The 271675-nt window shown below is 47.7% G+C and overlaps 2 protein-coding genes and 1 pseudogene across 4 annotated transcripts; 1 reads left to right on the forward strand and 2 right to left on the reverse strand.

Annotated features, from left to right (window-relative positions):
- Positions 1-18121: 18121 nt before the first annotated feature.
- Positions 18122-20295, reverse strand: CITED4 (Cbp/p300 interacting transactivator with Glu/Asp rich carboxy-terminal domain 4). Its single transcript, XM_042793917.1, has 2 exons — positions 20168-20295; positions 18122-19993 (listed from the first exon to the last, which is right to left on the reverse strand). Exon 2 carries the CDS (start codon positions 19979-19981, stop codon positions 19367-19369), a length of 615 nt encoding a protein of 204 aa, XP_042649851.1. The 5' UTR covers positions 19982-19993; positions 20168-20295; the 3' UTR covers positions 18122-19366.
- Positions 20296-59347: 39052 nt separating this feature from the next.
- LOC122153511 lies at positions 59348-207040 on the reverse strand (annotated as a pseudogene).
- A 41961-nt stretch (positions 207041-249001) lies between these two features.
- Positions 249002-269835, forward strand: CTPS1 (CTP synthase 1). 3 transcript variants are annotated; one of them, XR_006165431.1, is made up of 19 exons: positions 249002-249133; positions 249437-249610; positions 250044-250214; positions 250993-251093; positions 252241-252357; positions 253777-253860; positions 254107-254187; positions 255891-256042; positions 257734-257866; positions 259342-259430; positions 260335-260429; positions 260959-261021; positions 261872-261915; positions 262856-262952; positions 263224-263279; positions 263364-263460; positions 263745-263889; positions 266556-266823; positions 268128-269835. XR_006165431.1 is itself a non-coding variant. In XM_042793712.1 (19 exons), exons 2-18 carry the CDS (start codon positions 249445-249447, stop codon positions 266638-266640), a joined length of 1776 nt encoding a protein of 591 aa, XP_042649646.1. In that variant the 5' UTR covers positions 249002-249133; positions 249437-249444; the 3' UTR covers positions 266641-266646; positions 268128-269835. The 3 variants fall into 3 exon arrangements, 2 of the variants coding, with proteins under 2 accessions (XP_042649646.1, XP_042649647.1); XM_042793712.1 differs by having other exon boundaries at positions 266556-266646; XM_042793713.1 differs by having other exon boundaries at positions 266556-266646; positions 268295-269835.
- Positions 269836-271675: the final 1840 nt, after the last annotated feature.

Genomic DNA, 271675 nt, shown 5'->3' on the forward strand with positions numbered 1-271675 from the left:
TTTTTTCTTCACCCATTTTCCAGCAATATTGGAATGCTAGCTTTCAAATCCAGAGTAAAGAAATTTAAGTTAGCATCCATTGCTGTTACTTACTGCAGAGGCTATACTATTTTAAGCAAAGTACATCCAATCTTTGAGTAAAAATTCTGAGGTCATGCCCTGTAAGAAGTAAAGAAGTTAGTATGTATGATTAAAAGTAAGAGTGTAAATATTTCTTTCATAAATGCTTGGTCTAGTAAGAAATCTCTAATTGCAGAAGTGTCCAGAACAGGTCAAACTTATGGTAAATATAGAGCAGGGCTATGGAGGAAACCTCTGTGTGCAATAGATATTTATTCAACTTTAAGCACATGAGCAGTTTGTTGAAGCTTGTTTGACTGCTGATTTGCTTGAAACAGCATGTAGGCAAATACTTGCAGGTCCTGAACTGTTAAACCACTTGTTCATGTTCCACAAATCTTTGATAAGCACAAATAGGGCTTATGACAAAGAAGGCAGGTGTTGGAGAGGGCACCAAGAGTAGCATAGGCAATTCCCAGATTGACCCCATTTGTGATGAAAACTAATTTGAAATAGAGTGTACTAAATTCCAGTAAATAGTACTACAAATTTCAGTGAAGCGCTGCTTTTTATTCTAGGAGTATTAATAAACTGGAGCTTGCTTTTCAGCTTTAGAAGTATTCTATGAGAAATAACCCTCATTCCTCCAAAATTACATTCCTGAGAAAGTATTTGTAAAATAAATGGAAGGAAAGCAAACATTGGTCTTTGGTAGCAAGTGATTTGTACTGCAAGTGGTCTCTTACATATGCTAAATAAACAAAACACCTTAAAGAAAAGAAGCAGTACTTTAAAAGGGTTTTCTTTGTCTCTTGACAGAAGGTTACTGTGAAAATCCAGATCCCAGTCTTGGCTGCACTGGATTCATGGTTCCTGAAGATCTGTAATTATGGTGGAATTGTTTGGCTGCAGCTGAGATGTACAGTATGTTTTCCGGTATGAGCTGCTTTTCTGAAAGACTGTCCATTTTAGTGTGTTGCACTCGCTGTGATAAAATCTCACACTCCCTCCTTTCCTTTGAAGAATAATGACAGTCTCATCTGAGAGAATAAGAGATCTTTTTCTTTCTCTTTTGTTCTGTTTTGTCAGTGTCAGCTCTGAAGAGGTGACAAACAGCCAGTCTCTTGAAGATGGATGTGCTTTATTGTGTAAATTTCTGGCTTGATCATTTACACAGGACGTTGTCTGCCTGAAAAGTACCAGCTTCTCCAGGTGCTTCTGTGCCCTTGGAGTTGACTTTTTTTTTTTTTTTTGAAAACCAATAAAAATGTTAACTCCAAAAGAAGGGTCATGAGATTTCACTGCACACATTGACTGACTCATGGAGGAGGAAGGGAGCACAGCTCAAGCTTTATGATGCCAGCTATTTCCCACTCTATATACATTCATCACCATCAGGCATAACTGTTTGATTGCATAATCAATCTGTGTTGAGTACCTGGATCTCCCAGCTCAAATTCTGTCCATTCCTGTGGAAAAAAGTAAAGCTTGGTTATAAGAAAAAAGTTTATAGCAGTTTTAAATTGGGAAATTTATTCGGTGTTTGAAGATCCAATTCAATGAAAAAGGACCATCTATAGAGAAATTAAGCCTGCAGACGAACAGTAGAAAGAAGAGGAATGACATGCAGAGCACAGAAGTAATCTCTCTTGTCTAAGGAAGCTTGTGGCATACATAACGCAGGGCAAAGCATGTGTCCTCCACCAGCGCCTGCTACTGCTCTTTGGGGATTGCACCTGCACTGCATTTCTGCTTACATACTCAGCAGTGTGAATTCATCCTAGTTTCTAAATATATATTTAAAAATCTCCAGCCCTCCAAGAAAGATTAGTCTTTTGTCAGTGCTACATTTCTCCTGGGACCGAAGGAGCAATCCTCCCCCCAAAAAACTGCTGTGGGGGAGCAACAGTGGGTGGCAGAGAGAGCATACATATGCAGGGAAGGATAGGCTGGATTCACACACCGCTATCTACACTGCATAACAAAAGTCACGGCTTGCGTGATGCTAGCGTGAATTTAGGATCTTCTTCATAGTCTAAATCAAATCATGGAAGAAAACAACTGGCACATCCAGAGTGCCTGTAATGCCTGTTCATGACAGTCTTCAGAGATCTTTCAAAGAACTTCACAAAGATAAATATAATCTGGAGTGATCCCTAGAGAGAGAGATGGGATGTGGAAAACATAATGTCCGCTTTGTTGGATGCATTACAGACCTGACAGTCAAAAGGAAGATTTGGGAGCACAGAGAGGCTACAGAGAAGGAAAATTACAAAGAGCAGCACCATGGGTCATCACAATCGAGGTAATACTTGGAAGCCCAGCAAACTGTGATTGTGCCTGCTGGTTTTGGTTCTGAGATCGCAGATGTGGTCTAAGATGCCACGAAGTGGATTTCTCAGTGAACACAGAAATGTTTGGCAGACAAGGAGGTGATGACTGAGTTGCCTGTCAGGATCAGTTCTGCTCTGGAGGTACTCGTCACATCATTGCTACTCACTGCTCTCACTCAGCAGCGGGAAGCAGCTCATTGCCAGGTGGAAGTGCCCTCTGGCTGGCAATGAGCAGGTCAGGGAGGCCTGATGTTTGGAGAGCCTGGAATCAGCGGTAAGGGAAGCCCTGGAAACCTCTTTAGGCATCATGCACTCATTCCTGCTTAGGTATGTTACCTAAGCAAGACCTGTGTTTCTACTGTGTTTTCAAAGGACATGCCATATCTGTCCTGCTTGGAGTTGGAGGATCTTCCTGACCATGCTGGAGAAAAAGAGTGGTGCTGGAGCTCTGCAGGAGAGTCCTTCTCCAGGATCCCACGCTTTGACGACTGTCACTGGTGGGATGTAGAGGACAGGACACTGGTGATAACATGTCTGACCATCTGGTGCATGTTAGCATAGAGGAATGTCTATGTCAAGCCATGGCAGAAACCTGACACATTGCCTTCATTTTCTATAGTGCCTTAAAATCATTGGAAAGTCTTTAGAAATAGAGCCTGTGAAGGAACTGACCTCTAAACTGTGTGGACAAAACAGGGGATTGGAGTCGTCAGCAGAGCTGTCTTGCTGCCTGTGAACCAGACAGTGTCCCATGGCCTCAGCTAGGCCTCACTTCCCTTCCACCAAACTCATGGTGTGGCTTCATGAGACCTCTGTGTTCCTTCTGTGCTTACAGCAATACATGAGACAGAAATGAAGATCGTTTGCTCTGATTTATTTCAGGAGAGGCTATGGCATTGCTGATCAGGAAGGAAAAGGCTCCAAGGACCTGAGCATCCAGGAGGGTGAGAACCTTTCAACATGCTCCCACTCCTCAGGAGAAACTCTTTGCTCACTGGTCCTTCATTTGCTATTTTATTTTCTGGTGGCCAGGCAATGTAATCAGAAACAGCCTGTGTGCTGGTGGGCTGGAGGGTGCTAAATGTCCCGATGTTTTAAGGCTATAGATGGTATCTGGCAATGGTAGACCAGGGACAAGACCCAGATAACCATAGCTGGCAAACCAAGAGCATCTGTATGACAATGATGAGATACAGCTGAGCCAGCACAAGGCAAAACCTTTTCTTACAAATCACAATTAACTGTTAAAGTCAGTAAAGTTCCTGATACTGGAAAACCTTGCACAAACTGGACAACAGCACTCACTACAGACAGGGAGGTGGGGATGCTTGAAGGCCCAGGAGAACGTGTGGTCCTGGAGCAGTACAGCTGTATCTTCATACCACCAGTCCTGGGGCTGGGAAGAGGGTGGGACAATGGGCTGGAAAATCTTGGTCAGCTACAAGTTTTTCAGACAGCATCTATATTTTGTTTTGTGCCAAGAACAAGGCGGTATTTGATGGAAATTCAAAACAATTCACGTAATTAGCTGTGGAACTCACTGCTGTAGGAAGTAACTGGGGGCTGCTTAGCAAGAGGATGGGATGATAATGAGAGCAAAAGATAATCCAGAGAGGCTTTCAGCAGTTTTCAAACAGCCACTGTGCTGCACACATCAAAGCATAGGCTCTCTAAAGATGTGTCTCATGGCAAATTGCTTCTGCTTCTGCCTGGAGCAGCTGGTTGTGGCTGCTCATGCAGGCAGCACAGTGGATTTGGCAGACCTCAGACTTGCTGTAGTTGGACAGTTTCTGTGTATCTGCCCTGAGAAGGTATCAGTATTGGCAGGTGATTTGGGGAGTTTGTAGAGCTCAGTGCTACAGCACACTTCTAGCATACGGCCACAGAAGACATTTCTGGAGAAGGATGCTCCTGGGTACAGCAGTGTGGGTTATCACACACTTCATACTCGTGTTACCTGAGCACAGGGACAATGATCACAAGGATTTTATGAAACATGGACTCAGCATCATTGACCAGACAGGAAATTTGACTGGAGGGCAGATTAAATGATTTGTCCAAGACTGCACAGGAATTCTGTGGCGGAGCTAGAAAGGAGACCTGTGCCACCTAGTTTCTGATTTAGATTTAATAAGAGATGGTCATTCTCTGATAGTAGGTGCGTGAATCCAGTCCTGTGCTGCCGTAGTGGCTGGGCCACGCTGCCGCTCCCTGGCATGTCCAGCTTCCCTGGACCCAGAGCACAGGAGATGTCTAAGGCACTTGCAACTTCCCGGCCAGCTGAGCAGTTTGGTGGGGCTGTCCCCATCACATGAAGTGCTGGTGCAGGAGTAGTCAACATGTGGACCACGATCAGCTCTGCTCCAGTGAAGGGCGGGAGATGGGACATGGGGAGCTAATGAGACAGAAAAGGAGTTTTGCAGAAGGACGTAAAGCAACAGAAATAGCTTGGGGGGAGATCCCCATAATGCTGGCGTGTTTACAGTATATTCTGATTCAGTGAGGAGGAGGATTTCCAGGACCCGGGCTCCTTGCTCCAATTTCTGAAGGTGCAAAATGTGAAGATGTTGCTGCCGTTGCACACAGCCCATGCATCCCTCTGCCTTTGGAGCAAACAGCATGGCTGCAGCAAGGAAGGGGCCCGCACCAGCTGCTGAGAAAGGACTCCAGTGGCGTGAAAGCCAGGACGGGGCCCCAGCCCCCAGTTCCCGCAATGCTGTGGCTGGACTGGGCTGTGGTTCCCGCCCGGTGCCACCCGGGGGCAGCAGCGCCCCGTGGGAGCTCCTGGGGGTCCGGGATGGCGGGGGGCTGGGGTGCGGGGGGGCTGGGGTGCCGGGGGGGCTGGGGGGCTGGGGACCCTTCCTGCCTTCGCTGGCTCCGCCAGAGCAGCACGGCTGCTTAGCGGTGTCCGTGCCAGGGCGATGCTGGCATCGTTGATGGCCCCTGAGCAGTCAGCCCCCAGCACCCGAGCGCCCCCCTTCATTTGGGGACACCCATGCTGGGATGGAGAGGAAAGGCTTATTGCACTGCTCTCCTCTGCTTTACACTGGCTACCACAAAGAGCTGAGTTCAAGGCCCTGGCGTGGAAGCAGACCCAGCTATCTGTAGGGCTTTGCCTCCCCTCCACCCTACACATGGAAAACCCTCCTGTCCCGCTTCCCACCCCTTTCCACTGGGCATCAAAACAGTCCTGGGCTCCCAGGGATGAAGACAAAAGGGAAAATCGAGGTGTGCTTTTCAGAAAGTGCCAGGATTCTAGAAACTGTGTCTTTACTAGAGAGGTCTGAAAGCTACTTTGACTTAAACTGAGTCCTTAAAGAAGTTTCCATGTGGTGCTGCTGGAATGAGCTGCCTGTGCTCAGAGTAGAAGATGCAGGCTCCCTTCTTTTGCTCCTAGCTCTGTTGCTGTCAGTCTCACACTGACAGAGAATTCACCTATCTCTTTTTCACCTGCTATAATATGTATTTTAGCCCATGGTCCAGCTCAGGAGGCTTGTGAGAGTGTTAAAGTCATTTAGCGAGAGGCCACGCCCTCACACTAGGCATACTATTACAGCATGCTCAAGCCCTCCTCGCTCTGAGATCCCATGTAACCCAGGTCAGCAGTGCAGAAATGAGGGAACTGATTGAACAACCTGCATTAACAAGTATGCCTTCTGCCTGGTGGCCATGTAAAAACTGCAGCAAACATTTCTGTGCAGGATGTGAACCAGGGTCCCCTGCCTGCCTCCCTGCCAGGCCGAGCGGACTCCTGCCAGCTGCCATGCCCTGAATGCCTGAGCTTGCTGAGCACTTGGAAGCAGATGCAGGGTTTTGCATACTGAGAAGATAAGGAGGGCTTTTTTTCAGCTCTGAAAGCTGTTTATTCTTTACAGCATACTGACACCAGAACGGAAGGTGCCTTTTCCTGAAACCGGCTATTTATAAACAGCTTGCTATGCCGAGCCTTCTCTTGCAAGGGGGCAGGGACTCTTGCAGCTTTTCTTTCACTGCCTTGAATTCAGCCAGAGATCCTTCAGACAGGAGCAAATAGAGCAGATCTTTCTGACCATCTGCTGGGGGCATGCTACAGCACCAACAGCTTTTAGTAACTCTTTGGAGTTACCAAACTCCAGTGAGTGTCTAATTCAGCCCTAAACACTTTGGCTGTGGAGTTAGTGCTGTTCATAGCCCTAGATTTTGCAAAGTCTTTGTGGGAGAAATTAGTAATTTGTGGCAGTCATGCCTTTAATGCATGAAATAGCTCTGCTTGTCCAAAGAGGATGATCCTTGTGGTGTATGGGCAGAGTTTGGCAGCAATTTTAGCTGTATCTTTCCAAGCTGCTGAGCAGTGAAGTGTTCACTGCATGCACACACTTGAGGTGTGATTTGTCTGCTCCAAGGTGTCTAAAACATAGTCTGCAAGCTTTAGCTAGATTTCCTTCCCTATCAAAGAAGAGAAATAGGCACTTTCAAATCTCATCTCCATGAGATGCCTTTCTTAGTATTTTACCTAGTTTAATTGTGTAGGGATGCTGGGCAACACTCTGCCTACCTCTCCTTGTCCTGCTCCTGCAGGCAAGTGGCTCTGTGGGCAGTGCTGAGCTCCTCTTCCTCCAGGGACACTAAGAATCTCTTTCGAATCCCACCAGAAACTCCAAAGAAGCTAGGACTAGGTTTAATTATTAAAACTACTGCTCCTTCCCTGACCTGACTGTTGCCCCCTTTGCAAACAAGATTTGCTCTTGGCACTGCTCTCAGTAGTGAGCACAGTATTACCCAGACTTTCCCATCTGTAGTGATGTGGTTTTTGGTTGTGGCTCTTAGTAGCCTGGCACAGATGACCAGTGTGCCTAGCAAAACAATACACAGGGGTTTGGCCAAGAATGAAATAAAGCCCTCTGTCTCCTTCTGATGGTTGTCTTGGTGCTGTCAGAGAAAGGAAGAGCTGTGCAGAGAGATTGGGAGAGGATGGAGCAGACTATGCAGCTCTCCAGCCATGCAGGGAGAGCCAGATTTCACTGTGGCTCTGCACACCTAACACAGCTGAAGTAGTGAGGTTGAACACACAACTCAGAGCCAACAAAGTGGGAGAAGATCAGAAAACTGTTGCATTGAGGTCTTTCACCCCCTGGGTATTTCAGTGGTCATGAGCAGGTCATGGACTTTTGTAGCAGGCTGAACTTGCAGAATTCCCTGGAAATGTGAACTCCAGGTTATTTCTGACAAATCTGGAAAGGAAATCTTCCATCTGGAGGCTGCAGGATGCAGCACAGACCTCTGCACGCTGAAAGGTCCCAGTGCTTCTGAGCTGCGCATATACAACTGACAACAGGACTTGGCTGACTTGTCAAAATTTTTCTCAACTAACTACAGTGCCCTGCAATCAACTGTCTTTTGTATTTACAGTTGAAACAGGAAAAGCAGGACTTGGTCCATACCTTGGTGTAGCAATTATGAAGCAACCTAACGGCAGACTGTAACCAGCATCTGAAAATCATGTGTTGTAATGTGCCATAAAAAATGACATGCCCCAGAATAGACCCTCGGTGTCCAAATACTGCTGAGAGATGGGCCATAGAGTAACCTACTGTGCTTTCTAACCAACAGCATTTTATCAAAGACTTGAATTACAGATCCCCCCTTCTTTTCCCCTCCTTCAGGGCAAAGGCTGAATTGGGAATCAGGCTGGGATCAGATGCTTGCAAAAGCAGTCACTTGCAAAGCTTTTACTATGGGCTTAGTCCTTTGTCTCTGGAATATTACTCAGATTTGGCAAAGAGCTGATTTCCCTAATCCCCATTCATGTAGGCACATGTGGAAGCTCCTGGGAATCCCTGCTGCACTAAGGGCTCGAGTTCAACAAAGTGGGACTGCTCCCTGTCAGTATTCCACAGTGGCCTCCTCAAGAGACCCCAGCCTGCCTGCCCAGCTCTGGGGAGTGATGCACAGCCCCTCTGCATTGCTCTTGACTGTGGTGTCCTTCCCTGTGACCCAGAGACCTGAGAATACACAGAGCCACTGACCCAAAAGAGAGATGAAACATTGAGTCAGCAAGCCAGCAGCCGATGCTTTCAGAGCCTCATCCATGTATCCGTATGCTGAGCCCTGGGCTGGCACCTCCGGATCCACAGGGACATGCAGATGAGCTGTGGCAGGCTATAGCTGAGCTTCCCCCTCACTCCATGGCATTGCTTCTCTGAGCAAGGACTGGTGGAGATGGTGCAGGATGAGGGCACCCCACTTTTCCCCCAGTCCTGGATGGCATAAGGGTACTTTGTGTGATGCATCAGAGATGTGAATCGGCTCTTCCCCATGCCACACATGGACACTGCTCTTTACTGAGTGTTGGTTCCTAGCTGGGAAGCCCATGTTTTGCAAAGGGCCAAATCTTCCCTTTCGTGACTCCAAATTTCATTTGGTGCATCATTAATAATAAAGAGGTGAATTGTTACCCATTTCTCTCACTGTTTTCCGAGGACAGACCTGTTGCCTGGTTCTTTGCCCTGCTGCTGGTGTTGCATGTTAAACCCAGCCATGGTAGCTTGCAGAGGCAGCCAGGAGGAAAGGAAAGGAGCAGGTTGCTTTTTGAATGCAGTGTATCTAAGCACTGAGGTGTGTCTGAGCACAGGGAATTCCTCACATGTGGCACCCTCACTGGTGGCAGAGGTCAGGAAAAAAAGGAGAAAAGCACATTGTCAGCCCAGGCTGCCGCTGGGTGTGTGTAACTGCAGCTGAAGGAGGATGCTCCTGGGTATACACGATCTGAGACCTTTGTTCACCTCTGGCTTTCTTACCCCTACCCAGTGCCATGGCAGTGCTGTGTAGGTCACACCAGCCCTCATAGTCCAGTGCACCAGGCAGATATGTTTTTTTTATGCTAAATAAGCAAGAAGGGGGTCCAGAAACAGTCCAGTCTGATACTGCCATTTCCTGAAAAGCCCCAAGCAAAGATTTGGCTCTGATGGAAGAAGCCAAGAAAGCCTCTAGCATCCTCTGCTACAGCCACATATGTCTTATCCCACTGGTCTACCAATGCTTAGCGCATGTAGGATAGGGCTGGCACTGCAGCTCTTCTTCCCCCAGCTATCAGCAAAGAAGACCTGAAAGCTGTCCTCTCAGAAATCTCCCTAAGCTGGAAAAGAAGAGTAATTTCACCAAGGCTGTCATTCCATTGCCAGCAGGTGTATGATATTTTTCATGTGCATTTGATGCTGATGCCTGTTCACAAAGCTGTGTTTTCTCCCAGGATCATACCAGTTTGTACCCAAGTGAAGGACTCTTGCTTCTTTAGGCATCTCCTGAAGTTGTCTGCCAGCAGTTTCAGACTCAGACCTGGGATCAGCCTTTCTCTCAAAGTTGGATCATTTATTGTATCATTTTGCTGAAGTCCACAGAAGGTCCTGGCTTGTCCCCTGAGATGCAGAACAGTCTTCGTATGAAGGCAGGTAGCTTCTTTGCCAAAGCTGTGTGCACTTGCCAGCGCTCCATCCCTCCTCTGCCTTAATCACAATGCCTGAATTACCAATTCCACCCCTCTAACCCAGGGTGCTGTATATACTGTGCAGGCTAGCAGAGAGCATGATATACAGCAAGAGGTTTATTAGGGGATTTGTAGTGCCTTGGCTGTAGAGTGTCTATAACACTCCTGTATTCTGAGCAGTGGAGGAATCTGGATTATCCTCAAATGCACATGTGCAAGCCCAGTCAGTTTCTTTTGCTCCAAAGAAACAAAGTGATACTTCATGATTTTATTGGAAGAAATTTTCCAGTTTCCTTATCAGAGAACTGAATCTGTTAATTCATTGATACTTTGCTCATTTGTTCATGTTGGTATGTTGCCCTCGTGGATTCATTTCTGCTACCTTATTGGAAAAGCCATGTAATTAAGAAATTAATGAGGAAATTTAGGATGGAAAATACTGTTTGAAATTGATAATGTTTAGAAATTTGGTATTGCAATGGATTTGCTGTATAAGTCTCATAAAAACTGTCAGTTGCTTGGCATGGCAAATGTTACTTGAGATCATTATGTAAACACCTCTTCAAAGAGGTTTATATATTAGAAGAAATCTTTAACTGCACAGAACAAAAAATACTTTTCTTGATCCAGGACTATAATGTCCACTTGGTGTTTTCAGTAGTCTTCCCTGGACTAAAAAATCCTCCATGAGATTTTTGAGGTCAAACTAGTTGATAATAAAATGATTTGTAATCCACTTACTCCAGGTTCCCACTTGAGCCTTTTTGTTCCTGTAAGAATTATACACCCAGATGTGACAGACTCCAAATGTACCTTAAAATCACATCTGAAAAGCAGCATTGCTCATGTCTGAACAGTACTAGAGACTCTTCGTAGTCTCTGACAGTCCTGTTGAGAAATTACAAACAATAGACTTTATTTTAAGGTTTACCAAACTCTCATTTAGATCTTCCTGCTTTGAAGAAATCCAGCTAAGACTTGACCCGATATCTGCTGCATCCTGTAGCTCTGGGAATGATGTTATTTCTTCCAGGATATCTGTTGTCATCTACATATGGATGAATCTGCAATCATGTGGCATTAGCTTTGTGGAGAAGAGCTGTGTGCATTGCAATTATTTTTGTCCCGTGCCTTCTTCTGAATTTTCAGTAGAATTTACCTTCAAACCAACAGAATTTTTGCCTACAAGACTGATTTTTGACTGTTGGTCTGAACCCTAGGCACACGCTCTGGGGCTCTGGAAGCAGAGGAGATGGTGAGCACCAGCAGGGGGACTGGGAACATCCCAACAACGCCACCCTAGACTCTAACTCTGTTCCCTCTGCTCACTTGCAAGGAGGTGCCATGGTAGAGCTCAGTTTTAAGCACACATTGGAGAACATGCATCAGAAAGCAAGCTCTGCCCACAGAGGGAAATACCTTACCCTGTCCAGTGTATTCTGGAAAGAGTGACATTACCAAGTAAGATGGAAAAGGAGTTACTGCATCAAATAACTTCTTAGTAGTAGTGTCTATGGCTGGAGATGGGAATGTGCTGCAGGCCATTGTGCTGGCCCAGCTTTAGCTCCCTTGGTTCTTCTTCCTGGTTTGCCAAGCTTGGTGTGAACGGGGCTGGAACCTCACTGTGACACAAAACTGCTACTCAGCAAGTTTGGTTACAGATATAGGACTTGTGAGCTGATCCTGAATAATTTGCAAAGGAAAAGTCAGATGGGATTCAGTGTGTTTTAGCTGCCATGGGTCTCTGACAACTGGCCCAAAGTTTGTATGGCTTCAATTTTCATACTGACTTAGCAGCATCAGGAGTAAGACAGAGCCTCTTGGCTCCTCACTGGGAGCTTCTGCATTAGGGACAGAGCAGGTGGGGATGTGGGAGCAGGAGTTTCCTATCCTCCATTCTAACCTCAGCACCAAGCAGGAGATAGCTGATATTCAGTGGTGCATGGACTACGTGAATAAAGTAGAACATGTCAAAAGAGGACTTCTGGAGCTGCTAAGGGACTCAGGAACTGATCTTGATCTATGTGTTGGAAGAGGTCATTGACTTCTTCTCTCAGGCGGGTAACACCATGCATGTCATAGATGCCTCTGCCTGTTGCCATATGCCCTAGGAGGAGAGATAGGATGTGAGGAGGGACTTACCTGTAAGGCAGGACTGGAGTGAATGTGCAGAGCATTCCATTAAACCCTACTCTAGATGTGGTGCCACTGTTTGTGTGAGGGGTGTCCTTAGCAGCCAGCTTGTCTTTTGAGGCAGGTGCTGTGATTTGGTTTGGGAACTGCACAGGATGACATCAGACATAGCTATACTCTTTTTTTTTACGAGACATCCGTATTTGATAGGAGCATTTACCGTGTGGCTAGAGGAGAGACCCACATCTGAGACAGCTCTCTTGTAGCCAAGGATATGAAAGCTATTTGACTGAATATTTCTTAGTAACAGTGTTTCAGAGTTTGAGGATGAAGTAAATTGTAAAATCCATTTTCTTCCTCACCCCTCTGGTAGTCCAGAGGACTTGCAAGCAAAGTCAAGATGTCTCAAGAGCAAATTGTATTCTCATCCTGGCTGTCTTCAGTAGGAACACACTGCCCCCAGAAATGTGCTGCAGAGAAGCAGAACAAAGCTTACTCCTGCTATTTTATGATCAAGAAAACCCAAAGAGATTTTTCTAAAGGCTTGAGGGGAGAGGGATGTGGAAACTGTGAGCTCCCAAGATGAAGACGGCTGAGCATGCATGGAGAAGTGGAGCGGATGGGACTCCTCACTCCAAACTTCTGAGACAAATGCAAACCCAGTGATACAGGGTTTAAAAGAACGATGAAGAAACAGAGACCTAAACCTAAAATGAAATACACCCTGAGTGTCACAGGTATGGTTGCTTGTCTCTTGAATACACATCATATGATGGAAACCATCTGGGATCTCACAGGGAGAGCACTGTCTGCTGAAGCTGATGTAGCCAGGGTGGAGGCGCTCAGGGAGGGGATAGTACTGTACCACCTCATGAGCAGCAAAGACGGAGGAACGTCTCATGGCAGGATGGTGTCAGTTTGTGCAAGTTGGCAGCTGTAGTGTGGATGGGAGAATGACTCTGTCGAGGATGCCCCTGGGAGGTGTCTGAGCTGGTGGGAAAACCAAGATGTGGTGCTGGGGTACAGTTTTTAGGAACATGGGTTTTTGGGCAACAATTGCACTTGTATTTTGGATGTGGAGGTGGCCGTTCACAATTTCATAGGCCAAGAGTGTCCACAGGAGAGAGAACATGCCAACACATGCAAAGGTGGCTACAAGTACAGTATTATCCCTCGGGAGAGTTATCTGGAGTCCTTGCATACAGATCTCCGAAAATATTAGGTCAGTGCCTGTGCCAGTCATCAACCAACTGGAAAGGGAGAAATTAGGAAAGAAATGAGAGCGGTGCAATACTGAAACAAGGGTCTGGAGAAATCCCATCCTCTGAAGTTTTCAAAATTTGACTGGACAAGGCTCTGAATAGCCTGCCCTATCTTTGAATGCAGTCCTGCTTGGAGCAGAAGATTGGACTGAATGACCTCCAAAGGTCCCTTCCAGTCTAAATCTTTCTGTGGCTCTGTGACGAATGTTTGAAATATAGAACAACCAGACCTAATTATAGCATTGGAGAAATCCATGACACATCTACAGCTTAAACCAGTGCTGTTCCCTCCCCCATCCCATAAAACTAGACACAGGACAGAAAAAGGTGATCACAACAATCTACAACAGAAAGTGATTCTTGAATGGAGAGAGACTTGGGAGGGAACATCAAAGGACCTGTAAAAGTAATTTCTGGTGTGGAAAAGGTGACAAAGAAATGACTGGGAATTAGGGGACACCCAAAGTGAGTGTGTAGCAGGTTTAAAATGAAGGCAAGCTTACAGAGTTTAAGCTTCTTATGAAGAGCTTGATTACATCTTCATTCCTCCCTCGTGGATTTCACCGGCACAAGATATTGCTGAAGTAAAATATACCTATGAATTAAAAAGTGATTGCAAGTGTAGGGTGGGTAGGTCCATAGCAGGGTATTTAAAATGGTAAAGACATAACCTGTGGCTCAGAACTCCTTGGACCACTACTTTCTGAAAGTTGTGAAGGAGCATCTTGACAAGGTGAAGGACCATGTACTTGATTTCTCAAATTTCCTCCCTGACTACCCAATCCCAGAGAGCAGGTATGGCTAGATAGGCTTTTGGTTTGACTTTCCGTGGCAGTTCTCACCTGATGTTCTCAATCCCTTTGGCTGCAAATGGAACTGTCTCTTTTTGGCAGTATTATTCTGACTCATGCCCAAATTTCCAGTTATGGCCAGTGAGAGTGGGTAACCCCCAGGCATGGTCAGACCACAGGTTCCTGGGGCGTGCAGCACTGCCTCAGCCTGTGGCTGACAGCAGAGACTAAGGCAGAGGAGATGCTGGCACATTTGCCTGGGTTCTTCCCAGGTTCAATCTCCAGCACTGATCTGTGGCTCAAGAACTTCCTGCCTCAGAACCAGGATCTTTTTATTAGGGTGGATTTTTTTTTCCCCCCGGTTCTTCAGTCTATCTGCTTCTTGAAGCATGTGTCTCAGCACCTATCACATCCTGCAGCATAAGAGGTGTCCTGGGTGAGGCCAAAAGACGTGACAGATGGTTTCATATCCTGCCTCCAACATTGTCCTCAGTAGATGACTTCAGCAGAACACAGGCACAAGGCAAGCATACATGATACTGCATGCTTGGCCAGTTTTCCAGCCCTTAACTCTCTGTTGCTCTTGCAACCCCCTAAGCCAAAGATAATTTTTATGATCTTACAGACTCTTCATGGATTTTTCTTCCAGCAACTTGTCTGGCCATCCCCCAAACCCTCAGTGACCTCACATATTCATAACCATTCATTGTAGAGAAAACCACCTCCCTTAATTTGCTTTGAACCTGCAACTTGCCAGTCTCCTTTGATGCCTTATTACTTGCATGGGAAGAAGTCTGAACAGCTGCATCCCTTCTCAGATACTTTCTGAAGAGTCGTGGTTAGTAGGGCCTCAGACAGAGGCTGCTGCCTCAGGCAGAGGCTGCCCCATGACTTTGATCATCCTGGTTGCCCTTCTCTGAACCTTTTCAATTTCCACTCTGTCCTCTCTGTGCCATGAAGGTGGTAGGACAAGGACAGCACACAGCATGCAAATTGGAAGTGAACCACACAGACATAGTGGCATACAGCAATGGCTTCTGCTGAGTTCTCCAGTCTGCTCTTAGCAGTTCGTAATAGTCAACTGGCTTTTTGGTCATACAGAAGAGTTCATGTACCTCCCATGCTGTCAGAAAAAGCCTCACATGCATTGCATGCAGAGATACCTCTGTTCATTGAGGTTGGAACCTGGCCCCTGCCACCTAAATTTGGAGAGATGAGCAGATATCTCCCATTACACCTGGGCAAAATTTTTCCCTAGTTGCCTTCCCCTTTCACTTAATTTATAAACTTCTGTTACCCAGCCTTCTTCCTGACTGAGGACTCCCAGTCTATTCTGTGGCTTCTTTTGAGAAACATTACTCTTCCTCAGTTGTTTCCTCTTTCTCTACAGTTTCTCTAGTTTTATGTTATCATTTTTCTGATGAACAGGCCAGAATTTTGGACAATTCACTTATGAGGGCAGTGCACAGGATGCAGCAGAATTGTGTATTGATTATGCAGGGCATTCACTGTTTGATTCTGCCTTCTATTCCTCTCCTTTTCTAACATTTCCTTTGCTTGCCTGGCTCTTTCTTAACAGCAAGCTGAGATTTTTCATAGGAACATTAATTGTAATGCTAATACCTTTTCTGAGTGGCTGTAGCTAGTTTAGAGCCCAGCACTCTGTGTGAAATCAAGAAAGATCAACCCTACATGTATCATTTCATATTCACCAGTCATTGATCATCTTAATGTCCGGTCACTCACTATTAGCAGATTCTTCACCAGCTCTACACTGGACTTTCTTTGCTACTCTGAATCGCTGAGTACTATCAACAAACTTCATCACCTTGAGAGCACATGTGGTCAAAGACAGGGATGTACAGAGGTACCTTGTCTTTCTGTATTTCCACACTCACATGCTCCCAGAGCCTGCCTCAAGACCCGGTCTTCACAAGAATAGCTTCAAAATATATTTGGAGTGTAACAGAGGATCCAGCCTAGGTGAGGGTACAAGGTGGTTGTGTCCCAGCCATCCTGTCTGGACTAGGCAGTGGGGTTGGAGAACCTTGCTGCTGCCCCAACACAGAAAACAAACTTCCAGTATCTCAGAGGAAAGCTGCTTCCTAGCAGTTGTCTACAAACACAATCTCTCCACATGAGTTCGCTTACGTATGCCCCCAAAGCTCCCCAACCAACTGGCATTGTCACGTAGCAAGCATTTGCAGTGCTTTGTGGTGCCTGTCAGTCTCTTACAGATACCAGTGCGTTGGAGCATCACCCTGCTGCCCTCCTGCCTGTTGCTGGATGCAGAGGTCAGTGTCAGCTAGGTGGGAAAAGCAGAGCTCAACCCTCTTATATCTTTTGTGATCTTGGATGACTGAGAAACTCATCTGCAGACCCAGGTAGCTGGGTCGCCCCATTGTGCTGCCTGGCACCTCTGCTCACAGCACAGTGGCAGCCACTCTGCCAGGGGACCTGGACATGCAGGCTGCACTGTAAAGCCAAGGGGAGAGGGAGAACTAGAGCCGTCCAAGCTGCAGCTCATACTGCTGTAGCAGGTCCTGTGTGCCTAATGCAGGGCATACAAAGCAGGCAGCACAAAGAAGGGTGGTCCAAACTGCACCTAAACCAAAAAGGCATTTAGAAAGGAGGTGACCATTGGACTCATCCAGTCTAACCCAGCCAGAAGCCCTAGGCCTGTAGGAGAAATCCTAAGTGTTTTGGCCTGGGTTACCTAGGAAATCATAGAGGCTGACCACAATTAACAGTATCTTTTGTGGAAATGAAGAGGTAACACACCCAAGGACTTTATTCCTGCTCTGGAGTTTGCATTTATATGAAAACTGACATCTAAATAATCTCAGCTGAGCCTGCTAGGACAGATCTCCAAGAAAATCCTGATTAGAACCCCCCAGTCACTCCACATCTCTGGTAATATGAGGTCCTGTCTCTGACTGAAATCAACAGTGCCTTTTCCAGTGCACTGCAGAGCTCTCCAAGAGGAGGTACAGACATGTTCCCCTGTCCAGTTTGCATTAAATGCCAAGTGCTTCTTACAGAGAAATGGGAAACCTCTGCAGAAATTGCTAAAGTTGACAGTCCTGCATCTGTGGGCTGGAGATAGTTCTCCGCTTGTAGCTGGGACACTGCAGGCCATAGTGGTGTCACACAGCCTGCACCCCCCACAGCCACAACTGACAGCCTAGAACATGCCTGTTTATTTTGGAGTTCAGCTAGTTTTGCTCTGAGGAATAAATCCAGGCACCAACTCCTCGCTGCTTACCTATAGCCTGCTGACCAAGACACCTACTATTCTGCAAATAAACAGAGAAAGCAAAGCTCTTCCAGGCCTCAAACAGCCCAGGCAGGGCTCTCCCACCTGCAACACTAGCCCTGCTGTTTATGTTTTGATCAGCTCTCCAGGTTGCAGAGGCATAGCCACCAAAAGAACAGGAGAAGACTAACAATTGCTCTGGAGTTGTGCAAGGAATAAGGCCAGGGGATACCAAGAGGCAATCCAAAGTACAGTCAGAGTAATCCAGCCACTGGTATCAGCATCCAGAGCCCTATTGCTACAGGGCAGGAAAGGGACACATGGGAATATTCCTGAACTCTGCAAAAGGACTGGCCAGGAACCCTTTGAAAAGAAAAAACTAAGCTCTGGAAGAACAGGAGATCAAAGGCCGTCTTGATTTTTAGAGTCTTTGTGGTCCAGAAAACTGCTGCAGAGTGCTCCTAGCAGAGCTGCAACCCCACTGCTAGAGCTGCACTTGGTCCAAAAGAAGCGTAAGGAGTCATCACCCCCTTGTCTGAGCACCTTGGGTCAGGCAGCAGTGGGGCTGCAAGCCCCAGCAGCCACTCTGCAGCAGGGCAGCACCCTCCGCATTAGGAATTCGCCTTCAGTACAGCGAAGGAGCATCTCATCCTCCCAGCCACACTTTAAGGGTTGACTTTATCCAAGCATTAAACAACAAACACAACCCTTACAACTGAGGTGTCAGACTGGATCCACAGCCCACTAATGGGAGCAAAGAAAACACCGCTCGACACCACACTGCACCTGGGCCAGAGACGAGCACTAAAAAAATGCACACGGGAGACGTTTCAGCTTTTATTTGCAAATTCATCTGTACATTCTCACTGGGTTGTCGAGCGACAGCTGGCAGGAGCTGTCAGCAGCAGGGGGCAGCAGCAACTAGGAGTTAACAAGAGCTTTCCACAGCGCCTGGAAACAAGAGACAGCAGAGGAAACAAAACTCCACCGGCTTTTACATTTAACCTTTTCTGAGTAAGGGAATTAGAAATCGAGTCATCTTTATCACATTCAGAAAGGTATTGGATTTACAGTCCTATGCGTTCAGCGTAAAGATCCCGTGTTGAAGTGACTATCTGCAGAGCAGCTTGAAAACTATCCCAGGCTTCTTTTGAAGCCAGCATCTTAAAGCTGCAGTACTCTCCATGCATCCTTCCCAGCAGTCCCAAAGCCAAATAACAAAAGAAGCCCTTGCAAATAAATAATCATAGGAAAATAAATAAGATTAGATCTGGAATATACAGTTACGTGGCCTTTATTTGGTTTCAGAGGTGGAAAAAAGTGGAGTTAGACTGCAGCTTTAAGCCTTATGCCAGAATCACCCTCAAACACTTTGTAAATTTTACAGTTAATTAGCTGTACAGGTAAGAGATCCGAAGTTCCACAGAGATGAATATTTAGGCACATACGCACACCCTTCCCCAAGGCATATTTTATTTTGCTCAGCCAGTTAGAAAAAAGCCCGCTGGAGGGGAAGTGCCCCTTTTCTGAGCTGAACAGACAAGACTAAAGACCTATTTACTGTCACAGTAAAAAGTCCCAACAAATATCTAACCCCACCCATGTTTGCAAGGGGAAACTGGTTCAAACCATGCACCAGGGAGACAATCCTCTCTCAGGGGATCCTTTAACTTCACTGGCACCACAGAATCCTTGAGTGAATCCAGCTACCAGCAGGGCTGCCAGCTGCCCACTGCTTCCTGCGCTCAAAGCCTGGTTGTGGAAAGTCATAAGTCCATTATTTCTACTTAAGCCAGAAATCCTGTTAATGCCATTTAGAGGCAGCTCTACAGCAAGAGCTCTTGATCTGCTCTCTGTTTGGGGTACACACTCCTTCCCCAGGAATTCCCACACAGAAAAACCACAGAAGAGAAAAGCAATCCATTGCAAGCCGGTGTCCGATGATTGTCTCTTTGGGGAGGTCAGGATTCCAGGACAGGGCAAGGCAGGGGAAGGGAGGAGGATGGCAGGTGAAGGAACTTAGAAACAAACTCAAAACTACCAAGACACAAGGAGGAGCTCAAAGCCCCTCAACAGCTGATGGCACTGGGTTGCTGTTTGCTAACAAAGTCTGAAATGAAGTCAAACTCGTTCTGTCCCAAGAATAGCTCTGGCAGCTCCTGAATCCGGTCCAACCCCAGTTCCAGGACAAGGGATGTCAAGACCTCCTCATCTATGAGATCAGTGTCCATAACGTTCAAGGTCAGTGCTGGTGAGGGCATGTGCTGCATGCTGGGGTGCTGGCTCGGCCCCACTCTGTACTGCTGGGCACCAGCTCCCATGGGCCCATTGCTCATAGCCAGGGGGTGACCCTGGTATTGGGTGTTGAGTTTTTGTAGGTGCATGCTAGCCATTAGCTGCTGGGTGCCCACCGGCCCCATGTACTGCTGCTGCTGACTCGGGCCATTGAACATCATCACATTCTGCATCTGGTGGTGGCCCATCTGTCCGCTGAGGCTGGGTCTGGGCCTCATCGCACCATCCATGCCAGCCCCTCCGTAGGGCATCATCTGGCTGGCAGCTGGCAGCGTCCTCAGCACGTGCTGCCCGTGCTGCGGGGGTCCCTGCAGCCCGCTCACTCCCATGCGGTAGCTCTGCAGCCCGGTGCCGCCGTGGCTCACGGACATCATCATATGCTCAGCCATAGCTCCAGGCCCCTGCAAGGCGACACACTGCTCAAGGAGAGGCTCCCGGGGACAGCACCGCTTCCCGCTCCCGGACGAGCCAGGCCCCCGGAGAACCGCCTCCCCCCCACCCCTCCCCGGGACGATGAGCCGCCGCCCGCCGAAGCTCAGCGCGGCGGCCCGAGCTCTGCCCGCGCGGGTACGCACCGATCCGGGCTCCGGCGGGCAGCCGCTCCGCACCCCAGCACCGCCGCACCGGCTCGGCTCCGCTCGCCGTGTGCCGGGCTGCCCGCTCCCGGCGCTTATAGGGGCTGCGGGCAGGGGCGGGCCCCGGGGCGGGCCCCCCGCCCGGCCCCCGCCGCCCATTGGAGCGCGGCCCGGTGCTGCCCGGCCCCCGGCGGGGCGGGCGGGCGGCACCACAGCGCGGCCGCCTTCCAGGTTCGGCTCGGCTCGGCTCGGCTCGGCTCGGCTCGGCTCGGCTCGGCTCGGCTCGGCTCGGCTCGGCTGTGCTCGGCTCGGCTCGGCTGCTGGTGGGGGCTCTCCGAGCCGTGCTCACGACGTGCCCCCTGGTCGCCACACGCCTTGTTATCACGACACGGCCCAGCTTGAGGGGCACTGGCCGCGTCTCGCGCGTAGGGCGCTGATGTTGGCAAATCCCTGCTGCCAGGGCTCTGGGGTCGGGCTCTGTCCCCTTGGATCTGAGGTGCAGACACCCTGGGCAGGCTGGGGAGGAAGGAATTGGATGGCATCTGGGGCCCTCTGCCCAGCACCCCCAGTTTCCTACCGATACCCTGCTGGGGGCAAGGAGCCCCCCAGCGCACACTCTGCTCATGAGCAGGATGCCGCGGTCCAGCGCTGCTGCCTGGTGTTACCATTCCCACAGACCGTGCACACACCATCCAGTTTTCCTATGTCAGCATCCAGGAGGGCAAGGGGCACGGAGGTGGCCGGGAGCAAGGGACAGGGACCCAGCACACTGGGCTGGGGAGCCCTCAGTGTGGTACGGGCACCGCAACTCCTCCGGGGATACGTGGCTGCAGAAAACTCGTGTCATCTCTGCTTAATACACCGTGTGTGTACATTGGGGTAAAGATTGGGCCTGGAGCAACTGGGGAACCTCACGCAGGTTGATTCTGCTCTCAGCCCACATGTGCTGGGAATGGTGCTGTGTTCATGTGAAGCACTAATTTTGGACTGTATTTGCCTGCATTGTATTCACTCTGCTTCCTGAGCAGGGACCCTGTCTGCCTCTGATACTGCAAACGGCACAAGATCAGCTCTCTGGAGAGAGTCACGCCTCCAGTGCCTTCCTCTCCCCCAGTGTCACTCTGACCAAGCCTTTCTGCCCGATCACACTGCTGGCCGGGTGCCGGTACCCGCTCTGGAGGTTGCGCTGAACTTCCTGTTGGTTCTGAAGGATGCGCACACAGACCTTTGTCAAGTGTTTCCAGGGCTGCTGCACACCAGCACCTACCAGCATGTGCCCTGGTGCAGCAGGGTGCTGGGCACCACGAGAAGGGTCTGGGCTTGAAGGCAGCTCTGGCTGCAGGGTCGGCGATGGGATGCTAGCACGTGGCAAGACCTGACCAGCTAAGGTCACTGAGGTTAGTTACTTAGGGGCATCAACTAGATGGTTGGTTACTCTGCCAGCAGAGCCCTCCCAGCAAGGATGCACCGGCATTCTAAACACAGCTGGTAGCAAGGTGAACGTTACCAGCAAGAAGTTTGCTGGTGTACCTCTGTCTGCAGCAGCGTTTTTCACCTCTGAGCTGGGTTCTGGCTCACGGGATCCCAGTGCAACTCACCTGCTCACCCACTGAGCCATGCTAGCTAAATTTTAACATGGGCCTAGACTACAGTGGCACTGGTGCTCTCTATAGGATGTGGTGCTCTCCAGTAACGTATGAAAGTACAGTGGTGATTTTTCCCCTTCATTTTTTGTTCTGAAGGAATCCAGAGACTTCTTTTTAAAATATATTAGTGATGCATGGTTACCCACTCGGAAGGCAGGTGATGGCAAAGTTAAACTTGCTTCCCCAACTTCGTTCTGTGTTTGTGTGCTCTCCTGTGCAGCCTTTACCTACAGCACTACAGATCACAGCTCCAGTAAAAAGACAGATCTTTTCTGGAGACTTGGAGCAGGTTGTTTCATGGAGTTTTATGTGTTCTACATATTCATTGTGCTTATGGATCCTGTTGAAATTAAGGAAGTGCCAACAAAATGTTTCAAACATTGCCAAAGAAGTTGTTTATTGTTAACTGTATTACTCGAGAAATGAGGTCTGAATATATGCTATCATGAAAGGACTGAAGTTAGGTATCATAGGCATCTTGGGTGAGTGCCTAACCACACAGTACTGGCCTGAAGGGTTACTTATATGGAATATCTCTATATCAAAACACCTTAAACCAGCAGGTCAGAGCAGATAATGCCTAGAAACCATCAGCTTCCAGGTGCGAGCAGCCAGGAATAGAAAGTGTCGTCTCTTACCTGAACAGAGCACTAAGCCATTGACCTCCAGGAGATTTTGGGAGTCGCTTCTGTTTGTGCCACCTTCTGCCTTGTTAAATGGTTGAGATGGGTTTCAGGTGTTGTTGGTGAGCCTCTAACTGATGATTCAGTTGGTTAATTGTTTAATGTAATTATCTAATGATTGTTTTTTTAACTCTAGAGATTTCGACAATTGCATTTTTTAGTGCTAATAAACATATGCTCACATATATATACCTGCTTGCCTGCAAGTTCACATGCAGATGCACACCCAGGTTAGGAACAAATACAAAGGGAGTAAATACAAGGGGAGTGTCTTGCCCTCGTCTTTGCAGATGCATCCAGCCATAAAAACCTCTCTCACTTTGAGGAGAGGTGTGGTGCGTAGTGCAAATCCTGGTCAGGGGCAGGAATTCTTGGGCCGGAGTAACAGATGGGAAGGGGCTCTCCAGATCCATTTGCATTACAGGAGACCCCAATGATAGTAAATGGCCCATCATTCTGGAAACAAATTGGCAGATGAGAGAGCACGATTGCTGAACAAGTGTGAAACACAAGTCCCTTCCATCTCTACACTGACTTATGTCCCTTATCCTTTGGGAAGGGTAAGCCATCGAGTTTGAAAATAATTTGACCAGAAATGGAGCTATGTTGGCTGGGATCAACTCTCTGCTCTAGTTTGTTATGTTGTCCCCTAGATGTTTCACCAGCATAACCTGGGGTGTTTTGAGAGGAACCAGTGCCTGCAGAAAAGGAAGGGGATGGGGGGATGGGAAGCACGGTGATGGCAAGAGGTGTCCACAGATCCGCAGCCTCCATGTTCGCTATTCTGTGTGCCATCTTCCTGTGCACTGTGTCTTGAGGACTTCCTGTTCTCGAACCAGTAATATTTTATTTTAGAGTGACCAAGGTAGACTTGTCTGCTACATTACACACTGTCCAGCCAATGGCTGGGGAGCAGAGCTGGGAAAGGGCTGACTAGTCCTGTTGGCATCTCTCTCACTGGTCTTTTTGGTCCAGAACCAGCAGCAGTGGTTCCTTGTCATGCTGAGGTCTCAGGTGTTAAGGACCCAAACCACTGCAGCTGTATTTACAAGGAACTGTGTATGACTCCATCTAACCCCAGGTTTGCAGTCTCTCCTCCATCTCTGCACGCACTGCCATCTGTCATCAGCCCATGGACAGTCTGGCCTTTCTGGGAAAACAGATAAACTGCCTGTGTACCAGATCCAGCCCTGGGGCTGTCAGTAGGTCAGCCCTGACTTAAGTCACCACATAAGCCACCTCCAGGAGTGTGTCATTCATGGCTTCCTGACATGGGACTTCCCCGTTCTGGCTGTACTGGTGTCATCAGTGCTGTGTTATCAAGGGCGGATTACCCGGGCTGGGAATTAATCAGATCGTTGCTCCTGTGGCATCACTTTGGCTCTGCATGACTGGGGATCTGGAAGCACTGCCTGTGTGTCTGTGTCCCAGGTCACGGCATCCGTGTGGATGGGCATCAGTTTAGGGATCTGATCACCAGCACACTGCAGACCTTTTCTTTTCCCTCTCAGGAGGGTGCTTGCAGCCTGGTGTACAGCAAGTCTGTGTTACCTATGATTTTGTTTATGAAAGACGTTGCCTCCTCATATTTGATCTCTGATCATCATGCACAGCTCCAGTGGTATTACTGTGGTAAAATCATGTCCCCAGAGCCCCCCAGGGATGAGGGCATGGGCAAGTGTTTTTTTGTAAACAGAGATGTGAACACTTTTATCTCACAATATTTTGCATGTGTCAGAATTGGATATTGTTAATTCCAATTGCTGATATAAGATCTCTTTTGCAAGAGTCTGAGCACCTCAGTTTTGGGGGGTGAGGAAAAAAAAAAGAACATTTTTATAAAGAGATTTGTATGGTGTAAGGTATACTGATAAATGGAAAGTGGGTAGAGGATTTTTTGGAGAATTTCCTCTGACCACATGATTCTTACTATGCATTTCAGTTTAAAACTCATCCACTGCTGTGAGGTGTAATTTACCATTGCATGGAGATTGCAGAACAATTTGAGTAGTAATGTGAGCTATGTATTTGGGTGTAGATGGAAGGATCTGAGGAACCCCATGATTCAACGTCTCCTGGATGCCCAGCTAAGTCAATCCTTGGCCCCGCAGAGTTCCTGCAAGTTTCAGAGCAATTGAGGTGTGCAGATAGAAGCTAAAGCAATTTGAATATCACCTCTTAAGGGAGAAGCTTGCCTTTGAGGGACAAATGTCCAGAAGAAGCCCCTTTGCAGTCCCTCACTCACTGAAGTACAAATACAGAGAGTAGGAAGAGTTCCTTAAAGGCCTGTCTGGGGGTGCATGTCCCACTGCCTCTCCCTGTATGACCAAGCAGTTGAAAGCTTTTCTACCTAATGCGTGACTATGTTGGGACATCGAATTTAATCAAATGTTCACTATCAACTGCTTGAGTTCTCTATACCATATCTTGAAAGGATCCTTGTGAGTATCTGCTGCACATGTGATACTTTCTTAGCAGATTTGTTTATTGTCCATCAGGAGATGAGAGAGGGATGCAATGCACTGTCATTTTTTGTTTGTTTAAGGATGATCACAGTGGTTTTCAAACCTTGACCTTGAAGCTGAGAAGTCCAGCAGAGGCCATGGTGCTATAAACATTGAACCAGGAGCAAATTCCGATGGAGCTTCTCTAGTATGGTTTTAAATAAGTATGTCAACAAGCCAAGATTTAGAAGTTATGTTAAATATTAAGCTTCTTGATTCTGTGTCTTACAGGAGTCTCTGAAAAGGAGGACTGGAGGGTTACTGGCCAACAGCAAATTATTTCAGATACCTGTTACCAAACCTGTTTCTTGTCTTCAGATGAGTCTGACGTGGACAAGTGAGGGGACAAGCACCATTCCCTGGGCAGGACATGGGGAATCTGTGGTGCCATCAGGGCCATGGGTCCCAGCATAGCACAGCAAGGAGGTGTGGTGGATCTGAGTTCCTTGGGGGGCTTTGCAGCAGGACACATCAGCTTCTCCTGGGAAGCTGCCCCAGGCACTCCCTGCTTGGTTTTGGGTCTGTGGAGTTGTCACCCCACATATGGTCTACAGGGGAGGACTTTGCCTGGCGCAGTCACGATGTTGTACCTTCCTTCTGTGGTGTAGATGCATTAGTACATGTGGGGCAGGAACAGGCTTGTTCCAGCATGGAGCTCACTTGAGCAAATGCTTCCTAGATAGATGCACAGGAGAGAGGTGATGTGAGTGTGGGTTTCACTGAGAGCAGTCATGGGTGTCCAGCAGAAAAGATTTTTCATTAAGATTAAAAGAGCCCCAGACAAATAATACGAGGAAAAAGTGAAGAGCCCAAGATGGGCACTGTGCAGCCCCTCCCATGGCACGGGGCACTAATGGTGTCTCCCTGTCTGGTGGCTGCGCAGCCATGCAGCAGCAACATAGGGATGCACCGAACAGCAACTCAAAATTCACACTCCCCAATTTCTGCACGGTAAGAGGATCCTCCAGGAGAGCTGAATCCAGATGCTACATTATCCTGTGATTTCTCATCTGCATTTAAACACTTCAGGAAAGGCAGGAGGTGTTAGGCACAGTAGCAGTGCAAATGGCCCAGGGGATGGGGTGAATGGCGAGTTGCTCCCTGATAGCCCAGCTGGATGGAGGGACTGCTAATGTTGAGAACAAGTGTGACTGGTCTGCAGTTGCTGCCTGACGCCAGGGAAACTGGGTTCTCCATTAACCCTGATGGGATTCTGGAGCAAAGAGGCCAAGGAAGGGAGGGTTGTGCCTCCACTCAGCTCTGCAGAGCTTGCCAAGTGTGCAAGTGGTTTGCGTGCAAACTCCCTGCACACATACTCTGGGATGCACGGCTCGCTGCATGCACCGATAGTGCTGTGGGACTGCGTGCCCTTCGGCAGTGTCTCACCTGCCAGGGTCACTAAATGGTGCTAAGGTGACTGAGACCAGAGCAGGGCTTGGAAGGGTTTGGTGCTTCTGAAGTGGCAGAGGCAGCCAGGCCAGCAGCTGACCCCGGCACCAGCGTGTTCCAATCACTGAGCTGGCTTGCCCAGCTTGTAAACAACTTATTATTTTTTTTTCCTCTGGGCTAATCTTACTCTGTGGGGGCAGATAACATCACTGGAATTTTTCCAGTGTCCTTTGCAAGCGCCTTCTGCTTTGGACTTTGGCTGAGTCGCACACAAATGAGACACGAGCTTCCTCAATTGTTTTTTCTTGTTTGCTTTCCTCTGGGCCTGCCGCGCACCCCTTGTGCTGGCTGCTTCCTGCTCCATGCCAGTGCCCTGTACTCAGGCTTGGGGAAGGTGGCCAGGAGGCAAGCCCGGCACAGCCACATGCGTCCCCGGCTGTCCCTGTGGGGTTGGGGCCAGGCTGCTGGCCGGGAGCAGGAGCGGGCGGTGGGGTCTGGCCTCTGCTCGCCAATGCCTGCAGAGCTGCGTGCGACTCGGCAGGGTCCTGCTCAGCATCCTGACTCTTCGCCCAGAAACTTTTCCTTGCTCTGCTGCGCTTGTATCAACGCAGCTGTTTCGGGTTTACACCTCTGCCGTGGCAGGCGCTGGCTGGACTTTAGCCTCGAAGTCCTGAGGCAGCGGCAACCCCAATATAGCTGGTGTGGTACCCACCCAGCTGCCTGTCCCCACTCTGCCCAGAGATCCTACCCATCACCCCACGAGCTCTCAGGAACCTCCCTTGTGGGGTCTGACAACAGAAAACCAGTCCCGCTTTGGAGAGAGCTGGAAGCCTGAGCACTACCCAGCCGTGGACGTGGACGTGCAGCCTGAACCGGGCCCAGCGGGCTCCAGGTGCTGCTCCGGGCATGGCGGGAGCCGGCAGCCGGCCTGACCGGTTTGCCAGCATGGCCTGTGACGTGGGGCAGGGCCGCGCACACCACCAGCTCCTGCCTCCGCTGCACGTGTGGCTGCTCACCTCCTCCCCGTGCTGTCACCCCTCCCCAGCACAATCCCGTGGCTCGCCATGGCCAGGGAAACTGAGGCACTGACCCTGTCTTTCTGCTGGTCGCAGGCTGGGCCACCGGCTTGCACAGGCCTCACTAGTGCTCTATGGTGTTTCTCGTTTCTATTCCTTTCCACCTTGGAGTTTTCCAGGTTTCCATATGGCGTCTGTGGTCCACAGACTCTAAGCCAGCACACCGAGCCTGCTCTAGTGTCAAAGGGATGCCCCACGTGCAATATCATGGGGCTCTGTTCTTGCACGGTCCCTTCAGTCCTGTGACTGTCCTGCCCAGGTGCCCCAGCATGTTCTTTCCCTGCTAAAGACAAGCCGAGGAGTAATCCCCTCTCATGTGAGCAAACCATAGGTCTGCTTCAGGTAAGAAGCTGCTTTGCCCGAGGCCTGGCTCACATTGCTGCCTGGCCATACACTTCTCCCCATGTGGCTTCTCTGGATGTCTTGGTCACTGCAGTTTTCCTTAAGGGATTTGAAGCACAGATGGACAGAGCAGTGCTGTGTTTTTTTCTGGCAAGGAGCCTGTTGTCAGGCATCATGGAGCAAGGCCACTTCTTCTTGGGTCCCCATGCGATGCCCTGTCCCTCTGCCAGTTCCTCCCAGGATCTGGTGCATGGCAGTGGGATCAGTGGAGATGGACAGCAGTGGGGCTTTCCCACCCAAATGACTGCTCCTGCAAGGCACGGCATCCTCTGGGGCATGGAGTCAGAGAGGTTTTAGGTTATTTCCACTTATCTCTTGGTGCCTGTGTTTCTGCTGTATTGAGGCAGATTAGCTGGTGGCGGTTTCTCTGGTCTGCTGAAGTTGCCTCATGCAACTGCCTTGCATTTGGAGATGTGGGTAGTCAGGGCTCTGGTGGTGAGTCTTTGGGGGGGAGGCTGTAGTGTGGGCTTTCTTGCATTATCATCAGAAATAGCTGTTGCTGTTTATCTGCCTTCTCTTTCCTTCATGTTATGCAACCTCCTTTTCAAATGGCAGTGGTTGTTTTCCCTGGGTTGATGGAGAAACAGTGCTCTTCCTGGTATTTCCAGCCCCTCATGGCTATGACAGTGCTTCTCCAACCTCATTCCTGCCCCTCTCACTACCCTAACTGTGTTAGGATGCCCAAATGCTTTTCCACTTTCTAAACAATCTGAGTGTTGAGTAGGGACTATGGCAAAGCACTGGGAAGATGCAAGCTTGTGGGTGGGTGCCCAGTGGCTCTGGTTCGCGTGGCCAGGGTAGGAACAGGGCGGGTGACTCAGGGCAACTGAAAGTTTTGTCCTGGGAGAGCTGCCTGGGATCCAGGTTGCCGCGACCTGTTTGTCAGGCTCCTATTTTTGTTATTCATCATCTCAATATTCCTGAAAACAAATCGCATTCTTGTCACCTGATTGGCATCACACAGCGTCAGGGCGTGGAGGGTGTCTTGCACGAAGTGCCTGTTTGTGTGGCTGGATTTTGGCCTTGTTGTGACTCGATTTTGGCTCTGCCATGCCTGTGGGCAGTTGTGCTGGTCCCACGGCTGCCTCCAGCAGGAGCTGCTCCTCTCAGGCCGTGCCACTGGGCACAGCCCTGGGTACCGCCTGGGGACCTGCTGTCCCACCAGCCTCCTCCAAAGCCAGGGCAGAGCATCACAGACTTAGCTGTCAGAGGAGACTTTCAGGCTCTGTAACATGTGGCTGTAGCCTTGTGCATGGAGGGTTGTGCATGGCAGCTGCAGGCTGAGCTTGCAGCAGGCTGGGGGCTTCGCTGGGCTTTGGAGAAAAGCCCCTGGGGCTTCATCCAACAGCTGCCCCCCTCCTGCATCAGAGGTGAGCTCTCCTGGTCCTGGCTCGGGCTGTGGGCTGATGACAGCTGATGAGTCCTTGCTGTGTTGGGGTAGGACAGGACATAGCTGTGAGGGTGAGTCACTGCTGTGTGAGGGGTGAGAAACTGCCGGTTATATAATGGAAAAGAGCTGACAACAAGCTTCTGTGAGGGCCCTTGATACAGCCTGAACCACCTTGGGAGGCTGTAGACACTTCTGGGGAGAAGATACTTGGGATGGACATTACTGTTTCCTTGGTCTGCAACAACTTCTTTCTGGAGCTGGACAGGACATTTCTACTCAGGCCAAGGTTCAGCAGAAAAACCTGCTAGCTAAACCGGGGATTTAACTGATAAGTATGGTTTTTTTTTTTTTTTTTTAACTTCTAAATGAAAATGTTTGTTTTATTTTGAAGAAATAAATATTTCTTGCATCATCCATTCTCCTTTTTATCATGGTAGAAGTTTACAGGGAGCAGTACCTCCTTCTGATCTCAGAAATAAAGAAGAAAACATCTGTTGGTATTTATGATGAAAGAAATGTAGCTGTGCATATCTCACTGAGCAGCCGTCCTGCTGCTACCTGCCTGGATTTTAGTCATCTTGTCATGTCACCAGGGTGGCAATGTCAGTAGACTCAAGTAGCACAGCTGGCCTGATCCAGTGGACATGTGCCAGATGCCTGGAGGTTGGTCAAAGCAGCAGGGCTTGTGGCCAGAATAAGCCCAATTCTCATGTGGAAGCATTTTCTTTTTACATTAAGAAAATGGTCTGGATCCTTAAGTGAGTTATTGAGAGTAACCTGAAAACATGTGCTACCTGAAAATGCATGTTCCTGGCCAGTATCCACTGAAATCTATGGGAGCTATTGGCATATGTGATGTTAAGAAAACAGCTCGTGTTGCTGCTGCCATTGTCAGGATTAAAACGCCATTGCCCTTTTTGGGAACACTGATTGCTGAAGGCATCTGTTGTGTAAGGGACAAGCTGGTGAAAGCAGTAGAGTGCCAGGCGGGGAGAGAAAATGTCCTCCTGTTTGCCACAGGCCATGCTATGTGCTTTTGAAAGGTGCTTTTAGTTTCCTGCTCTGCATTGTGTTCCTCCTGTTCGGGGTCCAGGGAAGGCACTGTTGGAATTGTTGGTGCTAGTGGGTATGAGGTGGGGTACAGGAGAGGTGGGAACGGCTGGTGGTCAGCCCAAAGCCGGGCAAGTAGGTCCCTGGCTTGATGCAGGATGCAGAACTTGGAATCACGGGATGGAGTTAAGAAGAGGAAAATTAGACCCAGACTTTGCGGCAAATCTCCTGCCTGGGAGACCAGTTTTGCCACAGGCCAGCATCCCGCTGGGGTGCCATGGGTGCCTCTTCACCCAGGAGCTGAAGCAATGCTCAGGGAGGTGTTTGGTGGGGTGGAGGCCTGCAGCAGGACCTGGAGGACCAAAGGCATCCATCCTTCTCCTCCCGTCTGCTCTTGCCCTGACCTGCCTCTCTCTGGTGCTGAGTTTACCGACAGGGTTGTGCATGGCCTGTGTGGGGTTGTCTCAAGGGATGCTCCTGTGTATCTCCATGGAGAAATGGCTGAGACCAGACTCTAAAGTTCTCCTGTCACCGTGGTCTCTCTGATGGTACCTGGTGGAGACTCGAGACAGAATCAGTCACACACTGGCACCCCTCAATGATCTCATTTCCTGACACCAGTGCTCAAGTGCTGCCAGTTCTGACCTCAGCAAGGTCTGAGATGAACTCTGCAGTTGAGAGCCTGAAATGGGTTTAGGGAATAGTTGAGGGTCTGAAATGAGAAAATCCATCTTGGAAAACGACAACCCCTGGAGACATCAGTGCGAGGCTAGGTGACAGTTCTGCATGGAGTTACAGACATCTCACCTTGGACAGAGGTGGACATCTTGGGTGAGACTTGGGCCATCACAATTCTGCCTATGTCTCCATACAGGTGACTGTGGCTTGATCGTGCTGCACTTTCCAGCAGCACTGTGAAGGCATTCCCATCTCTTGGGGTTGTGCTCCATGAATGCTTTTTTGTAGGCAGCTGAATTGCCTTCTCATTGGGATAGTTATCTGCTGTTTCAGGGACTTCCATCAGCACACAGAAGGGTCCATCTAGTGCTGGAGCTGACACTAAGTAAGCAGGGAGGAATGGCACTGGGATAGGAAGCAAGTTCTCCATCTTGCTATGGATATGTGGCATTAATATGGCCCAGTGTATCTCATGAAATGTACCCTCAACCATGGAGAGCAATTTGGACCAGCTCTCAAGCCCCCACCTTGGTTGCACTGCAGTCAACTGCCAGCTGTGCTTTGGCCACAAGAGTCCCAGTGCAAAGGTGCAAAGGGCCCTGCCCTTGGACCTCAGGAGCTGAGCTGCCCCAGCACTGAGCACAGAGGAGCACCAGGCTGGTGGGACCAGGACAAGAAGAAACAATCAAGAGCCACATTGCATCCAGGACAGTGCAGCCCCGGTGGTCTCTGGGACCTCCTCTGGGCATTTTCAGCTGGAGGTTGCCAGGTAGAAGGATGCTGGGTTTGGACTCGAGGGGTCTGGAAAGGTCCAGCATGGATGTGGGGCCTCCACATTAGCCCATGGGGGCGGAGAGCTGCTGTTTATCTCCCCGCATGAATAGCTGATCCAAGTTGCACAGACTTCCCCATCTTTCCCAGTTAAGATCTCCTTTCCTAAAGTTGTATGAGCAATGCAGTTTCTTTCTCAAGGTGTAGGGAGCAGGTGTCACTCATAGCACACAAACTTTGCAGGCACTCCTGGAATGATCACCATTTGCCATAGACAACACGAGAGATGCATGTGTTTCATGGTTTCATCTAGATCTCGGTGTGTATTTCATAGTCTCCATTTTATGGCCACTGGGGAATGCTTTTAAACTTTTGAGTGGGTGACCCAGTGTCACTACTCTGGAATTTGGCAGGTGTTGCCTGTGTTTTGGACTGGTCTGTGCATCATTTGGGTCCCTGAGGTTTGGGTGTGTAGGGGGCCATGGCAGGACAGCTGGGCTGGGTGATGCTGAGGGAAGGGGAGGGCAGTGCAGGTGAGGCTTTCTGGCAGCTGAATGCACTGGCTGCTCTCTCAGGGCTGGGCTGGCAACAAGCAATCACTCAGCTTCTCTCCTCAGGGTAGTTGCCTCAAGATGCTGTACCTAGGATGTGATAAAGTCTGTGACTGCACCCTGGAGGGCTCTGATGAGCACTGTTAGAACAAAGTTGCTCCAAACCCTTCATATCAAGGCCTGATCCATTGCAAAAGTCTACACTACTCACAGGGGCTTCCCATGCTCGCTGTCACAGCAGGACTGGAAGAAGCATAGGTCTCTGCAGTGACAGCCTGTTGTAAGCCCTTATATCACTCAGCTCAACAGACCTTGCTGTGGCATCACTGCCTTGTGCTTCCCCTCCATGGGCTCCTCTCCCTGGGCCAGAAGGTCCTCTGTCCTCAATAGATCTGTGTTGCGGGGCATGAACATCTCTGGAACTTGAAGGGTCCCAGCTCTCTCAGCCTCTCCTCATATAAAAGATGCTCCAATCCTTTAATTTTTGTGGCCCTGCACTGAACTTGCTCCAATAAATCCATATCTTTCTTGTATTGCAGTTTGGGCAGCAGTTTCTGGGCGCTGCTTCTCTGAGATCTTGAGATGTCCTTGAGCTTCTGAGCACTTTCTCTTCTTGTGGGGGATGCCTTGGTGTGTCCTGCTGCTGCTGGCTCACTGCTATATTTGCAATCTAAATTATGCAGCTGGACCCACCACGGGTGCTCGTGCCCTTATCTTCTGACCACTGTGATACCCAGGGTCTACCCTCACTGGTGCAGACTGGTGCCCTGTGTGCTGTCCATCCACCCACTCCCCCTGCTGCATCTATCTGCTCTGGCCAAGGCCTGCACTGCCCAAGAGGTGTGGGGCACGTCAGTGTTTGGTGTGGACTTGGGCTGTGCCTGGGAAGGGGAACGTGAGGTGTGCCTGAGATGATGGGGTGCCCCAAAAGCCAGGACAAAGCATGCCAGTAGGTGGGAAGGTCCTTTGCAGACGACTTGAACTGCTGCAACAATGGTGGTTGGTCTGTGCGATGCGTGAGCAGTGAATTGCACATGGCAATGGGGGAAGGGAAGAGACGTGGCCTTCCCCTGTAGATACTTTCATGGGGTTAAAATTATGAGCAAGTTTTGAAGCTGATGACAGCAAGGAGCAGGAAGAGGAGATGTGAGGGGTTATAAATATCTGACTCTCAAGGGGCAAAGCAATGAGATATTAGTTTCCATGAACAGGCTCCTGGAGTGTGATACCCTCTTCCCTCTCGTGTGGTTGTGCTCCAGATAACAGAAACCACTGCTGATTTCCTGAACTCACTATCTTTGTCATTAAAAAAGAACAACAAGCCAACCCCCCCAAAACAGCAGTAGTTTATAAATAAGGCTTAGAAAAAAGAGCTGCTATTCTGAGAAGCAATGAAACCGGCAGCTTTCCCAGCTCAGCACTTCAATTCTGGTTCACAACAAACTCAAGCCACCCCAGAAAGAAACCTGAAACCTTTCATGAAGAGGAAAGGGAAATGGGACTGGGCTGCAAAGGAGGCAGTGGAAATGCTCTGCAGAGAGACAGGATCCTGGGTGCCAGGGCATGCCTGCCTTCCCTGCTTCTTCTGGCTCCATGCTGTTCTTACTTCTTCCTCCCAAGCTTCACCAGAGAACCTACTTGTGTCCTGGCAGAAGCCCACAGACACTGCTACCCTCTAGACCTGCTGCTCCAGAAAACACATTGCTTCTTATTTGCTCTGCTTTTGCAGCCCGTGACATTTCAGAAATCTAGGCTATACACTAATATCAATGGATAATACTCTACCCGGCACCATGTTGAGGAAACCATTAGCAAGACAGCAGGAGCTGAAATGAATGCAGGAATGTCTGCTAAATATTTTCATAGAGTTCACCATGCCTCTGGCCAGGGAGTCAACCCTGTACTGGGACTTCTGGGTACTGTTGTACCTTCCCTGAAATGGGGTATGGACCTGTGTCTAGCGGGGGTAGCTGAACCAGCGCTGTAGTGCTGAAAATGTGCATGGTGAAGTTTGGCTAAATGTGGTCCAGGCACAGTGAAGCAGATCTAATGGGGTGGCTATGAATGAGGATGTCCTAGGGGAGGGTTGTCCTGAAGCCTCAGCACTTCAGGAAAGATGTGGAGCAACTGGTGAGTGTTTTGAGCTGAGCAATCACTAACAGAGACCTGGTAGCTGGAGGTGCTGGACAGTTTATTCCAGAGAAATGACAACAGAGGCAGGCAGGAGAGTAGTCTTCAAATACAGAGAGGACTGCTGTGAAGGTGAAGGACAGATCTTTCTGCCATGTTCATGGTGCCCAGCAGCTGCAGGAAGGAGGATTCACATTAGACCCAAGGAAGGTCTTCCTGCCTGGAGACAGCTCTTTATCTTGTAAGAACTTTAAAATAATGCAAGGATAGCTGAGCTACCTGGGGTTGGAGGGTGGCCTTGTCTTCACCCAAGGTCCCTTCTAGTCCCAAGGTGATGCCAAGTCCAATCTATGAGATTCTGTGTTCCAAGAAGACTATAAGGTCTCTTGGGTCAGGGTCTGCTGAGTTTCCAGAGTGAAGTGTCTGTTCTTTACTACTCATTGTGTGGAAGTTTTGCAGTTCAGGCCAAAAGAGGACCAAGCACCAAGCTGCCTGCTGCTATATGGAGTTCTAGGCATCCTGAAGGAGCTTCCTCCAGGGCAGAAAAAAATGACTGTGCAGATAGCTGTGTGTCCTGAGACTTGTCATTATTTTCACTTTGAGAAGGCCGTGTATATATCTTCGTGGTTCTTGCTGTCAGGGCTTCACACTGCTGTACCTTGATAGGAGTTGTCTGGCTTATGGACCTTCCCACAGCCAAAGCTTTGGGTTTCCACAGTGCAAGACCTTGGGTCCAGAGGCTTTTGCTGAAAGCACAGTGAGATCCAGGTGGGCCAGGACACAGTTTTATGCTGGAGACTTCCAAGCTCGGAGTGTACCAGAGAAGCAGAGCCATTTCTTCTGGAAAGCAGGTGCACCCCCATCTCATCCTCTCACTCCCCAGTCTCCAGAGAGGAGTGAAGCCTCGCAGAGTTCCACCTCACAGGAAAACAGCCCCTATTCTTTGTGCAAGAACAGATGATTTCCAAAATGTCGCCAGCTCTGTCTGTGTAATCTTCGGGCTTTTGCAAGCTACAATATTGACAGAACAAGCAGTTAAACAAATACTATCTTCTGTTGTAACGTTTGTTATTGCAGGCCACAAACCACAGGCAGCTTGGCCTGGCTCCAGGAGAGACCTGCATAAATATTCCCATGTTAGCAGTTATCTCCAAGATGCAGCCTCAGCTTGGGTCTTTCCCAGAGAGGATGGAGAGATAATGGTTTACAGGCAAAGGCAGATCATCTCAGCACACAGCCAGCAGAAGCTGGGGCCATGTAAACCTACTCCCTGGACTCCGGGACTTCATCTTCTGCAGCTCCCAAACCCAAGCATGAATTTTCAGACAACACATATGCATGCACATATGCATGGAGAGAGGGGCAGCAGGCTAAAGGAGGGTGTATGGTATATTTGTTGGCAGCCCCTGGAGCCTCAGCTTTGAGGAATGACACTAGCAAAATGGCAAAATCTATGTCTGTTTTGAATTCTGTCACATCAGAAAACTTTCCCATGTTTCTTGCTGGGATATTGGAACTGTCAACTCACTGAAGCCAAGATGATGGGTTTTGCTAATCCAAAAAAGGTCCTAAATATGGAGCTGTAGTACAGATTTCATATATATTTCATATGTTGTGCTTATAAAGTAAAATGCTATTTGGTGTGGTTCTTCTTGGTTACCTCGTGGATGCCCCTGACGCTAGAGATGGGATGGGATGAATGGAGAGAGTGCAGATGGACTCAGTCATCTGCTATCTCCTTTCTCATAAGCAGGACATGATGTCGAACTCTCAGGGTTTCCTGCAGTCATGCTTTCAGAGGCATGTGTGCAACGCTGGATGCTTCCCTGGAGATGAATGGCCATTCTTTGTGAATGACCATTCATAATGACGGAGGAGGAAGTCCTCAGCCAGTGACAGATAACTGAGGGTGGCTCAGATTCAAGCGTGCTTGGTCCTTGCAGAAGGTTGTCCAGTTCTCCCATATCTCTGGCTGCTGAAGGTTTGATGATTGAATGATTGAGTGTGTGACTCCTTATCACAGTTAAGTGGCCCTGTGGACTAAGCCACTGATGTCAGCAGTTGCACAGCTGCATAATTTAAGACGAGATGCTCCAGTGCTGAGCATTTACCTAGATCTTCCCAAGGATCCAGCATTTTGCAATATGGGAATAGAAACCCTGTCTTGCCTTGCAGGGATACAGCAGCAATAGAAGTATTGGTGGTTGTGTGAAGATCCAGCAGCTGCTGGCACAGAGGAGGGTGCAGGTCTTCGTTCACGGTGCTCATTGCCCTTGCGGTGCAGGGCTGAGCACTGTTATTGTGTCACACTTCCCCACTGCCCTCCGCGGGAAGCATGTTATGAAAGAGTCGAGCCGTTACAGTCGCCTTCACTTGGCGGGCACTCAGGTTGCGTCAGCTTTTTGTTCCTGATTCCTTTCCTGCTTAAGAAAACAACTGAGTTTTGTTTTTTTCTCTCTCATCTCTGGTGATCCTGTGAATGTGTTTTCTTTCCAGCCATGTGGCCTGTCACCAGCTCTGGGCTCCAATGCAGCCAAACGCTGCATGTAAACAAGGTTGAAGACCGTAGACCTCCAGAAATGAAACTCCTTGGACCTGTCCTGATGGGCTTTGAAGATGGTCTGATTTCACATGAGCATGGGAGGCTGTTGGGTTTCGATCCTGAACCAGAGCACTGCTACAGGTCTGACATCCTCAGAAGCAGTGCTGTAATGATCTGACACCCAAAATCATCTCTGTAGCCCCTCCAAAATGTCTGTAGGAGGGTAGCGAGCGTTGCACCTTGTCCTGCTGTGGCTGCGCCTCTCAGACGCAGACAGGCAGTGCTCGCTGTCTACCCACAGCATCAGGAGCCAGCTGCCCTGCCCGACCACCAACGCCTGGACATACTGATGGAGAAACATGGGATGAATGTTAATCCCTCAAGGGAAAGCATGGTTGGCCTCTTCAGGGTTCATATGTGCCACCATGGTATTTGGGAAGGAGGGAGCAAGTGGTGTCAGTGGAGCCATGAGAGTTTGGACAAGTAAGCAAATGGTCTTAAAAAAGCACAGTCATGACAGCTGCATGCAGCAACTATTACTAAATGCCAGGTTTCAGTTAATCCTGCTGATTTCTTGAAAATCATTCCTGCCCTGGGAGAGGAAGATAGAGGTTTTTTTCCATTATTCCTTCCACTCCACAGCAAATGCTGTTTGAAAGCCCTGCAGGACAGATAGTGACCTTAAAGTAAACATTTCCCCCATTGCACTGTCATCACAGGCTCAAGCCTTGATCGCTGCACAGCTGCACAGTGATGCTGTTGCTGTCTCTGCTCCTCGAGATGATGCTGGTGGAGCTCCCTCTGCATTCTTTTCTTAAGCTATGCTGCTGCAGCACCAGGACACAGGAGGAATGATCAAAGAGCATTTTCCTGGTGGACTGTTTTCAGACACAGTGTGTTTGCTAAACATGAGTTCATACCTGCCTCCCAGAAATGGGTCTGATTTAGGTGGAACAGCTCAGTGAGACAGGAAGGCCCATGGCTACAGTGGACCCAGCCCGTGCTGATGGTGTCCAGGTTGACTGGAAGAGCCAATTCCATGTTCATGGCGAAGGAACAAGAAATAAGTGGTTTGTCTCCTCTTCTGGATGATGCAGCAAATGCACTGGCCGCCTGACATGCTTTTTAGGCAGCAGCAGTATTTCTTGACACAGATTCAGCACAGCAAGCCACAAGTGGGTCACCTCAGGGCTGTCTTGCAGCCTTCTTGATCAGGGCCAGCCTTGGGAAGGATGCAGCAGTGTAGCTCCTCCAAGGGGGTAGCTGCTCTGAGCATATCCAGGCTGGGCTCCTTGTGGCCCCTGCATCCCTCTGGGATGAAAGGTGGAAAATCTTGGCTGTGTGCTTCTCCCATCCACAGGAGAGCTTTTCTGGGCAAGCTTGGCCAGTGGTAGGACTAAGAGAAATGGGGAAAAAAAGTACTGGTGGGGTCATTTGTGGTGAGGTGCCAGGAAGATCACTGCCTGTTGTGTCTTCTAGGCTGCTCAGAGGGCTGGTTACAGGACACAGCAAAGCGTGAGGATACCTCTAGGTCAGATGGAAACAAACATTGTTGGGCTTGGAAGTGGACTCATGTTAGGACCAGAACTGGCTGGGAAAAATTTCTTGGAACTGGTATTGCCTCAGCCTATACAAATCTACCAAGAAATCATGGATCTGGGCCAAATGAAACATAATTCGTTCAGGAAATAAAGGTTCAGAACTGTAATTGAACCTGTTTTAGAGCTCTTTCAGAGTGGAACATTTCTGTGTTTCTTTTTGAAATTAATGTTTTGAAAGATCAATACTTTCTGCTTTATGTGGTAGCAGAAAATCACTTGAAGTTCAGGATAGAAGTGGAAACTTGGAATTACCTAAAATAATGAATGCAAAATTTTGTTTCCATGTCTTTTATCCCAGTTGAGATCAAAGTCAAATTCTGACATCTTGAACTCCCTGGTGGGAGGGATCTTTGCACTCTGTGAAGCTTCCCTGTGGCCCGGAGAGATGAATGCATGTCACCACTTGTCAGTGACTTGCTCTGACTCTTCTGCTCTTCTTTACACTATGTAGGGCAGCAGGTTTTGTCCTTCCCTCCTGTGTAGCAGTGTCCTTTGCATCTTGGTGATTGTTTTCCTTGCTCAGTGCATCTGACTAGGTGAGGAGCAGCTTGCTTTGATCACATAGAGCAGGAGGAGAAGGGAGGAGAAAGATGGAGGAGGGAGGGAGAGGTGTCAGATGGTGAGAGACAGAGATGGAAGGAGGCAAGTAAGGAGGCAGCAGCAGAGAAGAGAAGAAATTGTCCCAGGAAAGGCTCCTCATCCCATCTGCATGGTGGGGATGATCCTACAACCTCCTCCCCAGGACCTGTGTGTCCAGGAGTGTGCTGAGAACCTCTCCTGTGGTGCCAGTTCCGAATGCTGCCCTGGGTGCGTGGAGGTTGTTTTTGACTGAGTGTAGGTTTTTCCCCGAGTTTGTGCAAGATGCTCTCAGAGAGAGCTATAAATACCGCAGTGCTTCCTGTGAGGCTCTGCAAAGAGGAAGCTGCTTCCTCAGCAGGGGAAGAAGCAACAAGTATCCTCAGGGGTGCAGGCAGCTGTGCATGTCGGGGGGCAGGGAGAGGAGGGGCTGCGTTGTGCAAGAGCCCCCCTCTTCCTGAGTTAGGGACAGGCTGCTTTCATCCAGCCTGGGAGGCAGATCCAAGCCCTGTTGCTCCACATCAGACTGGCTGTATTTCAGTGTTTCTAGGAAGCATCATGTGAGGAAGCCATGGTGGGCTTTCTGGGGACCAAGGCAGAAGGAGGAGGGTGAGGTGCATTCAGAGGCTTGTGCTAGGAACTGGCAGCGAGGTTCTGCTGGGGATAGTCCCAGCCCCTTTCTGACTGAGGTCTATTGGGTGAGAAGATGCTGCTTTGAATCATGCAGGAGGTGGCACTCCTGGAAAGGGGGATTTGGAGTGGCTTAGATGGGTTTGCACCCACTGAGATGTCTACAGAGGTGAGGAGAAAGGGCCACCTCTCACTCCACCATCACTCTCCTGGCTCCACTGCCAGGCTGCTGCTGACAGCCCTTGAGGCAGCAGAGCTCTCAGGGAGGAAGGGAAGATGTGTCAGGGGGGATTGTATTTGGTGCACAAGCAGGTGATGGAAGGTACCTAGTGAGACACCCGCGGGCCACCCGGTGCTCTCCTCACCAGGCTCCAAGGTTGCTGGAAGTTCTCTGGGGCTACACTAATGGTATGAAGGCTCCAGCCAAGCTCTGGACCCTCTCTGAGGTCTGCTTTGGCTGCTTCCACTGCTGCCATCTCTTTGTCTTTTCACAGCTGTTTCTGCAGTGATGTCTAGGCTGGCAGGGCAGCAGATGTGGGGGCCTCAGGGGGAGCTGGTGCTGTTACTGTCAGGCTGTGTAGAGGAGCCCCACTGCTGCTGGGCAGACTGGGAAAGGTGGGCATGCTCCAGGGCTGGTTCGTGAGTTCTGGGACCCACTGTGCAACCCACACCCGGGGACGTGTCCAAATGGGATCTCTCCTCAGGGGGCTGGGGGAGGTATAAGGACTGGTCCAGAGCCAGATCCTGATGGTGGTGCTGCAGTCGGTGGTTTGGGCTGCTCTCCCAGGGCAGCACCTGGTCTCTCAATTCTCTGGTGAGAGATGTAGGGTCATAATGTCCTTTGGTGGAGCCAGGGTGGAACTGGACCATGCACATCCAGCTGATGATCCTCACCTTCCTGGTGATCCAGCTGGGAGAGGGGAGTGGGTTGGTTTATTCACTAGGAAATGCTCTTGGATCACATCAGAAGGATTTGTAGTGTTAAGCTGCAATTGCCAGGAGTTTCAGTTGAATATGAAACACGGGAGAACTGAACAATGTTCATGGGAGCAGGTAAGGAGACTCATGCTCTGCACCTGTTTCCTTGCCAAGGACCTTTCTGGGGACCGAGTCCTCATCTCCACAGCTTGAGCAGCAGAAAACAGGACACGGGGAGGCTGAGCTCTCTCAAGGCCTGCTGGTGATCTGTTTCACTTTGTATAACATGCACAATATTCAATGGAGGAGAGAGGGAACGACTGTCTCTGGGTGTCTAGAGGGGTGAGGGGCATAGGCTGTGGTAGTACTTAGGAGAAGCACAGGACAGGAGCACAGAGAGGGACAGGACTTGCACCTTTGATTCCACTTTTGGTTTATGTTAACCTTGCAAAGGGATTTGACTGTCCTTGCCATGGAGACAAATCATCACTCACAGCTGCTGGCAGGAGCCCTGTAAAGCAGCTGCTGTGGCACCCACACCTCTGTGGCTGTTTCCCTTCTCCTTCCCTCACTTTTCTGCCTGCTCTTCCCCTCCCCTTCATTTCCCACAGGCTGTGTAGATCTCTCTGGTCCATTTCTGGCCACCACAAGAAAAAAGTTTTTGTGCTCTTCATGCCTCTCCAATACTTCTCCACAATATTTTTCTCATATTGGGCAGTGTTGCAGCCTGGGAGACTGATGAAATACATAATCCTGACAGCACCTGTGAAGGTTATGGCTATTTGGGTTCCTGTCTCACATTTTTGGCATCTCTGGAAGCTTTGAGTGGCACTGAGTAATGGGTGATTCGTTGCAGGGGCAAGGAGGCTTGCAGGATCACTGAAGTGGACGGATGTCTGGAGGCCAGTCCAGTCCAGCCTCACACTTCGAGCAGGACTATCCCCAGCACTAGATCAAGCTGACTGTGTCTTTGTCTAGCTTAGTCTTGAAAAATTCCAAGATGGAGATGAGATGAAGATCTTAATTTCCATGTGAGTTGCTGTTAGGTTGCCCATAGCATTCTCTTCATCATGATAGCTCCTCCCTGCTCGCTCAGCCTCTCCCTCTAGCCCAATGCTCCAGCTCCCTGGACCTGGCTCTCCCCAATTTCCTTACCTCCCTCCTGGACTAGGGTCCCTGTATTCCAGGCACAGTCTCAAGCAGGACAGATGATAACTTCTCTCAGCCTTTTGGGCATGGTTAATCTACTGCACTCCAGTTTATGGTTTGCCATATTTGCAAGAGAGTGCCGCTGGTTTCTGCTGTATCAGGCAGAGCCTGAATCAGAAGGAAGCACCAAGTCGACATTGCATGCCGTTTTGTGAGGAACTTGCCTGAGGTTTTGCATTTGGGAAGCCCCAGACCTCAAATTGAAAACAGAATTGGTACTCATGCAAGTTCTGGTCCCTGAGGAAGCACCACACACAGGAGATGCCAAACTGAATCTCAGTTGTCACTTAGAAAAACAGGTCTTGGGTGGAGACGTTTGGACAGAAATGTGGCCTTTTCTGGCTGAAGCACAGACGGCAAAGCACACCAACCTGGTTTTCCCATTATTTTTAATATTTATGCTTTACATGATCTTTAAGCCAATTTGATGATATGGGGGACTTCAGATTTTTGTTTGGCTGGAAGTGGCAGCACTGTGTTTACTGTCACAAGCCAGACTGCGGTGGGACTAGAGATCAGGGTGGGGGACAGGGGGGAAGGAAGTTGACAGGTCTTTTAAATGGAAAATCTGACAAAATTGATGTGTGTTGACAGAATGTTTGTAAATTATAAATACTGCATTTCCTAAGACAAGTGAGCTTGGAGAACTAGCACAGAGAAAAAGCTGTTCCATGGCGCGGTCCTCATGGGAAGAAGATCCCTGTGCTGGGGCTTCAGGCATGGCTATGCCTTGACCTGATTGTGTTTCCCCATGAAACGTCCACCTGGACCAACGTGTAGGATGGGGACAGGAGCAGGGGAGGTGTAAGGAAACCCTTCAGAAATCTTCCACTGATCAGGTTCCCCTTCAAGGAAAGATGGTAAGACAGGAGGGCAATTTCAGTTTCTGCTTGTTTTTTTGTCAAGATTAGATGGAAGGTTTTCTGAGCCCATCATTGAGGGGAGTCATTTTGCTATGAAGAGCTTTTGTGCCAGCTGAGCATGTGCCAAGTAAAACAAGTAAAAAGCAAAGAATGAATACTGAAGCTAGACTTCCCTCCTGGGATGTGGTAGCAGCGCTTGCTCTGCTCTGCACATCACCATGCAGCCAAGTTTCTCGGTCAACTGCAATCTCTACTTCGCAGAGCAGCTAATGGAAAAATAATGCATGAGACATCACTCAAGGATTCCCACTCACCTATGCAAGAAGAAGGATGAGCTGAGAGATAGCTCTGTTGTTCAGCCTTGAAGTTTTCTCGGGCACTAAGTGGTTCCTCAGTTTTGTAGGAAGAGGCATGACACAGTCAATGGTTGGCAACAGAAGCCTTCACATGGAAAGGCAGGCTCTGATTTTAAGCAGTGTGAGTCACCAAACCTTGAGAGCCACTGCTGTGGCCAGCCAAGAGAGAGGTGGATTTTTCACATCTATGCTAACTGATACCTCCAGGGACCCATGGCCCTGTGTTCATCATGTCCTACAGGATAATGTCAGACCAGCTGAGCTCAGCCTCTTATGGCCTTAGTTTCTTTCTGAGGCATAGGGAGGCTTTCCAGCTGTGTCTACTGTAGGATGCTTCACGTCAGGGAAGGGCAGGAGAGCTCAGAGAGACCTCAGGAGCGCGGTGCCCTGGGACTGTGTTACAAGGTGTGTGCTCCAGGTCAGGTCTGATGAGAGGGGCTTTCCCAGTGCAAGGCAAATCCAAAGAGGGAATGTGGGCATATGCTGTGTGAGGAATGCTGAAGTGACAAGGTATTTGCAGAAGCTGCAGTTTCTGGCTTGAGCTGCTTGGAAGAACAATGTGATTTTCCTAGTAGTCAGGAAATGACAAAAAAAAAAAAAATATCAAACACGTGAGAGTCCTGCTAGCAAGCCCAGGAAAAGCCAGCAGTCTGGGGCCGTCTGGACAAGAGCCTGTGTGAACTGCCTGGGGACAGTGAAAAGGGCTGTGTGAATCCTGGCTGAGCAGACACTGTCCCGTGTGGGGGGGCAAGGAGGCAGGGCTGTGGCAGGGGCTGGATGTGTGTTGGTGGGGAGCACAGGTCTGGTTGATGCTCTGGTGGAGACCAGGGCATGCTGGAGAGGAAGGAGGAAAGATGGGCTGTGTACAAGGACTGGCAATGGAGGCTCATTGTTCCTCATTCACCTCCTCCATGTCATTCGTGGTTACAGCCCTGCTAGCGTCTCTCTGCATGGTAGCTGAGAGGCAAATGTCATGAACAAGAGCCACAGTGTGACCCAAGGGCTGATCTGCTCACACAGGTGCTTAGTTGCTGTTTCCCTGAACTCCTGATGGTTTGGACCCAGAGGGCCTCCACTGCATTGTACAAGATGCATCTCATAACCAGCAAAGGGTGTGCTTTCAGAGACCCAGGCAACTGCAGTGGCTCTTGCAGGAAAGCTCAGTGCCTACATCTGTTCCATTTTTCACCCTGGTGGAGCTCAATGAGTGGGAATCAGCAGGGGCATGTGGTTGGCTTATACCCATGCGGGTAAAGAACCCCCTGGAGACCGAGAGTTCATTCTGCCCCATGGACAAACACAAATATTTTCACGTCATTGTAAAGCAAAATGAAAAAACCCATCTACTTCCAGAAGTAACAGTTCAGATGGTGCTGAGTTGAAGGCAGTCCTCCCAAGCTTAGGACCCACAATAGTACCAGGAGCTGTTTAAAAGCATTGGCTGCGGTTGCTCAGCATATCATAGCTCTCCAGTTGTAGCTGCAAGCTCTTGTTCAGCTGCTGTTTCATGTTTTCCAAAAATGTCTGCTCTGAGCTTGGGTCCCCCGCTGAACCTAACAAGATTATAATGTACCCCAGCTCTAAGCAACATTTTCTACAGCCCTTTGTCTTGACACTGGTCATCTAAGGGGTCTTTCCCCTGCTTTTGCTGGCTGCTCCTCCTACTCCTATAAAGGATCTTTAGATCTCTGCCTCAGGAAGGGGAGCTACAAGAGAGGGGGAAATAAAGAGAGAAATGTGGCAAGAAGACCCAGGAAAAATTGAGCTCTAGATTTTGGTGGAATCTGGGAACACAGGTCTTGTATTTGCAATGGGCCAGGGAAGATTGTGGAGGGAGGGGACCTTGGAGAGTGTTTAAATCACAGAGATGGAGGTGATGAAGAGCAGAAATACATCCCAGTCTCTTGATGGACAGACAGCACCCTCTTTGTCTTGCAAATGGTGTGGGGGGGAAAGCGCAGGCTCAGCACCAGCTCTGCTCTGACCAGCATTTGGGGTTGTCTACCTTTTGTATCCATACTTGAAAATTCACAGTCTCCCTGTGCTGAGATGTGCACTTGCCCAGGAAAGGTGTTCCTGCACCTCAGTCCTGACAGCCCTCTGAGCTCACTGCTTGTCCTCCCATTGTACTGCTCCTGCGATGGGAACAGCATGGACACCCAGATTACTCTCGCAGGACCTTATCAGCCAGATTTTGCTATGTCCAGTCTCAGCTTCTCATTTTGTGGCCTTTGCTTCAAACTTCAGCACTGCACAACACAGAAACCTCCATTATTGGGTGCTTGCACCAAGGTGAGTGAGAAGGATTTACTTTAACAAGCCAGCACCTGAACAGGAGGGCAGACCTTTAGGTTCCTCCTGCCATGCTCTCCAGCCCAAGTGGTCCAGGAAGCCCTTCCAAGGAGAAGCTCCGTTTCTTCACCCTCTGAGTCTGATACAAAGGACACACTGTGGATCATATTGCTCTGCTGGATGTCTGCTGATCTGTCTCCTGGAGATGGACCCTCTGGGAGATAAGGACTCTGGTACAGATTCTGCCTCCTGCCTTGCATCACAGGGCTGCCTAGCACTTTGCAAGAAGAAAAAGATACGTGTTCTGCCACAGAAGGGTACAGCCTGTGTTATGCCAAGGACACAGTGAAGAGAAGGAACACAGAGTGCAGGCAGGGAGGGGTGAGCTGTCCCTTACAGAGATCTTCTCTTTCATGCATCCATTTCACGTGGCAGGAGCTGATCTAAGAGGAGGCTTCTGTGACCCTGCCAGGGCTCCTGCCCTTGGTGGCATGTTCCTTCTTGCCTCTATGTCAGTGCTGGGTGAGCTAATTTGGGGAAAAATAACCTTGCAAAAAGTGCATTGTGTTCAGCCAAATCAACCCTATGCAATGGCTGTTTGCACGGTCAGTCAGTGCCCTGGGGCAAGGGAAGGGGCTGTGTTGCAGGGGCTGTGGAAGGGTGCGTCCTGCCTCATCAAAATTAGAGGAGTTTAAATTGCCAGAGCACCGAGTGCATAAGAGTGAGGGGGAAGGGGAAGCAAGTAGTCCACAAATCCCCCAGGATTTGTTAGCAGCAATCCAGCTGGTTCCTGATGAGAGCCCAGCTTCCACTGCCTCTGAGCTGAGGTTGCTTCACCTGCCAAATGAAATGCACCTGGCTTGAAGGTAAATCTCTTTGATATGACTTGCTTGGGTTACTGTTAAAGGTCAGGGTCCCAGGGAAGTGCGGTGCTGGTGTTTGCCTGGGCAGGCTGTACCAGGTCTAGAGGCACAGTTTGATCGGGATGCATCAGGAATTGTTTGTCCTGACAGTGCAAGTGGGCAGATCTGGGATCAGGCTCTGCTGATTCTGCTCTGAGGAACAGGAGGGAAGGAAGCAATTTCTGTAAATTTAGTAAGAAAGTCCTTAAATCTAATTGCTGGAAGTTGTTAGTGAAGCTGACAGACTATAATCAGCATGGTGACTTTTTTCCGGCTCATCAACAATGCCAGAGCTCCTCGGCTGTGCTCAGCACAGCTCTGGTGCAGCCTGGTGAAAAATGACAGAAAACCTCACCTGTTTGCAGATCGATCCCACCTGCAAGGAGCAGCACAGCACAGACAAAATGTAAATGTGGAGTGTGTAAAGACCTCTTCCTGGAGACCAGCCAGAAACATCTGTTTAGATGGGGTGTCCAGATTAGAAAATTGATGATAAAACATTTTCAGAGGCTAGTTATGCACAAACAACTGTAGCAAACGGGAAGGTCGGTGCTAAAGTTAGGTTTAGATTGCAGTGGCCCTTCTGAGAGATGAGCTTCCCTAATGGCAGTGCTGTGGCTTCATGTTAATTTGGAATAAGAAGAGGTGACATAGTTCTGAATGACAGAAAGAGCTGTTGCAGAAGGAAGTTTTTCAGAGCAATAGGCATCAAGGTCCATTATTCCTGAGAAAATATTCTTGAAAACTGATGTCTCCATGAGATTTCAGATAATTTAATCTGTATCAGAGGCTGGGAGCATGTGCTGTTTCATTGACATGATCAATGGGGGAAATGCTACCTGACACTGGACAGTCACTTTCATAAAGGGTCTTCTCTCTATTAATGTTAACTCATGTGTGAATAAATAATTTTCTTGTAAATTCTCAGAAATTTAATTTTTGCACCTAGAAAATAGTTACTCAGAGAATTACAGAATATTCTGTGTTCTTCATGTCACCCAGACTTGAATGCTTTGGGAGGGGGGCACTGTATTTCAGCCTCAATGACTGAATCACCAGGACACGGCTGCTTTGTAATCTGATGTAATGTAGGGTGACATCACATGACGTAGTGTGACATAATGCAGCGTAGCATGACATCTAAACTTATCGTGTGGGTTTTTAATGCACTTAGCAGAAGTCTGGGCACATGTTGAACCTCATTTGCACAGCCATAGCTGTCAGTGGGAGTGATCACCCTTTGGAAAGCAAAGTGTTCACATCACTGGGGAGCAAAGTCATGGTACTGCTGAAAGTTTTCTTCCAGAAAGCAACAGGTTTGAATTTCAGTGGATTGTGGACTCCTAATTCCCTCTGGTTCACTTAAAAATCCTGGCTTTAATTCCTTCATTACAAATCATATGAAGTTCTTTCATTTGACACTGCTGAGAAGCAGAAAAGAAAGAAGCAGCTGTTCATCACATTAAGTCAAAAAAAGACACGAGCACGGTGGGCAAGCTGAGACACCAGTGGGGTGCAGGAAAACAGGGGTTTTTCACAGTCCAGCCAGCAATTCCTTGATTTTCAAAAATGCACAGTGCTGATCAGGGCAGGGACCGGCATATCCTCAACCAGACATAATTCTGGATCTCTATTTCATTAGCAGTCTGATCCTGGATCGGAGGTGTCTGACACCCTCCAACCCTCTGCTTCTGCTCTTTGGCAGATGATTGCATCCTCACTTCCAGGGGAAACCCTGAGCAGGCAAGAGTCCCTGCATCCCTGTGAAGGCTTCTCTGCTAAAGCTGTGGGATGACATATTTGGCCATTGCTGCACATGAATCAGAGGTCTCCACCTTTCTGAATACAAGATGCTTTGGGCCCAAGCCTCAGTGATCCTGTAAGTTAAATCAACAATTATACTGTCCTGTGGCTATCAGTGGTAAAATTAATGTTCTATTTCATTTCACAACATTCAGATCAACTGGGATTATACCAATGTCCATAGTTTTATCACACTGGAAAGTCACTTGCAGTAGTTTGATTCGTGTAATGCAATGATTTGGAGTTTGGTTCAAGCCAAAGCAGTGCAGCAGTCTAAGATCTGTAGGGCCAAAGCTCCAACCCCTTTTCTCCTCTGTAGGGACTGTCTGGTATTTCGCTTGCCTGGTAGGGAGCAGGACACAGACCAAAGGTCTGCCTCCTTCCTGTGCTGCAGGCTGAGCACGTTGAGTGGGTGTGGGGGCATGTGGGGCACCCGGCCCACCCAGAGGGGATCAGCCTCTAAGGTCTGCTCTGGTGAAATCTGTAACAAGTGCTTTAACTTCATGCAGTTCAACCAAATGACAGCTATTCACAGCTCCAGGTAAACACTGGGACGATCTCCAAGTACTCATGCACGGCTTAGACAGAGACTGCTGTGAAGAAAGTTTTAGTTCCTTAGGGGCAGGATCCCATTAAGATGGAATTCGAAGAGTTTCCTTCTGATGTGTGTAACAAACCCAGGCAAATGTGGTAATTCCCGTAAATGGAAATGAAAACCCTTGGGACTGGCTGAGCTAAAGAATGAGCTTGTATATAGACAGTGAGCTAGGTGAGGACTCATCCAGATCTTCCCAAGACCAATGGGGTCCTTGTCTTGGCTCTAATGAGAGCTGAACAGAACTTTGCTTAACAAGCATCCTGCAATTTTGAATACAAAGCAACACCCTGTGTGGTGCTAGTTAACAAGCTGCATGAAGTCTGTGGCCATGGTGAATAGGCTGAGCCACAAGGAAGTAGTTAAAAGCTTGTTCATGAGGGATCGTGGCTGAGAGAAGGTGTTGTGATGGGGGAGACCTGGTTGTTTCCAGTGACCACAGGCTGCAGGGCACAGTATCAGGGTTACTGGAAGCATGGCAAGGCAGAAGGAGGAGGAAGCCCTTGGGAGCTGGATGGGAGTCTGGGCAGGTGTGGCAGAAACCTCCATCCCCTGGGTGGTTGCACTGCAAAATGGCCCCTGGCTGGCATCCTGCAGTGATCCAAGATGTCCTAGCAGCAGTTGGGATCAGTGGCTAAGATGGGACAGTGGCAGGAGCTGGCATGGCACAGCTGGTGTTGTTCCTCTGGTTCCTCCCCAGCCCGGTGCAAATCCCATCACAGCTGCTGTCTTGTAAGATGTGTTTTGCTGGAACATGCAGCACGTGGAGCTGTCCTGGGGTGGTTCTTCATGGAGGGAGGTATTTGTGCCTGTGCAGTTTGTTATCAGCTCTGGTGAGAAATTTTCAGGCTGACCCTTCTGCACTGATGCTCCTGCAGCCTGACCCCAGGTGCAGGTCTCCAGTGAGGCAGGGGGACCTGCTGTACCCATCAGAGTCACTGCTCAGGTTGCACAAGGTGTGGGGCTCCCATTTGTGCTGCTGGCCCATTGCAGCCACGGAGTTGCCCCAGGAATGTGGCTCTTTGAGGCGGCTGAGGGCTGCAACCCAGCTGGGATGCATTTGGCTGGTGGGACAGTGGAGATGGGATGCAAAACAACACTGGGGCACTTGGAGCCTGTGCTGTTATCAGGGCACAGCCAGAGAGAGGGGGCTGGGAGGGTTTCCAGTGGGGGGCACATCCCATCCTGGGCCCCTTCTCCCTGCCTGTGCACATGCAGGGCCGTCTACCCAGGGCAGCAAAAGCAGAGAAGCAGCCCCTGATGCCCCTGCACCTATATAACCCAAACAGTAACTGGAGGTATGCATGGAGGCCAAGCAGGAGAGAAAGCCCCAGTCTGCAGGAGGAAACTGATACTTTCTTCCCTATTTTTTATGCACCCAGTTGTCAGGGCTGAGATGCCTTTTCACAGGAATCATACAGGGCATTTCTCTCCAAGCTGTAGAGGAACCAATGGATGCCACTGCTAGGGACAGATCCATCCTTCCCTGGGCCAATTGGTTGTTTGATGTTTAAGAACAGCCTATGAGCTGTGTCCCAGGCATGTCTACTTTGTCTTGTAGTACATGGCTGTGTATTGCCCTAAGGACTGAACACAAGCTGTGTGCTTGGACAGAAGTGACCCAGGGCTGAATGTCTCCCTGGATGACTCCACTGTGACATTAAGCCAAATTGTAAAGGATCTGTCCTTGGGGAACAGCAGATGGGTTAAGCAACGGCCTGCTATGACCATCTGACTTGGGGACTGCCATTGACTGACTTGGGCAAGAAAGCTCCCGAGGAGAGGTGGATTCCCAAGTGGTGTGGTTGTGCATCAGTTTGTTTCTTCAGTGAGACAGTGAGGATGCTTCTTCTGAAGTGCTCATAAAACCAGAGGTGGCATCAGACAACCCCCATTCCTTGGTGCCACCAGATGACTGACACGGACAGGAAAGGCCAGGGATTCCTAGGTCAGTGTGCCGTGCTCCAGATGGTGTCCACCCTCCCCTTCAAGGGTCTTAGGAGACAGTCCCCAGGAGATGTTTCAAGAAGACCCACAAGACTCTTGCACAGAACCTCACACTCAGCTTTGCACTTTCACAAAACAGTGAATTATCATTGTTCCCATTTTTAAGAGGCAGAAACTGAGGCGTGCAGAAGGCCTGGGGTTTGTCCCATTGCATGGTCCCAGTGCTGCTGAGTCCAGTGCTCAGCCTGGACCATGCTGCTCTGCAGAGTTTCTGGGCCCACAATCACCACCTTTGCTGCACAGCGTGCTGGGACGGAGGCTGTTGCATTCCCACCTACCCACACATACACTGCTTAGCCCAGTGGTGGGGGTTCATCCCCTCTGAGATGGCAGGGGGATGAATCCCTTGTGTGGTTTGGAATGTGGTTTTAGATAAAAGACTCCTGGTACAGAGGGATTTCTTAGCTCTTCTGGGGCCAACCCTATGCAGCTGCAGCTGATGCTGAGCAGGCAATGCAGATGCCTCTGCGTGTTGGTATCAGTATGCTTGCCTGAGCAAAAGGAGAGCAGGAGGAAAATGATCCAGGAGTCAGTAAGATTCATCTTGGCTGTCTCCAAGTAGGGCAGAGTGCAGTAGGGAGCGGTCACATTTCTACTGTGCTGGGCGTACTCTCCTTCTTCCCTTACAGAAATGAAGATATATTTGTCACTGCATCCCTGGTGCTGTGATGTGTGGGCTTCAGAGATGCTGTGGGGCCCAGAACCACAGAGGACTAAGCCCTGTGAGATGAATACCACTAGTCCTCTCTCTCTTTCAATGCTATTTTAAGAGATGTGGCAGCTCTGGTGCAGCCTGCAGAATGAGGAGTCGCAGGACTGCTGCAGGGTCCTCGTGGGGCAGCCTGTGGACGGGTTGCTGTGACATGGTCTTGCTAGCAGGAGCATATTGCATGTGTGCTCCAAGCAGCACGGGCGGTCTCAGGCATGTTGTTTTGTGTTTGCAAGTTGGGTTATTTTACTGCTCTTCCCCTCAAGCCAGTTGGTGCTTGTGCATTAGATGTGATAAGACAGAAGGAGATTTCCAAGCCCTCTACAGTCAGGGCTGGCATAATCCATGGGAAAAGACTGCAGAGCGCATCTCCAGGGTGGAGTGTTGTCTCCAGCACCAAGGTGGAAAGGGCATACAGAGGCTAGAGCCTGGAAAGACTGTCCTGCAAAGCTGGGTAAGGCAGCTGCTGCTCCCTGACTTCCAAGGTTGGGTTCAACTCATTGCTCCTCGACATCGTAGAGTGGAGCTCCTGCACACTCATTCCATGGGCACGTCCCTGCTGTGGCAGCTCAGGTGCCAGGGAAAGCAGGGAGCAGCTCTGTGCGAGGCAGTTTTCCCATCTGTGTTTGGGGAGGGCAGGACAGGTCACGCCTGGTTCTGGGAACAGCCAGGTACCTCCTGTCCAGTTGGACCTGTCCCTTTGGCAAGCACTGGGGGAGGATCTTCAGGGGGAAATGGGTGATCTTACAAAACGGCTCTTGTTCCAGGGTCACATAACCTCTAATTTGGCTGGAGGAAGCAGCTGCCTCCTACACAGAAGAGATAATAGACAACCAGTGATCAGTGGGATGTTTGAAGTCCTAATTCAGGCCCAGCTCTGCAGGTCCAGCTTCCTGGAAGAGTGCTGGGATTAGTGCAGAAACAATGATGCTTCCATCTTGCTGTGCCCTGCCATTGCTCCCCTCCAGGCCTGGAGCCCCGCACAAACCTATCCTGGCAACTTACACCCTCCACCCAAGCATGGGCAGCATCACACCAGAGAGAACGGGAAGGGAGCAGGGAACTGCTGTGAAGGGACATGGTTGGGACATTTCACAATATGACTCAGTTTTACAACTTAAGTCCCCATGCTGTCCCTGCTGCACTGTGCCCGTCCACATCCCTGTATAATTGTGGGCATTCGGTGAAGCACACAGGGTGTGACTCTAGAGCAATCAGCTCCCATCTGCATATTTTTGCATGCGATCAGATCTTTTTTGCTGTCCATTTAGAAGAATCTCCACTGGAGCGGTGTCTTTTGTCCCTGAAAGTTCCAGATTCCCTATGGATTACTGGTCCCAAAGCTCTACTCTGCAACTGTGTTGATCTCAAGGAGATTCTTGTTCTCCTAAACTTCATGAGGCCATTTTTGGGACATGCTGTTGTAAGCAGGGGGTGAGGTCGGTGGGGAACACCCAGCTCCTCCTCTGAGCTCTCTCTAGGTGCCCGTAAATGGCTGGTAGATCATTAACGTCATGAGCTGGTTTGGAACGGGCAGAGTTGTTCTGCCATCACTAGAGTGTGAGTTCACGTCTGAGCTATGGAAACACAGAGGCAATTAGCAAGGCTTTTCAGCTGTAAATATCCAGTGGAAACCAAGGAAACCTATAATTAAATGTTAACAGTTGTAATTAATGCTACCTATATGAGTATCTCAGCTTCTTATGGAATCCAGACATTCCCTGCCGCTCCCTGTTTCCATGGGGTGGGCAGAGAGGGCAGCGGTGGCTGTGGGGAGGCTGTGAACAGAGAGTGACAGTGCGCGCATCCGCCAGGGTCCAGCAGAGAGCTGCTCAGACATGTGCAGAAAAGACGTAAACAACAAACAACCTGTTTGTATATTTTTTTCTCATGACATTTTCAGATTTCATCTGCTCCTACTAAGCGATGGGTATGTGGTAAATGGTTGTGCGTGTGCGGGGGTCTGCCTGGACGCAGGTGTCAAGAGCAGGTCAGCCACCTATCTCTGAAGAGCAGATCTGGAATATGCACCAGGATGTACAGCTGTGATGGACAAAAGGCATCTAAGAGAAGTCAGGTGGTCTCCTCCTCTCGGGTGCTGTGTGAGGAGTCTGTCCCAGAGGAGCACACCCTGAAGAGCCACTGCAGGAAGGAGCTGTGCCTGGATTCCACCTGTATCAGCTTATTGATGCAGCCGTGTTGCTTTGCAGTTGACCTGTGAAGTGCTGGGAAAGAGGAAAGCTCTGAATGGCTGAGAAGGACTGGATGAGACTTCAGCATAATCACTTGGAAATCAACAGTAATCGAGGTTGTAAATCTGTATTTACGAATATGGGTAAATGAAGTCTTCAAGAGGAAGGTAACTAGCTCATTCTCACCCAACAAGTTGAGGACATCACCTTTTCTACCCTCCACAGGACCCAGGCATTGTGGTTACCATTTCTGCATCACACTCACAGGATGCACTTAGCTCTCATAAGGTGCAGGGGGCTGTAAGAGAGGAACACAGACAGGCTGAAGACACAGAAACTGAGACAAGTCTAATCTTAAAGAGGAGAAAAAGCTCTAGGTTTTTATAGGAGGTACCTGAAGTTACACTGGGTCCAACAGAGATACCTTGTACAATTTATGCAGGTTGATTTTTGGAGGCATGTTAACCTCTGCATGAAACTCCATGTTCCTTGACCTCATTGTTAGTGCCCACCAGCAGTGTGATCTATGCGAACCCAGCATGCTTGTATCTTTTTTCCTCTCTTGTTAAGGTGGAAAAGGGCCATGAAGTGCAGATTTCAATCTCAAGGTAGTAAATGAGACTTTTTTCACATGGACACTCATTGCAGAGAGGATTGTAATTCCTGGAGAAAGATAGGATCTGTCTCAAGTGACACATGGATTGCCGTCTGCTAAGTGACTCATCCTGTCAGACTGTGGTCCCTACCTGAGCACCCTCCCAACTAAAGTCATGTGGATGCCTTTGAGATGGCTTTCATTTGAACTCATAGATCTCCTTCTACCCATTTCCAAAACAAGAGCACAAGCTTGCTTCTTCAACAGTAACCAAAACCTCCTTGCCACACTGCCAAGAACTTCTTCAGCATCCAGGCTTGAAACGATCTCTTTTCCTTGTCCTGTTTTCTGTCTTCTTGGCTATGTTTCCCAGAAGCTGCTGTTTCAGGGCTGCTGTCTATACAAAATTAGCTCTTGAGAACATGTGTTCAGATGCACTTTAAGCAGACTTGGTGGTGTCAGTACAGCTGCTCCTGGGTTGCAAAGTTATGCCTGTGTGCAATTCTGCTACAGCAGGGTTTTGGTTAATATATCCCTTGGTGTACAATTGGGATTTTTGTCAAGTTCCTGCTGTTCTGATTAAATGAAGTTTCTTCTGGGTTCACTCATCTGTTTGATCAGAGCAAGGATGTTAGCTACTCTATCTTAAGAAGGTTTTCTCTCACTTAAGCAACTGAATGCTTTTCTGAAGATTCACAGGACCCTGGTTTACAAACAACCAGTTTGGCTGCTTCAACTCCTTGGTTATGAGGACCAGCTTACTAGTGTTATCCTACCCTTTCCTCTCAGTGACTTTCTGTCTCTGCGTTCCTACACTTCCTGCATCATTCACCGAGACCCACCCCATCACTGTCCAGTTTTCAGACTGGGCAGAAGCATTCAGTTCTTCAGCAAAGCCCAGCTGGTGGAGGGACCACATTGCTGAGCCACCTGGGGAGCAGCAGCAGAGGTTGTGACCACAGGGCTGTCACAAGCAGGGAGGAGAAGCGATGGCTGTCGGGTGCACAGGGATGGTGGATCATTGAGAAGACATCCAGAACAGCCTGGAAGTACCTGCTCTTTCCTCAGTGCCTTGATCTCTGGAGGTCACCTTGAGTGTGATTACCTTCTCCAAGTTCTACGTGAGGAGCTCTGGCAGAGCCATGGGTGACTCACAGCAGTGCGTTATAACCGGTGTAGTCCTGCCAGCTCCAAGGTGAACTTGCTGTGACAGGATGTGCCGGCACCTCTACAGTGCCAGCAAGAAGCAGATCCATTCCCCTCATTTAAGGATAGGTCAGCACACCACTGCCTCGAGCTAAACGTGTGGGATGGGGGTAGTCAACAGCCACCCTGCATCCCACCATACACTTTGTGCAAAGTGTATCTTCCCAGCGCAGATCCTTCTGCCTTATCTATGGCTGTCATCACTGGGTCCCCCCTGAACAAGTCCTGGCTGAAAACTACAGACCGTCACAGGGCAAGTAGGGACTGGGATTTGGTTCAGGTCCTCACCACCATCATGGTGGTTGCTTCTGAGTTACACCCTGAGAAGCTGCAGCCAAGCAGATGATTAGATAGAGAGCCTGCCAGCCAGCGATGCGAATAGACAGAGAAAGGAACAAAGGGAGATCTTGGCTCAGGACTTTGCAGTTTTATAAAAAAAGCATTTACAGATTCACGTTCCTGCTGTGGCTAGCGGGTTTTTTTATCATGAAGGAGTAAGAAGACAAATTAAAACACAGCAACCTGGTCCCTTACTAAGCAAACAGAAAAAAATAAAGCTGACCAGTTCTCAAGGGACAAGTGAAATGAACCATCTGACATTAGTTCAGTGAGGAAGCCTGCATAGCATGTGGGGCAGATAAGCCATGGCTTTGTCAGCAGAGGCTCGGAGTGAGACATGGCTACAGAGGCATGGTGTGTCCTGTGCAGGACATCTCTGACCGAGGCCACACGTGCTGAACCCAGAGGCTGCCAGGGACATGGTCCAGAGCTGACCCTGCCAGGATGGCTCTTCTTGAATGGCAGCACTGCAAATGCTCCTGGGCTTCATGTGCAGCTGCCCTGCTTTTAGTCATGCTGTTGGAGTAGATGAACTGAAATCTCCATCCTGGCAGTGAACCCATGAATACCGCTACAGCCATTAGAGGCTGAGCAGAGAGCTCCTGGACACTGGCTTTGCAGATGTGAGCACTGTCCTGAGCTTGGAGTGTCCCCAGACAGGTGAAGATTAGAGCTTCTGGAGGACTTGCAGCTCAAAGCTTCTCTGCAAAAACTGACACACCTGTAGCTCTTGCCAACTGAAGGATCATTGCTAATACCCTGCAAGCACAAGCAGTATGTGTTCCCTGGGATTCTGCCTGGCATTTATAGGCCTGCCTCTGGGCTGAAGGCCCACCACATACCCCAGGAAAGAGCTGTCTGTACTGGGATGCATACCAAGGACTTCAGCTGGGGAGCATGGAGACACTCTTCATCTCCCACTCAGATCTCCAACCACCAGCAGGTATGATTTGACAGGGACTGAAGACCTGGAGGTGCCTACAAGAAGATGCACAGATGTTTCTGAATCCTTTGTTTTCAATGAGTTGAAGGTCACTGCTCCATGGCTCCATTTCTGACATTCACTATAGGCCCTATTCATGGGATAGGGTTGTCAAAACCTCCTCCAAAAATGTCCTTTTTTGAGAATGAGGGGGTGTTTGTAGAAGCTTTTGTGATGCTGTGGCTGTCATTAAGGCCACTGCTCCTCCAATTCTTAGCCTGAGATTTAGGCAGGGCTTGAGGGCCTTGAGGATAATTATAACCAGGAGTGTTTGGGGAAGGAGTTTATCAGGAAAAGAGACTCAGGACCTTCACAGTAGTGCATGACAGGAGGACAAGAGACAATGGACATAAGTTGAAAAAATAGATTTTCAGAGTGGGTATGAGGAAAAACTTCTTCACCATGAGGACAGTCAATTGGTGGAATAGGTTGCTGAGAGGTTTTGCAGTCTCCACCCTTGAAAATTTTCAAGACAAGACTGGATAAAGCTGTGTGCAACCTGGTCTGATCTCATAGCTGACCCTGCTTTGAGCAGGAGATTGGACTAGAAACCTCCAGAGGTCCTTTCTGACCTGAATTACTCTGTAATTCTGTGAGCCTAAGAGCAGAATGGAGCCAGCTCCTCAGAGATCTATACATCAAGGATGTAGGGTCTGGGAATGGATCTCTAAACACAACTCTACAGAAGAGCTTCAGAATGAGACAAAATGCAACAGGCTGGTAGAGGAATCAAGGGGTGTGTGTGCAGAGCGGCATGTGTGTAGGCGCTTAATGTCTTGAGCCCCTTAGTGGTGGTGGCTGAGCAGGCCTGAAGGCTGAAAGCACACACTGGTGCATGTTCCTTCTTGAACCCCTACATGTTTTTATCTTCAGCGCTTTCATTGTTGGATAAGCCCAGATTGGATCCAGTGGTATTGTTGGCTTTGCATGCCTTTCTCAAGGTGTCCCTTCCTTGCCCAGGTGTTCTTTGTGGCGCATCTGGGAACACCTAAAGACACCGAGAAGTCAGTGTGAAATGGATGCTGCAACAATAAGCCATTAGTACTCTGGGAAAGGTCTGCAACTTAAGAGTGTGCAAATGATTAATTCGAATGTTGGAAACACTCCCTTTTGTTGCACTCATGAATTTCAGGTGCATTTGGGGCTGCTATGGGTTTGCTTGCTGTCTGTTTCCAGGAAAACACCATATGATTTGTTAAATGGGAGTTTGGGCCAAAATGTTCAAAACCAGAATAACCAGGGTTTCTTTTTATTTCCAGGCTATGAAAAATGTACCCTTTTAAGAATCAATAAATTTGTATGCAGATTCCTAGCACATGAATAATTCATGTCTATAGGAAAGGCGAAACACTATAGTGGTTTGATTATGCAGTTGTTTTAAATAAGCAAAATTAGTTGTTAATGAGACCCCAATGCATATTTAGGAAAGCTGAATAATTTATTAAGAGCCAAGAAGTGACGGCTGGAGAAGGGAGGAGAGAGCGAAGCAGCTCTTTTGAGATTGATTGTGTTACTCTGCTTGGGCGAGAAGAGGGCACAAATTAACCCTTTTTTGAATAAAACAACTAATGCACATGCTTTCATGAAACAGCTCTGCAGAGAGACCAGGTGATGTCCTTGCAATGCATGCAGAGGCAGACACTTTTACAATTAGGCTATGAATTAAGGACAATCGTTAGGAGACATCCTAAATGTCGGCAGTTCAGGACCCTGCAGCCCAGGAACATCCATTTCTTTCCAGTCTGTAATGAAACACCAGTCTGACAAAGAAAAATACACTTTCCAAGGCTCCAAATCATAAATGCTGGACAGGAGAGGAACTCTTCCAGGCAGGGACAGCAAAAAACAGAGAAAGTATTCTGCCTCCCTATTTGTCAAAAATTTCCCTAGGATTTTCTCCTAATGAGGGCTAATTATTTTCAGTGAAGCTATTCTGTGTTAGTAGCATCTGTGCACAGATTTGTCTGCCATGCCCAGGCGTTCTGGTGGAGACATGCCTTTACAGTGGGAGCTGCAGGCAAACTGCATCACGCAGCTCTTTGGTGTGCAGGCAGAACATGACTTTTCTGGGGCTTGCTTGGGGCAGGTCTAATAGCTCTGGTTAGCTCCATTGCCCCTTTCTTTTTTCCCCCCTGAAGCTGCCTGCACCTTGGAAACCCTAGCAGGGATCACAGCTTAATTGAGCTAGGCCAAACACAGGAGGGTGGGTTGTGATTTTGAGAGTGTCACCTAAAGGGTGACATTTTTGCACATGCAAACCCTTTTAAGTGTCCCCTGTGTGGATCACTGGTCCTCTTATGTGTGGGAACAGCAGTGGTGCTCTCATCTAGTGGCATCTACAGATGTGCAGACACAGGATGTGCATGGGCCTTGAGGGTGCCTCAGCATTTTTATCATATATGGGGTGAAAAGGGAGAGTCAGAAAAGCAAAAGGGAGTTAACAGTCCTGTGCTGAGAGATGTGACCCTAGGAGCAACCCTTGGAAAGCAGATGTGAAGATCTTCGTACCTAGTTTGTGACACTGTTTTATTTGATTTTTTTTCCTGTTCTAGGATTTACTTTTATATATGGAAGACATAATAGAGATGCCATTTTATCCCAACTTGGTGGTCATTTCTCTAGCCTTTGTTTTCTTAAGCTTGACAATTTGAGCTATGAATCTTGGCCTCATCATATCAGACAATGCAGTTAAGTGGCACGAGCCTTGCAAGGGCTCCCATCTCCCCCATGCTTACTTGGGTGAAGGCCACACAGGTGCAAGTCTTCCCATGGAGTAGCCACCCGCCTGGCTCTACCCTTCAAGATGGTGTTGTATGGAGCTCCCATTTTGCTGCATGGAACATGTCAAACAGCTGCCAGTTCCGTGAGGTCTCCATTGCGGGACCATCACTGCAAGTTGAGTTTTGCTGTCCTCTACCAAGCAGTGACAGTGCTCACACCTTCTTGGAGGACCTGTGACTCTTCAACTGGACTGTCTCCTTTTCTTGCAGCTTTCTGCTCAGCACAAGCCAAGAGTCTCTGCTTCTGCTGCTGCTTGTTCTATGATTTGGGTTTGTGGGTCAGTGTTAGGAGCTGATTTTGGTTGTTCTAATCCTTGTGAACTGGATAATTGCAGATACCTCCAAAATTTGTAAGGAACAGGTCTGGTGCTGGAATCTGACATAGCCAGGTCATTTCACATGGTGCATGAGTGCTTGGGCCTGATGTCTTGTCCTGTTTCCTTTGTGCTGGTTGATTGCCAGCAAGGATGGGTGGCTGATATGTGCTACAGAAGAGAACTTGAGTTTCTGGTGACTGGACTATCACTGGATCTTACACCCAGCTGGGTCCTCTGCCTTTAACACAACCATGTGGCTTCTAGGGGGGATATGTCCTGCCAGAGCCAGCCAGAGCACCTTCTTCAGTGTGCAGAAATGGGATCCTGGGCTTCTTGCTCATTGTGGACCTGTGCCTTTTCTCTTGTTATAAATGAGAGGCCACAGGAAAGTAAAGTGCTTTGGAGGAATATTTTTAAGGCATCTCTGAGTAGTGTGTCTCCACTTCAGTGCTCACTGGAGAAGCATCCTTGGCCCAGGAAAGAATTTGGAAACTCAGGGAAAACTGAGTTTCCAAAGATACAGCATGCTTGGTGGAGGCCTGGGAAGGAGAAAGGCTGTGACCTTTCTTATCCAGTTTTAGGGCTGGAGAAGCTCACAAACCCTCTTCACACACTGGATTGTGTGCCTTTGCTGTTCTTTTGGCTTGGAGGGTGCAGAGCTTGGCCATCAATGATACCAGCTCCTACAGCCCCACAGGCTGCCAGTCATACCTCTCTGCTTTATCCTGCAGCGCAAGGAGTTTTCTTACCCTGAAGAATTGGGGAATCTGAAACACTTTGAATGGCTGGAGGGAACATCTGTGTTTCACCTCTATGGCTGTCTGTGACCCTGGCCATACTCTGGAAAATCTTCCCTGAGCTCTCCCCACCAGGCTTAGCTCCTGCCCCAGGTGCTCACAGCCAAAGGGCACTTAAGCCAAAGCTTGAAGACTGGTGCTTTGGTGCAGAAATATCCCAGTGATAATATCTCCCAAACCACCACAAATATTCCCTCTTTGGCTTCCTGTTCACTGCGGCATAGCCACGCCACCTCAGGTCCCCAGTGTCTGCCTGGTTCATTGGATTGCTGCCTGGGACAGACATGGGACCCTACATAAGGAGGTGTCCTGATGTCTGCTGTGGGTCTGTGGGAACCCAGCTGTGTCATGGCTTTGCACAGCTCTGCATATTGTTCCAGGCAAAGTGCACCAGGGGAGACAAGTGGGCCCAGAAACTTGGGGAGAGGCCAGATAAGTGACCTGCCAAGAGGTAACGCTTGCAGGGAACACAGAGCCTGGAGGAGATGTGGCTTCTGCATACAGGCATGGGCTGTGTATGGCTGCACCCCAGCTTCTGTGCTGGTGGCTGAGCTGGTAGGTGGTTTGATCTTGATCCATGTGGTGGTCTATCTGTGAGCATATTGCACCTTTGGATGATGTGCAGAAGGGGACAGCTCCTTGACTCTGTGAATTTGTCCTGTTTCTTTGTGTGAAATGAAGGTGCTGGAAGAGATTCACAACTATCATTAATTGTTTTTTTTCATCAAGGGAAAGGAATAGCCCATGGACATGCTGAGCTCCCAGAAGGATCAATGCGGTGCTAAGACCCAAGAGCCTGGTGGATTCACCATGTAGGTTGGAAACCTTCCTGGGTGCTGGTCATGATGGGCGACCCATGTAGGTGCTCTGCTTTTGGGAAGAGAGGTCTTGGGAATCTGTGCCATGTGTCAGCCAGAGAGGAGGCAAGGAAGTGATCTGCAAGTGCTGGGTCATGGCTCGGGTCATACAGCAGCTGCTCCTCAGTGGGTATGGCAGAGCCATGGACCTTGCCCTGGGAGTGGGCGCGGGGAGCTCCCCGGGGCTGCTCGGTCCTGTGGGTGTTTGTTTTGTGACCTTCGATCGCATCAGGGAGCCTCTCTCCTGTACAGGGTTCGTTGACCCAGGCATTGGTTGTCACCTGCACTGGAGCTATTCTCCATGTGCTGGAAGCTTTGCCAAGCACTGTTCCTTGACTCTGAGGTGATAACCACCCTGAGCCAGAGCAGATGCCCCATCGTGAAGCTTAGGGTCGTCACAGCAAAAGTAGGGGCAGGTGCTGGACCCGCTCTTCTCCTGGAGAAGCATGTGTGGCTTCATCTTCCTGATGGTCCCCGTGGTCACAGAGCTGTCTGTGGACCTGCTTGGCTGGGCTGGCTCCTGGGTATGTTGCTGGGAGGCTACAGGGGCCCTCAGCTGTGGGGAGGCTGGTGGGACAGAGAGCAGTCAGTTTGCACTTGAGATATGAAAGGAAACTGTTTTCTGAGGGAGGTGACGTTGGACTGAGGGCTAAATTGATTTCCATAAATATTTGAGCAAGGCTGAATTATTTATGACCCTCCAGTGACACAATAGAAGGAGCCGACGGAATCATCTGTGAATTTTCCAGATGATTTAGTTTAAAAATGCTGCTTGTTATTATTTATGTGGGTCAGATCCCCCTTTGCTCCTGGCCAGGCCTTGCACATGAGTTACATAAACACAGAGTCAATACACAAATCTCTCCCTTTATCTATCTTAATCTGCCAGTCAGTAAGTGAGCAGCAGCCTTCCTGTTTGATTCCCCAGGAGGACTGTAATCAGAAACCTTTGTCATTCAAATGAATGCAGAGGAAAAGGAAGAAAGAAAGAAGGAAAGAAGAAGAAAGAGAAATTAAGAAAGAAAGAAATAGAAGAAAGAAAGAAAGAAAGAAAGAAAGAAGAAAGAAAGAAAGAAAGAAAGAAAGAAAGAAAGAAAGAAAGAAAGAAAGAAAGAAAGAAAGAAAGAAAGAAAGAAAGAAAGAAAGAAAGAAAGAAAGAAAGAAAGAAAGAAAGAAAGAAAGAAAGAAGAAAGAAAGAAAGAAAGAAAGAAAGAAAGAAAGAAAGAAAGAAAGAAAGAAAGAAAGAAGAAAGAAGAAAGAAAGAAAGAAAGAAAGAAAGAAAGAAAGAAAGAAAGAAAGAAAGAAAGAAAGAAAGAAAGAAAGAAAGAAAGAAAGAAAGAAAGAAAGAAAGAAAGAAAGAAAGAAAGAAAGAAAGAAAGAAAGAAAGAAAGAAAGAAAGAAAGAAAGAAAGAAAGAAAGAAATGAAAGAAAGAAAGAAAGAGAGAAAGAAAGAAAGAAAGAGAGAAAGAAAGAAAGAAAGAAAGAGAGAAAGAAAGAGAAAAAGAAAGAAAAAGAAAGAGAAAGAAAGAATGAAAGAAAGAGAAAGGAAAGAGTAAATAAAAGAACTTGAAGGAAGAAAGAATTTATAGGAAGGAAGGAAAGAAAGGAAAAGAGACAGAGGGACAGACAAAGCTATTTTTGCATGCAGACTGAGCAGGAACCTGTAGGGGTCTGAGATGCAGTCAATCTCCTGCACATCCAAGTCAGACTTGTGCATATTCACACCCAAAGAAAGCACATCTTGCTACTGTTCTGTGATTGCTACTTGCAGAGATGGTGCTGGGTAATTTCTGGGAGAGACCACCAAGAACTGGCAGGAGAAACAGGGTAGAGAAGCACTTCCCACCTCTGGGAAGGCAGGGACTGCCATGAAACAGGACTTGTTGGCCTACAAATGTTGGCTGAAAGGGATCGTGGAAGTCTTGAGTCTGATCTCTTGCTTGAAATGGGGCTAACATCATCCTTTGAGGGGGCAGGTGTAGAATGAATAATTGCCAAAACAACATAAAAAAATGAATCAGAAGCCCCAGTTGCCAGTGTTGTGTGAAGATTTGGAGCATGAGCCTCCAGCAGGTTCAGGTCTCTGTGATCTGAGAGAAGAGAAAGCAGAGAGCTTTGGAAACTCAAGAACATATGAAAATTTATGACATCTCAAGAACAGGGCTTTTCTGATGCGTTTAAGCCATTTTGGCAGGTGCTGACTGCTGGGTGTGGAGCAAAGAGCTAATGAAATGCTGGAAATTGTTCTGGATATGCTGAATCAGAAGAGTATTTTGGATCTGGGCTTGGGAGAGATTCACCAAGGTCTTCAAATACCATGTGGATTGAGTAGGGTTGTTCAGTTGCTGAGCTGTGAAAGTGGATGGAAGGTGTCTCTGGATCTGTGCACAGGGAGGTGAAGCTGAAGTGTATTAAGTGGCTTTGAACACCTTCATTTAACTAAGATCAGTTTTCTGATCACTCACTTTTCTGTTCACTCAAGCTGATGAGAAGCACTTGTGTGATCCATTTTAAGTGGTTTCCTCTTCATGAGAATAATATTGAGTGGGAGGGATATATGAGAGACATGTAAAGCCTTGGCTTTCCCAGAGCCATGCAAAACAAAACCCAAGCTATAAAACCAATTGTACTTAGAACCAGTCAGATCCAGTCCTTGGGTTCCCCCAAACTTGCCTAAGATGGGAACCTATGGATGGGCTCATATCTTTTCACTGGCCAGCAAAGAGCAAAGTTCAGGAGGCTGAAAGAATCACAGAAAGAATTAGTTTGGGAAGGACTTCTGGAGGTCTCTGGTCCAACCTCCTGCTCCATACAGAGCTGGCTTAAAATCTGCAAGATGTTTCTCAGGGCCAGCGCATTCAAGTTTTGAGATTCTCCAAAGACGTAGATTCCACTCCATCCCTGGGTACCAGTCCGAGTGTTAAAACATTCAGGTGAAGAGAGAGGAGTACCTGTCAGATGACGTGTCCTGTGTTTGGTCTCCAAAACTGGGAGACATCCTCTCCTCCTCCAGTGGCACAGACAAGCCATGCACTGCTCCTTCCAACTGCCTCCTAAGGTGGGTCCCACAGACACATCTGTGTGGAGCAGAGCTCCAGGCAGGCACTGTGCCAACCCAGCAGGTTCACGGTGCTGGACCCTGGGCTGGGTTGAGCCAAGAGCCAGTCTGCAGGAGCAGCTGAGCCTGGTGCCACGGCCCAGGGAGCAGTGGGGCAGGCAGGGTCGCAGGGCTGGTGGTCTCTTGGGCTTGCTTGAGCAGGGTTCACACCAGTGTTGTCTGGCACTTTGATCCCATGATGTGCAGCACATGTGCACTCAGGCAAAGCAGTCTCCATTCCTTCAGTCTGAAATTTTGCTGTCAGGTTTGCGGGAACCATGGAACCTGATGCCTTCAACTTTTGTTCAGAGGGTGGCTTTGGATGAAATTTTAGAGGGGTTTTTCTCAGGAAGGCAGGAATCCCTTCAGCCATGGCCAAGTTCTCTGTTTTCACAGAGTTTTGACACTCTCATTGCAGAAATGGGATCATACCCTGATCAAAGACCTGTTGTTCTTCGTCACGGCAGACTTCAGGCAGGATCCAGGGGATGTGGGAGGCTAAACTGGCTAGTGAAAGGAAGGATTTTGCTGTAAAACTGCTGCAGCTGTCCCTGGAGGAGAAAGCACCTGCTCTCTGGGCAGGTAAGAGTGTTGTAGCAAACCTTGCTGGGTCTCTAAGTATGAGACACACAAGTAGGCCTTTTTCGTGACCCCAGAGCTTCACATTAACTCCTGACTCGACTTCTGATGGATGCCACAAGGACAAACAGCTAGATCCCACTTCCCTGGATTTGCCTTTGGATGCAAAAATATCTCTGCAGAGCTGGAACTGTGTACATTGGGGTCAGCTCTCGCCTGGGGGAAGTTTCGAGCAGAGCTGGGTTGGGGAGCATCCACAGGGCTGCTGTCAGCCCAAGCCCTTGGATGCTGCTCCCGAGCTGGCATTTCCCCTGTTGCTGCCACTTCCTCTGGGTGCTGGCTGTGGGAATGGCCCAGCTGTGTGTGCTGTGTAAGCAAAGGCAGAAGGGCTGTTTTCACCCTGTGCCCTTGAATGGCCACGTCCTAGGTAGCTAATCATTAGCCAGGTTAAACACAGGAGGGCCAGGCTGTTTCAAGAGTGTTTCTCCATACCCAGGACTGGACGGTGGCTACCGCAGGGCTGGGGTGGAGGCAGCCCCACACCTCCCAGCCCCACCTGCAGTATTGCTTCTCTCCATCCCTCCTGTGGCCCGGGGGGATGAAGCCAAGCAAACCCATGCCATCATTTCACAACATAATCAGAGCTTTTTCCTCTGCTATGATAGGTTCGGGGTGTCTCTAGGGCCTTTTGCACCCTGTGGCCATTTTTGTCTTGGCTCAAAGCCCTTCATGTACTGGTGCTCTCCCTGAACCCCAGACTGCCCTGAGCCCTGGTGCCCATTGTGTGACACATGCACCATGCTCCTGAGAAAGCCCTGGGGGTACAGCCAGGGTGGGCATCGAGGGGAGCAGGACATGGTTAGAAGTCACTAAAAGTGTCACCTGAGATAACTATGGGGTCAGGGAGAACTGCAGAGGTCAGATGGACCACCTTTGGAGTCAAATGGTGTAAGAACAGGCGGAAAGATGCTGGTGGGCAGCAAACCTGTGACCAGGAGTTGGGGGAGGTGACGCTGGTTGTCAGCTTGGCAAATCTTGTGTGATATACCAGGGTCCTCCAGGCTTCACAGCCTAAGTTCATGGTGTGCTCTGGAGGGGTCACATTGCAGCAGCTCTGCATGGTGGCTTCTCCTCACAGCAGCACCAAACTGCTGCAGCCAGTGAGGGAGAGAGGTGCTTCCTTGGCACTGTGCCCCATGGCTTGGTGTTGTCCTGGGTCACCCTGGGCCAATCTTGCTGTTTCTTTGCCCGCCCCTAAGAGACAGCCACATGTCCAGCTCTTCTCTCATCCCTCTGGCAATATCAAGGACCAGGGTTGTCCCTGAAGGCAGTAGGGAGGACACAGTGTGAAATCTGGTGTAGTTTCTCTGGTGGTTTCATCTGACATGACCAGGGTTTCAGCAGCCACTGACAGGCTGCTTCGGTTTTGCTGGTGGAGGTGGGACAGGGGCCAGGCTGGTTTTGCGCTGCACCTGTAGTGAGGCAGGATCCCAACCCATGCTGGGTAGCCAGTGACCAGCACTGGCTCAACAAACCTGCTGAATGCTGGGGTCTTTCTCTGCCTTCCTTTGCCTGGGGATGCCCTCAGGAAATTGCATCTGCAAACATCGTAACTCCATGTCTCCTAATAAACTTAAAATGAATACTTGCAGGTCAAGGCCTGCATCTGCCTTTGGGCTCAGAGGCTTAGAAAGGCACCATAGGTTGTCAGACTCAAAGATGGAGCAGGGGTTAGGTGGTGCTCAGTGTTGGCAGCAGCATCTCCCCCCTGGACCATGCTTAGCCATGAATGACTCTCAGGCTGTTCCAGAAGGTGCCAGCACCAAAAGGGACTTGACGCTTCGCAGCTGGGCTAGTGGGAGCCACCCACCTTCTGCTGCCCTGGACTTCCAGCTCCCCTCAGTGAAGGTGTCCACAGGCACCTAACCATGCATGAATATTGATGGGTGGTATGGTTGTGGGGAAGGGTCCAAGGGTGCTATGGAACCTTATAGCATCATCCTGCTGGTGCCTTGGCAAGCAGGGGAAGCCAGTCTCCCGTGCCCCCTCACATAATCCCCCCAGCTCTGTGTACGGTCGGTGACTTCTTGTGCAACTCTGTTCCCAGGAGACAGGTTTAGGAGATGAGCAATTCAGCTTCATGTTGGCCAAGCTGGTGAGGTCCTGCCACGTATTGGGTGGTGAGTGGTGGCCTGAATGGTGAGTCTGGGAACCAGAAGAGGTTCATGGGGAAGAAGGTATGTGCTGGCCTCCACTGCTGGCTCCTGACGCTGGGCTTGGTGCTCCAGAGAAGGGCTGTGTGGACACCTCACTGCTGTGCCAGCCCCACAGTGCTGGCTGGCATGAGGGTGGTCATGCCTCCGCACAGGTTTGTGGCCCCGTGCCCAGCCCGCCCGGGCCCGCTCAGCAGGGGCCATGAGCGGAGCTCCTTTGCCCTCGCAGGGGTGCTAAGCCACAGACGCCTGGGGTGTAGGGCAAGAAGGTTGCACCTTCCAACACCCAGCTAAGTTCTGCTCTCCTGAAACCACCACTATTGGGAATCCAGGGAAATAGGAATATCTGGGGCTTTTCCTCTTCCTACCCACTACACAGGGACTTCCCTGCCGTCTGCTCTGGGACCAAATCGGGGCATATCTCTTTCTGGGAAGAGGCTGTGTCATCTGGAGACATCTGTGCTCACTGGAAACATGAGTTGCAGCTTCCTTCTTTGTGGAAGCATCTGCAGGGCCAGCCTGTCACTGGCACCCGTCACAGCACGTCTGTCTTGTACAACTCCCTGTTCATCTCCCGCTCCTCCAGCCCAGGAGGGTCCCAGGGTCAGTGAGGCTCTTTCCCTAGAGGCAGTTAAGCAGTTGGGCTGCGTGGGGGTGGTGGGCTGCCTGCTGTTCATCGCCTTTGTTTTCCAGGAGCTGCTTTTGAGAAGGAAACAGGTGGATCCAAGGGGATCCCAGCCTGGTGAAAAGTCACACGGCACAGACAGCCTGGCTCCAAAGTCCAACACTGCCACCTCCACTGCTGTGCTGGGCATGTTTCCTGTGGGAAGGGCAGCAAGGATCAGCCTGATTTATTTTTTTCTCCCAGCTCAAAAACTTTTGATGGGTTCAGACGAGAGCGCAGGCCGGGGAAGGGGTGCTCCCTCGCCCACTGTGACGGGATCACAGGCTGCCGTGCCTTTGGCTCCAGCTTGCAGTGGACGTCTGTCAGCGTCACATGAGCCGTCAGGAGACAGATGGCATTTTACTGCCTGGCTGGAAGTCGGCCCTTTCTTTTCTTTCCTCACCCCTTCCTTTCTTTCTTTCTTTTTCTTATTTTTTTTTTATTTTTTTATTTTGATGTTGTTGTGACATTTTTGTGCTTAAAAGAAACTGAGAGGGAGACAGAGCAAGGAGAAAGGATGCTTGCCTTTTGAACTATTATCTGATGCTAGCAGAGGTGATCTCCACGTGGCTTGGGATTTTGCATTTCTCTCTGCCTTTCTCGCCAGCAGCTCTTGCAGGGCTCGAGTGGGGCTGCGGGCTGGCCTGCGCCAGGCTGGCAGCCAGGGCTTGAGCAGGGGCTGAGGACGGGGGATGCTGGGGGGTTGCAAGAGGGTTTGCTCTGGGTGGGAGGGGGGTTCTCTGTCTTGCTCAAGCAAACACACACTTGATGGCTGTAGCCCTGTTTGCTCCCAATTTTTTGGGGAGCCAGCTCCGAGGGATGGAGTGAGGATCTGCTGCAAAGCACCAGAGGTGTGTGAGGGACTTGGGGAAATCCACGGCCCTGGGGCCAGCAGTGCTGGCAGGGCCAGATAGCAAAATTCAGGCAGCTCTTCCTGCAGGCAGGGCTGGCCCTGCTTTATTCACCCTTCAGAAACCGTAGAGTTGAACCCTGTCCTGTCCTTTGCCCACAGCCCAAGTGCAACTGGGGAATGACAGGTCCTGGTTGTGCAGTCTGTCCTGTGTGGGGACAGTGTCAGGGAACAGATGTGAGCTGGGCTGCAGGGTGAGGACATCTTCAGGCTGGGTTCCTGGACTTTTAAGGACTTGACCAGACTAAGCCATGGTGTTGGTAATAGCAGGTTGAACTAAAGACCTCCAGACACCCATTCTACCAACTCTGGGATTCCCTGAAGTCCTTTATGTGCCCTGGGTTAAAAGCACATAAATGATCAACTGGGTGACTCTTGGGCTTTTCAGACCCCAGGTAGCCATCAGCAAAGCTAGAAGATGACAATCAGTCTTCCTAAAATATTCCTGACCTCATGTCTGCTCAGGCCGAGGATCTCCCTTACCCTTCGGCTTGCCTTGAAGATGCATGAGTGCATGTGAGTGTGCATAGTGATGCAAGTGCCTTCCCGTGTGTGTGTGTGAATTGCCTGGAGCATGAGTGCCTGCAGGAGCTGACAGCTGTGGACAAAGACAAAAATAGTTGTGATGAAATTCTATTTTATTACAAAAAGAAGTGATATAGACTTAGTCTGTGTCTATGACAGCAAATCACTGAGCTAGAGAAACATAAAAATCTTAAAAGGAATTGAGATTTTTCATCTGGCACTTCTCCCTAAAATGTATTTACTTAAATACTGAAAATTAAATGTATTATTGAAACAAATAGTTCAATAAATTACATTTACTGTATTGTGTTTTCTTTTGAAATGAATAGCCATTTTATTTCTAAGCTTTTTGGTAGTGCTCAAAATAAACCTTTCTCTTCAGTTTGAATTTTATATTTTCTGGTTCCCCTTAGGACTTAATTTAACTGAGGTTTCTTTAAACATTTTTGCCTCCAGGGTATATGAAATTACAGGTTTTCTCCTCCAAACTGCAAACTACCTGAGAAGTCAAATACCTGCACGGGTGTACTTGGATGCATTTGAAACACTGCAGAAAATGTTTCCCTTTAAATCTTTCATCAGTCACTTGTACATGATGTTGGTCGCCTCAGCATCTGAGAGCAGGTCCCCTCTGCCAGGGTGCAAGGGGGGTCGACTAATTCATTCATTTGGAGTTGATGGCAATTACATAAAATTTCCAAAATACTCATGGGCCCGCTTGCTGCCATGTCTGCACAGCAAGTAAGGCACTTGCTATACTCTCATCTTTCTGGCTTCAGATATGCATGCACAGTTATTAACATAATTCCAAATACAGCCATTATCACTCATTTGGAATTTATTATGTGGAGCAACCTCAATAAATGGGTGATAGGACCTGGATAGTACTTTACTGGACACACAGTACATTAACAGCCTTATTAAATATAAATTATATGTCTATTTGCATTTCCAGTTCAAGGCTTTTACTCATTATGTGGTTGTAGGTACTAAAAGTTATTCTCTGAGAGTCAATACAGCCCTGCAGTTGAGAAGTGATTCACAGCTATGTTTTGCCGGTGTTTCAGCTGGCGGGTTCATGGCATGAGTTTTTGATGGCTTGGTACAAAGAGCTGTGTGTGGCCTTGTGTCTATGCATGTGTGTGTGTGCTTATGCCTGCGTGTGTGTGTGCATGGGTAATAGTGTCTGCATAGACACCCTGGATTAGGGACCCACTCACAGGAGTGAACAAACAGCTCATTGCTAAGAAAGACCATGAAATTGGAGCTGCTCCAGAAAAAAAAGAGTCATTTCCAGAAGGTGCTGGAGACATTGAGGTGGTAAAGGCTCTGGTTATGGTGACCCCAATTTGCATGCACTGCTGGGCTGCTATGGGTGGGGGTTGAGCAGTGTTCCTTTGCTGGAGGTCTGTGGAGGATGAAGGTAATCAGTGGGGTGGTGCATGTTCATCTGTCATGTTTAGGGTAAAGTGAAAGGCTGACAACTCAGTTCCCACAGCTGCTCGCAGCAAGGACTGTGCCTTGCAGCCTCCAGTCGTGCTGCTGATCTCAGGTGCTCGTGGTGCTCATGGCTCTTGCTCAAGGCAGAACAAGCAGAAGAACCAAACCTGGATCCTTGTGTCTGTGTTGTTTGCATCTCCCCAGCACTTTTGGGTACAGCATGGTCATGTGCAATCTCAGGAGGTGCCACAGGCAAAGGGGCTGCCATGCATCTCCCTGGTCCGCTGTGAGCTGCTACAGATCCTCACTGGAGCATGCTTGCTCAGGTACCATAGCAAGGATGGCTTGGGGTCAGACATTGCCTTGGATAATCAATTAGCCAAATGCCATTTCTGCAGTGCCTTTGGAGTGCAGAGATCTATACACATCTATGTGCTGAGCATATAAGTGTATATATAAACATATACTGTAATGAGAAGTGACTTGAATGGACTATAAGAAGAGTCCTGTGTAGCACCTTCCAGTAAACAAACTTCCCGTCCTTCTTCCTATGGGAACTGGGGAGTGGGTGAAAGCCACCCCAGGTGCTACAGAGACAGAAAGCAGGGTGCTGCCTCTAAGGGATGCTGCAGGAGATGGGGTTGTGGAGCAGTCCCTTCCCCTGGCAAAATGAGGGGGACATGCAAGGACGTGCATCAGTGCAGGGTCAGGGCTACAGCCATAACTCCAAGGGGCAAAATCACATGCTGTGAGCAACACGTGGCTGCTGAGCCCAGCTGAAAATCCCATAGAGAGGTAACATCTCTTTCCTTTTGTCAGTGCAAGAAGAAACTCTGATTACCGTCCACAAGGCACAGGGTATAACAGGAGAAATTCTTCTTGCCTGGTCTGCCCGCCTCGTACCTTTGCTGTCTGGAAACCCCAGGAAGAAGTGCCTCCTGTGCAGGGTCTAGATTACTAAAGGATGTGGCACACAGTGAGATCTGGAAATGAAAGCACCGTTTGGTGTCTGGGCTGTCAGCCTTTGTGACACTGTTTCTGCCCTGGGAATCACTTCTAACTCCTGGCCAGGGAAAACCCAAAAGGTGTTTGGGATTCTCTGGGTTTTTAGAAATGTTTCCTGCTCAGTTGACATTGTGGGAAAAAAAATTGGGGTTGAACCAAGGGTTTCTTCAGCTCTGCCCAGCTGCCTTCTCTCCTGGTGTTATCTTCTCTTTTTTTGGGATAGGGACATGCTGGGTCCTGCTGTGAAATTAGCCTGTATCTCACAACATCCCTTCTGCTGCTGCCAGAAAGTCAGCATCACCCTCTGGCTTTACAGGTGTGTGTGCGCACAGCCCCTCTCCCTGCACAGCCCAGACTTCAGCAGCACCTCTGCTACCACAGCCCGGCCCCACAGTCCCTGTCTGAGAGCTTCTGGATGGCACAGGCCAGGGGGGGCAGGCACCTTCCCCAGTGCATGAGCACAGTCCTGCAGCCTGCTTCACAAGTGGCCTGTGCAGGCAGCTGCACCTGAGCAAAGGCTGGAGCAGTGAGGGGGGGATGTGGTGTGGCTGCAGGGGGACACAGTCCTCGCTGCCTTGGTGTGGCTGGTACATGCACACGGCAGCAACGGGCGGTGGGGGACTGCGCTGAGGCAGTTCAGGTGGACTCGAGATGCACCCCCCAGGTTGGTGCTTTTCTTGAACCAGTTCCTGCTGGCTAGGCAAGGGGCTGGTGGATACTGACTGGCCTCAGCCTCCATTTGCTCCTCTTCTCTTCCCTCCTGCTCCCTTGATGCTCCAGATCTGGATGAGAGAGGGACCTCTGAGTAGCTGGACCTTGTGCTCTCACCCAATAAGGCTCGTTAGCTGTGAACAATTAATGGGGATGCAATATGCTGATTTTTTTCTCTCACTGGGAGGAAACTGGATCTGTCCCAACGGCCCTAACCAGAGATTTAGGATGATCAGCTGCCAGCTCAAGCCAAACAAGTCTTGCTCAGAGCTCTTAATCTCCACCACGTTGGGTACCCTCAGTCACTGGGGCCAGCTCTGTCCTGCCTGTTTTACCCTGGAAGCCAGGATTGTCCCAGCTCTCCTCCTGAGCCCCTGTGACCAGGCAGTACCTTATTTGTAGGTTCTTTGTGTCTAATATCTCAGTGGTGCAGCCTTTCTGCTCCTGTCCACGTACCGACAGCACACTTGCCTGTGTCCTCCCTGTCGTGTGCCCAGATTACTACAGCTGCCCCATCTCTTCATCTGACCAGCATCACGCTACCACCCACCCAGATCACTGCTTGAAGGACCATGATGTCTTGATGTTTTCCTGTATAATCCCTCTTTCACATCCCTCCCCACACCTCCATCCCTGGTCTGTCAGGTAAAAGGTAGTTGCCTTCACCTTCAAGTCCTCCCATGTACTGTCTCCCTTGCACCTACAAAGTCCACTCCCACCACTAATCATTCATGCAGTGGTTTCCTTCAGTTGGTTCTCATGCTTTGGGCTTTCTACTCTGCTATTCTCTATGCTGGGAGGTAAACACCAGAACAGCAATCCTGTTACCTCTGCCAAACCTTTTTATGCTCTGCTTTGTCCTGCTGCCAGTGAAAACCCTGAGCATGCCTAAGGCTGAGTTCACCACCTATCAGTACATCAGCACTGTCCTGTGGTTTCCATGGGCTCCTCATCTGTCCAGATAGATGTGTACTTCATCAACTAGCCAGACCATGGGCTCTCCAGAGCATCCACAGGGACTGCACAGCTCCTAACACAGCAAAACTCTGCCTTACTGCCCAGAGACATCTCCAGCATCATGAGGCACCATGCCTATCCCCAGTGTAGTCTGTGACAGGGTGCTACAGCCCAGGGGTGAAGGGGGAGCTGCTCCAGAAACTGTTCCCTTAATCATCACATTTTCAGGAAGGTTGCTGATGCTTTCTCTCTTGCCATTTACCACTTTATCCCTGGACTCTTGCTGCAGCAGATTTTCAAAGGCTTCCAAATATTTTGCTAGACAAAGCCATGAGTGACATCCTCTGTCTTTGGCAATACCTCTGTTCAAATGGAAGGCTGGACTACAGACCTCCAGAGCTTCCTCCCAGCTAGCACTTCTGTGCCTTGGTGACCTGCACGCTGTGCCATGTACCTTCACCGTGGCCCATGGCCAGTCTCTTCCATGTGGCCTCAGAGGCCTTTCATCCAGGAGGGTTCAGGCACAGCTGTGGTGAGGAGTCTGGGCCAGGCAGATAGAGGTTTGGGGTCAGCCGTGCTGGAGGGACCCTGGAGCTAACCTGACTGCTGTCAGTGGGGCAGACAGGCCAAGGGAGGGAAGTGGAGACCCGTGCCTGGAGGAAAAACCACCTCCCGGGCTGAGCCTGTCTCCTCAGCACCTGTGCAAAGGTCCCCTGCCATCAGCCCCTGCATGGACCAAAACTGGACCTTGCGGCATCTGGGCTGGTGGTGGCTGCTGGATGTCCTGAATGCATGCAGAGGGACACCAGGCTGTGTGCCACACCACTGCTCCTCCACGTTCCTCTTACTGTTGGTTTGTCCTGAAAGTATTAAACTGGTATGTGCTGCTGCCTGACTCATGTCTGTCAGTTACTGATTGACGCATCTGCAAATATTATACAGTGTCTTCATTATTGGGTAGACCCCAGGACAATGAAAAAAAGCATTATATGCAGGATTTAACATCTGAATAAACTGAGAAATACTGGAGCTTCCCACTCCATCTCTTATGGCAGCCTCTGAGCCTTGCTGAGATCTGTCTGCAGCACCCTGGAGCCATCCCAGAGTCACTGGGACACCTCTGAATGCTTCACGTATGGCCCCAAGTCACTCAGAGGGTTGGTCTCACTGTCACCCAAAAAGGTTACAGTACTGTGGCTGCATCCCAGACTAGCACAGGCCAGGATCCAAGCAGTATTTCATCCTGACTGAGAATTTGGGGTTTTTCTCCCAGACATCCAGCCATGCTCCCCATTCACAGCTCAGAGATCTCTCCATCACTACAATAAGAATCTGTCTTGTGTACTGATAAAAGATTCACTGCTCTGTACCTCCTGCTATCCCAGAGAGTGGCTTTTGTCCCTGCATACCTGCAGATGTGAGTGCCACTGAGGAACTCAGTGTGGGGCTTTTTGTCCTGGCCTCTGGGGAGACTGGACATCAAGACTGCATGCAAAGCTCTACACTTCTCCTGGAAAGAGCTCCGGGTTTGATTTTTTTTTTTTTTTTTTTTTTTTTTTTTTTCCCAGGAAACAAATGTGAAAAGCTGAGACCTGGTCAGGAAAACAACAAAGTGGTTACTCCCAGTTTTGAGATCATCCATTCACTGTGTTCAAAGTGGCTTGTGCACTTGATCCCTGAGAGTCATTCTGTGGCACCAACTCAGACACCTCTGTCAGAAATTCACCTAGAAGCACTTTTACATTACCACCCAATCTTTTAATCTCTTCAAGAAGCACCATGCTAGTCTGACAAAATCAGTTTTCATAAAACCATGTAATTGGCCTTAATTATATTGTTCTATTTTAATTCCTTGCTAACAGAGTGGTGTATCAGTTTCTCCTTCACCTGGCATCAAAGCCAGACAGATGAGCCTGCAAGTGCATCTGAGTCATTATTCCTCCCCTGTCTAAACATTTGGCCCAGCATTAACTTCACCTGCTCTTTGGAAACTCCCCAGAGCTGCAGGAGTTAGTGTCAGTTAATAGCAGCAGGCTGCAGAACTACCAGTCCAACTTTTTACAAATTGAACGGAAAATGGAGTAAAATGAAAATATTTGGTGTCTATGCCTCTGGACCTCAAACAGGATAGACAACACCATCTTTTCTACTTGTCAGCCTGGGATCTTAGAGCCAACCTGTGCTGTCTGCTTCTCTTGCATTGTTGTGGCAGTAAAGATGCTGTAGGTCACATCAGGCCATCTGTTTGCTCTTATACAACATCCTTATCTTCAGAGTATCCCCTCAGTGACAAGAATCCAGCTCGCTCATCTTCAGCTGACTGCACGGATCTAATTGCACCTGGAGCATGGCAAAGGTGCTGCTGATGGACAAGGAGGAGGAAGCCAGCCCCTTCCCCCTGGCTGCGTGAGCCCTGCAGAGCCTTGTCACAGAGCACAGCAGGCAGCTGAGGACAGGAGGGGTACAGGTTTTTGGGGCAGGAATGGACTAGGTTTGCCCTCTCCCTGGTTTGTAACTGTGTGGTTTGGTGTTCATGAGCAGATACCAGCACCCAAACTGTATAAGTAAATGCAACTTCAATTATAACCTTGGTTATACACTACTGAATCACTATCCTGTGGAACTGAAGTTTTATTTCCCTGGTCTTAGCCCAGATATATATATATATATATATATATTTTTTTTTTTTTTTTTTAATGGGGAATTGGATGGAAGTCTTATCAGCCATGACTGAGCTATGCAAAAGGATGGGTGTGAGTGAGGAGAAAAGGAAGCAGAATGGGTTGGAAACAGCAGGTGCACAGGGAGTGACATGCCTGCCTGCTGGGGTCCATCAGTGCTGGGTCCTCCACCCTGCCATTGTAAGACACCTGGCTGCAAAGTAAAAGAGAATGGGCTTTTCTTGTGGACATCATAACCTTTTCAAGGTCTGAGCTGGGTGGACACAATCCACCTCCAACACTCAGTCTGGGAGGTGTTCCAAGAGCTGGAGGGACGCCTGTGTGCATCAGGCGGAGAATAAACCCCTGGTGGGCTTTGCAGAGTGACTCTTCCCTGTGAAGTCATCTAGTGCACCCCCATTTCAGAGGGACAGAGAGGATTAGCTCTGATTGGGGTACTTTTGTGGGGCCGAGCACTGCAGTGTTCCCTATCAAAAAACTGCCCCATGTGTAACTGCAACTGCTGTTGCCAGGTCAGAACAGCTCTAGGATCATGTAACCCACGCTGGTTTGGCTTCTGAGCTGGTGGGTGCGTAGCAGAGTACAGTCTTGCCCAGCTGTTAGAAAAGGTGGGGGCATCAACCAGCACGAGCACGAGCTGTGCTGGCAGGGGTAGCTGACGGACATAGGCTCTGCTTGGAGTTTGTTTCCTGTGTTGCCATGACACAAACATTTTCTGCCTGTTATTGTCACTGGCAATTATCATAATTGTTTGTTGCAAAGCCCACATTCCAGGGCAGAGCTGCTGTGCTGACCCAAACCTCAGCTGCACTTTGCTTGGTTTACAGTCCCCAGCCTGGTGGGTGGGATGAGGCTTGGGGAACGTCAGAAAGCTGCATGTTTGTAGGGAGTGAGGGAGAGGTTCATTTGCAGTCAGAAAGCTTGTTTTAGCCCTTGAGCTGGCCTGGCACCAGTGGGACCCGGAGAACCAGGCTGCTGCAGCCACATGCCATGTGCACAGTCCTCTCCATCAGCCCTACTCCAGATTCATCCCTGGGTTCTCCTTCCCACACCCAGGGCTGTCCTGTCCCTCGCGCTCTGTCATGCTGGTGGGGCAGGTAGACAGTGCAAAGTCTGCTGGAATAAATAGTGCTGGAGGGCCTGAAGAGGGGAGGAGGCTGGTCCAGCTCACCCAGCTAGTAGCGCTGGAGGAAGCGGCGTGGGAGAGTGGTATGAGTGGTGGTCCCTGCGGGCACTGCAACCCGTGGGGCTGGGACACTGGCTGCCTGCCTTGGCCATGTCTCTGTGCTCATGGCCAGGGGAAGAACAGGAACCAGCCATTCCTGTCACACACAGGGACAGAATCCAGTGCTTGTCCCATGCCTGTCCCTGTAGTTATTGCCTCTCACTGCAAACTTGTAGTTTAATGGTGAATTATTAAAACAGAGTAAAAGAATCAATGGAAAGGATGCCTGTGTGCCCTTGGCCTGATTTTGCAGAGGGAGACTATTAAGCTGAGTGCATGGCTTGGCTGGCAGCGAGAGCAAGTCCATGTGCTGCCTGGATTTCTGTACAAGAGAAGCAGCAGGAAACACTGCCCAGGGCTTTCCACACGGGTCCTGACCTTCCTGTCAAGCTTGCTCAGTGCTCTGGCTTGTAGTGATGCTGGGAAAGCCGTGCTGTGCCGGCCCCCTTGTCCTCACCAAAATCTGCCCAGTTTTTACAGCAGCCTCATCGGACAGTTGGTGTGAGTGACTGGAATGTGTGACAGCAGAGGACGGGAGAGGGAGAAGATTTTGCTAGGTGGGTTCTGGTGTTGCTGATCTCCATGAGCAGAACACAGCTGGTGGTGTAGAGTTGGCCCTCTGACAGTCAGATGACATTGGTGTGGGACATTTGGGCAGCCCCAAATCATCCTGTTTGTACATAGACATTTGTCTCATGTTCCCGTCTTCAGGGGTCTGCTCCAGCCAGTGTGTGAGGTGGCAAGTGGCAAATACATGTATCATTTCATTGCTCTGTCTTCAGTTCCCTGCAGACGCTCCCCACTTAGACCTCACTCACTGACGGCTGTGTTCAATTCCCCATGGAATTCTGCCATGTCTCACAACTGCATAAATCCTTCAGGAGCATAAAGTGAGCTTCACCTTCCTTCCCTCTGGGTCTCTCCAACAGATACAAGGTCCCATGCACATCAGGAACCCCCCACTGATCCTGGATTGTCCCCACAGAGGCTTTGCTGAGCACAGGATGGAGCATAAATGAAGGCCAAGGCAAGTCACATCTCTGGTAAAACCGTCAGGGATATTATGAAGTTCTTCCTAATCTATGGCTGTGAAGATCCAACCTATGAGAGATGCACTTATAACACTTGGTTTGTCATGCAAAACTGCTGCAGGGAAAATCTAGAAAGTCCCTCTGGCTGTTCAGGTGGTGTTGGGGAACCACCTCTTTGGCACACCAGCCTTGAACACTGGGGTGAGAGGTGTCTTTGGATGCTTTGAAGCACTTCTCAATGAACATGTTACTTGTTGTTCTATCCCTAGTGGAAGAAATTGTTCTGTCCTGAGGACCCTTGCATGCCTGGTGCAGGAAGAGCTGCTGGGTGTGCCACCAGGCACCAAGGACCAGCCCATGAGGGGAAACCTCATGGACTCCTACCATAGGAGAGATGAAGGAAGAAGGTCGTAACTGTGGTGGGATGAGGGTGTAGTGTGGGATATTGCCTCTCCTCTTGTCTCTTGGACTGTTCCCTGTGGCACGTATAGAGTCTGCAGACATCATGTAAGAGTCTTCACCATTTCCTGGTTTTCCGCATACTCCTTCCCTGCTCTGTAGGCCGTTTCAGCTTTCTAGTGTTACTGTCCATGGAGAGATCCTGGGTTGCAAGCCCAGCTCCTGCCTTCACAGCAATGCTCTGGGGCCCTGCAGTGGACCTCAGAGCCCACCATGCCAACCAGAGATGATGCTTTGTTGTGGGGCTGAGATGTCCTCCATTTATCCATCTGCGGGGTCTGTCCCTTCCTTGACTCACTGAGATACCAGGAGCCTGGCTTTTCTTCTGTCACTGAAATAGCTTTGGCCCCTGCTTGCCCCCTCCTCTCAACTCTCCTCTAGCTCAGCATTACCATAGCCCTTTGTGGAGAGCCACACTTCTGTTTGTCTGGGCAAGCAGCTGAGGCACGAGCAATGTGCCGATGCCTTTCAGGGGCTTAGTCTGGGAGGCATTGTACCTCTGAAAGGGATGGTTAGAGCATTTACATAAAAATGTGCTTGATACAGATAATATGAGTGCTTGTGGTGGGTGTGCATCAGGGACAGGACTGAGAGCAGCCTCTGAGTACTTCCTTTCAGACTTATTAATCAGCAACAGAAGAGAAGGTGCGTGGTGTGATAGCGGTGTCTGACTTCCCAGCTCTGCTGGTGCTCATCTGCAGCCTCGTGGCTGTTCATTTGGGGCCATACAAGTCATTCCTTCACCTGGAACAAAGAGTGCACTGATCTGGGTTGTGGAGGGTTGTCTTCATAGGAGATGCTTGGGTCTGTCCCTGTCCCTGCAAGCTCTGCTCTGATCTTGTCTCTGCATCTCCAAGTGGCTGCTGGATTGGGAGATGGCCCCTGCTAGCATGTCTGTGTCTTCTCTGGGGTGCTGTGTCTGGCAGATGACAGCTCTGGGACCTGGGAAGTTCCCCCCAGTCCTTCCTCCATGTCCCAGCACCCCATGGCATGCTGAGCTCACCCTGCCCCTTGCCTGACCATGGGGCACTTGAAACAGCTGGCTTTGGCTTCTTGCTTTTCTGAGGGACCTGCCACGGACCATATTTCATCTCCAATACCCCAGTCAACTGGGTTGGATTTAAGCAGCAAATTTAATTTTGACCATGCTCCATTCCAGTCACAGTCTTAAATTCACCCTGGGGTTGGAACTGACCCCACTGGCACTCCTAGTCACAGGAGGGAGACTGTGGGAACTAGAGAGGAGAAAACACAGCTTGGCTTTGGCTGATCTTATTTGCTGCTGATCTTATTGCAGTGGTGCGTGTGTGGGGTGACACTGTGGGACCTAACTTGGCCTTTTCATGGTCATGACGTGTCCTGAGTCCAAGTGCCTTAACACACCAAAACTGTCCTCGAAGCTTATGACTCAAAGCTTACAATCAAAAGTAAAGTTCAAAGGTGAGAACATATGCACACCTTCATTTTTCAGTTGAAATCATTGAACTGAATTAAAATCCTTAGGCATTTGAACATTTTTTTTTTTTTTTTCATGTGTAAAATATGACCTACTGGAAAACTGAGACCTTGTACAGAAACTTTCTCCCTAAGGACAGTTTTTAATGAAGATTATGCTAGATCTTGAGTTACTCTTAGACTGCAGCATTATTAAGTGTTGTGGTGGTGCCCAGAGGCTATGTTAATAAGCACCTAATTTTTAGCAGTAATTTAGTTTCTGTTATAATTACTAGGTCATTGTGCTAGGTGCTGTACAGACACATGTGGAAAGACAGCATTAGTCCCAAAGAGCATGTGTTTGGGACAGGACAGCAACAGCAAATCCTCTAGCAGGTCCACGTGTGGCTCAGGGGAGGCAAGCTGGGTTCTTTCTGAGATAGTGGAAGCCTGGGAACAGCAACAGGACGCAAACCTGGGGTGGTCTTGTCCATACTACCTGTAGGGAACAGCCGTGAGAGAAGCAGGCCCAGAAATGCTCTATGCAGTGTGAATGGGTGAGGAGCCAGGATCAAAGAACAAAGTTGGTTGGTACCCAGAGCTCGCAGCCTGCACCATGACAGCCTGTGGTGTTGCTGAGCTCCCGTGACCTCCCTTGCATGTCCGCCCACAAATGTTTGCTGGACTGTACAAGCACCAGTGAGTTTGCAGACATTCTCTGTGGAAAATGAAGCCTTCACAAATGGGGAAGCCAAGGCACAGAACACACAATTCACTCTAAGTCACCTGTAAAAGATCTGGAACAGCATCCAAGGAATCCTTCTACAAGACAGGAATAATCCTTTTCTTCTCAGATCTTGAAAAGTCTTTCTTCCTAGGTCAATTAAAGAAGTAAAATCTCAATTCTGGATTTAAATAGGCTCTGTGCATGCCATGAAAGTTTAGAGGATATTAACCGTGATTTGTGTACCTGTCTGGTTCAGTCTGGGCTGGAACAGGATGGCTTCATCAGGGTAAGTTATTTTATGTGCTGGATTACCCCTGGGGAAGGACCGAATCCCAGGTAAATCTCACAAATGCCACTCATCTTGGATGCTCATCGAGTAATCCAACCCCAAGTACACTTTGGTGGGGTTTTAGGATAGATCCTATCAAACAAGGCTGCTTCAACTATAAGAAAGTGCATGTGAGTTCACATCAGTGCACAAATTGGAAGGTGTCACCTAGGAAAAATGTAGTTGTAAAATGGAACGTAATTCAGAATGCAGTGATTTGGTAATGGTAGCTCCTTTCAGCAACATTTACATGTTAAATATCTAATGCAGATGCACTTACATTTTTTCTGGTGCAAAAAGTTATTTAGCTATGAAGGTTTAACTGAAATGAATTGTGGTCAGATAAAACTTTCTACCTCACTGCAATGAGAAGGGAAAAATGAAATGATTGATTTTGACTTTTTTTGCCTAGAAAATATGATCTAAATTGACACATTCCAACAACAAATTTCTATTTTGGCCCAACTGTATTTCCAGTGGAAACTTATTGAGATGAACAGATCTCAATCTGCAGACAGGAACTTACTGCTGAACACCTTCTGGCGTGGCCTAAATTTGCTTTGAAAGTGGCTTCATTTCAGCTGTCACTTAGTGAAACTCATCACTGCCACTCTCACACCCTTTCCTCATTTTCCTTTAAGTCTTCTGGAATTTGTTGGTTTTCTCCTCATTCTTTCTGGTTTTCCCCAAACCCTTTCCCTTCGTGGCTGTGCTTGAAGGTTTTGTCTAAGAGATGGACAAAAAGACGGAGTGATTCCCCTCCGAGCTTCAGATGGCTTGAGCTACAACTCTGTAGTTGTAGCCCTGGCCCTGTATCCAGAGCAGGATCAGGATGATGGTGAAGAATGATGGGTCTCATTAGCTGGTTTTGCCCTTGCTGGTTGGAGGGGATGTTCTCCTAGACTATGGTCATGTTACAGCAGTTTTTAGATCCTCCAGTGTTTTGTCTGGCTGGCCAAAAAAAAAGAGACAAAAGAATACATGAGCCTGTCTGTACCTGGGAAAAACTAAACATTGGAGAGGAAAGGGCAATATGTGGAGCTGCTGCTTTGTTCCCTTTGGGGACTCGATGCTTCTCTCCATGCACTGCATGTTCATCTCCTTTCTCCAGGGCTTTTTGTCTTGGTTCCAGACTCAGCCTCTGCCCCTCATCTGGCCCCAGAGTCAAGTTGTCTTTGGCTGCTGGTTCTTCCAGGCTGCTGAGGGACTGAGTGACAGTGCAGTAGGAAATGAGGAGCACCAGCTTGTGTGGCACGAGCCATGACTTAGAGAAGGTCAAGGGCTCATTGGGGTGGGTCTAATGCTGCACTGGCACTGAAATCACATCCTTCTCTGGTTCTGGTTCCTTCCAAAGGGTCTCTGGAGTGCTGCAGGCCTGGGACAACAGAAGCAACATGTGGAAGTGTATGAGATACAACTGCTGCCCTTTATCCAGCTCTGAGCAAGAGCAGAAATACCTCTTAGAGTAAGAGGTGGATCTTTGCTTGTGTGGAATGAGTAAGTCCTGCCATGTGGGTTTTGTATTTGAAGAATGAAGGAAAAAAAACAGTGAAATGGGGCTCAAATCCCCTGATGTTGGCTCTCTGGATTCCTAGATGTGTGGGTGAAAGAGGACTGTCCCTTGCCTTTTGGCAGTGCTAGTCCAGATAATAAAATCTTTTTCAATCAATGTTATTGCTGCAAGTCAAACCTCAATATTGAACTTTAAATGGATGAAAATCATGTTTTTTTAGCAAATAAACTATTTGCCAAATCACTCTTTAATTGCCTAATCCCATCCCTGTAGAGGGTGGCAAGTGAGTGTGTTTGTGCAGCTTGCACTGAGACAAACCCTGCAGAGCAGAGTTGCGGGAAGACACTCCCATGGTTTTACCGTCTACAAACACAGAACAATCATCCCACTACCAAAGATGCTCTTCCAGATGGGAATTACCCTTCCAGTCAACAGTCATAAGAATCCATGTAGGAAGGTCTAAATAAACTCCAGTCCCAACAGTCCTCCCATGAGAGTTGACTCCTGGAGTCCCAAAATGATGGGTTTTACAAGTTTGCTTTCAGGAGAGCATCTCAGATCCTTCTCTGGCCTGGGTGGGTTCAGGAGATCCAAGGATTCATCAGATCAGGATGCCCAAGGTCCTAAAGCTGGGTGCCTGTGCATTGACTCAAGGTTTACCCTTGCCTTTGGGACCAAGAAATCAGTCTCAGTGTGCCTGTGTACCTCAAGTAAGATCAGTTTCCTTGTGAGCTTTGAGCACACACGGTCCTGGACATTACAAGCATTTTTTGATGGGAGTTTCTCACATTATTCCATTTCAGCAGGAACTAATGTTTTGCTGATGGGAAAGGGAATAAGCATCAGGGGAGTCACCTCTATGCCTGGGTGTGACACCTGTAGACCTCCTGCATGGGGCACCCTGGCCCATCAGAGACTAGACCACCTACCTTCCACATCAGTTGTAGCCTGGGAGCTGCCTCTAATAAAAGCAGAAAGGCTGTCCTATCTAGCCTTGACCATGTCTTACTGCATGGTGGTTGCACTATTTTGATGAGACCCCAGCTAAAGGAGAACTTGCTTGGCAGAGGACTGCTGTGCTGCAGGACACCATGGCCCAGCGTGGCACTGAGAAGGGGCGTCAGCCCAGAATCCACCGTGCAGGTCTGTGCACATATCACACCAGAGCCTTGCTGTGGTGTTTGTAGGATCCTGGCTTGTCCTCTGCAGTACAGCATTGGGCAGAGTTGGGCAACAGCTGGCAGCAGTGCTGGGATTTCACAATCTTCACTTGCACAAGTCCATGCTGCTTGTGGGGAGTGTTTGTCTGTGAACAGCGCTGGACAAATTGAAGTTGCATAACCCCATTCTGTGCTACTTTGGACTCTTTCATTAGATTAGGTTTTTTGTTTGTTTGTTTGTTTGTTTTTACTATTGGTTTTCCCTTTGCCTTTTCTCTGTGTTGTTTCTACTTCAGCAATCCTGGCACAGCCTGGTTTCATTGGGTCCATCATATCCCAGCCTCACACCTGAGTGTGCACCCCCCCAAGCCTACCCCCACCCCAGGCTGTTTCTTTCTGTGCCTGTTGGTCATTGCTTCCAGTTGAGGCGTTGTTTGGGGCATCTCTGTTTTGCTGTGACTTTGGCACCCAGGTCTGCAAGGGTCAATCTGCCACTGATGGCCGTGGTGTGGTCGGCTCCATGCCATGAACGCTGAAACTGCAAAGGGGCCAAAGACCCATCTGTGCTGTGGTCACTGCAAGCTGCGAGGCAACTTATGAAGATTTCTTGGGAAAGCCATGATTGCAAACACAGCATTGCACTCGAAGGTTTTTGTTTTGTTTTTATTATTTTCACTGGCTAATGTAGATCACACTGGAAGTCTGGGGTGGAAGTGGGAAAAAGGTCTCACCAATCTTCTTCCATAACCTAAGCCACAGCAAGAAAAACAGCAAGTGCTTTTGTTGCTAAAATGGCAGCTGATTTTGGTGCATTAGTATCCCAGCTGAGGGACGAGGGATTGGGGCAGAAGGCAAATGAACAGGAAGAGGGATTTTTAAAGAATGCAGTTTATTACTGAGTTCTAGGTTTTGTGTTGGTGCAGAGGACAAAGTATTTACCACACAGCTATTGTTCCCAGAGATTCCTGCAAGATAGGAGCACATCCATATTCATACATGGGGACAGTCACATACACTACCTATGTCTGAAATGGTTCCTCGACACAATATTTAAATACCCGTTGCACTATCACTGTTAGATCTGGGTGAATAATCCACAATGAATAATGTATCCAATGAATCCGTCTCTGCTAATTGTGGAATATTCACGAGCAGATGGCAATTTGAGGCAGGTTTTTTCACATTTCTGTTTTCTCTGCTCCGGGACGGAGGTTTGCTGTAAGTAGGTGATATTTGAAATTCAAGCTGTGTTTCTAAGTTGCGATTGGCCAGTTGTGACATGATGGTGTCCCTCTTCCTGCATTGGCTGAGCCTACAAAGTACTTTGGATACAAATACTCGCATGTGCAAATTTAAAATTCAGTTTCCATGGTTACTCATGCATGCAGCTTTGAACTTCACTTTCCTCCAACATTTGTGCTAGTAAAACTCATTCAATCGTAGGTTTGTGGAAAGTGAATACAAAAGATCCATGAGGCTATATTTGCATGCTCTAGTATAGATGATTCCTCTTCAGAAACTCAGCCTGGATATTCACTGGGCTTTTCTGCCACCTTTTCTGGTGTCTGCTTTGATGGGTTTCAGCCTACAGGAATTTTCCTTCCCAATATTATTGGCCTTTGTGACTTCAGTTTTAGCATCACAAATACACTTACATCTGGGTGATACCTCTATCTGCAGGTAGATGCAAACATCTCATAATCAGTTCTGCACTGGGCAAAGCAAGATGTTTATTTTTCTTGCAATTCAAATCTCAACTGGTTTTGCAAAATCAGGTTTCTCTCCTTCTAGTTAATCCTGTGTCATTAAGAAATAATAAGGCATTAGGATGTGTTCATCTTTGTTTTGCAGCAGTGATAGAGAGAGAGGTGAGAAAGGGAATTAGCAGGAGTTTTAAAGTCAGGGTAGTTGGAAGGAGCTGAGCTGATGGGAAAGCAAGTTGTTTTGGTTTTGAAAAGAGCAAACAAGATGTCAGTCGGAATCACACCGCAAAGCCCTATTATATGTGAGTCATGAGGGTGTGTATCTGTCCCTTTTGAGATCCTAACACATACCTTTAACTGCTGATAAAAGAATACCTGGTCTGCATTATTTTCCAAAATGCATTCCCTTACTGTGAAAAGTATTGACTTTCCAAAAACTCCCCCTCCCCTCCCACTCTGGGACAGTTTAATAAAAGTTATTTTTGCTTCTCTAGCTATCACGTGTCTTGTGCAATATTTCTGTAGCCTCTTGACAAACATATGAGAGAGAGCAAAGGTTAACCATGATTTATGTCTGGGTTTGCAATTGCACTGTGGGAGCAGCGTGGTGGGGAGCATGCCTGGCTGTGGGTGCCTGTTGTGCACAGCGCTTCCAGCACACATCCCAGGACACAAAAAAGCAGGAGAAAGCAGCGCCCTTTCACTGGCAACCAATAACGGGCATTTCATTAGCATGTTCTGGCTGTATTTCAGCTTAACAGCAAATTAAAGGCATTGCTTGCAGGGTCAGGCTGTGGCTGAGCCCTGCCTCCAGAGCCCTCAGGTCCCCCCAGAGCTCGTCTATTGGCAGCTCTGTTACTTGGCTTCCCCGTGTCGCTGACTTTAGCCCCTCTGCATGGCAACAAGTTGCAGGTCAGAGGGTTAGTGGGGACAGCGAAAGCACAATGTGCACCAGGTCTCAGCTGTAGAAGAGATCAAAGCTCTCCCCTCCCGTGCTGCGGGACTGAGAAGGCAGCGGATGATCAGGCAAATATTCGCACCTGGGAATATTCACATCGCGCTCCAGCACTGGGAAAACACTCCACTGCCCATGCTCAGTGCCTGACCTTTTTAACTATTCAGAGTGCAAAACCAAATGGCTTTAAATTGCTATCTGCTCTGAAATGGGTGACAAAGCATAACAATGACCCCTTCTTATTCAGCAGATGTGATCTCTAGTCACTCTGTGCCCAGCTGTGTGTATTCAGGCTCAGAACTGTTGACTTTATCAAGAAAATGACTTGCTGTTGCCCTGCAGAGCTTGCCAAGTTGCCCCTTGGACTGAATGATGCTCCTTCATGTACTGCAGAACCATAACTGCTCTCCAATCTGTCCTAAGGCAGGGAGATGGAGGGTGCCCCTGGCAGGGAGTTTTGTTCTGAAGGATGTTGGGATGCTTGGAGGGATGGAGGACGGCATTGCAAAGCCCAGGATCTGGTAGTTTGATACCTGTGAGCCAAGAACATATGTTGTGGAGCACTGAGTGATGCCCTACAAATAATGTGCACTCCTACTTGGGAAGGGGTTGCTGTAACAGTGGAAATGGAGGGTTTTGGTAATAGTTGCTGACAAAAATGTTGTCAGTTGCCTTGTGGGTTGAAAATCGCTTTAAACTCTGAGTTGCACAACCTAGGTTTCTCAAGACTTTCCCCAAGTTGCTTCTCCAGCACTAGGAATGAGTGAGAATTTTAGTGTGAGAGGAAATTCCATCTGAGAGCCCAGAGATGTTCGTTCAGAAGGAAGAGAGGGCTCAGCTCTGCCACTTGCACTGCTGCTGTGTTTTTTGCTGGCAGATGGTGCAGCAGCTCTGCCCTTTGGCCAGGATGACAGGAGAAGAAAGTCCCTGCCCTGGGATGTACCAGCAGCAGAGCAGGAGGAGAAGGGAGTAGAGTTTGGAACGAATCCCCTGTGATCTCTCCTCCTTCCTTTCTTCTCCTACCCTGTGGTGTCATCACTCGGTGCAGGGGGAAAATGTGCTCTCCTCATTTTGCTGCCCCATCTTGTCCTGGAGCATTCCTGCCAACACTGACTGCTCAAAGCACTGGAGCATGGGGGACTCCCCAGGGGCCTCTGGGGCTCTCGCTCCATCTTCTTCCTCTCTTCTTCCTCTGTCCTGGGGGGCTCAAAGCACCAGCCTTGAAGCGCTGCCTTTGTTTGCAGAAGGCACTGGCAGCCCTTGCTCTTTCTTTGCTGGGGGCTGCGGGAGGAGGGGCTGCTGCAGGAGCAGATGGTCCCTGTTGGAGGGTTTGGGGGCCTCCTTGCCGGCAGGTTGGGGGGGGAATCCCCTTTCACCGCTCGGCTGGGGGAGGGCTCGCTTGCCTCTCACATGGTCAGTTCCCAGCTGAGCTCCTCTATGGGATTATGCTGCTATTCATCTAACTGAAATTGTATTTGGAGCAAAGAGACAGTAACTCTTTCCTCGGATGATCTATTATGCATAAACTGTGCACAAAGGCATCCTCCTGCCAGAGGAGAGTGGGTGTCCGGGCAGCCACGGCCCTGCTCTGACTTCAGCTCTGCTGAAAAAAGCCCTGGCTCCCTCCTGCAGCTCAGCACAGCCCATCCTTTAACCCCTCTCTCACCAAAAGGGCTGTATAGTGGCTTCTTTCCCTCCCCTTGCATTGTCCTGCTCTGCTCGCTGACAGAACCATGAAATGCACAGCTTGCCCCTCACCTCCAGCCTGGATCTCCCGCATCACTGAGATGATGGGCTCCCAGCCCTCGTCCCCCCAGCAAGCCATAGGATCAGGAACAATGCCTGGGGAGTGTAAGAAAAACTGCGGTATGATCCTAGGCTGCCTGTCTGGGGTTAGAGCAAGTCACTGGTTCCATCCTGCAGAGGACACCCCTCCTGCAAATGCAGCTGGGCAGTCACATCTATAGCCGTACCTCCCTCAGGAGATGTAAACCCACAGGAGCACAAGGAGTCTGGAAATCAGTGCAACTATCTAAGTGGAGGATGAGGAGGGCAAAAAAAAGAAATCACACCCCACCCATGGTGGCTTTATGGCTGAAATCACCTTGCACACGCCCTCCTGGAACTGCCAGAGTTCATCTGCTGTCAGCTCATGCCTGCAGATAAGAGTGAGACCCATTTCTCTGAACTCTGTGAGAGCAGAAGAACTTCCAAGTGGAAAAGGAAAATCTATTTGAAAAAAAAAAAAATAGAAAAAAGAAAGATTGAGATGATTTCTCTTGAGAAGAGCTGAGTGAGAATCTGGCATGAGGCAGAGAGCTCTTTGGTAGGAAAGGAGAGCTGTACCTGTGAGACTCTTCACAGGGATTGTATCTGGGGGAGCAGAGGCCAGGGTGGGATCTTCCTGACTATGATAGTCCCCTTCAGAGACTGCTCATGGTGGGAGTGGAGCAGGGGATGGTTCCTTGACTGCACCGTAGCTGTTTTAGGAGTCCTTGCTGGCTGAGTTCATTTGCGAGCATAATCCCTCTGAGAACAGCTCATGAATGGTGCCAGAGGCTCTGCGTGCAGCCTGGGAATGCTGTCCTGTCTGCTCCGGGCTCCTTCTGTCAGCTGTGGATTTGCAACCTGGGCTGGCTTGCTGGGCCAGCTCTGGCACTTGGTCTCAGTCTGTAGGTGTGGGAGCTACTCAGATACTTGGTGACTTCATGAGTAGCAGCTGTTGATGGCAGGGAGATCCTGAGGTCACAAACATGGTCCTTGTGGTGGCCCAGATGGGGACAATGCTGGCCAGGTCAGCAGAGATACCTTGGCTATGCTACAAGAGCACTGTGCCAGGTCAGGTTCAAAGGGGCACTTGGCTTTAAATATCTCCTTTGCTAGTTTGGGGACAGCAGCTCTGGCCACCCACCAGCCCTGGCCACCCTCCTCTGGAGTTAGAGGTTCCGTGTCTCCACTCTCAAGGAGAAAAGAAGATCAAAACCCCCCTGACCTATGTGCCAGCCCCATGGGCACAGGGGATGGAGGGTGCCTGCTTCACAGCTCTTGGCTGCTCTCTGCTCTTCTTCATGAGGTATCCTGAGTTGTGCCACTGATGGTTGTTTCTCTTCTGACCTTAAAAAGCTGTAGAAGGTGGAATGTGCTGTCCCTCCATGAGCTTTATTCCTCTGGTGCATCCTGTGAGACAGCTTCTTCCTCATGGCCCCTTCCCATCTCTCCTCCAGTGAACACCCTTCCTCTGCTAATATTCCTACCCATCCTCTTCTAGCACCTTGTCCCAGGAGAGCTGACAAAACTGCTCAGCTTCACTGGGTACTGTATTCCTTCTCATGCTGGTGTGGGTTATCTGGGACAGGCTGTGGGTTCCTGTGTGTGCAGTTCCCAGTGTGTCCCCCTTTCACCTCCCAGCCTGGAACCGCCTGGCTTCTTGTGGCATCTGGGGATCCTCATGGGGTTCAGGCCAAGAGGGAGGACTAAAGTGCACAGGGGCCAGCACCATCCGAGCACGGTGTCTGAGCGCTGCTGAGGGATGAGATATGCATGACTGTGATCTTGCACTGCTGGAACCCCTTTCCAGTAGGATCTGTGGGACTGTCTTCAGATTCCTCTGTGCCACACTGGAAATCTTCGTGGTCTCCCCCAACCTGTTCTGGTCTCTCTCTCCTTTCTTTGCAGCTTCACCTTTTGTTGGTCATTTTTGGAAGTGCTTCCCCCTGTGTCTGAAGCTATACAGCTGCACCATGACAAACGGCTTGATGGTCCTTGGTTCACCTGGGTCTTCCGCTTTTGGCCTTGTATGTAGAAACCCTTAGGATCTTGGCTGGGTGAGGCTGGAATGATCCCAAACATGGATATCAGGTGGGAGAGGAGTTGCCACACAGAAAGAGACCCCAGATAATCAACAGATTGAATATGAGCTTGCAGAGCCCTTCCTGGTCATAGGATTTGTGCCAAATCTCACCTGTTTTAGACAAACCAGATCTTCTATGTCCATGCATGAATACAGCTGAACATGAAGGAGATCCAGTTTAAAAGCTGCAGGGCCTCAACACAGTATAACAAGGAGAATGTGGGACTTTTTCAGGAATATACTGAACTGGTGCAAGGAGTGATTTCAAAGGAAATGCCATGGCGAACAGGACAGTTGTGTGATATACTTTCTTGATGCCCACCATCATTCTGCAGAGAAAATGAATGGCTAAATTCAGCTTTAATGCTGGTGCTGAAGCTTTCCAAGGAGCTGGTAAGAGGGAAGAGTTGTAGCTGTTGGTGTGCTACGCAGTGCAATGCGAAACCCAAGCCTGCTGTGCTTGTAGGGTTTTTTGTAACCTTGTGTCAGCAATTTGGAGTTCAGCTCAGACTGTAGAGATTTGTAACAGAAACTTAAAATTGACCTGAATGAGGATGTCTGGATATGAAAGCAGCAGGAGAAACAGTGAGAAGGGTTAAAAGAATGTCATCTGCTGATCTAGCATATCAGCAGGTCATTGAGAACACAGCAATCCATGCAACTTCTCCAGGCACCTAGAGCAGTAAAACAAAGGACAGCCTAATACCAAGGAGAGATTACACCCAGAAAGGAGCCCAACCAGCCTGAGTAAATCAGGAAAGGCTCCTAATGAGTCAGGAGGCAGAACAGGCTGAAGAGACAGAAGATCACAGTCACTGTCTATTCCTAAAGGGTACAAGACACATGCCCAAGATCAGTGCATAGGTACCCATCTAAGAAGAATCCAGAAGCTCTGATGAGGCACTGAGAGCTGCTGACCCTTATTTCCCATGTCACCACAAGTGGTCCTGACCAGGCTACTTGGGCACACACATCTCAGTGCTTGTATATGAGCATGAACGAATGAGTGAATGAAACCTAGGAGAGACCAAGTGTGAGTTGAATCACCTTTGTCAATAATAAAACCCACCTTCCCTTCCTAAGATGATCTTGCATTGAGATTTGTGTTGCAACTGGACTTTTTGCATTCTCTGGTGACCTCCATGGCCATTTCTAATTGTGGTTGTTTGCATTTTTGTTTCTATAGATGAAAACATGAGCAAGTGACAGCTCCTGCCCTGTGGATGCTGCTGGAGTCTGACTTCTGGTAAACAGCCAGGGTTTGGATACTTAGATGCAAGTAGGGTGCACCAGGGATTAGTAGATACATAGATAAAGCCAAATGACTTTGCAAACTGCTTAAACCTATGCACACAGGCACACAACAGTCTGGCCTTTACTAGGGTTTGTCTGCCTAGTGCTGGACTGGATCTGTGCAGCCACAATCACAGCCGCGTCTTCTAGCAGCTCAAGGAAGCATGAGAAATTACAAAGGATTTTTGCAGTGGAGGCATTTTCCCATGAGTGTCCAGGTTAAAGACATTAAACAAAACCCTGTGGGCACATAGATTAAATGGTTTGTGGCCAGTTTCATCTGACCATGGCTTCCTGTAATAAAACTATGTGCGTGCTTAGGTAAGCCAGAGCCTAGCTACGCGCACTGACTCTCTTCTGTGAGCACGTGGCTGGTGGTAGGTAACTAGTCTGTGGGCTGTGGGGGTGCTTCACCCAGCCAATTCACCCGCAGCATCAGTCTGCTCGTACTGTTGGAGTGCTGCAAGCTGGGGACTTGCAGGGAACTGCCCTGCTTCACCCTTTGGAGTTCTCACTGCCAGACTCTCAGGCTGCTGGGGTGACTGGCTGCATCTCCCTGCAGGCCAAGGCACCTCCATGCCTTCTTTAGTCTGAGGCAGCCCTCATCCACGTGCGACCTCTGCACCTTTTGCTGCCTTGACATTAGCAAATATTATAGTCATTATATGGATATTGCAGTTTGGGTTGTTTAACCCAGACCTGCCTGGAGTCCCTGGCCAGGCTCTGATGTTATTAACTAGATAAAATGTGATTTACATTAGTAGCCTTCACATAATAAAAAAAAGTTTCAGTTTCCTGCTGAGTCCTAAACAGAGCTCAATAACAGTCTTAAGAGTGCACAAACATGGGCTCTGTTTTTCTAAGTGCACCTGCCCCAACTTTCAGTGACGCACCAGGCATGGAAAAATATTTGGTACTGGCTGTGCCCCCACAGTCCTCTCCCTGTGACCAAAATATTCCCTTTATTATGCAGTTATTTAATCTTTTGAGTTATATACAATGCTTGAAGTAGGGGAAAGGGCAAGGTCAGCAGGAGATGTAGCAGCACCAGCAGGACTGCTGATGCACTGAGCCAGGCTGTCTCTTTCTGCCAGCAGTGGGGAGATGAGTCCTGACGAGTTCTTGAAATTGTTTGAAATCCAGCTTGGTTTTTTTTTTTTTTTTTTTTTCCAAATTGTGGTATGGACGATTGCTTTATTATCTTTCCATAACTGCTGGAATCTTCTCCATCCCATAGGCAATATCCTGAAGGGCTGGTCCCTGGCTTCTCACTGAGGGGTGCCTTGCCATGGGTTTTCTTGGTACCAATACAAGACGTATCTTTTCTAATCAGCCGTGTCATACAGCCAGAAGCTTAGTTCACATCCTTCTCTTACAGAGGCAGCTCACCCCTCTTACCCTGAGTCTGACTTCAGAGCCTCCTACTGCCCCAGCTCCTCTTCCAGTGCTGCTGTCACTGGTTCTGGAGCCACCTGGCTCCAGCATCCAAATCCACCTCAAACATGAGAGAAGGTTTCTGCTTTCCACCCTATCATGCATTCACCTCCTGCAGCACCCGGGCCAGCTGCTCCCAGGGGTGTCTGTGCACTGAGGGTGCTGCTAGCTTTTTCTTTGTTCCATGCATGCTCCATTGACAGTTGCAAACTGTTGCAAAGCAATGTCATCTGCTGTGGTTCCTGTTTCCAAGTGCAGGGCTTGATCTTGTCTTGTTTGTCTTACACTGTACAGCTCAGTGTGCTCTGCTCCGAGCTGCCTGCTTTGACTCCTGCCTCCCGTAATACAGCTGATACTCTTCAACTGACAGGCTGAGCAGTCTCACCCATGCTGGCCACTTGCCTGTGATGTTTCCCTCTGTCAGTGACTTGCAGAGATACAGGAAAATAATGTGCCACTGCCTGGCTTGATTTTCCCCTTTCCTTCTCACTGTGCAGTCTTGAGATTTACTAACATAGGAGATCTGAGCACACAAAGCATGGCAGATGTGCCCTACCCAGAGCAGGGAAAGGAAGGGACCATATCGAACCCATCCCATAAGCCAGTGCAGTGTGGGAGACCATGATCAACTGGGACAGTCTATCCCAGCAAGGATGATGAAAAATGAGGCTATTTTACACCTATGGCCTTGGGCTGTCAGTGATAGAAAGCACTACGTCTTCATCCAGAAGTGGTCTAGGGAATCACTGGTGCTCCCAGTCAGCAGCAGATCACCAGACCAGGCTATGTGAGGTGACAGTGGTGGGTTAGGCATAGCCCACTGCTTCTCCTTGTGAGACTGGAGGACTTTGTGAGCACCAACCAGCTGGGAATGATCTGGGATCACTTCATATTGGCTGCTATGTCCCAAAATGTGGGGTGCATGCCTGTATGCCCCTGCATGCCCCAAAAAGGGGATTGCTGGATGCTGTGAAAAACATAGTTACGATTCATGTCAAGATAGAATATGGTGTGATAAGTGTAATTGTTGTACTCTGTGCGGATCTGAATTGAATTGGGATCACTATAACCTATATAATAATTGTGATGAATGTTGGAATCAAATCCAGAATGTGTAGGGATATAAAGTGTACCTTTTGCTTGGAACAATGTAACTGCCTTTTAGAAACACTCCTGAGGACACCCCCCCCCCCCACAGAGCTGATGCAATAGCTGCTTAGAAAAAGCCTGCTGAAAGATGAGACCCTGAGACTTTCAAAGGATCCAGTAAGAGGAAAGTGCACCAAGAGGTGGAAACCTTCAGATTTCCAGAGGATCCAATGGGAGGAGGACGCTACTCCAACAATTCAAATAACCCAATGGAAGAGGAGCAGGACGACTATCTGATGGAAAGGGATTGGTCAAGATGCTTGTGAAAGAGTCTAAGAGACACTGCTTTTAGAACTCGTGTGTGCGTGTGGCAGAGTTGCGGCTCTCCGTGCACCCAGCGCTGCTTTGCCTATTGCTTCTCACCCTAAATTGATTGAACCCAAATAAAATTATATGTTTTTTATAAAGATTGGCTCCAATCATTTTATCAATGCCAGCCAGCACCTCTGGTCTCCTTGGGTGTCAGTGTTGCAAGATTGGCTCCTCAGCCTCAAAGGAGCTGCAAAGTATTTTGTTTTCGCCTGATGTTGTTACCATCTTTTTAAAAACATATGGTTTATTAGTTTCATTTTTACGTGGAATGCAGTGCTCAGATGTCTCTACAGTTTCATACCCTCTGCTGCCAGATCTAACTGAAAAATACTGAAACCAGGAGGTGCACAGGAACAAACTCCTCTGGGCTCTGCACATCTTCATCACTCTCAGCCACGATCCCAGCTGTGGTCTAGCTTTCTTACCTGGAGATGCTGTCAGCTGCCTTTTAAGCTCTTTGTGTAGTTTATTTTACTTAGAATGAAAGGATTTGAGAGAATAGGGTCTCGATCAGTGTCAGAGTGGTAATTGCTTAATGTCATGGCATAAAGCCAGGCCATCCAGCTCCTGCTGGCTAATGTCTCTGAAAGCCTCCTGTACCTCCTTTCCACTGGGCCTGTTTAAAATCTCACTGTGGAGCTCCAGCATGGAAGTGGGGAATGAAACCTTCTGCACAGGAGCTGACAGGCTGTAGCTGAAGACCCCAACACCCACTGCGGCTCCCTTTCTGCTGTGCTTTGAATTAAGTTAGACAAGGGCATCTAGTGAGCTGCTTCACCTGCCTGGCACAGACACTGCCTCCAGGGACAACTCTCCTGCTGGAATATCTGGGTTGCAAAACACAGTCAGTGCAGAGTTGGAGGGGTCCCAGCAGTCAGGATAGAGAATTACCCTGCAAGGGATATCAAAAACAGGGCAATAGTCACGGTATTTCAGAGTATCAGGTAACCTTGCCAGGGGAATTTCTGAAGCATTTCTTCCTTGGGTGCAGGGAAGTTAACTGGGTTTCTGGGATATCCTGGCAATGTTGCTCTCAATGTGTTGTATTGTCCTGTTTTCCCTAAGAAGCAATTCACCCCTGACTGATGAGATGAGCGTGGAAATGACTGCAGGCTCCTGGTGGCTTTGGCAAACGGAAAATGCAATGGGAAGGGGTCAATAAGGGGGGATCCAAGGAGAGCGATGCAGAGCTGGCAGGATGAGCAGGAGACTAGGGCAGCAGGGGTGCCAGAAACGTGGCCCTTCAGCGAGGGGTTTCCTTGCCTTCAGCGGGGACCACCGATGCTTCTCCCTGCCCCACCAGCACCATGCACCATCCAATGACACACGGGAGGGAAAGCAGTAGCATGAATGTTCCCTGCCCCCATTGCTTCCTGTTTGCATGCTTTAGCTTTCTAAACTTCACCTGTCCCTGTTGCCACCACCTCATCTAGGAGCTCTTTCTGGTCTGCAGCATGTTAGACATCTCAGAGAGAGGAGAAGCAACTGGCATCACAGAGCTGCAACTGTTTATGCAGCCAGGACTTCCAGAAAACAAACTCTAGGCAGGAGAAAGACATGAAAACTGTATTTGCATGAACCAAAAAGGGGAGACAAGGAAGAAAACACCCTCTTGTAGAGAAGCCCGTGACTCACTAAAGCCTCTGGTCTCTGCAGACCAGAGCTAGCTGAAATAATTGGTACGCTTTTCCTATCTTGATTCTCTTTGGGTGACTTGTTTTTTCACGAGTGCTTGCCAAGTGATTTAGACAAGCAATTATCATCTGATTTTCACTACATCTCACTTCCCATCCCATGAGTTTATGAGTATCTGAAACCATTTCCTGCTTGAATTAGAACAAATTGTTGAAAACTTCATGGAAGAGGTCATTTTAAAAAATACTTAGTTTAAATTAATCTAAACATTTAATTTGAATGATTTATAAATACTTTATCCTCTTCCAACTTTTAAAAAAATCCTTTTGAAGTATAAATTGCCAGAAATGTCTGAAAGAAAAGTGATGTTTAAACTATAGAACAGTTTAGCTTTTTAGGTTGTTTCTCTCCAGCAATTGCAATTTCTGTTCACACCCATTTACAACAATGCCTTTCAGCTGGGCAACTTCTGGCCAGGCTTGGTGCAGACAGATTCCTGGGGCTTCTTGGGCCTGCTCCCGGATTATTGTAATATGTGATGGGATTAATTGCTAAACTACAGAGTGTAGCTGTAGCTGCTGGTCTGGTGCAGAGCAACAGTGTGTTGGGGAGGGACGGATGCGCTGCAAACAGAGGATGTTCGGTGTATATAAACACTCTTGCTTGCGTGGCGCCCCGGGTGTGTTAGTCAGGGGTGCTCTGTGTACAAGCATGAGCACACAGGCCGTGGCCTGGCTGGATGATGCCAGCAGCCACTTGCAGCAGAGTGAGACAGTTCCCAGGAGGCAGCACCCTCCTGGCTGCACAGAGGGAAGGACCCTCTCCTGTGACCAGATGCTTCCCCTCCCCACGAGCTCCCAGCCAGCCCAGCTTCCTGTGCGTGCTGGGAACAGCTCAGCCATTCTTCTCCTTCATTATACGTGATCTCAGCAGTTCTGGTTTTGTCAAAGGGAATAAATGGAGAACTGAATGGTGTCCGTGCAAAGCTCACATGTGAATGGGAGCAGATGGTGGTGACTGGGAGCTGCCTCTGTACTCTTGCTGAGGGAGAGAATTTAACTCTTCACTCTACACCGTGGCATGAGTAAAAATGATGCTGGGCTTCTGCAGGCAGCTCCCAATGTCTCCTGTGGCCATGTGGGAGCAATGACTATACCAGCCTCCAGTCTTGGCTTGGCTTATGCTGGCAGGATGAGCAGGAGACCAGGGCAGGATATGTTGGCTCCTGCTGAGAAATATGTCCATGGTACCAGAAGGAAGAAGTGCAGCTTCCCCCATGGGTCTGAGAACAAGCCTTGGTGTTGGCTACTGGATCTCAGAGCCCCATTGGTTTTGCCTTGCCTTGTGTATTGCATCTTTTCCTTCTATTTGGTAATTTATTTCTTGTATCTGACCATCCTGGGCAGCAAGCAGTACTCTGTTGCCTGTTACCCATTTGGGATCCAAACCTTTCCATGGTGAAATGTAATGCCCATAATGCCCCTCTTGCAACTTTCTGGTCCTCTTGGGCTGAGTTTACCATAGTGATGTGAGTTTTACCACTGCTTATCCATCATAACAGCCTCTCCAACTGGAGGAGTCTCGTGTTTGGTCCTCACAAATGTTTTTACTAAATAACAAAAAGTGTAGAAAATGAGACTAACACTTGGAGAAATCAGGAGGGCAAACGAAGGCAACTGTGGCAATGCAGGCAAAGGCAGAGCATGGCCACTCTGCATCCTGGCAGCGAAAGCTGAGTGCAGGTCACACAAGGGCATGAGGTTCATTTGGCAAAGTGAGGCTCTCTTTGAGGGTCTGTGAGCCTACCCACACTGCTAAAGGTTATTGACAGGGAGGCCAGGACACAGGCCATCTCTTCCAAGCCAGATAACTCTTTTTGGTATCGTCAACAGTGCATAAACCCCATACTCTCTTATGACTGTAGGACTTCAAGGAACCCCTGAGATGCAGACATCAACTTTGGAGACTCTCACACTTACTAGATAACCTCCATGTCTGTCCTCTATTGGCTGTGTTTTGTGGTTCATTTGGGTGACTCAGCCCCTCCTGTTTTTTGTTTGTTTGTTTGTTTTTCTGGGATGGGACTCCCACAACTTGGATTAGCAGATAGGAAAACCTTTAAACAATAAACCAACGCAACATGTTGGAGGGGCTTTGAAAAGAAACATAACCAAGAGGGTAGACAATGTGAACAGTTACCAGGAGACATATTTTTGCGCCCCCTCTCTGCTTGTTTGTTGGAAACTGGATCCGCATAAAGAAGAGCAATAAAAACCCTCTGGCTCCTTTGAGCACAGAATTGGGCTTTTTTTCTGGGTCCAGCCCCACGGATTTTCCAGGGACACTCTGTCTTTTGGGTCTGGAGGGGGCTAAGACCAGGAGGCTGTGATTAAATGCTCAGATCCCCGCCACAGCTGACCACAGCCAACCACAGGTTCATCACTCTTTCTCCAAGGCTCTGCTCCTCCTCTGGATGAATTTAGACGCACACCAAACTAATGCTGCAGAACACCAGTACTAAACTCTGTTATCAGTCAAACTGAGATGTAGTTTATAATAGTACAATGACCTCAGAGAGGATCTGCTGAGGAAAAAATAAGTGGGCTGTGCCCTTTTTTTACTTCCTTAAAAAGCCTGTCTAGTGTGGCTTCCTTGTTTTTCACATTTGATTTGCCAGGAAGGTCATGTCTGACATTTCTTGGTTTTCCTGTAGGGCTCGTTAGAGGTCCCATGTGCAGAAAATGAGCTTCATCTGACCCTCACTGATGAGCTCTGAAACTTAAAGGACTAATCTTTTCTCCCTGCTGTTTATTTAGTCATTGAGTGAAGCAAACAAGAATGTTTGACAGGTTTAACCATTTTGCCACAACTTAAGCAATGGGACTGTGTTTTCCTGGTGCATCTGATGCTACAAAACCACCTGCTCTTTTACATCCCAAAATGCAGCAAGTAAGACATATAAGATCTGACTTTCTGTTGTTGAAAGAAAACAAACAAGCTTCTAGTTTTCCTCTCAGGAAAACAAATGGTCTTTTGTTATTTCAGTGTGGCCCTCTGGCCAGCTCAAAATTGGAAATCCAGAATTAGCATTTTAAAAAAATCCCAGGCATGGATTTTGCAATCTTGTAGTTGCCTTGCAATCTCTACCAAGAAGAAAAAAGTAATGAATGGAAAGTCTTTTAGCATCACTTATCTCAAATCCTGCCCTTCTTCCCCAGCCAGTCTTTGCTTGGCTGTTTGGCACTGCCACAGGAAGATATTTTGGAAAAGATGGGGGAGCTATCTGTACCCACACCACGAGGCAGCTCTGTTTTGCTTCCTCCCCTTGTCCAGAGAAATGGGGTCAGGCTGCCATGGCTTCTTTCTCCATCTCTGCAGGCTCCTGCAGGTGCTGCTCCAGGCTGGGTGAAAAGGACAAAACATCTCTGCAGGTCTGTGCTGTGCCTGTTGCGGGTGGATGAGGTCAAGGTGTGGAACAGGGCAAGGAGAAAGGATGCTTCATGATTAAGATGTAGAAGGAAGGGGCAGGAGAGGTGGCTTTATGGGCAGTCATAAGGTCTCCATTCCTGGCAGGAACAGGGAGCAAAGCATGGAAAACCCTTCCCCTGGGCCAGGTGTCCCTGCCCTCCCCTCGATGCTGGTATAAATAACGCAGCAGTGACTCACCCAGAGAGCAGGGCTGTGAGCTGCAGCCCGTCTGGCTCATCTCGCCCCATCCTGCGTCTCCTGACCCTGTGTTCCCACGAGTGATGCATATTTTCCCTGCCAGTCCCACACAGTGGCTGTGAGCACCCCAGGGGGGATTTCTGAATGGATGTTGCCAAAGGGCTGTGGCCAGGGAGCAAGTCAAAGCAACCCAGCAGTGAGAGAAAAGCTCAGCTGCTAAAACACCATGGGCTGATCAGAGGGCTTGGGCACAGCAAGCCCCGGGATCTTCCTCATGGTGTAAGGGTGGGGCTGGGACTGATGGCCTCTGAATAGCCACAGGCATAGAGCATCTATAAGTCTTTAAAGTGTGTGAGGAGCAATGTGGTTTCTCCTGGGGTCTGCAGCAATGTAGAAATGCTGCAGATCCCTGAGGGCATCTGCACCCAAACACGAGGCATCTCATACTCCAAACAGAGAAACAGGGAAGGAGTTTGCTTTCCCCTGGCAGGTGAAGATCTTTGTGGTGTGACCTGGAACCAGACTGGGGTCCTGGGGGAAGAAAGTTCCTGCATCCGCCCTTCTCTGCCCCCTAGACTGTTGGTTCAGGATTGTGCACAATGTATGGGGCTAGGGCAGCTACAAGCAGCATCCTGCTGAGTCCTGAGCCTCCTGCTCTGACCACCCAGGTCCATTTCAGTGCGAGGTGTAGGACTTGATTGCAGAAGGATCCTGGAGGGAACGGTAGCTTTCAGCACAACGTTGTTCCCTGCTTGTTGGCTCAACGAAGAACTCTGCAAGTGCCCAGAGTACAGTGCTGATTCCTCTGCTCTGTGCCCTTGTGCTCAGGGCACATCCCTGGAGCCTGCTGGCTGGATCCTCCCTGCACCCACAGCCCAAAGGAAAGTACAAGGTGATGCCATTTGTTTGCTGCATAGATGCTACCGTGCCCTCCCCTCAGGCTGCCTGGTAAATCCCAGAGGGGAGTTACCAAAGCAGGGCAGTTCCTAGCAGATTTGGGACCATGTCTGTGCTCAATTAATTAAGCTGTGTCCTAGCTGTTCCTCTGATACCTGAGTCCTGCCACTACTCAATTCCCACATCCTGTGCTCTTTGAGTCACATAAATAGTTGATCAGGAATGTGCCCAAATGGTGTATATCTGTGCTTGTGCAAAGGTTATTTAATCTCTGGCAGGTCACAATTCTCTTCCTGTGGTGGTTTCGCACTGTCACAGTCCTTCCATGAGAAGCTGCCCAAGTATTTTCCATAGGTATCATAGTGCCATTTCCAAAATGTCTTTGGGACAGATTTGTAAAGCATAAAGTACAGGTGCCAGTGAGGTGTCCCCGTCCCTTTAATGTCCCCACTAGCACAACGCTAGAGCTGGGTCACAGCCACCTCCCAAGGAATAGATGCCCTGAAAGGTGTCCTCAATCCTTCAGATCCCCTGAATTAAGCCCTGCAAAATGAGACCAGCAACAAGGCCAATGAAGGGACACAGTGTTGTGCAAATATTACAGGTTTATCTACTTATCTGGATTATGCAACAGGCCTAGGAGAAGTGCTTCCATCCTGTGAACTTCTTTAATGTGTCTTCTGAGCTTGTAGGAGGTATTGCAACACTGTGGCTCCCTCCACTCCAAGGCATGAGGCATGTACGGGGAAATTCTTGACTTACCTGCTGGCTCCCAGACAGATGCCGTCAGCACCTCTTGCTTAACCCTCACGCAGCACTTGCTCATAGGTCAGTGTGTGACTTTCCTGCTTCACAAGAAGCAAGGGAGGAAGCAGAGCCACTGCTTTCAAGAGAGGGTAGGGGCACACGCTTGCCCTGCTCAACCCTGCTCAACCCTGCTCATGGAGTCAGGACAGGACCATATTTTGCTCTCTGAGCTCCCAAAATGCATTTCTACCTTAATTTTGCTGGTAGGAAGCTGAGCAGGATGGCTGCCTGGGACTACCTGGATCAGGAACCATAAGCTTCAAAGCATTAGGCTCAGCAAAGCCATTTATGTCACAGCACAAGCGGCAGAGGTGGTGACCTACGTCCAGCTCTGGCTGCATCAGCGGAGGCAGCTGGTGATGGGGGAATCCTTGAAAGGCAGGGGAAAGGCCACACCATAAGAAACCACCATCCCTCCTCTTTCTCCAGCCACCACTGAGGGAAGGGGATGATTGCGGGGAGGACACAGTGACATGGCCTGGTATAGCACTTTGCAGGGGACTGGTGCAACAATTGGACACAGATTTCCTTTCCTGCTTGCCCTGTCCCTTTCCCCAAGGGGGGCAGAGACACTTTCAGAGTGCTTAGTACAGAAGGACTTGCCTCCCTCTTACTCTTCACATAGTGGTGCATTTACACAGATGCTGAAAGCACTGCTCTGATGTTCCATTGTTCTGTCTGTGCAGGCAGGCACCAGATGGTCCTGAGATGTCCCCTCCCAGAATCTGGCTGTGATAGAAACCCCACTGCCCATCCCCTGCGAACCATGTAATCCATCCATCCATTCTGCACCCACTGCTGCTGCAGTGCTTCATTCCATTGGTGGTGATACGAAGCCAGACAGTTGCCTCCTGCTGCAGGGAGCAAGAAATTAATGGCATATGCATGCACTTTGCTTCCTATTACAAACAAAAGTAGATGCAGGGCCCAGCCAGAGGCCAGTGGTGTGCTCTGAGCCCAAGGGTGCACTACACACTCAGTGTCCAGATCACAGACAGCCTCATTTAGCCTCCAGCACAGGGATCTCCTGTAGCACCACCCTTGCAAGCAGAGTGTTCATTGCTAGGGACGAGTCCCCCAGTTTGCCTGAGCTGGAGAGTCTGGCGTCCTCATGTTTTCTATAAGGTATCTGAGATGTGGTGAACCACCACTGACCCATGTTCATCTCCACTGCATCTTACTGATGATTTGAGGTGGCTCTCTAAAAGATCATCGGTAGTTTATCAAAAATCTACAGCCTTCATCAGGAATTACCAGGTCAAATGCTTCACCTTGGGATGGGATGACCAGGACAGGTCTCTATCTTTTGAACTAGGTGATGAACCAGTCCTCTTTGACTAGGCTGTGACACTGGTGGAGAGCATTTGAAGATGTTCAGCACTTGCTGTGCAGGTTTGGGAGCCCTCAGACTTGGGGTAGAGCCTGTGCCCATTGCTTTGCAGGGAGCAGGATTCTCTGCCTGGCTTTCTCAAGAGCACACTCACCAGCAAAGCACGCCCAACACTGCCGGGGCAGTGAGCAGCCAGCACTGCTACCAGTTTCCTTGTTATTTCTAATGAATCCCTGGGCTCAGTGCTTGCTGCACACTTGCAAGGCTCAGCTGCTAGTGCAGAAGTCCTGATTATTCTTGTCCTCCTGGTTTTCTCCCATCCCCTGTTCCAGTTTCTCCTCCCTGGAGTAGACTTGCCTCTCCTGACCCCTCCTGCCAGAGCTCTTCATGTTCCTCCCAGCCTTCTTGTCCCCAGAGGTGTCTGTGACATGTGAACTCCCACAGGAGCAGGGTCCATGTGTCCCATGCACACACTGTTTTGTTTCCCAGCAGATGCACAGGGGCAGGAACAGGGACGTCCAGCTGTTTCCCTGTTTGTCTGGCTCTAATTGACATATTTCTGGTGGCTCAAATTGAAGTCCTATCTGTGTCAAACTGCACAAATCCCCCTGAAATAAGCCCTTGGAATTAGAAGCTCTGATTGTCCCTGAGCATAAGCTAAATAGGATTTTGTTCAAGTTTGTCTTAATACAAAGACCAACTGCACATCCCGTCAGGCTGGATGGTCTTGGATTTGCAAGCAGATAAAAAAAAAATGCGAGAAAGAACAAAAGTAAAATATTCCTGAGGGTGGAGAGGAGTGTGAATCCCTCATGTGAAATGGCTTTTAATTAAATCACTGCAACAAGCACAGTCTTCACAAACCATTTGTAAACTTGTGTTGTTTCCTCTTATCAAATATTTTAACCAAACACAAAAATATAGATTTGAGTGATCAGGAATTTTTTACAAGAGTGTCACAATTCTGTAGTTAGAAGAAAAAGAAATGAAAGATGATAATGTTTTGGAGATGCTGCAAGATTTTGGTTATAGCATTTTGATTTATTTTGATCAATTTAATGGGTTATTTTCTTTTGAATTTGATACCCATGAATTTTGTTATTGTTTGAGGGGAGCTGCCTGTTCACAGTAGAAAGTGAATCCAGGAAATTCTTACAGAGAAAGCTCCAACTCTTTCTTTTCCAGAGAATCTGAATGCCAAGTTTTTGGTTGTTTTTTTTTGGTTTTGGGTGGTTTTCTGTGTTTTCAGTGATTATCTCTATAACCTTCTTTACTTGGGGCTGTCAGAATGGGCACAGCCAACCCAGCTGGTGCTATCTTGATTTTGGAAATTCATTTAAATCAGTGACACAAACTCTATATGAATTCTGGTGCAAAACCCCCAGGATTTGGTGAGGCTGGTCCTGCTGCCACCATGATCTCTTGCAGGGCTGTGAGAAGGGCTCTTGGGTCCCAGTGTGGTGCCTTTCCCATCGTGCTACAGCAACGGGAGGGTTGCAGGAGGTGACGGACACCCACAGGACTGCATGCTCCCGGGCTGTGCGGTGCGGAACTGCTCTGCGTTTGGGTCCCCTGACAAATCCAGCGGAAGAGACACGATGTTGTTGGTTTTATTTAAGCAAACCAAGATGTGAGACTTGACCATATTGTATCAGCTCTGTCAGAGGAGCAAGCCGAAAAATGTCAAGCCTAAGTGGGTACAGAGCACATGCAAAGGAGAAGGATCAATATTCAGATGGACAATACATCTGGGAAGATGAAGGGAATTTTCTAAAATGCCATCCTGACAACATGGAGAACTGGGATTTCTCCTCTTTTTCCTCCAACAGAAAGCACACTGTGAGTGGTGGCTTTTCTCCAGCTGTTTCTCATCAGGATCAGCAGCCTCACAGTCTCATGTCACTGCAGTGGCAGTGTGTGCCATGATGTCTCTGGTGAATAGCATCATGCAGGGTTTTCAATGTGTCGGAGGTGTGCAAACTGGTCTGCATTGGACACCATGCCTCCAAATGTGAGGAAAACTCATAGTCTGCTGCACCAGCCTGGAGGCAAGTCCCTGCCAATGACTTCTCCATCCTGCCTTCTGTGCTGGTCTGCCCAGCACAGCCCCTCCATTCTGCCCAGCGGTCCCATGATGGGACAGGTCCCATCACTTCTCCCTGCCATGTCTTCACTGCCTCTATTTCTATCCAAAACTGTTGCCCCCAGGTTGTTCATAGAAAGGAAAATCCCTTGTTTGTATTGATTTCTTACCCCTGTGAGTGAAAGTGACCCAGTCCCCATTTCCCTGTGCTCTGCATCTCTCATTTCGCCTCCAGCCTGGTCTGAGACTGTCCTAAATACCAAGCCCAGCTTGGCCATGGTTGCATGCAAGACCACCCAGCCCCACTCAAAACAGCCTGGTGCCAGGAGTGCAGAGGAGCCCATGGTCCCCCCCTTTTGTGACCGAGCACATGGGGCTGCTTGCTGCCCCCCTGGCATGTCCACATGCCCTAAGGACACCAGGCCAGGGGCAGCAGCTGAGCTGCCATTGAGGTGCTCACTGCATATCTCCCCTGCCCTCCCACCCCTTGGCGAGTGCTCCCCGCGCCGCTGGCAGTTGCAGGTGGACAGGAGGGAGGTTATATATAGACAGACAGGATAAAGAAACTGAGCACAGATTACCTGAAGAGGCCTGGGACCAGGTAATCTGCCTATGCCCTGCAGCTCGCACGGCTCTGGCCAAGCGGGGATAATGCTCCAATGCTTCTTATAGCCAAGACATGCAAAGACTTGGAGATGCCTTGACCACTCAGTATATCCCCATGGTGGGTCTGGGTCTTCCTTTTATTTTCATGTGCCATTCAGTCCCTGTGAGTGGACAGTGCTGTGTGACACTTGGATAGAAAGTCCTTCTGGTAGTGGGGGTCATGGGGGATGCCCTGTCTGCACCCAGATAAACTGAGGCCATGTGAGGCTCTAGCTGAGCATCCCTGCTCCTGTCTGGAGAGGCTGGCCAAATGAAGGGTGTCAGATGGCCAAAAGTCTTGGGAGAAGGCAACAGTTGGCTTGTACCTCTGCTCTGAGCTTCTGCTCTGTGGTATGAACAGTACCTTTGCTGTCAACAGTATGTCTTAAGGACTGTGCAATATGAAAGTGTATGAGAGGCACAGGTTGGGCAGGAGGACAGGGCACGCAGGGGCTTTCCTCTCACATAATTTCTGGGATCAGAGTCAGTGTGTGATCAAAACACCTGCATCCAGGGGTCATGGTGGGTGTCTCCCATCAGCTGGTGTCCAGGCTTTAGAAATTGCTGTAGGAAAGCTGTTTAATTCAGAGCCGGCAGAGACACCAGAGCAAGTCAGTTCACCCCAAAGCTGGTACCTCCAGCCTCCCCCTAAACCTCACTGACTGGTGAAGACACCTCATGAGTGTCTTAATATCAGACAGAACCTCAGTCTTAGCAGGTCCAGCAGATGAGTTGGATTTTGCTATGGTTTGTAAAGGGACCCTCAGCTGACACAGTCCTCCCATGGTGAGATGAATCTCACAAAAGGGCTCTCCAGGGGATGTCTGCATAAAATCAGAGGCCAAATCAGTTTAATTTGGAATGCAGCAAACACAGCTGGCAATCAGGTGTAGTCTGATTAGCATGGCATGCACTGCACACTCCTGCACATGACACTTGGTCCTGGAAGCAGGATTGAGTGAGTCCCAGAGCTTCTGGGCCCCAGAAGGGAGTCAGCTTGCTGGATACCAGTGCAGCCATGTGTGCTTTATTCTTCCCCGCAGCACCTCCCCTGATGCTTTGAGAGAGATTTTGCTGGACCTGTCTGGTGGATTAATAACCCCTTTCTCTGTAATCAACAGATTGCATAATTACCCCATTTCTTAATCAATTACAGTTGTTTGCAAATTCTTTCAGCAAAACTCCACGAGTGCCTGTGACATCCACAGGCACACCCCTGCCCTGTCCAACCCAGTCCAGCCCCAGGTCCTTCCTCCAACTTTTCTCAGTCTGAGCTGCTGGGCTGCCCGCTGTCAGTGGGTCCTATGTGGTAAGGCAGAGCTGAAGACAGGTTGCATGCCTTTTGAAGAGTTTGATATTTGTGAGAAGTTACTTCCAGACCTGATTTGCTTTGGCCCTGGTTCTTGGATTTCCTTTCACTCTCATACAGACAAGTTCTAGCACTGGACGGCAACAACAGCAAACCATGGGGAGCTGTGGCCCCTGTTGGCTTCTCTCTGCTGTTGGTGCTGGGCTGCCTTGAGCCCAGGAGTCCTCCAAAGCTGGTGCATGGCTTAAGTCCTCAAAAGCCCTGGGAATATCCCCATTTCCTCAATTATGAACCTGCTAGGTAGTGATGTGTTAGCAGTCAGGGTAGCAGTGCACCCCTCAAACTGACAGAAGGAAGTGGGGAACTTGTTTCAAAAAAGTCTTTTAGCTGGTGTAGCTACACTTCATATTGTTGCGTGGGTGCAGATAAGAACTGTGAAGAAAACTGTTGAGAGCGATGCAGGGTCCTTGAGAGTTACTACATAGTGTGACCATCCTAATTAACTCAGCGCCAGCAGAGACACAAGAACAGAGCAGTTCACCCTGAAGCTGGCACCTCCAGCCAGCAAGCAACAAAAGGGTGTTTTAAACTCTAATAAGTGAACTCAACAGAAAAGTTGGAGGTCTGCAAGGATGAGAACATGTGAAGTGGGGAAGAAAAAGTCCCTTACACACTTGCATCAAATGCCAACATGAGTCAAACAAAAAAAGAAAATGGATGAAACAGAAGTGATGGGAAAAGGGAGGAGATATTAATGGATCCTGCTCCTGCAGGCAGTGTCCAGGAGGTGTGTGGCTGCTAGAGCTACAGGCTAGGATATTCTCCAGAAAGTAGTCTGGGCATTAACCTGCTTTGTGTCATTATATTTGCATTTTTCCATGTTTTTAACTTTGTTTTCAACTCTGTAATCAAAGGCTTACCTTTGTACAACACTATGATCAGCTTCCATGCTCTCAGATTCAGTATGCAGTGGGAGATGAGAAAGCAGATGAAGCTGAAAATACCAAGTTTCATCTTTCTTCAAAAGCTGTGTACCAATGCAGAGGGAAATATGCATGCATCCCCTGGGGTGTGCAGTTTAGGATGGATCTGGGAATCTGATTCTGGACGTTGTGTCTTGCCAAGCTATAAAGACCAGATATTCCAAGTGCTAGGGGGAAAATTTGCTCCCGGCTGGGCCTTGTGGCAAGAGCAAGCAGTGCTCTCCTTATCTCAGCGAGCTGGCAGCATGGTCATCTCTGCAAGCAAGAGGGCCTGGATCCTTCCTTCTACCATCACTCAAGGTTTGTATCAGACTTGCTCAGGATTGCTAAATAACATTTCTCTTGCTGCCAGCTGAAGGTGCATGGGGAAGCACGAGGACTGTGCACCCTCCTCCAGGTCTCCAAGCTGGCTCTGAGCATGCACTGGGTGCTCCATTAATTAGACTGCTGGAGCGAGATTCTTGTCTTCCCAGACTGGTGGTTTCTTTTATGATCACTGTTTACCTGACAAATTACTATCAGATGATAAAATCAAAATAGGATATTGAAACACGAAGAACTCTGGGATGCCATGAGCTGGGAACTTTTGACCTGAGGTTTAAAACACATCGCAACAATCAAATTGCAACTTCATTCTGAGAAATCATAGTCTGTGACTTTACAAGTTTGCTCTGCCATGACAGATATTCAGAAACAGTTGCTAAACGGCAGTGACAAAAATAAGATTTTGACAATTTTTGACTCTTGCTTGCCATGCTGACTCAACACAGCTACTACTGTGGGTGCCAGATTATATTCCTGCACATACAATAGCAGTGCAGCTATGACCTAAATTCTGATTTCAGAGCTTCTGTCAGTGACTGAGGATGACTCAGAACCCACTTCTTGTGATCTGTTGTTTGTAATTTGCCTTTTACTCCTTAGCTTTAACAGTGCACTCACCTAATTTGGGCTTGGAAAATGCACTTTGGCAAAGACTTTTCAGAGGGACAGTGAAATGTGGTTGCCTTCATTTTTAGGTGCCCAGATGTTTCTTTTTAAGGTGGCTGTGAAAAGTCAAGGCACTAAGATATCCAGTCATTCTCGAAGCTCCTGGTCCACAAGACTAATCGCATCTCAGATAAAAAGAATGCAGGATAGGTAAATCCATCTGTGGCTAAGTCATAAACAGCCCTTGCCAAGAGACTGCTTGCCCAGACTCTGTGGGGAAAAACCTATTGAGTCATCAACCTTCCTAGACATTGGGAATAGATTAGTAAGGCTTTGAAAAAACAGAAGAAAGGCCAAATTGATCATATTTTGGAGGTGGGATGTGAAGCATGCAGGACAACACCCTTCTTGAACATTTGAAGTAAAGGTCTGGGGTTTTCTGTGTATCTGGAGGCTAGGGAAGATCTGGGCATGGAGCAGGTGGGCATTATCAGGCAGCCAGGTCCTGCAGACAGTGGGGAAGGGATCACTTGTAAGGATTCCCCAAAAATATTTTACAAACTGTTTTTGGCCTTTCTTCTGGAAGTGGAGGAGCCACAGTGGCATTGGCTGCACGCACAGCCTAGGACAGCTGAGTAGGCAGATGATGTCTCTGTGCATCTACAGCTCCTCTGCAGGGTGTCCCGCCTGCCCCTCTGGGTGTGAGCCACAGCAGATAGCCCTGGGGCACAACCAGGCTTTGTGGCTCTGCAGACTGGCAAACTCAGACACCGGCAGAGCTGGGCAGGGGTCCTGTCCATCCCCGCTCTCTCCAGAAGCAGTCAGCCCAAACCGAATCATGTTTGCCCTCTCACTCAGTAGCTGCACTAGCTTTTTCAGATCAAGGGCAAGACATTAGGTACAGAGGTGATGAGGCAAGAGCTGAGTCCAGTTTACAGACACAGCCACCACCCACAAAGCCTTCAGGGACCTCTAGCCAACAGGAGTTCATGAACATCTCAGGGGCCACATTTATACCCTCAGAGGCTTGCAAAGGTTGCGAGACAGTGGAAAGCTGCATTTTGCTATGAAAAACTTGTCATCAGCCATAACAGACTGTGTGGCAGAGCAGTGATGTTAGAGCCTATATTTCTTTTTATTGCCTGTTCCAGTCAGCAGACTACATCTCCTGGGTATGTCTCTGCTCCTGATCTGTAGCTAGAGATGATACTGAGTCACCCTGGGCTGGCAGAGCAGCCCTGGGAGGAGGCTTAGCAGGGGATCACAGTGCTTTACTGCATTGTTGTGGCAATACAAGTTCCAGTGTGCGAGAGGAGTGGTGAAAGTGGCTCCTGGGGACATGCTGTATGTGCATGCTGCTGTTGGGAGATGGAGAAAATTCTGCTTTTTTTTTTTCCATTGTGCATGGGTACATAACCTGGCTCTCAGCCTCCTCTGACAATACAATAACGCTTTGTTTCCCTTAACCAACATCACTTTTTAAATGATGCAAATAATTTTAGTGCATCCAAACAGGAAGTGGCTGAGTGTCTGGGTGTCTGAATCAACATCCTGGAGGCTGGGCCTTTGCCACCAGTGCAATTACTAAATATAGGAGTCGCCTATGGATGGAAGGGCAGGTCTCGGCAATGGCAGAGGTGGTAAGACTCTGTGCCAGAATGACACCATTCCCAAATACTACTGTTGGTTGGCCACTTCAATCCTGCTTGTGTGGCCACAAGCTGCACCATCTCAGTTTCTTTGTGCTGATGCAATCACATTTCCTCTCTGGTTGTGGCATTGGGATGGAAAAAGTAAAACAGGGAGACCAGCACTACTGCTTTGGTGCTGGATAAGAAGCACTCAAAAGCTTCCCAAATTAATCCTTTCCCAGCATTTTAAGCTCAGTGGGCCAGCAGGGCAGCCGCTCTCAGAAGGGACTCCAGAGCTAACCATCCTTCCTGGCATGTGTGGGACAACTGGACTCACTTGCAGATCTGGAGAAAAGCCACAAGAAGTCAAGTCACCTGCCACTCAGAGGGAGCCAGAGATTACCACCTCAAATTAAGTTTTCTTCTTCTGGATAAAGAATGTAGAATTCTTTTTCAGACTTCTGCAAGTTTTCCAAGAAATCTAACAATCCCAGACAAGTTCTAATATGTCCACATTTGTTGTGAAGCATGGGCATAGTAACTGGCAGCACAGTCCATGAATGCTGACTACAAAACTGAAATACCTCCCAAACCCACTTGATTGCTGTTGATGAAAACATCTATGGCTCCTAAACTAACCCCAGAATATCTTCTATAGGTGTTACTCATTGTTGTCCTCTTTTGTCTCCCATGAGGCAGCTGAGGAAGGAGACAAATGATGGCTTGAGGTAATGAATGCCCAGAAAGACTCCCTTGGCTTTTCCTGTGCTGGATCTACAGTCGTGTCTGGCTGTGAATCGAAGGTCTGTCCTGATGCCTGGTGCTGGGGATCTGCAAAGACTGAGCTGGGCTTGGGATTGACAGTCAGGCCAGGTATCTAGAGGGAACCTGGAGTGCTGCTGAGGCAGCACTGACCCATGCTGGAGGCAGGAAAGTGTCCCCTGGGAATGCAAGACAAGGAGACCCAAAGCCAGTCCCCAGGGCACTCTGGTAGATTATTAATGTGGGTGAGCAGCTAATCTGATCTTGAGCCCACCTTTCTGGCCATTGTAGATGGAGCTAAACCTACCAAAGATATTCTTGGCTGTGATATGGCCACATGCACCACCGTTAGGGAGGTCTGAGCTGAGATATAGTTCACCCACCTTGCCAAAACGCTGGAGCGACTCTTCAGAGATCAGTGCTTCTACAGCAAACCCAGATTCTGGATGTCCCAACTTGACCTCTCAACCACTCAGTTATGGTGGAGAAGAGTTCTCCTTCTGTCATAGCAGAAAGGTGAGAGGCTGACTTAAACCCTTCAAAAGGACATCACTGACCCCAAGAGGATCTGGTCCTGCCTTCACCCAGCGGAGAAGGTGGGAGAAGCAGAACAGTCGTCCTGGCCTCATCAGTGGGAGAGAAGGATGTCTTGCCTTGATGCTGCTCTTCAGCAGCATTTTTAATTCCATTTCCTGCAGTTGGGAAATTTGGATCAGCTCCTACTAAAAATAATCAGATTTTTCAATTCTTTGAGCTTTCACACTGTGCACTCTCAGAGCTGGGAATCACCATTTCTTCATGGAAATTTAGATAAACTGTGGTGGCGGAATTAAAACCACTGAGTAGTACCAAAGGGCAGAGTGTTGGCTCTCATATAGCAGGGCTCTGCTGTGGTCTTAAAGGACTGAGTTAGAAGGGTTATTTTAAGGTCCAGGAAGACTACATTTCTGAGTAAGTGTCCAGAAACTCCTTTGAGTTAGTTATGAATTTTTTTTTTTTTTTTTAAAGTGAACTAAAGAGCATATAATCTAATTTTAACAATGTTATCATTAATAAAACACATGGAGATGCAGCAGAAACATTCTACTGTGCTGGTATTGTGTTCTCACCTTTCACAAGCATGTTTTAGACAGAGATGCTAATCTCACAGGAACACTTCTGCTTCCTGCATGAATCTGACACTTTAAGGCAGTTGTGGATAGAGCTTTTTTGTGCTGTGCTGAAAGCATCAACTAGTATTTGTCATCTCACTAAAGAAAGTGGAAGTATTTAATGATGGGCTGGTGTGTAGGAGCAGTGACATTTCTGTGCTGTTATTCATCATGAGCATTTTGGGCGCCCTACGCTTGTCTTTTTGTCCCAGTGCCCTATTTCAGAACAGACTCTCACACATCTATTCTGGGTATTTGTAACATAGCAAAATTGCTGCATTTAAAGTGCAGATGGCAATTTCATGGGGATCCGAATCCTGCCTTCTATCAACAAATTTCAGAAACCTAACCAGGACACCCTGGGGGTGGGCAGCTTCAGAGGAAAAAAAAGACAAGAAGTTGGGAGGGGAAAGGAAAAAAGCCATCAATTCCAAAATTTTGCAGACTAAAATTAAAAGAAAATTCTAATTCAGTTCAAAACAAAATACTGTTTCATCTCACGGGGGAAAAACTCCCAGTGTTTTCCACCAACTCAAGTATCATTATTAACAGAGTGACTTTTCTCACAGTGAATGTGGCATTCGTGGAAATGCCAGTGATGGTCATAGGAAATTGGACATGACTTTTTAGTCTGAATAAGATGTCTAGGGCTGGACTCCCACAGCTGCTGAGCTGTGGAGTGCCTTTGTCCTGGCGTGGGTGTGCAGAGATCCAGGGGGTGGAAGACTATCTCAGTCTTCTCTGTTTTGTGAGGAGTAATTAAATATTTATTGGTTCATGGAGAACATCTTGCCAGACTGGGGGTTATGGTCCTTCCTGAAAGGACAGGAGTCTTGCTCCTGTGTGTGACAGTCGATCCATAGGTGTTCTCCAGGAGGGAGGTATGAGGGGCCCAGAGAGACTTTCTAACCTGATGGTGTGGGAGACATCCATGGGTGGAGGCAGGGCTCAGACCAAACACCCAATGTCCTAGATGAGCCTTAGCCCTGGGCTCTCAGTTAGAAGTGAACCAACCCTCCCCAGAGCCAAAGACCTGACTTTGTTACAAAGGCCTAAAATGAAAGCAGAAATTTTGTGTCAGCTGGAACAAAATGTTCTTGGCTAATCCTAAACATAACACTTTGCTGGTGAGAAAGAGGGAAAATAAAAGTGGCTTGATCTGAATTGATTATAAAATCATTTTCTGGTTCAATGATTTAATTGCAAATGCAGTTGTTCTTGCAGTAGAAATCATTATCTGGATTTCTCAGAGTCAGAAACCGATAAGAGCATGGGATGGACCCTGTCCTGGCCAGAGAGTGACTGCAAGGCATTGGCACAAATGAGCTGAAAGGTGGGCATGGATCTTGCACCTGCTCATGAGCCAACAGCTGCCCTGGTGAGCAGGGACCAACACACCATTTCTTCATATGCCCCATTTGGCAGATGCTTGTGGCAGTGTCAGCTCTAGGGTGAGCTCAGGACGGGTGATCCCATTCCTGATGGACCTGCTGAAGCTCCAGGTGGTGTTCAGCAGGACATGACAAAGGCCACGCCAAGGTTGTGGGAACAGTGAGTGCTGCCACGCGGGGAACACTTGTAACCTGCATGCTGTGATAAGGGGAAACGTGCTGTCTTCACAACCTTCCCTTGGACACGAGCAAGGGGTGCGTAAAGTGATGGTGGGTTTCTGGAAAGGGAACGGCCCAGCTGGGAGAGCACAGCTGGGGAGGATGTCAGCTCTTAGTGCTGAGCATGGGAGCTCTGGATGGAGCTGCAGGAGCTATCTCTGCCTGCAGTCCTTGCTCTGCTGGGGTCACAGGTCAGGGCAGCAGGCAGATGGTCTATTAGCTCGGGTAGAGTTGATCCTGACGGGGAAGGCAGGGGGTGGTTTCCTAAGGTCTTTCTCATCCCAGCTGCCTGTGGGAATTACTGGCATCCTGTCACTATCAGTTGATCTCATTTTCACTGTCTCCCCTTGCCCTGTATTGCAGGGAGCCAAGGCACAGAGCTGCGCAGGTGTTCCCATGGGAGCTGGGAAGGTGCTCCAGCTGTGGGTCCAGCTGTGGGTCCCACCAGGGCAGCCTGGCACGGGGAGACCAGGGCTGTGCTGAGGTCCTCTCCAGCTGCAGGGTCAGGCCAGCTCTGGTGCAGCCTCTGGGCTGTCTCGCCACGGAGGGCTAAGACAGGGCCTGAGCTGTGCTCCTGCTGGGGTGGCCCATAGGGCTCAACCCTCTCCTAAGGGCTTTGACACTACAGGGTTTTAATGCAGCATTTGAAGGCCTCTTGTAGGTGAGTCTGCTCATGTCCTCCTGTTGCAGGGCCAGGCTTGCTGTCTGTGCTGGAGCTTGGGTATGAAGCTACAACAGAGCAGAGAGAAGGCAGTGAGGATGCTCTCAGGAACTGTTAAGTGCAGGATGACACTCACGACACAGCTCTTACACCAGTTCATGCTTGATTGCTAACACAGAATTGAACCAACTGCAGCAGCAGTTTTGTTTTCTCTCATCTGAAGCCTGTCTTTCTCACCGTTCAGCATCCCAGCCGTCACCAGTTGGTTGGGTTGTACCTCCACAGCCCTCTGCATGCAATGGGGAAGCACTCATAGAGCCACAGTCCAACGCAAGCACCACCACAGAGCTAGCCCAGTCTTCCCATCTCTGGGGACCGTGTAGGGAAATGAAGAGCCTGGCTTGGTGCCCAGGTCCTTTGCGGAGGTGGAGCTGGCAGCACCGACATGGGGCTCGCCTCATGAACAAGGCGTTTTTGTCCTGGAGTCTGACTCCTGCATGGTGTGTCCCTGCTGCTGCTCCTCCCCTCACCTCCAAATGGGAAAGGGCAAAACGAGCCCAGCTGGAGCTCAAGAGGAAATAGAGGAGAGTTGGGGAGCAGGCTGGGTTGGTGCCTGGCTGCCATGGCCCACTCTGCTTCTCTGCTGGTGGGCTTGTCACTGCTCTCAAGGGTTGTGCCTGCCCAACTCCACTGGGCATGAGAGCCTGAGAGAGGTTGCCCTAGAAACCTGGAAATATTAAGGCTGGCAGGAATCCCTGGAGGTTTCTAGTCCAACCTTCTAATGTCAAAGCTGGGGCAGGTTGCTCCTGGCTTCGTCCAGTTGTTTTGAAAATCTCCAGGGTAGAGACTCCACCACATATGGGCACTTGCCCTAGTGCTTGACCACACTTGAAATGACCTGTAACCATGGGGCAGATAAACAGAGGGCCAGGGAGGAAGGACCTGCTTTCCTCATGGGCAAGACAGTGCTGAAGCAGCAGTGCACCTCCCCACAGGATCCCAGTTCTCTTCTGCTTCCCTACCAGGACCCTCAGCCCCGAGACCACCATCACCCATGGCATAGCCAAAACCTGAGTGGTGTTGGCTGGTGCTCTTGGTGCTGAAGCTGAACAGAGGAAGTTAAAGGACTAAAGGATCACCTCCCTGTGGGGTTTTGACAAGGCCAGCTGCTGGATATGTTTTCTTCCTAAGGTGGAATTAGAGCTGTCTGGAAAGTATACTGTATTTCCCATGAAAGTTTTGGAGGACTTGCATACCTTTCACTTGCATTACCATTTCATGTGCTCTCACAGCTCTCCAAGAAAGATCTTAGCAGGTAAGTACTTGCAGGGGTCTTGCCAACTAGAATTAAAAAAAAAAAAAAAATACAAAATGTCATACTTTTCTGGCCAAGACATCTCCCAAACTTTGACAAAATGAGAAGTCTTTACAGCAGCTTTGGTGGTGAGAGATGAGGCTTGGTTTGGTTGGGTTTCTTTTTTGTTAGTTTGTTTTTAAAAAAGCCATTTTATGTAAAAACAAAGAAAGAAAACTTTTCAGTCAGCTCAGGGGACAGCAAAGCACAGAGACTGTGGGTTTCCCTTCTGCATCTCTGAGTCATTGTGAGAGTGGAGGGTCTCTATTTTTAGCCTTTGCACACACTAACTGATACCAACTACAGAGCCAAGCTGCTCTTCAGCACTGAGTTACCATTGTGAAACCTTGGCACTGGCACAGAGCCGGTCCTTGGGTCTTGGCTCAGGTGCACAGAGTGACACCTTTGTGGAGAGGAGCAGCAGAAGGAGGGGACAGAGACGTGACCCACCCGTCCAATCTGGGAGTGTGGCAGCAGAGCTGCTGTGTCAGATGATAGCCATTATGGCTGTGCAAGGGAGTCATCCCGCCCCATGATACCTCTGTGCTGGTACGGGCGAGGAGGACCAGTTCTGCACAGGGATTAGCTGCCATGTTGAACTCACATCATTATTCCTTGGAAATGCAGGAGTTTGGTTTTAGCATGTTTTTAATGGTAATTGTCTGTAGCAGAAAGTATTGAGTTTTATTTAGTAAGTCCAACCACTCAAACCTGACAATTTGAGAACTATTTGGATTTGAGCTTGGCACAGCGATGCCTTCTGGGAGCAAAATGCCTCATGGCCCTCTCCTGCCTGGACTGGTTTCACTGGTGGGACTGCAGATGGGGTCAGAATTTTTGCTTGCTTTAGTTTTGAAGAATTAGCTCTGAAATATAGAAGAAACATCCTTCCCTCTACCTTTGTTCCAGGAGCTGTGCGGAAGAAGACCCTGTTTTTTAAGTAGCTCTATTGGGTGCAGAAGAGCACAGGGACAGGCAGTGGAAAGTGTCCTGCCTTGGGACAGACGTGGCCTTGCAGATTAAAGGAGTGGCCTTTTTTGAATTTGTGAGTTAATTCTGGCTTTCTCAGTAAAGCTGTTGGACATGCCCACAGATGTCAAACAAGGAAGGGGAAGACTTCCACAACCCATCAGGGTGGTTCTGTATGGGGAAACAGGATGCTGTGTAGATGCTCATCTGTGGGCTGTGTGATGTGTGGGCTAGCGTGGAGAGGAAGGCAGCAGGTACATGGTCAACCCAAATGGTTAAAGAAGAGATGCTGTAAAAATAGCTCATCACTGAAGAGACTTGAGGTATAGGTAACCTGTCTGAGACACACAGCTTTTGTTGTTAGATAAATTTAGTTGCAGTCTGCCTGAGAGATGCACATCTCAATCATAAGAAAAACAATGCACACACACCAGCTCCAAGGTAGTGTGCTCATTAACCTCATCTGAAACTGCCACAAGACCAAGTCCAGCCTTGGAAGGATATGTGTGAGATGGAAAAAAAACCCTAAACAAGGCCTTCAAGCCTCTTTCTGACCCAAGAGCTGCTGTTCCTGTAGTCTTGACAAAAAGCCCTGAAGCAGAAAGAGAAAGTGGGGTCTGGAGGAACTCAGTTCCTCTCTAACTTATACACATTTACTTTCTTCCCTGAACCATTTTAAGAAGTGTAGACACAGCAGGCTTTGTTCATCTTACGTGACTCTGGCATAACTCCATGCAAGCACTACACTCCTGATGTGCTCCAGCACAGCTGGGATATGAAGTCTAAAATCACAGCATAATTCAGAAAGAACTCACTGCAACGCTAGCACAGGTTTCTCAGGGTCTTGTCCAGGCAAGTTTTGCAAATCGTAAAGGACAGAGACTCCATGGTCCCTCTGGGCCCCTGTCCCAGTGCTTGACCACTGGAAGAAGCTCATGAGGAGTCGTCTGCTGATCCAGCTCTTTACAGGTAATCTGTGTGAACTGCATCATTCCAGCTGGACTCTAATGGTTTTTAAACCATTCTCAATTTTTCTTATCCACAGGGCTCAGGCAGTCACAGGTGCCTACCTGGAGTGGTCTAACCAAGATTTGCATTTGGTTGAAGATGGCTTGTGTTATTCAAGGGTCATATCTCCCTTCCCCATCTCCCTGGGGCTGATCGTCCCCTTCTCAGGAAGGTGATGGTGGACAACACCACCAAGGTCTGTCTTACCCCTCTAAGGGTGAGGCCACCTGGAGACATTCCTTCTGCTTCCTCCAGGACCTCAGCACACAGGGACCTCCACAGCAGTTTCCAGAGAGGGCTCTGCTCTCACTAGTTGCTGGTTGGTGCCATTACTTATGCCCATGTGCAGAGTCCTGGCTTCACCTCTGTGTCTCAAGTACTTAATGCAGTTTTGTCTTATCTGCAGCATAAGAAAAATTCAATAGTGGGAGCAGCATAGTTGCTTTCCAAACAAAAGCTAATGATCAGACATAATATTCATCCTCCAGGAGTCCATGCTGTCACAGTAGCCACAGAGGGATGCGTGGCAGAGCCCACTGTGTCTCCCCCACGGGTGACCTCGCATTGGCTTTAGAGCTGCTCTGCCTTCTGTGGAGGACTTAGCCCAACCCCAGGAAGTGCTGGCTGAGATATTCACTAATGTGAACAACTTCCCACTGGATTAGGTGTCCATTTTTAGCTTCCTGGGGAAATCGAAATAGAAAAAATATTTCCCTGTGAGTTCAGAAACCCCCCTTGCTCTTGCTCCTCTGCTGTCTCCTGTTGCTTATTAAAAATCAGAAAAAATGTGAAATTTAAAGAGGAGTTGGAAAAAATGGGAAAAAAATATTTGCAAAACATCTGGAATAAAACCTGGATTTTTTTTTTTTAAGGGAAGAGACAATATTTTTATTTAGACTTTTTTTTTTTTTTTAACAGAATAAAATGCCAATTTTGAAAGAAGTGGAAATTCCCATTGGCTACTGTTGCTCTAATAAACATGAAAAGGAAGCGTTTGTCTGATTCTGAAGGTAGGTAAATCATGTGAGCTAACACCCAGGCAAATGGGTTTTCCTGCTCCTGGTGACATATTGCAGTATGACAAGGGCTAGCTTCTGGTTTGTGTTCAGCTTAAACAATGCTGCACCAGTGCACAGAGTAGCTGAAAACCAAATGAAGTAGCTGGATGACAACCCTTCTCAAACAGAGGATCCTTCCAGCCTGCGCTTCATTCTGAGTAAGTCATCGCATTCTTTCACAGTGCTGAAAATGGTTGTGATTAAGCAGAAACTATCTCAAATAGGATGCCCCCCAGGTCCCGATGAGTGCATACGTGGCAGCTGCGCCGTGGTGACAAACCCCATGAGGAAGTTTGCAAACAGACGATCCCTTGGACAGTTGCTTGGAAACCGTGGGCGTCTCGTCTTCTCTGGGGACACACTTGCATTTCCCATGAAGTCCTCACTGTCACCTGTGACTCTCTCTTGTGAGGTTCTCATACAAAGTTAATTTCCAGTGGTCAGAACCTCTTTTGTGGCAGCTCTGGCCCATGTTCTTTCTCATTACAAAGGTGGTGTGAGCACCTGGGTGGTAAGCAAGTCCCGCAGGGATGCAAAGACCTCTACTGAAGGAATATGGCATCCTTTTTGCATGTGCTGGTTAGACTGCTGGACTGTGCAAGCAGTTCCTACAGAAGAGCCACACAGAGAGCTGACAGGGTGAAGACCATATCCAGAGTCTTTGGAAGCAACAGGAGGACCTGAAACATTTGTCGTGCTCTTGATGTGGCTGCTGCCTCAACTGGGATAGTTTGATGGTGAAGGAGGGAAAGGTCCATTTCTCCATACACTCATTTCTCAATGGTTCCATTTTTCTGTCCCATCCCAAAGCTCAGCTGGTTCTTTCCTGGTCCTGGCAGTGCCAGACCAAGTAGACACCCCACCAAAACAAAACCAAACTTCTCTTGGCTTCCCTGATGGTCCCCTACACTGGCCCCCTTCTCAAGGGAGTTGCACAGAGCATGTCTCTGAGATGTCCCAGCTCCATTCATGTGGTTTGCAATGATGTAGAGCCTGGGTGAGAGGGTCGAGAAGACCCTTCTCTGAAGGGCCTTTCTCTGAAGGAAAGCAGAGCACTTCACACAGCACTATGAATGCCGGAGAGCTGTGAAACACTTAATACCAGGAGCAGCTTCCCACCTCCAAAACCCCAAGCCACAGAGGCTAGCACAAGAAATGAAAGCCCACTGAGGACACAGCTAAGTTACTTTTTTGTTTCTGGGGAGACTTTCCGATTCTCAGGACTGGAAATGTGCTTTCCTGCTGCTGTGAGAGTCGCAAAGCTCTGACACTTTCACATAGTCCCACTACCATATTTGTGAAGATGCAAAAGACAAAATTAGGAAAACTAAGTTTGGTCTTCAGCTGTAGGCGATGCAGATGGGACAAGGGCAGTGCCCAAACTTGTCTGTCACTAACTTTTGCTGCCGTCTAGTTAAAATATGAAGCAGCCCCAAGAGATGTGAGGCTGCCCACCATCCAGGCTCAAATGGCAGAAGACGATCCCTGGCTGCGGCACTCCAGTAATTAACAATTGGGAATGTGTTGCTGTTTGAGGAGGCTGCAGTGATGTCATCTTTATCAGATGCTTTGGTGCTGAAATGAATTACTTCTTGCCACATTGTGTGCAGTGTTATCTTTTGGGGTATTTGCATAGATCAATGCTAATTATGTATATATTTCTTAGAGGGTGCTTTGCCCAGTTATGGCTCAGACCTGCTCAGGCTGCTGACCTGCAGCAGGGAATGGTTTTTGTGTTGAGTCTGCCAGGCGTGTTTCTCACCACTTTCTGGAAAAGCAGTCCCAATGGGCTCAGGCATCTGGCTTGCAGCAAGAAAAATGTTTCTTGTTCTTCAGTGATCTATTTTTGCTGATTGCATTCTCATTTTGGACTAAGCCATTCTTCTCCCCCTTGCTGCTCCCATGTCAGAGCTGTTAGTGCTTCCTCTAGATTAGCCCAACAAGTCTTCTTTATTTTTCTCTTACCCCTTTAATTCAGCATGGATTTTAAACTTTTCTTTCTAGCTTGTTTGTGACAGCCTTTATTATAACATGCTTTATTAATACAAGAAATTCCTGAGCTACTGGTACATTTCTTAAGGCCGCTATAACCCTGAAGCCCCATAGGCAATGTAAACTGCCTTTTACAAAAGTAAATTGTTGAGCCCTGCATGACCATGAGCTTAGTGGGAAGTCCCCACATTACTTTCTTTGCTACATGAAGTTGTGGAGCTTCACTGGAGTAAAATGAGATCTAGCTTTGAGAAACACAATGGTGTGGGTCCCTGGAGGAAAGTCTTCACCAAAGCTGCAGCAGCCATGTGTAGGGACATCTTCTACTCTAGAAGACTTCCCTTCCCCTGGCTGTGCTCAGGAAATGTCATTCCTTGTTCCTTCATGATGCAAGGAGGGTTTCCACTCTGGATAGCTATAGCTCATGGAAAGGCTCCATACAGCTCCTGCCAAACCCCACAGGACTTTCCTGTTGGCAAGAGAGGACCCGTGCTCATGTGTGGTTGCTTTCTCTTTCTCCGGTGCCAGGTCTGTGGTGTCTCACACTGGGACTGTTGGGAACTGCCTTTTTCTTGTGGGCAGAAAGCACTGGCTGCAGACCTACTGCTTCAGAAGGTCAGGAGATAAAGGAAGCAATAAACTCCTGTTTGTAAGCTCTGTGTATACAGGGGTGTCCTTTGTTCACTCCATCCTTGTTGGAAGAGCACGTCTGCTGTTCACCAGCACTCAGCAGTGGTTACACCACTTGGATTGCACTTCATTTGTGAATATATTAACGAAACTCTTTAACAACAATAAGCTTTAAGTAACGAGTGGCAACTGGTGAATGGAGCCTCCATCTGTTCTCACCCGCAATGTGCAAAGTCTACCAAAGTCAATGGACTTCTCTCTGCTGAATTCAATGGGCCTTTTGCCAAAATCTATGTGAATAAAATGATGCTTGTGCATATATTTATGAATGGTGAGGAGGTGGATACATGCAAAACCAGCATCCACTAAGTGTCCATCAAACTGCTCCTAACACAGTTTTTGATGAGTCCCAGCAATTGCCTGTCTGAAAACTTCATGTCTTCTTGTCGCAGGAAGAGGAGCTCCATAGCCCTGGGACAGCATCTGTGCTGTGTCAGTAGAAGGTCACATCAGAAAGCAATGGCATTGCAAAGGACACAGCTTTCCTGGTGCAGAGGTGGATTTTGAAGACTTCAGCACTGTACCTGTGACTAATCCAATTTGCCCTGGAATTTCTTTACCGCAGACGATTGTTGCTGTCACAGTGTTTATCTAGTTATAAAAAATCCAGTGTTGTTGTGACTCCTACAAATGAGGCTTGGGGAAGAATTCTGTGTAACTGTGTATAATGCACATTGCTCTGAAGTCATCAGTTCTCGTAAGGGGCCCTTGAGCTGTTGAAATGACACATTCAGAGTCAGAACATAATAAGCCCAATTAGAGATGATTCCAACGTCCCTCTGGAAGGACTTGCATTCTCCGGTATCCTTCTAGATACCCACTTGGACATGCTGAGTTACTCAAGCCAGCTGGAGAGAAAAAGCAAAGAGTTAATCTGTATTTGTTCCAATATAACCATCCAGTATTAGTCCTTAAATGTTGTTCTGGCACTTTGGGTAAAACATAAGCCCCAGTGCACTATCTCACACCTGAGCACTAGCAACCCTCCTTTTTTTTTTTTTTTTTTTTTTATTCCAGGAACTGGAGTCTAGGGTGAGAAAGCAAAATAGTAGGAGAGAGAGGAGGAAGGTCAATTGTCCTGGAGCAAGTGGACAAAAGTCCTGATGCCATCACGGGACCTCTCACAGTGAAGCTGAGAGTTGGGTAGGGACAAGGGCCCTTGTAACACATTGCCTGAAGGTGTCTGACTCCTGGCCTTTTCACAGAAGACATCAGTGCAAAACAGCTTTTTTTTTTTGTTTGCATCGGTCCTGATCCCTTCTGCCTTCCTTCTGCATTTGTCCCTGAGGCTGAATGACAAAGATAAAATTCTCCTTTACATCTGCTGCTCCCAAAGTATTTGTGATTGTCTCAGCTTTCCTTTCCAAGGTGTGTGTGGTGAGAAGGGATGTACCCAAAAAGACCCCAATGCTCCTATGCATGCTGTTGCCTCCTCCCTGATCTTCACAGTGGTGAGCACTTAGTCCTCCTGCAATGGTCCTCCCCAGTCTCCAGGCAGTGGCTACCCAGTTACTCCTGGGAAGAAGGGTGCACTTCACTCAGGAATAAAGGAGAAAAATAAAAAAGTTTCCTTAAAGTTGCAAAAGGTTGAAAGCTACAAGAATGGAGATGGATAGGATAAGGTTTTTAACTCCACCTTAGAATTTCAGGTTGATGATGTTTCCTGAAGTAAGCACCAGTGAGGTGCACCTGCTGTCTCAGCCCTTCTCCCCACAGCTTTGTGGGGCAATGTAGATGTGATTACTACGGGATTTGTTATTTATTTGCTTGTGTGTGGAATCACTGAATTGTGCATTGTAGCTTTTCAAGATCTTGGGCAGAAAGCAATCAATTTGAAGCACTGGGAAAAGACTTGAGCCTAAGAACTCACTCTGCTGGGGAGGTCAGAGATGAATGGAGGCATGCCTCACAGCACCTTGCATGAGCAGCACTGGCTCATTTCTTTTTCTCTGGCCCTTGGTAGCGGTTGTCTCATCAAATGCAAACATCTTAATGACTTGAGCTATTCAGTGGATTTCCTCTCTATTATCCTGGCCAAACTATTTGCTCTACTCAGAAGCTGGCAAGCATTCCAGGTCATCTGAAAATGCTTTGTAAACTTTTGCACTTCATTAGATCTAAATAGGATGGTTATAAAGCAGTGGAGAGGACTTAAAAGGTAATTTACCTTTCATGAGAAATGCAGGTACCCTGGTGATAAACTCTTGTCTCCAATAGAGGATCTGTGAAGCAGTGAGCCAAGAAGTCTAACATCAAAAGAAAACACAGGCTTTTTTTCCCAGGTGAAATTTTGCTATTTTCCTGCTTGCGGGTGATATCATATACCTTAATAAAGCCCATACCCCTCCCCACAGTGTGATTCGAGCTGACACTGTGCAAACTGTCACCTAAAGGTCAATTGCTCTGGGTTTCACCCTTGCAAGCAGAGCTTTGCTGCTGACACTGGAGTCGCTGTTTCAAGGCAGAGTAGCTCAGGGTCAGCTCCCTGGCAGATGGCATTTGTTTGCTGCTGCCCTTCCTCCCTCTCAGTCAGGTTACCATTTCTTTGTGTGCAGCACTAATGTGGCAGTAAAGGTGCTGAGCTGAGTGTGGACTGGAAAAGACTAGCTGACACACTGTCCTGGGGCTCTGAGCAGACTCAGTGCCACCACCTTTTTTTTTTTTTTTTTTCTATAAATCAGGCCACTGTTCATACTGGGAAATTAAGTTTTCTGTGGTATTTGAACTAGGAGTCTGGCCATTACAGTTCATTCATCACAGAGATGAGCAACACATCTCTCCTGTTCACTTTCTGTGTTTGGACGTGCTGAATCTGTGCCCTCACCACCACAGTTTATTGTGCATTAAGCTTGTTCACAGTGCAAGTGATTTTTCTAGTGCTGACAACAATTTTGTACCTAGCTGACGTTCAATGCTGTGCTAATCCCAACCAGACAAAACTAACCACTGAAAAGGAGGAAGAAGACAGTCCCAGCTTTTGTGTTCAACCACCTTTTACAGTGCCTCCAGGAACAACATCTGAGGATTTTTCTGGCTACATTTGCATAAAGGCAGCCTTCCTCCTTGTGCTACAGGATTGAAATTGTTTGGGTTTCGTAGGTTTTGTTTGTTTGTTTTGTTTTGGTGTTTTGTTTTGTTTGTTTGTTTGTTTGTTTGTTTGTTTTTTCCTATTGAGCTGTATGAGATCACTGGACACATAAGTACTGTGACTCCAGCAGGCAATCCAGAAAGTTTCTGAAGGCAGCAGGTTCTAGTATTCCTGGCTGCTGTAGCAGACTTATGTGGAGTAAAATCAGAGCAAATGATGAGCTGCTGTTAATAATCAAAAACCTCTTCTGCACCATTACAGTGATTGAGTAAACAATGCCAAGAAACAGCCCGTGCCACTGTGGGCATGGCTTGCCTGGGACAGCTAATGGTCTTCCAAATTACTTCTGGGTATGGTTCAGGACTCCTCACAGAGCAGATACCAGTCCCATTAGACAGGCTGGATCTACCATGTTGTTCTGGAGGCTCAGAGACTTTAATAGCAAGGTTGTGGGAGTGTCTGGGCTGCTTGATCTCATGCCAGTGGTTTGGGAAATGTTTAATTCACTCATACAATCCTGAAAAGGTTGTGGATGTGGGTATCTTTTTCAGTGACAGATTTCAAGGATAGTATTGTTGTCATTATAAGGCTAAAGATAAGCTGCTTGAAAAGAGCTAGCAGAGCTGAAAATCTCCACAAGCAAATGTAAGAATGTGGCTCATTAATAAGTTGGAGCAAGACAGATGGTTCAACTGGCAGGACAGTGTTTTAGTAAAGCTTGGCTTTTGGGGCAGGTTTTCACAGGAAGGCTGGACAGCCAAGCCAGGTTCCTGTTTACAGTGTGAGTCTGGTTAGTTTTTTCTGTCCTTGTGGCAGAGCAGGAGGATGTGCTGGGCATAGACTTGGCAAAGGGCCTGTGCCTCCAGTTTTGGCAGCATGGCTGAGTTCTGATAGCATCAATAAATGGTGCAGATGTCCAGAAGGTAGCAGTGTCCATCTGGCTGTGTTTGTTGATCCATAATTTGGACTCTTGGGCTATTCACAAAATCTGCTCTTTAAATGCTCATTCTGGGGTGCTGCTCTGCAAGGCTCAGAGGCAATCCTTGCTGTCCAATGATTTCATTGCCTCCTTGGCAGATCTTATGCTCTCTTTTCCCATGGCTTGCAGAGTACTCCCCATGTCTGACTCCCATCTATCTCTCAGCCGAAACACCAGCTGCACATTTGTACCCAATTTTCTACCATGCAGAGTCTCCTGAGTCCTTCAGAAGATGACTCCTGCATGACCAGGATTTTGCCTGGCCACAGCCTTACACACTGTTCCTCAACATGCACCTACAGCCTTGATCTGGAGCATGCAGGGCAAACTCACACTCCACCTTAAGAATTGCCACAAGTCCCATGTGTGAGGGAAGGGACCACCAGGACATTACTGGCCGGTGCATCCTGCTGGATTTTGGGCAGCAAGAGTATTTCCTGAAAGAGGTCTTGCTGGAATCATGCTGGAGGGTCTCCCCTTCCCAAAGGCACAACCCTGCCTGGCTGGAGTCCAGGACATACTTCCTGAGACACTTCACCTAAGCCACATTTCTAAGCTTTTCTTGCCAATCAGGATGGGTTAATCCAGCTCATTAGTAAATGAAATGGGGGCCAGATCTCTAGCTCAGGACATGGCTTTGCCACTCTTGTTGGGACCTGGCTTGAGAGCAGCTCTGGTGTTTGCTGACCACTGTGTGGTCCTGCCCTGCACTGCTGGTATAATCATCTGTTCTGATGAAAACACCCAGCCCCATGGCCTGTTGATTAAACACTAGACCATGGGGAGCCAAGGAGTCGGGGCACAGAGCCCAAGGGGTTTTCCAGTTGGATCATGGTCTCAGCTTGGACTTGGAGATGATTCCTCACAAGACAGATTCCTGGAGAGTTGTCTCACTTCTGTGGGAGCTGCACTTCAATCACCTCCTGCCCGATGTAGTCATAAGGAGATAAGGACATTACTGCAGACTGCTCACTTTTACACCTAAGGGCTTAATTGATGGTTCCTGTGCCTTGTCTGTGATGAAGGAGAAATGATCTGGCACAGAGTGCAATAGGGCCCAACTACAAGAAGGAGTTAAACTGGCTGGAAGCAGGAATGCCAGAGACAGAACAGCTCCTTGCAAGGGACTGCTGCTGGTGCAAGGGTATATAAAGAATCTGCTTGTGATGCATCTTTTCAGACTCCATGTAGAGTCACATATTGCAGTAGGACTCTGCCCCATACATTGTTCATTAAGTTTTTCTTTTATATTTAAGCACAAGCATGTGTTTAACTTGCCTCAAGGGGTATCATAAAAATTCCCCGTCAGGGACATTTGTCTTCTTAAAGAGTAGTCAGTCTGGATTTGTGATGGCACCAGTTACAGTGCCCAAGAACTTGGCTGGCACGTTAGCGAGGGCAAGAGGTTGGCAGCTAAGGAGCCATTCCACTTCCACAGTGCAGCATACTTTACAAATGCACTTCTGACATATGCACCTCTCACCAACTGTCGTCCCTTGAGGCATGTCTGGAAACACCAGCTATCCTCCTCAGTTGCTTAGAAGTGAGGCACTTTTGGGGCAAAATTCACCTGCCTGACAGGTAGGTCAGAACGAGAAGAATTTTTTTCTCTCCAGTGTTTATAAAGGAACCTGGGGATAACAAGTTCACATGGGATTCCCTGCATTTTAGCCATTTTACAGGGGAAGTGAGATGCATCCCACTTCAATTTTGGACTCTGGCATATTATTTTCGCTTCATATCCCACTTCACTTTGTGGAGAGCTGGTCCTGTTGCCTGGGGCTGGCAGATCTCTTTTTCTCCTTTCATTGTAGAACAAGAGGACTTCCCAGAATAATGAGGAGTATGCTAGCATGTGGATGTGTGTGTGTGTGCACACTCATGAAAGGCGGAAAACCATTTACACACCCTCTACAAAACTGATGTTTTTGACAATAGTAGCCATAGTCTCTACAGATGCCGAGCCATTTCAAGTGAAAAATCTGCACAAAGCTGAAGGCAACAAACTGTTTATGGGCAAAGAGAAGAGAAATAGTGAAAATAAACTATAATGAAGATTGGTTTGGTTCAACAAGAGTGGAAAACTTTTAACCACTAGGAAGGGCAAATGTTGGGAAAATTGTCTGGGGAAATCTTGGGACTCCAGCATGAGAGGATTTTAAAACCAGGTCAGACACGTTCCTGTCATAAGTAACAGAGCCCCACTGTGCTGGGAAGGGGTTTAGCTGACATCTTGCCATGTCTCCCAGCCCTGTTTTTTATCATCCATTCACCTTTTTATGCGCACACTGTGTAAGCAGCTTGTAATAATTTTGTATCTAATACAGCCTTGTCTTCTTCCTCCTCCATCACTCACAGCCAATGAGCTCCTATAATGCAGCCTGATGAGTAACAACTCTGTAAGTTACTGTGGACATATCTCCTAGAACAAAGATGTCACCAATGCAACTCAAAGTGTGTTGCAGAAAGAACTGAGCATCTGTCATTTGCCTGTGGCATTCACAAGGTTGGGGCTAGCAATTTAGGGAGCTTTGAAATCTTATCAGCTATTTCTAGAACAACAGGAATATCTACAATCCCAATAGTTTACACTGAGGAAAATTTTGGAGACCTGTTAAATTTTGTGTTCCCTTGCTCAACTGTAAAAGTTGAGCACTTGGGTTAGGGACCAAGAAGAGGCTGATGATGGGTGCTGAGCATCAGCGTATGCACCAGCATATGTGCATGAGCATGTATTGGCATATATGAAGACAGAACTGGACCTGCAGTGTCTTGTGCTCCCTCAAACCAGACAAAACAGTGGTGGAAACCAGTCATGCCGACATCGCAGGTCATTTAGGAAGCAGTTTATTTATATGCAATGTGTACCCTGGTACACGGGCTGGCTGTGAAGTCATGTGCACTGAATGCAGCATGTGAATATTTCTCATTCTTGACTGCAGTGCACTAAGCCCTGTGTCATGTAAATGTTCTTGGAATGCAGTTCCTGGCTGGATTACTGAGATGCTCTGCATAGGCAAGGTTAGGGCAAGTTCCACTCGGTAACAGGTCTTGAATTTTTCCATTTCCTGCCTTTCATGCATTCACACCAGCAAATTCCCTTGGAAAAAAACAAGAAGAGGGTCTAGAAGAGAGTGAGTGCGGCCAACAGCCAATGTCTGCTGACCTGAAGGGAGCAAGTCATACCATTAAAGATTCTGAAGGGGGAAACAGGTGCTTCCTTCCCACCTTGTCCTGCTCACAGACGGCAGATCTGGGGGTTGTTGATGGGAACTTTATAGTCTAGATGATCTGGAGTTAATGTTTGCAAAACATGAGATGTCATGGGAACATCAGGACAGGACTCATGTCAGGACAGTGGTTTTCAAGACACATGGACACTGTGGTAGAGGGACCTAACTGGCTTACGGTTATAAACTTTGCTACACAGATATAGCAGCTGCCTGTGAGAGTTCCTTAACATGCCTTGACCTCAGAGCCTTCCTGCTCATTACAGGGACAAACTACCCGACTTAAGACTTGGCCAAGTGACCCAACAGCACTAACTTTGGGAGCTTTCAGATCCTCCCATGGTGCCTTACTGGGCGAGAGTGCTGCTACCTCCACAGCTCGGCTCCTCCCTGGCACAGTGACCATTCGGGGGCCATGCGGCAGCTTGCCTTCCCCTGGGCTCAGGTCAGAGCAATCAGGCACCACGTAATTGTCAGTGTAAAGAACACTCATTTCTAGAGTTACTCTAGGTTAACTGGCTCCCTCATGTCCTCTCTGCTTCCATGAGTACTGGCCGGAGCACTCACACTCACATTCATGGAGAAAGTTTCTAACTTTCAAGATGCAACACAAGGATGACCAGGGCAATGCAACCACTTGTGTGTATTTCTCACCAGAGGGGCTGTACTTCTGCTCTACCAAGAGATAGAATCACCTGAAGCTGCAAGCAGTTTCTGGCTCTGAAGAGATATGTTCCCAATACCGTTCTTGAAATTGCCAAAAGAAATTGGAATTTAACTTTTGTTACACCTGCCCCAATCTCTAGATTTTTTTTCTTTGCCATCATGGTTATACAAGGAGATGCTCTCTGTTCTCTTTGGGACATTTATGGAAGGAGCAAACAGGTTAAGTTCCGCTGATCCACAGAGTTAGAGGAGCAAAGACATCTTGCTTGTCTGTAATACGTTGCTGGTGTCCCAGTTCTGTAAACATCCTCTCACCAGGGCCTAAATCAGTCTGTTACGTGTCACTGCTCCATCTCCTGTTATAGCCCCATGGAAAATAAGCGTGCTACAGACCATAGAAACCAGCTCCCGTCACACTGCCAAGGGGCAATTTGGACAAGGTTGTTGTTGACACCCATGTGATTGGGGAATAAGCTCCATGGCACAGGGTGGGTGATACATCCTTGAGTCTGTGTCTATGTGAAGACAGATCAATCCCAGATAGTTACCATGTCTGGAAGTGTTTAAATGTTTTTTAAGTAAGAAAAAGAGAACAAAAAACCTCCTTCCTGCTGGGTTTTGCTTCCAAATGAAGAAACTGCACGCTCAGCCTAGGCTGGACTCTGGGTGATGGGCAGACAGCTGCTGTTTGATAAAGCCCAGCTTTCCAACACAACCCAGATAAGGGGATCCAGGCACACAGACAGGCAGCATGTTACTTTTCTCCCAGCAGGTACCAGCATGGCAGAGCTGGATGGCCAAGGCTATCTGGGGCCTGTGGGAGAGCCAGGGCTACGGCTTTCCAGTGGCCAGAGTGATGTTCACGGGTGGGGGGCTGCACAGTGAACAGAGAGCACAGGAAAGAGTAAGACCTACAAGTGCATGCACAGATTTCTCACCACAAACCCACCTGTGGTGGCTAATCTAAGCCTCTTTATTTTCGGGTTAGTTAAGTAGACAAAAGCTTGAAAACACAGACAAGGTCAGAATGCAGTATACAAAATAGGATCCAACATGTGGTTTTAATGTTAAATATCTTTATTTCAATCTGATTTCATACTTTAGAGGCTTGACAGTGGCTGGCAACACTGAATCTCATTGCTAAAGAAGCCAGCTATCCTATGCTCCTAGGAAAGCGGTCCTGAAGGTGCACACTTGCCTGAACTCCAGGCAACAGCAACAAAATGATTATAAAAGCAGATTTGGGCCCTACCACTGTTAGAGGAAAAAACAAAAACAAAAAACAAAAACCAAACACACCCATTTTTGAGGTTTCACAGTTATATTCTAGTGGTACAATTTTTTTTCCTTCACTCCTTTATTGTTTAAGAAGCCCACAAAATTAGCACCAGTTACAGGACTGCTGTATCTGAGAAACCCTCAACTCAGTGCATGCTAATCTGTGGAAATTTACTGTGCAGTCACTGCAACACATGGAAAATGCTCTTCCTTCCTAATCCCTTACAGCTCTTGTACCGTAGGATTACTGCTGCTAACAATAGCATATAAAACATTCAGGAAGAAGTGTGATTTTTCTGATGCTGGGCGTTGTGATGTCCCACACTGCAAACACATCTGCTGATCCTGCTGGTTGAGCTACACATCTCTTTGCTGGCTCCTTAAGGTGGAGTGTGATGGTCACTTTGGAGTGTGTTGCTACACCTGCTATTTGATGATGTCTTGCTGAAAACCTGAAACAGAAATGTGAAAATGTTCTCAGGAGGGTCAAACTTGTGCTCCTTGCTTATGGGAAATGAAAGCTTGGTTTTGTGAAAAGGAAAAAAAAAGGCAGAGCTTCCCAAAAGATTTGATTTATGTGGCAGAATGAGCCCTGGGACATCTGAAATCATGCTTGAGAAGATGTTCTTTGGATCCTCTTGACCTAAAACAGTCCTGTGGTTAGTAAGTTACCCTTGGAAAAGAAACAGCTCAGGTACCTGAACGGGTTTCTTCTGCACTGTGCACACCAGCCATCTCCTGGCCCAATGAACATTTAATTACATACTCTGGATGAAGATGGTTGTTTCTGCAGCCTGTGCCTGGGGCATGCACTGGGAGTAAGGAGGAGTGGAGCCAAGCTTCTGACTCTGCTCAAACAAAGACAGTGCTTGAATCTCTGCTCTCCATGCCTACCCCTGAAAAGGCTCTGTCAAACCAGGCACTTTCTCTGCCAGAAGTTTTGATAAAATTGTTTCTTGGGAACACGCCTGGCCAATCTGCAGTTTGCGCTTGATTTCCCTGGATATTCAAACAATCCAGCTACTGACAGGATGTTTGCTGGAAGAGAATCCAGCAGTTCTGCAGTAAGCACTTTGGCACCCTCCCAGTGAAGGAGTAGGAGCGTATCGGGTAGCTCATCTGAGCAATCAGGCTGAGGAACATGGCACCAGCGCAAAACACTTGTGTTTGGTGCTTTGGAAAAAATGGATGCAAATGGTAAAAATGAGGGAGAAGGGGGAAAGAGCTGCTCAGTACACTCCTGAGCAAAGCGGAGCCTAGAGACCTGCAAGAGAAACTCAGGTTGCGGATGGAAGGGTGCTGCTCCAAACTTCCAAAGAATCTTGGTTTGCACAAGCCTCTGGGCAGCTCAGCCATCCTGAGCGGAGCCAGGGCATTGGGGAAAGGTTTCCTTGGGACAAGAGAGCTTCTCTCTGTGGAGACTCTCCTCCCAGATGCTGTGCCTTGGGAAGGGGCATGTCTTGAAGGGCAGAGCTCTCTCAGGGGTGGGAGCTGGGCATGCTGTCCTATTTGTGCAGCTCAATCCCGCTGTGCATTGACAGGCCAAGAGCTCCTCGGCTTTGCGGTGGGAAGGGAAGTAACCTTCAAATGACCTTGCTAGAGACTAGTACCATTGTCATCATCACTAAGAAGAACAGTGAAACTAGAGCTCCTAAAGCTTCCTAAGTCCCACTGCCTTGTATTTACCACATAGGCACAAAACCTCTGACTTTCCACCTTATTAAGACTGAAAACCATAGTGGGGATTTTAGGAAATGAGGCAGGAAAATCCCACTGGTGCTGAGGACAGCTTCAAACAATAGCAGGGATTTTCAGGGACATGTGCAGCCTTGCCTGTGACTTTCATGCTGCAGGTGTCCTAACATCATCCCTTCCCCCCTGCTGCGGCTGCCTCCCAAAACAGGCAGAGCTAAGGGATGTTTGCCTGTCCATGCTGGCCCGAGGTGAGAAGCTGTGATGGACAGTTTGCTGTCCCAACCCTGGTTTAGGGGACAGCCTGTGCTCCTGCTCCCAGCTCCTTTTTAGCACCTACCCCAGTGCAGCCTCATCTCACCCTCCCATGTAATTTCAGCACAAGTGGTGTTTTCTCCCATATCTTTATTTCCCTCTCACACTGCTCACAGCCCTCTCACCAGCACTGGTGCATGTGGCCAGACAGGGATGTACCAAAACCAGATCCTCTGCAGCAGCTGGACTGTAGCTGCATGGGAGGAGAGAACACCCTGTGCTGCCCCATGTCCCCAAGACAGGCTGAGGCATTAGCAAGGTGCTGCAAGAGCTATGCAATGAAAGCTTCAGGTCTCTGCTGGTGGACTGGGAATGCACAACACCCATTAGCTCAGGACACTGGGAGCTCAAGGACTGAGCAAACTGGCACAATGCTTCAGCCAGCTGCAGCTGCCTGGTGCTATTCGGATAAGTATGTGCAAGTCACTGCTTCCTTCTGGGGCCGCCTCTCCTGGCACGCCCTGCTCCAGCTGTGGTAAATCTGGGGATGGCAGAGGGTTGCACTGCACGGGCCTAGGCTGGAGGGCTCCCGTGGCCATCAAGAATATTCCCAAGTTTTACTGTAATTGCAGGTCACTGGCATGATTTTGGTTCAAGCCAGCTAGTGCTTTCAGGAACAGTTCCTGGAAAAAGTTCAAGGGCAGCAAGGACTTGATATTATTGCCCTGTACACTTGGATGCATCCATCCTGGCTTGAAGGATAAGAAAGTTTAATAGATTTTTCTGTGTCAGTGGCCTCAGGGCCAGGAAACAGTGCCAGGCATATTTAAATTACTAGTACAGATGCAAGCACTCTGGCTGCTGGTAAATCTGAGCATCTCCTTCTGGGCAGCGAAGCAGCTGTCAGGTTATGAGTGGGGTGAGGGTGGGTCAGGGCTCCCCAGTGAGAGGCCCTTCTCTGTCCATCTGGGCATTTCAAAGGCTGTTTTCTGCCCAGTTTCTAATCACCTGCCAGCAGGAGCACTGCAGCATGCCAGGGTTACACAATCCTTTACTTAAGGAGCAGGCACTAAGGCATAAGCTTTCCCATCCATTCTCTAGACAAAAGACACAGCCAGTTCTTAAAATACCTGAATGCACAATTCCTTTCATAACCATCTCAAAAGTGCGTCCTGGGTGCAAGGAGTGAACGTCCCAGGGCAGTGTGGATCAAGCCAAGAGGGGCTGAAGGGAACAAGCTGGAGCCTGGGATCAGTTTTCATCTTGACCGGCTTTTTTTTTTTTTCCTTCGCTGCTCCCTTTCATCAGATCACACAACCTCCCAATGTGACCTTGAGGGTTCTGTGAGGGAGGGGGGAAGACACAGCAAAATTTGTGCGACAGAGAATATATTTATTGAATTCGGGTAGTTTCATCAAGGCACTGACACAGGGCAATCCGAGACTTCAACAATTTAGGGGAGTCAGATCTGAAGGAGTAAAACTGGAGAATTTGGGGCTCACGATCACCCCCTCCCCGTGCTGAATTATTTTGCAGACTCAACAAAATCCCCTTCTGGAAAGGGCTGCCTGGGAAGTCCCACAGGGCTTCAGACAAATTAACTCAGTGTTACCCTGAAACAAAATCGCTTGAGCATGACACTGCAGGGTGAGAGCAGGCAGCAGAGCAGTGATCGATCCTAGGTAACGCTGCAGGAAGGAGAAGGGACCTGCCTTTGTTCTTGTTCCCCTGGGGTTTCAGTGCACAGCATTTACCCTCTTCTTTAGGGAATTGCACACGGTGAGTCACAGCTGATAGCCACAAGCTGACACTCATGCTGGGCCTGATTCTGGCATTCATTTCCGTGGGGGTAAACGGGGAAGATCTCTGCTGAAACCAAGTGCTGTGCCCCAGCAGGAAAAAGGCTGATGCTGCTGGAGGGACGCTGGCCACTGCCACTGCCCCAGCAGTCGTGAGTCCCATCCTTAGACACTAAGGGGTTTTGTCAGCCCCGATCCAGCCAGTTTATGTCATCAGTGGCTGGTGGGGACTCTAAAACACGCTCCCTGCCTCATCTTCTGCCTGCCTATGTCTTGCCATAGAAGCAGCAGCAGAACAAAGGAAGAGGGTTGTTGAGCTCAGCACAGGGGCTGTGGGTGAATTATGGGCACATTAAGGATAATGCCCAAGTGAGGAAAACCAGTTCATCTGCAGCAGCATGAAGGGTGTGCCTCAAAGGCTGGAAAACCCCCAGACACAGGAAAATGAAGAAATGAGGCACCAAAATTTTCTTTTAAACACTCAGTGTGACTCAAAGGCACAGGAAGACTGACCCTGGGAGAGGAGCAATAGATCACACGGTGTGGAGCATGGTCTGCCCAGGGGAAGGGGAGCAATCTGCAGGTGACCTCTTAGGAGAGCCTGTCCTGGACCAGTATCCAGGAGAGCCATCAGGGACACAGACTAGCAGACAAATCCTGTGTATCTGGGCTGAACCCAGTCAGCCAGGACTGGGACTGTGCCTTTCTGTAGTCACTCAACAGTTCTTGGCTTGAAACTGCAGTGTCAGAGCAAGCCTTAACCCTGTCCTGACAGCAGGCTGCACCACTCTCACAGAGGGTTTGTGGTCTGCTTGGCCTGGTTCCTCAATGGCTGGGCTGGGAAGGGGCACCCCATCAGTGGGTTTTCTCCAGTTTGCAACTCAAAACTTTTTTTTTTTTTTTTTACTTTTTTTTTGTTTGCTTGTTTGCTTGGCATTGAAATGTTCCTCTGAAACATTTCATCTCCAAGAAATAATTTTCAGAAGAAAAATTTTGTATGAAATTTCCCAGAAAAATTGATGACATTTCAAAGGTCTTGGCAGGGCAGCCAACCACTGCAACCAAAAAGCTATGCTCGGCCTGTCTCACTTCTTCCAGAACTGGATTGAAAAGCCACTGAGATAACCAAGCATTCAGCCTCCAGCTTCCCCAGGAACTGCATCTGGCTGTGCGGTTACTTGGAGGCTGAGGATGTACTGGATCACCTGTGGTCAAGCATGTCTCTGCAATCAAAGTTTATAGAGGCTTCTCAGTATGATGGATAGAAGAAACACAGAGACCAGGAATCAACTGCTGAAACTGCCAATGATTAAAATGCAATAAAATGTTTGCCTTCTGCTGCTGAGCAAGAAGTGTGGCATGTGTTTTGCTGAGGTAGCAGAAGTGGTTGTGTTCACTGAATGAGCAGCTAATGAAAAGCATTTCAAGCAGGAAGCAATGCTGATGAAGATTATGAGTCTGCTCAGATCTCAGAGAATCAAATGGCCTGGGCTGGATACTCCTGTTTTACACCTGATTTTGCATTGATCAAAGAGGATTTACTCTGCTGTACACCAGTGTGGAAAGAGTGGGAGCACCCCTTTGTGCCAGAAGCTGCTGGAGAACATTCCCCCTGCCAGGGCTACCTGTCATCAGAACAAATTCTTTCCAAAACCCTGGACAGGGAAGCTCAAGCAGATCACAGCTGAGGGTAAAATTAATCTGGCAGCAGCCGTTTGTGCTGAAGCCAGTTCCATTGGAGCAGCCACCGAGAGGCGAGAGCTCCAGATCCTGCTAATTCCTCCTGGGCATCAGACCTGTGGGGCTGCAAATGGTGCTGGATAAGCTAAAGGGGTGGCTGGATCCATGCCCTCTGTATTGGGGTGCCTTTGTGTCCTCTTCCCCTCCTGCTGCTGTTATTAGCCAATGTCCACAGGCAGGCACGGGCCCCTGTTGTGCTCAGACATTGCTCATAGGAGCAGGCAGCAGTTCCAGCCCTGGAGAATGCACACAGCAAATGAGTCAAGGATGATGCAGGCTTCAGGATGGGACCAGGGGCAGGTGCTGGCAGGGAAGCCTGGGATGGTAACACTCTTTTGGGGGACAGAGAGGCACAGGGTGCTCACACTGCTCATCTCTATTCATCCCTGATATCCCTTGTCTTCTCCAGAGGTGGAATTGAGCTACCAGCATGTGACAACATGTGATGTGTGTACGATCACCATTTTTCAAATTGTGTGATACAAAAAGTGCTGATAAAGCTTGGAAAATCCACAAGGCCATGTTTATGTTGAGGAACAAAGCAGGGAAGTATATTGGAAACGCTTGCATTTGGTACCTTCATGTGAATCTCTGAAAATCAGGGGAGAGGAAACCAAGGTGTCCCAGCCTCCTAGGAAGAAATAGAGAAGCCTGTTGTGTGGGGGAAGGGAGTGGGAGGAGAGCTCAGAAATCCCATGACACAGATTAAGACATCCTACCTTGAAGAAAAAGGCAGGGAGAAGTTGTGGCTGAGGCTGTGGCACATAATCAGCCTTGGGATGCTTGTGTCTTCCCCACTACCAGCTGGGTGCATGCAGCTCCTCAGGGGCTGTTCTGTGAGCTCAGGCAGGGAGCTGCTCCAGCATTCAAGGGCTTTTTTGCAGATTTGTTGTCAGGCAGAGCAAGCCTCTAACCTGGGACCACAGTCAGACTGGGCAACCCCTGCATTACTGCCCTTGGACAGCTTTGGCAGAAGGTGGCATCAGGGAAACAAGAAGTGACTTTGTGGCAGGTACCTTCAAAGCCTGTGTTTTCTTTCAGGACTTGTTTCTGATTACACAGCCAACTCATCCCTTAGCTTGAATGTATTTGTCTCCCATTTTAAACATTAATAACATGACAGGGGTTCCCAGGAGCAGTTTATGGCATGTACAAGGCTGGGAGCTCTGGGAACCAGCATGCTTCCCATCAGCCAGTGAGTCAGCTGGAAAGGCTGGAAGAAAGGTGTTGCTGGAGGTTGTGGACCAGGTCCATTCTGGGGCAGAGCAGGTGATGGAGACACAACTCATGACAACAAATAAACTCATTTTGTCTTAGGGAACCCTTTGGAAGTTAGTGGCAAGCTTGTCCTTTGAATGCCGTCATGTGCAGGTGTTTCCCTGTCAGGCTCAGGGTGCAAAAGCAAGGTGGCCTCTGAGTGAGGGAAGTGGAGGGAGGTGGTGGCAGAGTGGGTGCTGGTTCCCTATGATCGTTTTCCCCAGAATGATTCAGAATCCAGCAGCATATCTGAGAGAAGCATTTGTCTAGGGCCTAACCATTATCATTACTGATATTTTGTTTATTCTTGGTGTTAGTAAAACCTGCTGTCTCTCTCTTGGTGGAAGAGCATGGGTTGGTTGCTACTCAAACATGGAACCACAAAACAATGTTGTCACTGAAATCACCTCCTGCCTTGCTGGATGCATGTGAAACATCCTCCATATGCAGTCAATGACATATGGTAGCTTCACTGTCACCTCATTAGAAATTTCCTGCAGGGTCAGGTAAAGGAAGAGGACACCAACTTACTGAGTTTGAGCTGTTCTCTGTCCTCACAGCACTGCATGGCTGTCCTGCTCCAAAAACCATTCACAGAAGTTGGGTTGGGGTAGCCAAATGCTAGCAGGGTGCATTGTGCATGCCTGTCCCATCCTCCTTGGAGGGGCAGGGCTGTAATCCTTACAGTACTCTCCAGACTCTTCCACACAATGGCTGCAAGTCTCTTCTAGGCAGCATATTACTAAATCATATGTGTGTACAAACTTGTTTGGATAGACATTCCCTGCTTCATCTCTTCCAGCTCCCTTCAGGGCAGGAGATATAACTCATCCTTGACAGCTGGTTCACATTGCAAACCCTAGTGTGCTGTTCAGCTTGCTGAAGGTGGGCAAAGTGCCTTCTCAGGCTAAAAGCTGGCAAGGATCCATGCATTTTAAAATCTCAGCTTAGCCAAAGCCCCAGAAGGATTCCTGGTAAAACAAGAGCAGGCATGTCTGCTCAGCCTGACTCTAAGAGATACTAACATCAAGAGCCGGGTAGCAAAGCACATCTAATGGATGGAGCAACACATTCCTAGGGTTACTCATATTCAGATCTTTCAAGACTTAGAAACACAGTTCAAAACAACAGTCCCATCACAGTTTTGATTTCTTTAGCAGCCAGTGCCGCATTGCACTGATGTTGTGTTTTGGCTAGTACCAGGCAGTCAGCTAAAAGGCATGTGTGCTTTCTCATTTGTGCTTACACGCTAAGAAGGTCACCACTAAGAATATTGCTCCCCCATGAGCCACCTCATACACTACCAGGTGTGCCAGGGCCCAGGCCTGGAGAGCTGTAGCACTGCTCATGCCAGATTCCACAGCTTGGCTGGGATCTGCTGCGGTATGGTTGCACCCAGAATCCCATTAAGCTTCAGTGCCTGACTTCCTCTGCCTGCTTAATGGAAATGGTTATAGTTATCAGCCTGGATGCACCTGCATGTTCTAAAACCAATATGCTGGGTGGTTTTGTTAAACAGGTTAAACCAACCTGTGCTGCAGAGCACACGCTGGGGAAATTCAACCCACCTGACTCTAACTGTGGAAACGCCAGGCAGCTGGTCTGCGATGGCTGCCTCGCATCCCTCTGCAGTCACGGGAGAGAGACAGAAACTCCTGAGGACAGCACCTTGCTCATGTTAATTGCCAGCTTATCCCAGATAATTTTTGGTGCAATCCTGGTGAGGCAGATGGGTACAGAAAATCCATCGGCAAGACTCTGCTACTGCACAACCTGTCTGAGAACCTTCTTCTGGTTAGCAGCTTAAACATGACCTTAACTCTTCCCTCCCAGACTCCATAATGTTCCCCATACAACTGCAGTCCCTTGCAGCCTTCATTTTACCAGGTTAACAGGCCAAGCCCATGTAGCATCTGCTCTCAGGAAAAGGTTTATTTTCCCATCACCACAATTGCAGTCCTGCCATGCCCCAGTTCTCTTAAGAGCTTGTGTTTCACTGAGCAGATCTGGTCTTGCTGATGACTTGTACAATGTCTTTCATAATTCTTTCTCTTCACTGGAGATATCTTTGCTGACACATTGGGATCACATTAGCTGTGTCATACTGATGGGTGCAGGGTTTCTGAAAGACCTCATATCCCAGGCATTTCCAGCTTATGAGGACTTGCATAATGTTTTTGCCACCACTTGACTTTGCCTTAGTGCAGCTGAGCATCACCCAGCTTTGCATGTGTGAGGGACAGACACATGTAAGAAAGGGGAATGATACCTTGACTACGATGTTGTGCAGTGTTTTGACATGTGTGCCTCCATATGGGTGCTGCCAAAAGCAGGGGCAAGTTGTTGGAGCCTCAGTCACTGACCTGAGTCTGTTATGCTCAGTGATACTTAGGTAGAAGGACAGGATGAAGTAAGTTAGCTTCCCCATTTTACCTAGAATGGTGAAGTTCAGGCCAAGATGAAGTCATACAAATTCTCCCCTAGGAGAAAGCTCTCAATTAGCACATTCCATAAGCCATTTGGGTTCAGAGGGGTGCCTGGAGGTCTCTGGTCCAACCTCCTGCTCCAAGCAGAGCTCACTTCAAATTGTTTAGGTCTCTCAGTTGCTCAGGGCCTTGTCCAGCTAAGTTTTGAAAATCTCCAAGAAAGGAAACTCAGTTATCTTTCTGAGGAACATCACAGAAGAGGGCAAAGAAAAGTGTTTGAGAAGCCTCTTGGAAAAGACAGGCCTCGAGTTCCCTGTGAGGGGAAGAACTAGAACAATTTACTTAAACTTCCGTATTTCTGGGCAGATTAGCATCAGCATAATTTATAAATTATAGGCAATTTCTAAATATCATGCTTAATGTTTAATGTCTAACCTGGACTGTGTGTTGTGAGGACTCATGCATGGAAAACTGCAAGCTACCAACTGGAGATGGTGCATGCACAGTGAATGTTCTCAAAGTATAAGGTCTGTGGAGTTTAATGCCATCTTGAAAATGGCTCAGGATTTAAGGAAATACTTCCCTGAACCCAACAGGCAATTCAGCAGAGTTATTCCTAATGCTCAGAAGAAGCTCAACAATTTGAGTTCCTCTCTGTGCCCATTAGCAAACTCTCAATTAATTTATTTGGTCTTCTACCATAAAACACTTCGCAGCTGGCTGGACTAAGGACCATATCACACTGCTCTTGAGCATGCAAATAGACAAGTCTCTCCTTCATCTTCTCTTGTTCCCACATTGGTGGAACCAAGAAATTTCCTTGCCACCTATGTCAGGGAAGGACAGAGATTTCCTGGGTATGAAGCAGAGAATTAGGAGAGGACAACATCTTCTAACTACTATGAACAAGTTGAACTAGCTCTTGTGGAGCCTCCTCAGCCTCTGACAGGGCTTCGGCAGGTCACCATTCATGAGATCAACTTGCAGCATGTTAGGGCAGGAGAGAAAGATGGCTGGGGCTCCTTGGAAAGATAGGGCTGGGTTGGCACTGGCTCCTTTGGTGTTTGAGGTTGCTCTGTGCATGCCTGGAGCTGGTGGTATGGGCTCTCAGAAGACAGATTTAGAAGTGAGATAGGTTAGGAAGGGTGGAGGCATGGGCTGCAACAGCCCCAGGCAGCTGGTTGTGTGGATAGCCATGGACTGGCACTGGCTTGGGCACATTTCTATCCCTCAGGCTGCCACAGGGCTGTAAGTAAAACTAGTATTTTCAGGCTCTCATCAAACTACTTGTGTTTGACTTGGGAAAAGCTTGGTGCTCTAATGGCTTTGGGCTGACCCTTCTCAGTCTCATGACCTGCTGAAAGTGTGTGGGCAACTGGGGAAGGAGAAGCGGCAAAACAGTCCGTGCTCCACTGCTGCTGGTTGGAGAGTTGTGAGAGGCAGGTGGCTTGCCCCAGCCCAGGACAGCGAGCTGGGCAACCTGGGGTCAGCCTGGGTCAGCCTTCTGGGGTGGAGATTGGCAGATGTGGGCAGAGGCACTTGGTGAAGGAAGGGCATTTTTCTTCAGCACATTTGCCTTTCAGTCACCATTGATAATCTTTTCTGCCCAAAAGAAATGTCCAGCACTGAAAAAACATTGTCCTTTTGCTCCATCAGATTAGTCTCTGAAACAATAGGCTGGTTGGTAAGAGCTGGCTGCCCTGGGGATGCTGAGAGTGCCCACCTGCATCAGTGCTGGGGAACAGCCCGGCTTGTCCCTGGGGATGCCCTGTTCACAGTAGGCTGGAAGAGACTGTTCTCTCCTCTTACTATGGGGGTGGTGAAGCATCCCTTTGGAGGACAGTGCTGTTAGCCATCTGCATGGTGTGACAGCAGTTTTAGGAACCCTCACTGCTCTGCTTGTGGAAGGCAGGACAGCAGGAGGAGGGCAGCAGGACCTTCAGCCACATATTTGACTCCTTCCTTTCATCTCCTAGTAGGAGGGCTAGGCAGGGCTCTCCAGATTCCCCATCACAGCAGCCAGAAGGGAAGGAGGATCAGGAGGTGATGCAGGGATGGAAGCCATAGTCTGTGTGGTCCAGGCCAGCAAGGAAAGGTGCAGCAAGGACCATGCTCTGAGCAACCAGCTCCTGGGAAGCAGACAGGCTACGTGTGCTTCCTACAGGCAGGATTGTGCACTTGTGGTTTTAATGGAAAAAAATCAATGGAAACAATAGCCCTTCAACACAGCCAGCAGTGCTAATGGGAAATAAATCTGGTAGCAAATGTCACTGGGCAGAAGGAGTTGTCTGGAAGACATTTCTATAGGGCACAGCAATTGCTAGGCTTGTTTGTGTTTTCCAATCTGACCTGGTTTCTGTAACTGTATGTGGACCAGATGCAAACACTCTTAGGAAAATCTGGAAGACAAGAGAGTAAGATACTTTTTATCTTAACTAAAAATATGATCCAAAACTTGTCATTATGCTTCTGTCTTGAAAACCTGATCTGCAAAACATTTGGTTCCTATGAAGGGTTGAAACAAAATATGCATTCAAATTAATTTTCAGGTGCAAAAATATGTCTGATGGTGTGTGAGGATAAGTAGCAAAGATATCAGCACATGTCATAACAATCAGAAAGGTTTGTCACGCCCTGGAGAGAACAGGACATATACCAATGACCTCACTGTTCACTTAGGAAGCCCTCGCCTTGGGAGTCGTGTAACACTGAGAACAACTTTTTCAGGTCCAGCTAAGAGTTGAAATTTGTTGCAGTTTCATGTGGGATGAGTTTGTGATGAACCTTGCTTACAGGTCAGAGGCATTCCCAGAGCCAAAGAGGGGCTGGATTGGCAGATTTTTGACATTTTCAGCTGTAGCCAAGATGGAAGAGCTGCTGGTTACAGCTCTGGGCCTGCATGCTGGAAACACATCCCTGTGCACCCTCCTTTTTTGTCTACAACTACAGCCCAAAGTGGCAATATTCAAAAGAAACAAAGTGCAAGGAACATGAATCACGGCCTTCCCCTGAAATAAAATGGTATTCACTGCTGCCAAAGTAGTTGTTACTGCCAAACCTTAATCAACCACTTTCTAAGTGGGCAGCAGAAGCCCAAAGCTCATTGACAAACATGTTGGTTACACTCACTTTTTAACCAGTTCCTCGTGATGTCCCATTTGAAGAGGCTCATTTCATGCTTGCAGGATTCTCCCATTTTTACTCATCTTTCCCATTTTATCTTCAGTGCTAATTTCAAAACTCCTGGCACCATTTCCTTGGTCCCTGGAGAAATCAATTAGCTTTTTAACCCATTGCTCTGTGCAGATCCCAGCTGGTTCTCCTTTTGTCACACGCATTTGACACTGAACTCTTTGGTTGCATTGTGATTTTAAGCTCCTCTCCCAGTTACCTATCAGGATGTACCTAAGCCTTGCCAACAAAAAGCAGAGATCAGTTTTTATATCAGTCCCAATGCTGCTGCTTAGATATATGTTTAGTCTGCTGCATCTCATTAATTCTGCTAAAAAAAAACCCAAATTCAGGACAGAGCTATAATCCCAGAGTCCCAGCCCTGTCTCAGGTACAGGCAACCCAACCTAATTCAGTGTGTTTTCTTGCAGAACTGCTTTTCTCAGACAGAATTTAATACAATCACAATTTTTACAAAGTCTACCAGACTCAGCTGTTGTTCTAGCCAGTGGTCTCACCAGTCCTGAATCTCTTGGCGATTTTCTCTACTTATAGGGATGCTCATGCCATTGCTATTCCCTAGGCTGGTGATTTTATGTTTCTCATTTGCCATATTTCTCTGACAGCTGTGGACCAGTTATTTCCGTGGCACCAAGGAATTCCTCCTATGCATCTATATGGTTTTCATGGTTTCAGCTCAAGGTTACACAACTTATGGCAGGGTCAGAGGTTTGCTTTACTGGCTTGCTCTTGGAGTGGTGATGGACCTTCTTTGTGCTGGTGCTGCTTTTTGAGAGAAGTAACACATTCATTTTTTTTTGATAGAGTCCTGGGGACCAGATGAAACCTTGTCTCCGAAAACACAGAAATTTTCCAAATACTTGAAAACAGTGACTCAGAGTCACAGCAGTGGTCGTTGGGAGAGAGCTCTGGAGATCTCTAGGCCAGCCTCTTTCTCAAACTGGACCAGCACTAGGCCATGTTTCCCAAACGTCACTGTTGATAACTAATGCTCTGCTCTTCTCGTTCCCTGTTGTTTACCTGTTTACTATTGCTTTCTCATCATTTCCATGTGGGCCAGCAGGGCCACTGCCACAGAGACCTGCTGGATGATTGCTCAAGGCTGGGAAATGTTTGAAGTCTCAGGACCCTTCCCATGCCTCCACCCAACTGGGCAGGGAGAAGGGGAATGGGTGGAGAGGAGAGGGGGTGCAGTTGCTCAGGTGGGGCAGGGTGGACTCAATAACTTTCTAGCTCCAGGGTCCAAGCTCTTGGCTGACTGATCACCAGCAATGAAATGTGGCTTGCTATCACCTACAGTAAAGTCTGAGAAGTGAATAACTCTTGTCTTGTTCTCTTTTATAACCTATTTTCAGCTTAGTCTCTGGAGAACAGGTCTAGTAAATGGTATCTGTAAACCACCCATTTGAGACCAAAGCTGATCTTTGTGTCACTGACATAGAGCAAAATCTTACAAAGCTTATAAAACTGTTTTGAAGCCAATATGCTGTCATTCCTGCACACTTTCAGCCTTCAACTATCACAACTTCTCCCCTTCCCAGGGGCATGAGGCAGGCAGTCTTCATCACCCTGTGCTGATCATTATCTTAGAAGCAGCAGCTGTTGGGAGGCAATTGTCTCTTTCAGTATAATTAAGAACTGCTGCAAAAAAATTAGGAGAAACTAAAAGACAAAGTTCCCCTATTCCACACACCTTTCAGAAACAGAAAGAAATTCTTGCCCCAGGAATAAGGAAACCCAGTGATGTTGGTGGCCCAGCTTAAAAATACAACTGAAGACTGTATCACCATGTGGAATGGGTTCAGCTGCAAGGGCTAACCTCTGCCACCAGTGCAAGCATGATCATGTTGGTGGCAGTGAAGTTGGCACAGCTGTCACGGTTCCCTCCCCCAGCTCACAAAGACTGAGCATAAAAAGCCACTTCTAAGCCTCACCCCTTCTGAAAGCACCTGCTTTACTTGGAAATCCATTAACCCATATGTCCTGAATCCCTCCTTAGTGTTGCATGGGGAAATCTCAGCATCTCTGAGATAAGAACAAACCAGGTGCTCAGGGCTGAGGGTGACTCACTCCTTCAGATGAGTGCACTCCTTTCTGCTCAGTGTCCCCAAGGAAGGATCAGGTCCCCACTGTACTTGTCAACAGATGCTCTCCAGGAAGGTCAGCTCTCTGGAGGGGACTCCGTACCTTTCCTGGACCCTCTGGCTTTGGCCATCTGTAGATCCACTGGGCCTTTCCATCTCCCATTTCCAGCTTCTCCAGGGTACTTTCAAGAGAATCGAGCATTACTGTGCTGTGTCAGCAGTGGGAGTGATCTATTTCATCTGAGGGCATGGACCATCTGGGTTTGCCAGGAACAGCCTTCGCTCTGTTTAGAGTCATACAAAGCCTCACGCTTCTCACAAACTGTAGCTTCACTGACCAGGCATTTTCAGAGGGCATGTCTCCTTGGAGGCCTCTTCCTAAAGGTGCATCAGACCCCATCTCTCAATTTCTCATGGGATCCACATCCCTCAGGAACCTCTTTTTTTATAAATCACATGGAATGGCAGCCTCCCTGGAGGCAGGCATGCAGGGTCTCCATGCACACTTGAGAAGTCTTCACCCAGCCCACTGGTGGAAGGAGAAAGGTACCAAGCTGTGCTGGCAGTGTCTCAGGTGGGTTGTCTGTGGAAACCTGGTGGTGAATCTCCAACCATGAGACATACTGGGACTGTCACATAGGTAATGATCAACTAGTATGGAACTTATAGGTGCCTGTGAAGCCATAGTGGTTTGGGGTGCCATCAGGGTGTCATCTGATGATGTTTTCACTGGTGGCAAAGTTGGTTTAAGGATTTTCCATCCCGTGGCTACTTGTTCCTGCTGTAGCTTGGTGTTCTTTCTGCTGTGCAGGGTCCCTTCTGACCAGATCACTGGTACCAGCCAGGTGTATAAAAATACTCCCTCCCAAATATTTTTTATGTCACCATGTAAGACATCCAACTGCCACACAGCTCCCCAGAAAGCTATATTGACACAACCGAAGGGGTGGGAGCAGGAATTTCTCAAACTGGCTTTGCCACTAAAAAAAATGTTAGTGGCACCACACCCTCCAGCTGCCTGGGAAAAGAGTAGTCGGGAAGGTGGCAACTCAGTCAGCTGCCTGGCAGGAAGGTGAGCCTGGTGTGAGAAATCAGCATATCACAAAGGCTTTGTGTATTCCAGCACCCGACAAGTTTCAACAACATGTCATTTGCATTCTTACAAACAAGAGATTAGAGCCAAATTGTAAATACCATAAATTTCTTAAATTGATTAGTTAGAAGGAAGGAAAGGGAGGGGATGAGGGAGTTTGAACTGCTTTGGGGATACCTGCACACTCAGGGCTGTCTGATGGCCCTGACTTGTGCCTGGAGCTACAAGGACCAGATGAGGACCTATACTAGGGCGGGCATTAAGTGGAATGTGCCTATCTCACAAAAGGGTTGTCCCTGATAAATAAACATTTTTGTCATTTATTTATTCAGAAATATTCTACTGAAGTGCTCTGGAGTGGGGTTTGGTTGCATAAACCCACATTGCTGTATGCAAAATACACATTTGTGTAAAATCCAAGTTTTGCCGAGTTTTGCCAAATACATTTGTTTTCCTCGAGGAAAATGCAGATCAGCATGACCTACCTGGGTTGCAGGGAATGTAGTGCAGATGTTGGGTGCCTCATGATCTAGTTCAATGCCTTTCTCCTAAGGAAAGTTACACATCTGACAATCCTTCCCAGCCATAACATTCCCAGGTTGCACAGCAGTGGCATGTTTTCCTTCCGGAGACTGGAGCTATAAACCGGAGCTGGGTCTACCAGATCAACCCTTACAGATGTTTTTGGAACTCTATTTTTTCTTCCAGTTAATTTATAAGGTACTGAACCAGTTTGTCCCCTCCTCTAAACTAAAGGGACTAGGGTAAGCAGTGAATGTTTGATGCTGGCAGTGGGACATACAACACGGCATAAGCTGTCTTTCAACTGACAGTGTTTCATGCTGCTAAAACCCATCACTAGATTACACCTAACTTCTTTTCACTGTGATATTTAAGGAATTAAAAAGCTTCACTACCACCTCTTGTTCCTACCCATTTATCTTGCTTTGGTAACCCTAGGCATAACCAGTATCTGAAGTCCCAAAACTTGGGAAGCTGGAGGTATCCAGAAATTTTGCCTACAGTCCTAGTGCCTTTCATGAAAGGTTTTTGTGGTCCCATTCAGCATAAACTCTATGGTCCATGTTCACATGTCCCTAAAGGGTTTGGGCATTGGCCATGCTCATCTCTGATACTACTGTGTGCTGGGAAAAGCAAGAGTTTTATTCACAGCTTTGTAGCCAAGGACACAGCTGACAGCATAAACACAGAAAACATGATTTTGGATAACACCTAACTTCATGGATCTTCATAGCTCCTCTTGTAGGATGGACAAATCCTTTCAGGTGGTTCTGGTCTAGGAAAAAGCTGAGACAACTGGCTTAGAGCTGGCACCTGCTCTTAGAGGCTAAGATCAGGTGAGATGGGTGCTGGTTCCCTTGCTTGTAGCCCTGCCACTGAGGCTGTGTAGGGAATAGAAATGATACAGAGGTCAGAGTCGTCAGAATTGGTGTTCAAGGTCTTTTTCTGATATGCCCTCACATGGCACAGTTTGCCAGTTTTGGCAGGACCGCCACCTGCCATGCAGGCAGCATCCAGTCCCCTGCACACCCCCCCTGAGCTGCAGCAGCTATCTGTGAGCAGCTCTGCTCCGGAGTCGGGGAGCAGCTCTGGGGAGCTATGGTGCCTGGCAAAGGAGGACACAACAAACCTGCTGCAAACCGCACACAAGGGTCCCTCACCCAAACTTCAGCCCAGGGCCCCACAGGGCCAGCACTACCCCGCTCAGGTCCCGGGGCTAGCATAAGTGTGTGACATGCCATAAAAGATGCTCCATCTCTGTCTGGGGTGAGGGGATGCTCTGATGTACTTCTGAAGGGTATCACAGATGTCCTCGAACAATTATCAGCTTTCATTAACCTGCACCAGAATAAAAGGGTGTTCCCAAGCAGCTCTGCTGATGCTGCCTTTATGACAGAAGGAAAGGCATAACCTGATGGTGGAGGACTGGTCACACTGGTAAGAGTGTGCTGCAGGACTCGTCCTGCCCACTCAAAATGGGTTGAATACACCAGAGAGGCCCGGCAGACTGAGGAGGTCCCAGGAATCAATCTAATATGTAATAAATTAGCAAAGTTCAGCAATGGAAAGTGGGAATCAAACACTCCGAAACCAAAAGCGAGGCACAGTCTTTAATAGTAAAAGTAATTAGACCTTGGAAGACACTCACAAAGACTGTGATGGACTCTTAACAGAGCTGTTAAAGCGAGAGTGCATGTTTAGCTGGGACATCGGAGAGGTAAGGTGGAAAGATAATTATAAGGAATGCCGTGCTGTCTGGCTTCTACAGGAAGGTCGGATGCAAAGCGTGTGTGGGATGGCAGCCCCAGTGCTAGCAGCGTACGCAACCTTCGCCGTGCCCCCTTGTGCCGCCGTGCTGCAGCACAGTTTGCACCCGCCGTTTGCAGGGTGCTCTGCACCCCACGCACTGCCGCACAGTAACGCTGCCCCAGGGCTGGGGGCTGGCCCCCCTGGAGCACTTTGGGTGCTTGTTGCCTTCACCTTTGTCATCTCCCGCTTCCAGCTCCCCCCCAGTGCCTTCTGTGTCCTGACTGGGGAGCTCTGCACGACTTTCCTGTGGTCTTTCTGATCCCCCTTTTTCCCATATGCTCAGGCCCAGATACGGCCCCAAGATGCACAGTCAGAGCATTGCGTAAGAGTAGAAAAAGCAGTAAGATCCAGAGTCAGCATTCATCATCCTTCAGCCCTGATGCTTGGGCAGTCCTTGCCCCTTCCCTGCCTGTTACCCGGATGCCCCTTGCCCCAAGGAGCATGTTTCCTCCTTGTCCCCAGTGCCTCCATGTCACCACTGTGCAAACAGGTAGAGCTGGTCCATGTGCAATGGTTGCATGACAGCCTGGTGGGTGTGCGTGCCACGCTGGTGCAGGTGACACAGGAGCTGCAGCTCCCCTGGGAGCAGACCCCTTAGGTCTGGCCAGACTGTGATGGCTCTGCCAGGGGCTGCGCTGCAGATGAGGTACCGATGACTCCTCCTCTCACCCACTGTACTCCTGGGTGTGCCTTGAAGCAGAGCTCGTTTCTGATGAGCCTGCTGTCATTAGCATGGGCAGGGGAACGTTGCAGCAGATGGACCTGTTTGCCAGCTCCTGTGCTCAGCTGCAGGAATGGCAGTAAATGCATTTAATTAATATTTTGTTGGGAATCTACAAGGCTGGCCAGGAACATGCTGTGCAGCAGCTAGATCAAAGTGTTGTTTTCTTTCCTATTGTTCATCTTGTACTTGGTTTCTCACATTTTTGGGACAGGGACAACTCAGAACCAGGGAAACAGGGTCTTCAGGAGGTGAAGCATCGTTTTAATGCCTTTGTAGAAAGGCAGTATAGGGACACTTTCCAGCTTCTTGGAAAGTGGAAGTTCATGTTGTGCACTGACAGCTGAACTGAAACAGAGTTTCTTCATGCTGTCGTGTCTCCTGTTGCTCTTGTGGTTTTGGGGTGTTTTTTTTTTTTTTTTTTCCTTTTGAACGCAACTATTCTATCACTGACATTATTTTGCACATCTGAAAATGCTAATTTGGCATTCTTAGACCTGACGTAGCACCCAAGAGTGTCCAGCTGCAGGGGTGGGGAAGGGAGACAAGAAGCCAGAGGAGAAACATTAATAACAATTTGGGAACCAGCAGCAGCCCAGGCAGAGAAACCTACTGCAGACAAACCAACAAGTGCAGGCAGAAGAAGCAAGGGCAGCTCTGGAGCCCACTCCTGAGGTTCACAACTGAGTGTGTCTCCACTGAGCTGAGGCCTGGTATGATAGCTAATAAAATAACACAACATAAAATAAAATGAAATAACAGTTCCAAAAATCATGAAGTGCAACTGTTACTCTGCAGTTACAAGCAGCTGTGTGGCCTTAGTGAAAATGGATTTAACCCGAGTTCTTCTCTTTCTCTTGTTATATATTTGTCATGTGATCTTGAAAATCATTTTAACCCAGAGCTTCAATAACATCAGAAGGGAGTCCACGCAGTTACTAGATGTCCCATGATTTTGCAGTGTGTTGGGTTTTTTTATTATTATTTTTTAGGGATGGGTAATTAATAGGATTTATATTTCCTTTTTAATATTTTTATATTTAATAAGATTAACAGCTCTATCCTCGTGGTGGAGAAATGCAGCAAAAGATATAAGGAATAATTGAAATAAATATATATGTGTATATATATATATAAACTGTTGCTTCTCTCCTTAGAGCCTCAAGGGTTTAGCTGTCCTACTGATCCTATCAGTGCTGTCACAAGTGTTCGGCGTCTTGAGTACATCTAGGCAATTTCTTTAGGCATTTTGATTGTTATGGAAATACAGCAGTGTTTCATCATTCAGGACAGTAATAAATACAGGTGTAGAAGTGGATTTTATGCAAATACTTTGTTTCTTGCTTGTAGCAGCCTGAACATATCTCTAAATTTCACCTTCTCAGAAATCCTGATGGTGCCCACCCCAGGTTAGCCAGGTGCATCTGTTGTTGGCACCAACCATGGGGAGAATTGTATCTGCTGACCCCTGATGAGACAAACTCTATGACTTTAGGCACCTCTTAAAAAAGGGAATTGAAACCTAGTTGGAAAGTGTGATTTCCAAGAAAATGAATATTTGGGGTAGTTGAAATTTGTTTTCAACCTGAACCAGGCTGAAACTGAAACTTTTAAACATTTCCTTTGTATGGGGAACACTCCAGACATTTCCAGGGGTGTGAGATTAACAGCTGTCAATCAGCATCACTAAGAGCAGCAGCTGCCTAAACCCAGTTTCCCAGCACCTGGGGGAGTCCCAGTGTCCCCAGTCAGAGGTGACCCAGCTGGTTGCAATGGGGCCGGGGGGATAGGGCTTTGCCAGAAAGCCCCAAGTCCATGTGTGAACTAGACAGGTTTCCCAAACTTAAGACATTTCCAAGAAAAAATGTGGGGCACTGTGAATCAGTATTTTCCAGCTAACCCTAACACAGAGCAGACAGTAGTTTCATTTGCTAAGAGAGCGTAAAACACAGCTTGGAGCAACAGGGAGCCAAGACCAGCCATCACCCCTGCAGCACCAGCAGCCCTCACCACAGCCTGGCTGGTCAGTGCCACTGTGGACACCAAACTGGTTAAATCTGCTCTGAAAAACATTACAATTTCCATAGGTTTAATTTTTATTTTCATAGTTAGTGGTTTCTCTCTGATTTAGGAAACTTTGCTAGTTTCTTGCCAGCTAAATCTCTTTATTTTTATATCAAATATATGGTGTAATCTACTTGTTTTAGTCAATTTATTTTCTCTCAATCCTGTAAAGTTTAAAGATAAGAAATCTTATAATAAGTTTAATTCTTTGAGGAAGACTGAATTATGTTTTTTTTTCCTAGATCGCACTATACTAAGATACAGAGTACAAACACTTTCTTCTCAAATACTGCAGTAAATCTGTTGAAGATCTGTTGAATCTTTCAGTGGAGGGCATTTCTGGAAGATTTCCATTGATATCAGGACCAGGAGAGATGACTCCAGTTGCTTGTGTGACTGCATGAATATCAGCTGATGGATTTCCCCAATTCTTTCCCTGAGCCAAATACATCTGGCATACTTTTTAAAATCTTGCAATCCTTGTATACAGAAATTACCTGCCAAAATGAAGTATTCCTGAGGTTGCTTATTTGCACTCTTAATTGCAACTTATTTCCACTTCGAACTTTTCCAGCTTTGGCTCACAGGCAAGTCTCAGTTCTTCTCACTTTGCAGCACCCTCAATTCACGCTTGTTCATAGGTAAATTAAATACATAGAACATCTCACCTCTTTCACCATGAGGTGGATTTTTAAGAGCTTACTCCATTTTTTGAAAGTTACCCTATTTACTGAATGTCATTAATGATGGTATGTGACCACCTCCACAGCCATCTCCAAGTATGACTTAAGTTCCCGCCCCCCCCCCCCCCCCCCCCCCCCCCGTGTTTATACCACAGTAACAGCTCTCTAATTACTCTGTGCCTCCCCGCTGATCTTAGGCAAAGACTGCCATAGCATTTGTTTTCTCCCAGCCTTGTAAATCTTTCATGACATCCCTAGATTTATTAAAAATATCAACATTCTATGAGATCACTCCCTTCCAAACCCTTAGTTGTAGCTTATTGGAGCTGTTTAACTTGGAGGTTTTTAAGCAATCAGTTAAACTTTGTTTTTCTCAATTGCAGTTTAACACCCTCCTTCTCTTAGAGGCGGAGCAGACACTTCTATGTTATCTCAGCTTGGTGGGAAAGTGTCTCCCACTTTCTTTCCAGATATTAACACAACAGTTTACTGAATTCCTTGGAGCTGTGTTAAGCCCAGGAGACAGCTACTGACAACCTGATCATTTCCATCTAGTAAAGGGCCTGTGAGATCTTCAGCCTATATATTTGCTTAAAAAATACTTCAACAATTCCGTCTCTTTCTCCTTATCCTTGTGGCTATTTGATCTTCATTTGTTTTGTAGTCTGCTGAATGCATTCTTATAATGGATTTTATTTTCTGCCCACACTGTGCTTTCCCACACGCATAAGGTGTTACCAATATCCAGGCTGAAAGCCAGCAGTCAGCTGAGATTGTTTCTGATAAGGCAGGAATCCAAGGACTTTTATTTTACATGTGATTTTGTGGCCAGTTATCCGGAGCTTCTGAAAGCCCTTTTTAGCTAACAAAAGGACTTAAAAATTGGATTTTTAAATAAATGTTGGACTATTGTAATTCAGCCAAATTTAATTGTGACCAAAGCTAAATTTAATCCTGACCGACTAAAGCAAACATTTAAAACCTACCCAAAGTTTACCTTCAGTAGACAGATGAACACTCCTGCTTATGTGAACTCATCCAACCCGAAGTCACTGCACAGTGACCCCAACTCATACCACATGGTGGGTTTATCCTGTGAAGACACCTGGTGACCTGGAGCCACAGCCAGTCCTCACAGCTCAGGGTCCTCTGAGCAGCATTACCCCAAACCTTCATCGTTCATCTGCTCACTGACCACCCTGGCTTGTCATTTTGTCCCAGGTCTCTTCTCAGGACAAACCTGTCCTTCAGATCTCACTGACTTGCTTTTCAGGGCAGAAGGGAGATTCAGAAGCATGTGGGATCATGAACACAGAGTGCGTTTGTTTTGCTGGGTGTCTCCTACCTGTGCTGTCAGGGGATGCATAGGAGATGAGAGAGCAGAGATTTCTAGGGACCAGAGCGAGTCTTTTTGCAATCCAGCAAGTCTCTGCATTGAAGTCAGACTGATGTGAGGCACTTACTGTACCAGGTCACAGCAAGAACATCCCTAGAAGTCCCAGGCATGCTGCAGCCCACCAGCTAGCTACCCTTCCTGGATTCCCATTAATCAGCTAAGCAGAGACACTTAACATAAATAGCATCCTACCTAGGCAGCTCAGCCAGGCCATAGCTGTGCATGATCCCAGATGAGTGGCAGTCTCCTCCAGATCTACAGAAGCAGCATCTTTTGGAGCCAAGCAGGTCTCCCAGCATATCCTTTGTAGATTGCTGCAGAGCCCAGGATGCACAGACCTGCACGCAGCCTTGACCCGAGCTGCCTCTGCCAAGGATAGCAAGGTGCATAGTCATTATTTGGACAGTATTATGCACAGTAAGGAGGGAAATACTATGCCTGGAGAAGATACAGCTGAGCACCCACCTCTCCAGCTGCCGGCTTCCTTCTTGGCATCTCAGCACAGCATGTCCTGTTCTCTCTGTGGGCCAGAACCTTAGGTTGGGGGGTACCATGGCCCAGTACCATGGTACGGGGGCCAGTCTGAGATGTTTGATCCAAGCCCTGTTCTGTGGAGATGTGTCCTGTGTACATCTTTTCCATTTGGATCAATCTCCTAATGGGATTCATCAGCTTTCTCCACAGCCCCAGCCCGGCACCCAGAGGCTCAGTTTCTATTTCTCTCCAGCTGACATGTTGGTAGGTGCAGGGAAAGTGGCAGTGAGCTCTTCTCATACTGGGCAGACTGCCAGTGGGGAATCGTTCCCAGTGCAAGTCTAGGAACATGCTGGTGTGAGCACCCAGCAGCCTGGGCTTGTGGGGCCAGGACCCCCTTTGCTGGAGAGCTGGCACAACAGGGAAAGGCTCTGCAAGTCTTTGGCATCTGTTACGCAGTCAACTTTACAAAGGGAGACATTTTCCCCATACATTAACAAATGCATTTATGGACAAGGAAGAGAAAGGAGGGAAATACATCAAATATATCTAGTATTCACTGTAGATATGCACCGTGACTGGCAAGGTGACACCTCTTCACAAACACAGATAAGCTGCTCTCACTAGCCTGGGACACATATTGCCACTGTTTGCCCTGGGATTAGTGACTTGACTGACCTTTCCTGCTGAGCAGGGCTAGGAGGGGGCTGCGGCACTAATGCTGTTACTGGGTGAAATCCCCCTGCACTCATGGGGCAGTGCTCCGGGATCTGGGTTTCTAGAGTCTGTGGCAGAGAGAAAAGCCTGCATTTATTTCTCCTCTGTGTTAGGCTGCAAATATTGCTTTGCTTCCATGATAAGACATGACATAGGCACTTAAAGCACTGTTTGTACTTTAATCACTTTAATTCCTTTTTGTTGTTGTTGTTGGGGTTTTTTTGTTTTGTTTTTGTTTGTTTGTTTGTCTGTTTTCTTTCCACAAGATGAAGCAGATACATGGTGTGTCAGGCTAGCAAACCCCACAGACAACTCATCAAATGGCCTATAAAATGCAGATTATTGAGGTGACAGCTGCGGTGTACAGTTGGCAGTGCTCCCCCAGCTCCTGACCATTTGGTTGAGGCAGGTATGCACAGCACACAGGCAGCAGCCCTCTGCAGGAGTACAAGCTGATTCACGAAATATTAATACAACTGTTTTGAAATTAAATACCAGGCAGGTTTAGGATCCATGATGCTACTAAAAGCACTGGAAATACCATGTTTAGACCAAAATATCTCAGAGCTGTAAACAGTATGTTCTGTTTTAGCCTTTTGTATGGCTGCTAAGCACAGCAGTAGGTTTTGCATCTGATTCACATCCACTTAGACTCAAAGTTGTTCTTCAGAACAGCTGGCCCCTGAACCTCTAGTCCTTTGTAGTACATCAAATGTGGACAGTTCTCTAGATTACCAAAAATAAATCCAGGACAGTGCTGTGAACTTGTGCCAGCAGGAGGTCAGGCTAGTTGGCCAAGACAGTCTCTTTTGGCTTTCCAATCTGTGACTACATGAAGATTAAGAGAAAGCCATGCCCATCCTGCAAATATCTCCACTGACATCAAGAATAAAGGGAGATAGATACCTGATGCCATGGCACAAACTTTCCCTGTGTCACCAGCAGTGACTCAAACAGAAGTGAAGAAATGGTCATGTTGCAGCCAGCACAGCTGAGGAAGCTACCACAGATGCCTGGTGCTCTGGGCACAGCATGACATATGAAGTAATTTCAATCCCTTGAATTTTCTGACTCAGACTGAGGGTGTGGGAGCACTGGTTAGAGTTGATGATTTTGTGTTTCTCCCTGTGATTTCATCACTTCGGACATTTTGTGTCTTTTAAAAATTTTCGTTCCTTATTATTTGAGTAATTCATCTTTTAACTTCAGAATAAGAGTTTAACTTAATAAGAAACTCTGAAGTAATATCCTTCCAATGAAGAGACACTTCCAGGTGAAGCAATATCCTTCTAAGTGTGACACTACCATCTTGGCTGTGTCACCACACTGTAGGTGTGGGCATTTCCTCGATGTAGCCAAAGTCTTGGGGTGCTTTCCATATTCACATATGTTAGTAGGGACAGGCATGGGAAAGCACAGAGGGAATTTACAATCCATTTCATGATTTTGCCACTAGATTTCTGATTTTGAACCTCTGAAACTGCCATAAGCATCTCTGGTCTTGAAGACCCTATGACCTACCATAGCCATGACTCCTGACTGAGGGAGTTTGGTATCACGGCTGGCTTTGCATCTCTGAAGTAGAGGGATCCTGCCTCTCTTGGTTTTCTCCATAAAGACATCTGTGTTTTGCAGTGTTTGGGTTGGGCAATGATGAGAAGGTTCTTTGTCACATTAGGGGGTCACAGTGAACAAGGGGGATTTCACGGGAACTGTCTTGAGAGTAGATCACTGACTCCCTGTGCATCCATCAGCTGCTCTGGATCAAAGACTTTTTGTGAGGTGCAAATAATCAGAGCTTTATGAACTTATTTGGCTGGCTGAGCTATAAAACTTGGAAAAATAATTTTGCTTTGAGTGAATATGGAACAAAAAAAGACAAAAATAAAGCAAAAGAATAAATAAATGGAAGCATTTAATTCAAAAAAATAACAAATCCATGTATTCTCTTGAGTTTTCCCATGATTTTTCAATCTGAACAGACTGATGTATCCGCAGGTATGTGTAGGCATGTGCTTGCTTACTCCATCCTTTCCAGCAGCTGAAAGCTTGGCCCAGAGTTTGCAATCCATGGAGACCTGGAGATGGGTTGCTGCATGGAGAAGCAGGCTGTGCCCAGCTGGTGGGGCTCCATCCTTGGTCAGGCAGTGACTGAGTGTGAGCGGTGCCTCATTCAGCAAAAGAAGTCACAGAAGGGAGTGAAGGAGAGGCTAGACCAGAGTTTGTGTTGTTGCAAGGGTTATCTGTTTTAAAAAAAAAAATTGAGTATGATATTTCAGGATAAATATTTCTCAATTTGGAATCACTAACTACATAACACAAAACTGTGTCTCAGGGGTGAATGGAAAGAAATGGTTTATTTGACCCCCCAAAATGATTAACTTTTTATTTTTCTGTTGCTATTTAGCTTTGAAGGGAAAAAAAACAAAACTCAATTGTGTTCAGATGAGAAAGTGCTTTAGATAGAAGAGCTAAGTTAGCCATCCTCTTGATTTCCATCTTTTGATTTCAGTCTTACAAGGCTTTTTCCCAGGCCTTTCTTCTTCAAGATGGAAGAGTGGGGCAAACTTTTATCACTTTTTCCTATCACAAAGGGCCTGCAAAGCTCTTCAGTGCAGGAAATCTGAGCCTGGGAAACTCTGGCATTTGGTGGGAAAGAGCAGAACATGCCACCAAAAATGATGATGCCATCACAATTTGAATTCTCTAGAATTTATTTACTTCCCATAGGCCTGAAGTTGTGCTGCTTGAACTTTTTATTAAATTACTGAGTTGATTTGCTGGCAGTGGAAACTGTGGTAGACCCAGTCCTTCTTCAAGGCCATGTACTGGAGCTGATACAGGGCTGTTCCTGCCTTGTTTCATAGTTCTGCCAAGTGTATAAACATGAAGCATCTGTTTCTTTTAGTATTTTTTTATCTGGACCATTAATCTCTCTTTGATCAGGAACTTTCAAATCCCACTGCCAAATTATACAGCCATTAATTCAAAGGTCTTTTTCTAGTTCACTGCTTTTTTCTCAGAGGAAACACCCTTATCCCACTGAATTGAGTTGTAGATGGTATGGGTGAACTGCTACATCTGTTTTTTTCTTGATTACAGTGTGAAACTGGAGATTTTAGCAAGCGCATCTTCTGAGCAGGACATCTGTGCTTCCACACTTGCATCATGGCTCAAGGTTCAGGAGCCATGCCTTTGAACTCAGGTGCAAATTGTCATCAGCTCTTGTATCAGTCACAGACTGGATTCAAGTTATGTATCTGGAGCTATTACTGGGTCACAAGTCGGTAAAAAAATCATGATACAGGTCTCAGGGGAATAAGACATTTGGGCTGAACTCTTTAGCAGTAAAATTAATTTTGATAGCAGGAAAGTATGCAACATTTTCCAACAGCCTCCTGTTATGTCTCTGGAGTTGTCTGTACTAGTGGACCTTTAGCTGTTTTTAATTCCTACCTTACAGCTGCCTGTCAGTTCAGCAAATCCCATCAAGACCTTATGAATGGGAGAGAATTAAGAGATCAGAAATGAGGAGCCTTCATGGTCTATTTAAATTAGTCTCAAGGAGCAGAAGCAGCAGGGGCTGTTTGGAGAGGGGTGATGGAAGAGAGGAAGGGGAGTGGAGAGGATATCCAGCTTGCAGTGGCAACATCTGGATCTTCTGACGGCCCGGTCCTGCCAGGGCAACTGGCTTCAAACCATGCCTGGTCCTCAGCATGTGGCTGAAAATGTTTTAGTGCGGGGAGTCAAGGACTTTGTGACCCATCCTATGGCTGCACAAGCTCCCTGCCTTGTGGTAAGGCTGGAGAGGAGATGCTCTTCTCTGGACGGTGCCAAGCCTGGATCCAGCTCTCAGCACCAAAGGTGCTTTCGGGTGGTGTGGGATGCCATCAGCCGTCAGATTAAGGAGAAGGGCTGTGAATGGGAGTCTCTTGGCTTTGTAAGTCCCAGACCTGTCAGGAGAGATGCTGGAACAATATGGAGTGTCCCACACACCACAGGCAAAGTTCCACCACTGTCCACTGTTGATCTTGACACCCGAGTCACGTGTGTGCAAATAAACATGTGGGATGCCCGTGGGTCTGGACTGCTCAGATAAACAGGTTGACGTTGACCAAGTGTGGGAAAGGGCAGTCTCCTATGAAAGAACTACCAGTTTAAGAGATAGAAAAGCCCAGATGACATATCTGAGAGTAGTTACTGCCTCTTTCTACTGTTTGATGGTTTCAGTATTTCATGGCTCTTTCTTGACAAGATAATTTCTACTGTGTGTACCTTACCAGTGGAGGCTGTGCCCATTACACAGAGCCCTGTCCAAAATAAACAGACTCACGCACAGATTTTGGAGGCGAGAAGAAAAATTATCAATGTGGGGGAAAAAAAATTAAACAAAATTCAAAGATTTTGCAGAGATTTTTGAATCTGATAAATTGATTCATCTCAAAAGCAAATTCCATGCCTTTTTGTGTCTTCCGGTTGCAATGACATGCATGTTTTCAGGCTGAAAAATGCAGCCTTTTGAAGACACAATTTGTCTTTCAGAAAAGAATTAATCTGGAAAACATGAAATTTGTCAAGTTGTGTATTTTCAGAGAGGAGCCACTTGTGGAGGTAGAAGGTACACCCAGGCTGGGAGCAGAGACACAGCAATTGCCTGTCCCCCATCCAGATGCACAACTTTCAACACATTAGGTGAATTGTCAATAAAGGAGAAAAGAACACCCTTGGAAATAGATTGAATCCCTTTAATGAATAAAAACCTTGTGCACGAGAAAGTGAAATGTCGTTTAATGAGCCTGAGGCCCATTAAAGGAAGAAATCTGCTATTTACCTCTCTCTGTACTGTGAAATCTCTCTTAAACAAACACCTGCTATAGGCATAAAGCTGCTAAGTATTAAATTGGCTGCACATTATACCCAGTCTATTATCAGTTATCTAAGGAAAACATTGCCTCTTTTTCAAAGCTTTTTGCTAGAGTCCACGGTAGACAAGAACTTTATTGTTGGTTCTGTATCACCAGTTTTACCCTGAGTGACTTGAGACGCTAATGTCCACCTTTTCTATCTGAAAAGCTGAGATTTCCCCAAAGTACCACAGAAAGGACCCTTGCCATGATTACCTCTGATAGTGAGACCATTGTCATCCCAGGGGATGAGGTCTTCCTGGAAAATCTGTTTAAACGTCAGTGCTGGACATGTCTTGGAGGCAAGTTTGAAGAGCTTTTATAGGTTGGGTTGTGCTCTGTCACAAGCTTTGTTGCCTCTGAGGAGCCTCTCCAGTTCAATGTAAAAAAGTCAATCATTGGTGTAAAAGGCAGAGGGATTTTCTGTTCCTGTGCCAAGACTGGCAGAGAAAAAGCTGAGTGAAGGGTGGCTATGCAGAGCAAAGGGCCAGCCTATGCCCTTATGGTGTGTGTGTGTTGTCCCAGAGCAGCGGGTGGTTGATTGCTGTGGAGCATCTCACAGGGACAATGCTGCAAGAGCTCAGTCCTGATGCATCACTATTGTCCAGCATCACACCATGCCTGAGGAACTGACATGGTGTGACCTAAGATGACTGTGTGAGGAGGAGGATGGTAGCCATAGCCTCCTTCCCTGCCCAGAAGGCATTAGCCTGGAGCAGCGTGCTTCGTGGAGCAATCACTGGTTGAACAGGAGATGCTCCGAGAGGAGCACCATCTGCTGTCTCTGGAGGCATGCAGGACCACAGTCAGTTTTCTAGCAGAGATATAACATTTTGCTTTGGGGTTTAAGGGTGATGGGTACATCAGCAAGTCCTGGACCTTGATCCCCATTCCAGAGCGTGCAGAGCTTTGCCATGCAAGCACTGAGACAAGTAGCTCAAGCTCAGACACAGAGCACAACCTATGGTGGTCATTGGGCACGCCTGGCTGCTACCCTGAATCCAGCTGTGACACATCTGTAAGCACCACAGGGACCAAGCAAACGTGTGCTGTTTTGAAGGGCAGTGGACACAGGAGCCAGCAGTGGTTCCATGCTCAGGTGACACTGGCCAGTCCAAGTAATATCCCCATCAATTCATGGCTGGATAGTAGAGGCTGACAGGCCCCAAAACCCTGCTGTTTTATCAGCCCCCATACAGGTATTGTCAGGTCTTTGCAGATGAAGGATGCAAAAACTAAGAGCATAGCTGTTTGTCCAAGGTTTAACTGGCCCTCCCAGGAGCCACAGGATCGGGAACTACCTTCATTCCTGTTTTACAGTACAGAATCCCAAAGGTGGTGGGGAATCTAAGAATGATCACTGAACTCTGCCATAGCAAGAAACAGAGAAAGGCTCATCTGCGGGTGGACATCCCTGGCATTTGGGAATGTCCTCTCCACGCTGAAACTGGAAATGAGCTAGCTGTACCCCATGAGTCCTTGATGAGCTCTTTATCCAGATCAGTAATGTGCTTGCCATAGTCTCTGTTGAAATCTGATAAACTTCGCAGCTTCAGTCACCCAGAAATCAGCATTCTTTCAACTAGCTCATCTGAGGCCTGTTCCCTAATTTGCTTTACAAAGTGATGAGCTCCCAAAGAGCCAGATCCCTGCTCCAGGTGCATAGAGAACTCACCAATGGCAGAAAGTTCATCTTGCAAATGAGACTGGCATGTGAAGGATGAAGCTGAGGTGAAGGAGGATAGAGACTGTAGAGGAGGAGAGACTTCACTTCCAGTGTTGTGGAGACAAATTACAACATGGTGACAAACCAAAACTACTGCCATGAAGATGCAGCTTTGTTGCAGAAGGGCAAATGTCTGAATAACACAGGGAGAAAACTGTTTCATAGAATCATAGAACAGTTTGGGTTGGAGGGGACCTTTAAATGTTATCTAGTCCAAGTCCCCTGCACTGAGCAGGGCCATCTTCAACTAGATCAGGTTGCCTAGAGCCCCGTCCAGCCTGACCTCGAATGTTTCCAGGGGTGGGGCATCTGCAGCCTCTCTGGGCAACCTGTGCCAGTGTCGCATCACCCTCATTGTAAAAACTTGCTTCCTTATACCTAGTCTAAATCTGCCCTCTTTTAGTTTAAAACCATTACCCCTTGTCCTATTGATACAGGTTCTACTAAAAAGTTTGTCCCCATCTTTCTTATAAGCCCCCTTTAAGTATTGAAAGACTGTAATAAGGTCTTCCCAGAGCCTTTTCTTTTCCAGGCTGAACACCAACAACTGCTTCAGCCTTTCTTCATAGGAGACGTGTTCCATCCTTCTGATCATTTTTGTGGCCTCCTCTGGAGGCCTGCTTGAGCAGGTCCATGTCCTTCTTATACTGAGGACTCCAGAGCTGGACACAGCACTGCAGGTGGGGTCTCACCGGAGCAGAGTAGAGGGGCAGAATTACTTCCCTTGACCTGCTGGCCGTCCTTGTTTTGATGCAGCCCAGGATACAGTTGGCTTTCTAGGCTGCAAGCGCATATTGAGGGTTTATGTCCAGTTTTTTACCCATCAGCATTCCCAAGTCCTTCTCTGCAGGGCTGCTTTCAATCCCTTTATCCCCCAACCTGTACTGATAACGGGGATTGCCCCCACCCAGGTGAAGGACCTTGCACTTGGCCTTGTTGAACCTCAAGAGGTTCACATGGGGCCATTTCTTGATCTTTCCCAGGTCCCTCTGAATGGCACTCTGTCCCTCAGGTGTGTCAACAACACCACTCAGCTTGGTGTCATCTGCAAACTTGCTGAGCATGCACTCGATCCCACTATGTCATTGATGAAGATATTAAACAGTACTGGTCCCAGTACAGACCTCTGAGGGACACCACTCATCACTGATCTCCCTCCAGACATTGAGCCATTGACCACCGTTCTCTGTGCTGCAACTTTCCACAAGGTCATTGACCTAAAGATATGGAAACACACATAGCCCTAGTCTGAACCCCATGATGGTCCTACAGACAGCTTGAACCTCCCTGTAGCTCTGCACAAGGGGAGTTCCACATCACCCACCATCCCTGTGCCCTGTCATGGTTATTCCATCATAGAAGGCCACTAGGTTGCTCAGGCAAGGCTTACCCTTGGTGAAGCCATGCTGGCTGTCTTGAATCACTTCCTTGTCCTCCATGAGCCTTAGCATAGCTTCTAGGAGGATTGGTTCAATGCTTCCCCCAGGCACAGAGATGAGGCTGATGGGTCAGTAGTTCCCAGGGTTGTCCTTTCTATCCTTTTAAAAATGGGTGGAATGTTTAGCTTTTTCCAGTCACCAGGGGATTCACCTGACTCCTGTGACTTTTCAAATATCATGGAGAGTGACTTGGCAACTATGACAGCCAATTCTCTCAGGATGCTGAGATGCATGCTGTCAGATCCCATGGACTTTTGGATGTTCATGTTCCCCAGGTGGTCCTGAACATCCAGATTTCTGGTCCTGAACATCCCTGGAGTGCAGAGGATGCCTGGGGATGGCTGTGCACCATGGTCTTGGCCCTGCCAGATGTCCAAAGGTGGTATTGTAAGTATGACAGGGCTCAACCCTTCTGACTGGCCAGTGCAGTGAGGTAAGAACATCTAGCTTGGATGGGAGTAGGATATGAGATGCAATTCTCACATTGACGTGTTCAGTGGAAGTGTGAGTGTGTTGAAGACCACAGTGGGATGTGGACATCCAAGGGTCTGTTCCTGGATCTACCATGAGATCCTGAACATTTGTCTGCAACACGATGCGCGAGTCATCTTATGCAGGCAGATGCAGACATCTTGCACCAGGCAGAGAGGGGCTACCTGGGTGTCACATAGCCAAAATTATTATGAAATCAAAATTCGTATGAACATGCAGTGGATTACCATATTATAGCCAGAAAGGGGCAAATTAATTTCTATAATGATATAAAATGTTTGAAATGTTCAGAGAAGACCAGCAAAACCGCTTGGGACTCAAAAGTGAAGATGAGAAGCGTTAATATTTTTAGCACGGCAGTCTCTGCTTCAGCAAGGTCATGACACTAGCCCATTATCATTTGAAAAGTGTACTCATAAAAGAGGAAGAAGAACTGGTTTGGAGCAAGTAGGTGTAATGGGATGAAAGGCACAAAGCTACATTTCAAGTCAAGAGCAGCCTCTTCCAGGCACTCGATTGAGAACTGCGACACCAATTTCCTTCCTGTTGCTGCCGCTGACCGGCTTTTTCATCTGCAATTTCTATTATTCAGATGGGTGGAAATTACTGCAATAAATATTGATGGGCCAGTGTATGGGAATGACTGCACTGAATATTGACAGATTACTATACAAGTGCATGTGAACTGCATGGAAATAAGTGACTGGAAGCCTGATGTGCTGTGGAGCCAGCGCTGGCGTGGTTCTGGAGGTCTCCAATCCATGCAGGGAAGGTGAGGTGATAAGAAAAGCCTCTCTGGGCCATCCCAGCTATGACTGATACAGCACTGTTTGGAAATAGATGCATATCTTCTGGTTTTTTGTTTTTTTTTTTTCATGGAGAAACAAGTAAATCAGCAAGGATCTGAATTGCACTGAAATAGGGCTGATTCCTACAGGACTGTTTGCAAGATGCTGCTGAACACCCTGGTGTGGGGAGGCTGTGCTGGTGCAGGAGTCAGCTTTGCATATTCAGAAGAGACAGGGAATGGAGGATTTCATATCATAGGTGACCTTGTGGCATGCTGTGGGGATTTAACTCCTTGTCCAGCTGCAGAGAAAGGTGAAGGTCTCTGTCCGTGACCCTGGAGAATATCACCAAAAAGCTGCTTGCAAATTCTAGCAGTGTCCAAAAAGCATTTCAAATTAAATGTCCAGAAATAAAGACTCTCGAGCACTTAAAAGTGTTAAAATGTTAATTCATTCTGATGATTTGTATGTTTTAATTATTCACTGACACTGTACTATTTTTCAAACAGAAAAGGAACTGTTTGAGTTGGAAATTTTTAAAGTGTCACTGCCTCTGCTACTTAAAGCAAAGTAATTGTGTTTAATTAAACTGAGACCAACAAGGCTCTATTGTGTGACACTTGCAAAGAAGCCTGTGGTATAGGAAATGTCAGAGATTAAACAAACCTCTTTTTAAGCCAGCTAAGGGGAGAGGTGCCACTGTTTATAAAATCAGATCCAGGAAAAATACAATAATTAGAAAAAAACAGGTCATATGGAAAAACAATATCCAACTTGACAATCTTTCATGCAGATATGATTTGAAGTTCATTACTCATTGTGTTCCTGCACAGAAGGCTTTTTGTTATTCTTTTTGCTAAGTCATTTTTTAATTTAAATGGAGATGGAGATGTGTTCAAAGGATTTTTTTAAACAAATGAACACAGATGCATTTCATGTAAGTTTTGATATAAAGGTTGAATGAAGCTGCAGGGAAGTAAAACTGCATTTAATTAATTTATAATTTTTTTCACAAATAGATCTGTTTCTGACCACTTTCTTTAATATTCATGTGTGGTTGGCAGGCAGAGAGTACATGAGGTTATTTTCTCAGTTGAAACCTAGTTTAATTACTTTTGAAAGAACATGACAGTTAAATTTAAGGTCTAAAACATAAATATGTGTATTAATGTAGGAGATGATGGGAGATTTTTCACTGGCTGGATTTCATCACATGGACCCAAATGATATTGTAATCTGAGATGCTCATTCAGACATAAGACACTTATCATTAAAATACACTTTATTTCTGCTTAGAGCTATTTTCCACCGCAAAAGGTTGAAATGTAAAATATACAAACAGACAGTTCCCTCCTCCCTCCCGCCCCATCTGGGTGCATGGGGATGGAGGCAACAGCACTGCTCCGGAGCCAGCCCTGCCAGGTGGGCATGGCCCAGCCTGTGAGCACGGGCCCTTTCCCACCTCTTGGAGCCCCCGACTCATCCCCTACCTTGGGCAAGGGGACGTTGGGTGAAGACCCGGCACAAGCCTCATGGTGAAGGCACGCCTGGCAGCCTGCCTTGCACAGCACCTTCTCCAAAACCAGACCCCAGGTTACAGGACCATCCAGTCTGGATGAGGATTACGGACCCTTCCCGCTCTGCGGTTGGAAGAGCTGCTCTGCTTGCTTCTCCCCCACAATCCATGCGTTTCAGCACACTTAGATATTACCAACCTCTTCTCCTCTTGCTAATAGATATTGACCCTGGGGGCAGATCAATGCACCGTGGCTAAGCCTTGGGCAAACTGTATTTGCCTTCTTTAGCATGCCTAAGCAAAAAGATAAATGACTGGACCCCTTTGTTCAAAAAGTTGCTTGGGCTGGGTTAGCTCGCTTACTTCTTACTCTCTAATGTGCCATTGAGTTCATCTGTTCTGAAGCAAAATCTTTGGAAAATGTATAATAAAATAACTCACATGTTGGGATTCCTGATTGCTAAAATCTTTCCACTTTATTATCTGGTGTGCTGGATACATGAGTGGGCAAAGCAGATGTCTCTTTCTATTTGAAAGGTGTTAGAATTTACAAGGGTTTAATTAGGAACCCAGACCTGGGAAACATTCCCGTGTGGTTGAGTCCAGTCCCTGAAATAGCACCATGCCACATAAATCCTTTCCCAGGCTGATTGGGATAATTGTCTGGTGGTGGATGGGCTGGGTGTGTTTGCACCCTTGTGTCCTGGAGGACAGGCTGGTGAGATGGGAAGGGTTGTGCGGCCAGCCTGGGGCACAAATCCACCTCCACACCCTGTGACAAGGGTAGTGAACACTGGGAAGAGGTTCAGGGCATTACCCAAAAGAAAGATGGCTCTGCCAGCCTCTTGGTGCTGCCATGTGTTGCAGCAGCACTTGGCCCCAACCTGTTGTTGCAGGGAGTCTTGCTGTTCTTGCCCCTGTGTCTGTCCTTCCCTGGTGGAAAGCATGAAGATCCTCATCCAGCAATGCCATGAAGAGCCTCATCCAGCAATGCCATGTGTGGGGCTGCGGGAGCCAGTGGTCCTGTGGTGCTCTGTTACCCTGGGACACATACGATGTGTTCTTTTTGAAACTATGTTCAAAATTATTTCAACCAGTTGATAACACTATTGAATGTGATGCCAACAAATTGACAAATGTGGTATAAAAGATCATAAAAATGGCAAATGAAAGCCCCTGGCATGGAAGCAAATGTGAAATTGCTACAACAGTGCCTGCTACCGATCTCCACTCAGCCTTGGGTGGCGATGGTCTGCTTGTATGCCTAAGCAAGATCATGCAGAAAGGATATGTTAGCCCATAACTCTCATTTTAGAAGTATTCTTACAGGATCTAATGGCAGAAAATGAGTTGTTGCATCTTCTCTGGGATGAACCAATGCCAGGTGCCAAACCGTCAGTCCTCACGTCTACTACAGAGCAGGAGACCATTGTAGACACATTAAATAGAGCTTGGCAGTGCTTGCCAGGGTTAGAAATGCAATTCTCTGCACTGCTAAATTGTCAGAAAGGGCTCTGGGTTTGGACTGTGACAGATAGCGCTAGCTCTCTCCAGAGCAACTTCTGGACATGGTCAGCAGCTGAAGCATTCCTGGGACTGTTTTGGATGCATCCATCCTGCTGCAGAGACTGGGAAAGTTCATGAGATAGTGTGGGCTGCTCATGGTAGTTGGTCCCAGGGGATATTTCCAGGCCTATTTAATTCCCTGTTCAGATGTAGGGCCAAGATGATGTTGGCATTTGTGATATCCTGCCTCTTGGCAGATGCCACCCCATGCCTCCAGTTGTTTCAGACCAGGGTTTCCCACAAAACCGTCCTGTTCTTGTTCCACCTTTGGTTCCTGTAGGTGTGCTGCTTGCTAATGCTGCACTCTACAATGCTCTCACACTCCCAGCAGCCATAATTCTCACCTCTCAGTCCCCTCTGGGACTGAGTGCAGGGTGGCCAGACCTCCCCAGCACTTTTGGGAGCCTCCTCCTTCAGGGAGCTGTGGCAGCTCCAGTGTACATGCCACCAGCTCTTCTACAGACCCCATCCCACGTGGGTCCAGCATCCCACTCACAATCCCTGTTACTGGTGTAATTCCCTGGTGTCATCCTATTTTGGGGCTACTGCTATCCATAAAAACTTTTGGGGCTGAACAATTACAGAACTGTCACCCTAGACCTGGGTTAGCAAAATATAGAACCTGATGCCCCTTCCTTCTCCTCGGGCATGTCTGAGTGCCTAGATGCCCACTGAAGCCTGCTCAAGTGCCAAACATCTCGGTACCCAGCTCAGTTGTGAGTCTCATCAGCGTTGTACCCCACCCCTGCATTTCTCTCCTCTACTGCCCAGTCCAAAAGTTGTCTTCAGAGCCATCCAACTGGGTCAACATGGAAAGAAAACATCCAGAAAAAAATATTTTCCTCACCATGACAGCTGGTGGTTTGAGGTTCTTCAGTGGGTCTCCTGCCTCTCCGAGGCTGCTCCAAGAATGAAGCTGGGATGGAAAGGGCTCTTCTCTCCTTGTCAGGAGCTGTTCTCTTTGCTGTCTCTTAAAACAAAAGCATTCAGTCACGCCAAAACTTTTGCATTGCAGGGCTCTGTTAGGGTTTACCCTGCTGGAGGGACAGCTGAACATTTTCCAACAAAATTGTTTTCAGCCAAAACCAATCTTCATCAACACAATAAACAGCGTATACCTTGGGGGAGGGTCGAAATTTCAGAATCTCATTAAGAAAATGTGCCTGAAAAAACCCTCAACTCTCAACAAGAGATCTCATTTTTGGTTTTGATAAAAATCCTGGCAAATCTTGCAGAAAATCTTCAGCAAAAATATTTGTTGTGAGCCTCTATAAATTGCTCCTGTGAATGTACAGTTGCCTTGATCCCAGCCAGCTCCCGGGCTGCAGGGCTGGCCCAGGTGCACAGCAAGCCCTAATAGACGCGTTTCCTTCATTTGTTTGCTTGAAGTGCCCCGGGGCTGTCCTACAGGCAGAGGATACATTGAAATAACATACAGATTCATTAGTGCCCCTGCTCATTAACCAAGACCGCTGTGTCAGTGATGTGGCTCCTCTAATTTCTGTCAGCGGTGCAGGGGGTTGAGGAGCAGCCCAGCTGCCTGTCTAGCCCTTGCAGACAAAGCTGTCACTGCACCCTCCAGAGCAACTCTTGCCCACCTCTGCCCACCTCGCCTGCCCCTGCTAGGGGCCAGTGCTCTGCTCCCATCCCTAGCACAACGTGGGCTAGGGCTGCACTTATCGATGGAGAGATACAGGTGATCGTGCTCCAGGTCAGATGCTAATGAAGGAGGATGAGGAGGAAAAGTGAGAAGGCTGGGAATTAAATTTGGGACAGAAGTCAGGGGCTCTGTGGATTTGGGAAACACGGCACCAGATATCACTTCTTTGTTCTAGCGAGGCAAAGACCTCACTCTGCCCACCCTGCCAGAAGAAACCAATCCTTCTAATAAGAGGTGTCTGTTTGCAGGGATTAAGTGGAGATCAGGATGTCTGAGGATCTTACTCTCTTTCCCGAAGAGTTCCTGGTTATCTGAAAAAGTCTAATTTGTTATCCGCATTACCAGGGGCTGGGTGACACTGCACAGAGCCCATGCTATGCTCCTTGGGCTGGAGCTGCTCTGTGTACCTGTCCTCTCCTCCCTCAGCCCATGGTGACACATCCAGAGCTGAGACCAACATTCCCTGCGCCTGCAGCCACAGTAGAAAAGGGGTTCTTCTGGGAAGGATGTTGAATCATTTCAAAATTTCAGGAGGACCGTTTGCCTGTAGCAACCAGCACACGACCCTGCTGGGATGCAAGGCAGGCAGCCCTGAACACCTTTTCATTAACCTATTCTGTCAGTGAGCTATCACCCAAAGGACAGGAACACAAACAAAGGTGAAGGGCTAGTTCTGCCTGTGCTGCAGAGAAACCTTGAACCATTCCTCCATGAATCTCCACTGACTCCAAAACTCCCTGCTGGGATCTGGGTATACATGGCTGAACGATGTCCTGGGATGCTCCTGGGAAGTCAAGGATTTTCTGAAATGGCAGTGTGCTGCTGCCCTTTCCCTGGTACCTCTGCACCAGCTCTCAGCAGACTTGTGTCTCCATAAGAAGCACTAAAGTTGCTGGCTCCCAGAGGTAAACATCCAGTTCCTGACAATCTCCCCTCTCTAGTCACACTCTTGCAGCTGAGAATGGAAAACCTTCTGGAGATAACCTGCAAGGTGCAAGTAACTCTTTTGCTGACTCCTCTGCAGCAACCCCTCCTCATCTCATTTCCTCATGTGAGCACAGAAGTGACTCAGTACTGACACCTTCCGCACTTGGCTGCAGGGACAGGTTCACTCTTCCCAAGGCTAAGAAATTCAGAGGCATGTGTTATTTATTCGGAAGCTTTGGTAGAATTCCCTTTACCCACCTCTGTGTTGTCCAGGGCATAGAGTACATAAGTTCATGGGGAAGAGGGGTTCTGTCTTTTCTACTGGAGGCTGATGGGGATGCTGGAGAGGTGCTGTGATGCTGCAGTGGTCCTGGACACTGTCCTTGCTTGCACTCACAAGGTGGTGGTGAGACCTGAGGGGCCTCTTTCTGTGGGGCAGGGATACCCACAGCCCCACAAGCCACAATCCTACTCCTTCACCTCCTGCAGTTTGATCTGTGCCACAATATGGTTAAAGATTAACCCATTTGGGAGGCATCTGCTGTCACTTCGTTTCACACCATTGGCCCTTTCTCCAGCAGCAGGCACTGCTGTAATGAAAGGCTCCTCTGCAGGTCTCAGCAGTAGGCTTCTTTGAAGGATGGCCCATCACCTCCCAGTGCACATCACTTCATCTTACGGTCAACGGTGAGTGCTCCACTGCTTTCATAGCAGGGACATCCTGTAGGGTCATTGCACTGCAATTGCCAAAGGAATTTTCTTATCCTGCCAGGCCCTCCTCCCACTGACTCCTACGACTTTTTGCAACGAAGAGTGTTGGGCATGTGTCTTTATTGGACAGAAACACAGACAGGGTGACTGACTAGTGCTGGTAACTGTCCTGCTCTGAGTGGGAAGTGGAATGGAGACCTCCAGAGGTCCCTTCCCATCAATACAGCTATGATGAGAACCATGAGGTAGCAGGAAAAAAATGCTGGTGAAAAGAACCAGCTGCATTTGCAGTCCCATAGCACACAGAGACATTTTCTAGTGCTTCATAGATTAGCACCATAGAACCAGAACAGTCTGAAGTCTGTCCAGGACAGGGAATGGACACTTTTTCAGGACCCAGATGTCTCCTTCCAGTTAGATGTGATTGATGTCTTTTTACTTCCCTTAAATATCTCTGCAGCACCTAGGGCCATGGCCTGTGAGGACCTGCTGAACCACCCAGAGTGGGAAGCAAGGTCCAAGTTCCTCTTGCAGTCATGTGCATCCCATAGAGAAGCATTTCAAGGCACAGTCCCATAAATACCAGTCATTCCTTAGTCCTCCTCAATACCTGACAGGGAACCAGAAAGATGGGGTGCTCCCAAGTGTAGGGCACGTGCTGATGGCAGGCAGCCTCTGGCCAGGCCCCTGACACCAAGAGGGGCTCAGTGCTTAGATGAACTCAGCTCACAGATTAAGAACAGCTCATGGGAGGTGAACCAAGCAAGTCAGGGGTGAGTCTGGTGGGCAGAGCACACTGCTGGAGATGTGTGTTTTTAGTGCAGGGTCCTCTGGTTGGAGCTACCTACCCATGATGGTTTGATTTATGATTGAGCAGGTTGTAAACAGTTTCACACTGGAATTTCAGAATCAGTAAAATCAAAGTGCCCTGACAAATGGCTGGTGCCTGAGGTTGTTCCCACAGTGTTTCTAATATGTCCAGTGCTTTCCCCAGGAGCTGGCTTGCTTCTCATCTTTAAGGCATGTTGAGCTGCAGCAAGATTGAGACTCTCAGAGTCAGGGACTAACAGCTAACTGCACTAAACTAGCCTGGAAATCCCAGGATAAGGGCATCCTGGGAGGAGGAGACACAGGGATGGCTCTTACACCTGGAATAACGGGATCTGGTCACACCAGAACATACTCCTTCATGGTACATCCAGGGCAATGATGTCCAGGGAAACACCACAAGTTCAAAGCTGGTGGCTGGCTTGACTTGGTTCCTCTGCCATAGGATGGAGGTGCTGCTCTGGCTGGAGGGACAAGGTGTAGGCAGGAGAGCCCTTGGGAAAGAGCTGCACTCCATGTTACCTCTGCCTGCCTCCCGCCACTTTGCTCTGATCTCCATCTAGGCTCAGTCTCCTGGTAAGCAGGGGACAGAGAAGGTGTGGGAGCAGCAAGGGCAAACAAGTCGTGAGGAGAGAAGGGTGGTGACACAGTGGTCCCAAGCGGCCGGGGAAAGCATTAAGAGGGGAGATGTCACACCTGTACAGCAGTGAGCCCATCTGGGATGCACATGTAGATCTGTAGGCCATGATTCCACATGGATTTTGGCTAGCTGGGGAGAGTGCAGAAAAGATATGTAAGCGATTTGATAGCTGGAGAAAATGTCTGAAGGAGCTGAATTTGCTTACTTTTTCAAGGAAGTCTAGGGATGACTTGATTATGATGTGCATGAGTCCTCTGCAAGAGAAAACAGAGATTTTTTTTGGCCTTCAAGTACATGACCTGTACCAGGGAGAGTTACTTAGCCTGTCCACTGCTCACTTTGTCCATTAGTAAATTGGAGACAAAATTCACTCAGATCCAGGAGGTTTGTTGGGTAAAGCATCACCATACTCTTACACAGAAAGTATAATATGAGGTTCTGGTACCAATTACATGCTGAATATACAATTTATCATGTGTTCGATGCTCCAGGAAAGGTTATAAAAGAGGTTATTTTATACCCAGTTTATTTGCACTCTTTAAATAACCTGCTTCAGTCTGAGAAGGAGCTGTGTAAAGTAGCGAGGTGCAGCCTCGAGCTGAGGGTACGGGAGGGGATGAGGAAGGCGATCACCATCCCCATGACAGGGACAGGGCTGTCCCTGGGCTGAGTTACAGCTGGAAGTGGCTTGTTCCACTGTGCTGGGAGACTCTTGCTTTGATAATGTTCATGCTGGGTGGTGTCCTAGGGCAAAGAGTGGTATTTCCTTCCTCCTCCTGGGCCAGAGAAGCTTCGGTGGGTGAGCTGGAGCTCAGCTGGGAGTGCTGCATCTCACCCCGACTGCTAATGGACGAGATGGGGTAGAGACTGGGGAAGAAAGCAAGCCCTCCTCCTGCCCCCCCAGCCTCTCCAAGGGTGCTGTCTGAGTGTGAGGTACTTCCCAGTTCACCTCCCAAAAGATCCTTTCCTGCATTGGGCAAGAAAAAGAAATAGCACCAGTAAAAGTAAACTTCCTGGAAGTGCATCCCTCCTCCAGTTATCCTTCCTTCTGAGGACCCTGCTCCCCCCTGCCAGGGGTCACACCACTCTCAGCACAGAAATGAGGGAATAACTCAAATCCATCAAGGCTATGGAGGGACAAAGAGCTATGGGGCACCCAGCCCCTACCTTGCATGGTGTAGGGATTTGGCTGTAAATAATGGTTGAAAGGCTGAGTTCAGAGCTGGTCTCACTCACTGGCAGGAGGCAGGCAGAAATAGCTCCTGTGGTATCATTCCTCCAAGACTTTTTTTTTTTTCCCTGGGTGTAAATGATTAATGAAGGATATTGTGAAAAGCAGATGTACTGTTGCCACAGTAACTGAGACGAGTGGCGGGCAAGGTTTGTGCACATGGTGAATACTGAAGTGATGCTCTTCATGCGTGTTGTAGTTATTTTAGCCTTCATAAGATTCTGGTTAATTATTAACACCATAAGGTCCTAACCGGGGGGAATATTTATAAGTGAGGATAAGCTCATAATGAATCCCTCTCCATTTTCTCTTCCTATCCCCTTCTCTCCCTGGATACCATTATAAATTTATCTTCCTAAAATCTCCCATTATCTCAATTTCAACTACAGTAACCTATTACCATCTTTAATTTTAAAAAGTATAATAACACAGAAGAAAATGTTAGTGTGGGATGATTCACAGTCACTCACCTGCAGTGGCATTTCCTTGCTTTATTACCTGCTGTTTTCCTTCACTTTCTAGGGACAGTCTGTGGCTGGCAGTGAGCGAGAGCTCTCACTCCAGCCAGCCTGTATCACCAGTCTGTGCCAGTGTCCAGCCTGCTCCACAGAGCAACAGTGGCTGGTGTGATGAAAGTGTTGTCACTTTGGAAGTTCTGTCACTTCTCAGGGACAACTGTCACCACCTGAATCCTCTCAAAGGTTCTGGACTTTTAAAGAGACTGTGTCTCAGGAGAGGGAATCTGGATTTTGTTTTTGGCTCCTTGAACTGACTTTGCCTAGTGCTGGGAGAGAAGCAGAGATGTGGGATCAATTTGGAAGATCTTAAAGAAAAAAAAAAAAAAGAGCGACCCCTCCTCTACTGCAGGACCCTGTTGCTGCTAAAAGCAAGAGGCAGGTCTCAGTCTCACTGCTCTGATGAAGCAGCAGGTACCAGTGAATTGGCACCTTCCCACACCTAAGTGACAAATCCAGACCTCACCTTCTTCCCAAAAGTAGGGGGTCTTCAGTCATGCAGCATCACTGTCTGCTTTACTGATCCCAAAACAGCTCTCCTTGGTGGGCCAGGCTGGCAGCTGGCCCCAGACATGGGCTGTTGAGGAGAAACCCTAGCTGGCCATGCTTGGTGCACAGCACCAGCCATCTCTGGGATGGGGGGATCATGCCTGATGTAGCTCTCATCCACAGAGCTTACAGTGCGGCATGCTTATAACGTCTCAGTGGAATTCCTCTTTTATACACAGGGAAATGGAAGCAAAGACAAGCAGTGCTTCTTTCTCAAGGCCACTCAAGAAGGGTGCCTCAGGGCTGGGAACCCTTTCTTCCTATTGGAGGAACCAGGGTTGGACACATCCACAATGCCAATGAGAATTCACATCCCTAGGAAGTCAGCAGAAGCCTTCATCTCCTCCCACACCTCCACACTCATCACTCGCTCCCAGAGCTGACATATGACAGATCCCACTCACCTTTCCCTGCCTCATCCCCTTCACCTTCTCCTTCTTGCTCTGTGCTTCTCCTCACCCCCAGGCTGCTCCAGTGACCTGCTCCTCAGCAAGCTGTCTCAAAGCCTGGTAGACCCAGTCAGACAGAAGGGAAGGCCCCCTGTGCCTCCCCTTCCTCCAGCATGAACCACCAGCCCCATCTAGCCTTGCCCTACACCATACCCACCGATGGTCCTGTTGGCTCCTGCTTGTGAAGGTCAGGTCTACTCTGAGGGTGCCTTCTGTTCTTCCTGTACTTACAAATCACATTGATGCTTCCAGCTGATGCTTTTATCCGAATCAGATGCTTTTATCTGGAAGCAGTGCTCACATTGGACTCCAAAATGCATTAAATGAAGGTTGAGAGGGAAAAATGAAGGGCATGTTGGCTGGACACAAATGGAGGGAATTGGGAGTCCTGCCAGCAGCAGAGGGGCTAATAGGATGGCTGGGCTTCTGCCTTGCATAGTGTTAAGGGAGAGACAGATGGTTCGGGAGCTCCAGGCTCCTGATTTATTTTGCTTACAAGCCTCAGCGCTGCTCACCTTTCTCCCCAGAACACTGATTTTGGCTTGCAGGAGAGGCAGCAACGAGCGGGCAAGACCGTGTGAGACCAAGGCTGGGATGGAGGAAGCTTTATGGGACTAAGGGGAGCAGTAGCTCACTACACAGTGTCTGCCCTGTTTAGACACTAGGAAAGCCACACCGCATAATGAAGCACTGTGGAAAAAAACTTCCTGAAGGTGCTGCACATGACAATCCTGACACCTGGCACACAGGCGTGTGTGGAGGGAGCGTGTGCTCAGCAGATGAGTATGTCCCGTACTCGCATGGGGACTCACCCTGAGTTTGCTCATGGAGTGCCTGAGCTGTGAAGCAATGGCAGCATGGTGAGAACAGCCCAAGGGGGTTGGATCCTGCAGGGAGCAGCTCCAGAGGCTCCAGCACAGCTGGATTAGACAGCCACCGAAACCGTTTCAGTCTTCTGGCCATCCTGTGCTATTAAAGCCATGGTTGTGCTCAACAAGCACCAGTGTTTCTAGGAAATGGAGTCCTGCAGTCCCTAAGCCTTTCCCTTAGTGCTGTGAGGACACTGGATCTGCTCACAAAGAGCACGTGGCCTTGGTTCCTCCAGGTGACTGTGGTCAGAAGGTGCAAGAGCCCTGCGGTAACAGATGCAGGACATTTCCTTCTACATTAAGCCTCAGTCCAGTCTCTGAAGATCAGTTTAAATGAGATTGACTTAAACCCTGAACAGCCCTTCTGTATTTCTCATTGCTGTCTATTACGACAACAGGGTATTCCTCATGTGCACAAAAATTTTAATTTCCTTTTATGAATCTTCCTAAATTCTTGTCCTCAAAGATTAAGTAAAATTCAGGAGATGGGATTTTTAAAGGCTTCCAGAAAACTGCAGATGATCAGAATTAAGAACAAAACTTCTCAGGATGAGACCTTTGTTATGATCAGGAACAGAAAACGCAAGACATGCCTCTTTTGTGAGTGAGGTTAAAAGATGTGGTGGGAAAGGTCACTTGGAAAGACATGCACAAAGACAGTATCAAAGCATCTATTTTAACCCCTTCACAACTTGTTCCTCATTTCTGCATGAAGCCATTGCCAAGCTGGGCTCAGCCACCAGTACATGATGTACAGGTTGCCTCTGTCAGGCAGGTGGATCAGCCTTAGACAAGGCTGAGGGATATGCAGCAAGAAGAGCTGGTAACTTCCAACTGGCTTTTGCTCCTCCAGCTGCAGCTGTATTTCCAGGCTGTGAGAAGGATGGATGGACCGTGAGGACGCATGGCTTGTCCCAGTTCAGCAGGCTCCAACCACATGGCCTCCTGCCCATGTGCCCTTCGCACCAGGGAAGCTTCATCTCAAGAAAGGATCACAGGTGCTGAGGCTTCAGGTCCCTGCTGGCTGGGATGCCTACAGGCACCACTTTGTCCCGTCTGGTATTACAACCTGGGAGAACCTAGTTGCCAACCAGGCTAACAGCTCAGAGAGGCACAGGAGCATCCCCCCTTTCCACACTTCAGGCCCTGACACCATTTACATAAATAACTGAAAGAGCTCCATCTCCAGCCAGCAGGCAAAGCCAAGAGCAAGCTGTCAAGATGTTTGTGACAAAGACTTTTTTTTTTTTTTGTCATGGAAAATGTGATTTCATCAGAACAGCCTTTTTAGAACAAGCCTCTTTCCTAGAGATGTGCAAGAATGCTGGAGAACTTTGCACAGTGATTCTGTTCTCTCAACCCAGAAAAAATAGGCAATTTGATCATCTTTCCTTGTCTCTCACAGTTTTGTATTTTTCAAAAACTATCCTTTTTTTCTCACAAGAAAAAAATATGTGTCTAGGGTACATTGAAGATGAAAAAATAAGGAGGGGGAGAAAGTGAAGGGAGTAAAAAAATACAATTAGCAAAAGCAACATTTTAAAAATATAATGCTTCCTGAAAAAGTAGCACTTTCAGTTTTAAATAATCATGTGTTCACTTTAAACTACCTGTGTCTCTAAGCAAGTAAAAGTAAGACAAAGTACAGCTCTTTCCCTGTTTAAATAATTAAAATGTGGTGAGAGACAGTGTCTTTTAAACCTTCCAGTTCAAGCTGCTGTTTCAGTGGGAAGAGAATATAACTTTAAAACAAGGAAAACCAGGAGTTTTCATCGAAAGCTCAAAGCAAAGGAATCCACCACAGAAGTGCAGCTAAAATGAGCTCTGAAATGCTTGGAGAAATTGGGGTGAACCCACAAAGCCTCTGTCCACCTCATCCAGGATCCTCCCCTGGGGCTGCGCAGTGGCTGCAGCACCAGAGCGGGAGCTGCCGCTGCTCTGCCCCCTCATCTGTCACAGAGGAGGTTTTCAATTTACACACCCTTAACAAACTTGTAGGAGTGTGGGCTCTGCCCTGGGACTGAAGCAGGCTGTTATGGCTTATCTTGCAGAGACACCTCAGAAGTTACCCTTGGATGCCAGCTGATGCCAGGCTGGAAATCTAAATGCTGTAGGCTGGGCTGAGGTCTGCCAGCATGCTGGAGCCCCATCTAGCTTCTGCTGTGCAGCCTGGTGGGCTTTCACTGCTGCTCCTCTGGCTTCCCACCCTTGCCACACAGAGATAATCCTCCCTCCTGATGTGCTCACCAGGCTGGAGCTGGGGTCCCTCTCCTTTCCCCAGCCATCTCTCCTTGGGAGAGGGGGCAGCCAGGGAGCCACAAAGGAGTGGGCAGAAGTGATGTGACATTGTGAGGTGCTTTCTTTCGGGCCAAAAGACCTGCAACTTCAAAGTCAAGGGCAGGGCTAGAGGGTAATTGTGGAGAAAACTCCACCTGGGGTAGGAAATTGCTGCTTCTCCATTGCTTGCTCTTGCACTCCTGTCACCTTCCTCAGTGGGAAAGGCAGCTACCTGCAGGACAGCACAGCTTTTGCAAGAAATCCCTTGGGTGATGCCATCCGTACTTGCAGTTGCAAATACGTGCCGTGCTCATCTAAGGGTACAGCTGTGGCTTAGCCACCATCCCCTGCAGCTCCCAGCGGCTGGTAGGATAAGAGTGGGTCCTGCCAACAGCAGGTGCCCTACATGGGGCTGGAAATATTTTCCTGTGCTGTTGCACATTGCTTGGGTTTCTGATTGGCCACAGCTTAATGTTTCTGCTGTCAACATCTGGCCTCAACTAACCACTAGAGTTAAAAGAAGCAGAATTTGTCCTTTAAGTCACAAATTGCCAAGTCTGCATGTTTCACGTGTCTTGGGTACGGTGCCTCAGTGCTGGCTGGGAGTTGAGGGAAGGCACAGAAGGGATGGATCTGGCTGACACTGCACTCAAAGCAGTGTTATTAAATATTTGCCAAGACAATCCTTCCACTGGCTTAGGGGTTTTACTCCTGATTTATACCATTAGGAGGGAGGTATTAGAAAGTTATCACTGCAATGGGGAAATGGTATTATGTTGGCTATGCCACATTTTGCAAAAGCTCTTGGACCTCAGAGCAATCTTTTGTACACACTTTCTTGCTGGACTAACAGCACCGATTCAGTGAGGGAACTCTTCCCAGCTGCTGCCCTTAGTAAAGCAGGATAAATCAGTGTCCTCTGTCAGAAAAATACTGCAGCATTACAGTACTGAGGGATAACACAGAAACTCTGGGAATTAGAAGAGAGAAAGGAAGAAAAAGGATGAAGGAAGGAGTCAGGGAGTTATCAGTATCCCCAGGCTGGCTGGGGAAAGGGCACGAAAGGCTCCGAGACTCCCACGAATCTGCCCTTGGCCCCTTTTCCTGGTGCGTCAGGGCTGGAATTCGAGGCACGCGGTATGTTAGCACTGCTGATACTGGAATGAAAACAGGAAACGTGGAGAGGCTGCCGGCACCCAGCACGCTGCAGATAGCCCCTGCAGGGCTCTGGGAGAGAAGGAAAAGAGTCGTTTGTGCCGCAAAACCTGCTCTTCTGAAGGGTCTTCTGCCTGCAGTGCGTGTCAATGCAACACTCCCCATCTCTGCCAGCTCCCAGGGGTGCTCCCTCCCAAGGGAGTTGTGCAGGGAGATCCAGGGCTGGGTTTCCTCCAGGCTGGTCAGATCAGGAATACAGCCACAGCCATGGCTCCTTCAGTTTACAGGCAGATGAGAAAGGGGCAGAAAGCTTCTCCGTCTCATCCAAACCAGGAGCTAGGAGATATTCTCAGCTTGGGGAGCAGGGAAATGATCCTGGAACTCACACATCCATCACCTCTAGCAGGGTGCACAAGGATGGACTCTCCTATTTCCTCTGTGGATGGTGTTTCAATCATTGCTGGTGCCAAAGTCTTGGTCTGGTCATGGGTAGTCAAATGTGCTCATCTGGAAAAGCAGCACAGGAGGATGTACAGGACCTACAGTGGTAGCTCAGCTCCCACCAGACACTGTTAGAAAGGATTTCAAAGCCAGAGTTGTGACAGCGAGAAATGGTTTGAGCCAGTATCATGCAGCCTTCCACCCATCTATGGTCTGCTGCTGAGGCCATGGTTTAGAAAAGCAGAAATACACATGAAGACTCCTAAAGTTTCAGGTTAGGTTCTGACATGCAAATTTCAAAATGTAACTGTTGGGAGACATCACAAGGCTGTATCTCATCACTTGTCCATTTCCCACTGAAAGGTGTGTCGGTGTGACTACCACCGGGCTGGCACAACAGCCCGGCAGGGCGGCAATGGCATGAATCACTGCAAACCACTGTTCCCTCCCCCCTTAATTCCATCTGCAGGTGTAGTCTCTGCATGTGGGGGTTTCTGGGCTGAGATACCTGCAGCATCCAGAGCCACACACACAGCCTTGCTGGAGAGCTAGATCCCCATGGCAGGTTAGAGAAGGGAGCTGCTTAGCTATCTAAAATTGTGATTTCCACAGAGATCATGGTTTCAAACGATGAGACGCCTACCACCTGGTTACTGTCAGGGTATGCAGCCACCAGAGCTCTGGCTGAGCTGAGTGAGCTGCTCATAAGTGAAACACAGTAATAAAACAACCATGTACACGGTTCCTAGAGCTCAGCAGAAACTAAAAGTGAGCTGTGCAGATAAAAGGTTTGAATGATGCAAATGCTGACCCAAGATGCTATGTCACACAGAGGATGTTCTTCTGTTTGTCCTGACAATTTAATGTCATGGCTAGGCCCCTCCCTGTCTTTCTCCTGCTGTAGCAAGAGCTGGTGATGCATTCATGTGCATTCCTGTGCTTGTTCCTCCGCTTCCATCCTGTGCACTCTGCTCCACAAACACAGCACTGGGCTTCTGGCAAGGAGAGGAAGATCCTGCCAAAAACTGAGGCCAAGTGGCAGAAGTTGAGAAACTGAGACATCTACCCAAGAGAACACAGAGGAAAGGCAAAACAGAGGCTCCAGAGCCAAAACTCAAGTGGGCGTTTCAAGCATTCCATGGATTGCTCAATCACTACCACAGTTTCCGATTGCACAGAGCAGCAGGAGCTGAAGCCCTTTGGTGCTTTCTTAACAGGGAAACTGCATGGAGATAAACTCACCAGCATTCAGAGATCTCCAAGAATGTCAAGCAGTTACTGACATCTGATTCAGGGTTCATTCATCGGGGTGAAAGGAGATAACAGAGGGCTGTGTGTTTGCATCACTTCGTGGCACTGAAGCCATTCTGAGTCACGCACTGCCAGGTGGGACAGAGGGACCTGCTACTTGCTGTGCAAGCATTATGCCATCCATTGAATGAAACTACGGGCAAATGGGTAAGGAAGCACTCATTATGGTTAATGAAATCAAGGCATTCAATAATTACATCTGTGGAGATGTAATCAAAATCTGCCAGGCTACAAGCTATTTCTTGGATTTCTCTTTAAAAACAAGCCTACCTTTCCAGGTGTGTTCCCATGAATGCTGCAGTGGAGGGCTGTGATTACACACTTGTTTACAAGTCAGGATAACTGATTGCCAATGCTGACGCACTGTGCTGGCTGATGCTAAGAACGTGAGATCATGTCATGCCACCTCCAGAAGAAGTTTTTGTAGAAAAACTTCTCCCTAACTTGCCTATTTTCACTGACCAAGTTGTGAAAATGACTGCTCTGGTCCCAGTGTGGTTTGTGCTTCGACTGAAAGTGGTGGGGCTAAGCCCTGGAGAAAATGCCTGTATCATTCAAATAATTTTAACTCATAAATATGAGTGCTCTGTCCATAAAGACCACTTTACAAAGAAGGTCTGTTATTACTCCTGGTGGAAGTTTCTTGGTCTTTACTTACAGCACATCTAGGAACTGTGTATGTGAAGTTATTCCTGATGGCTGGAAACCAACCTTACCACAGGGAGATGTGGAGAGGCTCATCACCTGCCTGAAATATGCCAAATTTTTCATGGTTTCATGGGAGGTGTTCAAGAAGCCACATCCACAGTCCGTATTGCTGAGTCCTCCATAGAAAGAGCTTTCCAGTTGTGGCAGACATATACTCGAAATGGTCTGTGGTCACCTTGGCCTCATTGCCAGCAAGTATTGCAAGAAACCCTACTCTTTATCATCTGTTTGAGACTCCTGAACTATTGGCTGCTGTGGTAGCTGAGGAGTAAGCAGTCTTTACCTCTGAGGAGTACCTGGACATGGGCAAAACCTGTCTAATTTGATCTGGCCCCAGTTCACTGTGTTATCCTCAAGGAAATGTTCAGGCTGAATGAATGAAACAGGTAAAGTGCCTTAAAAAGGGTAATCATGAGGTGCTCCCTGGAATGATAGTATGCTTCATCACATCAACATACTGCACCTTGCTGAACTCTAGAGTCAGTTTAGCTGAACTGCTCTTGGAATGACATCTGAGAACCCACCACTGACACACTATCTGGATGCTGTCTCTGATCCCAGATACTCTCAGCTCATCAAGAGGAACAGCTGGGAGTCTCCTCAGAAAGTCTCCAGGAATACCTGTTCTGCATGAAACAGGGTGACTACAAGGAGCTCCAAGGTACTCACACCACGGTGGGGATAGCAGGTGTTTCACAGGCAGGAGAAGGTGCCAGGACATGTGGTGGGATTGCTCAGAGCACAGTCCCTTTCCTGCACAGGAAGATTTCATCTCATGCCTGGTTCTTCCCTCTTCTCCACTCCTGCAGCAGCAGCAAAGAAGACATTATCATCCATGTTGCTGTCATAAGTCATGAGTTCATTTGCCTCTGCTGCTCTGGTTCTATTTTCTCTGCCCCACAAACACAGCTGAGGGTTTGCAGGATACGCATGTTTGAACTTGCAAATGGGAAAGGTAGGACAGGTTATAGAGAAGGAAATTTTAGTTTGAATATCTTCAATCAAATGAGCATTCCTGGCAACCTGGTCTAGAGACTCACTTAAAAGACATAGTGGATGCTCAGCATATGGGACACTTACACCTGAACCAGACAACCCACAAAGAGCCAGCCAGCACCACCCAGGCCCTGAGAGACAGAGGATGTATTCTTCCTTCTTGAAGACATCCCAGGTGCTTGTTTTTGAAGCACAGGTGAATGGGACACACTGGAGGTCGTTTCAGGATGTGAAACCCACTAAATGTAGGGCAATCAGTACTTTGATAAGAAAATGATATTGTCTGGATAGCTGAAGCACTGAGCTGCTGTTCTGCAGCTATTTCCAGACTTAGTGCTTCTAGAGTTGGCATCTTTTTCTACCTGTATGAGGTTGCTCTTGAGGGACAACCCTTTCCTGATGGCATCACTGCACGTATCCAGACACCATAAACCAACCATTTTCTGGAACAATGCAGTCTCCTCTGCATTTTAGTTCCTGCAAAACCTGATCTCTCCAGTGCAAAAGGGTGGAGCACAATCAGCTGCCTCCTTGATTAAACAAATGCCTTAGAGTTCCTTGGCCTTAAATCTTTGCAATCCCCAAAGTTAGCCTGCATCCAAGTGGGCCCACCCTTGTAAACACACATATTGCAATCTGTCCCTGTCACTGGTAACTCCTCTCTTTGTTTTTCCTCTGACTTTGTTTTTCAGGGTTTTATTTTACTTTCTGATTTGCATTCTTACTTTTCTGGGTTCCCTTGCTCTGCCTGCACATCACTGGAGTGCCTTGACTTAGTTTATCAGCACATGTGTGTCTCCATTTAATTCCTCCACTCTTTGCTTTCCTTTATTTAGGACATTGTTACAGTGAACAATTCACCTGCTAGCTGCATTATCACTTTCTGTGATTACATACGCCTTAATAACTTTGCATATATTTGCATAATGATCCTTTCTGTGGCAGTTGTTGCAGAATTCCCTATTTATAGGACACTTATTTCAGGGACATTCAGCTCCACATTTAATATAGTTCGGCTCAGGCTTGATTTTTTTGTCAAACTGTTGTCAGTTTTGCTTGCCTAGTTCTGTGATCTCCTCTGAAGTGCACCCTTAACCACCATGGCTCTCAGTGCAATCCCTGCCAGATGGGTTGGCATTTCCTTCTTTGTTTTGTTGTTTGGCTCCTTCATTTCCACAAGGCTCTGCAGCTGAAGGTGATGTTCAGACTCAGTCTCCTTTGACTTCTGGAGGACATCATCACATAAGTTGCATATATAATCTCCAATCTTTTTCTTTTTTTTTTTTTTTTTGTTTGTTTCTCTGATCTATCTTTTAGCTGTCAACTTTTAAGCTCAGCTCCTCTCACCCGCTTGTTCCAGCTGGGGTTTAGTTGTCCTGAGTATCACCTCCCAGAGCTCATGAGTGCCATCACCAGCAACAGCAGAGCAGGGATCAAGGGATCACTTATGCTATTCATCAGCTACAGCTCCTGGAACTTCCACCTGCCCAGGGTCACTGCTCTCCTCCTCTGATGCTACGTAGAAGGCCAAGCATGCAAAACCCGTCTGGGTTTGAAGCATGTGTGACCTCATGAAGCAAAACAGCCACCACAAGAGGGAGGCGATTTATTAAACCGCTGCTGCACACTGGGCCCTGCAGAAGCCTCCTGGCACTGCTGTAGTGATGTTCAGCATCAAGGTGCCAGCTGTGTCCTGATGTTCCACCTGGGACCACAGACCATCAGCACCAGCGCTCAGTGAGCAGGGAAAGAAGGCTTATTCCAGTTAACACTTACTAATCGAAACATCAAGGTACCACTACCCTGGTGCTAGTGGAGGGGAAAAGCAGGAGGATGAATATTGGGGCAAGTTGGGCAGCATTGCTAGTGCAAAGGGCTGCAGGACAACAGCCACTCTGCATCTTGTATCTCCTGTCTCAGATACTGTGAGGCTGGGACTTAGTTTTGTTCAATAAAAGACCAGAACTGGAAGTTTCCCGCTCACCACAGGGAGTTAATCACAACCATTTCCAGCAGGTGCTGAAAGGCATTTGGTGTTGCCGAGCCAGGCTCTAAAAATTAAAGGACACTTAACCAAAGTATTATTCTTCTGCCCTGAGGACAGGGCAGCCTCACCTCCTCCAGTCTCTGATTTTGGTGCTTGGATGTACTCTGTATGCAGTGAACACATCAGCTCAGCTCAGCATGGGGGCTGCTGGCACCTCCGGGGGTGACCAGAGCTCCCCCCTGCCCGCTGTGCCCCGTGCTAGCCGAGCCCCGGAGTGCTGGGCTGGGGCACCTGCAGCTGTGATACAAAACGAAATGCAGCAGCACAGTTTGAACCTGGGACAGTCAGAGGTTTCAGCTCTGGGTCTTCCAGGTAGTGAGGCTGGACAATTTTTGGATAACAGTTCATCTTTCTTTGTCACATAGACAATTCTCTAACTTAACTGTTGGGGTCTTTCTTTTTAACTTGTTTTCATCTTTTGACTCTACTCATTCTGAAATCTTTCCCAGAATCAGAAAGTCACCCAGGCTGGCATAACTCTCTTCATGATGGGATTTTGAGAAGAATTGGTAAGAATTCAGATAAGCATGTTGCACTCAGGTCCACTGATTAAGCAGACTGTTTTCCAGGCTCCAGATCAGAGGTGGCCTGGCTCTCATGGGGTGATGGACAAGGTTACTGCTCTGCTGAACTCCCAGCATGTGGATGGTTGGGCTGGTGGTGAGTCATTGCATCATACATTATGTATTGTACAGTTGCATTTCAAGACAAAATTAAATAAACTGATTTATATGCAACAGGTGAGAGGACACTCAGGGAGTAGTAACTTTGTCATCAATCCTGATGTAAGCTGGCCTGTCCAGCTCATGAGTCTGACACGTTTGATTCAGAAGTTCAAGACTCTACTACAAAATGGTGTCTCTAAACAACAGCAAGGAAGGTGTCAGGACAAGTCACTTTACAAAGCATATTATCATTCTAAAAAAAATGAAAAATCCTGCTCACAGCATGGAGGAGACACAGCTGCAGTTGTCCACTGTAATTCATAAGAACAAATCACAAAATTCTTGCACAACTTTTAGTGCAAGAGGTCAAAACACCATCAGGGCGATAGGTGGAGAAAAGCAATGGGTGGAAGCTGCAAATGGAAACATAAACCACATCTGTGAAGGGTAACTTGCAGCATCAGTGTCTGCTGAAACTACCATGAGCTGCCCAGACATTTTGCTAAGGATTGCTCTGTGTGAAGTTCTTTCCAGGGGAAGGAAAAGAAATGCAATTAAGACTTTTAATTGCATCAAAATATTCTAACGAAGCCAGTGACTGAGATTTAAATGAACATAAGTATGCAGGAGTTTGAGGAACTTGTGCTACTTAATTAATGAAATACATTAATAGCAAGAGATACATTGGAACAAGAGAAATACATTTCAAAATGTTAAATCTGGCACCAAGATACTCTATTTCTAAATCAAATAATTTTCAAATGATTGATATATTTCTTGTTAAATCGGTGCTCAGAAGTCCCATAATCTCTGGGTGACTACCCCAGACTTCCACGCTGAAAGCCATCCCAAGTTGACCTGGGTTATCACCATCACCACTAGACAGCACAAGCACTTGCAGCTGTGGGTGAACAGGATGGCAGGGAAGGCACCAGCGCGGAAGGATGTCTCAGTGTCTTACTAGTACCCAGCAAGATCTTCACTTTTTCTTTACACTCAGAAATCATTAGCATCTTTGGAAGGCACTGGAGAGAGGTTCGAGCTCATAGAGGTAGTCTCACCTCAACATGCACTGTCATCGTGACAGACTGGGCTGATGTGCAGGTTTGCTCACTCACATGCAGACGGACGCAAGGCTCTGAAGTCAGGTTCACAGCAGCAGCACAGAGCCGTGGCGTGTCACAGCAAACCCTTCCACCAGCATCTGCCCTGAGACATGATTTTAGGCTGTCAGAGCTGACTTTGAGGAGATCCCACACCCAGCAGAGACTCCCCACCCCAGCATGGCCGGGGAAATGTTCAGTGAAGTCAGGGAGGACAATTTCTCACTCCCAGGCCTAGAGGAGCTTCCAAACACTCTGGCACACTCGCTGCACAACATCCTCTTTTCCAATGAAAACATGTGTCATTGTCACAATTATCTGTGCTGTCTTCCAATTAAAAGGCTGTTTCTATCATCTGCCTTGTTTCCTGCCCATCCCCCTTCTCAGACCTGCAGCAGGAGTCAGACTTCAGCAGGCAACATCCTGCCTGAGACAAGGTATGAGCAGAAAGCAAGGAAGGGGATGATTTGTCATTTACTTTGCTGATGGCCTGCTTAATGTAATTTTGTTTGACTTCAGGTCATATGGTGAGCAGCAGGAGTGACTGGAGAGTGCAGGGGAATCCAGGCCCTGTTTCACTAGGAGCTTTATGCTTTAGAGAGAAGGAGGAGGAGGAGGATGTCCTGCTTCTCCACACCTAGGGAAGATCTCCCAGGGCATCTCACTCAACATGGGTGCGGAGATCATGACGGAGAGGTGATGTGGGATGGAGCCACCAAGGACATACATCACCCACTTCAGAAAATCTGCGTTTCCCCAGATCTATCTCAGAGCTCAGTTTCCCAAGCTGAGTGGAAGTCATTCTCAGTCCCTCGTAGTCATCCCTTTGGGACCCTTCACTTTGCATCAGCAAAACCTGATACACCTCAGACTGAGAAGGGCGAGCTGCAGGGTAACTTCATAGCCTCATGGCTAAAATACTCAACAAGCAAGGGGACCCCTGCAACTCAAAGCATCCTCCTTTCCAAAAAAATCCTAAGAAGAAATGCATGAGATGCTCCCTTTTCCCTTGGTCCCCCATGCCCTGGGCATGCTCCAGCCCCTGATACAGGCACTGCCAAGATGAAAGAAGCTTCTGCTCCCTTGGTGCTCCCACAGTGGGGATGAGATATTCCCAGATGTGGGTCCCATGGGGCACGTGTGGACACCAGCACCAGCCAGACATACCATGCTTTGGTGCCAAGGAGCTGCACCCTTGTTGACGTTGCTGCAAGGCCTTCCAGCATTTCTGAGTCCAGCATCTAAGGGAGGTTTTCAGGGTCAAACATGAATTCAGACACTAGTAAGGGCAGGAGGACACATGGGAACAAGTCCTTTGTGTCTGTCTCTCATAGCTACACTGATCAAGGGTTACTGCTCTATGTGTCAGCCCAGATTTTTACTCAGCACTTTAAGGAGCAGGTTTTAAAAAAGTCATAGGTCCATGGCCATGAAAGTTTGTCTTTCCTTTCTCCAGGTCTTCATGAAGAGATGCTGGGATGTCCCTCGGACTGTGCTGGTCCTGCTGGGAGCTGTAAAGAATGTGAACTGGGATCATTGCTTATACCATCACTGGCCAGGGTTGGCTTTTCACTGAAATAATTCCCTCAGATATATGTTAGCCATCAGAGTGGAAGAGAGGGTCTTGCAAAGCATCTGATTAGCATTTGGCTCAAAAATTCAACAGTTCGACTTTTCACTGCCCCAGATCCAGCACCGAAGGTCCCTGCTCCACAAGCTGGACATGCAGCCTCCCAGCGTAGGTACGGCCCATGTAACATGGGAAAAAACAGCATCAAACCAACATTTCCTCAGGTCTTCTTTATTTTCTAATTATTATACTTCCCACAACCATTCTCCAAGCCATCAAAGGTGGCTGCTTGCTTGCTGCTCACTTCCAACAGCTGAAGGGTGTTGGACCTGGCTGGTCCTTGCTCCCCAGCCTGTGTCCACAGGGATGTTCACTTTGCTGAGCTGGGTAATGCTGGTGAGAACCTGGACAAAGCCTTCTCCAGCTAATCCTCTCCCCCTGATTAAGGAGAGAGAGACAATTACCCTTATTTGTCCTGTCAGGGATTGGATGTGATGTGTGGCTGATAGTAACCGGCAGCCGCTTTGCCTCAGGGCTGCCCCAGGTAATAATTTACATAGTGCAGCTAAATCTGAAAATCCCACTAACATCCTCTTCTAATGAAGCTCCAGGTACCTTCCTCAAAGCCCCCCACAAGGCTGTATCTAGGCAACAAAGACGGCTGTCCCTCCACAAGGAAGCACTTAGATGAACACCTCCAAAGGCAAAGGATGCTGCTAATTAACCCTTGGGGCAGTGCTGAGCTCTCTGCTCCATAACAAGGTCTTTGTATCCCTCGAAGCCCACTGGCAGGCTCTTTGGGCTCTACCGCATACCTGCACACCAGATTCCCCTCGCAGCTCTGGAGCAGGCCTGGCAAGCAGTGCAGCTTTGCTCTTTGAATGGTTATTTGCTGACATGTGGAAGGAGTTCACCTGAGCCCTCATTGCTCCTCTTTGTACTTGCAGTTCCTGAACAGTTGCAGAAATTTCATGTCAAGTTGTTAGTCCAAGAGGCACTGGGAACGGAATATAAGCAGAGTTACTGCAGGCAGGACTGTTCCTTCAGCAGGCAGGGAATGGGAACAGCTTCTGACCCTCGGGAGCCAGCTGTCCCGTGAACAAACCCTCCTTCAGAGCTCCACAGAGCAAATGAGACAGCAGCTAATGAAGCAGATGACCAGCAGTCCCCACGCGGTCTGCCATGAACGGTAGCTGTGCAGGGCTTGGGTTTAGGATTGAAACCTGGAGAGATTAAAACAGGTAACCAGTTAGGATGAGGATGTCCTCTTCCTCTATGGGGAAATCGTCTAAAGTTGGAATTCCAGAGGCTGGAGGGAATTAGTGTCTCCACACCAGAAAAGCCACCCCAGAGCACACAAGGAAGGAAATTACTGATATCTTAGTGCTAAGTAACCCAGAGGAATGGGGCTTAGGGAAAACTGACATTGAGATCTATGGGCTAAAGAGAGGCAATTTAGGCAATTAATTCTGGAGCTGTGAATAGAACCTGCAGGTACCTGCCTCTTAACACTCTCCACAAAGAGATCCTCAGCTAAATCCATCAGTCAGACAGCAAGTATGGGCTGGAAGAGGCAGCATGAGTACCCCGGTGAGAGATGGGAACATCACTCATGTAGCAAAGGGCCTAAAACCCTTCAGAGTGATGTTCAAATTCAGTAGAGCAGAGAAAATGAACAAGGAAGGAAGGAAGAATGGAAGGAGAGAGGGAGGGAGCGAAGGATGGACGGATGGGTGGGTGGATGGATGGATGGCGAATAGATCTTAGAATGGCAAACAGGAATTAAATCTTTATACCCCTGGGATTAAAACTAATTAAATGCCAGATCTGATCTTCCAGTTCTGGCTTTGAAGTATTTCACATTGTGACTCCAGCTGATCTTGCTAGGGTACTTATGAAATGTGATATAACTCAACCGGGATATAAGGATACCAGGGCTCAATCTTACACAGTTTGTTCCAAAGTCTCAGAGGAGACTCCATGAGGACTTGACCATGCTTCAAAAACTAGTAACATTTCATCAGACTAAATATGATGCTTACAAATACTGTGTGAGGTGCACCAAAAGGGATAATTGCATCTGCCCATAAACTTGCCCAGCTTCTGAATTCCCTGCATGAACTTAGGCAAAAGGCCTTGGTGTGATATTGAGAGCAGAGCCAGACCCTGAGACAAAACCAGATGTGATGAAGACCCTGGGAAGGACAATCTGATATCTGAGCTGTGTTTGGTGAGTATTTTGGGAGGACAATTTGCATGCATCAGATAGCTGTTGGCAACACATGGAAAGATGCATGCTATTGCTTTCACATGGCTAGAGTGGGACCTACCAGTGGAGTATGATCCAGAATTTATTGGAGCTGGCAGAGTGCTTTACAGGTCTGGGGAGAGCTGCCTGCATCCTGAATAGGGACAGCCATAATTCTGGAAACTAATGCCATTCAGAGCCATGAGCCCCATGGTGCTGGGATGGTTCATGCTCTCCAGGGAAGTTCTGGAGGCAAAGCAGATGGTTTCATGACTTCTAGTGAGTCAGACACTCTTGCAGTGACCTGGAGCAGAAGGCACACCAGGAGGCCCTGGAGGTGATGGGGAAGTTACGTCATGTGGCAGGTGGATCTGAGGAGCTCTGGTAGCCTCAGAACCAGCAGTTCTCCAAGATGATCCTCTGGAGAGTGAAGGGTGGCTGCAGATGGCACAATATGGATCCCAGCAGTGCCCCTGCAGGGAGACAGCTCAGAGAAGAGATTTTGGCTTAAGGTCCATCCTCATGCCAGAGTCACCCAGGAGTGTCCTCTGCAAAGGAATGAAGAAGAGAGGGAAGGAGGGAGGGATTTTGCAAGAACTTTCAAGGCATCTGAAAACTTCTTATTCTGCATACTTCACACAGGAGGTTATCATTGCAGGCCCTTCTAAAGCAGGCATAATAAAGCCCCTGGCCCACGTGTCTGGGAGGTCAGGTCATGGTGCTGGGCTGAGAGCAGAGGCAAGCTGAAGAAAGCACAGACTAGGAGCAGCTGATGCTGAGAATAATCATATGTTGCATAGTCCGTCATGGGTGCAATTTCCCACCACAGTAAGTACCAAACAGGGACCTTGTATAATAGTCCTCCAGAATATTCCTCACCAGTTTTATTCACAGGTGAATAAGAGAGGTGATGCAGGCAGGAAGGTTGTTGCAACCCCAGCTGGGTGTCTGCCTGGGAGCCTTTTGCCTTCTCTTCCCCTTAACTCTTAAAATAGCATGCAGGACACTTCAGGCAAAAAAAAAAAAAAAAAAAAAGTCATGAGAAGGGAACAGGACTCGGCTCCAACCTGCCACCAGCTCCTCTCTGGGCAGACAAATATATTTCCTCAGCCATCTGGAAGCTAATCCGGAGATGCTGGGTACACCTGAGGCTGCAAATAAATAGTGTCATGAGCCAGTTCCTCAAGGAGCCAAGTTTCAAGGCTGACTCAAAGATTTTCTTGATCAAAATACTGCCAACAACAAGAACCTTCTGTCTTTCTGGTACATTGTCTATCAGACTAAGCACATGTAAGTCACAGGAATGATGTACCTTGCCAGATCAGATTGATATGATAATGCCAAAGCAACTATAGTGGTCTAAAAAGGTCTGCAACAAGATGGCACAATAACCTTTTTTCTGGCTTCCAGCACTCCTGGCTGTAGGGGAATGGGTCAGGCAGAAAGAGCCCAGGAGACCAGATGAGGCCCTGACTGCCAGTGTCCCTGCTCGTCTGCATCAAGGCAAGGATGGACCACCTGAATACCCACCCAGCGCCTGAGTACTGGGCAGACCATTTGGACACAACTGTTTTGGTGCTCGTGAGCCTGTGAGGGCGTGAAATAGGTTTTGTTTAAAGATCAAGTCTCCTTCTGCTCCATAGAGCTCTGCTCAGCACCTCTGGCTTTTGCAGAGATCTGGAACACCCAGACACCCAGCAAGGTGATGCTTTGGGCACCAATAAAATGTGCCTCAAGGTTGAACCATTCCTACTGCAAGTGTGTAGCATTCACCAAGTTCTTTATGCTTACAAAATCCCACAAATGGATAATATATTGTGCCAGTATTTCTAAAATGAAATGCCTCAGTACTCCAGTTTGAAATGATACCATATGACATCCTTTTGCTGGCAAATGAAATATTTTCTTTAATATATATATTTAATTTCCAATATGCTGGGAAAAAAATTGAAACATTGTTTCTCAACGTCTTGACCATCCCAGTGAAAAAAAATTAATCAGTTCCCCACCCAGCTCCATGAGAACACAAAACAACAACTGATTTACTGACCCTGACCTTGACAGGCCTAAAACCTCCCCCTTTAGTTAAGCCAGGCTATGGCTTGGGGCAGAGCCGTGTTGAATTTGGTGGTTCAACCACCTCTAGCAGCAAAAAAAAAATATCTAATTGTAAAGAACTTCTGTAAATAGATCTGAAAGTCCCATAAATGTGTATTAAAAAAATCAGAAATAAAAATGTTTCATTGTGATAATTTCTAAAAGATTTTTTTTCTCTTTGGAGATGAATTTATAAGTACTATTTGTAAAATGGACAGAGAGGTGATTGTCTCCTCGGTCCTCTCAGCTCAGTCAAAACGTGGGAGATGTCAGCCTAAATGTCTTTCCTGCTTGCTTTAGAACAGGGATTTTGGGTTAAAGCAGCTGTCTAGAGGATGTGGTGCCCAAGGAGAGCAATGGTGTGTTGGGTCATTGTGCCCCCAGCTCTCTCACTGGGCACTCACTTAGCAGAGAGGGCACCAGAAGCCTAAATTATTTTTAATTGCTTCTGAGAACCTTGGTGAGAGGATGAATTTACAGGGCAATGGATTCCCCAACATCCCAGCTGTGCTGTCACTGTACTGCAAAGGGAATCCCCCTCTTGCCCTGTTCAACCCAGGTCTTCATATGCCAGTTTCCCTTGCTGTTGTTCTGAAAGGCCTCTGTTGGTGTATAATTTGGAACAAGTGCTCTGTTCTGCTTGAACTCCAGTTCCCACCATCCAGCACAAGGCATGACTTTAACCACGCCTGTGGTGCCCCAGATCTTGGACCTTGGTACTGCTCCACTGCTGATCAGTCACTGATCTGACTTGAGGGTCTGTCACTTGCACGGAGAAGGTATCACCACCACGCGAGGTACAGACGTGGGTGCACACAGCAGGGGACCCTACTGCAATCCCTGGGTCAGTTTATCCTAGGGCCACATGCTGGAGGTACTCAGTTATCTCATCATTGGCTCCTTTCTCAGTGATATCTAGATCTAGTTTCTATCCATAAGGCTGGAGGAGCTCAGATCCTACCTATATTTTGGGGAATACTGTCATTTAGTTGGCAGTGGAACGTGTGAGAGGAACAAGGACATGTGTACGGGAAGCCTTAAAGGTTTCCATCCACCCTGGCCACCTCCAGGTGAAAGCCAAGCCCAAATCTTTGTGGAAGGACAGGAATTACATCTGCTGTCCTGTCAAGTCTCCAGATCTGGATTTCAGTTACAGACACATATTTTGACCTAAAATATTAGAAGTTCTTCCCTGAAATCAGATAATGCCCAGATGAAGCACAGAGGGAGGAAGAGATGATGTTGAGAGTGGTGATGATGCAATTGGGCTGTGCAAGTTTAATTGTGGAAGCCAAGAGGGCAACTGAAGCTTGAAAAAGTTTGAAGTCAGCATCTCTGCATTTTTACCTGCTTGACTTTGCAGCCTTGCTGTTCTCATCACAAAGTAATTTTTTTTATGCGGACTCTGAAGTGTAGACATAAGGCATGTAGGTTCCAAGGAAAGGATCAGTGTGTGAGGTGAGCATTTGTAAAAGTGACCACAGATCCTAGGAACAATCTTGCCACGAGAGACGTTCCAGTTACTGTCTCCCCAGATTTCTCTTGCCAAGCTCTCCTTGGAAATCCTGCCATTGAAGTTACTTCTGACTTGCAAGGTGATTTATTAAGGGCATCAGCAAACTCCTTACACAGCCTCGGGGGAAAGCACAAGCAGCAATTCACTTCCTTGCACCTGGAAATCTCTCCAGTGTTCAGCAAACCTGCAGTTCAGCAGGACTGGATTTGATGTTGTTTTGGGGAGGGGCAGCCTGGGGGCACCTCTACATGATGGAAGCTTGTAGCTCTCTCTTTAATTGGAGGTGAATTTAATTTCAGTAATGAGCCTGGCACATTCCAGTTCCTGATTAGATTTGCACAGTGATTAACCCAGCAGATATTCACTTGGCAAACTGCCCAGTCCATTCCAGTTGCAGTAGACTGAAACCACTTCTTCTGCTACTCTCACTCTGGGAAGTAAGGTCACCTGAAGGTCATCGTGGCAAGGGAGATGTAGCAAGGCTCAAAGGTATGCTGATTTTCTAAAATTCTGCTTGGGAAGGGCCTTTCCAGCTCCTCCTGTTGTATCCCACATAGACTGACAAGACCCTGTGGGTTGCACTGTGAAATTTCTGGTGTTTTGTGAGATGGAAGTATCTTCTTGGAGGAGAAATCTTCCAAAAAGACAGCAGAGTTTGCCCAAGGCCCAAGGGATGCTGAGCATCTCTCAAAAAAGTGCTGCCAAGCTCTTCCATCTCCATGTCCTTAAGATGTGCCAGAAGTTTCCCACTGTATTCTTTGCTCAAGTAACTGTGCCCTTGTCTGAAAACAGCTGTAGCTGTGGCTGCCTCCGAGTACATTGATCTGAGCTCCTGGCCATGCAGAATTGCTGCATGGGTAAAAGGGGGTGGTGTGCCTAAATTATACCAGCGTGTTTTGCATGCAAAGAATCCCATCCCCAGGACTGTCAGGGAAATGTCCTCTATCATCACTAAATTCACTCTGAGAAGGGAAACAAACGGGAAGCTACTCTGAGATGAAAATTCGCCTCTGAGTTGGTCTGTGCTAACCACAGGTTTCCACGTGTCTCCTGAGGAGCTTTCACTTGCTGCCCCAGAGCAGGACAAGCTGACGATCAGTGCCCTCTCTTCAAGCACTACCCTTGTGCTTCAGTCAGGAGGTCCAGCTCAGTCCCACTGGGCAGGTGGGACCATGTCACGATTCAAACTGAGAAGCACACAAAACTTCAAAGGATTTCCTCTGTTCTAATTCCATTTACTGGTTACTGGATCTCTCCATTATGAATATTACCAGGGCAGGGAGGGAAAATGCACATAAACATGCTCTCAAATCAATTGCAAAAATCCATAGTTGGCTCGGCAGAGACACGGGGTGATGTCTGCTCACTTCACCCTCCCCCACACATGGCTTATAATTTTCTTATGCTCAAAAGACATTTTTTTCTTTCCCTCAGGGACTGTCCAAAAAGGAAATAAGACAGGATCAAGAGATTAGCATGTGTGGTTCATGTTTGTAATTTGGCACTGCTGGGATATTATAATGTGGCCAAGATGCCTGGGAAGGTGTTTAATGTAAGCCAGAATGATTGACATCTCCCCATACAGGGTCTGAAGGCTGTCAGATCTCAGGTTATTGAGTGTCCTGCTTACTGACAAATATATATGCCAGCTAAGTAGGGTACAGATCTCCTGTTCACCTGTCTGAGCTCAGATCATTCTCCTGGAGCTGCTTTCGGATAAGCTCTGAGCTGCTGATGGCACCAGCAGAGGATATTGGCAATTCCTAAAATCAGTAATGGCCTAAAAGCTACAATTTCCTGTTGTGCAAATGAGGTTTACTTTGGAAACAGGCACCAAGTCAAGCAAACTTCTGTAACTCTTTAATCCATGACCTTGGGCTGCAGGAAGAGCACGAGGACTTTGCTTCTTAGGAGGATCTTTTGGTGCACCAGCTGAGCTCCTTGGGAAGGGGCAGTGGGGGTGACAGCAGGCACAGGTCACACCAGGCTGCCTTCATCTGCCCTGGCCATCAGGCGTGTCGTGCTGGCTGAGGTTTGCTTTCATTTGAGGTTGCCATTGGAGTTGATTGCCTGTGATTTCTACCATGATGAGCTGCTCCAGGAGACTCAGGAGAGCTATGGCGTGTGGAGGTGGCACAGCGGGAGGGGGGCTGTGGCATCTGCTGACCCAGGAATGCCAGGGGCAGGGGGGACCCGGAGAGAACAGCGAAACCACAGACACTCCTGGAGCTTCTCTGGTGCACCAAGGCTGTGATGCTTTGGGAATATTTCTGCACCAGCAAAATATTCGGCAGCAGCAAAATATTCTGCACCTGGACATAGAAACGTCTATGTTAGCATTAAATTGCTTTTATTGGAGTGTATTCTTTTGCCCTAGAAATAGCCCTGTACTACAAAGGCCAAACTGTGAATTGTATTGCCATAGGGATGCTTCTGCTTGCACCAGCAAAGCTTTTCTGGGCCTATCTGAGCAGCTGAATAGCAAGAACAGTTAATTCAAACAGCCATTCCTGGGGAAAACCTCTGTTCCCTTTGAATCCAGCCAGATATTTGGGAAGGCTTCATCAAAACAAATTTGAGATCCATGTCGTGAAACTGAGGTCAGACGTGATAGATGACCAGGGGTTAGTTGCTTTAACAATTATTTCCAGGTTGAATTTGCCTTGCTGCAGCTCCTATTCAGTGTATCCTGTTACGTATTTTACTGCTAAATTAATGTCCCAGTGGAAATCAATTTGCCATTTATCCACCTACATTTGTTATGATGTGTATCTTTCTAATTTCTTTATTAAAACAATTTGGTTTAGCAGTTGTAACACCGCTGCAAGACAGTTTTCCTGGGCCTTGGATCACTCTAGAAAACCTTATCTGGACACTTTCCATTTGGAGCCAGTGCCTGGTAAGGCTTCCATGAATATCATCAGAGTCAAAACCAGCTGATATTCCCCTTCTTAGAAAGCCAGCATTGTGATGGTGTCTCCCACTTGTGCTCTTCCCCTACTGCTGCCTGGAAGCTATAGTCCCACCGACCCCAGCTCCAATATCTCCTTCAGCCACCAAAGAGCCTTTTCCCCAGTCCTCATCCAAACCACTTTGCTTTGCTTGGGGGACAACAGTGCTGGGATACCTGTGAACCAGATTAGCCCTCAGTTCATCCTCAGGTCAGGCTCTCCCACTGCTTTTTCATATCTTCCAGTTGCAGAATCCATGCCGAATCTTCTTTGCATGCTCAAGGTCCTCATATCATTACTAAGAGCTCTTTATAATTGTTGGAGTAACTTGATGTGGTAGTGTCAATATTCAGTAGCTTCAGCTGAAGTCTGGAGTTGCTCCTCTGCATGCTCAGGAGCTCCTGCGCCAGCCTGGTAGGCAGTAATGGAAGGTGGAGTGTGGCTCTTGGGGGAGAAGCCCAGGAGTAAGTCAGTGATGGTCTCATGCAGTCTTAAGGGGTCAAACCTACAGCACAAGTATTTGACAATTCTGGCTTTACTTTGCATTTTTGAAAGACCCCAGAGGACTGTGGAACCCAGCTCCCACAGATACCTGGCCAATGTCTTTCTTTGATCTGCTTTGAAAATCCCACCTGCAAAAAGCTGCAGTGGTAGAAGGTTCATGAGATTGTTAAATCCTGAATAAAGATCCTTTCACGCTTCTCCTTATTATTACCTTGAGTGAAGAAGAAAATTAATGTGAAAATTAACTCTTTCATCTGGAAAAGAGTGGAATCAGTACAGCAGAACCCAGCTGACACCCTAACACTGCATAACACCTCAAAAACATGGGTGAGAGCGTGCAATGATGTGACTAACCTGGAACCAGCTCCACCACCTTGAGCACCCGGCTCCATCAGCACAGCACTGTGATGTGGAGATCGAGTTGTGCTCCTACATGAAGTAGGAGAAGCATGTCAAGAAGCTTTGGAATCAAGTCATGCTCTTAAGTGGAAGAGAAGACTTAAGCAGCATCTTTGCAGTAAGTCTCCGGGGTTTATAAGAAACACAATAGCGCCCTGTCCTCTGGATTCAACTTAATGGGCTCAAGCAGAATTAACTGGGAATGGCATCTTGAGGATAAAGAACAGGTGTCAGCCCAGACTCAGGGTCTCATGCCAAGCAAGGATTATTTTATTATAATTAATATTCTTATTTCTTATTATTGTTAATTACTGGCTGAAGCTCAGTGCTTTAGGGAACCTATAGTAATGCCTCCATCAATGCTCCAGATGCTCCTGCATATTTGGAAAGGCCTTGTCAGAGCTCATCAGGTTCTGCAGACGACTGGCTACATAGCAACCAGAGTTGAGTGGAAATATTACAGACACACAGGGAAATCTTCTTGCAGACTAATCCCCATGAATCGTTTTGCTTGCATTTGTGACCTCTTTTAGTCATGAATATTTGGTAGAAAAACATTTCCTTCCAAATAAACACTCGTGAAAAACAAACATGTCCTAATTACTTGTGCAAATATTCTCCTCTGAATATTTATGCAAATATATTTACCCACATGAGCTCTTATATCAAACTACTATGAATATGTATTTTCATGAGAAAACACATAAGATTAAAAAAACTGAGAGTTTTCTGTTGGTTTAGTAAGGGAGTAGAAAATGAGCTGTGCATCTCCTTTGTGGCTAAAGCTGGGTTAACAAGTTCTCGGTTGAAAACATTCAATCCAATTACAAATCCTGCATTCTACAAATACTAAATTCACCCCCAAGAATAGGATTTCAGGGCAAGAAAAATGACTTTGCACATCTGGAGTAAAATCAGTGGGTAGTTTTACTTGGGAAAATAGGATGATGATACTAGTTATGCACAGTGAAAAGCATCCCAAATCCATTCTCAGGAGTTAAATGATGCTCATGGGGAACCTATGGAGTGATTGGAACGACTAAGCACATTTGTAGGTGTAGGTGTGTTTGCGATTGTGGTGGAGAAAGTGACACAAGCGGATTGGAGCATTTTCATTTGAAAGCTGAGGCAGAACAGACTGGGCAATGGCTCCTTGGTGGTTGAAAATAGTCTCAAATGGCAGTGAGTGATGGACTGATGTCTGCTCTGGGACTGGTAGGAAATGCCTGCTCCAGGGTGATATTTGTGGTCACATCAGTCAACATCTGGACAATGAAACAGAGGTCACCCTCAGCAAATTCACACATGATACCGAATTGGGGGGGAAAGGAGTGGATATACGATATACAAAATGGCAGGACATCAATCCATGGGGACCTTGGCAACTGGATCCTTGGACTGGATCAATAGAGGTCACACCTAAAACACTGGGCTTGAACATTGGACTCCTACACTGAGAGGGATGTGGGGAAACCAGAGAGAGGCCAGTCAAGAGCGACCAAGATGGTCAGGAGGCTGAGGTATGTGACCAACAAGGAGAGTCTGAGGGAGCTGGACTGGCTTCACCTAGTGAAGAGGTGATATGGTAGCAGTGCAATTACTTTACAGTTTGATTTACAGTTGGACTTAATGATCTTAAAGGTCTTTCCCTAAATGTTCTATGATTCTATAACTCTAGACTTGAAAGGGAATGACAGAGGCATTGGAACCAAACTCTTCTCAATAGTGTTAGGCAAAGTAACTGGGGCAGGAGACACAGATTCAGGCTCAGGAGGTTGAGGATGGCCATTAGGGAAACTTTTCTCCCCAGGAGGATGGTGCAGCCATGGGTTAAGTCATGAAAGAGCCAGGAGGTCTCCATTCTTGGAGGATTTTTAGGTTCAGCTCAGTAAAGCCATGGCCAACATGATTTAGTGTTGGGGTTATCTTGTTCCAAATGGTAGGTTGGACTGGAAACCTCCATATATCTTTGCCATCAGTGCTGCCCAACCCTGATTCCAAGACCTGGGAAGCTCGGGTCCTTTTCCCCACAGCTTCCACAAAATCCCATCCCAATGAGATGGGACACAAAGTTCTGGTGGGTTGCATGGAAATCCTGCCCCTTCACCTGCACTGCTAAGGTCAGGGGAAGAGTTTGATGGAGAAAATCCCTCTTCCAGATCCACAGGGAAAGTCCACAGAATCAGAGACAGACCTCTGCAATTGCAGTAGGAGAAGTGAGAATATGTGAGAGAAATAACTCTGCAGACACCAAGGTCAATGAAGAATGATGGGGAGGAGGTGCGTCAGGCACTGGAACAGAGACCACCCTGCAATCCATGGTGAGAGGGCAGGCTGTCCCCTGCATCCATAAAGGTCTGCATGGAGCAGATGTCACCTGCAGCCCATGGAAGACCCCATGCCAGAGCAAGGGGGATGCCTGAAGGAGGCTGTGACCCCGTGGAAAGCCCATGCTGGAGCAGGCTCCTGGCAGGACCTGTGGACCCATGAAGAGAGGAACCTACACTGAAGCAAGTTTACTGTCAGGATTTGTGACCCGTGGAGGACCCACGCTGGAGCAGTCTGATGCTGGGAGGGCTGCACCCCATGGAAGGGACCCACGCTGAAGCAGTTTGGGAAGAGCTGCAGCCCATGGGAAGCACTCACGTGGGAGAAGTTCATGAAGGACTGTCTCCTGTGGGAGGGAGCCCACGCTGGAGCAGGGGAAGAGTGTGAGGAGTCCTGCCCATGAGGAGGAAGGAGCAGCAGAAACAACGGGTGATGAACTGACCACAGACCCTATCCCCTGCCCACCTTGAAACACTAGAGGGGAGGAGGGAGAGAAAATCAGGAGTAAACCTGAGCCCAAGAAGAAGGGAGGGGTGGGGGGAAGGGGTTTTTAAGATTTGGTTTTATTTCTCATTATCCTACTCTGATTTGATTGGTAATAATTGGTAAAAATTAATTTTCCCCAAGTTGAGTCTGTTTTACCCATGACAGTAATTGCTGAATGATCTCTCCCTGTCCTTATCTTGACCCACAAGCTTTTTGTTATATTTTCTCTCCACTGTCCAGTTGAGGAGGGGAGTGATAGAGCAGCTTTGGTGGGTATCTAGCGTCCAGATCTTCATCCTCCAGTCCAGAGCCATGTGGTCTGTACAAGTTCAGATTGATCCCAAGTGACATGATGTGGAAGTAGTGGACAAACACAAGGCCAAGAAGACTTGCTCACTCAGTAAGACTAGTTGATTGCCACTGAAGCCACTAAGTGGTACTGACCATGGGTTTGTTTTCCATTGTTATAGCAACCCACAGCTATGACATATTTTAATTTCGAATATCAATAGCACAAGCAGGACACTGATCTGTCCTCTAGACCCACACTCAGGTACAGATGCTTCTCAGTCATTCTCTGTGGTCATGGGCAGACCCCTTGAACTTCCCTTAGAATCAGTTTTTTTGTCTAACAAACAGCTTTTTTTTTTTGCTGTCTTCCATAAACACATTCCTGTGAAACACCAACGACAGGGGTACATAGTGGTGTTTTTCAGTCAGATTTTCCTCAACAGCATATAGTTTCTATTATCTTGTTTAAATGCAACTTGTTTTTCAAATCCCTAAAATTCACTTCTTAAATATGACAGCAATTTTGCTGTCAGAATTCAACAATGGCCAAATTTAGTATTGATAAACCACAGAGTAAATTATGATTATGTCCGTGCATGTTTTTTAAATGACTGTGTAACAGCAAATGGCTAACAGGACCATGGCAGGAAATGTTCACAGTCCCATTTAGTCAGAATTTGCTCCAGACTATGCAGCTAAAAACCTGTTCTGAAGAAAGAACTTTTTTTCTTGTACAGACCTGTTGACATAGCTGAAATGCACTGTACCATGCTGACTTCACCCAAATGGCCCCATCTACTGCGGAAATGGGATTTTGCCCTGATTTGTCTCTATCTGTTTTCTGACCCACTTCGCATGTAACCTCTCCAGACCCTGTGGATTTCATAGAATCATAGAATCATTTAGGTTGGAAAAGACCCTTAAGATCACCAAGACTAACGATTAACCTAGCACTGCCAAGTCCAACACTAAGTCACGTCCCTAAGTGCCACATCTATGGGTCTTTTAAATACCCCTGGGGATGGTGACTCAACCCCTTCCCTGGGCAGCCTGTTCCAGTGCTTGATAGCCCTTTTGGTGAAGAAATTTTTCCTAATATCCAATCTAAACCACCCATGGTGCAACTTGAGGCCATTTCCTCCTGTCCTATCACTTGTTACTTAGGAGAAGAGACCAACACCCACCTCACTACACCCTCCTTTCAGGTAGTAATAGAGCGATCAGGTCTCCCCTCAGCCTCCTTTTCTCCAGGCTAAATGCCCCCAGTTCCCTCAGATGATCCTCATAAGACTTGTTCTCCAGCACCTCAGTGTCTTTCCTGTAGTGAGGGGCCCAAAACTGAACCCACTCTTCGAGGTGCGGCCTCCCCCGTGCCGAGTACAGGGGATCGATCCCTTCCCTTGCCCTGCTGGCCACACTATTCCTGACACGAGCCAGGATGCCACTGGCCTCCTTGGCCACCTGGGCACGCTGCTGGCTCACCTTCAGCCGGACGTCACCAACACCCCCAGGCCCTTTTCTGCCCAGCAGCTTTCCAGCCGCTCTTCCCCAAGCCTGTAGCGTTGTGTGGGGTGGTTGTGACCCCAGTGCAGGACCCAGCCCTCAGCCTTGTGGAACCTCATACAATTGGCCTTGGCCCATCGCTCCAGCCTGTTCCGACCCCTCTGCAGACCCTTCCTACCCTCGGGCAGAGCAACACTCCCACCCAGCTTGGTGCCATCCACAAACTCACTGAGGGTGCGCTTGATCCCCTCATCCAGGTCACCGGTAAAGTTATGAAACAGAACTGGTCCCGGTACTGAGCCCTGGGGAACACCACTCGTGACCTCCTGCCAGCTGGATTCAACTCCATTCACCACAGCTCTTTGGGCCTGGGCACCAGCCAGTTTTTACCCAGCGAGGAGTACACCCATCCAAGTCACGAGCAGCCAGTTTCTCCAGAATGCTGTGGGAAACGGTGTCAAAGGCTTTATTAAAGTCCAGGTAAACAACATCCACAGCCTTTCCCTCACCCACTAAGCGGGTTACCTTGTCATAGAAGGAGATCAGGTTAGTCAAACAGGACCTGCCTTTCATAAACCCATGCTGACTGGGCCTGATCACCTGCTTATCCTGTACGTGCCGTGTCACAGCTCTCAACATGACCTGCTCCATAACTTTCCCCGGCACCGAGGTCAGGCTGACAGGCCTGTAGTTCCTCGGATCATCCTTCTGGCCCTTCTTGTAGATGGGTGTCACATTTGCTAAACCTCCTGGGTGAGCCAGGACTGCTGACAGATGATGGAAAGTAGCTTGGTGAGCACCTCTGCCAGCTCCCTCAGTACCCCTGAATGGGTCTCATCCGACTCCATAAACCCTTGTGTATCTAAGTGGTATAGCAAGTTGCTAACCATTTCCCATTGGATTATGAGGGCTTCATTCTGCTCCTCATCCCTGTCCTCCAGTTCAGGGGATTTGGTACCCCAAGAACAACCGGTCTTAGATGAAACTGTCCAGGAAGCTGGTCTTCTATGAAGAACATCCTTTTCTATCCTGTTTTTGGTTTGGGTGGAAAGTCAGTGAGACTCATCGTGTTTCCTAGCCTCGGAATAATCTGCTCTCATTTTTTAACCTTCTCCCAGCATTTTTTTTGTTTCCTCTTAGTACTTAGAAGTAACCACTGCACAACAGTGCCTCCCAAAATGAGCAGGTTTTGGGGGCTTATGCCAAAACCATATTCTGCTCCATGCTCACGTCAGTGATGGGGCAGTTGGGCTCTTCCAGTAAAGAGTGAGAAGTCAGGCAGAAAAATTTCAGAGGTTAGCAGACTTCAGAAAAACTTGAGGCAGTTTAGATCTTTTCTGAATGTGAGTAAAGAAGACAGGGAAGGAAGGGTCATGCACTCAGCTCCCAGTCATGATTAGCCCATGCTTTAGCTCAGATTCTGAGTCCAATCCTGCCATACTGCCATGTGGTAGGCCAGGATTTTGGATCAAGTTTTGGCCCAGTATCCCAGGTGAGGATGTATTTCAGCTCTTATTTTAATGTGCTAAAGACTTTATCCTCTGCATGTCAGGTGACCTAATGTATAATAAAATGTAGTAAATGAACTGTCTGTGAACATAACCACTTTGTATGAACAGAAACCTAAAATACCTTAAAAAGCAATCCAAACAGAAAATACTATCCTGCTTTCCTGTGTTTGGCTTCGGTTTTGCTCAAGTCACCTTTGAAAACCTATTTGAGTTTCTTTCATTTTTCATTTTGAGATTATGGGTATATTTGTCTAAACATCTGTGGTAGCTGGTTAACAGGATCAGGCTAGCATTAGACTAGTCTAGACATAGAGAAGATAATCTTTCCCAGCCAAACAATAGCAATAACATTATGCATAAATGCATAAATCCTCCTGTTCAACTTCATTTATCACGCAGACGTGCTATCCCCCCCAAAGCCAGGCAGTTGCACTGTCAATATTGGTTTTCTCTCTGTTGAAAACACAGCCCCACAGTGTTAGCTGCAGAAAGGTAATGATCTCATGTAAGAGAATGGTTAAAGCTACTTACTTCCTGTGTCACTGAGGAAATACAAGAGTTAGACACATCCAGATTCACTTGCAGTTTCTGTTTGGAGCACACTGACACATGAGATCCTGGGTGTCCCATCAAACTAGGATAAAACAGAGAAGAGTTGAGCTCAACTGTTGCAGTTTGCAACTCTCATGCTCTAGGCAGGCTTTGTAGAAAGTTCACAAAGGATGAGCTTCTCTCTGTCCTGCTGGCCTCAACAGAGATCAACTTTGCCAGGTACAATTACATTATTGACATTTAATGATGAGCATTTGCTAATAATAATTAATAAAATGGTGCAAGTCTGGACTGATCCCTCAGCTGGCGTGGCAGTGTCCTGGGTGCCGCACAGGCAGTGCAAGTAGCTGCCTGCCCCCTGGTTGGAGGGTGGTTTGGGTGATGGAAACCATCAGCATTCCTGACTCAGAACTGCACATGGTGCCACGGGGACAAGTGCTCCCTGGGGGACAGGCTCATCCAGAGCCCAGGTCCTCCCAGGGAATGGAGGTTGCTGTCTGAGAACACCAGGAGCACCAGCACTGGTAAGGCCTCAGGGGATGGGTCTGCCTCTCCTTGCTGGCCACACTCTTGCTCATCCAGCCCAGTCCGTGGTTGGCCTTCAACACAGCATGGGCACCAGCTGGACAATGTTCAGCTTGTTGGCCGGAATCCCCAGATCCTTCACTGCAGAGATGCTTCCCAGTTCCTCGGTCCCCAGCCTTCAGCTGGGGTCACCGCTCCAGGAATTCATGTTTCTTGCTGAGCCCACAGGCTCCTCCTGGCCAACCCCTGCAGCTTGCCCATGTCTCTCTGAACAGAAGCCCAGGATATCAGCTGCTCCCGCACAGCTTGGTGCCATCTAGACAATGATGATCTTAAACAGTACTCACCTCCTTCTTCAGCAAGGGAAGGTGTTTTCTATAAGCTCCTGTCAGGTTCTGAGTTACTGTCTTTAATGCTTTTGTCCTACAATCTGTTGGCTGGTGGTTAAATTAGTGTTTCCCATTAATAATAGGCATTTTACAACTTTTAAAGTATTTATTGTAACTTCTGGATTAATTTCACTGGAAAACAGAAGGAAATGGACAATTAACTGTTGCAGTAATTTAATGTGTTAATAGATGTCTTTTTACCTTGTAACCTTTTTTTTGGTGGGTACTTTCTGCTTCCAGATATTAGTTGTCATGAAACATGCAAGAATTTCATATGTTTTGGACTTAATTTTTCCATATAATGTAATCAGTGTTGGCCAAAGGTTCCAATGTTACTATATGAAGAAAGACAAGAGGCAGAGATACAACACTACTGCATGAAATCATCTCCTTGGGACACCAGGGTTTTCATTTTTTTAAATAAGAACATGAACTTTGCAAAAATAAAACAAAATCACAAACAATTTGTGTCACCAAGACTGTATTTTCTTTCTAAAAGTTTCAGCCCAACATTTTGCCCAGCTCAAGGACGAGGAGGTGTTGACATCGCAGCCCTGACCACATGTGTGGAGATCACACAAAGAACTGTCTCCAAGCTCCTGGGGGTTGTTGAGGTGCCATCCCCACACTGCAGTCTGCTCAGACCTTCCTGCCTACTTGGAGTTGCTGGTTTTGGCTTTAAAAGGAGTAAACAGGCTGGAGTGCTTTGTTTTTTCTCCTCTAGACTACAAATCACATTATGCGCTAAGTCATTTTTACAATACATCAGACTTGAGGGTATTTTCCAAATCCTATGATGAGAACAGCTTTAAAAAGCAAGTGAATGACGTCCCCAAAGATTGGCTGAGGATAAAGCATGCACAAAAATTCATTCACCACCTCCCAGTGATAATACAGTGGTGATCAGTGCTCCCAATGAGGCAGCTGTGGGCAAATGGTGACTCCTTAATGACGACCATAAATTTAATTTGATTGCTGGGAATAATTGAGTGTTATGGTCCTCCGCTCATTGCAGTGGATTTGAGCAAATATAATTGAAAGGGACATGTGTTTTTTTCCTCTGCAGTTACTGATTAACCTCCCAGCTGCAGCATTTGAGCATGGTGCTAGCTCTCAGGGAGGACTGACACACCGACCCAGGGATGATGGAGCTCAGCCTCAGGGAGAGCCCACCAGGCTGCGGTGCACAGAGCTCAGGACAGATGTGAAGGGGCACAGCAACGCTCCATGTGCTTCCGAGGGAGGAGAGGCTATCAGTTCATGCTGAGCCTCACTCACCTGGGAGAGAAGGTGTGGATTATTCCTGTCAGCCTGATGCATTATTTCATTTTGAAGATTTTTATCAAAGGTGTCACTGGCTTCTCCAGCTTTGTGTCCTCCCGTGACAGGCTCTTGCTGATAGACCACACAATGTTTCTGAGTGCTGCTGCTGCTCAGCAGTAACTGCAGCACCACCACCATGGTTAGATGTCCTCATACAACCCAGACATCACGATGGATATGGGCAGCCCGTAATAGGTTCTATAGAAAACCTATAGCCTACTAGATGAGAGCCATGGGGACAAGAGATGGGGCTGGGCATTGAGGATGGCAGGCTTGAACCCCATTAGTTTCTGTGCTGCTTTTCCCTGATATTATAAGATCCTTTGCCCTATCTAGACACCTCCTCCTCATCCTGATGTTCACACCCCAAAGCGCTTTCTGTTCAGCTGATGGGTGGAATTCAGGCCCTCTACAGCTGGACAGTGCATGTTGAAATCTGCACAAACTTTGGGAGAAGTATTTCCAAAACCAGCCAGGGGACTGATGCATGCCTTGCACCTTCAAAGGTGACTCAGGTACCTGGAGCTTAACGCTGGGGAGTAACTACAGTTGGCTGCAAAGGGCCGTGGCGAAGACGGTGTCTTTAAATTGCACCTGTATAGAGGAGGAGGAATGTCACTCAGGGTCAAAGAAATCACACCAGGGAGACGGGAGGTAAATGAGGGAGGACCAAGATTATTTGGAGGACCTGGAAATGTTTAATCAGACATTGAGCACAATGAGCTATTCAGCACAATCTCCTCTTGGGGTACACGGTTCTGCTATTTCTTTCATTGCTTCTAGGCCGAAGAGAAAGATTTTGGTCCATTAAGAAAGCATCTTTTGATGCCTGCAAAGACCATTAAGGGATGGGATCAGTTTTGACAGCAGCATATTGCTGCTTTGACAGAAGTTTCTGCAGGTATTTTGCAGCAGAGACTCTCTGCCAGTCACAGAATTGCTGTGGAAGTAAAATTGAGTGTTTTCTTGGATAAACCCTGGTGCCAAGCAGGGACAGAAAGGAGCAACTACAAGCCAGGTACACCTCAATGTCTCTGTGACCCTGAAAAGGATGGCTGGGCTAACTGCTCACCTTGCTAGGACAGCCCAAGCATCTTCTCCGTGCCTGAAACAGAGCTGGCATTTGCAAATAAGTCGTGAGCTCTTTAGAGGTGATATTTTCTCTTCTGGGTCAGGAATGTGTCAGAAGTAAACTATTTGCTCAAAAAATCAATCTATCTTTCAGTATCCCTTAGAAATATGTGACAGTCACAAGGAGGATAAGTGCTACCTCTTCTCTCTACAAGATACTGTGGAGGAGAAAAAAATCCCTACTGCAGCACATGGTTTGCCCTCAACTATATATTGCCTCTGGACTAAAATACAATTAAATTATGACAGGCTTTGATGTATTCCTTTAAATGCAGCTTATTGTCAGTTTTGTTGCATTTCATGACACCTTTATTTTTCATCTAATTCGTGAAACTCCACACTGCAGGTGGGTTCATGTCTGATTTGTATCTTGGTGTGAGTTGAATCACCACTGAGCAAGTCTGCATTCCTGACAAGGGAGTGTAATTTTCACTGTTCATTGAGATAAGAACTGACATAAGAATCTCCTTATGTAAAAAGAAATGTGAAGACCAGGAGTTTGAAGTGGAACATACACAAGAAAAACTACATTGCTCCCTGAAAACCAAACTCCATCATCCTCATTTTTGTTACCCTTTAAAAAATCAAAACAATGACTGGGCAAGCCTCAGTGCATATAAAGCAATGCTGTAGTAATGAGAAACAAATTTAAGAGCTTTTCAACATTGGAGTGTAGAAAAAGCTATTTTCTCTGGACAATTCCATGTGTTAAAGTTCGAAAAATTAAATCTGTAAAATTAAATGTAAATCTGCAAAATTAAATTCTGGAAGTCTGAAAAGCTTGGTAAATTAAGAAAAGCAGATGAAAAAATGACATTACAACACATTCAAATTTAAATGGTAACATTTTTGTGTTTTGCAGTGCCTATGCATTGTGTGAGCTAAAGCCAAAATTCATTCCCATTTTCCAATAATTACTAGATAGAGTTTCTCCAAAGGCAATGTTCACATTACCAGTTGCAAATAATGTTATATTTTCTAAGCTGAAGACATTTTCCTGTAGTTCACATCCTAAATTTTCCAACACACCTTTTTCCTTCCATTGCTATCTTGCAAGTAAGCAGCAAATGATGGGTAATTTTTCCTTTCAACTATGCAATCACAGACAATTTCAAATATTTTGATATTGTCATGGTTCGAGGAATCATTGGTTAAAAGTAAAATTATAGCCTTTCTAATGAAATCATAATTTTTTCAGTGAAAAAAGTAATTAATACACTGCTGAGCACAAGATTCTGCTCTATACGTCAGACACAAAGACATTAACTCTGTAAGCCTACTGACAAGGGCATCCATGTCCCTCTTGCTGGCTGACCTGAGGTAGTATGCCAAGTTACGGCTAGACAAATGCAGAGCCTTCGAGTTGATTCTTCATGCTGAGGCATTGCTGAGGTTCCTGCTGCCGTGGATAACCATGCCGATGTCATCTGTGTCTCCGCAGTGCAAAGAGGAGTGTGAAGAGGCTCCAGAGAGCAAAACCATCGCTGTTTTTAAAGAAGTGAAGGCTGTTTCTTGGGTGGTTTCTACAGGTTCTTTGCTGTCCTGATGGCCGCAGAGAGGTGGGGAGGATACGTGGGGATCTGAGTGCCCCAGTAGCACCCAGGTCTCCCCGTCACCACCCAGTTTGGCTCCTGATGCCCACAGGCAGCCCCACATCTGTGCAACTGATGGGAAAGCCACTGAGCTGTGGGAAGCCTTGCCGGGAACAGCTTCCGCACCTTGATTTCCTTCTTCTCCTTGGTGCCAAAACCTACCTGATGAAAACAAGGTACAGGTGGTTTGTAAGGGAACTGTTCTCATCTAAGAAGCCTTCCTGGCTGTCTCAGAGCCTTTACAACCACAAAACCCAAGTGACAAATAACATCCCCTCTGGTGGGACCTGCTTAGCTGGTGACTTACAAGTAATAGTGAAGCCACGTGTCCTTGATTTAAAAAAAAAAATTATTCTGGTACCAAAATATACAATTTGTCCATTTCCTGAAGCGATAGCATGGTCATGGCATGGGAGTGGAGAGGACCTGAAGTGAAAGCTGGAATAGAAAGTTAAAGAAATATTTTCTTAAAGGGATATCCAAGCAAGGGGTGGAGTGTCTTGTGGTCTGAGGTGCTGAGTAATAAGTCCAAGTGCAATGCAGCCAAGACATCATCCCCATCCAGTTACTCAGGGAGCAAGGCTGAGCAAGGCCATGCATCCGTCTGGACAGGGGTCAGCTGGGACTGAGCCCCAGACACTCAAGCAAGGGCAAGTGTGAGGAGAGTAGATGGGGTCAGCTGAGAGCCCAGGTCATCGGGCAAGCTCACTGTGATGATGCAGATACAAGGTCAAGTCAGGAATTCAGTTCTCAGGTCAGGGTTTGGTTCAGTGGGATCCATAGCGAGGTGCAGGCGTGGCTGTGACTCAGCTGTGTTGTGGTTCAGGCTGGGGACAAGTGTGAGAGTCCCAACTTGAAGGCCACTCCTGAGGGAAGTTGTTCAGCCATCGCTGAAGATTCTAGCTTTCTTCACAACAGCTTTCTTCAAGGTCACCATCTGTGCTCTTGCCAAACTGGTCCAGGCAGCCAAACCCCCAGGAAAGAAGGGCGTTCAAGGCATTGTCACCCTGCTCCTCCACGATCTGCGTCCCTTTGGCTACATGTTCCTCGGCACCTCCGTTTTGCAGAGGGACCCTGTGCCTCAGCCACTTCAGGACAACACAACTGGGTGCACAAATCTCTGCACATCGCTGGAGCCCGGCCCTTGGTGACAGGGCGTGTGATGGGGCAGCTGAGAGCCTGTGTCTGCTCCAGTGCATACTGGCAGTAACAGTCCCTGTGATTAACCGAAGCTGTAGAGCCACAGATCCTCCAAAGGAAATTCAGTAGTTGAATTGGCTTCTACGCCAATGCTCCTGAATGGAAAGTCATTAACGTTTGTAATCGTGAAGTAGTTAAAGTGTCGCAAAAAGGAGAACAGCTTAACTTGTCCGGAAGCCAAACAGCAGCAAAGACAGTCCAAGGGGAGGGCAGAAACTTAATTCTACCATCTGGCAGTGCTACACACCGAGCCTCAGTGCAAAATGGGGAAGTGGCAAGAGATTTCCAGGTAATCAATTGCTTGCTGCTAAATCCTTCCCCCTGGGTGCCCCTGGCTACCACCAAGGCTCCAGTCCTGGCTCCAGTAATGCTTTTATTTGTTCAAGGCTTGATTTTTTGTTGCTGTAAATAGTGGCTCTCCAATGGTGGAAATGCGCTAGCATGGATGTGGTGGCAAAGAACACAGGTGTTAGAGACAACAGTTGTCCTAGGAATAGAGTCCCACTGAGTCCTGTGATGCCAAGGGGGAATTACTCACCTCCTTGTGCTGGAGTATCTGGTTCTGAGTGTCTGAACGGTGACACATTTCAATTAAGGCTTCTGTGTCTTTTACGTGCTTTCCAAAATATTAGTATGTACTCTGCACACTTTAGTTTCCACTGGTTTCCCTTCAGCAAATTGGTTCAGTCTCCTGCTTTTAACTGAAACCCATTATTCATTTATAAAAGGATCTGTTGTGAATTTCTCATTCAGATATTTTTGAAAGCCCAGGTGTTTGGCAGAGGAGTCCAAGGAAATCTTATAATAGATGGGGGAAAAGCAGCACTGTGATCTCCCTAATTTTCAACAACACAGTTATTGCTCATTTTTTATCTTGCACACAGGTCTGGGACAAATGACAAAAAGGCAAGGACAGGCTCCACTTTGTGATTGCCTGTCTCCAGCACTGTCCCAGGGAAACCATGGACATACTTATTCATGCCTTGAAACAGGATGGATGGAAAAGAAAAGGAAGATTAAGTGGATATTTGAAAAAGAAAACCTACAAGAGAAAGAGAAGAAGAAAAAAATGTGTTTAAATCCATCTGTGTGCACATAAAAATTGGAGGGTGTTGTCAGCACTCCATAATCACTGCACAGTGAGTCAGCATGTCCAGAGCCCATCGAGGGAGCAGAAAATCCACTCTGCTGTGGGTTGTCCTGGTGGGCAGCTGAGCACCCCAGCCTCTTGCTCACCCCTCCAGCAGGATGGGGCAGAGCACTGGAGGGGTAAAAGTGTGAAAACTGGTGGGTTGAGATGCAGCCAGCTTAACAGGTGAAGCAAGAGCTGCCTGCAAGGCAGAGCCAGGCGTTCATGCAGCCCTTCCCGTGGCAGGCAGGCATTCGGCCATCCCAGCAGGGCTCCATCGCGCGTACCGGTGACGGGAAGATAAATGGCATCACTCCGATGGCCCCTCTGCCTGCTTCTTTCCCCCAGCTGCTCTTGCAGAGCACGGCATCATATGGTGTGGAATAGCCCTTTGGGCAGTTGGGGTCAGCTGTCCCAGCCGTGCCCCCTCCAGCACCTTGTGCCCCCCCAGCCCCTCGCTGGCGGGGCACAGTGAGAAGCAGAGACCTTGACACTGTGCAAGCCCAGCTGAGCAGGAGCTAAAACGTGGGTGTGTTATCCACAGTTTTGGTCACAAATCCAAAACACAGCACCATATGAGCTATAATTAAAGATACTTAACTCTATCCCAGCCAAAACCAGTACACATATCCTGGGATGAGTGGTTTGGCCAGTGTAGGAGAGAGGACAAGAAGCTTCTTTGGGTGTTTGTGTGTGCTTTAACGGGGGCGTTTTCACAAAGGTCAGGCTGATGGTGAAGCAAACACTCTGCTGGGCTTGCTCCATGGTTGGGAGAGGGAGTCTGGGCCAGATGGAGAAATCATTAGCCGGTCTCATGAGGGACGTGCAGGGTGGTCAGTGCAATGAGACACTCCACATGAGCCCTGTAACTGCTTATGTCTACAGGTGTGGTATTCAGTGCGTTGTCAGCATGGCCAGATGTGTGACCACATGTGCTTGCAGCAGCCACCTGGGAGTGGAGGCCCCGATGCCCACAGAGATCTGCCATTTTGTGATGTCTGAGCTCTGGCTGGCAGCAGCTCATACTGCACTCAGAACATCCTGCAGGCTCGCATACCTATTGTGCCATGGCCTTGGCTCTTTGTCTTGCAGTGATGCCCTGTGGACACTTTCAGCCCTCCAGGAAGGGCTGGAGTTTTTAACCAGGGATCAGCATCAGAGGCTTGCACCTAAAGCCCTTGAAGCAGAAGAGTCTGCCAGCATCTGCAAAGGTTATTGGCTCTGACATATCACCACAGGCGACTTTCGCCACCCAAAGGGAAGGTAGCATCTTAGAAATGAAAGGGTTCATTTCTGTTTGTCACAAGTGGGTGGGTCTTCTCAAACAAGCCCACTGAAGTGCTAGCTTTGCAGAACAGGATGGCACAGAGCACCTTCAAGTGGACCTTTACATTGCAGAGCATGCAAATGTCCCCTGAAGGTATCTGTCACTCAGCCTTCATAGTTCTCTTAGTCAAATACCCATTCGCAAACCTTCTGCCCTTGCCCCGACATGTGGATGTGCTTTAGAAGCATTTAGAGGCATCATGTCCCTCAGAGGACTGGAGAGTTTATCATCAACTTGTCAACACACAATTTGATCACGCCGTAGATGTGCCCTTTGCAAACAGAATGGGGAGGAAGAGCTGACTCACCTCCCGTTCACGTGCATCCAAATGACAAAATGTCTATGAAACAACTCCAGAGCTGCTTATTAGATAAACATTTTGGTGGGAGCACAGCTAAGTTGTAGGTGGCATTTGTCCCACCTAACTAGTGAGCACATAGTATGGAGTTTGGGTCCTTTCCAGAGCCAGTAAGGAGAGAGGCAGGCACTATCCCTGCTGAGGGATGGACCGACCGGTGATGATCAGTGGTGGTGCAATCCCACCCTGTGTTGCTGTCTTCAGAGTGGCGAGCACGAAAACCACCTTGGGCAGCTTTCATACTCCCCTTCCTCTGCCAGGACAGTTGTAAGCCCCCACCAAGGAAGAGCACGGTGTGGACTTCAAAATTGAGTCATTACAGCTTTTAGGAAAGAAGATTAATTCTATACCATGCCAGAAATATCAGTGTTGCAGCAGCACCTCCTCCTCAAACATCATGAGAAAGTGAGGCATTTTTACACCTTCCACATAGGGTGTTTTGCAACCAATGCTCCGTCCAGTTGTTTCTACCTGGCTGTGCTTTGGGAGGATGAGTCAGGCTGTGGGGATGTCTTGGAGCCGGGGCTGGTGCTCCCCTGGGTCATGTCTGCTCAGCGCCAGCACCACTGGCCATGGGTCTCCATGCATCTTCCCAGCAGCTTTGGGTGGCAGAGCCAGCACGGAGGTGGGCAGCCACAACCCTGCATGGTCTCAGATCAGTGTGGGTGGCCATGGAAAGGAGACCTGCAGGATCTCAGACACTCTCGACCTGAAAGGGTTCATAGGGGTCCTTCAAGCACCAGGGAAGCAGTGGGATTAAAATGAACATGGAGCCAGTGCTGCTGAGACCAGTTCCAAGTCAGCAGCTGTCCCTAGGGTGTCTGATGTGCCCAGTGGAGGCCTTGGATTCCTTGTGAGGCAGTGGCCAGCTGAACACTGGGGCTGGTTCAGACTAGCAGCCCTGCCTCCTTACTCTTCTCAGCAGCTCCAGCCTCTAGAGGAAGGTCCACAGGCTGCCAGAATCACCGACTGCTTGGTCAGAGACACCTCAGGTGAGGAGCAAACCCATCTCCTGCTGCAGTGGCCGGTGAGTCCCTGTGACTAGGAGAAGAGAAAATGCCCTGAGATGAAGAGGACACAGCTCAGAGATGAAGATGCTGTCTGGCAAGGACATGGAGATATTCTCCAAGGTTTGACTAGCCTGTGCATTTCTACTGCTGCATCTGCAGAGGTGCTTCCAGCTCACCTTCCCAAAGGCTCGGCTTGGCTCCGCTCTGCAGAGACAGATTCTTCAAGGCTTTTTGAAGAGCTTGAACATCTTGTCCTGGAAGAGCCTCCTCTGTGCAGATATGTCACTGGACACATCCTGGACAATTGTCCTAGAAGTGCTCTAGAGGTTTACAGAGGAAAACACCAATACTCTGAATTTAGCAGCTCTACAAGGACACGTCTGCCAGGGGAGTATTCAGGAACAAGAGAACAATCCCAGGCTGGAACAAAAGGCAGCGGTGCCTGCGCCATAAGCCAGGGCTCAGACTGGAAACAGCCTACATGGCCTACAGGAGAGACCATGCCCCGTCTGAGTAAATGGGTGTGCTGATAGATCCAAAGACACAGCGTTGAAGTCCCCCACCTTGGAAGCACATGAAGATGTTTTTGATGACTCAGGTAGGCTTTTCTTTATGGTGACCTGTCACCAGAGAGATGTGATGCACAGTTTGGACTCCTGCACTACTCAGGTACTACGACCTGTAGTGTTTTCTTGGTTGCCTTTGAGTACTGACATTGCTAAGAATGGGCACAAAATACCATGATTAAGAGATTCAATGTCCTCAGTGATGTCTGGGCAGGTTTCTGGGAGAAGATGCAACTGAATGGATCTTGGGAGGAGCAAAAAGGGTCAAGGGTATAACAATCACTTAAGCCATTTTAAGCCTCCACTGTGAATTATTGCCAGTAGCCTTAGGCTTAGATCCCAAGCAAGCAGTTTGAGACAAATGATAGACTATTTTGCAGAATATAAATGATGCAAGAAAAGCAAAGCCTGAGAACCAGTACACAGCACCAGGTTTCCAGCAGCTGTACACCAGTGAATCATGCTTGGTTTCTATCACCGTTGGATGTGGCCCACAATTCTGATGTTACGGAAGAGAATATAAAATGAACAGAAAGAAAACAGATCCGAAATAAATGAAGTGAGAAGTGAATGTGAGTACATGCAAGCAGATAGAGCAACCTTTGCTTTTCACATAACATATGATATGCAAAAAAGCCTAAAAAGGGTAGAGGCTGGGAGGGGGGCCCATTAGCCAAGTAATTAAATAGAAGCAAAAAGGGAAGAAAGAGAACAATGGAAAGTTTTGAAAAACAAGGATACTGAATAACATCAGAGAGAAAGGGCACTTTCTTCAAACACTACCAAAAGGTAGTTCACTCCTGAAGGGCAAACACAGGCCCCCAGGTCTGATGAGTCTCTGCACCAAAATGCGCCTTCAAATGAATTCAGAGAGGAACGGCAGTGGAGGCTGTATTAATCTAAGAGCTTCTGCAGTCAAAACATGACACAAGTGTTAAACCCAAGGAGCACCAGGAGAATGTGAGTGCCCAGCTGAGTCCTATAGTTTCTCTTCAGGCACTTGATCCCTTGCTTATAATCTGGATCTTGATGATATCAGAAATCAGGAAGAATAGAGGAGCATCAGCTGGGATCATACAAGTTGTGGGAATGTGCAGGAGTGGTCAGACCCCAAGGGCACCATCCTCAATGACAGCATGGCCTTGCCCTTGGGTGAGGTGGCACCTTATCGCTTCCCTCGCTCCCAAACCAACTTCACTTCCCAACTCTCCCTCTCGCTGGATTCGCCCACCAGCCATAGTCAGAGGGACTCGCTTTTCTCTGCTTTGTCTTACTTTTAGATTAGTGAAACTAAGGTTAATTTCACTCACACCAGCTCAATATAAATACAGTTCCACTGATCTTAATGGGTTGGCTTTTGATTTACAGCAAGGCAAAGGGCAACAGGATTTTTGCTAAGAAAGATTGAACTAGATGATCCTTGAGGTCCCTTTCAACGTAGTATTCTACAATTCTATGATCTGGTTCTTTCCTTAATTATTGTTTTTCCTCTCTCCATTTTCAACTGTCTCTCACTGATTAAGGGAGAAGAGGAAAATCTTGTCATTCCAGCTGGACAAAATTAATCCAAACTCCAGTCCCCTCCAGTTCACTAATTTTCAACCAGTGCTGGAGGAGAGGATCTCTGCATGGACCTCTGCCCGTGCTGTGAGAACACACCGGCTCTGTCTGTTTGAGCACAGGTCAGCTGTAAACTGGAAGTCCCTTATCTGCATTTGCAAGAGATGCAGCCTTGGAGAAAACAGTTTGCCTTTCCATCACAGCACACTGACCACGGCTCCACAGCTCTCCTACAAAGCCGGCTTGTGTCTGCTCTGTCCCGAGCACGGGCAAAGGGACTTTGCATGAAGCCTACCTACAGACAGACATGCAGATCTGCCTTGTTTGCCTGTGTGAATCAGTCCAAGGGGAATCTGGAGCTGAGTGAAGACGGTTAAGGGGTGAAGCTCAACCTTAGGGATTCATATTATTTCTGCACAGCACACCGATGCCCTGGATGCAGCTGAAGCACACCAGGTCCCACGACCACCCAAGCCACTGTGGTGATGTGGGGACCCCACGTTAGCTGGCCCTCAGGGCAGGCAGAACAGCCCACTCTGCAGACCCACCGTGTGGGAGCACCTCACCTCTTGCACCCCCACGTGCCATGCTTGGCACTGACCCACGCTGGGGAAGAGCCTGGTCCAAGCTCAAACATCAGCGTTGCTTAACCAAGCTCCCTGCTCACCCAATTTGCTCCATCTTCCCCGATGCTCCGACAGCATCTCTCCCTCCTCACCCCGCTCCCCTCACCCTGCTCAGAGGAGCGCGTTCCTGCAGATTGCTTTGTTGTAATTAGCACATCGGTGGGGCTGGGAGTGCAGAGTGAGGAAGTGGAACAGGAGGAGAAGCTAACGAGGTCAGAAGACAGCATGTGGCATCCCCACAAGGAGAGGGAGGAGGATTCAAAACCTGCTGCAATCAAAGAAGCACCTGCCCGGGATGAATCCCTGGGGCTAGGAGAGCGAAAGGAGAGGGAGAAGATTTCTTACTGCAACATACGGCAGCAAGACTTTATCTCCCATTTGTTTCAGAGACTAATTAGGTCAATGTTGCCCTTGCAGATTCAGCCTGGAAACCTCAGGTCTGCCTGTGCTCCAGATTGCAGGGTCCTGGCAGATGGGGAGGGAGCGGGCTGGACCGCAGGACTGGGAGAGCCAGTTGATGTCTTTGTAGAGGGTGCTCAGTGCTCTCTGCCCTTTGATACTTACTTGATTAAGCCCCCAACCTCATAGCAGAGCAACACCACCACTTCCTCAGCCTCATGCTGGAAAATTGACTGGAAGGCAAAACAGATATGACTTTTAAAAACCCACCTTGTAGCCATTTACAAGTGTAACTAACGCTGCAGGTATCAGGGACTGCTTTTCCCACCTCGCTGCCAGCAGTGTCTAGAGCTCACAAGGCTGTTTTAAGCCACAGTGTGTTTCACCTGTAAGTTTTTAATTGATCTGTGTGTCTTTCATAGCACAGATATTCTGGGAAAGTTCTTAGGGATCATCTCCAAAAATCTGAACTCTTGGGGCACTTTGCTTCTGTGCTTGCTCTCAGTTGTGAAACACTGAGCTACAGAGTGAAACAGTGTTCCAAACAATGCAGCAAAACCAGGACAGTCCAGAAAGGGGCCAGCATGGAAGAGAAAGCAAAAGGATACATCACCATCACCAGTCCCAGGACTTCTGCAGAAATAAAAAGATAAAATCAAGATGTAACACATATCCTGAACATGGTTCATATTTTGAAAGCAATATACAAACATAAGCCCTAAATCCTTGGGTACCAAGGTATGAAGCAGCTTGCAGAGGGAAGAAGAGGGGAAATTCTTTCTTATGGGGATTATTACATTGCTGATCATGGTGAAATACTTCCTGGCTTCTCTGGATCACAGTGGAGAGCAGAACTGTTCAGTCACTGGACACAGCTTTGATAAAATCTTTTGGTTCCTACATCCCTAATAGTATCATATTAAACGACTGGGATGGCAGTGGCTCCCAGATCTCTTTTGGTGAGGGACAAGTTCATGACAGACAGGCAGCTCCAAGCAGTCCCAGTTAGGAGGCTATATGACCCAGAAGGTAACAACCCTTGGGCAAGTGTAGCACAACCCTGCTTGCATGTGGGAAAAAAGAACCACGTGTTGTTACTGCCCAGATAATCACCACAGGGATTGAATCCCAGTCACCTGCCTCTTCTCTGTGCCCCTCTGGCACACACACATGCATGTGTGCGTGCACATCCATCCTCTCCTCCTGTTTCAGCAGATGCTGGTGAAGCGGGTCACCTTGTGGCACCAGAAAGGTTCTTCTATGTGACAGCTATTCCTGTAGAAACACATCAGCCCTTCAGCACCTCCCATGCTATGTTTTGGTTGTGCTGTCATTATCTCATGCTTTATCAGGTCAGCCTCTGTAGCATCTAACCTGGGGACTGATGGAGGTTGATTCCTGCAAGAGGGTCACTCCTCTCCTGGGCTTGCCAAGTGCCATCGCAGTGTCTCCATGCAAATTACATCCTGGGAAGCTCGCAGGGTCCCTTTGTATTTCCCAGATCAAAGGTGTTTGCTTTGGAAATCAGAAGCTGGTTTTATTCCCAGCCATCTCGGTTGTGTCAGCTGTTGGTGAGAAACACGGTGCAGGTGCTGTGAAAGTTTGCAGTGGTCAAAGCAGGAGCCCTTTGGCTCAGTCCGTGGGCAGGCTGACTGCTGTTTGGGCAGGAGCACATGGTGTCCTCTTGTCACCCCTCTCACCCTGAAGTGATGGCAGGTGGCACCGTAACTCCACCTTCTCCTCGAGGACAATTTCATGCACCATTCTGCTTCTCATTTTCTGCCATTGTGTCAGGGCAACAGCATTCCGCTCCTTCCACAAAAAGGGAGAGGTGAGAGAGGGAGTGCAGTACATACTCTTCCAGGAGAGAGTCTTTTCTTCACTGGGCTCCTATTTTTTACTCCCTTTCTCTGTGGATTTTTGAATCCTGAATTTCTTCCTCTCTGGGTTGTCAGTGGGGAGTGGTGACCCTTGCCACCCTGCTGCCCTGCCCCTGCCTGCAGCCAGCCTGCGGGACAGCCTACGGGACTCAGCTCCTGGGTGAGGAGAGTGTGCCAGAGCTTTGCTCTCCTGTCTTGCCCCCATCGCTGGAGGGCAAGTCTGGTTCCCTCCTGGTCAGAGCAGGATGCCCATGGGAAAGGCTGGCACCGTGGGTGCTCACACAGATGCTCTCTCCCTTCTTTGCTCCAGGCAGGACCCACTGATCTCTCTTCCAGCAACACCCAGAGAGTCACCCTGCAGGGAGCATCCCCCTTCCCTTCTACCTCCCCCCTGCAAGAAATCCTCTCCCCACTTTCTCTCCACCCTACTGCCCTGGCCCTCGCATGGCAGGAGAGAGAGCAGAGACAAGCCCGAAACCCTACAGGAGCCTAATGAGATGGTTGCTGACCCCTCCAGCACTGACCTACCTGGCCTTGACATTATCAGCAAGCAGCCCTGCAGCTCCCCATCAGCCCCCCTTGACTGGGCTGGCAGTGAATCAGCACATACCACACCAATGCAGATTAACCCCCCTGAGCTGGAGAGAGCAATGGCTGTGGTTGCTGTTGGGCTGGCTGTCTTGGGCTGAGTTGTAATCACCACAGCCAGATGAGCAGTTTTGTTTTGTTTTTTTTTTTTAAAAAAAAGCCAGACTTAATTCAATGTCAAAGTGTCTGCAAAAATTGAGAAAAAATCGTGACACTGCTTTTGGAGACTGGATAATTTAAAATAAACCCTGGTCTAAAATATAGATGCTGTTGCTCTGGTCTGTAGTGCAAAGATGATTTTTATTGTGCCATCAAGACTTCACTATTCTTAAATCTCCTTGGAAACTTGCATGCCAGCTGCATGAAGAGAACAGATCATAATTATGCTGTAACACAGCTCTTACTCTGGACAGTTGGGGGCCAAGCCTCCCCACTTTGGTCCATGAGTACTTCTCCCCAGAAATCCCATGGGAAGAAATTCAGGCACGTGTGCCTGCCTTCAAGCAGGGCAGCTGCTGGATGCACTGACAGAGTGAGTTAACATTGCTAACGGAGCCAGAGCTCTTTATTCTTCTGAGGAGCCAGAGCTTTTTATTCTTCTGATGAGTAAGTGCGAATAACAGTTTAAAACTTTGATTCCATAAAAGTCTTGCTCACATGACACAATGGACCACACAAACTTTGCTGATGTCTCACCCTTCTAGATCCTTTAGCAAGAAATCTTACACACTCCTGGCCCCAGGATGTGCCCTCTGTCTCGCTTTCCATGTGCTCATTAACAGGATAGAAAGATGAGTCAGTAGGGTCACCCCGTCTCAACACTTGTCACGCTTTCTGCATAGCTCAGTGGCTCTGTGCCAGATTAACTCCCATACGTAGCTGTGCCATGGCTGAGGGTGTGGATGGAAGGGACAACTGCAAACATCTCCTCCTGCAGCTTCCAGCAGGGAGGTCAGGTCTCCTCTGTGCTGCTTCTGTGTGTACTTCACACTTGTACAACTGCTGCCCACTGCCAGGGCAGCAGAGGTGAGATTTCTAGTGGGGGTTCATACCTTCAGGTAAACAGAGGCACGTGTCAGGGGAAAACCAGACCAGTTGTAATGAAGCTATCACAAATCTCCCTAGAGCCCTGCAAGCCACAATGAACCAGAGAAGAGGAGGCTCTCCCCCATCCCCAGGGCATTCAACCTCACGTGCTAGCACAGGGTCCATCCCATCCATGTGCACTGTCCTGGCCGTGCTAGGACCGAGGCAGAGCTCCAAGCCTCCCAACTAACTACCTCTCCATTTCACAAATCCTGAAACCCCTCCAGGCACAGACTCAGGACTCCAATACAGTTTTTTCAAATCTCATCCACTCATCCATGCTGCTTTTCATCTGGTGATGGTTTGTTTAGCCTGTCCCTAGCAAGTGACCCATAAGAATCCTGGCAGTGTTTATGCTACCGCTGATTAGCAAATAGCTGTGTGACCCGTTGAGAAAATCTAAGTCAAGTCCTTGTCTAGCTGCTGACCCATGTAAACACTAAGAATTACTCCTCTGGCTAGAGTGATATAGGTCTGAGGTCAAAGGATTAAGCTACAGGGAGTAAGGGCTGCTTTACTTCTCAGTGACAGCATCGGCACAGAAGTTTGGTGACTTACACTGACAGGCACTACCTTCCCCCCTCTGCCTAACTCAGCTTTCCCAACCCTTAGGAGACAAGCCCAGAGCATCCATCTGTTTGATCTGCTCACCTCATGGGCCTGGGAAACCAGCAAAGGGTGCAAAGAAAACAAAAAGAGGTCAGAGAAGCAACAGAGTGCAAAAACAAACACAAAGGAACGAGAGGGTCTCTGTACGCCGGACATGGGACATCCCTGCTTTCCATAAATGCCACTTTGGAAGCGATCCGAAACAAGAGGAAGGAGAGATATTTCCCACCCCCAGTGCTTGTCCTGTAGCAGCTATAGTCACTGGATTGGGAGTGAACACGGTGGGATCACTGGGGGCAGAGACAGTGAATGAGCATCACGATCCAATATGATGAACTCACTGTGACAGTTCTGCTTTTCCTGTACAGCCAAGGCCACAAGAGCTGAGTCCACTCAGGATTTCTGCTCAGGTTTCTTGAATGCTTAATTCCACCAAGTTTTTGGCTGTGCCTCTGTCTGTACCTTTCATCCTTTGCTTGGTTGGAAGCAATTATTCCAGAAAACTGGCGTTTGCAGTTATTCACAGTGCCTAGGCAAATATCAGAGCTGCACATGTGAAGTGATGTCTCTCAAAGGTGATGTGGCATCAGGAACAAAAAAAGGAACAGTGTCTGCTCTTCCTGCTTCTGCTCCAGTTATTCCACCTGAGAGGCACAGGCGAAAGGAGAGCATCTCCTCTGATGTTTACCAGCAAAGGTGTGAGTGGGGCATGTGAGGGGCCAGGGTGACCCAAACCTGAGGGATACAGACCAGGAGGAGAGGGACAGCAGGTAAAGCCCTGGGCCAGTCTGGCCCAATGGCAGAGGTGTATTCTTCAGGATCCATTGGATCTTCATTGGATCAGTGAGGCTGTGGGGTCCCAGCTGGTCTCCATCCCATTGTCCAGAGAGTGATGGTTTCTGGTGCCTCCTCCCAGAGGTAGTTTGGTAACACTGAGCTTTAACACAGAGTCTCTGGCCCAGAAGAGGTATCAGCTTGGTTTATTCGAATCACCATTTCTGGGGGTTACATGAAATGGGAGAGAAGGATACAAACCATAGGCTTATCAGCTGAAATGAATGCTTTCTGAAGAAGTCTCCTCACTTTCCCATGACTGCATCTGGAATTGCAGGGGAGCTGGCTGCTGTGACACAGCTGCTCCTGGCACAGTGCCTCAGACAAAGAGAAGGATGGATTTACTGGGACTTGGGTGACATTAATAATAGATAGTTGTCCTGAAATAGCAGTTTTGTCTCTATCTCCAAGCTCCATACAAAGAGAGCTCTCATTTCCCAGGGCAGCATGTAGCCCTGTGTGTCCATAACAGCTGGGAATAGCATACGCTGTCCTGTGCACCAGCTCTGGGTCCTGTTCACGGTGGCTCTGCCACGCACATTGTGCTGCCATGGGCCTCTCACCTTCTCATCTGAACCTCCAACCCCTCCCCATATCCAGGGGATAATTAATAACACATGCTTTCCTTCGTCCCACTCTCATCTGCATCGTAAACTGATAACCCACAACAAGTGTCTCTTACGTAGTGGAAACCCATCCTTCACCTGCTCCATTGGCCTTATCTGATACCTGTCGCCTCACCTTGGCTCAGTGTCAGGAGTTAAGAACGGACCTCTTCAAGGAGATGGTTTCCTAGTTTTTGCTGATCTGGGTCACTCATAAATTTAAACATGAGTTGAAAGCTGTCAGCTGTTTTGCCTGATAATTACATGCACATGGGATTTGTTTCAGTTCAAGAGAAAGTAGCAATTTCTCTGACTAAAAGTTGTTTGGAAAAACTGTGGCTTATAGAAATTAGTCTTGCAACACTCCCAGCTCTGACTGCTCTGAGACCTGCTTTCTGCCTTAGTATCACATCCCTTTGTTATTCACCTAAGCACTCCATAGTTAATTGCAGAGCTCACACTTTTTCTTGGCTAGCTAGCTTCCTGCTGTTTCATGATTCATTACTTGTAAATGAGTCCCTGTGGTTCCCAGCAAAGCTGATTCCCAGCTACACAAAAATCCTCAGATCTGTCCGTTGGCTGAGCTTTTGCTGTTAACGCATGCACCTGCTACTGGGGGAAACTGTCGCTGAGTTACAGGTACTAGCTGCGATTTGAAGAATTGTTTTATCTTCTTGAAAAGGAGACTATTTTTTTTTTTTGGAGGTCCCAAAGTTTCTATTGACTTTGGGACTCTGAAGTGAGCTCCCTGCTGTGCAACAGCTCAGGGCAGGGCCACAGGACATCTCCAGACAGGGACCATGGGAATAAGACCTATAGACAGTGCAACTGCACTTCACCATGATCTCCACATCAGCCCACTCATGTCTGGTGTCGATCCTGGCCCAGAACCTTGACCAAAACATCACCAGTGCCCACAGACATCCTGATTGTGCCTCTGGGAACAGTTATTTAAGATCTTAAGCATCACCTCTGATCCAGAGCAATGATTTGTTATCACCTCAGATGTCCAGAGAATAACCATGCCAGACTGGAAAAAATGAATTTTGTTGCAGAAAAGAGACCGCCAAATTTCAGAGTGTTTCTCCTGGAACAGATGAAGCACCTGCTGCAGGACTGTGTGTATGGCAAGCTCCTGACACCCAGGACGGCAGAGCAGGCTGTAACAGGGCAAGCCACCAAGAACTGGCTGCTTCTGACCAGTCAACACAATCTGAGCGGGAAAAGCCTCACCAGGATTTGTGTGACTCATCCATGGCAGGACAGGCACAGCTTACTGCATGTTCCCCAAAGTCCTGCCCTGGGAATCCACATTGCTGTGGGCAGGTCCCAGCACATCACTGATCCTGGTCTCTAGGGCTCAATCCTAGGACACAGTCCCCCCACCTGACACCCCTTTCCTTGCTCCCTGGGAGGACATTGCTATGGCAAGAGCTGCAATCAGGATGAACCCCTCCCACTGTGACAGTGGCTGGTGTCCTGTTCCCCTCAGAGTACCAGAGTTCAATTTTCTGCAGAATGAGGCAGTCAGGGTAAGGACCACACACTCCCTATGGCATTTTTTAGAGCTGCAGGGAGATCATATACAAGACACAAAGCCTCACAAAGCAGGACTCCCTGGATCAGCTTCCCTGGGGTCATCTCAGTCTTCACAGAGGTGAAGTTTGCGGCATAAATGCAGAGCAAATCACCTTATGGAAGGTCCTCACAAGCAAATAGACCCTACAGAAAGTGTGAGCATGGGGCATGCTCATCACTGGCAAGGCACCAGCTGAGCCAGCCAGGCACTGGGATTGTGAAGACGGGACAGTATCTGCCCTGGGAGGGTGAGAATGGAGCCACACAAGCATTTAGGAAACAGTTGAATCTTTCCAGAAAAGCATTTGCTGTTTCAGGGCAGGCGTTCAGCAAGTGTGTTTTGTATCTACAGCCTTCACAATCAGGACAACATTGCTCATAGGGTGTTAAGCCCACCCACCAACCCACAGCCAGGACTCACTCAAGCTCATGGCTGTACATGTAGAGACTCACATGCTCCCAGGCTTGGTACCTGCATTTTTGCTAAAACTTACCCAAATTGTCTGTTTTCTGATTCCAGACAGAAGCTATCAGCTGCACCAGTACGAGGGCCATAACTGCCAGTATGTCATGCCAGGATGTAAACAACATGCCTTGTGTGTGTGCCATCAGGGCTGTCTGCCCTGGATATGACTGCAGGGAGATCAGCTGGGACCACAGTTCCCTCTGAGAACTCCTGGAAAAAAAAGGAGGAGGAATGTGTGTTTGCACTAGACAGCATTGCAAGGTAGGAGTAATCTTATCCCATCCATTGGGTTAGGACTGTTCCTGACTAGTTCACCACCTTCCAGCAACAAGAATTCCAATCAGCCAGGGATTTGCTGCCCAACGTGGGCCGTCACTTGGGAGATCTTCCCTCTGCTTGGTGAAACATTTTGAAACAACCTGCCTAACAAATGGGTTTGCACAGCTCTGATGGTGAATACCATGGGAATGGACCATTTAAGCCATCAGTTGTCCAGGCCTGATGGTGGGTGACTCAGCCCTCTATGCTCACAGCCATGCCTTATTCCTAGGTGGATGAGGCCAAGCTGCTTAAACGCTGGAGTGGGTCCCAGGCAGCAGGCTGGCATGGCAGGAGTCTTTATCTCTGGAACAGCATCCTAGCATCCGTCCCCTTTGTAGTCAGATAATGTCAATGATTTAATTTTTGTTTCACTTTCTTCCTTGTCACCAACATTTCCTTTGTCCTCTTCTCCCTTTACAAATGTTAATTTCCATCTTTGTCTCAGCTGTAGCTGTTTCAGTGCATTGTCTTTTGCCAACTGAAATGAAATCCTCCTCGATAGACAGATCTTAGAAAATTAACATCGTGCTGCAATTTGTAACAAGCACAGCTGAATCAGCTGCTCAGCTGGAGAGAGAGAGACGAGAGCAGGACTGTTAGTATGAAAATCACCTCCAACCCAGAAGAGCTTTGCAAATTCGGGGTCATACACTGACTGTATTCATCAGAATGGCATTACTTTATCATTTGAAGCCTGAAGAAATACCCAGGGACAGAGAGTTATGCAGGGGTTTTACATTCCTGTTGAATTTGCATCAGCTGGGGCAAGAAAAGGACTGGGAACTATGGGCCAGTCACTCTCACATCAGTGCCTAGATAGGTCCTAGAGCATGTCCTCTTGGAGTCCTTATCCAAACCTGTGAAGGTTGAGGAAGCAACCAGAGTTTAAACTTGGGTTTACCAGGGGCAAATCACGCTCAGGCAATCTTATTGCCTTCTATGACAGTACAGGCTGGGCAAACCTACACTTAGGTTAGTCATCAACATTAGACTGACAGCTGGCTGGTGGGCAACAATGAGTGTGCCCCCCTGCAGTGATATTGGGGTTCACATCATTCAACATCTGGACAGTGACAGAGAGCTCACACTCAGTAAAGCACGATACAAATTAGGGAAAGTGGCTGTTGTGCCAAACAAGATGACATCAATCCATAAGGACCTTGGAAACTGGATCTTGAAATGGGTCAACAGAAACCTCGTTAAATCACTAAGGAGAGGTGCAGAAGTCCTACACATGGGGCAGAAGAATCCCACTCATCAGTCCAGTCTGGACCCAACTCTCTGAGCAGTAGCTTGTCTGGGAAGGATCTGGGTGTTGCAGTGGGCCCAGGGTTCCATGTGGTCCCGTAAGAGTGTGATCTTGCTGCAGGTAAGGGAACCGCTGTGCGACCTCGGTGGCCACGTGGCCAGCACATCGCATGGAGCCTGGGAACCATCCCCGTTCCTCAGCACTGTTGAAACCAGACATGAAACACCGGATCTGGCGCTGGACTCCCATGTCGAGAAGGATGTGGAGAAACCAGAGCGGGGCCAGTAAAGGGAGGCCAAGATGATCAGGGGCCTGGGGCACACGACTGACAAGGAGAGGCAAAGGAGGTTGGGCTGCGTTAGTCCAGCAGAGAGGGTAAGGGACAATCTGAGGGCAGTGTGGTGGTACTTGAATTGCAGTTACAAAAACAAGAGAGCCAAAATCTTTTTGCTGGTGGCAGGTGATATTACAAGGGGCAACAGGAAAAAAAACAGGTGGTATCCAGCCAAAATTGCTGAGGATCCATAGCTACATGTTGGATTCTGACTGTCTTAACTCATACTAGTGTAGTAGCACATGGTTTATGAAATGGCGTGGCTCACTATTGGATTCTGTGATGTCTTATATAGTAGGATTGTGAAACCATGGCTGGAGCATTCACAGTGTAAGTCGTGATTCACTGGCATGCCACCACGTGTCTCACTTCCTTTCAGAGGAAATAATCCACTTAATTTAACTTTTCACCTGAAGCAGTGATAAAGTCATAGCTACCAGAGAAAGCTAATATTTTATTTAGACTTAGGATCTTCCTGAACTACAAATGGTGGAAGGCTGGAGAATTCTGGGGTTATGTGTCTTTACACACTTTCCTGGGCATCTTCTGATCTTTGCTATGGGAGAGGGGATCTTAAGATGAACTTTTGGTTAGACCCAGCACAACTCCATAGGTATAACAAAATATCTGCTCAGTCAGGGGCCACAGGCAGAGAGCTCCTGTGCATCTCAGAGGCATCATGAATCCAGACTTGCTCACTGCTGGTTGAGCACGTGACTGAGATCACTAGTGTCTTCCTTGGCTGTTCACTTTCTGCCACACATGGGCACCTGTGGACATTTTGTTCATCTTGTAGCTGACCGTGCTCTGAGCAGGAGATGGAACTAGAGACCTCCTGATACCATCTCCCAGGGTCCTTGTTTCTGTTGACACATTCCCTTGACCTTCCTCTCTGATCCTCCTGGAGGGGCTGTACCCTTCCCTAGATGACTCAGGCAGGGACCATGTGTAATATTCCTGCCAGTAACAGCCTACGTTAACAGTCAGGCACCTGGAACGGTTTTTCATGAATGGATCTTAAGGCCTTTTATGAAGGTCCTGCTTAAAAAAACACCCAACTTTTCCACCGGGAAAGACAGAGAAGGGTAATGACACAGGGTCATCTATCAAAATGGGACAGTTCCAGGTATTTTGACTTCTGGGCCAGCTGGACCCTTGTATCCAGATCTGCATGGTGAACAGCAGCCTAAATCCCTGCCTCTGCTTGGAGTTGACCCTCCTAGGAATTTGTTGGTACTTGGTATTTGCTGGAGGGTGAAAGGCACTTTCTGTCAACTGTATATGGGTCTGTAGGAGTTCCCTTGCCAGCACCAGCTCTTTAATTTAAGAATACTACATCAAGACTTGTTATTTATTTTCTAAAGATATAAGAATGGGCAAACCTTGAAAACTACACAAACAATTTGTCTTTCTAACTGTCCTTAAAATTGTTCTCAGAAAGCAGTATTTATCAATCTATGATCCAGTCTGTTGTGTACATATTAAAGGCATTCTAGATAACAAAACCAGCTCATGACAATGTCAAATACGGAGGTCCCAGCTTCTATGTTTCAGTAGGTTCATATCTGCTCTTGAGCCCTAAAACCTGACAGCAGATCTGGTTTGTCTGGTCCCACTTCCCCATGTCTTGGCTCTCTTGACAACAAATAAGAGAAACATGGAAGGGAACAACAATCCAGAGGCTGGTGTAGGTTGTTGTGATGGGACTTGTTTATTGTTTCACAAGATAAAAGTTATGATGTCCATAACTGTGATGTTAAGTGACTAGGTGTATAAACAAAGTCACATGTGTTTCTGTTACTTTTGCCCTGATTATACAAGACTGTTAGTCTGGTTTTCTTGGGAGATCAGGAAGAGGTGCAACAGATTGGTCTGACAACAAGTTTCTCCAGTTTAAGTACAGAATAGTAAGGAAATAGCACTTCTGTTGGATCTGAACCTGCAATAAGTCACTGAGGTATTTCTTACTTTGTGTATCACAAGAAACGATGGATGGTCATTCCCTACTCATCTTCTCCAGGTGGATCATGAGTTTAGAGATCTTTCTTACCCTCTTCAATATCTCTTTTCAAGGAGGATGGGTGCTGGTCTGCTCCAGGCTCCTCAGATGAAAGACACCCCAGACCTTTTATAATATTTGTTGCACTTCTCTGAACCTTTACTGGCTGTAGGGTATTTTTCCTTGTTATTATCTGGGCACACATAAATGTAGTGAGATAACCAAGGACCTGGTTGTATGCCACAGCTTGAAAAGTTGGTGAAATCTAGGCACTCGGGGAGGAAGAGCTGCACTGAGGAGTAAGGACACAGTGCTGTTCACGCACATTCTCATGGGGTGAAGCCGGACAAGGTAAACTTAACGCACAGCAGACATCACTGGTTACTACAGCAGAAAGATGCAGAGCTGTGGGGAGGGAAGGCAGCAACCAATAAACACGAAAAAAGAGTTTGTGCTAGCAGTGCCCCCTGCCTCTTCCAGCTCCAACAGCCCTGTCCAACAGCCCATTTTCTACCACAGCCACTCCATCACGCAGTACAAGAAGACACCTCCCATCTCCCACTGCTCTTGCAGAAGATGTCCCTGCCTTCCAGAGGCAGAGTCAGGAAGCACTTTACAGCTCAGCATAGAGTTTCTCTTGAGAACCCTTCAAATCTTTGTTTCAAATATTTGGATTACTGCAAATACATGTAAAAAGCTTGATGTGTTTGCTCCCTGAAAATAGATAAACTCTGTGGCCTTGTTTTATGGACTACACTTTTCATAAAGTCCTGTACTTTCCTCAGGTAGCCAGAAAACTTTTCATTCTTGTTTATGGGGAAAAGCCCAAAACCTCAGTGTCAGAGCAAAACTCTTCCGTGACAAAGCTGGAAAGTACAGAGGATAAAGTCTTGGAGCAAAGGACCCATCAGCCTGTGTGTGGGTCTGCCCTGAAAGTGTTGGGGCTGAGCTATGGAGAGAGCAAAGTCCTAGAGCAGAGGCACGTATAGTGACACTTTTATGTTTTTAGAGCAACAAGTACATGTTACAAAATGGTTACAAATACATTGACATTAGTTGTAAGTGAAGAAATGAAAGAAAATATTGACAGCAAGGGTCAACCTGAAATGTCTTTCTCTTGTGAAATTCAGACATTTAGAAAGATTGGGGCACTGTCCTCCTGCAAATCTGTCATGTTACCCTGTATTTGCTGAGGATAACTTTTCTGATGTATGACTCCCTTTTGGAGAATTTCCTTCTTGGACTCCTTCAGGGTCTCCATTCAGAGTCACTGTCCATCCATCAAGGCTCCATCTCTGATTTGCACGGTTTTGATCTATTTCCGCTACTTTATGGAGTCTCTCACCACACTGGAGATGGACTGCACACCTCTTGGGCGATCCACCCTAGTATGCCACTGGCCTACTACCCCTTGACTAGAGAAACAGCCTATCCAGAAAGTGAGTGCCTAGATTTCAGGAGAAAAGAGATATCATTCACTACACCTCATATTTAGATTGACTTGTAAATTGGCAAACACATCTGGTACAACAAGGTGACTGAGATTATAAGTGCAGATCTGTACTGAGATCATTCATAATAGTATCTTTGTGATAATGTGTCTGGGATGACTGAGCTCATACTTATATTCAGGAGGTAACTACACTGGAAGGCTGACACAATCACTCTGTTGATGTTGATGGGCTTAGTGGCAGGCACTTCCCTGGTGTATGGTTTTGCCAGCCAAGAGCTTTAGAAAACTAGGGCACTCTGCCAGTGTTGTGAGAAGTAAAGTACTATGACAGTCCACAAAGCAAGATGGAGGGATGCACCTTCATGTTGATGTATGGATTTGGTCTAGTGGACATCTCAGAAAGAGCTGGGAGATAGCTGGGCTGAGATCTTTCAGAACCACATCGTTGGCTGACCATCCAAAACAAATGAGCAGCGCTCATATCATGGCTAATCAAGGCTATCTTCTTGCCAAGTACAGGTGAGACTGGCACACATCTCTCTGGGCATCACATTTCCTATTCTGAGGTTGCCTTTCTGCTTATGAACCTCCCTTCCTGGACCTCCTGCTGCAGAGAATGTGAGCCAGCACATCCCCTCCCCTACCATCAGGGAGGACAGCTGGATGTGTGATACTGTAGACTGGGACCAAACCTCATGAACCACTGAAAGAACAGGAAAATATTCTCCCTGCTCCCTGTCTCCCTTTGTAGACCACCTTTGGAAAGCTGAAATAGAGCAAAAACTTTACAGTACCAAGATGTATGAGGAACCATGAGAGTAGCTCAGTAAAGCCTATTCAAGGGGATGTCTGTCAGTCCCAAGTGATCTGCCAAGAAATCTCTATAGATTTGGTCAAAAATCTGGAGGTCTCAAAGATCCTAATTTCATGTACATACAAAAACCAACAGCTGGCTAGAACACAAGCATCCCATCTTGAAGATTTGGCTTTCTGCTGAGCAACAGTCAGCAGGTCAACCAACACATCCTGGCTGGTCTGTTATCACATGTGTAGCCTTGGGACAGCCACAGCATGAGCCCACTGAGCTACTCAGCCGGTGAATTATGAAAGATGAGCAGTGATCACAGCACAGTGTGGGGACTCAAGGGCCTTGGATGGGACATGGTGGTACTGCAGTGGTACAGGAGACATGGCAGGGAGTTGAGGGAATTGTGTTTGGGCACCCAGAGGGACAGGGACACTGTGGCATGGTCTGGGGTCATGGGAAGGGACTGGTGGTATGCAGTGCCAGCACCACATGGTCAAGGAGGAAAGGGGGTGTTATTTCGATGAAATGGAGTCAGGGCTATAGCACAGAAACCTGGAAGAATCAGGCTTTTCAGTTCCTGTAATCCTGAAAAAAAACTGATTTAGCTTTAGATGGGGACACCAAAAAAAAAGCAGTATTGTGATTAAGCTCCAGTGATGCTTAGGGGCTTCATGCAATCTTAGGTTCTCATCAGTCAGGGACTGTGCCAACATGCACAATAGTATATTTGTCTACACTATTCAGTACAGAATACAGTATACACATCAACATCAGAACAAAGAGAAAGCAAAACCAGACTGAAAGGAACTTCCCCACACCCAAATAAAACATAACTGACAAAATACTGAGACACAATACAGAACATCCACCCATAGTCCCTTCACCACACCTGAAAAAAAAAATTTCCCCACAATTACAACTACAGACATTACAAAGATCATTCCACTAATGGAGTTCAGTCTGTATTTTGCTCATTACCTCTCCCAATTAATATCCTTATCAAATCACAACCCTCTGCCCCACGTTGGGCACCAAAAACTGTCGTGGTTTGGGCCTGGTCGGCAGCCAACCACAATGCAGCAGCTCTCTCTCCCTTCCCCTCCGGCAATGAGAAGGGACAGAGAGCCAGGCTTGGGGTTCAAGATAGGACTGGGATGGGGAAAAATCCCCCTTTTATGATCACGAGCAAAAGGCAGACTCGTTATGGGAATTAAAAAACATACATTTATTACAGACACTAACAACACATAACAGAGTAGGACAGTGAGAAGCATTGCCACATCTTGAGAACACCTTCCCCCACCCCTCCCTTCTTCCCGGGCTCAGTTCTGCTCCCGATATCTCTACCTCCTCCCCCAGTGGCGCAGGGGCAGGGAATGGGGGGTGCAGTAAGCGCTGCCACTTCCTTCATCTTCGGTGAGGGGAGTGTCCAAAACTTGTTCCCCCCTGCTCCATCGTGGTCCCCCTCTCACAGGAGACAGTCCTCCACAAACTTTCTCTGACTTGAATTCCTCCCACGGGCCGCAGCGTTCCCCACACTGCTCCGTCATGGGTCACTAACTTCCTCCGACTGGATTCCCTCCCACGGCTGCAGCCCTTCCCGAGCTGCTCCGGCGTGGGACACCCCCGCATGCTGCAATCCTCCCAGCACTGAATTACAGAAGCGGGGCTGCCTTTTCCCATGAGACCCCGGCCTTCTTCGGGCACAGAACCTTGATCAGCTGAGCAGGAGCAACAGGCCATAAATCAATGTCTGCTCCACCGTAGATTTTCATGGGTGGCAGGGGGGGCCGCCCTGCCGTCTCACCACAGGATACAGGGGGGTCTCTGCTCCGGCAAACCTCCCCCCTCCTTTCTTCCTCCCTTCCTCCACTGACCTTGGTGTTCATGCAGCTGCAGCGACTCCTCCTCACAAGTCCGACTGCCCGTCACCACGTCCCTTCTTAAATACGTTATCGCAGAGGTGCAGCCGATGGGCTCAATTTCCCAAACAGAAGTGGAGCTGATGTGGAGCTGGGGGAGCTTCGAGAAGCTTCCCACAGGGGGCCGCCCCGATAACCCCCTCCCCTGCCACCAAAAAACTCCACCACTCACTCAACTCAGGAGAGTCTCCACAATAGTGGAGACAAAAATGCAGAACTTCAGCTTTGAGACTTGGTGAGAAGTTTGGTCTCACCCTCAGTAGCTAAAAGCCAAGTCCTATGTCACTCTGCTAGAAGTCATCAAGGCCAAAACCTGAGCTGATTCTCACAGCAAGAGCCCACAAACATTCTTTCAAGGTTTTAGTTTATCACCTTCTGGGAGACAGCATGGTTTTGGATCATTCAAATTCATATATCGGGGGATAGTGTCTGAACCCATGGCAAGAGCAGCCAGACCTTTGTGCTGCTAAAAGGACAACACAGGTTTAGGTATGAAAAGCCTGTTAGCAACTTGAATAATGTGCTATCTACAAGGACATGGGGTTTTTTGTTAACAGTAACAAAACACCCATGGTGTCAGCTTGTAGAAATCTTCATCTTAAACGGGCAAGTTACCATGGCAGAGACCTGGTAAGTTCCAAGTGCCTGCTCCTTGTTTCACGTTCCTTGGAGTACGCTATTTATAATTTAGGGATGAGGAAAGAAAAGGAAAACAAAGATTCAAAAATTGCTTTGAACAAAATTCTGTAGTTAGCTACAGAAGTCTAATAGAAGAAAGTGCAGACCTGCTTCTGCTCTCTTGTCCCATGATTATCCTGTTATCTTATTCCTATTCACACCAACTTGAATAAGACCAGAATGAGCCCCTAAGTTTTACAGATAACTCCTTCAGGTTTTGGTTTTACATGTTATAGTTCAGGAACTCAAATATCATGAAAGTGCAGTTATTACCTTGCAGCTGCATTACATATTACAGCTACAATTTGCACAAATGCACTGAATGAAGATAGATGTGTCTCTGGGTATTGTATCATTTTGAGAACAAAAGCTAAACATCTTCCTGGGATGCTTAGACAAACACCAGAATCAGATCTAATAAACAGCACAATCAGCTGCAGCTGCAGAACTAGTACACGAAGGGAAAAAAGACTTTTCAGCAGTTCTGCTTCCGAAGTGAACTTTCTCCCTTGAGCTGCCGGCAACACAACACAGTTCAGCCATTAGGCAAGCACTGTGGGAGTAACAGAGCCTGCAAAAAGGATACTGATCTCTGAAGTTTCCAGCAGCTACCACTCCAGGGATTTCAGAGGAGGTTGATGGTATTTGGTTGTTTACAGGACTGAGTCCAAACGGACTGGAAAGCTCTGACTCTGGGAAGCTGACTGATTATATTGTGGTAACCAGCAGAATGCCTCAATTAATTTCTCAATTAAATCCTCAATTAACTTATCAGATGTAGGACAGGCTGAGCTGGACAAGGCAGTTGATGCCTCAGCAGAATCCTTTGCCAGGCTGGAAGGAATGTAGAAATCATGCAGGATTAAAATTCCTCTGGCCCATCCAGATTGCCCCTCTGCAAACACAGCAGGACCTCAGCCCTGGGGTGACGGCAGGGACAAAAGCCTGCTCTCTGATCTGCTCTTGTGGCACATCTCCTTCTCACTACTGGACTCTTAAGACCATGCTCAGCCTCATGCTAGAGAGATCAAGAGGGAGAGATCAAATAAAAATGCCAACTGTTTCACCATGGGGTGAATATTGCTGAGTTTACACTCCCGATGCTCCCACCACCTGGCTGGGCCATTTGCAGGACCGCTTGCTGTTCCCTTTCTCCCGAAACAAAGGCGATGAATGGCACTCATTTATATCTGAAAACAACCCAGGTGTGCTTGTGCACAGCCTTCCTCTGTTCCTGACCCAGTTTCTTCTACTCTTGTCTGAAACAAATAAATCTTGTTGCCCCTGCCTACTCTGCCAGCATACCACCGGTTGTAGAGCTCGCAGCTGCTCTCGCAGTACCCACGCCGAGGTGTTGGTAGCTCAGCAGGGAGGTGCTGCCTGTCTTTTCACACCTTCATTCCCTTTGAGCTCTTTATTCTTTCGTGCCTCTCATAATGTTGGTCTCTTCTCAGCAAGGATTCGAGTTTATAACCTGCTCATGTTTAACAGCCCGTCTTACCTGCAGGCATGGAGTGAAGTTTTGCAGGCATGTTTAACAAAATGAGCTGGAAGCGTTAGCTTGACTGCAGCTTGGCAGGAAAGCGCACCAAAATCCTTTGACTGCACTTGAGGGTTTCTTCTATAATGACTCACTTTGTGCAGGGAAATGTTATAAATTTAGACAGAAATTAGTAGCACAAGTGTGTTAATATTCCCTCACTGACAGTTAAGCAAAAACAGTATAAAAATTAACTGTGAAGTGGCCTTTAAATGAAAAACCCATTACAGTTACATCAGCCCAGTAGAAACAGAGTGCAAATGTTTTTTTTTTTCAAGAATGCAAATGGTTTTATTTCGGGAGTTCTGATTGAATTAAACAGAAGTTCAAATTATCCTGCAATTGAATTAACTGAAAGTCACTGTATTTCTCACACTTTTCATAAAGATGAATAATCCAATCACATAAGATTTTAAAGAGTACTTACAGCAGGGTTTTGCTGCTTTCAAGACTGTATGAAATATGAGTGATTTGTCCTTTTCCATGCAGTCCATTCTGAGAGATCCCACACTGTTTATGCAATATACTCATTACTAACCAACAAAGCTAGCATGTATGCATTCAGAAAGGAATTGAAATCCCTCAACTTTTTTGAATTTTCAAAATTAGAAGCTAAATGGCAGAGGAGGAGGAAGAGGCCACCTGCAGAGTCATATTCAAAGTGTAGGAGTCCAAAAAAATCAGTGTAAGAGAGCGAAATACATTTCAGACAGGCAGGTGTCCCTTAAATGACTGCATTATGGAGCTGCTCTCACCCTACAGGGTGGATACATGGATGTCACTGATGGTGACAAGCTCTTCAGGGGGCTCCTGCTCAGTCATAATGCGTGTTATACTATACCTGCTATTCACATGGCCAAAGGTTTTGCAGGGACTCAGAATTTTATTAAGAGGGTGTTATATCTGGTGGCTCAAAGGCCATCCAGCTCCTGAAACAACCATACCAATTCTCTTGATATTCTATTCCTGTTACCTGCTGCAGCCAGAGAGGCTGGTTGTTAGAAGCAAAACCTTTTGTTGCATTTCCTTGGCTTTGGGCACTGACCAAAAATACCTCACCTGATGCTGGCCCCATGGACGTGCCCATGGAGCTGCCATTTTCCAGGGTGGGACAGCAGACCTGCAGATGATTTGGGCAGAACATGAGCTCAGCTATCTCTTTGAGGTTTCCTTGCTAGCTCAGCTTTCCCTCTACAAAAGCCCATCCAGGAATCCCCCAGGGCAGTCTTCCCTTCTCAGAGACCAGTGTGTGTCAACCTGAATTTCTTCCATTCTCCCTCTGGAGCCTTTATGCCTCTCCTCTGCTCCCCTGGTTTGCCAAGAAGAGACTCACAAGAGCATCACTGTGTGACCTAGTCTTTCTCAGCTAGCCACCCTGGCCTGAAAACTCTTCTGTCTGTACATTTGCTCTGATTTCTCACATCCTCTGCTCATGCTGGTGTCTTCTCACACCAGTTCCTCTCTTTGCTTTGCACTCCGTCAGTGGAGCTCCTTCTGCGTGTGCTGAGCTGTGCTTCGCTGTCCTCTAGCCAAGGTCAGGTCCCCACAGTTCATGCACATTGCTGTGCTAGTATTATACTCTCTCCTGCTGATGATAACATATGCTGCGCTCCTAAAATGGAAGGAGTATGCTACCTTTCTACAGACAAAAGGACCTGAGGGACCGTGGCACCTGGGTGAGAGCCTGTGTCATCTGTTCTCTGTGCAAGAGAGTGATCTTGTCAGATTTATGCTGTGGAGTGAAACGCAGAGATCAGATTTCACCCTTAACTCTCCCAGAAGGCACCGACTACCTTCATCCCTAGATCACCATCTTCAAAGAGGCACCTACAAACTTGTGGGAGAACCCAACTTTCTCCCAGAGCTGCCTGGCTGATGCCATCACAGTGATGTGGTGGAGAACCCATATTTATATAAAATCCTAGTCTTTGGCACATCCACAAAAGCATCCCGAACTAGGGACAAGTTTAACTTCACATCCCCAAACCTCCTCTGGGATTCTGCTCAGAATCGGTGTTTCCTTGCAGTGGTCTCCAGTGACACAGAAGACTCCTATGGACTGGTCCCATCTAATTTAATAGCAGTCATATTAAATTAGCAGTGCATGTGTGGCATTCTAGTCCTGACCAGATGGCACACAGACCCAGTGTGAAGACAGGGCTCAGCCTCTGGTCTTGACTTTGTCATACACTACTCAATACTCTGTGTATAAACATACACATGGACAAACGTGATTTCTACAGGCATATACCTAAAAATGTCCCTCCTGGATCAAGGTTTAGACATGATGGTAGCCAAAAAGCTGCTGGGGGAACAGTGAGCCTTGTATATTTAATTCAAGGAAAAATGTTACAGAGAATCACGCTTATTCTTTTCCCTGAATCTTCTGTTGAGGATATGAATTGTTTGGGAGAGAGGTGACCTCTCAAGCTGTGCCTGTGCAGTGCCTCACATCCTCCTCCGGGCCTTGGCACACCTGGCTAGCACAAACAGCAGACATTAAAGTAAACCTTGGTCACACTCTGTTTGTGTATTGTACATTGCAAATAATGAGACCCAAACCTGTTCTGTCTCTTGGCACCTTGCTGCTTTGCTGAATGTTCCTGCCCTGTGCCGCAGAGGTCATGATTCAGGTTTTCTAACCCTGACCCTTCACTGAGCAATTCCATTATCTCGTACAGCACCTGGGCCCCCTATTTTGTGGCTGGCAATGACCTTTTTGTCCCCATGCAGAAGGTCTCATCACAGCAAATTCTGCCCGTTTATTGAATACCTGGAGAGATGAGCTTTCCTGTACTTCATCACAATGGCAAGATATGCATGACTGACAAACGCAGAAGTAGCAAGGATGGCTTGTGTTTGCTTGTGGAACCTGCTAGCACACCCTGGCATCCCAGGGTGAAGTCACCTCCACAAATGTACCTGCAGATCTTTCACCTAGCCCTTTCATCTCTCTGTACCAAGCCACTTCTTCAAAACTTTGTTCATTACCACAACCATGTCTGATGAGATCTATGAGATAATTTTACAATGGCTACCTGTTGTTGCTAAGAGGAAAGGGAACAGTTAGTCTCCTTGGTCAATAAGAACAGAAGGTGTTACCTAACAGCAGATAAAATTTAAGCCTTGAAAATACAAAATCAGGGTCAGTGCATAAGGATTTGGATGCTGGCCTGAGAGGCACCAAAGAAATTCTCCTGATGATAAAGCTCACAACATTAAAGGGGCAGATGTAAATAATTGTATGGAAATATGACCAGCCAAAAACAAACGGCGGATGATTTAGGGCAAAATCCAACCGGCATGTTGACTGGGGCTAGCAAGTCTCTTTTCCCTATACCATTCTTTTTCTTGAACAACTCACTACAAAGTCCTTGCACCAACTTACCCTGGTCACTACTAGAGGCAACTTGCCAGGCTAGAGGACTAGCAGAACTGTCACAGTACTGCGGACTGTTAGGAAACCTAAATCGCATGGTTCATGTACAAGGACCAGCCAGCTCTCCTGGGAGCAGACGTAATTAAATTTTGATCAGTCATGCAGGTAGGGAAGAAGCTCTTGATAATCTTGCCTCATGTCCTTGCACGCCTCTGTTACAGACTGCATGGCAGCTGGCCTTGCCTCTCTAGAATGCATGAACTGGAAACCCAGAATGCTGCAGGAGCTGAGTTACCCCTTTGTCTCCTCAGAAGGAAGGTGTCCAGCAAAGCTCTCACCAGCACAGCACCCCTCAGAGAAGAACACTTATATTTTTTCAAAGGAAAATGTCTTGTTCTGGGTCGGCAACTGTTTCATGCATGAAATCTGCACGTGTCTTTCTGCAAACATGGGAGCCTGCAGACTGCACCCTCACCAGGCTGGCCAAACAGTGAAGAGCAGCTCAATCTGCATCCGTCACCCCTTGAACAGCAGCTGTCTTTGTCAGATCCCAGTTTGCATTATCTAGGAGTTGCAATTCTAAATGAAACGAGGGAAACAAGACCACGCAGGTTCAGGTCCCCCAGCTGGTCACTCTCATGAGTGGAGCTAAAGCCTTATCTATTTGTGACTCCAGATAGGGAGGGCACAGGCACACAAGTCACCAGCAGAGTCAGTAATGAAAACACAGAGCTCTAATGCCCTTTTCATTGTAGGCACCAAAAGACTCTCCCGAAAGGGTTGCACTCCTTGACTCCACCTTAGACAGAAGAAACAGGCACAGAACTGTAACATGACCTCCCAGGAGTGGGGACGAAGACCTGGTCTCAGTCCAGCACCCTGTCCAAGGGCAGCACAGGCTTCGTCGTACTGAGTCGAGAGCTCTAATCCCCAGCACACGTTGCCTTCTACATTTGCAAAACTTTCTCTTCCTACCCACCCTCCCTGTCTAGTGAGGCGCTGCCCTGTTCTCAGCCAGCTCTGCTCACTGCTGTCTTCTTATCCGGTCACAGTCCTCCGACCAAAACATTTCCTTCCTAGCATGGATGAGCTCCACAGCGCGTCAGTGGGTTCACTCCTTGCTTCCTAGGAATGAGACCCTTTACTTCATGGAGAAAAAGAAGTATATAGTAAGAGGCCTGAAGGTGAAGAAACCCTGCCTGAGAGAATCGAGACCTACCAGGAAGGATCACAATTCTTCAGTCCCAGCGGGACAACTACAGCCAGTGTGAGACAGCACTGCCGAGCGTGACCCAGCGGGGCGCTGACAAATGCCGCCTAACCCGCATGTGGTGCTCCCCTGCGTGGTCCCGAGAGCAGTTCCGAAATCCCCACGCTTGTCACCACGGTCTGGATGTGTCCCTTTGTTACTTCAGAAACTCTTCTTTTACTGTTCAATTCCACCATCTTGTGGGCATTTCTGGAGAAGACAGCGCAGCCGTCTGCTGGGCAAGATGAGTGGACAAGAGCTACCACAGACCTCGCAGTACACTATGCACCTTCCTCAAACAGCTCTTATTCCTACACTATCTTGCATCTTTTGTAAGATCTGCCTTAACCTCCTTGTTACTCAGGGTAACAGATATGTTTACTTTGCATTTTGGTGAAAACTTGATCAAGTTCAGAGCAAAAGTGTAGACTCAGTAAAAGGGTTTAAATACTTTACACAATCCCTGTATTAATCCTGCACATGGTAACCTAAAGGAGCCATACAGAAGACCCAAGGGAACATCCTGCTATGTGAAAGTGAGGATGGAACCCCCTTGTAAAAGGAGATTGTCTTCCCAAATCAAAATCTGTACAGTCTTACTTGACACTTGCCAATGACTCCATGTTACCCCTGTTAAATTTATTACAATGAAACATCAGATGAAATCCAGCGGTCAGCACATCATGAAAAACAAACATAGAAGAGCTTCTTCAGCACGTTCCAAAACCAGGATGATCACAGTAGTGGCTTTGATCCACATGTTGATGGAAATTGGTCAGGAGAAACTAAAAAATTGGGATTTTTTACAGGTTTCTCTACAGAAGAAAGAACAATGTCGTACCTCAGGTAGTACACACCTCTATTACTAAGAGAGAGCTGCCACCACCACCACCACTCTGAAGAAGCCTTTTAGTAGACAGTTGGATCACAGTAGGAACTGTGTCATCACTGTTTCAGCAGCCACAGAGTAAGAACTGAGGGTGACTCTGGAGAATGGCAGACAACAATCACTCTCATGTCTTGATTTTTACCTGCCTGCAACATTCTGCATTAAAAACAGACAATGGTGGTTTCCACAGGTACTCGGAGGTAGAGAGGTCCAGAGCACTTTAGCATCACATGAGATAGAATAAAACAGACTATTTCAGTTGGAAGGGGCCTACAATGATCATCTAGTCCAACTGCCTGACCACTTCAGGGCTGATCAAGTTGTTAAGGGCATTGTCTAAATGCCTCAAATGCTTGGGGACAGGCCTGGGGCACTGACCACCTCTCTAAGAAACCCATTCCAGTGTTCGACCACCCTCTTGGTAAATAAATGCTTCCTAATGTCCAGGATAAACCTCTCCTGGCCATTCCCACACAGCTTGTCCCTGGATCCCAGGGAGAGGAGCTCAGCACTTCCCTCTCCACGTCCCTTCCTCGGGAAGCTGTGGACAGCAAGGAGATCGCCCCTTGGGCTCCTTTTCTGCAAACCAGACAAACCCAAAGGCCTCAGCTGCTCCTCACAGGACATTCCTTTTAGCCCTGCCACCAACTCTGTTGCCCTCCTCTGGATGCACTGAAGGACCCTGAGTTCCTTCTTAATTTGTGGGGCCAAGAACTGCGCACAATATTCAAGGTGAGGCCACACCAATGCTGAATACAGCAGGAGAATCACCTCTTTTGACTGGCTGGTTCTACTGTGCTTGTTGCACCCCAGCATACAGTTTGTGCTCTTGGCTGCCAGGGCACGCTGCTGGCTCCTGGTGAGCTCAGTGGCCAACAGCAGGCGCAGCAGGAGCCAGCAGCGTGCCCCGGCCACCTGGAGATGCTCCATCTTGTCACTGGGAGGCTTTCTGCAATCCTCCAAGTGAAGGGTAACATCTGGATGTATTCTCCTCACAGTGTTTCAGGTTGCTCCTCGTGGTTTGCAGTATATAGTGGTGTTAGTGCCACACAAACCAGCTGGATCTGCATGAATTACTACTTTCTGCAGGTGTTGCTTTGTTTTTTGCAGAGCATGGGGAGAGCAGAGGGGGTGGAGTAGCTGCACCTCCTATACCTCTGTTAGTGCTGTGTAAATGTTCATTCTGGTGCACAGCTGGGTGGTGCCAATGCCTTCCTGTCTTGGAGGATGCATTGAGGTAAATGTTTTGCAGTTTTCTGCAAAGTTCTCAAACTGCACATCACAGTAAAAAAAAAAAAAAAAGGCAAAAGATCTAAAAACTTTTATAAACTTCAATAACGGTGAGTGGTAGGGTTTTAAGCAAAAGAAAATGGCATCTTATTTCACAAGACTCGTAGGGTTGGCTCACCCCAAATACTGCATCAGGCTTTTAGGGACAGATCAGAGCTGGGCTGGGGCCGAGAAGGTGGCAGAGCCGGGGTGACTGCCAGCTGACTCAGCTTAAGCCAGAAAGGACAGGGAGCAAGTGTCCAGCCTGTCCTTGCTGATTCCAGCCTCCTTCTGCAAATCCCTCTGCTGCCACCAAGGGTTAGGTCAAGGTGGATGGGGATGGTGTCAGGGATGTCCTCACCCAGACTTGCCATTTGGGGAATGTGGAGGGCATTTGGAGTAGGCAACAGTCAGAAGAGTATGAGCTGAAACCCACTCATGATACAACCGAGTCAGATGCTAAATGTAAATACCAGATGTGCGTGGTGATGTGCAATACCAATAACAATTACAGAATCACAGGATGGTTCGGGTTGAAAGGGATCTGTAAAGATCATATAGTCCCATCCCTCACCAGGGGCAGGGCCCCCTTCCCCCAGCCCAGGGGGCTCCCAGCCCCGTCCAACCTGGCCTTGAACCCTTCCAGGGAGGGGGCAGCCACAGCTGCTCTGGGCACCCTGGGCCAGCGCCTCACCCCCCGCACAGGGAGGAATTTCTGCCTTAGAGCTCATCTCAATCTCCCCTCTTTTAATTTAAAACCATCACCCCTCATCCTACCCCCACCCCCTGACCCAGAGTCCCCCCCCCACCTCTCCTGTCCCCCCTTTAAGCCCTGGGAGGCCGCTCGAAGGGCTCCCCGGAGCCTTCTCTTCTCCAGGCTGAACCCCCCCAACTCTCTCAGCCCGGCCCCCCAGGGGAGCTGCTCCAGCCCCCCCAGCATCTCCGTGGCCTCCTCTGGCCCCGCTCGAGCAGCTCCGTGTCCTTCTGCTGTTGGGGGCCCCCGAGCTGGCCCCAGCACTGCAGGGGGGTCTCCCCAGAGTGGAGCAGAGGGGGAGAATCCCCCCCCCGGCCCTGCTGCCCCCCCTGCTCTGGCTGCAGCCCAGGGCACGGGTGGGTTCTGGGCTGCGAGCGCACGGGGCTGCCTCACGGGCAGTTTTCCCCCCACCAACCCCCCCAGTCCCTCTCCTTGGGGCTGCTCTCCAGCCACCCCTTGCCCAGCCGGGGTTTGTGCTGGGGATTGCCCCGACCCACGGGCAGGCCCTTGCCCTTGGCCTTGTTGAATTTCATGATGTTTGCACAGTCCCACCTCCCACCTCTCCAGGTCCCTCTGGATGGCATCCCTTCGCTCTGGCGTGTCACTGCACCACACAGCTCAGTGTTGTTGGTGAACTTGCTGAGGGTGTACTTGATCCCACTGCCCCGTCACCAACAAAGATGTTAAACAGCCCCAGTTCCAACACCAACCGCTGAGGAACGGCACTTGTCACTGCTCTCCACTTGGATAACGAATTGCTGACCATAACTCTTTGAGTGCAACCATCCAGCCAATTCCTTATCCACCAAGTGTCCATCCGTCAGATCCATGTCTCTCCAATTTAGAGACAAGGATGTTGTGTGGGATGGTGTCAAATGCTTTGCACAAGTCCAGGTAGATGACGACAGTTGCTTTCCCCTTGTCCACCAACGCTGTAACCCCACTGTAGAAGGCCACCACATTTGTCAGACATGATTTGCCCTTAGTGAAGCCATGTTGGCTGTCACCAATCAACTCCTTATTTTCCATGTGCTCTAGCATTGTTTCCAGGAGGATCTGCTCACGATCTTGCCAGGCAGTGGTAAACAATAAAAATAAAATGTTTTCTCTGCAGCGCTGCCCAGTGGTGGGGTGGCAGTGAGCACACATAGCTGCCAGACTCTTCTCCATACAGTCTCAACCAGGCTCCCGGATATCCCATCACTGTCAGAAACACACCAGTGCAGGGCCGTCTTTAGCTGCTTGTTTCACCAGTCATAGAGAAGAAGAATTACTGGCCTGAACTGGTATCTCATTCTCAAAATCTTGTTGCATATTTTCATCTTTAGGAGTGACCACTCTAAGGAGATGCTGCAAAAGTACTGACTGCAATAACTCTGTTCACCCTATCTAGAGAAGCAGACGCTTCTCGGGTGTCAGCCATCCTTCCCAGGGCAGTGTCTCTGAGAGGTGCACCCCTCTCCACTGCCTGTAAGAGGAGTATAACTAGCTCAGGGGAAAACACCTATGCTGTAGGCACCAAATACCATGTCAGGCACATGTAATTCCATCTGTGCTTGCTTCCTCTTTTGAAATTCAAGCTTGTTTCAATACTTACAAATGCAGCCGTGATCATCACACACCACCCAGGAGCTGCTGCATGGTACTGCCTAGGCAGACGGGGCTTCCTGCTTCTCAGGGGGAACTAGAGCCAAGAAATATGGCAAAGCCACAGTTGAAATGCTCTGTTTTGGCAGCGAGATCTCAGAATACAGGGTAACAGTGTGGTTCAGGTTAGTGGACAACTGGCTCACATGGGAAGGCTTAAGATAATTGGTTCTGCATGGGCCTTAAATGGTGATCATTATTAATGAGTGCAGAAATAGAGGCTACAAAGGTATGGCCACAGAGAAAAAGCAGAACACTCCCATCACCACCAGCACCGTGGAGACAACCCTTTGAAATGGCAGGGAGAACATCATGAGATACACATAAAGTAGTGACCTTATGGACAACACCACCTCACATCAATCCCTCCAACACATCTGCCAAGGAATCTGTTTGTAGGACACCCTGTCTCACACCACACTGAGTTGACTTCACTGTCCATGCACCAAGGGAGTGCACACATCATCAATGTGTGACATTTTGCACTAACGTGGCAAATAAATTTCCATTACCTGCTTAAAAATGTTTGTGTACATTTCTGTCCTTCATCTGATAATTCTTCTATATAGTCTTTGGGTGGATTTATGAGGGCCCACAGGAGCAGGTTCAACAGGCCTCCTTTTGCTTGTAAATCAGGGCTTGCATCTTGCAGATATTATAATTCACACAAATCAACTTTTCTGTGAATTTTTAAGGCAATTAAAGCAAAAAAATGCAAAAGTAATGATGAACAAAGTGAACTTGTTAAGAAAAGCCCTCATGTGGAAAAAAAAAAAGTTTAATGTACTTTTCAGAGAAAACACAAATCCCAATACCTATAACCAGGATTTTAATACAATATAATAAACAATATATTAATCTATAAATATAATATTATACAAGAATTATTATTCTCATCATCATTAATATTATATATATATATAATAAGCATTTCCCTGCATTAATAGGCACCTAAACAATAAGGAAGTTCAAGTGAGTATTTGAGGATTCCAGTACATTCTTTCCTTGCATAATCCCAGTAACACATTAGCATTACCAGAACTATGCCAGTCCTCTGGGCAATACTTTCCAGCTAATTTGTTCCACTGTGAATCAAATCCTGTTAAATAAACAGAGTGGATCCATTTAATCTCATTTCACATTTCTGAAAGGAAAATATTTACAATCTGTATTTTCCTGAAAGCTGAGAACAAGGCATTGTAAGGGCCAAACTTACTAAGGGCAAAACTAAGGGTGAAACAACACCACTACTCTTCCCTCACCTCTCCTCCAAAAAGTCGTCGTAATTTTGCATAACTTGAGATTGTGATTTGACTTTTCTGGGTCACTGTTATTCCACACCATTTAATGCTCACAACAGCTCCCACTGAGTGTAGTTATCTCTTAAGCACCACTGGGTATCTGACCCCTGAGGCCTTAATTAGGCACTGAGGGAATGATTTCTGTGTCTAAAAGGAGATGCTCACATTTAGGTTACATATACCTCTGAAAGTAAGGACTTGCCTTCAGTTACAAAGCAGTTACCTCAAGCAGATGTCTTATGAGCCATTCATGGAATGGGAAAAGCTGGGATATCTAGACCGGGCCCTGGCACAGCTCAAGCTCCCTGTGCCTTACTGGGATGTGCCACCAGATGCTCCCAGACAGTGCACACAGACGGTGTACAGACACCCTCCCACACACCTCCCCTCTGCATTTGGGTACCCTCACTGTCACCCCTTCGTCAGACCCATCAGCACTCCGTCCTTAAAAAAGGTGTTGGAAACTGATGGTCTTCTCTCTTAAGAACTAACTGCATAACAGAAAAAAGCAAGAGGAGCCATTCATGGAGAAACAAAACAGCACTGCCAGGAAATTCTGAAAGCAAGTGCTTTCTTAAAGAAAGCACCAGAGAGTGTGACCTACTCCCGTGCATGGTCACTGCACACCAGCAGCCAGGGGAAACCTCCAGCCTCCAGGGAAAGGAAGAGGCAGCTTTGCCCATAGAGCTGAGCAACCCACAGGAGAATATCTCCATGGAGAAATACGCTGGCAGGCCAGGTGAGCGCTGGAAGAGAAGACCAACAATGACAGAATCCACCAACACACAGATTTGCACAGCACAGACAACAGACACGTAACTGCCAGCGACAAGAGCTTGGAACAGCATCCCCCCCCCCCCCCCCCAAGCCCCCCAATTCCCAGCACAGCCCCCTGGGGACATGGCACTGTGTGCCAACCCACCTGACAGGCTGTTGGGGCTGCTCTGTGCTCACCACAAACACCGGATGACCTAGAAGAGAATCGTAGAATCGTTTAGGTTGGAAAAGACCCTTAAGGTCATCAAGTCCAACCTCAACCTGGGCTCGCCTTGGTCCCCAGGCAGGACAATGTACGCTTGTGAAATGAGTGCATGCCTCACCCACACCAAATACTGCAGCTGCTCCCATCACAGCAGAGAGGGTGCTCACACTCCCCGCGCTGGACAAGAACCCCCTGGGCAAAAATCTCAACTGGAGGGGCGAGGTCTGGGGATCCCACAGCCCCCAGGGATACTCATGCTATAACCTTCCCCAGGCAGGGAACACCTGGTGTGTAATTAGGCATTGTGATTTGGGGGAAGAAGTAACTTGGGCACATTAGCTGCAATCACCTCTAACTCATCCACTGTGAATACACACGTCGTTTCTCCAATGCGCACAGTACCCACCAAAATGTCAATAAGCTTTTCAGAGGCAAAACCCTCCATGTTTTTGGGTCAGGAAGTGGTATTTTTAATTTCTTAAAACATTGGAATATGTCCTTTGTATAGTCAGACAACTCCTCTTGCTGCAAATGTCACCTCACCTGTATAGACAGGATAATACTTTTCAAAAAACATTAAAGAGCACAAATCGTGACAGAACAGCCAGAAAGGCTGCAGCAGTGAGGAAGAGAACAGAGTCCCCAAAATGAGAAGTGAAACTTTTCAAACTACTGGGACCTAACTGCAAGAAAGATGCATGACAGAGAAAGGAAAGTAGGAGAAAACAGGAGATAAACAGCTTGAGGCAGCATTAAGTAATATCACAAAACGAAGACATTGAGTGATTTATTTCTCAAGACTGTACTTCCATGTAAGCAATCACATTTGTCATAGAGAAGCGGGGTGATTAAGGCAGACATAGAACTTATTGCTCCACAGCTAAAAATCTGTGTGAACATTTTGGGTAATTTATGGCCAGCTGAAAGTGAGAAAAGGGAATGAGGAAAACGTGTGTGGCACCTCAAGACCAGTACCCTGACAGTGAAATGGGATGTCTGCCTAACACTGAAGGGAAATCCCTTCCTAGGAGATGCCACCCAGCATGCTGAAGGCAGATCACGGGTCTGCCAAAGATCACGGCAAAACGGCTTCTGGACCTAAACGGGCCAGGGCTCCCCTCGACCTTCCCCTCCATCTGTTTGTGCGTATTCCGGAACCGGCTGCCTGCTCCCACTCACCAGCTGCCTGGAAAAGAGCACAGAAGCGTTTGTAAAGAAATCCTGATGTTTCGAGTTCCTTTCAGTCCTGCTTGCCCAGCACACCGAGGGCGGCTGTCAGCACCCGCTCGGAGGGGAGGCCACATCCCCGCGACGGGACCGAAGCGCCCCGGGCTCCCTCCTGCCCCCGCGAGGTCTCCCAGGCCAGGGCCGGGGTGCGCAGGGCTGCGGGTCACCCCCACGGAGCCGCTCCCCTCGCACCCAGCGGAGCCGGAGCGCCCCCCCGGGGCTCAGGGAGGGGCGGGACGGCAGCGCCCGGCGCCCGGACAGCAGACCGGCCAGCAGCCCCGCCGAGCTGGGGGCCCGCGGGCACCGGGACGGTCCCGGCCGGGGCGGCCACTGCCCGGGGTGGGGAGACAGGGAGGGGCGGGGCGATGGGCGGGGCGATGGGCGGAGCAGTGGGCGGGGCGACGGGCGGGGCGATGGGCGGAGGGGAGCGGTGGGCGAATGAGTGGGCGGGGCTACGGATCGAGAAGTGGGCGGGGCGACGGGCGGCCGTTTCCAAGCGCGCGCGCGGCAGCCTCCCCGCCTCCCCTCCTGTGCTGCGCAGGCGCCGAGGCCGGAGTCGCGCCTGCGCGCCGCCGCGCGCCGGGCCCACGCGCTTCCCTGCCGAGCCGGCTGGCAGCCGCGCGGCGCGTGCTCCGTCACTCACCCCGCCCGCCACGCGCCCTCCGCGCGCCGCCCGGCGGGCACAGGTGAGGGGCGGGGGGGGGGGCGGACGGGACCATGTGGGCAGGCGCGGGCGGGGGCGGGGGGTGTTGGGGCTGATGGCTCAGAGGGTCGCGACTACGGCGGGAATTTCTGAATTTCTGGCGGGGGGGTAGAGGGGGAAAGGGTGAGGGGGGGGGTCCCTCAGTGAGAGGCGGGAATGGCGGGGGCGGCACGGCGGGGAGTGGTGGCGGGCAGGAGTGGTAGGGCCCGGGGCTCCTCCGCGCCGCCGGTGTGTCGCCGCCTGCCCGGGGCAGAGCCCTCGCTGAGGCGGGGCCGCTGTCGGGCAGCGAGGCAGATGAAGTACATCCTGGTCACGGGCGGGGTGATCTCGGGCATCGGCAAGGGGATCATCGCCAGCAGCATCGGCACCATCCTCAAGTCCTGCGGGCTGCATGTCACCTCCATCAAGATCGACCCCTACATCAACATCGATGCCGGCACCTTCTCCCCGTACGAGCACGGTGAGTGAGTGGCCCCGCGGGGACGAGCCCCGAGCCGGGGTGTTCCGGCGGGTCCCGGCGCTGCCGCCGCCTGCACGGAGCCGTCTGCTGCGTGGGGGAAGAGTCTGTGGCCGGCCCTGTGCGTGGGACCTGCTGGCCGGGCCTCTCGGTGGCCCCGGGCTGAGGGGGGGGTGGTTGTGGGGCCAGCAAACAGCGGTGTGCTCTCTGGTCTGTTGTCGCTGCCGCCTGGTTGGGGGATTCAGTCCTCAGTGGAGTACTCCTGTGTGTTGTATAAAGCTTTTACATTTGCTAGCCACTCCTAAACTTGCTGTAGCAATCAAAGAAGGTGTTTCCATACACTGAATTCTTCGCCTATCTCAGGGAAAACCAACAAGTCGCTGATGTGGACCGTTTCCCTTTGACATGTGCTCGTGCCTTTTTCTGCGTGCCGCAGGGGAGGTGTTTGTCCTGGACGATGGAGGGGAAGTGGACCTGGACCTTGGTAACTACGAGCGCTTCCTCGACATCCGACTCACCAAAGACAACAATCTGACTACTGGGAAGATCTACCAGTATGTCATCAACAAGGAGAGGAAGGGAGACTATCTTGGCAAAACTGTCCAAGGTGATGTGAAGCTTCATTTCTGATGCTTAGAAATACATGTCGTATTTCTGTACTGGTGATGCTTTTGCACTTCATCTTAACTTGAGGTCTTTGTTATATGCTGTCCTTGTGATGTTTTTTTTTTTTTTTTTTTTTTTTTTTTTTTTTTTTTTTTTAAAAGGAGAAGTAGAAGATGCACCAGTTTGTGCCATACTGAATCAGGTTACCTCTAAGCACCTCAAAATTTTCAGTGCTCAGCAACATAAGGTCTATTGCTTGGACTGTATACTGGACTTGGATCCAACTGTTGCAATACTAAGCGTGAACAGGCTTCAGACTAATACACTTGTGGATTATTTGTTACCCGGTTAAAATGGTTATTACTTTTGATAACTTTGTCATTAGAAACCCAAAGGATCTTTGAGGATTAGATCAGTCCCCTTTTTAACCATCCTCAACAGCTGGTTTCGATAAGGACTTTAACAGGCAGTTTAAAAGACAGTAACTCTCTGCTTAGAGCAAAGAACTGTTTGTACTTGAATCTTCCAGTTTAAAAGGAATGTTGCTTACATGTGTTTAAATTGAGACAGGATTACATTTCCTGCCAAGGCACTTCTCTTGAAAATCACAGCCAAGAATAATCACTTCAAAAATGCATATTTCTTTAAAGACACAAATCTGTGCTCAAGACATATGGGAATCACTGGCTAGTTACTTTCAGTAGTTTGTTCTGTAATGAGTTAGAGGGAGAAACATGCCTGGGCTGTGGCTTTAACCCTCGACTGGGTTTCTTTTTCAGTTGTTCCCCACATCACCGATGCTATACAAGAATGGGTAATGAGGCAGGCACGAATTCCTGTAGATGAAGATGGCATTGAACCCCAAGTTTGTGTGATTGAGGTTTGTAGCTCTTGCAAGAAGCAGAACTATATATTTTTTTAATGGAGTAAACTGAGCTATATGGATATTTTGCATAGTAAGATTTTTTTATAGTAATGTTCAACTTTGCATGTTGTTGAGTTGGTAAAAAATCCCTCATTAGCTTCACTTACTCAGTCTAATCTTTTTCATGCTCTGTGTCTGAACTAGAAAGACTTAGTTCTTGGACAGTTGTGTGTTTGAGATGCTTTGCTTTCTATTGTAATGTGAATTCTATAGAATTAATTTTAGCTCTTGTAACTTCATATGCCAAATTCTGAGTTAATCATGCTTCTTCCTTGGTGGATAGAGGGAGGATAGGTAAATCACCCTCTGGAAACAGTTGTCTTTCCTCCTCAGCAGTAAAGGGAGCCCTGGGGTGACTAGTTCAAGCACAGACCTAGAAAAGGGAATGGCACAAGTTATCAGTGACAAACCCCATGCAGTTTCCTGTGCATTGTATGGGACGTCCTGCTGCTAGAGGACAGAGAGTAGGGTGAAGGCTCTGAGACTGCTGAGTTGGCTGATAGGGTGTGCTAATACAGGCGGGAAGAAGCTTGTCACAGTGACTTGGGACTCTCTCTGCAGCTTGAGTGCCAATTTCTGGTCCAGGATTCACAAGCCTGGATCCTGAAGTCCCTAGGAGGCACTATTTGACAACGCACAGGAGGCTGTCAGTGCTCCAGAGAATGCCTTGTCTCTGTTCCTGCATGTGTCCAGAACCGCTCTATATAGTTATTAAAACTTAACAGGAATTTTGCTTCTTGGTGCCACCTAATGTTCATAAATTACAATTTTAACATCAGAATCTTTTCCCTGAATAGAGGATGGAGGCAAAGCTGACATCCCTGCAGAGGTGCTGCCAGTTTTAGAAGATGTTTGTTTGATTTGTGGGGAAATCACAAAGTAAAATAATAGTTAGGGTAGATTGGAGGCTGCGGAAGTATCACATACAACTGACAAATCCTGATGCTTTTCATATTGGTGTTGATGCTTAGGGAATTGGAGGGAGACGGTGGGGAGATGTTTTAGTGTCCTTTTATGTATGTTTTAGTATGCTTTATCATACAAATTCAGGAGGTGATGTTTTGGTACTAACTTTAATTCTAAATGTCTTTGTCTTTTTTAGCTCGGTGGGACGGTAGGCGATATTGAAAGCATGCCTTTCATTGAAGCTTTCCGTCAGTTCCAGTTCAAAGCCAAAAGAGAGAATTTTTGTAACATTCACGTCAGTCTAGTTCCCCAGGTAAAGACCCAGAATGTTTTGGTGGTCAGAGGATTCCACAGTCCAAAACTTGCTTTCTGAATATGTGTTTCTGAAATGCTGTATCTATAGGGACACTTACATTTCTATTTCTGTATATAGAAACTTCTGGAAGAAATTCAGAGAATATATGATTATGTATTTAAAAAGATTTGCAAGAAGCAAACAGAAACTTTCCAAAGTGTGTAAATTTGTAATAAATAGTTAAGAGTTGCAGCAAATGCAGTTTTGCGTCTTTAACTGCTGTTTTTTCTCTATGGAATCGTCTCCTAGCTTTGGCAGGTAAACTTGCTTTCTAGAGCTGAATACTTTCTTTCCCTTCATTTGCATAGCCTTTAATTTCTGCAAAGCTAACATAAAATTCAGTGATATAGCCAGATTTCACAGCCATTTGGACTTTAATAAGATCATATTCTAAACTCTTACTGGAGTTCTTTAATATTTCTGTTGTTTGCTACCCCCCTGCCTCCCTCCCCAAGATTTACTTTAGCTGTAGTTCATGAAATAGGTTGGGTTACTTTTGTAATTTCCAAACATAATACTGTGTTTTGAAACATAATCTGTATTTTTTTTTCCCTAGACAATATATTAATGTGTGTTTTGATCTGTATCAGTAATTTCATAGACTCTCACATCTTGACTGCTATGTAAACCATAACATTCTGAGTGGCAGTTGCTGTTGGTTTCAGAGATGCAACTAAGAAAAGATATTATGAAGCAGTGCTGTGATAAGAATCAGTTAATTAGGAATCACAGAGGAAGACAAAACATCCTTATGTGCCATGTAGATGAGGTGAACTTAATATAAAAAGCATATGAAGGTGTTTTATGCCATATAATGCCTGATATAACCTCATCTCTATTATCTGCTCTGTTTTTGGAGACAATTTACAGTCTTAACCAAACAAAAACGTCTCTTCTGCAGGAGTCGCTGCTGAAAAAATTCTTCCTTGGTTGTGTTAACAGTACTGGAGAGCATGAGTATTCCATGTCCTGGAACAGGATTTGACAGAGCAGCTTGATAGTTACTGGAGTGCAGATCAATCTTTGGTCTCTCCTCTCTTTCTTTCCCCTTCTGTCCAGGGCAGATGATTTACAGAATAAATATTAGGAATATAAAATATTACATATTTGGAGGAAATGGTGGATAAAAACCTTAGAATCTGTGCTCTGTCCTTCACTATAAAGCATACCTGCTTACAGTGCAGACTTGAACTCTGGTTTCTGCTGGTTACTTTCAGTCTTAGAGTTTCAAATGATAGTGTACAGGGGTACTTAAAGTTCACACAAATTGTCCAAGAACTGGGTCAAAGCTTTTTCCAGATAAATAAGGTGGGGAGTCCCAACTAGCCTGATATATCATTGTAATTGATATATGAACTTCTGCTCTTTTCTGACCAGCCAAGCTCTACAGGAGAGCAGAAGACTAAACCCACCCAAAACAGTGTTCGTGAACTCAGAGGTCTTGGTCTCTCACCAGATCTGGTAAGGTTTGCTGCATGGCTTTGAATTTTAAAATGCAGTACTGGCATGTTGCAACGTTATCTTAGTCTAAATAATGCTCAGGTGAGAGCTCTTGCATGTTGGCAATAAACAAGCAAAAGTCACTGAGTTGCATTTTTTTCCCCGAGTCGGGGAGACTGCCAGAAGACAGCTTTTCTAGAAGTTTGTTACATGAATGTCTGAGTACTTCTGTTTTGCTTCACAGCCTTGATGTTGCTGTTCTGTTAGATTGTTTGTAGGTGCTCCACTCCACTGGATACCTCAGTAAAAGAAAAGATTTCCATGTTCTGTCATGTTGAACCAGAACAGGTAAAGATTGCTGTCTGCACTTCCTTGCAATAAATATTCTAGCTGTTTGTCAAATGCTGAGTGGAGTTTTTGTGTTCTGGCTGTGTCTTCTGTTAGCTGCATAATTCATTTGCTGCTTTGTCTTACCTACATTCCTTACACATGTAACCATTGCAAAAATAGTCCTTTTTATGCCAGCACTCAGGTTTTCTTATTAAGGTAGTTAGCATAGGCTTAGAGAATTCTATGGAATCCAAGGTATTTTCTCAATAACTGTTCTTGACCTTCGTTGTCCTTCCACATTCCTTTTGTGATACAGAGGAATAAGATTTTTCTGTATTTAGAAGCCAAAGAGTAGTTGCCCAGCATTAGGTTTAAAGGATGCATGAATGTATTTTGTACACTGCTCTTTTCAGGATTCTATTCTTCTGCCCAGGATTTCGTGAGGAGAGATTGCACAGAAAAGTTGAAATGGTATTCGAGAGAAGCATTGCTTCATTTGTATGTTATGTGATATGCAAAAATTCCACGTTGGCATTGTTCTTTTTATACTGAGACTACTCTGCATAGCATAGTCTGAGGTGGACCTTGGAAAATGATCAGTCTGTAGGCTAAATATTACCACTTTCCGCTCCAGCTGGAGCTTGAAAAATGTTGTCTTTTTGTGAAAGACTGAGTATCACTTCACAATTCCAGGCTCTGTCCAGTGATTTTTACTAGTTTCCTATACAGTGAGATCAAACTAAGTTTTGGAGTTTCAAGTATTACATTCAGAATTAGCTGGCAATAATATTGATGTGTCAGTAGTACAATAGCTACGTTTTGCTGGTCAGGAATTGAAAGCGAGTTGGCTCTGGTCAGTTACTTTCCAGGAAGTTTAATGCAATTTTACGTAACTGTTCCTCTGACTTCAGCTGCACTTGAATTGAGAAGTGCTGTTGACTATAAAGGAGGAAAATCTGCAGCTGAGGGGGTTTTACTGGTGCAGTGTTGAATTCTGCTTTCATTTGAGTCAGGAGAAATAAAGATTTAAAAATAGTTGTGCCAGTATATTTATGATCCTTGAAGTACGGTCTCATTCTCGATGGACAGGTGACAGTTGTCCAGAGCTGTCTCCTTTTCTGAGGAAGCCCATTTCAGTGAACTAGAACTGTTGACACAGATATTCCTCATTGACTTAAGAATTATTTGCTCATAGTTGTTTAATCCTAGTTTTGAAGGATGCTCTGTAAAATTTATTGCTATATTGAGACCACAGATTTCCCTGGGCTTTAATCAAACCAGGAGCCCTGTTTAAGAATGACAGTGGTGGGAAATAGGGAAGCTGGGCTTGTGGGCAGTTTAACTGTAGTTTCAGTTAGGGTTACCAAGAAGGCCGCATCACAGGACAAGTCTCTTTGGAGCGTTCTTTGAACTTTGCTATGCGCTCACATAACTTGTGTAGCAGCTGACTTTCTTACTGCAAGGTTATCTTATAGCACTTCCCTAGGAGCTCCAGTGAGCAGTGGTACCTGGAAAGTGTTGAAGGATGACCTTTTCAAGTATGTGCAAAGTGGTATTAAGCTATTCATATGTTGTTATGTTATTACAACAGATGTTATTCCCTGGAAGTTTAGGTGGTCATATGGTTGTCTGCTAGAGACAGAAGCTCGCTGCATATCTGTCTAAAAATAATTGCACAGGCACTTAGGTCTGTTCTAATGATGTTCATATTGTATGAACAGGTCATCTGTGTTCATGATGTCTCTTCTATCTACCGGGTTCCTCTGTTGTTAGAGGAGCAGGGAGTTGTTGACTACTTCAGACACAGGCTTGACCTTCCCATTGAGAGGCAGCCCAGGAGGATGCTCATGAAGTGGAAGGAAATGGCTGACAGGTGAGCTGCACTGTTAAGTGTAGTCTGAGCTAAGAGTCCAGATTAGTTTCTTGATCGTTGGTTATTAGGTGATGCGTGTTACTTAATGTTCCTCAAGTGTTCTTATGTGCTCATTTTTTTTTTTTTTAACTATAAAAATGCTTTTTCTTCCTAGATGTTTAACTCTGGGGAAAAAAAAAAAATCTTCCAACATGAGAATCATAGAATAGTTTGGGTTGGAAGGGACCTTTAAAGGTCATCTAATCCCAGCCCCCTGCACTGAGCAGGGCCATCTTCAACTAGATCAGGTTGCCTAGAGCCCCGTCCAGCCTGACCTTGAATGTTTCCAGGGGTGGGGCATCTGCAGCCTCTCTGGGCAACTTGTGTTTCACCATCCTCATCATAAAAAATTTCTTCATTATATCTAGTCTAAATCTACCTTCTCTTAGTTTAAAACCATTGCCCCTTGTCCTGTCGCTACAGGTCCTACTAAAAAGTTTGTCCCCATCTTTCTTATAAAGCCTTATAATACTATTATGTATTGAAAGGCCACAAAAAGGTCTTCCCAGAGCCTTTTCTTCTCGAGACTGGACAACCTGAATTCTCTAAGACTTTCTTCATAAAATCCTGTTAAATAATGTTAGAGTTCCTTGTGTTGGTAGCGTATTCTGGCAAAACCAGTTTGAAGTAATTAAAAGTTGGACAGCACCGCCCTCCCTTTTTATACAAGAAGAAACAGTAATATTATGAGGTGTTGAAATTCTTTTGTAGGCATATGTAGGAGTCATCATGAGTGTTAATTAAAAAATGTACCCTTTGAGTATACTTTCAAGCAAGTGAAACAACTGTTTTGTAACTGTTCTGTCTGAGACTCATAGAACGCAGGGTTTTTTTATTATGGGTAATAGACTCTGTGTTCATGGAGAAATACTGAATTGAGTTTTTTCAGTTGGCATTCAAGCCATTTCTGCAGCCTTAAATATGTTTGTCCTTATAAGAAATTAATTTTCAAGATCTAGATGTGTCCTTCTATTTGTATGCCTGACACAAGCCAACACTGTCAGTAACGTTTCCTTCTGATGGGGAACACTCAGTAACCAGCTTGGTTAAAGGTATTTAGCAATTCCGAAATAAACTTTAAACAGTCTCTTAGCTATAGCCAAGAATGCTGTGTAAATCCCATGCTGCCAGGTGCTGGGAATTGAAAGTGTGGGCAGTACAAACTTAGGACTACAGAAGTCCTTTCTGTATTTCTAGCTGCTGAAGTGAATTCAGTCAGAAGCAGCATGGGAAGATGCTGTACAGTATAAACATATGCAGAGTTGTGTTTTGATCATCTATCCTAATAGAGAGAGACTATTAGGAGACTCCATACTCTTCTGCAGACTTTGAATCTAATACAGCTTCCTGAAAAGACAGTTTGGATCTACTCAAAGTGGCTTTTCAGCCTAAGGAGAGATGAGTTAATTTATACATGACTTCCTGAAACTCGTTTTCTCTGTCTTTTATTTTATTATTTTTTTTAATATTGCTTTGCTGTTTAAGTCATAATTGTTATAAAAAGTAATTTCTTCCAAAGTTGTTATCTCTGGCTGGACGGACTTTCAAGAGCCCAATTGCTTGTTGCTTGAAAAGCTGAAGAGAATGTAAGTGATTCTTGCCCCTGTTTCCTGTTAATGATGAAATAACCCTTGTGTTTTGATTTTGTGTAGGTATGACCGTCTCCTTGAAACATGTTCCATTGCACTTGTTGGCAAATACACCAAGTTTTCAGATTCCTACGCATCTGTTATTAAAGCACTGGAGCATTCTGCACTGGCTATCAACCACAAACTTGACATTAAGGTAGGGGTGGCTGCATGGGGGGAGGGGGGGGGGAATTAAAAAAAAAAAACCCACCCAAAAAATTCCCTCCTCCCCAAAACTTCCACCTACAGTGCTATCCATCTTAATTTTTTCACAAACCCATAGATAACAAGGGAGAGGTGATTCAGCCAGTAAAGTTGTCCTTAGATTACAGTATCGAAACATCTGTTGTCAGACATAAAGCAGCTTCAAAGTAAACCAGCCTTTCATCCTGTAAGATGTACAAGGTATCAGTATAATTGGTGGGAACTCTTCAGAGCTTAGTGTTGTGTGCTGAACTGTGATTGAGTGGTAGATATATTTGAGGAGGTCACTGTATGCTTTAATTTCTCTGACAGTTGTTGAAAGTGATCCTTTTTTTAGGGTTGTTGCTGTTAACCTTGTACTCACAGGTTTTATGACACTTCTGCCTTGGGCTTTATCAAGGTTTTAATGCTGGTTTGGCTGCACAGGTGCTTTTAAGGGTCTTGGTTGTAGCTAGATGCTCTGAGGAGGTCTGTGTATCTGTTGTCAGAAATTTTACTTTCATTTAAATATATGTTTTAAATATCCAGTGGTTTCATGATGCCAGTGAGTCATGGTGATAGGTGTTTCCTTTGTAACAGCACTGTTCAGTGTTTGGGTTACCTTTCAACTTACAAAATCAGTAGAGGAGAAAAGAAGAAAAACAAGTAAGACCAGTGAAGAATAAACTGTGTGCATGCATCTCTGAGTAGTTCCTGTTACCGCTGTATTGGTATGGTTCAGAAGGGGAATGATGGGTTCTGCGAGCCGCGTGCATGGAGGTCTTATGTTGGGTTAAAGAACTGTGAGAGCTGTTTAGCAGTATTCCAACCTTTAAAAACAGAAAAAAAAAAAAAAGACAAAAGTCCTTTTGTTCAAAAGGACTATCAGACTGCTAGAACATTCAGAAGTTCAGACGTACTGGAATAGTGGAGTTGAGAAACTGGAAAATTTACAGGTTTTTCCCATATGTAGCATTGGTCATAACATCCTTTAATTACAACAGCCTGTGTTCCACCATATCCTATTTGTTCTTCAGTCCCTCTTGAAGATTAAATTATGTATATTTGATGAGATTGTGATTCAGCTTTGTTCTTGCTGTGTGGGTGTTTGTCTGCATAGCCATGTGTTCCCATCTCACTGTGCTCCATTAAGACTTTATGTTTAGTGAGTCTGGGTCTCTTCGACTTCACGTACATCACAGCAGAGCTACAGAGAGGTGAAGATAGAAAAAGCATGGCTTCTGTTTGGTAGTAGGATGGTGGAAGAAAGGAGTTATGTTGACTAGCAGACAGGAGAAATCAGCCCAGAAGAAACAAGCAAGTATCCAGTAGGAAACAAATCCAGAGCTATCCAGCAGGAATTATGGTATCTTAATTTAATGAGAATTATGGAGACCCTGTACACTCTTGTGGCAGTATCTCATCATCCTTTTTTGGATTTCTTCCCAGTATATTGACTCTGCTGACTTGGAGCCAGATACTCTGCAGGAAGAACCTGTCCGATACCATGAGGCATGGCAGAAGCTGTGTGGTGCTGAGTAAGACTCTTACACTCTGGCCGTTTATTTGGAGCATGTCTGATAACCTTGGTGCTATTGACAGTTTTGGAATTGTGAGCCTCACTGGAGACTGTTTTCTTAAGCACAATACCAGCATACCCTGACATTGCCCCAAATACCTCTCAATGAAATTTAGGATAAGATGCAAAATGAAGAATTGTTAAGTCAGGGAGTTTGTAAAAAAGGCAGCAGCTGGGGAGATGTTTGTGCACAGGCTTAGTGGGGAAACAGGGTGAGAGGAAATAAGAGGAAAGGATAGGTACTGGCAAAGGCTATTAAAGCCAAAGAGAGAGTACAGAAGGTGTAAATGTGGTATAAAGTTCTTTAGGAAGAACATGTGAGAAGGGGAAAAAGCATTAGGATGCAGAGCAGTGCCAAGAGTTAGCCCAGAAAACAAGAACAAGTAGGGCTTTAGCTCTCAGAATCAGGCTGTGGGTGGGACCAGGAGAATGAAGGACCTCCTGCAGAATTTGGTGTCCTTGTGCCTGTGGTTAGGACAACCTGACACTGCAGCCAGCAGCCAGCTCAGCATGGGCCTGCCTGGCTGATGTGTTTGTAAACATGTTCGGTGCAGAGCACATCAGTCATGAAATCTAAACCATTCTGGTATTGTAACCTGCACTGTATTTGGGTTTTCTTGGGAAGGTAAAATTTGCATTTATAAAATGTTTCCCTGAAAATTCTGTGACATTTTATGTGACACCTCATGTGAAGTCATATGGAAACTGAGCTGCAGACAGGCCTTGCACATAGGGCACTTTAAAGCCCTTTTTAGGAGTGAGGTCTTGCAAGCCCAAGATTCTATGGGAGAAAGATGGTGTGTGGCTGGGGGGCACCACGTTGGTGAGCCCCAAGTGAATGGAATCTTTTCATCCTTATGCAGTGGAGTTCTGGTTCCTGGTGGATTTGGTGTTCGAGGGACAGAAGGCAAAATTCAAGCTATTTCTTGGGCAAGAAAACAGAAAAAACCTTTCTTAGGTGAGAAACATTTCATTCATAAGGGGGAGGTTGAGTAACAGCCTAACTGGTCTGCAGCAAGAGCTTTACTGATTTCCATTAGTATCTAAAATGTACAGTTTTGAAGATAATGTATCGAGGAAAGCCATCTGGGTAATACAGCTGTCATCTGTAGTTAGCTCCGAAATGGTCGGAGTTGGCTGGTGTGGGATGACAAGGAATCTCTGTAATGAGGGGCTGGGAGTCTCAGAGAAAGTTTCAGAGGAGGCTGTGGTGATCTTGGCACAAAGAAATATGTGACTGCATTTAATAGACATTGAGAGACTGGAGATGTCACGTGAGCAGAGTGGATAGGGAAGGGAGGGGTAGAGTAAAACTTGTCACAACTACTTGGTACTGAGTGAACAGACCCCAGAATCCAAGTGAAAGGTCTGTCTCATCCAGGTTTTCCTCTCACTCAGGGCTGCCCTGTGAAGGTGTGTGTGCTTTGCATCATGGGTGTGGTGGTCCTTGTCCTGACTTGATCTGTGTTCTGCCTTGCCTTCTGCAGGAGTTTGTTTGGGAATGCAGTTAGCAGTTGTGGAGTTTGCACGCAGTGTTCTTGGTTGGCAAGGTAATTGCACAAAACGCTTCCTGGGTTTTGGTCATTTATTTGATTGCTTGAATAATACCTGTAATTTTAAATTTTTCACTGGTAGGTAGATTTAATTTTTTTATAGTCCTGTAAAATTCCCCATCTCCTTTGCTGATTCAAAGGAAAAAGAACAATTTCCTTATCCTATTCAAATCAAGATCAAGGGAGTAAGGCATGCTTATAATGACAGAAGACTTTCTATGGCTTAGAGTGAGATTCAGCTCCTGAAAACACCACCTCAGTGGCGTTGTGCCGATGTGTGCTGGACATCCTAAATTCCCGTTACAGCCAGCAGGAATGAAGACCAAAAAGCAGTTCAGCTGACCAGATAGTTGTACCTACTTCACTGAGTTGAATTGCTTTCTGGTCTCCACTGCTTGAATTGACTAGGTCCCTGTTGTCAAAACTCTCTTTACAGAGTGCTAGATTTAGTTTCTCACTAGTAGTGAAGGTAGGGGAAAATGTCTTTCTCAGAGTACTTCTGCTCCCTTCCCCCTCCTTGGCTTTATTTCAGATATTCTAAGCTGTTGACTGTGTGCTTTTCCTGAATGACCCTCGCTTTTATCACCAATTGCACTAGACTGGCTGCCCTAAGATTGCAACCTCCATGCAGTCTCAAAAATTCATATCAAACAGTGCTGACAGAGCCCTGTTCCTGCAGTTTGGGCTGAGCCAGCAGCTCCGTGCTGGTGAGTGGCTTGGCACAGTTAAGGTTGCCGCTTGCCAGAAGCGCAGGACTGAGATGCAGCTGTACCTGGGGGAGGTCCTGTAAATGCACCTCCTGGTGTGAGGGACTTGGTGTTTCTAATTGATGAAAGTTTCATTGCAGATGCTAACTCGACAGAATTTGATTCCAAAACTGCTCATCCAGTGGTGAGTTCATGGAGACTTCCTTGTAATGTCCTTACTGTGCTAGACTTCTCTGCACGCAGATGTTGGTACAGTTACGAGCTTGGATTATGATGTTTTGTGGCTTTTAAGTCTGTCTTCCATCATTTACTAATCTGGAAAGAAAATGGTTTTGCCTAGTTAACTGTATGGCAGTTGCTGCTTCATAGAAGGTTACAGTGCTTATTATAGGTGAAACTCTGATATCTTTTTATTTATTTTTAATTACACTTTTTCATAAAACAAGGTGTTTTCTAAGAGGTAAAAGGTTCTTAAAGGGCAGTCTGAAAGCTAACTGATTTCACAGAGTAAATGTTAAAGATTTGGTGATATCCAGATTCCGCTGCCTAACTGTTTAATTATGATCTCAGAAATTAATATAGACAGGCATAAATTCATTAGAACATTTGTGGACAGATTTCTGAACCTGTCTTTCTTAGCAGGCTCTATGTGCCTTGTCCAAGGTCTACCATAATGATTGGCTTCTGCTATAATTTAAAATGCAACTCAAAAGGAAAAAGCTTTTAGAAAAACAGCTTATAAAGTTAATTATTGAAGTATAAATGATTCTGATTTGGGGGTTTTGTTTCTGTAAATCTGCTTGCTTGTTTGTTTACATTTAGTTCAGTAAGTAGCACATTATTAGTGCATGGGATCTGTGTGGGCTTTGTCTGAGACCATTTCCTATGCTAAAGCTTCGTGAATACCCGCAAACCTTCCGTATGTTCTGTACAGCCTTTACCGGAGTAACTCAGCTAATTAATCTAGTTCTGTTGGTCTGCCTTATCAAGAAAATGTTCCTTGGGTAGGCTTGCCTGTTTTCTGTATGGATGCAGGGTTTTTCCCATCATTAATGTTTCAGAGTCTGCCTGGCACTGTTGTCCCTCCCTCAGTCTCACCTTTCCTCTCTGAATGCTTTTTGCAGGTCATAGACATGCCGGAACATAACCCCGGGCAAATGGGTGGGACCATGAGGCTTGGCAAGAGAAGGACACTCTTCCAAACCAAGAATTCGGTCATGAGTAAGGCATTTCTTACCTCTTTTGGAAGTGTTTCCTGGGAATGAGGTGCATGTATGGTGGGTATGGGGAAGTGAGACCTGGGAATGTTAAAGCATTCGTGAATGGTAGGTGTTTGCAGACTTCGTTAGAGCAGTGAAATGGAGATCAGTGCGTTTGGTCTCTGTTAGAAGTGGCAGATTTTGATGGATGCCATTCCTATGAACTTGTTAAAACTTGGCATGGTGTGAACTGCTTGACATTTGCTCTAAGAAACGTCTTCCTTTTGGTGTAGGGAAGCTGTATGGAGATCATGATTTCTTGGAAGAGAGACATAGACACAGATTTGAGGTAAAAATGCTGCTGTAGGTATTGAGCTTTTCTGTGTCATCCAAACACAAGAGATCATGGGTTTTCTCGCTTCTGGTCTTCTAGGTCAATCCAGAATTGAAAAAGTGTTTTGAAGAGCAAGGTTTGAAGTTTGTAGGCCAGGATGAGGAGGGAGAGCGAATGGAAGTGGTTGAGTTGGAAGGTGAGTACTTGAGCAGTTTGTGGGTGTAGGTATTTACAAAGGAAAGTGCATGGAGGGTAAGCAAGCAGGTTTTTGTGTGGGACCGGTCCAGGCTCTCTCAGAATGATTCCATCCATAAAATTATACTAGAAGAATCCCATGTGCCTGTCCATTTAGGGACAAAAGGCAGGATAGAAATGACACTTCCCTGTCATCAGGGCTTCAGTGTGATCAGTGCTTTCAACTGCAGTTCAGCCACAGGCTTAAGAGACTTGACATTAATATTTTCTGTTTCTTCTTCTCAGAGCATCCTTTCTTCGTTGGTGTTCAGTACCACCCTGAATTCCTCTCTAGACCAATTAAGCCATCTCCCCCATACTTTGGCCTCCTCTTGGCATCTGCAGGAAGACTCACGCATTATCTACAAAAGGGCTGCAGGCTCTCACCCAGGTAGGTTGGAGGAAGATACCAGTCAGACCTTTCACAGGCCAGTGCTTCTTTCTACTGGATAAACCAGAGAATCCTCTTAGCCCAGAGTTACTGCAGAGCAACTAGGGGGTACTTGCAGCACCTCTTCTTTCCACATTTTCTTTGATTGCATTTTAAGATTGACTGTAGTGCCACAGTAGTGCGTGTCCTGCAGTGAAGTCCCAGCTTCAGAGAGAGTAACTGCACTCTTGTGTTGTCAGTCAGAGGTGTTTGGGGAAACTGCAGCTGGTGCTGCTCTTTTAGATGATTGGAGTCCTCATGGGATTTTCCCCACATTCCTTGTCCAAGTCCTAGGTACAGGTTGGTCCTTAAGAAACTTGTTCTTGTTGCTGGTTTAAAGAATTGCGCCCTGGTGGTTGCAGCTTCATTTCCTTTTTTATTTTTATTTTTTTTTCCCTGCTGACTTAAGCTTTCTTTTGTCTCAGATTGCAAAGCAACTAATGTTTTGGGTAGACTTAATAGTGCATTTAGTTTCTTCTGCTGCTCCCTAATGCCTTGCAGTTCTGCTTGGCAGTCATGGCAATATGCAACAAATAAACATCAGTTTGGTAGTGACCCATTTTTTTCCTTATAGAGGAGAATGCAGGGGACTTGCTTGTGTAGCTGGAGTGCTAACATACATTAAACAAAAAACCTCAAACTAAATGCAAAAGAGAAATATCACTGACTGAATTAAACTAAAGCAATGCAAAAAGGCAAGTATCGGTCTTTCTGGGTTGAGCTGCAATGGCAGCTGCACCACAGGAATTCCTGTGTCCGATGTCTGGAGAACAGCTGTCAGTTGTTTGACTGATCTGCTCTGAAGAGAGTTTCTGTGCGAAGATGTCTCATTTCAATGCTTCCAAGGGTTGAGGGATATTTTAATTTCCTGCTTTTGCATATTTGAGTTTGAAATGGCTTCTCAGAGCAGAGGAGCTGAAGTTTCGTCTGCACTGCAGCATCCTAAGTTAGTATTATCTGCTCTTGGAGTTGTTTTAAAAATCATGTTTCAGTATTTAAAGGGTGGCTACAGAGAAGGTGGAGACTCCCTTTTTACAAGGAGTCACACGGAAAAGGCGAGGGGTAATGGGTATAAGTTACTGCTGGGGAGATTTTGATTGGACAGAAGAGGAAAATTTTTCACAATGAGAACAATCAGCCATTGGAATAATCTCCTCAGTGAAGCAGTGGATTCCCTGGACACTTTGAAGATTCAGCTGGACAGGGTGCTGGGCCACCTTGTCTACACTGGTCTTTTGCCAAGAAAGGTTGGACTAGATGATCCTTATGGTCCCTTCCAACCTGGTATTCTGTGATTCTGTGGGTGTGGTCACAAATTGTTTCGTGGTTAGTGTACAGTCTAAAAATGCCCAGCCTGTACTCTCCTTTATTCATGTGCCCTTGTAACTCTCATCATATTGTCAGGTAAGTCTCATCATTGCTCCCTGATGAGGTTTGCCTGCGACAGCAAACCAGGGGGAACAGACTATACACTTGAGGATGGGACCACTGTTTGGAGGGACCTGGTCTGGAGGAGTGGGCTGACAGGCACCTGATGAGGCTTAACAAGGACAAAAGCAGAGTCCTGCATCTGGGAACCTCTTACAGTAACCCAGGCTGGGGACTGAGCAGCTGGGGAGCAGCTCTGCTGGCGAGGTCCTGGTGAACAGCAAACTGAACATGAGCCAGCAGTGTGTGCTGGCACCCAAGGAAGGATGAACAGCAGCCTGGGCTGCGTGAGTTAAGAGCAGAGTCAGTAGATGGAGAGAAGTGATTTTATGTCTCTTTACTGGGCGTTTGCTAGACCGCATCAGTGCAGTTTGGGGTCACCAGTACAAGTGAAACGTGGATGAATTGGAGAGAGTTTGGTGGATGGCTGCTAAGAAGGTCAGGAGGTTGGAGTACTTGCCCTGTAAGTAGAGGCCAAAGGAGCTGAGCTTGTTCAGCCTGGAGAAGGGAAGACTTTATGGGACTTGAGCAGCCTGCCAGCACCTACAAAAATGTTATCAAGAAGATGAAAACAGGATCTTTGCAGAAGTGCATGGTGGGAAGACGAGACACAACGGACAAAAATTGAAGTAAGAGAGGTTCCGACTGGATATAAGGAAAATCTTTTTCACCCTTAGATCAGTCGTGCGTTGGTGCAAGTTGCCCAGAAAAGCTGTGCAGTCTCAGTCCTTGGAGAATTTCAGAATGTGACTGAGTAAAGCCCTGAGCAGCTGTGTCTGATCTGATAGCTGCCCCTGCAGTGTAACTGGCCTGAGGTCCCTTCCGATCTGAATTATTTTGCAATCTGAAAAAGCTGTTTAAGGGATTAAAGTCAATCAGCTGTTACTGGGAAGCTGAAATAGAATGGCTTATGGGTGGTTAACCAGTCTCCTATTTCATGTTTAATGAATTTCAGTTGGAATAACTTTGCCTTATAAAATGACTATTATATGTACAATCATTTTAGTTCACAAACCTTGAAATTGGTGATGACTCAACCCTGTTTCCAAAGGGACAGCTACACTAGGAATTCTGTGTGCTCTGCTTCTCAGCCTCAGCTAGCAGTACATACTACCAAGCCCTGCTAATTGCTGATGCAACTCTTAAGTCTGTAAAGCACTTGTGCTCTGTAAAACAAAAATTCTTTTTGAATTCTGCAGGGACACCTACAGCGATAGAAGTGGCAGCAGCTCACCTGACTTGGAGATAACGGAGCTGAAGTTTCCATCAGTAAATCATGACTGATTCCTGGTAACTTTTCATGACCTCAACCTCTTTCCTTACGGAAAAAATTCCTTGCCCAGTCTTTCCTCCTGGCATCTGAATGTTTCACATCAGTTGGTAGAAAACTGGCACACCATGAAAAATGCACATGTTCCAGCTGTGCTGAGGGATGCAGAATACCTCGTGTCCGTGTAACAGATGTGGGTGGGTATTTTCTTAGCAAATTGACACATAATAAAGTATAAAAATACATGCAGGAGTTTGAGATTAAATTCAAATAAAGAAACAAAGCACAAATATAGCACCCATTTCTGAAAATGGAGGCAAAGCTGAGCAAGGGGTTACTGGATTTAGAAAGCTTAGTATTTTGGGAGCAATCTCTCACTTTCACCATTTTTGAAATAGCCATTCTCCTCGATCTCTTGAGACAGCAAGTTTCTCTGTCAAACTGTAGTAACTGCTGCAGGTGTTACGTGGATGCACAAATTGGATGCATATAATCCAGTCTTGGAGGGGGGGCACTAGAACCTAGCATTGAGACTTCACCAGCAGAAAAGGTAGACTTAATTTTTAGATGCCTTCTCCCTTTGTGAGGTAGGTCATCGTGGATGTAACACTTTTTCCCACTGCTCTGGCTGGTTTTGTGTTTGTGTTCTTGGAGAAGTTAAGCAGCATTTGTGCACACGCATGTCGAGTGAGAGTAGGGGTCTATTGCTAAATGGCACGGGACCGAGGATGTCCAACTGGTCGCTCTTCCCCCTTTCCTTCATGTGACAGATGCTTCCAGAGTTAACTGTAGAGCGAAGATGAGGGTTAGCCCGAGTCCAGCACAGATTTACTTCCCCATCCCTGGTCACAGGCCTGGGCATTTGTGGTGCCGAGGGTTGCTGGGTGTTGGGTTGTTCCAGATCTGATACAGCAGCAAACTGAAAGCGGAAGAATCCTCTGTAAATTCTTAGCCTTCTGAAGATATTCTGAACTTTTGGCTCGCTGGCAGTAGCCACTGTGCTCCCTAATGTGACGAGTCTGGGTGCTGCGTTGATACCCAGTGGCTTGGAGGCCGACCCCAAATGAAGAAATTGTAGGGAAGGTGACACTGGCGTGTGTGGTGTGTCCCCTGTCCAGCTGACTGGCCTGCTGGAACATGTCTCGGCTCAACTCTCAATAACTACACCATAATGAGGATTTTCTTTTGGTTCCTCTGCCGTGGGCAGTGCTGAGAAGGGCATGAAGTTAATTCTTAGCTTAACAGTGCTCACTCCCTACATTTTATTTAAAAATAGACTTCTAGGAGCTTGCTTTCTTAGGGGTGTCCTACACTGGTCTTAATGTTGCCATAGTGCCCCAATAAAACTAACAGACATCTCTTACCCTGGGAAGGGGAGTGTTGTCAGGTCCGTGTGTCCGGGGTGATGTATGTAAGACTCAGACTTCAGTGTTGGGTGTGATTCCAGCCTGTTGCTCTTCACTGTCAGTAATTCCTGCTCCTTTTCTTTCTCTTTCTCCAGATCTGTCTTCGCTGAAGAGTCTTCATTAGATTGCTCCAGGCATTCTTACAGCAATAGCTTGAACACTGTCAGCTTTGGGCTTTCTTAAGTTATGGTTTTATAATTTTCATTATGAAATCCTGTCCCTTTATTTCCTCAAATCTGTCCTTTGTTTATTTTCTGCATAGATTCTGTATTTCTGGAGGAGAGCTCATCACAGCACATGCACCTCTTGACTTGCTTCAGTTAGCACCGTCTTGGAGAAAAAGAGCAGATTTGGGTATGAGATTTGATGTGTAGGGGGGAGTCCAGCCGCGCGCGTCCGGCCTGACACGTGGTAACGCCGGCAGGGGTTCGTACCTTGGACACTGACAGCTGAGTTGTTTCCTCCGGCCTTTCTGCTCCCTCAGCAGTCTTCATCGCTTACTGGTGAAATTATGTGGATGACACTAGATTTTGGAGGCTTGCTCAGTTCTTGAGCTGTGCTGTGCTGCAGAGGATGAGGCTGTTCAGCTTTATGCAGTCTTTTTTTGTGGGGGGGAGGGGAGGGGGGGCAGGGAATGCTTTGTTCTTTCTTGTGTTTTTGTTTGTTTTTTGTTTTTTTTTGGTTTTTTTCAGTAGTATTTAAAAAAGTTTGGCACTGGTAGTCTTGGTGCACTCATTGCCGGCAATGAACTTTTAACTGGGAAAATCTTCCTGGAATAGAGTTAATCTGGAACATGATCAGCTCTAACTGTGATATGTCACTCTGCAGGGATGCAATTAACTTGGATCGACTTGGGGGGGGAAAAAAAAAAAAAAAAATAGCAAAACTGTCAGGAAAGCCCATTGTTGCCTGAATTGAGGCGTAACTGTTAGCCCTTTCTATGCCAGTGTTTGCTGGTGCTGCTTCTTGGGCTGGGAAATTTCAACTCCTTGCATCAAGGGGGAGGTACAGAAAAGGAAGTGAACTACTTCAGCTGCTGCCTTGCCAGCTCCCGCTGTCACCGCCTGGGACTGAGCAGGTCCTGCTGTGCTTTTTCCTCGATGGGAAGCGGAGCCTTCGCTGCCTCTCACAGGGCGGAGCTGCGTGCGGCCGGGCTGCTTCCCGCCGCGGTGTTACTCGGCTGAGTTCCCAGACAGGCGCTGTCCTACGGTGACGAGCTCAGCTTTGCAGTTCTGGGGTGGGAAATGCACTTGTGCTTTTCTTTTTTTCCTTTTCCCCTGCCTTTTGCTGCAGTGTAATCAGCACAGTTTTTGATCTTTAGTAATTTAGAAGAAAGGAAGAAAGTGTCTCAGTTGTCTGAAGTGGTGTGTGTTCAGACCTCTTTAGTTCATTGAAGTTTGGAGAAAGCTGTACGTCTTGAGCCTGGCTGAGTACTAACTGATGCCAACCTTTAATTAAACACTGTCCTGTCTCATCTTCAGTGATCTTTTCCACAACCGTCTTGCTTTATTCCTCAATTATTTTAAATATACTCTGTGAAGCTGCTTTGACCCGGGAAAGCTTTGAGCATTCTTCATACGTGCCAATTGTAACAGTTCTGCAAAAATGATCAGCCAAGCGGAGATGCTCTTTGTACTGAACAGACACTGGCCGTGAAATGGCTGATCCTCTAGCAGTGTGAGATCACTCCTTATCTGTAGTACAACTTTATTTGTTTTCTTCTGAAATGTTTTTGTTTCTGCCAAAACTGTGCAACTGACTCAGTCATTAAATGCTTATTTGTAATAAAATAAGTAGCCAAGAGCTTGCTCTGACTTCATAGCTCACAGGGAGGGAAAGGACTGGAGTATAATACTATTTTAAATGAATCCAGTGTAAGCTGGGAAAAGTTTGTTAGCTGTATTTGTAGTGGTTTTTAGACACGTATTTCCAAAGTCTGGCTGAAATTACGGGGCTTTCCCCTAGCACTAGAGAAACCTGGGAAACTGGGCCTGAGCCCACAGCCTCCGCAGGGCAGAAAAATCACCGTTTTTAACGTACTGATGCTGCGCGGTGCCTCTTGGATGGGCCGCTCCCTCTCCCTCCCCAGCTGCTCGCCTGCTGCCCGCCGGGGGCTGCTGTGCCTCGCTGCTCCCCCAGGAGCACTGAGAGCTTTGCCTCTGCTCTGGGCGAAATCGTTGGTTCCCCCTGCCCCACGCTGCCCTGGGGACCAGTGTCCCAGGGCCCCCCTGGGGGGCCGAGGCTCCCTGCAAAGGCTGTTAATTATACTGTTAATTATACGGTCAGCAAAGAGAGCTGACTGCCTTGGGGTGGGAGGGCTCAGCTCCCCCCAGGACCAACCCCGCAGCCCTGGGGCCAGCCCAGCTCTCCCCTCCTGCCTTCACAGCCCAGCTGGTGGGCACGGTGGTGAAACCTCCCAGCTGGGCTCCCGCTCTGGGGAGGGGGAGTCCCGTGTGCCTGGGGCGGGGGGGGGGGGCTCTGCTTTGATGCCTGCCTTTAGCTGCTGCTTCTTAGCTGGGGCTGCAACAGGAATGAGCATTTAAAGGAAGAGGCGCAGAGAAATTTTACGAATAGACTAGGCTTGTCAGTGGTGCTGGGGAGCGGGGTCGCTGGGGGACACACGGCACCACCGTACCTCAACTGCTCAGCCCCATCCAGCCTAGATGGGTGGATCCAGCCCCAAGCTGGGCTCAGCTGCTGTGGGACTGGGGGGGGCCACACGCTCGCTCCCACTGCTGTCCCGAGAGGGCTGGTGGCTGGGGGTGCCAGCGGGGTGGAGCCCCAGGTCCCCACCAGCCCAGGCCGGGAGCATCACACTGCTGCCAAGTGGCCCAGGGGGTGACTTTGGGCCAGAGGCACCTGAGTCCTGGGGTGCCCGGTGAGCCCCATGGCTGCAGGAGGCCTGGGGTGCTTTGCCCACCTCCCTGACCTCCAGGACCAGCCAAGACCTCCTGCTCCCCAGCAGCACCCACCTCCCTGCCCCCCTGGGGCCTGGCTGCCTCTCCCTCATCCTCTCCACCCACCACCCTTCTCCCCTCGCCGCCAGCCCCCGCAGTGGCACAGCGTGCTCCAGCTGCAGCTCCAGCCAGGACACACTCCCTGGGCTTGCTGCACATGAAGGTGAGACCCACCGTGGCATCATCCCCACCCCGCTGTGGTGCCACTGCAGGCCCAGCCCTGCTGGGGGGGGCACACCCAGAGCACCCCGGCACGTGCTGCAGGTGCCCTATGCGTGGTGTGGGGCCTGGCTGGGCCCCCCCTGGGGGTCTCTGGCCACTCTCTGTTGCCCAGCCCTGGCAACAGGGGAGGGGAGCTGGAGCAGCCCCTGACAGCTCCCAGGGGCTCCCGACCACCCTGCAGCTGCCCAGATGTGGGGCCCGTGGTCATGGCAAAGGTCTGTGTTGGCAAGTAATGTGGGGGGGGGGCTCCGCTGTGCTCCCCACCTTGTGCCCGCTGCCTGGCTGCCAGTGGTGGCTGCCTGCTGGCACCTGCCTCAGGGCAGACGTGTGGCTTTGAGGTGTGTTTGCAGCGACGGGGTCAGGGACTCAGGGGCTGCTCCCTGCCCCAACACCCTCCACAAGCTCTGGGCAGGAACAAAGAATTGGGACAGCCTCTGCCTGCACCACGGCCAGTCCTGTGCTCT

Source organism: Tyto alba, unplaced genomic scaffold (assembly GCF_018691265.1).
Source record: "Tyto alba isolate M040663 unplaced genomic scaffold, T.alba_DEE_v4.0 Super-Scaffold_20, whole genome shotgun sequence".
Lineage (NCBI taxonomy): Eukaryota > Metazoa > Chordata > Aves > Strigiformes > Tytonidae > Tyto > Tyto alba.

Coding starts and splice junctions, on each gene's coding strand:
- CITED4 (XM_042793917.1), bottom strand. CDS start 19,981: ATGGCTGAGCATATGATGATGTCCGTGAGCCACGGCGGCACCGGGCTG.
- CTPS1 (XM_042793712.1), top strand. CDS start 249,445: ATGAAGTACATCCTGGTCACGGGCGGGGTGATCTCGGGCATCGGCAAG. Junction 262,953..263,223: donor AACCAAGAATTCGGTCATGA/GTAAGGCATTTC, acceptor CTTTTGGTGTAG/GGAAGCTGTATGGAGATCAT. Junction 263,461..263,744: donor GGAAGTGGTTGAGTTGGAAG/GTGAGTACTTGA, acceptor TCTTCTTCTCAG/AGCATCCTTTCTTCGTTGGT.